The sequence below is a fragment of the Stigmatopora nigra genome, chromosome 2 (assembly GCF_051989575.1).
Source record: "Stigmatopora nigra isolate UIUO_SnigA chromosome 2, RoL_Snig_1.1, whole genome shotgun sequence".
In the NCBI taxonomy this organism is placed as follows: Eukaryota; Metazoa; Chordata; class Actinopteri; order Syngnathiformes; family Syngnathidae; genus Stigmatopora; species Stigmatopora nigra.
In genome coordinates this window covers 4,891,562-5,179,919 of record NC_135509.1, presented here as the reverse complement: position 1 = coordinate 5,179,919, position 288,358 = coordinate 4,891,562, and the positions used below count along the sequence as shown (strand labels likewise).

Genomic DNA, 288,358 nt, shown 5'->3' with positions numbered 1-288,358 from the left:
GTGAAGATGCGCACGCGTGCTATCCATGTGTCGGCGGCGGCGGCGGCTTCAGCTCGACGCCTCTCCGCCCCATAAAACCACACAACTTCGGCACGGTGGCTTTAAGTAGAAGCATACACACGCACCAAAAAAAATGGAGCCTAGAACTCCCCGTCCGCACCGGCGACCGCTTATTCAACTACTTTAAGTCGTGAGTCACGTCGTCGTGGGTGTTTTTCTTCCGATGCACGGACATCTGGAGCTCGTGGCGAAGTGGCTCATGCGTCATCAAGTCATCGTGGAGTTGAAATCCACAGGTTGATGCGCCTGTTGCTTAAACGCCATCCGGTTAACGGTAAAACGTGCCTTTTTACGCACGCGGGTTACGAGGATCGACGCTCTAAAATGAAGTGGATGCCTGTGCGTGTGCGCGCGTGTTTGTGTGCGTGTGGGGAGGGGGTGATACATTACTAACAGCTGCGTCTCTGTGCGTGGAAAGTACCAACGTAAAAGTACAGTAGTATATATACTTTACTGCGTAATCCAAAGGCTACAATTGACAGCTATAGATTTCCAATTGGGTGGGCAGGTGGATGAGTGGTTGGGGCGGCGGCCTCACGGCTCTGGGGTTCTGGGTTAAAATCCAGATCACGTCCACCTGTGTAGAGTTTGTATGTTCTGTGTGGGTTTCCTCCGAGTACTCCAGTTTCTTCATACATAAAAAAATGCACAGTAAGATGATTGGACACTCTAAATTGCCCCTAGGTATGGGTGTGAGTTGGGCTCACAGTTCTGGGGTCCTGGGTTCAAATCCAGGTTACGTCCACCTGTGTGGAGTTTGCATGTTCTCTCTGGACATGCGTGGGTTTCCTCTGGGTACTCTGGTTTCTTCCCATATAACAAAAACAATGCGGATTAGGCCGGTTAACACTCAATATTGCCCCTAGGCTCCTTTGGCTATGCGATAGGGTGGTCACCGATTTAGGGTGTCCCCTGCTTGGTGTCCATAGTTTGCTGGGATAGTCTCCACCACCCCCGCAAACCTTGAATAACATGGATTCTTAAACTTCTATGGGCTAGGGATGAGCAAAATTGGTCTTTTTGGTCCAATTCAGTACAGACAGTTTAACCAATGAGGTCTCTGTGGAAGAACAAGAAACACATGACTGCAATCCATTGACCACAGTTGAAGGACATCAGATTAATAAAAACGTGTCCTCATGATGACTTGGGATAAAAATTGTCTCGCACCTGCAGCTCTTTGTAGAATAGTTTTCCCCACATCTTTTCTAAATGGTCTTCTGTAGCTCGGTAGTCAGGACGCTCAACTGCCAAAGTGATGCTATGGTTTGCAAGTACAAAAAAAGGGAGCACAATAACTAAAAAGTGATTGTAAGTGGACATTATAAGAAATGTACATTGTTAAAGTTCTCTCTGAATTTTAGTAAAACACAACAAAACAAAATCTACTAAAATGTAATGCAAAATATACAGTTACTGACGCCCTATCCTGTTTTTTTTTTTTAATTCTAGGAGCCACACCTGCCATGCTTGTTTGTTTTTCTAACCAAAATTCCAACAGCACGAGTTAAACAACAGGAACTACACATTAAAGGACATGAAGGGTGACAAAGTGAAGGTCCAATCCCAGTATACATACCGCACAACCACATCTGGCTCGTTGTTGTCCTTTGGTTTGCCGCCTGTGTTTTGATGCCCGTCTTCATCTCCATCCGCGTCAAGTCTAGAAGAAATACGAGACGGCCCACCAACAGGCCGTAATGAAAGACCGTGGCTTTTTACCTCAAGCTTTACAGCAGACGTGGCTCATTTCATTGATTTTGATCAAGCCCCAATGCCTCTAAACTGTGCTTTCTTTGTTCCTTCCACCACTTCAGGAGTGTTTTTGCATGTTTTCCTGGCAAAGATTTGGAGTATTTTGTAAACAAGCTCTCCATACTGGACTATCAATTCATCATGCTTTCAGTTCAATGTCTGTGTTTAGAAAGCTTTCCAATGATAGACATCTTTTGAAAAATAAAGAGTGCTGCAAACAAATTGAAACTAAGATTTATGATGATTTCATATCTGTCAAAGTCGGCCAATTACTCCCCTTATTAATAATTGCAATTCCCCTTACTAAGTGATAATAAACCGGACAAATGCAACGCATTTTCTCACTTAAACTTACCTTGTGATTTCTAAAACTGGATTAAGAGAAGAGATGCTCAATTGAGGATGATGAAAATAATTTAAATACTGATTATACTGAAATTTGCAATGGATATAAAAATGGTTAAACTAAATTATGGATTATTTGACAAATGAATAATTAAAAAAGAAAATAAAAAGACGATGTACAACTAACTGGAGTGATAAAATCTTACTCTGAGTGTGCAGTTTTTTTTCTAGTTGGTTTGCTTATTAGCAAGTCACCAAAGGAAATGACACTTAGAACTAAGAGTTGTTCAGTTAAGATGAATGCAGAGGAATTGATTCTTATTTTTCTTCTTCAATTTCAAGGTAAGGTTTTTCTATTTGATCGTTATTGGAGTAAGAGTTCAACATTCTACGTTTGTAGACTCAGTGTTAGATGGGCTTTTGGATCTAAAAATGTTGGAGTCTTTTGAGTAATCAAAATCTAGTTAATAAAAACAAGGAATAATAAAATAGAGTGCATTGCTGCTCCAACTGTAGATGAAAATAAATATACATACATACACATATAGACTAACAGGGAAAAAATTAGCCTCAGAGTAGACAATAGCAGAGCCACAGTTGACTATTAAAAACGTGACTTTTACCCACTGATGTTTTGCAGTGGTCATAGGTGGAGATTTCACATCCGTCTACGTCCGATCAGGCGATGCTGCCACACTGCCTTGCCAGCTATTGTTCTGCTCCAATATAGATTGGTGGTACACTGGAGTGGGTGATAGCACAAAGGTGAAAAATGGCCAAATTCTGACCAATTCATCCAGAAATCAATACCTGAGTCTGACGGACAACTGTTCGCTGCACATCCGGAAGGTGACAAAAGACGATGCCGGTACCTTCACATGTAAATCACATGGAGTGATTATTCATAAAGTTCTCTTGATAGTGTTGACATGTGAGTCTAAAAGGATATTGTCATCTAGGATAACTAACTAGCTATTAAATCAGTCAGTTCTTTAAAACATGGATTAGGAATAATTCAGAAGGAATGTTTCAGGATGTTGTGCCTGTTTTCCAGACCTCTTCCAACATTTGTTCTCACTACAGCATAACCCTTTCCCCCCCCAACAGTGACCTCTTCTCCACTAGACTCTGCTCTAAATGGCGAAGTCGACCTCTTGTGTGAGTATTCCATGTCCAAGGCGTGCGCTCCTAATCGCTTCCGTTGGCTGGACGAGGAAGGGCGCTTACTCTCAAAAAACTACACCTACGACTACCCCTGTCGCTCCATTTTGAAAGTACGTCTAGGCGTTCGCACTAGTAGTTACACGTGCCAATACCTGCAAAATGACTTGCCGAAGGTCCAGGCCCAGCACATAGTCCCCCCCAGACCGAAGCCGTCCGGTCGCATCTTGCTCGTCAATGTCATTCGGATATCCGGCACCTTTTTCATGCTTGTGGTCGCAATATTCTTCGCCATCATGCTGAAACTCAGGAGAAATGCGAGTTGAACCACAAACAGCCTGGCAGATCCAACCCTGACATTTTGCCCATTTCATTCAATGCGATTAAACACCAATGTGTGTTAACTTTGCCTTATTTGCTCCTTCTCAACAGTTATTTTGAGCGATTTGCAAACTGAGATCTTTATACCGACTATCATTGAATCTGTTATGCAAGGGTTTATGGTTAAGTTCATCATTTTCTCACCATCAGCAAGCCGCCCCCAATGAAAACCACTCAATTTCACCCAAAAGTCAGACAGTCTCCAGTCATTCAAATTATAAAAACCAAGCACTCTGTTAGTGATTAGAATGAACTAAAACTAAATTATTTTCTTTACATTAGGTGGATTTTTTTACAGATAAACCTGTCCTTCTGTGGTTCACTACAGATTACAAAAGTCATAGCAAAAGTGCTGTAGTTCACAAACCATGTGCTCTTAAAGTGTATAATTTAAGATTATGCTAACACCAAGATTAGGTACGACTGTACTTCCCTATTTTCCGTTTGTACAAAATCTTTTCAAAACAGTAGTATTAGTCCAACTGCTTTCAAATGTACGAATACCATATTCAGTATATTTACTACATGATGACAAAGCTTAGTCCAAAAGAACAAAGAATGTCATTTAATCTGTTTAGAACAGCGTGATCAACAAACATAATGGCTTTACAATCTGCTCAGAACGGTTTGAAATTCAAATCAACTACAATTCCAGTGGGATAAGTAACAGATAAATCTCATTCATCTCTATAGGTCACTTTGTATGGGGTTTCTGTAAAAATACATAGAAGAGATGGAAGCAGTACTGAATGTATTTTCCTCCCATAAACATGAATCGGCTCATTTTTTTTTACTGAACACACAAGATGTTAAAGCACAATTTAAAACTGCACCAACGAACAAGTTACAGCCACACTTTGGCCTGATAGAAGTGCATCACTGTCATTATCTTTTTTGTTAAATGACTGATATACTAACTCAAGACTTTTCCAGTTTGCTGTTTGTAGTAGTAAAAAAAATGCATCGACATGATAGAAAAAAAAAAAGGTGTAAACCTGTTTTCGGATCAGCATTGACCAAAATTGTCCGAGATATTAATTGCCATCAATAAATCAATGTCTGTATAAAACACAAACAATGTTTAGGGTAACCCCAAATGAAGTGTGATGTAACGAGGAGACATTTTTGACAGCGTGGTGAATGCGAATCGAATTGGAATGCCATTTTTGAAAAACAGTCCAAATGATGAAGAACAAACAAGAATCAAGCAGAAATCCTGCATATCTTATATGACTACATCATCTGTGCATTTTCAATGCCTGTCAGTAGTGCTAGCACTAAAATAAAAGAATGATTTAAAATATGCACACCCATGGGGATACATGTGAAGCTGCCTTTCAGATAACAGTTACATTTCTCACATAAAATAGACGTCTGAAAGACAAGATAAATGCTTCGAATAAATAAAGCTGTATATCAGATAAGCATGAGGGCATTATCGTCATGCATACAGTTCAAATGTACATGTGACACGTGTCAAATTTCAAAGACGACGACAGAAAGGAAGATTGTGGAAAATGAGACGCCAGAAAAAAAACAATCGACGGACATTTCTGAGAGCAGGTGTAAACAATGTAAATAAGGCTAAAAAATAGCTCTAAAAAAGAAGCTGTAAAAAATATTCTGTAGTCTTTCCTCCCAAGGATATGTTTTCTATTGCAATATATGCTTTACATTTGAAGAGCAAGGTAGAAAATATAAATCTTTACGTGTATTTATAGATAGGTTTTGCTTTGGTCGGTGAAAGAAGCTAATATTCTAATCTCTATTCAAGTTCAAGTGATTTTTTTTTTGCAGGTGAGGCATGTGCTAATATATAGAATAGATATGGGAAAACATATTTGTGATATCTGTTGGTTTGGCATGAGGGAATTGGTGTAAAATATTATTTACATACATTACAATTTGCTGTTGTGTTTATCATAGCTACTGCTATAATGATATTTAAGACTTTGATGCACAAGTGATGTTAAATGGAATAGTTTGAATGTAAAAATCTGAAAAGAAATTCATTGTAGTCACTATTGCACAAACATACACATTCAATGTGCTCAAGCGAATAAGACTATTTCTTAATGCAGTCATAGACACAAGAAATGGAAAGGATGTTGGTCTTCTATTGGTTGAAAGATTTGAAAATGCTTCAGTGCTGTAGTGGAGTTATAAACCGTGTAGATATACCTGTACAAATTTCAGGTGTTTCTGATAATAATAATTATAATAGTAATACAAAAAATGAAGTCACGACAAAATATTCAAAAAATGTTGTTCAAATTGTACAACACAAATTGAATTTCTAAGAGAGGCCACCAATCTGCATGCAGAAATTTCTTTCATTTTTCAAAATTTAACTGATCAAGAGCTTGTCCTTTTTAGTCAGTAGATCAAATGTTGAGGGTCTTTGTTCCTATAAGTCTTCGTCTTTGGGTATTCTGTCAAGACCAGAATTTTAACTCTTTCACTTCTATTGGCAGCGATAGACATAAAAACCTATTTAAACTGGCTGGCTGGCATTTTTCAGGACCATTGACAGCTCCAGGCGTCCAGTCCATTTTGACCGTGAGGTCTTGTAAGTGGCAATATGCCAAAGTTACTCTGTGGTCAAATGTAAAATTAGTTTTGTCTATCTCCATCAATGGCGTCCTATCAGTTAATGTGATTTTAGTTAAAATTTGGTCAAACCAACAACAAATTACCCCAACGTGGGTAATTAACATGTAAATGATTGCAATCTGAGCAACTTAAGATAAAATATAAAGATTTTTTACGGACTTCATCTCGTATGGTGGGGTCTTGCGCACAAATAATGTTGGAAAATATATATGTTAAAACGATACTTGGTCTAATTACACAAAACCTGACATTTGAACAGCATTATGTATACTGTTTACAATTAGGCCACTGTATAAGATCTGGTGAGTTCACTGAGGTTTGAAGAGAAGTAAGAAGAGGTACATAGAAGTGGTGCATAACAAAACGTGGAAGGCCAAGAGAGCATTATCAGATTGTGTGTGTGTGTGTATAAACACAGGGAGTGAGAGGATATGTGTGTGTGTGTGTGTGAGGCTTAGTCCTGAAGCTGGCTTTCCTCAGTTGTCCACCTGATATTAGGAGGAGCCGGTCTACGTCTGGAGTATTTCAACTGCAGCAGGTCGCCCACTTCATTCATAGCTTGCAATACCTGGCAATACATCACAAGCCACGTTACCTACCATTCACACTGCAAAGTGGACAAGCCATAACTTAAATAGTCAGTAAAAAAACATGTGCAAATACATGCCAAGTGGACAGTCAATTGACACCAATGTAAAGGCGTGAACTTTTGGAGTGATAGCAGAGTGATGAGCCTAAGCGACACTTTGGTGTGAACATGTCTCGAGTAAAAGATGAACAGAAGGCGTGCGGCGGAAAGCCACAAAGGAACACAAACGTCTGCACTCCTTTCCACAGTAAATGAGCCGACATTGCAACACTCTTAAGCACCTGGAAACAATTTACCTTCCCCCTGACCTTTTTTCCGATCCGCAGCTTGAGAAACGGTAAAGCTTCGTTTTTTTTCCCGAGATGGAAAAAGCGGCTCCTCCGAGTGCTCTACAAAGACTTTTGGATGCCCTTTAGGAGGACTTTTACAAATGGTGTTGACATGCACAACAGTAAGATGAATGAAGTGCTTTTGGAGAGACACAGCAGCTCATATAAAAGCCTCACTGTAATACTGACAGACAGCTTCCAAGTGCCATTAAAATAAAAGGCCAAACTGGGAATCCTTAGTGGACTCAAACCAGAATGTCAATCCATGGTGAACCACATTATAACTGATTAAAAAACAACAATAACAACAATTAACTGTGTTATAGGAACAAAACAACCTCCTAAAATGTGGATGTTAAGGTAAATTTTCTCCTTTTTTTCACGGGTCGAGATTGTCATGTGGAATTAATGTAGAGTGCTAAAAAAGTTTGACTGGAATGAACTTACAGTGTCCAACATTCCCCTGGTGTGAGAAGCCGAAATGCAAAAACGCGCTCGTGATTCGATGATGGGAGTTGCCGGGAAGCCAACGACCACCGTGCCGATATTCCGCTTCAGCATCTCACGACCAAATGCCCTAAAATGCAAAAAAATAAAAAATAAATGAAATATGGCAAGCATTACTACAAAATGCAACTTCTTTTTCTGTCAATATAATACAATTCTATGGACACTTGGGGTTTTATAGTCCAGTCTGCCTTATTTACAAATAAATAGATTTTCTTGTAAAAAAACAAAAACTGGGATGCATTTTATAGTCAAGTGTATTTTAAAGTCAAAAAATTATGTTATTTGTTAGATCTTACAAATCAACCATTCTAGATGATTAATGACATTATCCAAGATCCATTATTATCACAAGTAGTTATTTGGTTGTTTTACTAAATTGAACAATAAAGTTGTGGAGTACCTTCAACAAAAATGACGATCTCAAAGCGCAATGCTGTTTTTTTTTTTGCCTTACACTCATTTTTTCAGAAAACTCTAATGGCCATTGTTGATACCTTGTATGTAAACAATTGGAATTCACTAACCCAATTTTGGCAGGCATGTAAAGCATCACAGGTACGACAGGTGAGTCACGATTGCCATAGATGATAACGCCCATCTCACAAAGTTTCCGACGAAAGTAGGTTGTGTTTTCGGACAGCTGACGTAAGCGGTCGGCACCTGTAAAAGACGAACATACATACTATATTACAACTGATTCATTTTTAATGAACCATATGAAAAAAATCTCCATTTTGCTTCCATGCTTCCCACAACATTACATCCAAACGATGGGAATAGCGTGCACTTTTAAGAAACAGTCCGTCCCTTGTGAGTTTTGAAGTAATTTTGCAGTTTTCCTTCAAATTGTAGAACAAGTCAACTCAACGACAGCCAGAATTCATTAAGTTGGAGGTCAGCGGGGGTGAAGTTAAACAAGCATCATCCCTCTCGTCTGACTGATGCACGCTGTGGATTTGCCCGCAGTGTCCTCAGGCCACATGCCCCATGAGATAGCGTCTTGGCCAAACAAATGGTACAATATGCCAGCGGCAACATACATCTGTCTGACTGAGTAAGAAAAACATGCACAAGACTAACTTCAAAGAACAATGAGAAGAAGCCAAGTCTGAAATTATACTTTTCGAAAAAAAAAAAAGATTAAAAGACAGAACTCAATGCACTGCTGTTAAATGAAATTTAGACACGTGTTTAGCATTTTTTTTTCCTTCTCCTTTTCTATGATTGATGTGATTTGATGGATGAAACCGTAACTGGCTGTTTGTGTAAAGGAAACGCTCTAACTATTTAACAGACCCAACTTGGCATTCATGGCTGGATCTTCAAAGACTTGAAACAGGTGACAGGGCTGCAACACATCAGGCTGTCATTGCAATTCTTCCACAAGGCAAACTCCAGCCAATTCCACTAGTCTGGCTATCTTCAGAACAAATGACGATCATGACGTTAGTTCTGTTCTCAGCCAGCGAAAAAAGGCTTCAGGTGTTTATTACCTCTGCCAAGTACCATGGCTGGATTATGTAAAAACTGCATAGCTAGTTTCCAAGACACATTTTATTTTATGACTGTAATTATACTTTTGGTGCAGATCAAACTTCAACGGCAATTCAGTTTTATTGGGCCAAGTTGGATAAGACACTAACAAAATCCAGCAGATGGAGCTGCAAGCAAGGCAATTTTGCCTTATAAAAAATACATAAGACTCCATTTAATCATCTTCTGCCTTTGTTTTACTGACATTTATGATGCAAAGACTAGATTTGTGGACTTTAACGTGATACCTCTCAGAAGTAAGATTTAGTGCTCTATTTATGTACGTAGATGTATCCAACTGAGCTTGATCTATTCCGCTCACCAGGGCTTTGCACCGTACTGCTTTGTACCCAGCATGAAGACAAAAAAAATCTCTTAGTAGAAACACATCTGAAAAGAATAAAGGAAGGTCTTTTTCTTACTTCCTTACAATGTTACATCAGATCAACATGTTATTGCCCCAAAATCCGTATCTGAATGCTGAACCAGTGTAGATATATATTTTACCCACTTGTTGTATAATACAGGGTGACCCGGTGCTCAAGTGGTTAGCGTGTCGGCCTCACAGTTCTGAGAACGAGTGTTCGAACCCAGGTTCAGACCATACTATGTGGATTTTTGCATGTTCTTGCATGGGTTTTCTCCCACATCCCAAAAGCATGCAGTGTAGACGGGTTAAAAACTCTAAATTGCCCTTGGGTATGGGTGTGAGCGCCAATAGTTGTCCCCCTACTTGTTCCCTGCGATTGGCTGGCCACCGATTCAGAGTGTCCCCCAACCCACTGCACAAAGTCAGCTGACATAGCCTCCAGCACCCCCTCGGCGACCCATGTGAAGATAAGCGGTACAGAAAATGAATGAAAATGAAGTCAAAAGTCATTTTAAGCCAAAAACCAGTTGAAATTGAATAACATACTGGATAGGACTGACATCTAGCGGTCAATTTTTATATCACCTTCAATTTATAAAGCGCCCTATATACAAAAGAGGCAATCACAAATGGTTATCAAGTAGCATAGGACATACCCAGTGTGGTCCCATCTTCTCCCATGATGATTTTCATTGAGGTGATGATTTGTTGGGCTACAGGTGGAGGCATTGAGGTGGCATACATGGCGCTGTGAGAATGTTGTCGCAGATATTCAATCAGCTCCTAAAAGAAGAATTTTTCAACTTGTGTGGCTTTAGAAAGAACAATTTGTGACACATCCTTATTCCCCTACATCTGCAATATTAAATTTTAATTTCACAAACGGCCTAATTGTTCATCTTTTAAGTAACATGCTTGCAACAGATGATGTACTGACACAAATCAATATCAATCAGCATATTAATTAGCAACTTCATAATTGAATTGCACTAAGTATAGTGCTTCCATTTTATTCACATGACAGATCGCCATTATTGTACTGTTTCCAATTTCACATTTATTGCTATTCACTGACCTTTTTGCCTCCGATATAACCGCCGGCGCCACCAAAGCTTTTTGTGAATGTTCCCATCATGACATCCACGTCTGTGGGATCCAGGCCAAAGTAGTCCACCACTCCTTTGCCATTAGGTCCCAAGGCACCAATACTATGGGCTTCATCCAAGTACACATATGCCTTGTAGCGCTTCTTCAAGGCAATGACTTCTGGCAAACGTACAATGGAACCCTCCATACTTTGGGAAAAGAAGACAAAGTACAGATTAAAAACAGGAATTCTAACAATAACAAAGAGTAAAATTAGTATTTCATTCAAATTTGGAGCTGAAGTGCTTATTTTCCTTCTATAATAAAACACAAGAATCTTCATGAGGGAAAATGTACTACCCCTAAAACATTATTTTGGATTTAGCCCATGCAGACTAGTTTTAATTTTTTGTAACGTTTGGCTTAGCATGATCAACTCCTCCTCCAATGAGCACTTGTGATTTCAACAATCTGAGTGTTTCTCTTGGAAAGACCAGTGCACAACATTAAGGGCACTTGAAACTCTGCTGGTTGTTTTAAAATGGAATTGATATTTATGAGTGAATACCATTCCAGAAAACACATTTCAAGGGCAGTGGGACCATTAAATTCCATTATAAAAGACCCTAAAAATTAAACAACTGTGAGGAAAAAGAGCCTCATCTCAGACAGCCAGCAGTAGCAAATGTGAAATGGTGAGGATCCAGAACTTGCCTTCATAAAACAAAGGACTCCTTAGCTCCCTGCAGCTGAGAAAGCCCTTCAGCCCCCAGTGTTTGCTTTGCAGGGAAAAACTAAACCACGATAATGAAATATGTGGTAACCCAAGTCACAAGCATGCCAGATTAGGCACGATCAGTTTAACTTTCATCAAGCAGGGCTTGTTGGAATGTCAAATTGGCTCCACCTCCTTACGAATGGAGCGAACCAGATGACTTCCCAGTTTAAAAAAAATATCCTTTAGAAATATTGCTACTTGTCTACTATACATGACTCTAATTGTGCATAAAAACTATGTATATAAATACTTTGTTTCCGTGTATGTATGTCGTGTATTATTATTATTAACATTACCTGTAAATGCCCTCCACTAAAATGAGAATTTTTCTCCAGGGTCGATGGGTTCTTGGTTGTCCATGTACAATGGCGTCTCGCAGCAGTTTCTCCAGGCTTTGCATGTCTACATTAAATCCAAGAGCATTGATTCGATTTAGAAATGTGAACTGCTCATGCGACGGTTGTGGTTAGTTACTATGAATGCTATGAGTGTACCTCTGTCAACAATTTTGTAAGAAGTTACTATAGGTCACCTACTGTTGTGTTTGAAGACACGAATTGTTGAACCAGACAAACGGGCACCCAACACGAGTGATGCATGATTAAGCTCATCGCTTAGGATGAGGCAGCCCTAGAAAAACAGGAAACACAGAAAGAGTAAAAGTGTAAACATTTTTATCAAGTTTAAGCATGCATAATATCACTGTAGTGCAAGGGTGTCAAGCTTAAAAAATCCCTGAATATTCAGTATTTTTATAGATCTAAAACAATGTTCATGTTAGCTTTTTTATACATATTTTGAGATTTTACAAAATGATTTTTGAACTAAAAACTGAAAAAAATGATTAAAAAAATACAATAATTGATTTAAAAGGGGGAAAATAGGGAAATTTAATATACATCTATACTCTTCATTTTAATTTGATCCTAAAACAGAAAGTGGGCACTCAAGATTTACTTTACAGGGCCACATAAAATGATGCGGCGGGCCAGATTTGGCCCCCGGGCCGCCACTTTGACACGTGTGCTCTAGAGCAACGTAGTGGCCAAACAAGAAATTTAAACTGAATGACCCACCTTCAAGTCTACATTTGAATAAGGGTAAATCAGGCCTCATATTAAAATGTCCTACAAGTAATATGGTAACAATGCAAAAATTGTAAAGCCATACAATGTCGCATTAAGTAATAATTTGCCTTGCAACATTTTGCTCAGCTCAAAAGCTCAACTCATTTAATGTATCAACATCTCTGAATTAAACATATTTTGGAGGCATTGTGTAATACTCAGATTTTCACATGAATATTACCATTGGGTTTTACAAGCCAACAAAAACAAGCTTGTACACAATGTAAAATACTTCTATGAAAAAGGGAGGAAATAAAAATATGCAGCAACATGATTAGACTCACTAAAGAATGTATGAGTCTTCTTGCCAAGGGCTGTGGCTTTTATCACTAACTTCAGTTTCTCTGGCTGGCTTTTTTTCTATGGCTCACATCCCTGCATGCTGTATATTCTACTTCCTGCTCAAACACTGGCTATTAAAGCAAGTAAAAAGTGATAGGATTGACAAGGCTATAGGTCAACAGTGACAGCCATTAATCAAACAAAAGCAGCCCTAATCCCAATATTTTGAAATCTTTATCCAGACATGAGAGCGTTTAGAAAAATCTGGTCTGTACAGTGTTGGGATAACATTTGTTTTCACTTAAAAGCAGTAACAGGAACCAGTTAGTTCCGTAAATATACATTTGTCATTTTAAGTGTGTGGTTGCAATGTACTGAGGAGTCGGAAGGAATATCGTGCATGCCGGAGAACAAAAGGGGGAAAAAAGGAAGACGGTAAATTTCCATACCTTCCCGGTGAGAGCAGGAATGTTCATGGAATTAGTAGCAAAGCCCATTCCAAAAGCCATAGCTGATTCCACACCAAGGAATCGGCCAATCAAATGCTCCAACTCCTCGTGGATGTCAAGGTTCCCTAAAAAGCACAACATGTTAATCTAGTACATGTACTGTGTCAAAGTGGTGGCCCAGGGTTCCCAATCTGGCCTGTCGCATCATTTTGTGTGGCCCGGGAAAGCAAATCATGAGTGCCTAGGATCAAATTTAAATGAATAGATTTAAATTATAGATGTATGTTAAATTTCCTGATTTTCCCCCGTTTAAATCAATAATTGTATTTTTTTATCAATTTTTTCTGTGTTTTTAGTTTAAAAATCTATGTAAAATCGAAAAATGTGCACTTCTCAAACTTGACAGTGTAGTGCTTTCAGTTTATCCTGATTTTATGACTCATTTGTTTACAATGACTCTAAAATGCATGTGAAGGACACCATTATTTTTCTACTGATTCTCTCACCTAATTCACAGCGGGTACTGCCAACTCCCACGCCATACTTCTGCGTGACCTCAATGGCAGTGTCAGCACAAGCTCCCGTGTTCTCAGCGAAGCCCAGATAATTGTATGAGCCCATGTTGATAACACCTTTCACCACATTGCCCGTGTGCCTGAAGGAGAGTGACACAATGACAGTAAGGAAGGGAAGACAATGACTCACAGGTCAGTGTAAAATAATTAACTGGGCTGCAGTGGTTGTGGAAACATTTCCTGTCTGGGGTTGATCCTTAGGTGCCCAAGTCATCCAGCAGCAGGATGTTACACAATAGTTCATCTCAAGGAAATTCAGGTTCAACACAACAAGACATATTTTAAGCATTCCAATCTTGGTAAACAAAGTGGAGAATGAAATTGAACACATCGTTTTGAAACAGCAGATGGGTTTGACATAGGATATTTTTAAAAGGGATTTTTTAGGCTCAAAAGATGACATTGACTCCAAATTAGACAGGTACATTTTAACTCGAAGAATGTCACCATAAAGGTTAAAAAAGGATTTTTGCCAAATTGAAATACTTCTATTCAACAAGTGAGATTGGAGAAAATAGAAACAGTATCAAGATATGTTGGGTTCAAAACAAACTGAAAATGTGCTAAAATGAGTTGCTTGCCACCAGAAGCAGTTCTGTGTTTACAGTCGGAGTATTTTGTGGTATTTTTTTATAATTATACTAAATAGTTTGATGTAGATTTTGACTTTAAGGGTTAAATGCAACTAACATATATTTGGGATAAGTATCTAGTGTAAGAACGGAATTTGTTTGTAACACTAAGAATATGTTATGTTTTATCAGTGTAGAATCAGATGGATGTGTTCAACCTCTTCTCCGATTAAGCTTTTTGCTCTCTAATATAAAGTGTTCATATTTACTCGAAGGTCCAGTTGTAATCAGGCGAAACTCGCTCCACCAGGTCCATCTTTGCCCCAGGAACACTGCAGATGGGTCGGTTCCAATTGTCTCGGATTCTCATGTACAGGTTCCTGGTGTAAAAGTTCTCAAAGTCTTGATAAAGTGGCACAAAGTCCTACAAAAGAAAAGAAAAATTATGGCAAAAGAGACCAGATATCATAGAATTTGCAGAAAAAATACAATTTCAGTTTTAACCTTCTGCTCTTCTCGCTCTCGGGCCATGGTGCATTTCCCAACGTTCCAGTGGCGGAGAAAATCCCGGAGGTAGCCAAAGATGGTGAGGATGCCATAGCCCACGTAGGTAAGCACAGCAACCAGTAGTGGAGTCTGCTCAAACGATTCCACAAAGGGCCTCTTGTACAAGCCCGAGTTGTGTGTGCCATGTTGGTTCTGGAGGAGAAAACAAGTGTAAGCATTATTATCATTTGCATACTACAGTTTCTTGAGGAACATTGTAAAACGTTGCTGGGGTACGGTGGCACTCACGTCAAAGGACTTGTGGCTTCTCCACAAACATTAAGTATTTTATAATTGCTTATAACACTCAAAAGAACAATTTCTGGCTATTTTGTTTCCATTACAACACTAACCAGTGGCCCTGAAACACTGTTTCATTAATGTTTTTTTTAAGACACACATAAAGTTGCCACAGTAACAGCATTGTAGTAGTTGTGTATCTGCAAATACATCACAATAGCACCACTGGAGTCGCATTGCTGACCGAGGTTAAATCCTTAAACCCTAACCTCAGTTCCTACATTAAGTATATTATTACCCCAATTTGTGCAGTTCATCGCAAACAGTAATAATCACAGTAAATGTCTACATGACAAGTCAATCAAAAGTCAAATTTGGCATCATTGGAAAGCTCTGAATGTCCTCTATAGAGCACAATAAGGATTTAATGTGATTGGAAGCACAGGGTGGGAGATATTTGGGTTTACAAATGTCCTTTGCAGAGGACATAGTTGAACTACTGGTAGTCAGGAGGATATATAATCCATTTGAAAGCATAGACACCTGCAATGTGTTTGCTGTCACATGGTTAAAGGCTGGGTGTGGTGTAACTTCACAGAGAAGATTGAGGGTTGGGCAGCTATTACCACTGTGGTCTAAAGCGTTTTGTTAATTTTTAATCTTATGGTTTGGCATAATTTTGGCAATACAAAGTGGGGAATTTCAGAGGCAATTAGTTGTAGACACATTTCCCTAAAACAAAGACATATATAATAGAAAATGACTGCCAGTTAACATTTCCCTGAGCAAACAAAGTGAGCTTGTGAGCAAAAAAAAAGGGAACAATCATGATGCTCGGCCCTTTAGGTGGAACACAACATAATTTTGTCTTAAGAGAGTGTAGCCTGCAGCTTAGCTGCACCTCATGTGATTAGTCTTGCTTCTCTCCAAGAAACACCACTGAGCACTAAGGAGAGTGAGCATTTAAAATTAGTCGGTCGAGACCTTCTCTTTACGGTGCAGGATGCCGGAAAATGTTCAGTTTTGCATGATGTCCGCCAAAATTCAAACATTTATGTAGACTCACCCTCAAATAAATGAAAAGTAATGAATTATAGTCAATGCAACTCGTAAGCAGCACGGAAAATGAAATCGAGCGAGAACAGCGAGATAATTTGATATCAGATTTCACAGTTAAAAGCAAAATAACACATCAGGTCTTGTGTGTTGTGGTGGGAAAGTTGCGACGATACCTGCTTTTTTCAACTCCTAAGGATAAAAATAGAAGATAATTTGTTACAGTCTTGATTTACCTATTCTGGGCTTTCACTTTAAAAGCAAAAACAGTTCAAAGTATTTTGTAGAGCATTTATATAGAACTGAAAACAATAGTACTAATGCATGATATAAAAACATTGCATACTAACTCTCCAAAAGTGTCAAACTAAACTTAACATTTTTATTTTTGTTAGTAAATAATTAGTACATCCATTGTGTTGGATATTACAACACAATTAAATACCATACCCAAAGATGACTCTAAAATCAAAAAGCTAGTTTAGAAAAAAGAGCAAAAATTATGCAATGTAATTCAAATGTATATCAAATAAATCCCAAAAGGCATGCACACATGGCCCAGCTCCACTAGTAAACTATGTTTTTGATCCCATTGTGGAAAGGACCACACCCATGACAGCCCAGAGACATTCCTCACAGTTGAAGTGTCATGTGGAAGCAGGCTGGCTCAGCTCTCCCGAGAGACTCCAACTCCTAATAAAACAACAGGCCTTGGTTGGCGTCTTCTCATTAGCCAATGTAAACAGAGACCGGCCTGACTTCACAAAAGACACTTGCAGGACAGAAAAACAAGGGAGTGTAACATTACACTCCACTACAACACTGAGATCTCAGGTGGGTCTTTGCTACATAACATTGACAACATTCGACTTTCAGGTAGACCATTGCTACATAACAACAAGGTCAAGAGCATTTTCCTTATACAATTCACAAGCCATTTGTTTACATTTCAAGGTGACCATTATTACATCACAAGGGAAAGAACATTTTTCCTAAACAATTGACAAATTTGTTGACATTAGTAATAGGATGATGTGCAAATAATGGATTCATTCAAATAATTAAAGAAAGCTACACATTTTTTTTTGAAGAATTAAACATCAGTTATGTACATGTTTTTTGTTTTTATCTAGATAAGGACATCTCCATCGTCTATAGAAAAGTACTACATTTAAAACTGCACTGCTCATTCGTGGCAGATGACACTAGGTTTTTATTTTTGTTTCATAAAAAACTGGTAATATATATATCTTAGTCTTTCTGAAGTTATCAAAACATTTCAAGGCTCTCTTTGCCTAAGTTGACACCACAAATAGATGTAATGGAAACCGTAAACTTTCCCTAATCAACGTAATAATGTAAACTGTTAGAAAGTACTAAAATCCATTTAATGTCTTATTCATATGAAATGTAAACACGGGGTTTTATTATGAATGAACTGTTATCTATATTTATCAATAAGTACCAGGTGACGTAGGAACCGCGAAGTAGTATCCCATGTCATCAAATTAGAAATTAACAATCTAACCCTGAAATTTATCATACAATAATGTTTATTATATTTACGGTTGTTCGCGTGCGTTTTTGTCAGGCACATTTTTGAAATCATTAAGGGCCATCTCTTGTGGAGCGTTTGACGGGCGGGCCTCACCTTCTCCCCGGGGCGACGATACTTCTGCGGCTGTTGAAACAAGCAGTGGTTCTTCACGAAGCCATTTTTGCTTGCTTTTTGACCGCTTGCGGTCCGACGACAGGCATCCCCGTTCTGTAGCTTGTTCGCGGAGCTTTCAGTCATTTCTGTCGGCTTACCGCGATGGAAGATATCACAAATTGAAGTAGCCCAAGTTGGGTGCGGATAATCGGGAAGTCATGTATGAACTCGGAGAAACGTTCGGTTCTACGCCCACAGCGCTGCGTCTGCACGAGTACGCCGGAAGCACACGCCCCTGCTGAGCGGTTATTGGCCAAAGCGCTTGCTCACTGACAAAGATCGTCTATTGTTTTAGAATAATACCAACGATAGGAAAAGACAATACCTTTAGTCAAGTGCCACACAAGGCTTATCTTTATCACCTTTCGTTTGTCTTCAGTGTGGATCATCTTTACGATAACAAACCTAAAACCTTCCCAAGGATATGACCTATAATAACCTTTGATCAGGAGAGAACTGAATCCCGGCAACGTCATACTTCACCTGAGCAAGGCAGTTCTACATAAAAGTTTAAGTTTATCCTTACAATAGGCGATCTGAAGTTACTAACAATGTTAGATTGAGATCATATCGAATGTTATGTTTACAAAGCACGTTAATCAGATAATCTGTGTTTAGAGTTAACCTCACTAAACAGTGATGCAGTTATCAGAGATGTAAGAAATTGTCCCACGAGCCCATAAAGCTTAACAAACATGATTTGGGGGCCTCAATTCATTTATCTATAATTATTACTGAAATGTATACATAGAGTACATAGTTTTCAGGTGCTAAACATTGCATAAGCCTGCCTATAGTTGGCTGGGATATGCTCAAGCACCCCCGCGAACCTTGTGATGATAAGTGGTGCAGAAAATCAATGTTTTATTGAGTTCAAGCCTTGCTTCAATAATAGAAAATCAGTTTTTCATGCAATTTTCAATACACTTATTAGAAAACCTCATCCTCTTGGCCCTGCAGATTTTATCATTATTTTTTAAAAACATCGACAAAATGAAGTTTCACATTTGTGCCACTGAATGTCGCTGTTGAACCGCACACAAAAATAGCTTCACCTTACCTGCAAGAATTATAATAGTGCAATAAAATTCTTGCTCCTTGCTTGTAATCTAGATTTTAAGGTGTGGCATCCATGATTAAGGCATTGCTGATAACATCAGATGATTTGATTCTTCAATCAATTTCTGTGCCTGTGCCTTTTTTTGTTTCCGTTCAAGGTTGTAACCTTGAGTGAAGAATAATGAAACATCAACCCTTTAAAGCTCTTCCCAATACAGAGAAGCACTTAAGCTCCTGTCCACTTCCAAAGGAGATCAAGATGATAAGAAAACCAGCTTTAATAGGATCATTGCTAGAGTTAAATAGAAAGTAGATCAGTGCTCATTGATGCAGCAAATACACCTTTTTTTTAAATTAAAGAGGAAACAAATATTGATATATCATTCAGGCCGATCTCAACATACTTAAAAATCATGATATATGTACAGTTATTGTCTATTTTTAAAATGTCACATAGTAAAGGGCATATTCTCTGACTTATTGAAGTCATAAAAAGTATTGCAGGACAGTACTGCTTTATATTTCACTAAGATATCACTGCCAATTTATTTAAAGTTTAAAAAATAGTACACTGTGTACTAGAAAGGATTTTGTAATCCATGCAATATAACTCATAAAATCACATGATCATATTTTGCATATCATGCGCTTTCGCATGATCGAGCTCAGTAATGGACCTCATGATTAATATTTCACCTAATAAAGTATATGATATGTTTAAAGACAAAGAATACTACACGGGCTTTAAATAACTAGTGAATGAATTATGAACACAGTCCCATAATTGAGTCTTTGGCAAAGCCTTGCTATTTTCATTTTCTGATGTTTTAGAGTCATGTGATGATACTTAACACAGAGTTGCACTTCACTTTCATTTCCGAATTATTGTTTGCTCTATTTCACAATCAAATGGAATACGTTTTCGACCAATGCCGTCAGCTCGGCCTTAAGTTCAACCCATCAGTGATGTGAAGATGAGGGTTGTATTTTCCATCCTATCGAATTTTTGAAGTGCAGATTGGCAGACATGAGCAACTAGCAGAACTCCTAGAAAACGACCTCGGACAACTATACACTTTATTTTAGTAACAATAGAGAATTCAGAATAAAATTCACAGTGTCTCAGGTGAAACCTTGCAGCGGTCAATGAGGAATCTCAACAGTAGCTTTTAAAAATGCATTCGTACTGGAGGACGTCGTCTGAAGTAGAAAGATTAAAATTTCATTGTTTCTTACATGGCATATATTAAAGGATCCATTTACTATGTACAAAATCTTCTTGATTTTACCGTATTGTCACAATGAACTGTAGGACTAAATAATATGCATGCTTTAATTCTGTATATGTAAATTTTGCAATATTGAATGAATATTCACTTTGTCAACCAAATTAATGCAACAAAATCCAAATTATATTGGATAATTTGATAATATTTCCATTGATACAGTATCGGTATCAATAAAGTTCCGAAATTGAGTTATTAAAGACCCTCCAAATGTCCCCAAACTAGCAGAAACGCCCAAAAATCTGCATTAATCGACAAACGAACAAGAAGTCCCCACAAAATCAATAGGAAATTAACCAAAATTGACCCAAAGTGACCTTTAAGTACCCTAAAATGGAATTAAAAAAACCTACAAGTCATCCAAAATTAAATCTTTGCCTGCTATTGACAACAATCAAAGTCCAATTCAATTAAACTAGTTGTAAATGCTCATCTTTCATTGCCATTGATGAAAAACCACAGCAAGTAAGTTAACTTTTTTGGGCCAAAAATAAAATGGTCCAGCCTACTGGACATGGAGTTAACATTAATAAAGCCCAGCAACCCAAACTGGATTTTCACATCCTTGCTCAAGCAGTTGCCGTGCATTCACACTCCAGTTAGGGTGCTGCCGCTGTTCTCCCGGAAGATTTCATCCTGATTGACACCACCATTAGAAATAGTTACGCCTGTCAAGGTCTTCACTTCATAATATATTATCCTGCAAGAGAGACACCTTAGCAGCAGACGGGTCACACAGGGTCACATCCAAACCATTTTCCAGAGAGCAGTAGACTCTGACTAACTCTCGACTGCTGAAATAATGATGAGTGAAGCTACTGGATACTCGTAGTCGAGGAACTAATGTTGAAGAACGCACGTAGGGAGTTGGGATTCTTATGTTGCGTGTCACTATGATGGATGCCACCCATATCCGGATTTTCTACACCCTATCCACATGTACATTTGCATATAGAGATACAGTTATGGTGTCATTTTTTAAGTTGACATAAGCCTGTTGTATACGATTGCAGATAATGTAGTAGTATGTGTATCTGACTGTTTGTCTGTCAAAGTATGTATTAAAATATTTTGAATACATCTTTTTTGGGTTTTTAAAAGGAGAAAAACAAACTTTGAGGAGAAATATGTAAGATTGGTCATTCCATCTGTGTCTGTAAATTCATTATCAATTACTTCTAAATTTAATTTAAACAAAACTAATTATATTTGACATGTAAAAACATACATGCATTTGAAACTGTAATTTTTTTGTGTTAATATGACCCTTTCTTGTCAGTCAAATTGATTGACTGGCTGGAAATCATTAAAACAATGAAAACTATTTTTGAAAGGTCCATAAGCAAATATTTTATGTTAACAATAATGAGCTAATATGAATAATTATTTCTGCACAGTTACCACCCGACATCCATATTGCAAGGATTGTCATGAGGCAGCAATATCCTTGAATGCAATTGTGAAATAGCTTATTTAAACCATTTTTGATTGCATTGTTGCAGTGTGCAAACAATGACAGTGCTAATCTATTCAAAATCCTTTAAAACATAAACCTAATATAAAACAACATTGAATTCGAGAAGTGCAATGTCATTATTTCCCTGGAGGCGGGTAAGCTTCTGCTTGAGGTCTTAATAGAAGACAAACGTCTTTAGGTCAGATTTTGCTGTCAACGTTAGGACCATTTGTCATTCAACTTATTGCTTTTCTTTGCAAAGAGTGGAAAGGGAATAATCTCAAGAGGCATCACAAAAACAACAACAACTCCAAACCAGATGCGCTACAACATAATATTGTTTATTATTTCTAGGCCTGTTTCTAGATAACTAGCGATCCATCACGTTATCTAACTGCAACCTGACGATTCTATTGTGGCTCAACACAATACGCCCACCCTTGAACAAAAGCAATGCCTAGGAACCAATTTCCTCCAAGTGTCATGAATAAGAATCCCATTCATCAAATCATAAAAGGCAGAGAAGGGCTTAGTGAAAATACATTATTAAGCTGTCAAAGTAAAAACCGCAGTAAGACAGGGTGGAAGGATTGAGCCTTTCTGTTGTTTCTGTGATAGAAGTTTTCTTAATGGTCTTGCCTGAGGAAAGTCAATATTACTCAGGTTAAAGCCTGCAGTGAAGAGCATCCACAGTTGTAAGTTTTCTGCAGGATGATTTCAATGCCTTTTTTATTTACACTGTTTTTGGTGGGGAAAAAAAGTCTAGGTGTAATTTATAAATCCAATCATTCTTTCTGAAAAGGTCATGTTGCCATATTATGGTGACTGAAAATGTGGCCTGAGATACATCAGCTTTTCATCTATTCTGCAGTTTAGAATGCCCAAGCCATATCCTAAATAAAAATGTGTCACTAATATTTAGGAAGCTACTCATTCAGTCAACCATGTAATATAAAATGGACTGAATTAGGTTTGTCTTGATATATTTTTAAAAGAAATCTTATTATTGTATGTCAACCACTTTAAATGCAATTAAGAGGCTTTAAATGTGTATTGAGAAAAATTGTTAGGAGCCTTTTGGGTTGAACATTTTAAATTAAGGCAGACTGTACTGTACTAATGCTATTCAGAAATATAGCCACACCTTTTGCAGACTAAAAGAAATTTATTTTGTTGTACAAGGATGTTTTAAGCGTATAGTAAAACCCTAATACACAGTCATTTCAAATATTACATGATTGACAAAAAAAAGGTGTTGCAATAGGAAAAGGTCTTTTTTGTGTGTATTCCTGAAACCAAAGCTACACTAAATGTATACACTTCCAGGGGAGAAGTTGCCATACCTCTGCTTTTTAAATGCTATTGGTAACACTGTACATAAATAAAAAAACAAAACATGAGAAATAACGGTATGAGTTTCACATAGTGTGGAAAAAAAAGAGGAATTTGAATGGAATAAAACACCTGAAATAAAGACAAAGGGTGTAGCCAAACATCAATATATCTAAAGTGTGCCCTTTGGCTCTTACTCCTTTCTACGCTTCTTGTCATGGTAGTCGTCCTTGGAGCGGCTGCTGGTGGATGCTCTTTTGGAGCCACCGTGCTGCTTGGCCTCCTCCAAGAATTTGTCCAGACCGAAGGGGTCCTCCTCAAACTGGACAGGCCCTTCACGTCTCTGCCCGTGGTCAGCACCAGAGAACTCTTTGTCGGGAACAAACCTGAAACGAGGATGCCAAAAGTGACTTTTCAGGCAAGAATTTGTTTGCGGGAATTTTCTGCAGTCCAGTGAATACACAGACTTGAAAGTTTTCCAACTTAACTTTCAAGCTGATGATAGCATCGAAGCTTTGAAATATAATGCTCTCCTCTAAGCCTATTTCTGCATGCCTGAGCTTATCACATTAAACCATTTTACCGGTTAAGCCCATCTGATAAGTCGTTTTTTTCAAACTGAAAAACGACTTTTCTAATAATTGCGACAGCAGGAATCAGCTATACAACTATCACAAGTGCTTGTATTATTATTATTCTATATACCCATTAGTCAATAAATAACAAGACACTGTCTTACGAGAGCCTCAACCGACAGGTGGCAAAAACACATTTTCATATACCTGTTGTTTTGCATGAGTGTATCAAAATCATCAGCATAGGCGTCTTTGTCAATGGCCTTGCTGGGTCGGTAGATGTTGGAGGCCATGTCTCTGCCTCCGCGGAAAGGCTGGTCATAGACATTGTACGTCTCGTCCTCACCACCGGCGAAGCCGCTATCCATTCCCTAGAAAGAGAAAGGACAGTTTAGGCCTATCCCAGTTGACCAGAGGTGGGGGACATCATGCATTTGTGGCCATCCAATCACAGGGAACAATGAGACAAACAACCATTCATGCTCACACTCATACCTAGGGGAAATGTAGAGTGTATGTACGTATTTTAAAACAAGTGTCTTATTTCTGGTATAGTGCCATAATGCCTGTATGCATGCGTTAAACTCACTTTACTCTGGTTGAAAAGTCGCTGGTCAAACTGAGCCCCACTAGTGGTACGTGGGTTGGGCACACCAAGAGCAATAAGCTCACTAATATCTCTGTCCTGGTCCCTCTGGAGTTTGGATCTGAACCAAAAAAAAAAAAAAAAGAAAAAACATGACACAAATTGAACATAATGAAGCGTAAAATCCTGGCAACTGACAAATGTTCAGCACCTCTTATCGGGAGCTGCCCTGGAAATGTTCCTGTCGTGTTGTCTCTCCTTCTTTCTCTCGTGACGGATCTCATCACGCTCCCTTGCTTCACCGTCTTCACCACCTTCACCAAACAAGAGTGAAAAGCAAAAAGTAGGAAAGGATTTTTACCATTTTCAGACTAAAATCCAGCCTTATAACTGGCTTGGGTTTGATATTGACGTGGGTTACCTTTGTCACCATGGCTTTTAATTCCCGCTCTGCGATCTCGGGCCATTTGGGCCAATTCCCTGAGTTTCTCTTCTTTCTTTTCTTTCTCCTTTTGGGCCATCTTCTTTTCCACCTGTGCTCTCATCTCCACTGCCTCTCTGGCCTAAAGACAAAATAAAAACTTTATGTAGGCATTGCAAAACTCCCAACAGCTGTTAAAAATTTAATAGTATCATACACAATGATTTTAATTAGCATATTTTTTTTAATCTAAATAAAAACATTAACAAAGAGATCTAGGGTTGAAAATAAATAAAACAATCTAGGAAGACCAGGAATCCAACCAATGATTTGAAGGTACATGCATTAAAAATACCTTTCTATCGGCAATGTAGAGCGCCTCAGCCAGCTTGGCGAAGTTTTCGTTGATATGAACCGTTTGCAATCCCCTCCCGTCGGCCGCCAGACGTTTATCTAGAGGGATGGTGTAACCCTAAAAAAAATAAAGACATTGTTTAGAGAGAAATAAAAGGACAAACTGAATAAATATGAATTTAGTTCTATTAACATTACCTTTGCATTTTTCCAGTTGGAGATGCACGGAGGAATCTTCCATTCTTGCTGTTCCTTAACTGTCATCTGAAACCAAGAGGAGAAAACATTTACCAACTAACATTTTTGTACTTTTGTTTAAAAAAGAAAATGTTATAGGGTTTAGCAGGACAAAAGTTGGAGAAGGTCTCTGCTGTATGTCACACAAGTGTGACTTATAGTCCCTAAAATACGATATTTGTAAGGAAAACCCTTCATAAACCAAAATGTAGAACTCCAAAAGAACCTTTCTGCTAGGCGAATGCATGACAGGTGCTGGTGGAGATGGAGGTCCACGAGGGATCTTCTTGTTGATTCTGCAAAACATTTATTTCTGATTAAATTTGGCTAGGTTAACCTCATTGCTGAAGGACATTTGTAATATATCACACAGGACTCAAAAGAGAGACATAATTACTTGAAACGTGGTGGTTCCATGGGGTCTCTCTGCATTTCCACCATGCGGATAACACGCTGTTTCGCCCCAGAATTGAAAGCCACTCCTTGCTGGGATGGGGTGTATCTGATGGACACAAGCAGAACACTTTCCTTTAGATATCAGAAAATATTTTGTATTGTTGCCGGATTGGACAACATTTAGATTTATTTTTCTCCACTGACAGATGAGAACTAATTTGATACCTGATGTACTGAGCTGGGGCTTGTTTGTCTGCTGCACGGACAGGCATGGCAGCAGCAATCTTTTGAGACACCTGCTTGCTGAGGGCAGCACGAGTCTTTTCGGTCAGCTATAAGAGGAACACAAAGGATCAGTCTCATTCAGCACAATTCCTTTGAATTTTATAGAAACAATTACTGTTGATGCAATATGTGATGGACTTTGGAAAACAAAAAGATGAAAAGCCTATGTTCTGATTAAAAACGACCTATACGTACCACAATAAAATGCTCAACTGTAGTAACATTTTATAACAAGTACTATTACTAATAAAATACTAGTATGTACTTAATGCAACTAAAAAAAACCCATACCACATCTTACCTCTTCAACAGATTCCTCATCTGGCTTCTGTAGTTCTGGTGGGTCGTCATTCATAACTTCTTTGGGAAGTAAATCTGTATACTTACTGAAGATCACCTACATTAAAGGCACACAATGTTCAGCCAAATATAGTTTACATTTTATCCTTTAAATGTGATGTTATTTGATTTAACATACCTTATCCTTGCCCTGTCCTTGCCTTGCAATCGCATCATACTTTATTTTTCCTTCCGCATCCACCTGCATAGTCAGGGCATTGGAGGTTTTCTTTTGGCGACCCATCTCCAGAGGAAACTGTGCCACGTGGATCTCGGGAAAAGCTCCCCCATCACCAAAGTCCTAAAGAACAACAATCATTTTCAATTGCAGTCAAAAAATAACACTTGGAAAATTCATCAACATGTTTGTGTCTAGATTGTCTTATCTCATCTTCTGAACCGTTTTACCCCCATTAGGGTCATGGGGGTGCTGGAGCCTATCCCAGCTGACTTCAGGCCAGAGGCAGGGCACACCCTAAATTGGTGTCTAGCCAATCACAGGGCACAATGAAAGAAACAACCATTCACACTCACACCTCGGGGCAATTTAGAGAGTCCAATCAGCCTACCATGCACGTCTTTGGAATGTGGGTGGAAACCGGAGTAACCCGGAGAAAACCCGCCCAGGTCCCCCATTGTGAGGTCTCACGCTCTAACCATTCAACCGCCGGGTCGCCCTTTTTAGGTTGTAATATTTCAAATTCCTTATTTTGAATCAACTAGTATCTGCATTTTTATTCCCATCCGCTTATGACAATTGATCTTGGTTCCTACCTCCATAGCCCGAGGAATCCATCCATGCCTATGGCCATAAGGAGGTGGTTCTCTTCGGGAAGTAACCAAGGCAGTTGAGTAGGACTTCTGGGCACGCAGTCTATCTTCTGCTTCTAGTTGATCCTGGGAGAGCTGGATGGGCGCCGGTAAAAAGCTACAAGCAAAATTGCCATTATTACCATTATTATTCAAGTTAACTGAAATCATGATACCTGGTTTACAAGTAAACCGTTTAAATATATAGTACTCCAACAGTGAACACGTATGGTGGCCTGCAACGCTAACGTTAGCTTTGCAACTGAAACTAAACTACGAGGTGGATCGTGACGTTCACCTTTGATGAGTTGGATCACTTGTAAATATGTGTGTTGATAAAGCTCACGAAAAGCAAATCTGTCAAGAATGTTACCGATTAAATCCAAAAAAAACACCCTAGTCGCTACACTTACCTCGCGAGAGCCATCTTTTTTCTTTTTCCGTAGCAACCTATTTCCGACTTCTTCTTTGTTGGTTGTAAGTTAACGTGGTAATGGACACCTGTACTGACACCCGCTGGCTGAAAATATAAACTACAGTTCTAAGGTTCTGTTACATACAGCAATGGAATTAAATCCACAGATATGATTTTCAATGTGTCCCAATATTTGAGACATCCACTGATAATATTCAAAACCTTTCATTTTATAATAAGATCAAGTATTATCTTACTTACCTAAGCAAGTGTTCCCAAACAATAGGATAAGCATAAGCTTTCCAATTGCTGCACGCTTATTTTTTGCAAATCATCGATGGAAAATGTGCAGAATTTGATCACTTTCAAAATTCCCTTCTAGCCTCTACGTACTGTAGCTAATTCTAAAACTTTTGGAGTCATTGCGGGCTTTTCTCTTTTGTAAATATTTAAACAGTATATGTCCATTATTAATATGATTCAAAAGAAAAGGCCATGTCAGGGTATATTATTCATTGCACTCTGGCAATGTCTTCACAGGGCAATGCATCTAATCATGAGGAGAATTACTTTCCCCCCGTTTTCATTTAATCCTTCTTCTGACCGCTACTGTCTGCGGGCACATAGAAAATGCGTGTGAAAATCATGACTGAATTAAATCTAGTCTTGGGCATCATCATCATCACCAGCATCATTTGCTATCACTGTCTTCATTAATTCATATATCTGTGCCAAAATGACATTGCCATCCCCTTTTCTGCACCCACGGTACCCCCACTTAAGAGACATTAAGCCGTTTAATACCATTTAACTTGCATGGCTGGCGGAGCGTGTTTTAATCACCTTGGAGGAGGAAGTGTCATTTTCATACTGGAATGCAATTACGTACATATTTGTCAGTATTTTGTTCTCGTTTGGTCATAAATACCTTTATGAAAGTGTCTCTTTCTTTTACTTTAATGTTTTTACAACTTTCTTTGTTTTGTTGGCCTGGCTTCTTTCTGCTACTTCTTTTTTTGTGTGGAACCATTCAACCATGCATACGCTGTCATACACATGGGACTATTATGGGTAAAGTGTGATCCCTCCCCGATAAGATGAAAGAACTGTCGGGCTTACCAGGCCGGAAACAGAGTTGAGGAGTTGTATTTTGCTACTGTTGATTCTTCAGCTCCAGACTACTGAGGGACTATGCGGATAAACTTGGAAGTGTGACTCGGCATATTTTCGCTAAATAGTTCAACATGTGATATAGAATCAAATTTCTTATCTTTCTTCTCATACACCTAGTAAACATTTTTTCTTCCACACACCCACGCCGTGCCATCATAAACTCATCAATTTCTTGAGCTATGAAAAGAAAAAGAAATTTTACTTTCCCAAGTACTTTTGGTGTGTCTGTTTTCAAATCTAAGCTATGTCAAAAATGATTCATGTCACGATTATTAGCAGGTATGCATTGGGAATAAGGTAGAAGAGGAAGCCAGAGCCTTGTCGCTACTCATGGGGATCAAATAGGAAACGAAAACAACTCCAAGTGGGCCAGCAGCCAGCTCGCAGTCTTCTGATATCACATACACCTTCACATGCATGCATAATTTCCATATACTACACCTCACACATACAAAGCGAGCCATTGATGCGAACACTTATTGCAAGAGGCACATCATGTTAAACCAAGTGATGCAATCCCAATGACACTTTCCTCATTGTGAAGCACTGCAGCCTTTCACCTGATAAAATTATCTCATGCTTAAATGCTTTCTTAAAACAGACGTGCTAGAATTCTCTTTTTATGTCAAACACGGTTACGTGAGGAACGCTGTCAGCTTTCAAAACCACTGTTCAGTTGTTTCTATGCAGTGACCTAGTGGAATGAAAACTACAGACGAGAAAAAATGTTATATGGAATTATCGGGCGTGTGTTGATTATTTATTGATATTTCATTTTGGGGAATAATTCCTATTTTATGACCAAAAAAGTTGCAGCAACAGCACCCAGACATGCTTTATCGAGTGTGTTGTGGGTTATAAAAGTGTGATCACAATCAGGGTTTGTTCTCTAATCTGATGCCCCCAACCAAAAGACCCTACTAGCTGGTAATATAACTTCTATCTGTCATCACCAGGATGGAGTCCAGAGGTAAGAAAACTATTTTAACTATCCTATTTTTATGTTCACTATTTGTACAGTTGGAACAAGATTTAAGTACAAAAAAAAACACCCAAGAAGTGCTTATCTTTTAGTCCTAGTTTTCAATGAAACCAATTATGGAACATGTTAAAGTACTTCCAAATGAAACATTCATCAAAAACATCTTGTTTCCATATTTATCAGGGAGGAGCCTATTGTTCAAGAGCATCATCTCTTTGTGGAACCACACAAATTGACTTTACGGCATCAACATCATCTTGCAGTTGACAAATTTAAGGAAATCCAGCAATTCACTGTATATAAAACACAGTGAAGCAGTGAAATGTCCTATAAACAATTGATACACTTTTCATGTCCAAGTCTGAGAGAACTAAAAACAAATTGTTTGTGGGTGAGAGTAGCGGTTAGTAAGAAGCATTTTCCCTGGAAGGCATTCCGTAGTCTTAAATGATAAATGACTAGTGGAACCACTGGATTTAAGACAGAGTGAGACTTCAACGACATGAATTAAAGCTCAATTCTTGTCACTTAATTTGTGGTGCACAACTTTGTCCTAAATTAATCTCAAATACAATAAAAGCATAGGTGGAACACAGAAATGCTTCATTTGTTTTAAGGTTAGGAATAGAGTTTTAACATTAGATTAGATTAGATAACTTTAGTGGCAAGAGGGTGAGAATACAGACACAGCAAAATACATTTTAGACATAAATACGTTAATAAATAAGTGTGTTGCTGAAATATATCCATATCCATAATTATATCCATCTACATCTACATATATGTATATAAATACATATGTGTATACACATACATACTTACATAAATATACATAAACATACATACACATAGATGTACATGTATATTACATGTACAATTAGATACGACTAATTGAATTAATTACAAAACCTATATTTGTTATGATGGTGAATTTTATTCATCAGAAGCTAAAACTTTTTGAACTTTAAACCTGTGTATACTTGGGAAGTACAGTTAGTCAAGCTTTAACAGGGTAGGATTATTTCTGTATGACATTCAGCCACAATATCTTAGATTGTGAAGGGAACAGATTTGTCCATTATTTATCTGTGAGGCAATGTGTACGATCAATATCCATCAATGTGTAGTATACAAAACAATTAATTTTCAACACCGCTTGTGAACAGTGTTTTCCCTTTTGCATCAATAATCCAACTTCAAAAAAAAGTGTGAATTTCTTTGTGTTGCTTGTCTCCTTCCTGACAGAATTGCTTAGTAAGAAGAAGTACAAGCAGACATTATCAACAGACTAGAATTTGAAGTTGTGAAAAGAGATATCTTCCACACTGATAAATCTTTCCCTTGTATAACCCCCCCCCCACTTTCTCTCCCCCACAACACAGCCTATGGGAGGAAATCAGCAATTATTGGTGTCTAGGCACCCCAGAGAGCTACAGTTAATACACACACACACACACACAAACAAATTAAATTGAAATTTTATGACCTGAAATGAAGGTCGTGTAAAGCAATATTGGCCCTTTTTAGCCTCTAGATGGCAGAAAAACATAAACAAGGCCTTTAAAAAAAGGCAATTCCAACCCACTTCTCATATGCTTTCACCAAATACCTGCTGCTATTTGCATATACAACATAGAACCCAATTTGCATGAAAAAGACACTGCATCATCTGCATGATGGTGAGGCTTTGTATGCATACATATGCTTCTTTACTGAGAGTGTGCTTCAGTAAAAGCCTATGTGAGAGCACGAGAAAAAGCATTAGTAGTCTACGCCTGATAGAGCCGGTACTGGCCGGTCAGGGCCGCTTTGCATCAGCAAGCGAGCTGTCTGACATATTATTTTCACCTCTGGGTTTTGGACTTTATCCAAACTGAATAGTGCATTCAAGGTGGTTCAACAACATCAACAAGAGAGTTCAAATCTCTTGCCCCAGAAGCGATTAATTAATTAACTTAAAATGGCTTTATTGTCCAGAGACATTGATGTGGAGGGGGCTGAATATTCAGCCCATCTTATTCAAATACTCAAACGTGAACTACACTTTAATGTAATTACTCAAGGGGCCAGGCTGTGCTTATAGTAGATAAAGCCTGTTTTGTGGTGTGTTCATGTTTTTTTTAACACGGCAAACTGTAGTTCTGATGCTGTAACCTTGAGGGTGGGAAAGAGGACATTATAAGGCGCTGCTGGTAGCAGAAGTGATGTCGCAATTCTGCTAATCTCTAAAGGCTGTTAGCCAATGAGGGGGGCTGATAGTGAGTATTGGTGTCGTCTCCAGCCGTGTAGATATGTATCGCCCTAAATTTGAGCCCTTAAAGTCAGTCGATGGATTTTAACATGATTTAAAACAAGGGTGTCAGACTCGGGTTGCTTCGCGGGCCGCTTTAACATCAACTTGATTTCACGTGGGCCGGACCATTTTAGAAATAATATTTAGATTTTTTTAAATAAATTGATTAAAAGAACTGTATTAAAAGCCCTGAGTGTTCAGTTTTTTTTGTATACATCTAAAACAATGTTTATTTGAGCTTTTTTAAAATACATTTTTAGAATTTACCAAGTGACTTTTGAACTAAAAACACAGAAAAAATTGATTAAAAATTACAATTATTGATTTAAATGTGGGAAAATCAGGAAATTTAATATACATCTATACTCTTCATTTTAATTTGATCCTAAAACTGAAAGTCGGCACTCATGATTTACTTTCTCGGGCCACACAAAATGATGCAATGGGCCAGATTTGGCCCCCGGGCCACCACTTTGACACATGTGACTTAAAGCATTTGACAGCAACCTGATTTTGTGCTCCGTTTCACCTCCAATAAAGGTGACGCCATTTGAGCAATCGATACAACACATGAGGCTCACACAGTTGAGCAGTAGAAAGCACTTTCTCAAACCCACATTTTTAGTCTCTGATGTGCAAACCTGCGTCACTCAACTCTTGTTTAACCTGTCACAAGGGGGCATTTTAAAATGGAACTGCATTGAAGTTAACTTATCTAATATCAGGAACACGACAATAGCAAGACTTATATGCAAAGATTCCTGCCATTCGATTTTTAGTAACTCCCCCAAGCCACAGCACAACTTTTTGTTTTTGTGTTTTTTGGTTTACAACCCAATGCTTTCATCGTTATACTTACCTAAGGCGACCAGTCGCCAAATTCTCCTATCTCTGTTTGAAGCTTTATTTAGTCTAAAGACATTTTTTTTCTTTTTAAATGTCTAAACATTCTTTTAAGGGAAACTCAAGCCTGCAAAAACACTGACAGACATTGTGGTTACATATTTCTATTTTAACTAATTAAGAAAACTATAATAGTTTACTGTTAATTTTCCCAAGTGGATACTTTCAGACTTTATACCATTTTTTTTCTCTTCACTTCCAACTGTGTTGCTTAGCTACTAGTTTCACCAGCAATTTCAGTAAACTTTCTATAAGAAGTTTAATTCTGTAAATCCGGAAACGTTTAAGGTGTGGGTCACTAATGGGGTAATTGTTTACTTTTCTGACTTTAGAACTTTTGCAGTCTGAGTCGAATGTTTGTGATTGATTGGCTTCCAGTTTACGGTGAAGTTTGCCTTAAACACTAATTGTAATTGTAATACACACAACTGTAATGTTGCTTTGTTTATGATGATTATTGATTTTTTTTTAGATTAGCAGGAATACTACATGCATATTGTTTAAAACTGGGTGTATGGAGTCGCCAATACAGTGATACCACGACATACGAACCTACTGCGTTCCGGGACTGAGCTCGTATGTCAATTTTCTTGTAACTCAAATGACAATTTCCCATAGAAATGAACTAGAAACTAATTAATTTGTTCCAACCCTCTGAAAAAACACCAAATTCAAATTCAACCCTTCAGTTATTTTTGTTTTAACTGTCATATTCCACTCCAACGAACAATAATCTAAAATGTAAATGTGTTTCATCAAAGTCATGCTTTACAAACAATCACAAGTGACGAGTTTGTTGCAAATTGCGCATAGGCAAAAAAAATGAATAAATAAATTCTACTGTAGCCGTATCTTGGAAACGAAACAAACGTTTTCTACATCTAACATTTCCATATGCTTCAGGCCAAGCAACAGGTATCCTCCATTTCCAACAAAATAAAACACAACTGGAAAAACAGCTTTTTTTATATTGTTTTGCCAATTTTTTTGCAGACAGATGGAGAGAGCATACAGAAAAAAACATCGTTGTGCTGCTCTTTCAACATAAGGAACGTGATTGACTGCTTTTTCTTTTGCAGGTTGCCAAATCATTTACATTTTTTTTTCTTCCGTGGGCTCGATTCCCGCTGGTGGCGGTATGATTGTGAAATGGTCGTTTGTCTCTTTGTGTAGCCTACGGCTGACTGGTGACCAGTCTAGCATGTAGTCTGCCATTTGCCTGAAGTCAACTGGGTTAGGCTCCAGCAACCCCTGCATCCCTTTCAAGGAAAATGAATGAAAGAAAAAACCCAAAATGAACTGCTACAATGGTGTTATTTTTCGCTTTATATCATTTTCTGTAAATTGGTAGCACTTTATAAAGGTAAATGGTAATATGGATATAGTATTCCTGTATTCAGCACCAATCTGATTCCAGTTAACAGTAGATTTGAAAATATCACGTGTATTAGATCATGTGGTTCACCATTAAGTAGTCATGCGTGACAGAAATATACAAGGCATGAAATTAGCTCTTCTATGATTTGTCTCCATGGACATCATCTGAAAATGGTGCAGCATTTCCGTTCCAAATGAGATGGCAGATTAGATTTCAAATTAGGGGTCAACACTGATGAACTGTAGAAATATCAAATGTGCTAACATAATCTGAGACTGTATTATAATTGTACAAATATATGAATAATGTGTGATACATTTTTAAGATCATTTTTGGATGTGGGACTGACTGAAAGCTTCCCTAAATTTGGGATTTTTTATATAAAGGGCAATGAAGAAAAGCAGAAAAGTGTATGTAAATTAGTAAAGATGTTTGTATTCATCTGACAGTTAAATCGTCAAGAATTACAAAACAATATTCAGCTAGGATTTTAAAATTATCATTATAATTTTTAAAAAAGGTTAAAAGATGAATATATGGTTGTGTTGGGAGATACTCTGACCATCTTTGGGGTAATGGAATTTTGGGACTATAACTATTAAGGCATTCACCAACAATTACAAAAAACTATTAGATCAAATTGTATAATGGGATATTTATACCATAAGACATTTTTTTCAGTAGCAAAAACAAAAAAGATAGATGTTATAGACATTAATTAGCTTGTCTGATTGAGAAAACCAAGATTTTTGAGTCGAAACTGATGAGACCAAGTTCAAAACAAATGCAAAACGATAATAATTCTTTTTTAGAGCTACCTTCCTGAACATGCATTTATATCCGTGACACTGTTTCCAATTGTATACCCTCAGGCTAGCATAATAATAAGTGGAGACAAAGCCCTATACAATCTGTTTCGCATTAAACAAAGGAAGCAGACAATGATCCAATCAGAACGGAGCTTATCCTTTGATCAATTTGAATACCTTGAAAAATGGCCCTTCGGACTTGAAGTAACTTGAAATCCTGATAAAAGGACATGAAATATTAAAGATAGAAGATAAGTGTGAGCTAAGTATTGTTAGGATATTATTTCTTCTTAGAGTAAAGATTTAACCTTGATAAAATTCACAATATATTTTACTTGCCTAAAACAAACACATCAAACCTGTAAAAAATAGAAACAATTCATATGTCCGTCTAATTTTAGTAATATTAAACACATTTTAGCACTATTAAACCACTAGTTATTTGTTACTTTCTTAGTATATGGCGAATTAGAACAAATACAAATATTTTTCCAATCCAATATCCTGTTTTGGCTGTTTTTTCAGAGGGTTGGAACAAATAAATTTGTTTTAAATTCATTTCTATGGAAAACGTTCATTTGAGTTACGAGTAAATCGACATACGAGCTCAGTCCCTGAACGAATTAAGCTTGTATCTCGAGGTACCAATGTACTGATAGTGCCATCCTGTAATACCTCATTTAACATGAAGAAAAAAAGATTAATGTATGGATGTTTTGTCAAATACCATTCATGATTCTCATAATATACCAAATAAGAACCCGTTTTGAGGCATAGGGATTATTTGCAGGAAATTTCCTTGCTTGTTGAGATGTCTGATGCTCTTGCCCTTAATCGGATCAACACACAACCATTTTATATTCCCACGCGGCGTCTATTCATCCTTGTCGCATTCACAAAACTACGTCTATGTGTTTGGGGAAAAGAAGCCACTTGACATTGACTCAATTGACCTGGCTGCCCCGCTGGATTGAAGTGTTTTTGGCAGAATGAGCAAGGTTTCAAGGTTATGGCCAGCGATTCAATGTAACGTTACATGGCTTGTAATATTTCCTTTGGGATAGACGGCAAATTTGTGGATGGCAGGTGATTTTTAGGCCTTTGTTTAAGAGGAAGGATTAGGATTTAAGAATTGAGATTGATCCACTGACAGCAAAAGTTTCTCTATTATGCTCATTTATTTCACCTTTATAATAATGATGAACCTAACACTTAATATATGTAATGTTTAATATCTAAAATAAGCAAAGCATTCTAACATTCCTAATAAGCAAAGAGTTAATATGTGTAGTGTTTAATATACATCTTGTACTGAATTACAGTAAATCACGTAATACATTTTATTTGACTAGATTATATATAACATGCCACATTTACAAGAAAATATTTCTCTAAGTCGTGAGTGATTCAGAGTCAGGAAGACAACCTTGTTGTCTCCAGCAGCATAAATTTTATATTGTTTGTGGTCCTACACACAAATACACATCTTTTTCGATATGTCACATATAGTGACAGCAAACAGGGCGTACGAGAGGTAATCAACCTCGGCACTCTGGCCTTAATAAGTAATAAAACACTTCATCAGGCTCCACTTTTGTGCCATTGCATGCTCAACTCTGTAATTAATGTCACCTCAGAATTGTTTTGGAGAAAGATAAAAGAGAGAAAGTAGAGGAAAGATGAGGAAATGAGCCGTTAAAAGCCTGACAACAAGCTTGGAGCAAGTTGGTTTGTTTGTGTGATAATGGAAGGAATACAACATTAGGTCTTTTCGGGAGATGCGATACTTTATAGAGGAACACGATTGTTGAAATGTTGCTAAAACATAGTGCAGTGTGATCTAAAAAAAAAAGAACATTCTACTAATTTCATGGATTATTTAAATTGTATTTCTAGTTTAATGCGAAAAGCTTCATTTCTAAATTTTACACATAAAGTCTACAACTGCCATCAGTTTATGAATGTTGTTTATCATCAAAATGAACAACAATAACATGATTATTATTAATTACGATATCTGCTTTTAAATCAGTGTTCCTTCTGATCATGAATAGGTGTCAATAACGGATAGCTTTTGAACTCATTCTCTACCACACATCATTGTTTTCCATGCCTACATGACCACAGAACTTATAAAAAGAAATATTAGATTCCCACATTTCATCATTGAACATCCTACATTATGGTTATGGTATGATGGGTTACTTTTGATGCAAATGAAGTGCTGATTCTGGACCCTGAAGCTTTTAGGATTCTTAGACTTATGCATGAACAATATTCTGTTAATTTTGTCCTTTTAATTCAGCATTTGTGCTTTGGTTTGTTATGTTCGGGGAAAATCCTTATGGGCCACATGATATAAAAAATGTTCAAATGCATCCCCACCACTGCAGGCATTGATATGGTCATAGCAGAATAGACATATATAAGAAAATCCTTCTCAGATTGGATCATTTTAAAAGTGATAAAAAGTTCTTTTTCATGAAGATATGAAAAAGGTACTCTCAGTACTTTTCCATTAAAATTTTAATTGTTTTTGATTGAAATAGTCACATTAAATAGCCAAAGTGTATGGCTCGGAAAAATTTGCATCGTTTAGAAATTTCAGCAGGTACACGCTGGGGAAATGAAGGTCATTTTTTTTTCATGTGGACCCCCATGGGCCCCGTAAATGTGTCAAGCATAAACCAAGCTTTACTCAGCATGGACCACCTGAACACAAAGTTTTACAGAAATACACTATACAAATCTTAATTGTAAACTATAGCAGCACTTACTGATTCATTAGAACTTGGATAATTACAATTGGAATATTCATAGATACAGATAACACTTGCTATTCTGCTAATAGTCTGGTTTTAAAGTGGAATATTTGATTCAGGACTCCAATTGGATTTCATTGTGCTGAGTTTGGAGTCTGGTAAATATTTTTTTTCCCCCTGCTCCTTCGTGCTTTCCTCTCATTCCATTTTATAAACGTTTTCCATAATCACTTGTAGAACAGGAAGAGGTTGAGTGGCTTCATTAATTATAACTGTGTATGTGAAAGGTAGAATGGTGCAGGTAGAGGAGGAGGAAAAAGTGATTTTGCTGATGAAGCACATTAGGAAATAAGATCATGCAGTCAGACATTAGACCTTAATTTCTAATGATGATTCAAAATTATTACAGCATCAAACAAATGAGTCTTTCCAGCCAAGACAATGAACAACAGGAATAATTATGTATTCTTATAAGTAATCATAAGCTGATAGCAGGACATGTGGAGAAACAACAATGTACTCGCACTAACGCCCATGTTTAATTTAGACTCTACTTAATAAGCCTCATTTGCAGTATATTTCCAGCTACTACCACGACACCCTAGTTTGCCCATAATGTAGGTTTTGGCCATTTTACTTCTGTATTTAAATCTTAATTGCTATTTTTTTTTTCCATGGCCTGTCACACTGACTGTAAAAGGCTTCTGAGTCCAATATAAGCAGACCATTGGAGCTCATAGTTCTCATTTTGGGAAGCGCACATTATTTTATTTTTTACATGGTGGTCATTTTCTGTCAGTCTTTGCCCATTCTATTTATTCTATTATATATTTATTTATATGTGTATATATATTTTCAACCTCGGTCACAGTAGCTCCATACGCTCTTCCTTGTTTTGTGTGCTTGCTGTTTTTCTGTCTTAATGATTTGATTTAATGATTCCTAATGATCCCATATACTTTGCTTTGTACTTTGTGCTTTTTTTGCTTTGTTGTTCTGCAGCCTTTGCAACTGTATTGTCAAACTTATAACTATACATGTGTAACTATGTCTTTCCTGTATCTGCATTCTCACCCTCTTGCTACTGTGACAAAGAAATTTCCCAAATACGGGATGAATAAAATTATCCAATCCAATAATTATTTCAATTATCTCATTTACGAATGGCAAAACGGATGTATGAAATGCTTGTATCTTGGGAAGACAAAACCTGCAAGAAACATTGTTGCATAAGTGTAAGAAATGCCAAGACAGCTTTCAAATCCGAGCTACTTCACCACCCTCCGCCCCGCCATTGAACTTGCAAGAAAAAGAGATGCTTGTCAATGCTCACTGAGGCAATCTTGAAACAGCAGGATCTTGGAGCTCCTAAAGCTTAGATGTATTTCAGGTACAAAACAGTTTTGATTGACACAATGCCTTTCTTGCCTCTTCTAATTCCTATGAAAAGATAGCATATTGAAGCTTGACTCTGAAAACTGATCACGCTTTCCCAAAAGGTAGAACCTTTCCCACACGGTTCCATTACTGCTTGTCTTTCTGTGTGCATTACATACAAATTTCCTTCTAGTCTCTCATGGGGCTCAAAACTGTAGAAACGAAAGGCTTGCTGATCAATGAAATCTTAATTCTAGTGAGGATTATAGTAGAGGCATTAGGGCCCATTGATTAGTATTGCAAGTGCCTGCTGCGGTATGAATGGAAAGTCGATAGAAAGCTGACAAAGTCCTCAGACCCTCTAGTATGGCACAGAATGAATTTACTGTAAATGTGAAATACTACATACTTTATTCATGGTAATGTTGAAAATGTTTATCTGGACTATATTTGCTTGTTGTCTTTTTGAATCACTTTAAAATGAAAACAAGCCAAGACTTTGAATAGTTATCTTTTGTTTTATAATAAATGACCACATCAATTTTTGTCCTCTACCCCCATCAATGTCTTTCACTTCATCAACGCATACAGTTCAAATTCCGCCCCATTCCCTTCAAAAGCACTCCTTCACCACCCGTCGTATCTCATGGACATGCAACCTATATAAGTAGTGGTGTCTGGGGAGGATATGCTAATGGACATGGACACTATAGCATCAACCCACTTTTACCAGACTATCCTACATCACTGATATACTACACAAATGTAACAGAGAACAATTACAAGTATGCCATCACTCTTCATTGTGTCTAGATTTTTGTATTTTAGAATCACAAGTGGACTTAGGTTCAATTATTGAAGTACTATTTACCAGAATGTAATACTCTTTATTAAATAGTGTCTCAAATCAAAAAGAAAGTGCCCCCAAAAAAAACATAGTTTGAAAAAGTAGCCCCCAAATAAAAAAATATATTTTTACATTCTGATTTTAATGTTCTACCCCCCCCCCCAAAAATAACAATAAAAAATCCACTTAAAAAAATTCAGATAATCTAACATTATGCCATACTAGTGAATACTGAATTTCATACGGTACCATAACTTTATTTTCCAACATTCCACAAGTTTTCATGAGATTTTATGTGGCATTTCATCATTCGCATACTAACTACTTCTGCAGAAATTGCATCAACTAGTTTTCTGAAGCTAATGCTCATAACACTTTTAGGTGATGTCATTCAGCACTAACTCCCAAAGCCTTTTGTCTCTACATGCTTCAGTAGTTATTTATCTAACCTAATTCATAATAAAATTACTCTAAATCGTACATTCCAATCCCTACATTTTCAAAATTAATATTGATCTGACATTCAACTTTTTATTGCTGATGTCGAGCTCTAACTTTTCATGAATGGCGGCGGAAACTTTTGCAGTAAAGGGTGGTGCAACATTGAAGCAATCACTAAAACAATTGCAAATGAAACTATTGTCATTTTTTTTAAACTTCAATGTTTCATCAAACTATAGAAAATTTGCGATAGCAATTACTGCAAATCTGCATACACAATCTATACTTATTATCTCTTTAGCAAGATAACACACATCTGTTGCATGTAATGTAGTCTGTCTAATAAGAGATAACGGACAGTAATGCAACAATCAGCAATGAGCAGTCATTAAGCAGACAATGAAGGGAGCAAAAAAGGGGCCAACCGTCGTTATCGCTGGGCACCACATTTCTCATCCTCATCCTCTGGTGCCCGTCATCCAAACTATAATTAACTCCTCAAAATTGCCTCGCCATGTCCCCAAATGGAATATCACACAACCGAAGATTATTTGGTTTCTATTCAGTGTTGGCTGATAATAATAATGACAATCTACAGGCAAACATGAGAGCAAACAACAAAGTATTGCCTGAACAAGACCCAAATGGACAATTACGTCAGATTGAACCAAAAAAGTCCAAAATTTAAGAACGTTTGGTGAGTTTGCTATAGAATGAAAAACACAGCCTTGATTAAGCCATCCTATGAAAGACACAAAATACTTATTGGACCAAAAATGATATGGACAATGTTAAACATTTGTTCAAAAATGTGTACTACAGGGTTTTCTGGACTATAAGTCGCACCTTTTTTCATTGTGAATTCTTCAGCTTGTGTAATTTTTACATTTATGGTCCGTCAAATACAGTAATTACGTTCTGAAGGAGGGGTTTTAAGGCATGTAGGATAGATACTTGTTAGACAGGCATAAATGTGATAAAGTATGATGCCTCTTCCAATCAATAAAGCCTAGCGAAACATAACTTCTGATTTAAAACCCTTCTCCAACCCTGAACCCCTAGAGGCCAATGCCCAGTGGGAGCAACTGCACCAACACCACTACCCACCACACCAAGCATCGGTTTTATGTCTTGACGATCTGGTGCCATTTTCTCATATCACTTTCTTGGTTCTTGGCGTGCTGTACTTATGTTTTTGTAAAGAGAATTGATTTCCATATGATTCCATCTAAAATTCTCCTAGGATTAAACTGCAGTCAAACATTCACTTGATTCCCATAGAGGGTTAACGCACAAGTTGCAGACAGAGTGGGTGGGCTGGAGGGATATCGCTATAAAAAAGGGGGAAGAAGAAAGAGCAATCGAGCTTTAGGCCTCAGTAGGTGTGTTACATCATAGAAGTGTAAAAAAGATTGGGTCAGGAGGGAGTTTATATCCCATAGGAATACATTTTAAAGCTGTCTTATACTTCATAAAAACATCCCACTCCATACTTCATATATATGCATATATATACATACACATGCATATACATATATACACATGCATATACATATATACACATGCATATACATATATACACATGCATATACATATATACACATGCATATACACATGCATATACATATATACACATGCATATACATATATACACATGCATATACATATACACACATTCATATACATATATATATATATATATATATATATATATATATATATATATATATATATATATATATATATATATATATATATATATATATATATATATATATATATATATATATATATATATATATATATATATATATATATATATATATATATATATATATATATATATATATATATATATATATATATATATATATATATATATATATATATATATATATATATATATATATATATATATATATATATATATATATATATATATATATATATATATACATATGCACACCAGTCACCCCTGTGACCCTAATGAGGATAAAACTTCAAAAAAATGAGAAGAGAGAAGATATATGTACCAGGTTACTCCACGTGATCTTGCTGTGTATCAGGGGCTTTTACTGGCCAGTACACTGCACTTATGGTTTTACATCATGCATATGCATTATGAATGAGCCACTGTAGTGCTTATTAGTATTATAGCCTTAATATTGATAGCTGGACGCTGCCAGGGGAGTGACATTAAAATTAAGCAAACAAACAACGTCAAATTTTTCTGTAAGAGGTGAATGGTTGCCCTCATTCTCTCTATATATTAAAGTATGTATTCAGCAATGGGCTCTCTCTCTTTCCAGCTCTATCGTCTTTGCTGTGCCCGGCGAAACGTCCTCCGGAGAACTAATTCTTACCACTTTATTTCCCGTGAGCTTTCGTTAATTGTGTGATTGCAATCGCACCATGCGGCTACTGCGGTGACAGGAATAGTGCACATTTGTTCTGAGTACACATTTTACAACACACTGAATGTCATAAACAGAGTCCTCGTGTGTTCTTCTGATATGCAGTGTGGATTCTACTACACTGTGTTAAATTGAATACAACACTTAGAAAGAGGATATAAATATAATACAAGAGCACAGTATAAAAATCTCAGGCCTTTATATTGGCGCAGGTATGTACTTATAATTTTCAAAGCAGTCACTTGAAAGACATTTGGGCACAGCACAATGTATTTGTTGTATATTTTAAAATTAAATAAAAGATGAATAATAATAAAAGGACTCACAACATTTTTTTTAGAATGAAAGTAAGGGGTGCGGGGGACATAATTTCTGTGAAAAAATTTATTTTCAGCTGTTCAACAGGGTGAATGTGTGGAATAATATTTTGCTCCTGTTTATTCTTCAGCTCCAGACTACTGAGGGACTGTGAGGATAAACTTGGAAGAGTGACTGCATATTTTCAACCTCGGTTTACTAACAGATGGACAAATTCAAATGCCATCCAATGATTTTTTATATTTCATTTTTGTAAAAGAAATATAAACACTACGACCTACTAATGCTTATATTTGTTTAACAAAAAATGGAATACCTAGTGACTAAGTACTATACATACTGTACATAGGTCTGGCATTTTTGAAAGGGCAGATAGAGGTTGTCAAACTTTTGTCTGACTGCATTTTATGACACTATAAAGAGCAATATAAGATGCACTTATTTTGAACCAGGAGGTCAAAGCAATCAAAATTGAAAGTCATTGAAACATGTTTGTGTTGTTGATGGTGTGACAGCATTTTACAAAAGTAATTTCTGCAGCATTTTGTAATCAAATCCAGTTTATGAAACTGCTACCGTCTGCTCAATTTTCTTCGAATCGCATTTCTGGCAGCTTGAGTATATTAAGGTGAATGAAGGTAATAAAACACTTGAATACCCCCGTGCTAGACCACACAAAACTGACAGTGGTTAATTACAATTCACAATAGATTTTCAAACATTTCCCCGTAGAAAGGAAATCAACGCAATGTCACAAACAACTTTGCAAAAGTTAATAGTCTTTGCTAACCCTGAGGGAAATGTCAACAAATTCCATCCAAGTGACAAAAAGAGTTTGTTGAAATAATCTGTCCTTCTTTGCCTTTCACATTAAAAGTAAAAATAATTTTGGCCTTCAAATATTCACAACATCTCCCTTTGGTTTTCCTATTCTTTTCATTTCCTTCCTCGTCATTTATCTTGTTTTGTTTGCGGCTTGACGAGGCTTTATGTCATACTTTATTTTCCTTTTCCTTTACAACATCCCACTTTCATTTCCTCTCACTGGTTCCTTGTTTTTGGCTGTTTATCACAGACATATTTACTATAGCAACATTTCCCCTTCAGGAAAAAAGTAAGGCTCGATGGTTTGACTTATGCGGGATAATAGAAGTGTTCTTTTTCCAATAGGAAACATATTTCTAATGCAGGCTATCCTCAACGGCAGGCACATTGACACTAATCATCTTTAATCGATACTAAATGATAAGAATATTAATTACACTTTAGACTTTTTCCACAAAGAAAGTATATGTAATGCACCCTTTTTTAATTGTTCAGGTGCAATCTGAGGCCACACGGCTTCAATTTTGAATTGTTTGTTTTTTGTCGTTCATAAAAATGAAATTATGAGGGAAATATGTTATTCGTAGGGTGGCTGAACACATGGGCCTCAGATTTCTGGGGTCAAAGGTTCAAAACCAGGTCAGTCCTCGCTTTGAGGAGTTTGCATTTTCTACCCGGGCTTGCGTGGGTTTTCGCTGGGTACTCCAGTTTCCTCCCAGATCCCAAAAACATGCAGTGTAGGCTTGTTGGACACTCTAAATTAATGGCAATGAAACATGGAGTGGGGATACAGGAAAGAATGAGGGAAGTGGTGTGCAAATGAAAACTTTAATAACTTAGGTTATTATCTTAAGAAAATACCAACTTAGATATCAAATTAGATAATTAAACCTGATGGGAAGACATGTGGAAATGAGGGATAATCGGACAGGACAAAAGGGGGAAAAAGCAAAACCATACCAAGCAACACATACAACAAACATATGGATAATTTTGAGTCTTAAATGAACTATTTTGATTAAACATTACTTTTTATATGATTCAATATTAATCATTTTTCATTACCAGTTTCTGTATTAGGATCCTATCCCAAAAATCTCAGGCGAAAAGCGGAATACACCTGAAACTGGTCGGATTTAATATGGCTGCTCTTAAAATATTACTATTATTATTATTCTTATTATTGACGAATAAATGCACAGAATGTTGTTTGTGAATATTGACAATACAGCTTCAATACTTAAACATATGGCAAAACAATGAACACATTTAAATATGTAAAGGTCTATGCTAGAATACATATATAGCTTCTTTTTTAAATATAAACATTTACCTTTACTTCTTGCTGTCACAAACGAAGACAAGTGACATTCCAATCTTTTTCCACTTGCCTTTCATGTTGACTGTTTGTCTGATATTTTTTAGCAATGTTCTGAAGTGCCACAATTCGAGGATCACCAGGTGGAAGGTTTTCCTTATTTTTGCGAGCAAATCGCACTTTCTTATTCATTTTAACTTGCGCTACACGTCTCTGATGCTCCTTCTTTGCTTCTTTACTGACTGCTTTAGCCAGCAGCTTGCTTTTGAGGAGGGATTCCAATGATGGTCTCAGGTGGTCCTGGGAAAAGGTTATGTTTAACAGGTTGTATTCACATACCATTTGATTTCATACTCTTATATACTTGTAATTCTTGCTAGGATGGCTCTAAATGCCTTACTGTCAAGTTGAGCATGTTGTGAAGCAATATGCTTAGTTCGTTGGAGTACTGTTCAGGGAAACTGTTTAGGAAAGTCCCTGTTGTCAAGTTCTGTGTCAGTACCTTTTGTTGTGGGCCAGGAACAAAGCGGCTGTAAGGAGAAATTAGGACAAATTTACATCACACACTTTAAACTGAAAAAATATCTAATGGCTAAATGAGTTTGCAAACTTACCAAAGAGTACATAGTTCGTACAGCAAACAGCCCAATGACCATATGCTGCATTTTTCGTATTGGTGCAACTGGTAATGTGAGAAAGAAGAATAAATTAATGTTCAAAACACTTTAAAACAGGGGTGACCTTTCCAAGTTGAAGACAAATCAAAGTAATTTAGTAATTGTCTTCACAGCAAGTGACAAAAATGGTAATTATATTAGATTAGATAAACTTTATTTCATCCATTTCAGTCACAGTAGCAAGCAGGCGAGAATACAGACACGGGAAAATAAATTTTAGACATAAATAAATAGGTATTAAATAAATTAATGAATAAATAAATAGATATACAGTTGTGGTCAAAGGTTTACATACACTTGTGAAGGACATTATGTCATGGCTCTCTCTTGAGTGTCCAGGTTTTTCTACAACTCTGATTTTTCTCTGATAGTGATTGGAACAGATACTCAATGACTCACATGCACACATACATATAGGTGTATAAATATCGTTATACATACATACACATAGATGTACATGTATGCATCCAGTTTTGGTGTTAACATTCAGTCATTTCTTTTGTTAAAAAGCCTGACAGCTGATGGGAGGAAGGATGATAATAATACTCACCAATGGTGAGTAGGAGGGCTTTCCAAGCTTCACATTCTGCTCACTGTCCAGGTAAATGTTATCTGGTTTTAAATTGGGATGGAAGAAGTTGAACCTTCTTTCACTAGTCCTATGAAACTTTTCGAGGGCTGAAGTAAGCTGGGTGATGATTTTCACGATCAACTGTTCATCCAGATAAAGTCTGACAGGCAAAAATGCATGAGTATGTTGTATAATATAATCTAAATCGTATACTTTTTAAAAAGAAAATATTCCAATATTAAATACAACAACAAATATTAAGATTGATGTATCTATCTCACCTTTCTCTTATTGAAGAAGCAATATAACTGGCCAGGTTTCCACTCATACAATCCTCCATAACAATGTACAACTTGCTGTTAATGCTATCAATGATGTAGTCGTAACATCTCAAAATGTTTGGGTGCTTGAGGTTCTTCAGGAATTTCACTTCGGACATCAACGTGTGTGTCTCGCTGTCCGTCAAAGTAGCATAACAAAACTCTTCCCACACCACAACCTTTGCACAAACGTTTCATGGTACAAACTTGTAAAAAGACACAACTACAGTGACTATAAATGAAGGTGGCAAGAAGTGCAAATAGAGTGTTATTCTTCATCAATCAACACTACTGGATTATCCCCCTTTTCTAAGATTTTACTTGATATATTTTAAACTGTCACATTGATTACATAGTGACATTAAAACGCCATTTTGATACTCACTCTTCCATCAGATTTTCGTCGTATCTTCTGACATTTTCCATGGGAACCCATTGTGATTGTGTAAAGGACGTCATACCCACCAAGTGGAGATGTCATTTTAAAGTATAGGCTAAGATTAAAACGCAACTTCTTAATGTTTTTTTCTTACAAAGTAGCCTCTTAAGGCGATTAATTGCAAGTAAGTCAGTTATGATTAACTTTCTGTGCAACAATGTAGGTCTTGACGTCCTGGTTGTGTTACTGCAAATGACACGAATGACAGAATTCAAAGAATTAAATGAAAGACCAAAGTATCAATCGCGATTGGTTGGATATCAGGACAACTCTGATTGGTTGAAATCAAACTCTGAGATTAGAAGGCGGGTTCACCTAAAAAAGCAGCAATTAGACAGATCAAGATGATTTCATCACCCCCACCAATTAATCATGACAGTTTAAATCTGAAACATTTTGCAGGAGACTCACCCCATTCACCAATTAATTTGTGTATTTCTCTGTGCAATATGTATTGAATTATTTACTTTCAAAATGAAATAAATTAGTCGAGTGCTATTTTATTCCCATTAGCATACTACAGTGCCCTTCAATGTATTTTCATTTTAAAAATTAACACACACATTTAAACATTGATGAGTCCTACTTATATTACTTTGTCTTCTTTGCTACTTGGGTGCTTTTGGTGGTCATTTATTAACAAAGCAGATAGATAATTAGATTATGGACCATTTAAGTAATGTGAATAAGTGGGTATTTCAAATACACACAACTCAGACATTTAGAAGTTGGGCCCTTTGTAATGAAGTAATTAATTTAAATTTGTATTTACCAGTTTTTCTCTTTTTTTCAAGTACTCATCCACATTGTTTGGAGCAGTATTTCTTAACCTGGGTTCAGTGAGGCGGTCTTAGGGGTCCGGTAGAGCCTCTGCCATGGAAGTCAAGACACATTGACTCATCATAACATGCCCAGCTTGACCATCACTGGCTGCAGATGATCACATGACATTGCTTGGCCAATCTGTGCTGCAAGGAATTTATATCTGGGATAAAAAAATTACTGTTTTGTACCGTTTCAAATAGTGAAGAGAAAAATCAGTGTCTTCATATAAATAATTGCAGTATCTTTAATAATCAATAATGACTATATTTAAGTCAATTTGATTTAACAATCAAACTAGTAGACCATGATTCAGCATCCAATAAATCAGTCATTGTCACAAAAGATAATCGTTATCTGTTGTAAACTAAATAGCTCTAATGGGAAAGATCATAAATTATGTTTCATTCAAAATTTGATAAGTATATATAATGGGATTCATGATAAAAATAACAAATATACTAACTTAATCAATTCAGGCTGTGTGGCATCTAAAATAAATAGTGTATCCATCTAAGATAAACCTATTTAGTTTCAATGCAAGCGTTATTTTAAACAACCATTATGAGTATAACAATTCTCTGTGAATATTTGTGTATCGCAATGACAGGTGGTGGAACTCTCCATCACAGTAAGCTCTGCATAAAGATTTCTCTCATACATTAGAAAGATAACAACATAAACATTATTCAAAAAGTATTTTAAATCTGTAGATACTGCATGTTTAACCATTGTATACACAGAGTTACTTCTTGTTTCATTGCGGTTCCTACAGCAGGCCATTGACATAATTCCTCACAAAAGCCATTGTTTGGCATCCTGGATTCTCTCAGTGATAAATCCCATTCACTTTGTGTTCAGCAAGTGTTGTGGGAATAATGTTTTCAAATCGAATACATACTCTCTGCCCATAGCACCAGAAATAAAACAAAATCATTTAAACTTCATTAAACGTTTTGCAGTCAAAATGCTTGTTACTTATTATTTTACACTGTATATATTTCTATCCACAATTTAGTCCCCCAAACACCACAAATGATCTCCCTCACAAAGAAAAATTCCGCGATCCCCCCTTCAAATAAGCTATACAATCCTTGCAAGATAAATGACTCTTTGTAACATTTAATGACTGGAATTTGCTGAGTATAAAAGTTTAGTAATAGCAACCCTTCAGAGAAATACATAAGCATTTATCCTGCAAGGGATGAAGGAAGGCCTATGGTTGTTTGCGCTGTAATTAAGGACACCACATCTCCTGCAGCAATGCAACTCTCTCCTTGCTTTCTCTGGATATATTTCTCTCTTCCAATCCACTCTTCCTCTCTTCTTGTTGGCAGAACTGCTTGTTCTAATCTGTGCCCTTAATGAACACATGCACATAGTACATGAGTACACGCACGTACACACACATATAAACTGTATATTCTCTGTGAAATCCCTTTAGCTGGAAAGCGTGACGTCTTAGTAATGCAGGCCTTCACCACGCATTGCAGAGTCTATATATAGAAGTCATCATAGTTGGCTCTCGGGTCCCTTCATCTATTACTCCCTTCTTCTTTTTCTTCTCCTTCTGTATTAACCGCATCAGTGGTTTTCTTTTCCTAAAGTGCTTTCGATGCCGGACAACCCGTTCTGCCCTTGAAAAGGTTACGCGTGCTTCATTGTTCCCCATTTTGTCTCTTGCTTCCCTAGAGGACCTGGGGGGTGGGAGAGGAAGTGGAAAAAAAACGGTCCCTTGCGATTTAGAATGATTAAAATCAGCGGGTTGTCACGCCCCGCTGGTGCAAATGACACCACAGAATCGCACCATCTTTTAGACAGGCGGCAGAGGAAGAAAACATGGGGAAATGGCACTTTAAAAATTGACTAATTGATGGCAAGATGGACCTGATATCCCCTCGTGTCTTGCTGTCTGGCCTCACCACATCGTGCGCCTCGTTATACATTGAGTGACCTCATTATTTCCACGAGAAACAGGCCTTTCCCTGTATGACCCTCAGCCTTGAAAATGTAACACCCCCCTGGATCCCATTAAAATGACGCTGTGCTTGAAGACCACTAAGAGACTGACATAGCACGGCTTGATTCACAATTGTTAAAACACAAACGGTTGTTAAAGTTAATGTCATATTACTCCTGCCATCTGGATAGCATTGATGTTACAATAGCACAACTACCCCTGTTTGATATAAACAACTATCAAATCTTATCAAAGGAAGAATATTAAGTGTTAAAGAAAAACAATGAAAAACGCATGCACAACACCTTACACCAAAAATGGAGATACCCTGAATGTTATTTCAGGTAATAGGCTGCCCTTTATTGGCTAACTTGTGACCTACAGGCAACAAAAATATGAGATTTTAACAATAAGTTATAATTCATTAAGCAGCCCAGATACAAAAAAAAAAAACACCAAAAGAAACAAATCAGAGTCTGAAAATCGACCCATATACGAATATATCTATCTATAAAAAGGTATATGTACCTATCAAATTTCAATGTGATGTTTCCATGAATACCTCAAAAGATAGTGTACACACCAACATCAACCAACAATAGCTAGAACATGACGAGCCACTTTACAGGCCTTTATCTTGTGTCTTACAATGTTGTATTGACAATGTTAGGCTAGGTTATAACTTTATTTCATCCCGTATTTGGGATTTTTTTTGGCTGCAGTTGCAAGACAGACACAAAAGACATTGTAGACCTAGGTAAAAAAAACTGGAGCCACACACTAATGTAACTCTTGTCAAGATGTACTGTCGTCTGTGTTCAGTCAGTCTAAGCCATTTCTTCACTTAACATTTAAATGGTACTTTGCTGTAGGCAGAGATGCACAAAATGTCAATGTTGTAATGACAAACCACATATCTTGCATTTATTTGACTAAATTGGACATATATATTCCTATATATTAAGCTCTAGAGTGGACAGAAATGAAAAAAAAAACAAGCATTTGCATTTTGGAAACACACAGGCTAACCGCAGGCAGCCACATCCCACAAACTGCCATTGTGACGCTTGCAAATGTGACATGGTACCAAGAATAAAAGTCAGCCGCTCAAAGGCTACATGCTTGCGGTTTAGGTGAAAAGTCACACACACACACACACCCCTGCACGACACGCATATGCACAAACACACACACACATACACACACACACACACACACACACACACACACACACACACACACCTAAGGGCCATTTGTTGTTTGAACAGCATGTAAACATCAAATCCTACCTTTCCTTCTAGCAGCTTCTCTACAAGCATATATCACAAAGCTGACTGACATTGCGGGGGGACAAACTGCTCCCTCAACTGTGGAGATCTGGTCTGATGACAAATGTTTAGATGCCAGGGGTGCCTTAACTTACACACCACCTAGGAGCGCCTGGTAGATGAGGATGTAAAAAGATGAATTGCACAAATAACCATTGGAAAAGCGAGTCAAGTGTATTAAGTAGGTCAAGTTACCTTATCTTGCCAGTACAATGATGAGATTGGCTGGTTTGCATGGAGATGACTAAGGGATTTACTTTCATTCTTTTCAGCAGAGAAACATCTGATGCCCTTATGTATTACTAGAAGTTCTTCATACTGAACAAACACACATTAAAATGTCATCTCAAATGTCCTTATGCTTGTTTGATGGGGAATGCATTCGTATAATAAAAGAGGCAGGTAAGTTATTTTCCAGTAATTTTAGGTTTCATGAATAAAAGGTGAGACCTCGATAGATGACATTAGCAAGTTTCCGAGAATTCTTGCATGGAAGTGAATTTGAAACCCCAAACCACCTTGGTTTTTATTTGTGAACATTCTTTTTTGTTAATTTAAATGTTTGGCGGTCCTGAAAGGCACCGTGGGAAAAATGACTCAAACAAGACCACCAGTTTGCAACATTTGTTTGTTTCACCTCTGATAACTTAGTGTTAGGTTGTAATTCTTTGTTATGAAAAAATGCTTTTAAAAGAAGCTTCTTTCTACATTTTCTTTTAGGGAGGATGTCAATGAGAAAGTTGGATCCAAGATGGTGGCTTCCAGTTTGGTACTTTGTTTTCTCTGTCGCTTATTTTGTTTTAAGCAGCTGTGTATAATGACAATAAAGTCTTTTGATTTTAATTTTCTTTAATTTAAGTAATCCTTTCATCAGCTAACAAATTTGGCACCGTATAATTGATGTTAAAAGGATCAGCATTCTAAAAAGTTAAATAGTTCCTATTTATACTTGCAGAAAAATAACTTTATTAATATATTTTACTGTAAAATACATCGAGAATGACTAACGAAAAGCTGCCTACAAAACACTAATGAAAAAACTCACTTAATAACCATCAAGTTCAATTACATTATCTTTCAACATTAGCCAGGGAGTAAAAAAATAAATCAAATGTGCCTTCCAATGAGTAATCTCTTTACATCATTCTAACAACACACACGCCTATCCAGTTGGTAGTACTTCAGATATCCATTTCGGAATACAACCACTAAATATGGAGTGCTTCCTGTTCAGGGATTGAGGGATACATTGATTGCTGTCTGCCGACATAAAAGAATTTATTGATGTTCAACCCCTTATGGCTTGACGTGAGACACGTTGAGGGCGCATCAGTGAAATTGGATCCGCCACATTTCTTTTCCTAAGATTTACCTTACCTTGAGTCGGACTCAATAAAGTGGACATTAAATGCTATTATTATGTTATTTAAGTCATATGAGTAAAAAGTGTTTCTTAGAATGAGCTTGTAATTAGATTCAAAATTATGATTACATTTTTTTTTAATCAAATCGGATCAAAAGCCTTGATTGTCATCATACACAGCTGCTTATAACAACATTTGTAGTGAATTTTCCCAGTAAAAACATAAATAAGTAATATAAAAATATAAAAAGTTATGTCAAATAATAATTTTAAAAAGTAATTTTACATTACAGTAACTTTGTGTGTTTAAGTATTATTTTCCCCCTAAATTTGACTCACTTTTAAGTGTCCCTTTTTTTGCAATTCAGTTTTTTTATGCACTCCATTGATTTCCTCTCTCATTTTCCACTTCTTTATGTTCACTGATCCCCTTCCTGCTGCCTTGTTCAATTAAATTCCTGTTTTATTTTTATTTGAGATTACATTAGGATTATTGCTACAGTTTACAACCAGACCCAAATACAAGCAATGGGACCTTTGCTTCTTGTAAATTCAATATATTAGACAAACATCATATAAAACAACATCTTGGTCAATATTGTGCCCACAAGCAAAAGATGTGACTTCATGTTACTGTTTCCCAATAGTGCATTGACTTATAAGCTTTACCAATAAAGCTGCTGCTGTGAAGCCATTTAAGTAAGCCATAGGGAAAATCTGAAAAGGTAACAGTCATATACTGCAATGATTAATTTAACCCTCCCTGTTGGATGGGAAAAAAGGTTATAAAAACAAGAATTTGACAGAAATGGCTACAAAAATCCAATTCTTATTACAATTTTAATTCAATATTAGTCTTACCTGGAATATATTCACTCTGAGAGTGCAGTCAGCTTTCAATTACTCGGGCAAAGAACTCCTTTAAAATGTTCTGACAGGATCAAGTGAGCAACCAGTGATGACAAGAGACTCGCTGTCAATTTTCAAACGTTATAGTATTCTTCGCGTGTCGTGCAGTGTTTTGTGACAATGCGCGACACCCAGCCTTCACAAGTGGGTAAAAGTTGTTGTTCCTTGCTGGGGAGAGGGTATTTGAAAGCTGTCAATCATGCTGATGTGTAAGAACGCACATCACGGTTTCCTGTCGTGACATTTTCTAGCGCTGTAATCATTCACAATATGATGGGGAAATTATCATTTTTCTTTAACCTGACAATCAGTCACTTCACCTCTGCTCACTACGTTTAAAAGAAAAAACAACAACAACGGCAAACACATTGTTGAGCTCACAGTAAAACTGCAGTAGCGTGAAGGAGACAAAATAAGACGATAGTGCGACCTGCAACATGTTGTTCATATCTTTGAGAAATATATTGCACCCTATTATTAGTTTCATTACTGTGTCTACTAGTAGGGCAATATTTATGATTAATAGCTATGTCAAAGTTGCCCAGGAAACTAATTATTGTGTATTGATACAGCTAGAGAGCTCAGCAAAGTCTGCTCAGACTTAATATGGAATAAGAACCATTTTTTTTGCACAGTTTTATCCATATTAGCTCATTATCTTGACTAACTTGTATTCAAATGATCTGTAGAACACTTTCAAGTGAATCAATCATTGATTCAATCAATCAATTTTGGAACAACATATTGGATTGGATTCGATAGATCATTTTTGGACATTCAATTTAGTACAAATTGTTTACAATTATTGATTTAAAATGAGGAAACACAGGAAATAATATACAATCTTCATTTGAATTTCATCATAAAACAGAAAGTTGGCACTCATCATTTACTTTCTCGGGCCACAAAAAATGATGCGGCGGGCCAAATTTGGCCTGCAGGCCTCCACTTTGACACCTGAGACAGTACAGCCGCAGATGCTGGAGAACAACAAAGCAAAAGCCCAAAGTACAAAACAAATCAAATAATTAAGACAGCAAAGCAGCAAAAACAAAACGATTAAGAGTGGAGGGAGCTATCCGAGGTGCTGATCACTCTTCCATTGTGCAGACACACTTTCAAGTGTTTACCTAAATTTAAGCAGCTGTTATCTGGGAGCCACTATAATATTAAGCAATACAAAAACAGCTATTCAGAAAACAATAGCCTAAAACCACTTGTTTACGAAACCTTATATCAAATCAAATCCCTTCCAAGTCTTGATATTTGGTATAAAATCTAAAAACCTCAACTAACAATAGCATTAATGAATATATGTCGGAGGCCAAGCCAAAAAATAAAAGATAGGGTGACTTGTAGTAGTGAAAATGTGGTAAATAAGCCTCCTACTGGTACTTCATAGGTTTACGACGACAGGAGTGCATTGTGGGTGTTTACGAGGTGGGTAGTGTTGAGATTATGAAGGAATTGTGGGAGAAAGGGGTGTTTGCTGTCACTTCCTTCGTAATCCGACCATAGCGAGGACATGGATTGGAGGGCAAAGTGAGATGAGGTGAATGCTTGTAAAGTAAAACTGGCACACTGCTGGGCCCCTGGGATGACCCTGTAAACACTGCTCACTCACTGCTTTGATTACAGAGGCAGTGAGCTATACAAGAAGGAAGAAAAGAAGGAGGAGAGGCGCAAGTGGAAACAAGACTACATGGGAAGCAAAATTGGGAGGAATTTGGCTTCACAAGTAGAATACATCATGGCCACAGAAGGTAGATGAAGCTGTAAACACGGTGAGGGGACATAAACAATGTCAACAGAAATCAAACCATGCACTGCATTTCTCTTTATGTCAGAGTTGTTTTGTTTTCTCCAAATGCTGAATTTGAAATCTATGCAGGAAACCATCCAACTGTGTGAGACACAATGGGCATGGATGTTTTTTTTTTTATCCCTCTGGAGTCAATATAGCATCCTCACTCGAGTCAATATTGCAATTTGGCTTTGTATTTCTAGTTTACCTAACACATTACAAATATTTTTTGTATGCAAATATGTTTTATGATTTGGATCATTTTAATGTGTTGGTAATAGTACTCGGGCCAAAAAAAATCATATTTAGAATGTCATTGAAATGCAATATTTATACCGACTATACTCGAGTTCTGTAATATACACTTTGTGCTTTTTGTATGTGTATAAAGTACACACTTAAAAATAGCGAATACTAAAATTAATCAGACAAATACTCATGTTTTTCTTTTCTTTTAGGATTTTGAAGACTTATTTATGATATGCACCCATGCACATATTTACAGAATACTAAGTTTTTGTTAGTATTATTGACCAAGATTCTTTTAATCTGTTACTCTGTACTTTTAATGGTTGTCGCTCTACAAGTAGAAATCTAAACTACTTTAGAGAGTGTAGAAGCCAAATTATCAAATGCTCCTACTTTGGAATACACACAATAACATTCAAAAGCATGCTAAGAATAATTAAATGCATTTACGTTTACCATTGTCATCATGTCAACAATTGAATCGACGTGAATCTCTGAAACAAACAGCAACATTTTAAAGGCCAGACACATTCACGGCATGTCAGAATAAAGCTAGACAGTGAGGCGAATTAATAAGATACGTTTTTTCCTCGCTCCATCTTTGCTCTCATGGGATTTTCATGTCATGAGAACCACCTGTGATCTCAACTGCAAGCAAGATAGATTAATATTAAATTACCATCCAATTGCCCCATGTCATTCCGATGGAGAAACCTTGTCCTCACAATATAATGTGTGAAATTTAAACAAACATCATATGTGAGAAGAATATATGTGGGGTTATTGTCTACTTTATTTTCTAGTAGTTTCACAATATTATACAGAATGCGGGACTTAAATGCCACAAAAAGGATGGGGAGGGTTTGTTTTGAGTTAAACTGTGGAACATAATTAGATAAGAACAAATAATCTTTTAAAAGCAGTGCAAGAGACAACAAAATAAAAATAAAAACAATTTTGGCAAGTAACAAGAGTGGTACATATATAAGGGTTAATATTATTTAGTGATATTGATAATTTAGTGGTGAGGATTTATTATGCGGGCCAAACGATGTAACAGTGGGTTTTCTACCTGACTTTAGTGTAAGCATTCTGGGTTTGATTCCCGCTCAGTGGCGCTGTGATTGTGGTTTTAACATTTTGCCCTGCAAATGGCTAGAAACCAATTCAGGGTGTCCTTTGTGGTTGCCTGGGATAGGTTACAGCACCCGCTGTGACTCTTGTGAGGATAAGTAGTGTGGATTTTTATGCTTTTGTTTTTTTTGCTTCTCTTTAGTAGTTTTAGTTGTTTCTTTTCTACTTTTTCTAAGAATGAGAATAATTCCATACTTTCAATGCGTACATAAAGGGCTAACTTGAAACTCACCATTAAAAATTATCATTAAATTTTGTGGTATGCTTGTCACTCAGACTAAAACTTTCTTATCTTCTCATCTCCCCTGACCTTTTTAGTGGTTCCTTTTTTTCAGGGGGGAAACAGCCAAAGAAAAAGCATAATTAATCATTTGATGCTTACTGAAATGAAATCTTATAACGTCCACTGAGGTTTTTTGTACAAAATATTAATGACTAGGGTTATGGCACGCCACAATTGCGGTTTAAAGTCAAAGTTTCTATATGACTTCACAAGTAAAAAGTTTTGTTGAATTCTCAGTTGTAAAGATAAAGCTTATGTCATACTGATAAGAAGAAGAAGAAAAAAATGAAAGAAAAGGAAGAATAATAGGGTAAGACATAGCGGAGAATTGCAGATTCATTAAATTGTACTTGAAAGACACTTTCCTACCCAATTTCGTACTTCCTGTTTAGATCAAGACATAAGATATTCCAAACGCATAATCAGGAGAAAAAAATTCATGATTGCGGCTTCAAACTGCAGCTTCAACCCCACATAGACACGCATTCCTTACCCCTTCCCATCTCCGCTCATATACTATTAGTTTATTCTCCCGGACTGACAGTGTGGATGATTGGTCCTGTCAGCTTGACTTTAAAGTGGACACTGTCATGTAGTCGCCTGTGCCATAGCCCACTCTACACTGCATTCCTCTTGCTGTCAGCACCTGCCTACTTTTTTTTTGTACACTCTAGCTTTCTAAACTTTCTTTCCTTACTCTTTTCTTCATGATTCCATTCTGCAGAACACCTAATGTTTAAAGTACAAGTTGATTGACAGAAAAAAACAGTTACTGTAGTAAAGAAAATTGAAAATTGACCGGATAAACAAAGGATGAGTGAGTGTATACTATGCAATGTGAGACAATGATGGTCACATCTATACCAGGAAGATAGAGAGACAAAGAATGGGACAAACTGGCGCAGTTGGAGACATGTCTGCAATTATAACTGTAAAGACTGTTAGATAAATGCATGCTGGGAAAATAAGACCGCAGTGAGGGCTCTTACTGGAAATGTTTTTATGCCATTGTGGTTAGCCTTGCTCGTCATTTTAGACGAATAGATACATGGTAACTAATTCTGAGCTATTCAGAATACTCACATTTGTCAAGAGAAAAAATGGACACTGACTGAAGCATTGATTTTTTCTTTCTTTCAAAGAAACTGACTAGCTGAGGCAATGGTAGTCTGTCAAAGCAGTCTATAAAGACGTGATAAACACACTTGTAACTTGGGCAGGGGGGCTGTGAATGGCTGTTCATCTTTATCATGGACACTTTTGTCAAACTGTCATTTATCATTGATTCACCAGGATAGGAGAAGCCCTTTAGAACAATAGCATTCCAACTAGAAAGTCCCATAGTCAACCCTTTCATTCATCTACATAGATGTATTAATTCATTCATTGTCTGGACTGTTTCATCCTCACAACAGTTATGGGGGTGCTGGAGCCTATCCCAGCTGTTTTTGGGCACCAGGTGGTGGACACCCTGAATTGGTGGTTAGCCAATGGCAGGGCACAATGACAATCACAACCATTCATGCTCATACTCATAACTAGGGGCAATTTAGGGTGTCCAACCAACCTAATAGGCATGTCTTTGGAATGTGGGAGAAAACCGGAGTACCCAGACAAAACCCAAAAAGTAATATTTTATAGATTTTAGTAAACAGCATCAGATAAGAAGAATAACACATTTCCATTGTAACATATTTTCCTAATTTCTTTATTAAACTGGACTCTATATGAATAGTGCACAATTCATTTGATATTAATCTTTAAAACGGGTTGTCTTTTTATAATTGGTACAAAAAGTAAATGAGAAAGACCCAGTTTCAAGGAAATTTAAATATTAAGCTACCTTCAAAATACACAACTGTTATTTCTAATGAATAATTCCAAAATTTTCTTTCAGAGACAATAACAAACAACATTCCTATCATACATATTGCAACATTTATGTGCACTACACAGCTTTATAAGCCAAAATATATATTTTTAAAGAATATTCTTTCAACATTTATTTTTCTATCACCCTGGATGAGAAAATGAATTATATATTATTCTTAACAACAAGCTAAAATGTATCTGTATGTGTTTGTATTGCCGATTCAAGTGGTGATGCAAAAACACCTTCCAATACTTCCCATATACAATTTGTTGACAAAATTTTGCGGGTGTGCATTTGCAGACAGAAAAAGACAGACATGCTCACCACGATCAATTATTTAAAATGATTGTTTGCTCTGCGTGATAGACCACCTATTGAAATCATGTCTGAAGCTGCTATTTTGATTGTTAACAGGGAGCAACGCTGTACTCGCAGCATTCCAGTCATGTTGGCTTCCCTTGAAATGATCTCGTTTGGTGTGTTGACACTCTCAGCTCCTCAGCAAGCTGTCTCTCGGTGTGCCCCCCCGCCAATACCACATTTTACACAGCATACACTGAAGCATCACTTGTAGTGTGCTCGGAATAATTCCCCAAGGTTTGGCAAGGTAAGCTGATATGAATTTTAAGGTTTTACAATAGTATCCGTATGCCTGTTGGCATTGGATATGTGCTAAAAATTCAACAATGTTATCATTTAGTAAAGAGAAAAGCGTCCGACAATTTTGTTATGGTATGCGCACATACATTCATGTACATCCATATGTATGTATACACATGCACATATATATATATATATATATATATATATATATATATATATATATATATATATATATATATATATATATATATATATATATATATATATATATATATATATATATATATATATATATATATATAGATATAGATATAGATATAGATATATATATATATATATATATATATATATATATATATATATATATATATATATATATATATATATATATATATATATATATATATATATATATATATATATATATATATATATATATATATATATATATATATATATATATATATATATATATATATATATATATATATTTTTTTTTTTTTTTACTTACTTATTACCTATCTAATTATGTCTCTCTTTCTACTATGACAATGACATTTCCCAAATATGGGATGAATAGTTATCCAAGTACAGTACTAATTTGTGAGATTTTTTTTAAGAATGACTAGATGGCCCAAATGATAATATCATGAATACTTTTTTCTACTCCACAGTTGTGTTTAGTCTAGTCTAGTCACTATACTTTTTGCAGAATTGGTTACAATAAACAACCAATACAATACACAACACAATTAACTGTGAATGGATTCCAAAGCTGCAATATCAATAAATAGGCAAACCACTTGGGTCTTTAGTCATACAATATGTACTATACACATGCAGATAAGTATTGCCCAGTGGTATTTCTAGTGAAATACATGCACGCAAACACCTTTTTACTCTACTCACTTCTGTTCCCCACTGTGCACCTCAAAGGACTTAAACTCTGACTCCTTTACCACCTGTCTTTTCTTTTCTTTTTCCTGTCTCGCTTTTTTTCGTTTATTTAAATTTCAGGTTCCCTTTCTATTTGTGCTTATAAATCCCACAAGACTGCAGTTTGGCTTTTGACGGTCATTCGTAATACTTCAATGCTGCGATAACTTCCAAATTCAAAATAATAATTTAAAAGTAAAGCGATTGATGGCATCAATGGATAAGTGCCCATATACCTCTAACCATCATTCCTTTGTGGTGTCATTTTTAAACTTTTCACTTTCAAACAACATTATTAAATAAAAAAACAGAGTGATATTTCCAACAGACTTTAAAAAGACTAAAATAAAATACTGCTGCCAATAACTAGGCACACAAAGTCCACACAACTGAAAAGCCTAAAATCTACATCATGTTTCTCCTTTTGAATTTCAACTGGCAATTGAACAATTTCAGTAATTAATTTTAAAAATGTACAAGAGTCTGTTCACCACTATTTGGCAAATACCTGTACTGACATGTATTTCTTTTGAAATTTTCAACCATAATTGATAAAACGAATGAATTAAATGAAACAAGTTGTATTAGCATTTCGCTTGGGAATCAGCTTCTATTTCCATTCGACTTCATATCATGTTTGCAGCAAAGCCAACCCATCAAAACAAATGACAAATGGTATTTGTATGAACCCCTAAATACATAAAGGCATCTTTCAACAAACTATAATAAATAAATAACCATTTGTAGCTAGTTCACATGTCTTGAACTTTTTTGTGCTATTTTTTAAAATGTACTTTGATTAATCGTTTATTTTACAACACAACATTAACACTGACGACACAAGCTTATTTACCAATAACTATTTTCAGGCATGCTAATTTATTCAAGAAATAGAGTTACAGTATCACACCAAAGGCACGAACGTCATATGTAATTATTTCGGCAAAGTAGAACGACAACTATTGAATTAAAAAATGGATTGCTGGCTATCATCATCATCATTTTCCCTGCTAATAAATAGCACTATTTGTTCCCTTTAACACTGAGGTGACCAACATCTCCCATAAAGCAAAATTGCCCCCATAAGCAGTGAGTGGGTCTGCATCATCCTTTTCTTTCTATTTAATTCAGTCAAGCCTTTGCCTCTCAATGGGCTTCACTTGGGCTTTTTTCAGGTGAACATGATGTGAGAGGGTGATAACACAAAATAAAGAACCAGAAGAGAAAACTCCAATAAGAGTTACAACAAGGGAAGTAGATAAAAAGGAGGAATCAGAGGGATGTGACATTTTATTTAAACTAGTGAAATCTTTCAGCTTCACTAGTTGGTAGTGATAGGCAGGCTCCCCCACGGAGAAAGGAACCAGCGCAGCGAGATCTAATGGCTCTTTCCTAACCTCCTGATCACATTACTGCTAATTACTTCCCATCATGTATAAGGAAATAAAGAAATAAATAAAAGAAATCAGCATGCATTTTCATTGAAGCATGGATGCTCTTTGCCTGCACGGGACAATCTGTAGCATACAAATGAGATCCTGTAAATTATGCTGAAAAAAGAAATGTCTATGCACTACTTACAGAATGGGAATGAAGCTCAATTCAACTGTGATTTTTATATGTTGAGATGCACTAGATGTATTTATTAGGCTTGATACATACTGATAATTAACTTTTCCCATGTGAGGCTGAGTATCAAATTAACCAGATGTTCGCGACATGTTTTCTGAAAAAAAAAGTAGTATCCAAGTCTCTTTTAAAACATTACTGCCTCTGGGATGTCTTTTTTTTTGCCATCCTATGATGACTTGCGTGGAAAGGAGGATGAAAGCAATCAAGGACTAGAGTTTTAAGTGGAAATTATGCATATGTTGAGCAGACATAAGTGGAAACTCAGGAGTGCCAATTTGGACTCGGCAAATGCATTTTCTTATTATGTATCTCAGAAAACCCACCCTAATATTTGCCATTTACAGTTGCTGCATAGGCTTTTATGCCATGCAGGAGTGAGCAAATGATATTTGCTAGCCTCCTTGATCATATGAAATTAGCTGAAATTGGGCTCTTGGTATAGTAAGCAAAAAAATATATATATAAATATGTTTTTTAACGTTTATTTATGTTTTTTTATTGTGTTTTTATATTACGTATGTTTTTTTATACGCAGCTGTGTATGATTACAATAAAGTCTTTTGATTTGATTTTATATATATATATATTTTTTTCTGTTCCTCACAAGGGTTTTGGGGGTGCTGGAGCCTAGCCAACTATGGGCAGTGGAGCAATCGCAGGGCACAAGAAAACCAACAACCATTTTTGTCAATAATATAGTAAATTAGTTCACATCACAGAAACAAACTTTGCAAAACAAAGAGAAATTGTACATTTACTGCCAAACTTCAATAAAATCATAATAAAGATATAACCTCATTGGATTATTCTGATTTGGGCAGAAACAGCCAATCGGAGACGGTCTGATTGTCAGTGCAAATATGTGCGTCCTATTCATTGACAACCAGTTATGGGTTTAGTCCGCCCTTTTGTTCAGGCAGCTGGAATAGGCTCCAGCACCCCACGACCCTGGTGAGTACAATCGCTATTGAAAATGAATGAATAATCTATACTAGAAGTTATGAACTCATCATTGTAATTATGCTTGCATTACGTTTACCCAACCATGGCTGTGTAAGTTTTGAAATGAGTTACACTGCGAGATACTTATTATTTTTCTTCACAAATAATGGAAACTGCATGGCCATTTTGCTATGCTTATCTGTATTTAAATTCTCTTATTTGCATTTTTCAAATTGGAAAAAAACGTTTGTCAATTCCTGCGCCAGCACAAGCTGGTGAGTGTTTGCCATGCCAGAAAGCTGAGCTTTCGAAAATAGTTTTATGCTTCATTAGTCAAAAATAAAATTACTTGTGTATGACTACTGCTACGTGAATACTGAATGAGGCCCAGTAGTGGGTATTGTGGCCAAAAACATCATTCATTCAGTTTCACATAATACCTATGAATTAAAAAGCCCAAATATTCAATTATTAACTGCAACTGAATTATGAATTGTTCTCCAACTATTACTGATTCACGCCCTTCTTCCCTTCTGATTTTCATCTACCTTTTATTACAGTATGCATAAAATTCAGATTGCTATCAAGCTGAAAAACTGCATTTAGGTTTAAGAATATATTAGATATGTCACATTATGATTTGGTCCACGTACTGGAGGAGCTGAAGAAAATGAAGAGGACGTACTTTATGCTGCTTGACCATTTCTCAAGATGTTTTTGACAGATCAATATGTGAACTAATCCAAGTCAAAATCTCTCTCTTTCTGTTCCCTATATTCTGTTTAGCTGGAAGGTATAATACGCTCTAGAATTGCTGTTACAGTTGACATTTTGCTAGAACATTTCATCCATACTTCCAAAGTCAGGAAATTCACTGCTCTTCCATCAACCAGATTACAATATTATTGGCCTTCCCACTAGATCACTTGTGTCAAAGTGGCGGCTTGGGGGCCAAATCTGGCCCGCCGCATCACTTTTAGGCTCAAATTAAAATGAAGAGTTTAGATGTATATACAATTTCCTGATTTTCCCCCTATTGAATCAATAATTGCATTTTTAACCATTTTTCACTGTTTTTAGTTTTAAAAAATCATGTTGTAAAATCTAAAAATAAATAAAAAAGCTAAAATCAACATTATTTCAGATCTATAAAAACTGAATATTCAGGGCTTTTAATCCAGTACTTTTAATCCATTTATAAAAAAAACAAAATCTAAATATTATATCTAAAATGGTCCGGCCCACATAAAATTGAACACGGCCCGCGAACCAACCCGAGTCTGACACCCCTGCACTAGATGTATGTTTTATGTTAAACGCCATTAATAATGAGTCCTAAAAACCTTGTAAGATTATCGCCCAGAGACCACCAATAGTGCACTGAATGCTTCCATTATTTCTTAAAATGCAATAATGACAGCCGCTGCATTCTGATCCCATATGAGTTTCCTCCTGTCCATATGTAAAACATTTCTAAAGAATATGCTATGCTTTTGTAATGATATTGCCGACAAGCCATTTTTAAAAAACTTGTACATATTTAAATATCCCCTCAGTTCATATGTTCCTCTGACAGAATATTTGAATGCAAACTGCTTTTCTCTAGGGAGAATTCAATCCTATTGAATATATATTGCATATTTAATATATTATAAAGTCGATATAAGAGCATTATATAGAGTAGCTGATACTTACAGTATATAGAATGATTCTGCTTAGTTTGATTGATATTTCTTTTTCTCCATGTCTACTATGGAACTTATTTTAACCTGATTGTGTGACAACAACATGTAGAAGTCTCCGAGCGAGGTGGAGAATCTTAATTATGGTATGCTGACATTTTCCTCCAGTGGTTCCTGCTGGAACATCAAATGTGCGACATACCAAAGAAACCCGAAAAGAGTCTTCCCAATGGTTGACTTCCTAACAATGATCAATCACCAGAACATCCTACCCGAGGGTCTCCACTGACTCCATTATTATTGGGTTTGTGACTTAAGTCAGACAGCAAGGGTGAAGGCATTTCTAAACTTCATTTGTTAGAAAGAGTTATTTTTCAACTGGATACAAATTTAAGTTAGCCAAGACGGGACTATCTTTTATTGCTCCCAGTTCCTGACATTTTTATTCATGAAATATTTTGACTGTTGAACCAGTTAATAGAATGCACCTAGATTCGAACCCAAGATCCTAAAGCTGTGAGGCCGACATGCAAACCACTCACCCGCCCAGCCAGCATGTTGCAAAGCAAAATATGTTTAGACTATTTTCAGCACCCTGATATTGTATCATCAAGCAAGAGTTTGATTGTACTTGATTGCTAAGTGCAGCCTGGAACATGATCTCATTTTACAAGATGTTACTGGTTACCCATTGGCCTCTCATGGGCAGCATATTTCTAGCAAAGGTCGGAACAACCTGTTATAGATGTTCTGATTTGATGAAACTGTTCTCTGACTACGGCAATTTGGAAAAAGCAAGCTTGCGGGTACAGAAGGAGTTTCAGGAGCTGTCCAGCAAAGTAGTAATTGAGAATTTCGTAGCTTCTCTGTATTTATTGGTACACATTTGTGTATTTAATGTGTTTTTAATTGTCTGGTTGTTATGAGTGGCTATCAGTGAAGGATTCTTGCTCCCATCTCTATATTTTTTGGTTAGATAAACGGTGTTTCCTTCAAACAAACTCCCAATTTAAATGTAGAATAATCTAGTGCAGTTTGTGGCTACTCCATATAGCAAAATATGCTGCAGTGAGTTCCACAGGATTTCAAGAACTCAATCTTCTACTTGACTGAGGACAATCACATACTAAATCCAGGACCATGCAAACAAGTCCAAATAGCTGCAGTAACTCCGTCAAGGGTCTGCCTCTCAAGCAATCAAGTAAGCAGAGTGTTTAATGGATTTTGCAGGAATTGTGTGCTTTGTACATGGGAATAGGCACGGCCAGTTATGGTAGTTTTTCTGTCACTCAAACTTTAAATCATTAAGAATAAGGTGTCAAATATATTTTTCTATGTGTTTTATATTATTTAATGACAGATTTGACTTTAAACTTGCATAGGCTGGTGGCATGGGAGCAATATTTTATTATTTTTAATAAAATTTTAATTATACTTAGTTCATTTCATCATGAACAATAACTGAACTAAAGTTGTATAATGGCAACATTAGCAAATCAAGAGGAATCTATTAATAGGAGAAATATAGAAAATAAATAAACAAATAAGAAACGTCATACACTAGAATTTATTTCTCATTGTGCTCCTAATACTTAAAAGGATTTAGTTTTATAGGTACTCACTCTCATTATTGAATATTCTGCAATCAACATGTAATTATTACATTAGGGAAAGCGTCTTGATTACATGATGAAATAATAATAATCTGATTTGGACACTTGAAACATATGAACAGCCAGGCATAAAAATTGAATATGAAGATTAAACAGCTTGAAATCAACTATGCCTGCATTCTAAACACATTTTTTATCCATTTCCAAATTGTGTGTCATGCACATCTTGCAATTTTATTGTGGACAATCTTCTTTTTTTTTTTCTTTACATAATTGTTATGAATATATTCATATATGTAAAAATGTCTAATCATTTGTCTAGTGTTTGTTTACCTGTCGCCTTTTCCCTATTTCTATTCTCGTCTCTTGTTGAGCAAGCTGTATTTTTTCCGACCTCAATTTGCTTGATTGTGCAGGTTTTATGTCGGAAAACGACAACTGATTGACAGCAAAATTTGTGATTTATAACGGTATGGTAAAATATGTCACCTCTTAACATTGGGGTTTAAAATGCTGAGTTGCTATTGGCTAAAGTAATACCAGAGAAACCCTATTTTCTCCCAAATAAGAATAAAAGTAATAAGTGGTTCTAAAATTCAAGATGATATTTTTGTTTGCTTTAATATTAAAATAATTAGCTTGAATTTATTGATAATTTGGGAAATAAATTCATACACCTGATCTGAACCTCCAATTCAACAAAAATAAACAAACAAAACTGAACTCTCCAGGCCAAAATAAAATAATATAAAGTAAAAAAGAAGTACTATTAATGACAAATCCCCCTTTCAGGAAGTCCAAAGTGCAATGTAATTAAGTTTAAGATAACCAATTGATTTTTATTTTTTATTTTTTTAATGAATTTTAGTGCATGTTAATTTTCTAATGCAAGTTGGTTAACTCATGAACATTTAGTAGTGTGCTCCAAACATACAATACAAACTTCTAATATGATAACTACGCTAATTTCTTCTGTCAGTATCTATTGGATCTGAATGTTGTTTATTGCAAGTTTTAGAGTTAACTTGATATGTGATGTAAATATGGTGGCAGGTAAATTAACGGTCGATTAAAGACTCCTGTTGCATGAAGATAAAGCAGCCTGCTGTGAGAACTGTCATATTCCATGCCTGTCAGTCAATGGCTGAACACAAGCAGACAGCCAGATGGATGTCACCGCTTGCCTTCCAGTGTTTCACTAGACCTGTTTGATAAATTACTGTGCACTCATCATACATTTATTCATTTTCAGCACCTCTTATTGCTGTCAGGGTCGAAGAGTGTTGGAGCCTATCCAAGCTGACTTTGGGCGAAAAGTGGGCTACTAAAACATGGTCACCAGTCAGTTGTAGGGCACACAAACAGATCACCAAAAGTCAGGCAATGAAATACCAGTTAACGTTTACTAATGAGTGCATGAGACATATTTTACTACTGAATATTGTCTATTAAACTTGAGAATTATTATCATTTTAATGACAGGCTATTATGATACGTCTCATTTCTTGGATTTAATTAGATTGTATACCTCAGGGTGAGTTTTCAAACTATTTATAACTCTTGTGTAAATGGGAAAAATTACATGATACCATCAAAGCGGTTGTAAAAACTAAAACACTGGTTGCCTTTAGACATGATTATTTAATTTAGAAGTTTAAATAATTCTGTCAATGTTGAAAATACTCAACGGAACAAACAATTGAATGCTTTTGTTGTGCTTGCTTGTATGGAGTGTGTCCTTGAGGTCTAACAGAAACTGTTTAGTGTTTGATCATAAAATATTTGCAAGGCAAATTTTAAATCACCTTAAATAATGCATTGTTTACATTAGGTTTTAATAGCTCATTCTTCTTCGCTATTACTGCTGCAACACTGCTTATCTCATCGGCATGTCTGGAACCTCTCGCAAGCCTTTATCGCTATCACTAATGTCCATTTACAAAGTATTCACAAAGTCACCTAGAAGAACACGAGTAAGAAAAAAATGGAACAAAGCACCCAAAAAAATTACAACAACGGTAAATTAAATAATAATAAAGGAAACTAAGGCGGACAATGGTCACAGAAATGTTGCTAGATTGTCAATTACCGTAAAACCTCTATTTCAATGGCATGCCGTTATATTTTTCAAACTTTCCCCCCTAGTGCTGTTCAATTAGAGGTGCTGTTTAATTAGAGGGTGCTGTTCTATTTTTTAATTCTTCCACCAAGGTGACGCTTTATTAGAAGTGCCGCTCAAATAAAGGTTTTACGGTATTTGGACCAGGTGAAATATTATATCTTGGTCTTTAGCACAACACTCCTATTTAAGGTCGAGAGGCTGTCAGAACAAATTTCTCCAGAAATACATTTTCATATCACTTAATCTTAAAAGGGAGCCTACATAAATAGTCAAATTTCTCTTCTTCAACCTTGAAAGTAAAGTAATAAAATGGCACAATGAGTCCCCTGGAAAAAACTACGAAAAATATAATGAAAATGGCCTTGCAGTCTTATCACCTCCCCATATATGCTTTTTTTTTCTCTCACTCTAGTCTTTCGGAGCAATTTACATCAGTACAAAAGCATCTGAAAGGAAATTGTAAACTTCATTGTCATTTGTGTCTGTTGTATCTTAAAAGTGCCACCTGCAAGCCCTATAAATGAAGACAAGCTCTCACAACTGGTAAGTAACGGCATGTCATTTTACCAACACACCCACATATTTATCCTTACCACAGTAATAAGGCACTGTGCTGCTTCCTCTTATTAAATCGAGAAGGTCAATACTAATTTAAGGGCCCTTTGCTGTGTGAACAAGAAGGTGAAATTTTGTGCACTGCAAACTGAAAAGTTTTCTTGTGACAACCTAACCAGCAAGGGTAAGTATTTAGGGACGTTTGCATTGTAGTCAATAGAATGGAAATCTCAATATCTTCTTATGTTGATAAATCCAATAAAATAATTCCATGAATATACCACAATATCTCAAGTACGCTCTTGTGTATAACCATCAAAAACACCATTTGGTTAATATCACTCTTTACGTACCATTTGGGATACTTTACCCTATTTTGCTATTAAAATTGTGAAAACGACACGCTAACCATCCATTAAAATGAATTAATTATAATACTGTATAAAAGTGTCACAGTGCACGAATGGTTAGTGCGTCGGCCTCACCGTTTTAGGGTCGAGGGTTTGATCCTAGGTGGGTCCACTGTGTAGACTTTGCATGTTCTACCCAGGCTTGCATGAGTTTTCTACGGGTTCTAATAATATATATAAAGGTGTCACAGTGCGTGAGTGGTTAGTGTGTTGGCCTCACCGTTCTTGGGTCGAGGGTTCAATCCCAGGTTGGTCCACTGTGTAGAGTTTGCAGGTGTACACACTGTGAAGAAAATCCAGATTTAACGTGTTAGAACAAGAGTCAAAGGCACACATAAAGCATCATAGAGAGGAGGGTCCCTCCCTCCTCTCAAAAAGCAAAAAAGTCATGTAAAAGGGCTTTATTGTTAATTGCTAGAAAACAATTGGTTCCTGTACCATCTGTGTTGGATGACACTAAGAAAATAAGCAGTTTAATTTCCCCTGTGAGTGCAGGTGCTATCATTTAGCTCATCAAGGGAGACTTCTAAAGGAGATAAATGCTCTTCTTAGAATGAGATAAATCTTTTTTAACATACCCCACTGAGCTGCCTTATGGGACGAGCCACGAACTTTGCCTGGACACATTTCATTTATCAGTTTTAGTTCAATAGTATCGCAATTAAGTGTACTCAGCAGTGGCAGGCAATGCATCTGATACATGGGCTTCAAAGGAGACTTACACATTTTAAACTATCTTAAATTACTCTCACTAGATTAGATTATATTAGTTTAGATTAGAACTGTATTCGGGAAATTCCTTGGTTGCAGTAGCAAGACAGATACATGACACAAGACATTGTAGAGCTAGTTAAAAAAAACATGGTTATGTTATGATGGTTGTCACAGTTACAGAAACAATCAATACTATATAAAATTATGTTGAAACAGCCAAAGGAGATTTACATATTTTAAACCACTTTATATTAGCATTACTAGATTAAATTAGAACTGTATTCGGGTAGAAGCCAGATAGACACAAGACACAGAAGACATTGTAGACCTAGTTAAAAAAATGATGTCATGATGTCATGTTATGATGTTGTCACAGTTGCAGAAACCATCAATACTATATAAAATATATATTGTAACAGCCTTCAAAGTACATCTCAGTGGAGTTTGATATACTGTACGCTTTCATACATTGTTTGTATTGTAATATTTATATGGAATGCGGTGAAAAGGAGCATGTTTATTCAAGGGTCAGTTGAATAGGAAAGTGAAAATAGAACAAAAATGAAAAATGGAATGAATACTCTGTCAGGTCAGTGGTTCTGTTTTACAGAGCAAAAACGGATTTGTTCTTTTTTTTTTTTTATCACAAAATGTATTTTTAGGCACAGATAGGCCATCCTAGTGAAGTTCTTTTACACCAACAATAGTGTGACTAAAAGACATCAGGTCATGTTAAGATTTTACCGCTATATTTGCCCCCAATGGGTCGTAAGCATATACAGTACACAGGCTGCATAATGCAAATAAAGCAGTGTGCAGTTAACCTAACTTGACAAACATCTATGCGTGTGTGCGCCTGCATATACAGTAAAGTATGTTTTATTTGCATGTGTGTTATTTGGCAGCGCAAGATGCCCTAATCCCACCGTGTGCTCTCACCCCCTGGTGTTTTTTTCTCCCTTTACACAGTTGGCATGCTAATTCCTGCATGCCTGTTTGTACTATGTATTGTAGCGCTATGCTTCCCTTGATAATTTATTTTCTCTCCTCTTCTCTGAGCCAATCTTGGGACTATTGCCCACAATGAATATTAAATGGTTACATAACCTCCACCAATAAATTTGAGATGTAAACCAATGTAATGACTGATTCATGGTATTTATTTGGTTCATTCAATACATTATTTACTCTATTGTACTGTATTTATTTTCCTCACATTTTATTTATTAATTTATTGTTTTTTGGGGGGTACAGTTATTAGTCAAGCACCAGAAGGAAATAATATTTGATCTAAAACCACGTTTATATAGTTACTGATTCACAGTATTTATTTGGTTAATTCAATACATTATGTACATTATTGTACTGTTTATTTTCCTCACATTTATTTATTAATTGATTGTTTTTTTTGGGCTACAGTTATTAGTCACGTACCAGAAAGAAATAATATTCGATTCACTTAAAACCACTTTTATATAGATAGAAAATAGTCTACTATTAAAAAAACACTCACAATTTTAATGTTTAATTTTGTTACCGGTTTAATTCATTACATATGCTCCATTGTGTCATTTAAATTTCTCTGTAATTTCTCTAAATATACATTTCAGATACAAAATAACGCCTACAAAATTCTTACAAATGCACATTGCAAAGAAGCACATGAGCGTACTAACAGTAATTGACATGTCCAGAAAACAATGGAGTATTAGCATGGGCGGCATGTATTTTTTTTTTTTCATCTTCCATAATATTTAAAATGTGCCACAGCCGCAAAGTGCTCTTGGAGTAATTAAGTTGACAGCAGTTTGGCTCCATCAGCTCCAACATTGAGTGTGTAATGTATTTCAATAATGACAGTGCACGATAGTAAATTGGTTTGTCATCGCACACGGTCTCTCTCAGCTCCCACGGCTAATCGTTTTATTGCTGACCATTCAGATGGGTCGGAAGATATCTAGAGATGCTGCCAGACTGCCACTTTTTTTCCAGGAAGGAACAAAAAAAGGGAGCAAATGGATTCAGAAAGGTGTAGTGTATAATTCCCATGTGCATGGCCGTGTCTCTTTGTGTTGCCCGCTTTGTTGACTGTAACATGATTGTGAGCCAGTAAATGTTGATTCAGTCTGCAGTAAGTATATTTCCAGTTCCTCCTGACTGTTTACAGACTTTTGTTTACAGCACCAGCTCAGTTCTGCTCCATTCATAATGGTTGTTATAGACACAGTTCGAGCAATTGGCACGCAAAGGGGAGTACAGAATAAAAAGATACATGCCTGCATGTGTATCTGGATGTTATTGCGATTGTAGCCAGCTGTTCATCTGGATTGTATCTCTTTCTCCCTTGAATTTGTTGTGATGGATTAGTGGACAGTGTCGTGCCGCTGGTTGGGTCATGTCTATAAATTCGTTAAATTCAGCAGTGGGAAAAGAAAGTAAAAGTGTTGATGCTGAGATATTCAGCGAACTTAGGTGGTCTGAAGCCCAGGGGGTGATGATGGAGAGGAGGATAACGAGCAAGAGTTAGCCAAAATCCATTGGACGATCGTCTTTAATTGATGAACAGGACCAGCCCATTGAACGGTTTTAAGGGAGTGCCTAGATTAGGTAGTTAAGCTTCTCCTGCCCTAAATACCAAACAACAGAATTTGAATAAAAACTAATATGTACATATACAGTGGTACCTCGAGATACGACCTTAATTTGTGCTGGGACTGAGCTCATTTGTCGATTTACTCGTAACTCAAATGAACGTTTCACATAGAAATGATCTAAAAACAAATACATTCGTTCCAACCCTCTGAAATAACACCAAAAACAGGATATTGGATTAGAAAAACAGAGAGCCATATACACTCATCAAAAGAGCCACATATGGCCCCCGAGCCATAGGTTCTCTACCCCTGGTATAGAGGTATCCTATCAGGATATTTATAATGTCTCAAAAGAGCCCAATTCTGTTTATCAGCTGACATTGTAAACCCTCTTTGAAAAATAAAGTCATCCTGTTTAAGTGTCTTTAACGTGATACGTCTTAAACAATTGAAGAATATAATTTACAGAAAAGCCGAGAGGCATTCCAGTTGATGTTTTTTCAAGAGCACCTTTCAAACGCTGGAACAGAGCAAATAGTCTTTAATGGGAGGAAATAGGGCATTCCCTAAGGCTTGCAGCATTGAGGCAATCTCGGCGCCTCTCACTCGTGTTTGCTTTCCTTTTTAGCTCGATTATGACGCTTGCACTCAGCATGCAAAAGCTCTCACTTAATGACTTGTTCAGGGTCTGGTCTAGAATATGGAAAGATGTCAAATATGTGGGGAAAAATGTAGCTTTTGATGAATGGCAGGAAATATAAAAACACTCCAAGTCACCCAATAATGTATTTGTGCCTAAATGTCATTTATTGTTATCGAATTGAATCAAACAGTCAGAGATTTGTTGATGTAAGTTTTGCATTTTTTTTTTTTTTTTTAAACCATTGACTTTTAAATGACAGAAAATGTTTTGCAATGATGGTTGAGTTAAAAAAAACAACATGGAAAATACTGCCTTGAGGAAAAACCTCTGTTACTGCCTTGCTTTTGCTTATAGAGCAACATAAAGAGATTTAGCATAATCCAGCCCTATTCAAATATGGTGGTAAGGTTTAAGGAGATAAAACAGGAGCTTGTTGTGTTCCCTCAGGCTATTGCTTTCACCTGCTATAGCAGCGTTGCTACCATCAAAACCAAGAATGCAACTTCATGTGAAGCAAAAATATGTTTAAGCTGGCAAAGTAAATACAGGATAATCAGGATTTCATTGTACTATCATTTTATACAGTGTCACAACTGCATCAGTCTCACCACTATTGATATAACACAGTTCTGCACTTAAAATCACTTTATATTATTGTTGGACGTCTCGTCTAAACACTTGTTTGCTGTCATTGAATAGCATATTAGTATGATGTAATAGAGCGATTAGCCAAGCATTAAAATCTACTTTCAAACACAATAAAAAGAGATATTTTTGGCAGTTGTGTTTATTTATCTAGTCCATAGAGCCCTATTCAATTTCACCAATAAAATACCCATGTTTAATGTCTGATTCATACTTTTAATGTATAGCGGCACAAATGCTACATGACGATTGACCTTTGACTCAAGCTTTGTGACTCACTGTATAGTCAATGGCAGGAAAGCGTAAAATATAATATTTGATCACAGTAACTACAATTTTATATAGTTTTATGAATATTCCTACATCGAATTTTAAGAGGGAATACAAATAAGAGAAACATGAAATGGGGCAAAGAACCACAATATATAGAAAATATGATAAGAAGCAAAGAGTCTCATTCATTTGGCTGGGAGCCGCATGTGGCTAGTGAGCCGCGTGTTGGCCATTCTTGTTATAATGTGTTTACCACGATACATAACACTAAATACAAGATGAATGGTTCCAAATCAATGTATAGTTTTAAGCCTATAAAACAGTTGGTATGGGGAACATATGGAAAAAAATATAGCATAATGTTATAAAAGACATAATTAAAATTCATTTTGAAAATTATGTTTTCAAGAAATGTACTGCACATGCATGAATGATTGTATATTGATTCCTGGCTATTTTTTCCACAAATGTTTTTATTACTTTTATTTAGAAGAAAGCAACTTTTAAATAACTCCATCACAACTTGAAGCCACAAAGTTTTTAGGATTATCCCTTTGTAATTCAATCTTATTAGTGTGCTGTTTAAATAGTAATGTCGTGAGGTCAAGAAGCATTGATTTTACCGGTTAACTGATTCAGTTTTATTTAATTATATTCATTCATTATCATTAGTCATACCTTCAGGAGATGACCTTCCTTAGTGTGTGTCAGCAACAAATAATGATTGTAGATTGAGTAAAAAAAAAACACACACACACACACAGCTGCCCATGTCTCCACCGTGGTACACAATTCCCATGCGCAATCACACTTTTGCAACAATATATTCAAAACCTATGGATAAAGGTTCCCGGATTGGAGCTTGACAGAGAGAGACAGCCATAATATGAATTTCGACCTGAAAGTAGAGTGGTCTGGTTTGTGTATAGAAGCAATCACGTAAATCCACTCTCAGCAGATGCTTAGCTGAAGTCTATTTATGGCCCCCTGTCTGATTGGTGATTAATTCTAATTGTTAAAGGGGACATTTCAATTATTTCGGTACTCTGAGATCCTTCACTCAATATTTCTCTCCATGGTTGATTGTGAATCATTGCAATTTGGTCAGTGCATGAAGAAAGGCCAAGAGGGTGGAAAAAGTGATAATGACAACACGGGCCTGTGATAGACCGATGCCACAGTGACTAGTATTGACAAAGTGTGGCACTGATGTGGAAGGGCCGAAATCTATGCGTTCACAGCTGACTGCATGCACATTGAAGTTGTTTGCCCCATTTAACTAGTTACTATATATAATACAGACTCTACTTACGATGTTAATTGGTTTCAGAACTTGCTTTTTAACTTGGATTTTATTGTAATTAAAAAATAAAGACCAACAAAATCGTTTAAAACTAATAATTGTCCCAATTTTGAATAAAAGAAGTGTGAAATTGGACTTTATTATAACTTTATTCATCCCGTATTTGGGAAATTTCATTGTCACAGTAGCAAGAGGGTGAGAATGCAGATACAGGAAAGACATTTTAGACTTAAATAGATAGGTAAAAATTAAGTTAATAAATAAGTATATGAATAAATATATGAATACATAAGTAACCGTGTTGCTGAAATATATATATATATACGCATACATACATATACATACATATATAAATATATATATACATACACACAGCTGTACATGTATACATACAGCGGGTAAATACACATATATAAGGGAAAATGATAAGAAATTGATCTACTAATTTAATCAAATAAATAACAAAACAGGCTAAACAATGTTCTAGTCGTGCTGGTGCATAAGTGCAATGAGGGTAACGTTAATAAACACGCATCTAAACATCTTCAATTTATAAATTCAAAACAACCCAACATTAAATTGAACTTGTTACTTTTTTGTCAGCATTGGTTTTGTTTAATGATTTTCTTCGCAGTTCTCATTTCAATTTCTCATCTCAGTTTTATTGATCGCCACTCCTTATCTGTTTCTGTGCAACATTCCCCTATGATACTGCTTTTTCAGAAATAAACACTGTATTTGTTGCATTTCCTTTATCTTCTATCCAAAAGAGTAACATTTTCTCAAGCTTCTTGTTCAGTGACGACTTATTTTTCAAAAGTGCTGCGCCTTTTATGTGTATTTCATCATATAAAGCAACATTTCAAGGGTGGTCAAGGATGTTTAGTGTGCCCATATGGCAATGTACTTGAATCTAGTGGGTGTTGTGAGGTTGTGAAAAACAGGGCGTGTATACGCACAGATGGAACAGAGTGTGTAAGTGATATTAACTCCTTTATAATCTACACAATGTGAGATTTACTGCCAAAGAAGCTTTCAGATTTATTGTCTACCCCAGGGGGTACCCCAGATGTTTACCATACTACATGTACTACATGACCAAACCAATAGCACATCAACAGAATAGTGGATAAAATGAAGTTTAAAACACTAACAATCTAACACAAATTACATTACTAAGCATTTTAGGAGCCATGTTTAATTGTTTCTTATTTATTGGCCTCAATAACTTCTGGAATCCTAACGAGTAGTTTTGTCTTGCTTGGTTTTTAATGAAATTGCATAGACAAGGATTCTTAGATTAGGTTAGGTTAGAACTTTATTTCATCTCGTATTTGGGAAATATCTTGGTGGCAGTAGCAGGACAGACAAAAGACACAGAATACATTGTAGACCTAGTTAAGAAACTGGACTAGTAATGCAATGCACAGAAGGATATTAAATAATGAAATCCCTTTACTATTTTAGTCATTGAATTTTTTTATATTGTTTTTACAGCATCTCACAACCCCGATTTTACTACAGTACAGAGTTACAAACAGCTGGATGGAACAATGTCATCTGTTATGATAAAGCAATTAAGTTTACGCTCATCTTTGCAGTTTTGTAAATATAGCTTTAAATGGCCTGAGGTGTTGCTGTACCTAAGTACATGTTAGTGAATGTGGAAGGCTGTTCACAAATTTGTTTTGGCTCTTTTGCTGAGTCCTCACACTCAACTGCAGAAAGAGAACAAGGCGTGCAGGGATGACGCTTACGTAACGAGTGCTACTGCCGCATGTCACGTCCAGTCACGCTTGCAGTCGCCACTCGTCGCTCAAGCACCTCTCAATGTGTTTGTGTGAAAGACAGAGTGAGTGTTCAAGAGAGAGGGTGGTCTGCAGTCCTGCCTGTGGCTCACTGAGGGGATTGTTATTGATTGCCTGCCTGCCGCTTTTAATTATGTCTCCATCCAATCAATGCAAAAAGCAGCGTGATCTAAAGTGACATTTCTCCACTCGGATTACTCATGTCTCCTTTGTGGCTCCACTGTCCATTTCTTTTACTTGGCGCCATGCTACATTCATCTGCAGTCATTTGTGCTTGGAAAATTGCCAGCATTAGCAATGCATTTATTTTGGGAGGTGATATAGTACACATTATAGCCACCATGATCCTTTGCAAATATGTCATGCAGGCGTTTAAGATACTTTTACATTGATGGGAAGATAAATCTTCTATATAAACAACTATTGTGTGATGGTAATTGCACAAAATAACCCTACTAGATCAGCCCGCAGCATTAAATAATAGATATTTTCTTTATTGTAGGTTAAAGAGAATGACGGTAAGGGAAATATAGTATACTTTGTCCCTAGACACAGTCAACAGTAACATATTTACGGTCAGAAAGCGGCAAAGTATGAAGTAGCGGTTATCAAAATACTTCCATATTGTTTTTATATTTTTTTTTTTATGCTCAAACAAGGTAAAAAGCACCTATGTTTTCTAATTTTTAGCCTTGTTTTGGCCAAAAACTTCCCAGTCAAAGTCAGACTTTGTATAATATCATTTGGAAGGAGTCGGTTTTGAATCCAGTTACCATTTTACATAGGAAAAACTTTAATTTTATTGCGGTTTCTTTTTTCAATTAACACTAATTGGTAGTATTATCTCGTGATATGCTAAGAAATGAAATAATGATTAATAGATAGATTACTTTTGCTCATTTTTAGAGCTATGGTATAGTTATAATAACATATTCAGTTGCTAGTGTGTATTATAGTTTAGAATAAAGACACCAGAAACGTAAAAAAAAGTACATTTAACGAATGAATTATCTAATTTAGTAACATTCTATCTCTTTGTCTTAACCACTCCTTATAAGATTTTATTTGCTGAATAATCCAGTTTGTTTGGCGAGTAAACTCAAAATATTTTTTCTTCGATCCTGATTGATGAGAAATCTGCAGGAATGCAGTAGAGCAACATTCTCCTCAAGAATGAACATTCCATAATACCACAGAAATTAAAAACACCAAATTGCTTCAATTTCCATAGTAGCAGCTGACAACCAAAGCTGTTTCATTATATTTTATTGCAAGTTCAATTTAGTCAAGAACATTAGCAATTAGTGGAATCACATCAGTGTAAATGTAGATACTTGCCACTTAAATGCATCCACGCACACAAGATTTATTTTACAATTCTTCTGATCTATTGACTACATTAAACACACTGGTAGACTGTTTAAAGTTCTCTAGATTAATTGCCTTTCCATTTTGTTTCATGGGATTGGCTGCAAACAACCATATAGTTCCGATTTCCATCTGGTTCCATGGTTTTCTGAACTGCTTATCCTCACAAGGGTCGCAGGGGGTGCTAACTATGAGCACCATGCGGAGAACACTCAACCAAAGTTATGAGAATAAAAATGTGGAAGAAAGGATTTTATATCCACCTGAATAAATTGAAAAATAACTATCCGGCACCCTCCGCAACCCTCGTAAGGATAAGCACATGGTAGTGTAAAGGTCTCATGGACTTCGTCTATGTTTGTGTCTGTGGTGGGTTTGTCTGCTCTAATGACTTTACTGTATTTAAAAGATTTTCCCTGCGTTGGATTTAAAAACATTAATCTCGTAGCCTCTAAATAAACACACAACATCTGTGAACTGAAGCATTTGAAGGGTTGAATAGTTCAGTTCAGTTCAATACCCACGCAACAATAGTGGGGGCACAAAAATCTAAGTATTTAAACTGCCACTTTGTTTTGAAATGTAATTATTCGGTTCTAAGAAGTAACAATAAGATGAATCATACTGTGGAAAACAAAGACATCTCATATTCATAGTATTTGTGGTTCTAGGTAAACCATTAAAAAACGAGTAGCGACTTAGACTGTCAATTTTTATTTATTTTGACTCGAGTAAACATTTCTTTTACTTCAACATGATTAAAGCTGAAAATAATATTTATTTTATCCTTATACCCTAATTAGAAATTACTTGATATATTGGAAACATATATAAAACACACTTTTCAATATGGTGCCACATTTTTTCCTTATAATCTAAAGACGACAGTTTGGAAATCAAATTTGAGAATTTTAGGACCAGGAAATATATTAACAGGCTCCAGCACCCCCCCTTGACCCTTGTAAGAATAATTAGTACAGAAAATGAATGGATGAATGAATATATTGACTGTTAAAAGAGAAGAAAATACAGTATCCCGGTTTTTCCAACTACATTTTACTTCACATGCTTCCTTTAAAATACTAACCCAAGTATGAAGACTTGTGTGATATTACACATTATACACCTCTCTTCCATCTTGCTGAGTAAGCACTCATCCTACCCCTGGGAATGCTAGGCCAATGGTGAATCCAGCCTTCATTTCACAGACCATGTGCTATGCAATTACTCAGGTTCATCGTCTGCCTTTCCTTATTGTATAGTTCCGATGTATTGACAGTACTGGATGCTATAGACACGTGTATATACACTCTGTCTTACTTACTCTGCAGCTGGCGATTTACCCGAAGATATCCCTGTATATTATAAGAAGTTACAGCCAAAATAAACACAGGTTTATTGAATTTTTTTTTAGCCAAGTCAATGTATTAGTCAATGGTTACTTACTTATTTAAATCAGCAGTTATTTCAAATACACATATGGAAAGGCAAATATGTCAGTATAGCACATTTCTCAATAAAAGCTCATTCAATCCGCTTTACATAAAACAAGCAATTAAAAAACTGATAAAAACATAAATAGTATACAAGAAAGTCACATTGAAATCAGCAGGACAATTAAAAACACAAGTTCTTTATTTCATGATCATTATATTCATGCATAGATCCATACAATTCATACATAAACAAGTTACTGATCTATTTTTCAGCCCGTTCCTTTCCAAAAACTGAACCTTCCCATGGGGCACTTTGGCAAGAGTCTGCATGCTCTGTGTGATGATCAGCGACTGTTAGATAGCCAATCGTCCGGGCTCTCATAGCAACCTGCTGGGCTTCCAGTGGAAAAAAAGGATGTCAGTCTCTTGCTTGCAGAGCTCTTTTTATGTTTGGAAAGCTTTTTCCTTCGGCCCGATGCACAATTGCGATTTTGGTAACGCTTCAGTGTCTTTATTAAAAGGGAAATCTGCTGAGCTTTTTTTTTTTTTCCAGCCCTCTTTACATGTTCAAGGTCAGAAAAATAAGCTTCTTGCTTCTGAAATTAGCAGGGATTAGTCACAGTAGAGGAATTTTCGGTCACAGCCTGGATATGACTCCTGTTTTTTTCCTCTGCTTCCATTTTTCCCTCTTCTGCATTGTTTCTTCTTCTCTTCTAGGTTTTGCCCTTCTTTATGTAATCAGTATATCGGACAAAGATCCCTACATTTTCTGTACATTTTAAAATGTAACAAACATACCGTCTAGACCAGACATGGGCAAACACACGGCCCGCGGGCTAAATCAGGCCCTCTGGGCCTTTTAATCCGGCCCGCCAACGTTGTCCAAATGTTTTTTTCTTTTCCCCAAGATGGCGCCGTCACGCAGAAGCAAGTGGCAGTAGCTCTGTCCACTCTTATTTATTTTTTATGTTTTACAGCCCCTTTTTAAATTATAATTTTAAATACTATTTCTTAATAGATTCCTTTTTACTTTACTTTGTACTTTATACATTTTACTTCAATGATGAGCGTTGAGTATGTTAATACTTCAGTCCTTTTTTTCTGTTTATGCCTTATATGTACTGTTAACGGATGCACTTTTTTATATGTATCGTATCTTGTGCTGACCCGGCCCAGTTGTCAAATTTTCAAAGTCAATGTAGCCCCCCGGGCCTGAAAAGTTTGCCCACCTCTGGTCTAGACTCTAGTGTAAATAAATGCAGATGATGTATTAACTAGAGTAGTTCTCAATAAGTCTTCATTAGCTCCTTCTATGGGGGGCAGTTGATGATCTTTTGCACTGTGTTGATCACCCTCTGCAGTCTTTTCCTGTCGGTTTCTGTGCAGCTTGAGTGCCGCACTGACACAGCGTAGGTCAGCTTGCTTCAATGGCAGACCGGTAGAAGGCCACCACTAAGAACTCTCAGGAAATGTAGCCTCTAATGCATCTTCTTGGCGAGTACGGTGGTAAACCCCCCAGGAATTGGAAAGTCTCCACTCACTCCACACATTCGCTATTGATATACAGGGAGGACGGAGCGGTCTTGTTCCGTCGGGAGTCCAGAATGAGCATTTTGAAATGGTCGTACTTGCCTTGTTTAGCAGTAGCATTTTATTTTCTTATCTCCCAATTTATAATAAATTGACATATCTACAATTGGGTCAAATGATAAACATTTCCATGTCCCCCCCCCCCCCAACTTTTCTCTCCACTGACTCCAATGCTAAGTTTCTCATTAAAAGCATTCCCAGACAAGCTCTGTTAGTTTAAAGAAAATGCATTAGGGGAGTTAATGTGATTTTGGTAGAGCAGATTAAAACTGTCTTTCATGGTCACGGCCTAATATTAGGCAATGTAGCTAAGCCTCAATATTTTTGTACTATTTAACCTCATAACGTCAAGAGCACCAAGAGTCATTTCTAGCATGGATATCATTTTCTTTTAGGGGGTGGGAGGAGTTGTTCTATAACTGAATAGAGAAGCATAGAGGTTATAAGTGGTCTGACACAAAAAAATGGTCATTTTGATGCACCACCACCACCACAAATCCAACTCTTACATTTTAACATTATACCACTGGAGAAAACAGTCGTGAATACCCTTGTAGTCCAAACAGACAGACTACAAGCTTCTAGCAGGAGACAAATTCTCTAAACATAAGCAGGGACTGATCCACATTCATTTAAATGACCTCTATGGTGCCGCAGTGTTGCTCCTAAGGAATTCAAATGCTCCTATCACACTTTCCTCTCTGTGGCTGTCCCTCCTTCTCAATCAGAAGGGGATTAAGCAACCAAATCAATTAAAGGCTGGAGCTAAGAAGGAGAAGTCTTCAGCTAACTCGTCCTCCGTCCTCTCAATCTGTCCTCTCTGAACAAAACTTGCTTATGCACATAATAGCATCACAAAAATCGGGAACCGCTTCATGCTGTGCAGTTGGCTTTCAATTTCTTTGGCAAAAATGATGTTACTGAAACTAATTTAAGCAGGACAAACATTTTTCATGTCCTGTATTTCACTTTTGCCCCTATTTTCACCCAGTTTCCAACTTTAAGTTCTGTTTCCCTTTTAAAATCTGACAATGGAGACCCTGACCTTATCCTTTTGCACATTGGGGCTTTCTAAGCAAGGAAGGGTGTTGAAGTTCAAAGGAAGACATCAGTGTTTCTCGTAAACCCATCTTTCTCCCAGTGGACCAAAAGAATCACACATCACAACCTTTACAGCCCCAGTCTTTAGATGGACTTGACTGCATTGGAAGCAGTGAGAATATTTTTAAGATCATCCTTATTCCTGACCTGGCTGATTTACTGACAAACAAGGTTACTTTGACAACTGGAAATGAACATATTTGCCAATATCAAGACCAATAGGCACTTTATTTGTTTACAGAACAGGGTGTTCAAAGCTAGTCAATAAAGCCTGCAATTGCAATTTAATTTCAAGCTCTGTATCATACTTGACAGTGACTCATAGCGGCATGGGAAGCAGTAAAAGATGCTGATTGGTGCTTTGCCAAGTTAATGTCTGGGTGTGAATCATGCACAGCTCACATTACCTAAATATAGCTTTTGTTATGGGCTTGGGAATGAAGAGGTTGGTATCCATTAGATACAGTAAAAGTAGCCATAATGAATTACACATGGATGTGTATATCTTACCCTGAAGAGTCCTTCATGCACGAGTGGGTGATACTAATCCACAACAACAAAAAATCCATCAGAGAAGCAATGACAATGAGTGTACATCCATGATCTTTACAGTTCTTCTTATGGTACCACTCTTTACTTAGTTTCTGTTTGCATAAGTAATCAATGGTCCACCCATTAGACAAACAGAATAAGATAGGGTCAAACACCATATATGTGAATGGGAGTGGCCTTTTGGTTTCATACCAGCTGCTATGATGCACATAGGTGAATCATAGAGCACAGCTTGATTTTGGTTGCTTATGATTGGCTAACACATTGGCTGGATAAATTGTGCTTTTTATATTTTCTTATTGCTAAGGGTTGTGTAGGGATGGAATCATTTTGCATATAGAATGCAACATCATGAAAAGTGTAGTAAGTCTGTACCATAAGCCATTTGTCTGTCTGTGTAAATTCCCTTGAGTAATCAATCATTTAACCTATCGACAAAATAAATGGGTTAATGGAAACTACACAAAAGCAGATGTTAAAGGTCAACTCTGACTTCCAGGGCGTGTTGCATCATTTGCCTGAAATCTGAAAAACAACAATTTTAAAAAGAAAGGCTGCAATATCTAATAAATTTGCATTAGTTCAAGGGCACTGAAAACTAATTACTATAAAAAGTCAATAGCAGGGTTTATCCCAATAAAACAGTGAAAGCAAAATAAAATAAACAAAAAAAAAACCTTTTTATTAATACCGCTTTGCAGAAATAGTCTTGAATCTATTCAATTACAAAGACACACATTCAGTTCAAGTTAAGAAAAAGCTAATAGCAATATTAAAAACAGATCACTAGAAGAGATAATAAATCAATAAAAGATGCACATATTCAGATTGAGCTACACTGTATAGTCTTAGATTGCATATAATACCATTGTTCTTGCTCCACTCTATAAAGTTGACTCCCTACTTTCACATATGCCTGATAATCATGTCATCAGAGTATTTCTGAATATGGTATAGCTTCAATGTACAGTGCAAAGAGGAATGGGGAATTCTGTCCCTGGTGTTATCCCAGTATTGCTCATTAGGGTTTGTTAAAGATCCACTTACAAATAAAAGGATCCACTCCCATCCTGTCCAACTTCCCTATTAACCTCTGAGGCTTAATCGTGTTAAAAGCACTTGTAAAATCGAAAAACGTCAGCCTCACAAAGCCTCCAGACTCATTTAAAAAACACAGAGATCCGTTAAATAAATAGATGCCCACGTCATCTTGTTGGAAAGCAAACAGCAATGGATCCAACTCATGAATGTGAACTGCGTATTACTCTCTTCATAGTTCAGGGCCAATGGTCTGTAGACCTTTATCGCGATAGGCCTCGCTACCCCTTGGGCACTGGCACAAGGCATCATCCAGTATGAAGACTGCTGTTTAAAATAGATTGGAAAGGCACTGCCAGTTAACAATAAAGACAAAAAAGCATGAATTAATCCTCTTTTCTGCATGCAGTTCAACCTTGGATGTCTTTTGTAAAGACCACCCATTATATTTGATCCCTAGATCCCAAATTTTAATTCAATTCGATCACAGGGTGACAAATGTATTGCTAGATTCAGAGTTAATGAAAAGATGTAAATATGAGGTTTTTAAATATATTTTTTTGCCTTTTTTGAGTATGCTATGTGAAGTTTGGAAAGAGTTTCTATTTTCTTTCAGTTGGTTATTGCCACTCTTATGTGGAAAATGAAAGTAAAACCAAACAATTATATATATTTGTCTTAGGAAAGTCTGCTCATTTATTGCAAGCATAATGTGAAATGCCTCAGACAGGCAAATGAAACTAGCACCGATATTGCGGTGGTTATAAAACTTTAAATGCATTATATTTGATCACAATCAGCATACAAAGTGCAAAATAATACTCACAGGTAAATATTATTTCTGTTGGGTGAAAAACAAGTCATATATTGGCAGTTTGGACTATTTTTTGAATGGATTGTTGGTACGCTCACACTAAAAGAAACATAGCTTATAGTTAATTTGAAGCATAAATGTTGCGGAACGCCTTCTTCTTTACATTCTACTTCTATGTCATTACTATAGAAATGATATAAGGTCGAAAAATGAAGATTGCTATTTTTCTTATTAAAAAAACGTTAAGTAATGCACAGAGATTTTTAATTAAGTGCTCACTAGACATATAAAACGGTTAGGTCAATGGATTAATGTGATCATCATGATTCCTTCATTTTCTGTAATTAAAAACTGATTGTTGTTTTTAATCTAGGATAATATGCACACCATGCACTAAAACTAAATAAAACAATTTTCCACATTGTCATTATAATTGAGTGGTTCTCACTATGGGCTATTGTGGGTTTTCTCCGGGTACTTTGGTTTTTAACAAATATATTGTATTTGTTTCTAGTATATTAAATCGTTCCTAAAATTTCCAATTTACAAAAAAAGTACATCATTCTGAATAAGTCGTCAAAGACCTGCAGGCCGACTCACGTTTTTATTACTGCCGAGTCTGCAAATGCGGGACACATATTGAAGGTTTGCGGCACATAAAGCAACGGATTGGACTTCTCCCCAGTGTGGGGTTGTGGTGGGAAGATGGTTGTTTAAGGGGTACGAAAGTAAGGATAGTAGGGGCAAAAAAATTGCAGAATTACATGACTTGACTCACTGCTCTCAAAGGCTTGTTGCATCCTTAGCTGCTCTTTCTTCAAAGGCATCCTCGTGTATTCACGACCTCATGTATGGATATCCAATGCTGTTTCAACGCAAAGACAAACCTTCTAATTAACCAAAACTCCCGGCATTGAGTCATCTTCCTTCACATCACATTGCAATACCTCTCAAGAACGTTACCTTTCTCTCTTCCCGCTTTTCCAGCCGGGAATCATCTATCAAGGCAATGAGGAAATAATAGGTACTCCCTCTCACTAGGTCAAAATTTCAACTGTTGCTTCCATTGAAAAAGACATGAATGATGGTCTTAGTGATGGAATACGAGGTATATGAATGAACTCATCTGTGTGAAACTGACAAACAGAGGGTGTTTCTAGTGGAATATGGTGAACAAGGACAGGAATTTGATCCATTATCGGTTCCCACTTTACATTCTTACAAGATTAAGCTTCCAAAGACTTTGTACATTGCCACAAATTAGAAAGATACCTTACAAAACAAATAGTATGTCAATTGAAAGACACCAGTGGTGGAAATACTCGCATTTTTCATGTGCTATGTGCTTTTTCTTAGATTTTCTGGGTGACACATAGTATTGTATGTTATTTCAAAGGCAGATATTCCCTTAGTAAACAACATAAAAGTACAATGCTTTTCAAAATTCACTTTTGTTCTTAAAACAGCCTTTGATTTCCCCACTGCAAAAGTTGGGAGTGGAAGAAACCTCTCTGCAGATCATTTTCTTTTATTTTCTTCCCCTTAATTCAATATGTGGATGGTGCTGCCTTTCTGTTTTCTTTTTTTCCCCCTACACACTAGTCTGAAGTACACATCACCTTTCTGTCTTGAAAATCTTCAAGAATGAGGATGGGTGAAGCAAGGGTCACAACTGATGCTGCTAAAGAATTCTGTTTGATATGTGAACTGTACTGCAAACAGTATACAGCTGTTTACATCTTGTAGCATAAGAAATGCCTTGGGGTGTTGTAAAAGAGGCATCAGGTGTATATAAAACACGTGTGTTTTGTTTGCATGTGTTTAAGACTCTTGCACTGCAATTCATCTGGCCAACATGAATAATTAGTGAGAGGAAACTTTATGCCAAACTCAATGTGTCTCAGACAGTGCTGTGTGTTTGTGCTTGTGTGGTGTCTCACACCATGCAACCATCTGGCTAGAGTCTTAAACATTTAGCCATCACACAGTTGTTTCAGCCAGGTGGCTAGATATGCGTGTGACCAGGTGCCACTAGAAACCTGCCAAGACTTTTGACTGTCTGGATTGTTGTCTGGACTTTAATGATGAATGACATAGAACTTTAACATTTTCAGACTTGTATAGAAGAGAATATCTCAGATATTTACATTGTATTACATACCGTTTGCAAATCCACCTGGGTTTCAAAGTATGGATTTGGATTTTCCAAAAAGTCAGCTAGGATTTGCTCTAGCTTACTATTGACTTAAGGACAAGAAGCATAGAAGATGAAAAGCTGAACGTAAAGCCAGCATGCCATTTTATGTGATAATTTATTTTAACATGTCAAAGATAAAATAAAGCACACAAGATAACTTTATCTATTTCCCATTTAGCAGAAAAGGAGATGCTTTTCATCCTGGAAAATGGTGTATCGAATGTACGTTTCAATTGAAAATATTGATAAAGTATCTGTCTGTTTTGAGTTGATACAATGTTAACTTTTAACCTAAAATTGTAACCCCCTTAAAATCTCAAAGGGATATTATAGATTATCAGGAGTTGAAATGTCAATGCTATAAAGTAAAACTGGTAATAATCGTTATTGCACCACATATCATATCTATATAAATTCCTGGATATATTGAGAAAACAAGAAGGGAATTCACAATATATGACCGGATGCTTAATAAGTAATCTTTATTTTTCGGTCTATTACTTCCTTTTTCGGTGAAAAATATCCTTTATTTAATACAATAATCATTGTTTCGACTTGGCTAAGTCCCCACCCCTCAGTGTCTTAACAATAACAGTGAAATATTCCTCCCCAAAAATAATCCCACATATAAATATTTGTACTTTTGTCAACTGACTCAATGCATGAATCTATTATTCCCCATGATGGAAAGTTCTGTATTTTATTGAACCTGAGCATTTGCACGTGTGTGCTGTTGTTTTGTTGGACTTATCAGTGTCTATGCAGCTCTACATCCACACGCCATCGACCACCATGGCAACAGAGCTGTAGTATATTCCTTCACCTTTGTTGTGTTGTCACAAATCTTCTTTCCTGTCTGCACCACACACACACACACACACACGTTCACCTCCCGGCTCAACTAGTGAAATGCCCTAAATTAGCTTTGACCTTTTCTATTTAAAAAAAAAAAGCAGCACAGTGCTGGGGCTGTGTATATGGGTGTGTGTCTGTGTGTGTGTGTATAAAATGGCATGCTGTTACTCACCAGCCAGCAGGGCATGCCAGAATTTGCGAGGCTAGCAGGTGGCCCTTTTTAGATACAACAGAGACGAGTGACAAAGAAGTAAACAATATCCTTTCAGAAGTCTCTGTATTCATTACTTAAAATTGAAAGGGTTGTTACTTTTTTCACTTCCCGTGGATGATGGCAGACACTGGAAAAAAATATTTACAAAGATATATTGTCTTGCAAAACACAAGGCAGGATATGCCTCATCCATGGTATTATTATAAATGTCTACTGGCATATGTTATTTCAAAACACAGTCAGTCCAAAAAATGCCCAAAATCACAATTTATACTTCATTGAAGGCTTTAGTAGAGTATTGTAATCATCAGTGCATTATTTTTAAGAACAGCTACAATTAATGGTAGGGATGAGTCATTTCTTACTTATACAATAACTAAAGCAGTCAAAAAAGCACATCAATTTTTACTGGCCATTATATTAATATATCAGTAGTAGTAAATCATAAGACTTTTTCCATCTCTGGTATTAAAACAAAAGAAAGTTGAAAAGAACAAAAGTGCAGGTACTCAAAGACTGAAAGAACTCATAAATGTGTAAAAGAAGTTTGCATAGACATCAATATTATACCATTCATTAATCACTCAAAGTGCATATTTGATAGCATCATGAATGTACATAATGCATAACAGTAGCTGTCAAATGCAAAATGATTATTGCATAGGCCATCTACGAATACCCTAGGCTGTACAATATGCCCAATTGTACTACAATATACCACATTCATCAAAGAGTATGCACGATAAAGTGTTTTCTGTACAAGTACCCACTATATTGCATATGCTATATAATAGATTGTTGTGGGAATGATTGCCCTCATCTGAGAAAAACAGTTCCTCATGGTGTGTTTAGTGATTGATGCATTTTATTGTACAACCCTCGATGGCAATCGCCTAGTGGAGCTCCAATGTGCATATGCGCTTTAAAAAAGAAACATAGTGGTGCCCTGCAGTGCAGTGAGCGTGTGCTTCTTCTTCTTCTTCTTGTCCCTCTCTCAGATGTTGTAGGTGTTGGTGCTACACTTGGTATGTCAAGATAACCAAGCCTGACAGATGCTTCTCCTCATTATTCAAATGGCCCGTCAATCCCCGTGAGAGGGAGCAAAGAAGATTTTGCTTTCATCCTATGGCTCATAAGTATGCTCTTTGCACTCTGGGTGACATTACGGTGACATTTACAATGAAATATCACCGTCGTATCTTTCGCTATTTTATCCCCCCCTCCTATAAACTGAATGTATTGATCTATAAACATCACATTCATCCTGGTTAGAAGACTACATACGCAACAGTTCCCAAACAACAGGAGATAAATGATGAGTATTTGAGGTTGTTAGCTGGCCCACTTTGACGATTCAACAGAGCCAAATTGACTTCTAATACTAATAGATACCCTTTATAGTGAAAATCACTTTGACCCTATAATGGCTTCTTCAATGGGACGATGTCCAGGGATGGGAAGTAAAAATAAGCATAATGGGATTCAATTGGAATCATTATGTGTGAGAGAGAAAGAGAAAGATAAATCTATCATATATAATATACATTTGCACAGATCACCTTAGTAGCAAAATATATGTATACAGATGAATGCAATTTGGCCTTTCAAAACCCAACATTTAGGCTGAAGTGATATTTTTAGCCACAAATTGTAAAGCCACCTTCAAAAAACAATGATATTCTATGAAATGTGGCATTTCATCCAGTGTAGATGGCAAAGGTGGATGGTAAGATGTTCTCCAGGAATGGCCGTGTATATCACTGTGACAAATATTGTGGCACATGAACATAAACCTAGAGACAAGTGTAATAGCCATCGGTAGCTTTATGGCAAAACTCTATGTCTTGACACTATTGCCCCTTTTTGGTTCATTTTACAAAGAAAACGACTTTGCATTGTTTTTCAATGAAGTCCAATCAATTTAATTAAAGAAAGTACACCCTTATAGGATCATAGTACATTAAGACTAGACATCATTAGTGTCTTGAACGTCCAAAATGGCACTATGCAACCATCTTGGGATCAATTCAACAGTATTGAATCCAATTTATAGAAATATTTGCATTCATGACAACCCTTTTGAAGTAATCTACGTGTATAGAAAACACTTGCAGAAATCATTCATTACTTCAAAGCATCTAAAACACAGCGTTAATATTGCAATAGACGCGACAGCATGAAATTTGTTGCATGATTGCAGAACAAATAGATGAGTTTGTATAAAAGTAAAGCAGAAAATCTGTGAAATTCAGTTAGAGGGAAAATATCAAAGAGCTATGATTCATTTACTATATTTTTGTTGAAAAGAAAAGCAGGGCATGCAGAAAAAAACTCTACGCCTGGTTGAAATGCTTATTGTGTTTGATCTTTGTAATTCATTTTGTAGAAAGAAAGTGATTTTCCATTGTGTTTGCATTTATTTTTTTTCAGTCAAGGTCAGGCACCCTGTCTGGGCTTTGTGTGTGTCATACTAGAATGTGCATGTAGTGTGATGACACTTGTTTACTTCCCTTTCACCATTCAGCTGCTTCTTCTTCAGAAAAAAAAGCTGCTGGTCTTTTCACCATTAGCCCCTAAAACATAATTAATATGTCACTGGGTATGCATGAAAATGCCAGCACATACCCGGTCAGCATGACAATTCTGAAGTCTACAAAAAAAAACTTTATTGACCTTTTCATTGATGAAAACAAAACACTTATGAGCACTATTATTATTATTATTTTGTCATCTATGGGATATGGTTTAGGTTGCTTATACCATGACAGTAGAGTCTGTTTAGATCAGACATAATCCATTCTGGAATGCTATTGCAAATGTCTAATGGGTGCAGATTAAACAAAGCTGCTCAAATGTTGATTCAGCCACAAACGCCCCCTTCAAAGCAGCACCTCATTATTTTATGGTAGATGCTAAAGATAAGCTTGTCTAAGTCAAACTGTCATTCATCTTCTACTTAGAATGTAATGATGATGTTCTCCCTTGTGTAAGAATATATGTGTACATTTTTAATATAAAATTTGAACCCAAAATGTATTAATTATATGTTTTATTAGATAAGAAGTGAATGATAGTCTATTTAGGGTCCAATTACAAAATACTCTAGATATATTAATAATACTGTGAATAAAGCTATTAAAAACACTTTAAATGTCATTTTTTTGCATCATTTTATTTATTTTTTAATTACATTTTAATCATTTTTAACTTCATCAGTGCTTATTAAGATAACGTGCCAGTTCTAATGGTGTAGAACAGGATACCCAACATAAAACAACAACAAAAATATCAGCAAGACTGTATATTCGCTGTGGTAATTATTTCCGGATGTCAGAATATATCTGCATGCTCACTTACATTGAAGAGGAGTGACTTCCTTAATGTTAGATAACATTAGAAGACAAACATAAGTAGTTTTAAAATGAAATCACCCAATAATAAGCTAAATTCGGGTTCCAATCTTCAGATATATTTTTTGCAGTACCTCAATAGTCAGTGATAAAGTCATTCTATATATTTTTTTGTAACTGTGACCTCATAATATCTTAGAACTTCTGATTTAAAGTGCAGTATACAGAAATAATCCAATTTAAACAACTTCAAACAAGCGTTCTGACTGGAATACTGTTTTTCTTTTCAATTGAAAATTGTTTTCTTCATGTACAGCATAGTAGATTTTCACTAATTCATATCTATACATCTTTTTTTCCACATTTCATAACACAATTGAAGGTCATTGAAGTTTTCTTAGAGAATTTCATACACCTCTTTTGTGCCTCAAAGCCATTTCTCAAAGCAACTATACTAAGAAACTCTACTATCCTTTTATATACCTTTATACTTTGTATCCTTTGTTAGGTTGCTTTATTTCTTCAAATCTTTTGACCTTTTTTTCCCCCGCTCCAATAATGTATGTGAAGACACCTCTCATTTCACTGCAAGTCACAGATCAAGCCAAAACCCTCGGGCAGCCTCAACAACTCAGCACTCACATCTTACTGCCAGTTTCCAGCACTGCATGAGCTGTTTTTAGCTTCCATCTTCAACCCAACTGTACAGTCTACCGCAATGATCAAACACTCATTTTATCTTGTCACATTCATCTCTCCATTATGTTCATGTATTTTGCCTTTGCAGCTGGGTTACATAACAAGAATAGTCAGCATCCTTCTCATAATAAAAAAGCAGCAGGGTATTGAAGAGTAGTGGGGCTTGCCTGTGGAAAATGTGCAAACATTTGTATTTTTTATAAACTAAGAGCAGAGTTCCCAGTCAATTTGAGGTTAATCTCTATGGAAAAAAGTGATCAGACCAACTAAAATATACTGAAGGGGTCAATACCATATTTAACCTACTGTAGATTGTGTTGCTTTTTGGTACCATTCACTTATTTTCAATCATGTTCCTGATGCTCAGAAATTTTACAGTGTCACGGTTTCACAGTCACAGTCTTATCTTCAAGCTACACCTTGGAATTTAATTCCAAGATGGGAATGTGGTTTAAAAGAATACAGGCGGAAAATACTAAATTTATCTAGACTTCAGAACCTTGGATAGAGCACCCAGTATGTGAGCTGTCCAAGGTCCTACATATTCCACCCTTCCTGGGATTTCTCAATATTGTGCTTGCAGTTTTTACTTTTATTTTGTATTTAGTATTTGGTTTTGATTTTTCATGAGATTGCTTTTATGCCTTATATCACAGGTGTCAAAGTGGTGGCCCGGGGGCCAAATCTGGCCCACTGCATTATTTTGTGCGGCCCGAGAAAGTAAATCATGAGTGCTAACTTTCTGTTTTAGGATCATTTTAAAATGAAGAGTATAGATGTATATTAAATTTCGTGACTTTCTCCCTTTTAAATCAATAATTGTCATTTTTAATCAATTTTTTCTGTTTTTAGTCCAAAAATCATTTTGTAAAATCTAAAAATAAATCATTTTGTAAAATCTAAAAATATATTAAAAAAGCTACAATAAACATTGTTTTAGATCTATAAAAAACTGAATACTCAGTTTAATCCATTTATAAAAAAATAATCTAAATATTATATATAAAATGGTCCGGCCCACATGAAATCGAGTTGACGTCAATGCGGCCCACAAGCCAACCCGAGTCTGACACCCTTGCCTTATATCATGCCAGTTTTTCTACCATATTAATCACACAGGCAATTCTGCAGGTGAAATGCAATCGCTGGTTGAACGCCATGGGGTTGCCTCCCACTGTTCTATATACCGTCATAGTGTGAGAGAGGTCCAACACATTTTTTCCTCCAAATGATGTTTCTATTTTCAGTGATTATTATAGATTCTTAGTCACCGATGGTGTAGTGATGCATTTGTCTGACTTCAGAACAGGTGGTGAGGTCTATTTGCACTCAGTGGCGGTGTCATTATGGCTGTGAATTGTTGTCGCTCTGTGTGTGCCTTACAACCAACTGGCGACCAGGTCAGGTTGTCATCTGCCTTTCACCGACTGGGACAGGTCTTGTGACCCTGACGAGGAAAAGCAGGTGTTGAGAATGAAACATTAATTATAGATTTGTCTCAGCATGAACTTTGGTAGGTGGCCCAAGTGATAAGTGTGTCAGGCTCACTGTTCTGAGATCAAGGGTTCAATCCTAGGTTTAGGCCCTCCTGTGTGGAGTTTGCGTGTCCTACCCAGGCTTGAATGGGTTCTCTCTGGGTACTGTGGTTTCCTCCCACATCTCAATAACATAGTATTTAATAGGCTAGTTGAATACTAATAATTGTGTCTAGGTATGAGTGCAGGCTCCAGCACCCCCTGCGACCCTTGTGGTGATACAGGTAATGCAAAATGAATGAATGTATGTCATGTAAACAACAGTACTTCAATTTTCATTTTATTATTTTCACTTTTTTTGCTTGCTTTTAGTATTACTGTTCTCATTATATTTTCTAGTAGACATTTTTAACCTTTTATCTTTGTGACGTTCTTTTGTCAAACTACTCTATTTATAGTACAACAAAAATAAGTAAATTTTCATCATTTTCAGTCAACTGAGGAACCTCACTTCCATCTTATACAAAGTAACAGTACTACTATATCTATAATAAACATTTGAGCAATACAAAATAGGTTGATAAATGTATATGCCTACTAAAGGCGGCCCGGTGGATGAGTGGTTAGGGTGTCAGCCTCATAGCTCTGAGGTCCTGCGTTCAAATTGGTCCACCTGTGTGTAGTTTGCATGTTGGAATTTGCGTGGGATTTCTTTGGGTCCTCTGGTTTCCTGCCACATTCCAAAGATAGGGATAGTGGGCCAATTAGACACTCTAAATTGCCCATAGCTACGGGTGTGAGTGAGAGGCCTCTAGCCTGCAGCTGGGATAGGCTCAAGCACCCTCCGCGTCCCTAGTGAGAAGAGCTGCCAACCACTCCAGAATTTAAGGAGTTAAATGCAAGGCAAACATCCATAAATTCTGAACCCCCCCCCCCCCCCCCAAAATATTCCAGAATTCTTTTTTTAAGCAACCATTTCAGAATAGTACAACATTTCCAATTTAAATGTGCATATCAATTTCGCGTGAATCACATTCACTCCGGATAAACTCCGGAAATGGGACAAGGTTACTTCTGAAATGGGGTCGTTGGAGGTTGGTAGCTCTGCTAGTGAAGAAAATAAATAAATGAATGAATGAATATCAATAAGCTGTTTTTATAACATATCACAAGTGTAGCTACATCATACACATTATCACTATGTCCAATATATTGCATCACATGAAATTCAGTTCCCCTCTTCAGGCTTTGTCATTTAAGAATGATTTGGTCTTTTGGAAAAGCCAACCGGTTATATACGTCCTTCTCTCCTTTTTAAAGTATAGAAGGCGTGTCTGACCAGCACCGAAGAGTGTAGGAGAGCTCCATAGTCCCATCATCCACATGTACTGAGTGATGTGCGCTCATTGACACAAGCGGAGGCGGAGGAGGAAGAAGGACCGAGAGAGAGAGAGCACCATTGCCAACATCACGCTCACTTCATCGTGATATCATGCACGCCAACACCCGCATCGGCATCACCCTGAACAATTTTCAACCATTTCCGCATGGACTTTAGCTGGGGATTGCTGTAATTTAGTCTTTTACGCACGGACCCGGAGGTGTTTATCTCTCCTTCTGCGTTAAAAAGGTAGGCGCGCAACTGTTATATTTTTAAGGGATGCGCGTTTTTTTGGAATGTCGTGTTGATTTTCATTGTCAAGTTTTAGCGTTATATAATTTTAATCCGCTGAATTTGATGACCCGAATCCAGGCGTTTTAGATGAGCGCACGCGTCTTCTGGTCAAAGCAATTTTGTAAAAATACACGCACGCGCATAGACGAACGACTTAGGAAAAGTGCTTTAGAACAAATTCATATCGAGGGAGTGAGTGGCGAAGTGGAAAGTTTCAACGTGCGTGACTAGACTTCCAAATATTTGATAGTTTTTAAAGAAAATACGTTCGGTAAACGTCCCTCCATTAAATTCACGTTCACATCGGGGTGCTTAACGCGGAGGTGTCGTCTGCACTCTTAATACTGCGCTACAAAATAAAAATACAGTATGCTTTCTGAACAAAAACTGCATTCGATTAAAATACCAACACTGCATTCATATACAGTAGGCAGGTTTTATACTATTTTCGAAATATGTCAGCATGATTCATATTCACTGCAACCCTAGTGAGGATATAGCGGTTCAGAAAATGAATAAATGAAGGAATGATTAATATTCAATATGAGCAAATATGCATGTTTAACGGTAGTCTTTTTTCATAATATCAAATGTCTTACAATGATATTGTAGTAGTTTCATCACTCGACTATACAATCCAGTACCAGAGCTTAAATGAAATATTTTATATATTTTTATTAAAGATATTTTCCAAATTTTAAGTTAAATATTTTATATATTTTTATTAAAATATTTTCTATATTTTTATATTTTATTTGTATTTTATGTATATTTTTAAATATATTTTTTATATTTATTGTATCTATATTTTTATTTCTATATTTTTTAAGGAAAAAAACACAAAACTATGTATTAAATCATTTTTTTTCCTGTTTGCAAACAACAACAGCTTTTTCTAATATAGGCTTAACCTTATTTGACTATAAGAAAGCCACAGTAATATGTATTAAAAATCCATGTCTGTGTGATCCGTATAAGTAAATCGGTTATTTTGAATGACTCTTAATTGAATTAACTGATAGTAAAAAAAGAATTAGGTGAACATCAATTAGAAATGGATTCACTTTGCTTATGGTCGTGACCTGCTGGGGTGCAAAGTAAAGGCCCTCTGGTGGCCCCTATGTGGACCTCACTGTGTCTAACCAGTGGTAGTAAAAACAACCTGTGACTGATGTTGAATTAAATGGGCCCTTCTGGCCATAGCTAGTGATAGAAAGCTGAGGGGAGTTGTGTTTAGAAGAGGAAGAGTTAGATCGGAAAGGTCTCCAGTGTATGATGAGGTCTTGGCTGTATTACAATACATGTCAAAAATATGCACTGATGCTAGATGCATTGATGCATCATTTATGACCAGTTTGTGACAGTATCCTATGCGGGGCATCTCATATTCTTCTCTATTGAATAATTCAAACACTAAACTAAAACTCACTTATTCTAATTGTATTCAAATGCGTCTTCTTTTATTTTAAACCTTGTGGTTGTTTTAGACCAAAATTTAAGCTACTTAAGATGCTGTCAGGGTTATGCTTAGCTGATGGGCATTTTTTTGAGACCACGCAAATGGAGAGAAAGCATCAGTGAAATCTTCAATGTGAAATTCATTTCAATTACCTCATCTCTATGTTAGCTATTCAAAAAACTGTCTTGAATTAGAGAGTAGATGTTCCGTTGAAAGTGTCACGTGTCACATAATGTACTGGACTTCCACAGGCGTGTTTACTGAAGGGTTACCCAAGAGATTTCTACTACTTAATTCAACTCAGAGGACCAACTAGCATTGTACAATACGACATCTGATACCACAGAAAGACACACAATAAGCCATGTTAATTGAGTAGAGACCTGAATCATTGTTTTTATAGAAGCGTAGCATCTTAAGTTTCATTTCCGATTAACGGCAGGCACATTTGTGGTCAGAAACTTGAATTGACACAGCTGTGTTGGGGTTATTTCCACTCTATAGAACCTTTTAACGTCTATGTTGTGTCAACAAAATATATTTGAGATAAAGACAATGATCAAGCTAGTCATCGTGATGTTGTCAAGGAGACGCGTACATCTGTTCAGGGATATATAGACACACACAAAGTGCATTAGCATAGGTATCAGTTACTCAAATTCAATAGCTTGAAGCAAGATTAACTATTCAGAGCAGGTGGTTAAAGAGTCTATTGTGTGGCACAGTTCTGCGATTTTCATTGGACACAGAGATTTTTGGGCCAAACTAACTGCAATGTTGGAGTGGTGGGGGAATAATTTTCGTGTTTTGTCATGTAAATAATTTCTAGTGCTACAACTAAACAGCTGGTAGTGAGTGTTCATATTCTGGCACCTTGCAGTACCATCTGTAATGGAAATATCAATGCTTACGTGACAGGACATTCTTCAAAATGCCAATAGTTGTGGGATTTGAAAATATAATTTCCGCCATTCTAAAATCTGTTATGAATTTTTGTTCATTAATTAATTTCATCCCTTAAGGACATGCAAATAAGAATGTAGACTGATAGTGGATAATTATTCATACTTATTAGGATTCCAGCAGTCTTGTATGTGATAGTGGTCACATGGTTTTATGGATTGCCATTCATTACAGTGCATTTTAACTACAAACAGTCATGTAACTATACTTTTTTTAGTATATATTTGGGTCCTTGAAAGCTTTGGGATAGGGTTGTTAGAAAATTCCAGTTGTTATGAAACAATGTTTATCGAATTATGTATGACCTAACAAAACATGCAGACATATTACATAGTACAAATGTAGGTATTTGCAGTCAAAATACACACTGAATAAGAAATGTAATATATATCTAATCCTACTGGATTATGTGGACATTTACACATCATATTTTGTTGGACATTTTGAACTAAAATTACATTATTTGTTTTCTGTTTTTGTCTTTTCTAGACCTGTGTGACCCTACAGATCAAACCATGGGGCATGATCCAACAATGAAAGTCCTGTGCTTTAATCCTGGAAGCCGCCGCAAAGAAAACAGCCAGGATGCATCTCTGATTCATTGATCATTGTAGAATTATAAACTCACCACTTGATGTGGTGATCAAATATTTTTCTTAGCTTGCTGTTGGCTGGACATTATCATCATTGATTCTCCAAACGAGATAAAAAAAAACACGGATATTTGATTGTTACGGGCACCTCAGAAATCTATCCTAATATAATATTGTTGTCATTTTAAGAGGCCCTTTATAAGTTCAGATAGCTTCCTGGTGTTTTTAGTTACTCTCTACAATGAATCCAAACAGCCTCCCTGGGAAAGTTCTCCTACTGTGTACTGTTCTGGCCTTGAGTATTGGATTAGAGTTCACTGGTTCAAAAGGTCAGTGGGCTCGATACCTGCGCTGGGATGCCAGCACTAGAAGCGACCTGACCTTCCAGTTCAAGACATCCAATTCCGAAGGTCTCGTGCTCTACTTTGATGATGGAGGATATTGTGACTTCTTACTTCTCACTGTGTTGGAGGGCAGAATGCAGCTTCGTTTTAGTATCGATTGTGCCGAAACCACCATCACGTCCGACAAAATGGTCAATGACAGTCGCTGGCACTTTGCCGCCATCAATCGGCACAATTTGCGGAGCGGTTTGGCCATCGACGGGCATACCAAAACGGCGGAGGTGCGACCTCAGCGAGAATTCATGAAGATTGTAAGCGACCTCTTTCTCGGTGGGCTCCCAGGAGATATACGGACATCTGCTATCACCTTGCCCTCTGTCCGGGAAATTGCACCGTTCAAGGGGATAATCACCGACCTCATCTACGGGAGTAAACTGCCCACCCTCATCAACAGTCAGAAAGTACGCTTAGAAATGTTGGGTCTCTGCACAGAGAACCCCTGTGAGAATGGAGGGATCTGCTCACTGGCAGATGGTGAACCCTACTGTGACTGCTCTAGAACTGGATTTGTAGGCAGATACTGCAGTGAAGGTAAGAATCCATTATGTCATTTTTATATCTTAATTCAAACGGGTTCAACAAAAGACAGTGTCTGGTATTTGATTCCCACAGCAGAGAGGAAGGGTGTCAGACTCGGGTTGGTTCGCGGGTCGGGTTAACGTCAACTTGATTTTACGTGGGCCGGACCATTTTAGATATAATGAGAGAGTTTAAAAAAAAATAAACCTATAACCTTGATTGTACTATTTTACAATAGCTGTTTTGTTTCAAGTAAGATTCTAGCATCACTTGTTAATTCTAAAAAGTGATCCAATCATACCCAGTACTTAACTCATTTGCTGCCTTTGACACTGATATATATGTGCAATATATTTTAACTGGTAGGGTAGATCACAATGATCCAGTCTCAGTCATTACAGTCAATAGACTTCCTATCCATTTTTAACAGAAATGGTTCGCAGTGATCCTTACTATCCTTCCATCTTAAAATAGATGTGATGTCTACTTCTTTCAACAGCTGCAAGTATGTTAAGTAGAAGAAATATATATAATATCTATATATATTTCCATGTATTTTGAAATCACTCATAAAAATAGAAATACTGATTCAATTTTATTGCAAAAGTAAACAAGTACTGTCATAATTAGATAGTAAAAGTGAATGTTTACTGTCAGTTTATGCTTAAACAAGTTGACAAAATGCAAAAAAAAAATAAAGAAATAAAACGTAGAACCAGATGAACTAGTTCCCCTTTTAATAACTGGCAAAGTGCTGGTACTGAAAAGAAGAAAAGAAAACAGAGCGCATTTGCTGCAAGCTAAATTCTGAGCGGAAAATCAGAAATCAACTGAACTGCACATAACACGAATTGCTAAATTAGCTAATTTTAAAGTCTTGTGTCACATTCACAGTTTGTATTTTATTTTCAAATGCCTTGGCAGTGAAAAAATACTTGATCTCAATTTTTTTTCCATTGATGGTCTCTCCCTTCAGAATTAATGATATTCATCAGTTTGTTTACTCCAACAGGAATGTTCATAAAAGAGCAAAATTAATGCCAATTTTTGGAATGCTAGGACATAGTTTAAAGAAGAAGCTATTTTGATGTAGCTAAATTGCAGAAAATGTCATTTTTATGACAATGAAAAAAAATGTACCATCTTTTATTCACACAAATAATTTAAAATAATTCAGGATTTGCCAGAGGCATTATAATAATATGACTCTGATCCTAACTTGGGAAGAAACTGTGCCAATAGATGCCGTTCTAGTTTTAATTTTTTTATTATTCTTCATTTTTGATCCATTTATTTTAACTATAATACATGGTGCGACTTCAATTACACCACTTTCTTATTAAAGTTATCTTTCCCCTGTGATAACTAACTCAGCTCCTGCAAGGACATGCAGAACCCCCAAGGTACAAAAATATTTGGATGAACTTCATTTCCTTTTTTTTGTGTGCCAATATAATCTATTTTGGGGTTTACAATAAGTTTGGCACACACTTCTATCATAAGATTTTCTTCCATGTTTAAAAAAAAGCAATCTTTTGACATTCAGGCTCGAATATTTATGATATCATACAATTTCCATTTGTACATTTCAATTGCCAGTTATGTATAACATACATGTGTGTAGTACAGACATTTGAAGTCTGTTTATGGAGATTTTCATACGCTTATTTCACACTTAGGATGCCAAGAATAATTTGATTAATTTCTCTTTTAAGCGACATCTTCTGCCATGTCGTAAATAATGTACAACACTACCACAGGGAATACATTAGTGTGATCTTACACGGGTGCTGATTCCCTCATGTGTCGGGTTGGAAAACCTGAAAAAAATTGGAAAAAAACCCTTGAACAGTAGCATGTTGAGTTTCCTCTTCTGCTGACCTGTTCTTGCCAGTCTAAATCAGGCTGGTCTGACTCCTAGGGGGATAAAACACCAGGGCAATGCTCACTGAATTCTATTTTAGTGCAATAGAGACACTCTGCAAATGTATTTTTTTTGCTCAATCACACAAATTAAATGTACTTTTCCAACCTTTACTAATGCACAATGTTTACCTAGCTGGAAAAATCAAATAATCTGTCATTCACTGCTCAAGTGAAGATGTCTGGAGCTGAAATCCCAAGAGCGTGCCTATGGCATTTTTCAGGACAGCACACGATCTGCTGGTTGTGATCCAGTCAAGCGACAAAGCTGAATTGTCCATTTCTTTCTGTTAAGCAGCTCATGTAGGGTTAATTTTCAGTATAATAAAGTCTCAAGAGGCTGACAATGGACTAGATAATATCTTTATTTTAAATATAGCCATATGCGTAAGAGGTAGTTTAGAACGTAGCTCGAGATTTTAGATGAGTATAGAAAGATAGCAGCACCTTTTATGCACCAATTTGACTTAAAACCTCAATTGTTGGAATAAAAGACTGTTTTTTTTGTCTTTTTTGATCAGATTTTTTTCATAAATCTCTTGTCCAAGTTCCTCATCACGAATAGCTCTCGCAATGACCCTACCCGCTGTTCCTTCTGCCTGCCATCAACTGATATGGCTGACTTTTGATTATGCAATGGAGTCATAATTAGGAAGATAATGAGAACAGAGATGGCAATTTTGCCTGTAGAATGCCTTCACAAACGTTGCCACCAGGCTGTCAACTCAAGCTAGAATTCCCCTTCATATCCAAAAGTGCTTGCTTAAGCAACCTTTAAGCACATAACAAGTCATCAGACGCTGAACGTTTAAATGCAAACAAGTGCTGAGAACACCTGTCTTTGTTGGTGTACTGTTGATTATCCCGTGCATCTGTCAACACGTGAATAATTTTATGTCTTCTCATAATACAGAAAGGTCCAAGCCTATCTTGAGTACACCCGCACATTTAACATTATGGAACTGTGCACAATCATATAAAGCGAGACCCTCGAGCTGCTCGTTAAAACAGGCAGATGGTTGACTTGAGCGGAATGGGCTTGGGTTGTGTTTGGCTTGCCATCGTCCTAATTGTGGCCTGCTTGCCCAAAAGGATTAGAAAAGCAATACAATGAGTTTGTATATTTTAATAAACAAGAGGATGAGAATAAAGGGATTCTAAGGAAGAGGACATCTGGAGTTAAAATATACAGATTCAGCTGCTTTTTCAGTTGAGGGGAAACAAACAGGTCATTAAACAAAACTGTATGTTTTAGCTGTACATTGGATGAAAAAGTCTTCACTTTTATTGGCTCATGGATATTCATCAATACTGCATCAAATAGAGTATAACCTAGATTGCAAGTCAATTAGGGAGCTTGTTATAAAACTTCGCAACTAGGTATAATACTAGATTTTGTCTCACATTCTAATGTCTCTTTTGTGAGGCAGGTTGGTAAAATAAACAAATATTTTTTTTGCTCAATAGAAGAAATGCTAACTAATCAATTGCTAGGTTGTTTTTTATTCGAAACGCTGGGACTGATGGTATTGTATCTCAGCAAAAAAGTCTCAGACAGGAAGCAAGACAGACACATACTCAGGTTTTATTCCTGTTGCAGACAAATGTACACATCGCTCAAATTGCATCCTGTTAGTAGAGTGTCTGCATTTAAAAGTGTTTACAGTAGATTTATTGAATCTACACACCGGCACGCCGAGTCAGCTCAGTCCATTGGGTTTTTTTGCAGAAAAGACATTGAGGTGCCTCTTGGTGATAATACAGAAAGACTATGAGTAATCAGAATTTAGACATCTCCTTTTATTGTGGGTCACATCAATATTAAGCCATTTTTTTGTTTAAAAGCCAATTTGAAGGAGAACTAAAAGGAATAAAAATATATAAAAAACATTACATATTCACAGACATATTTATGAGCATTGTTTTAGATAGGGAATAGTTTTTTATATCTGTAGTGATCATTGAAATATTGAAATAGAACCAAAATGCTTTATGTTAAGACATGTATTTTTTTAACAAGTTTTCAAGTTGGTGGGTAATGTTGCAAGAGTGAAGTTCACCCATAATTGATGCAGAAAAATGGATGGATGACTCACAATTCCAAATGAAATGATTCAAGCATACTGAAAATGCCTTGGAAATAATTAGTATTCTATTTAAAGTCTTTTTTTAATGGTCAATTGTAGTATATGGCAGCTACTGGCAGCTTCCCGTATTTGGGAAATTTAATTCAAGACAGACACAAGACACAGAAGACATTATAGACCTAGGTAAAAAAACTAAATACCAAAATGCAATAAAAAAAGACTGAAAAGCAACAAAAACACAAAATGAGCAAGAGTGGATTTAGCTACTACCACCAGCTGCCACTTGAGCGGCACCATCTTGGTTGCAGTAGCAAAAACGGATGCAGACACATGAAAAGACATTGTAAATTTGGATAAAACTGCAACCACACCCAGAAAATAGAACAGTAATGCTAACAATAATCATGCCGCACCATCAGTCTCACAAAAAAAAACAGTTGCCTTTGAAACACATTGCGTCCCTTGTCCCATGTGAATGAGGATATATGAGTGTGACTAACTGTGTCAGGGCAATGTGCTGAAATTAGACACCCATCGCTCTCCACACCCGCTGACTTTTTGCTGGCAAATCCACCATCGCTGACATGTGCTCCATTTTGCTGTCATCATTAATTTTAACTACTTTACGTTCCTGCTATTAGCTTTGGAAATATTAGTAGTACCTTTATGGTAATGACGTGAATATCAGCCCAATTCTTTTTAATTCAATTAACAAGGAGTGAAGTGAAGTCTGTTCAAAACCTCGGGTTATTACAATAAGATAATCATAAGGTCAAGGTTATTAGGAGATGTGCTTAAGTATTTAATGAAAATGTAAAATGATGACTTATTTCAAATATCATCATGCTGTATTTGGAAAATGATTTTAAGACCCGTATTGCTTAAAAATATGCACTAGTTTGATAGAAGGGCAGTAATTGATGACTCTGGCAAGCAAATTGTTCAGATAGTGCTGAAATGGTGCCTTCAGGCTAAGCTTTAGGGATTAATAAACAGACATGGGAAAAAATGACAGTTACAATAATCTTACTATAAAAAGTGGGTCATGGGAGGAGGGAAGGCGCTTGAATGGTGCAGGGACTTGTCTGATTACAGTGCAGAGGGCATTTGTGCCCAGTGCCCAAGCTGAAAATTATGTTTGGATTTGAGTTGTGAAAATAGAGCAGGGATTACGCAGAGACCACATGTCCTCAACAGCACATTGGCTTGTTCTGGAGCATGTCACATCAAGAGAAAGGGCTTTATCTGCATCTGGAATTTGTTGTTTGACATGCAAATACAATCCATGCACTAACATATAAGAAAAAAAAAGAGGAAAGGAAGCAATGATTGCTCGTTGATGCGAAGCCATTCATTTGCATCAACATGCTCAAAAAATGAGTGTAATCCGGTTTCCTCCCACAGTCCAAAAATATGCATGGTAGGTTGATTGGACACTCTAAATTGCCCCTAGGTATGGGTGGGAGTGTTCCTCAGGTCCCGAGTCAGCTGGGTTAGGCTCCAGCACCACCCGCGACCTTAATGAGGATAAAGCGGTTCAGAAAATGAGATGAGATGAGATGGGAAAACAGAGTGTACCATCCTTTAGCTCTCCATCATATCCCTTCCCCCTACAGCCACAATTTGTCCTTCCGTCCCTTCAGCAATGTCAACCTTCTTCTGTGTGATGACTTGTAGTAGCCATTTTGGGTCAGGAAAACCAATCATCCAATTGCTGTCATTGTTTTCACTAAATTCTGTTTAAAATGTTTACATGCTGTCACATAGAGGGGGGGGGGGAAATGAATTGAAATAATCTGATAACATTTCAAATCAAATAAAAAGCCTTTATTGTCATTATACAACAGCAGCTTATCAGGAAATTGTTGGTACTATATATCTATATACATGTATACATATTTATATATATTTATAAAAATATATTTACTAATTTTCTTGTTACCTAAAAAATGTATGTCTAAAATGCCTTCCTGTATCTGCATTCTCATCCTCTTGCTGGTTGTTAGTATATAACTACTTTACATTTTGAAGATTCAAAGTCATCTGGACCTTCCTGTCTAAAATGTACATGCTCTCTCCAAGTAGAAGAACAGTTAAATGTGAAATAGTAGGCCATTTTCCTCAAATATTGGTCACAAATCTGTCAACATCTTTGCCAGTGACCATTTTGCCTATGTTGAGATCGCCCCGCCCACCACATGTGTGCCAAGTTAGGACTGATTAGACAGGCTGAGCATGGGAAGTGCATCTGTACACTGTGTGTCTATACAGTTCCTACTTTAAGTATTATTATTAATATTATAAACATGAATTTCAGCTCATCAGACACCATAGCACTGTTTTTATATTCCTTTATTTGTTATGTGTTTATTTTTAAACCCAACATCAACATTTTATGACTGGTATCAGGCACAAACACATTTCTTTAAAAGCACATGGAATCATCCATAGGTGAGTTCCTATTCAATGAACTTTCCACACTTATTATGCTTCTAATGTGTGGCTAATTTTCTACTTTCTGTTATGATCAATAGATTTGTGAGCATCCCCACTGAACAATATCCAAAGAGAGTTGAATTTGTGTCATAAAGAAAAAAAAAAAGGTTGCAATTAATACTGAAACTCTGAAAGGGTCTTATCACATTGCATTTTGGGATGTGGAACAACTCAATGCACCATAAATCCTCATGTGTGGATTTATGAGGCCCCTCGTGTGACCTGGGTGCAGAATATTATGTTATTCTAACAATATTCTATTTTTTATGAGTTCTTTGCCAAATGTCTAATATCAATCTGGTTCCCTTAGCAGATGGGACAGATTAAACTTTTTTTCTCTGCAGCAGATTTTAAATGAAGTAGTCTTTTGATCAGGCATGTCAAGGGGCAATACTTAGCTCTTTACATGAAAACAAATTTTCGAGTGTTGGGGTCTTTTTGAGGTTTTGCATGGTTAACTTACATGCAAAAATGAAAGTGTGTTTCTAATTGAGAACTTTGCTCTCTTCTTTTTATGTTCTGCAAAATCTACAGCAGTCCATAGACCAGGTGAGTCTTACAAAAAACATATTTTAACATATTAACATATTTTAAGTAATGATTTAATTATTTCTCAAATTTATAAAGCATCTCGTTAGAAATTTGTAAAAACACATCTATTGAATTATGCTTCCTGGATCGTATAATTGTGGCAAAATAATTTTAGTGTTCTTTTTAACCTTTTCATGCATGAATTATATAACTCTTATTTTTTTAAAAAGGTACGGATTCTTTGTTATAAAATATATTCTACTTAAATATCTTAATCAAATACAATTAAATATTCCAAAAATTGTAGTACATTAAAAAAAAAATGGATGACATTATTCAAACAAGTGTGGCCCATATTTATTTTCCTAATGAAATGTTATATTAGATTTATTTTTATAAATAGCTTGTAACATCTTGTAAGTTAACTCTTTGCTGCCATTGACGTCAATAGACGTCCAAATCTATTTCAACTGGGAGGCTATCATTCGACTTCTATTGCAGGCACTAAGTATCTTTTAATATATTATTATTAACAGTATTACCTTTTGAATAGCCACTCTCACCCAAGGGTTAAAGAGTAAATTAACAGTAAATCATTCTAATGAATATAAACTGAATTTTTTAGTTCTTGATACATATATCATTATTAGTATGTTCACAAAGAATGAGATAAAAATATAGATGTTCCATTAACATAAATTAGAAAAAACATTTTGCTCATTCTTTTCGTGTAATGCTGTCTAATCTCTATATTAATAAAACAAAAGCTTTCCAATGCACTTTGGGAAGCTTTTAATGTGATAGTCATGTTTTGCCATCCTGCAAAGCATGCATAATGACAATGTGTGTTATTTTGGTGTGCTCTTCTTAATTGTTCTTTCTGACTGCTATTTCTTTTCAAGGCTTCGCACACCTGAAGGCAGAGCAAGGTAGTCTTGTCTTTCTTTATACATCTCACTTAGTTATTTGTCCTCTTCACCTGATATGGTTTTGAGGCATGATTTTACACCATTTGCCTCCACGACCTGTCTGTGTGCATTTGCTGCCATGCTCTTTGCGGGGGTCTTTTTGTGTATTCGCTAGGGGGGGTGGGGGGTGCATGTTATGCATGGTATGATCTCATCTCACCTTAGTCTTACCCAGTTTTCGGTCTATTACATAACTGTGTGCACTGCTCCGTAGCAAACGTGCAAGTGACTAAACTGTTCTTACCTGACCTTTGCTGTGTCACAGCTTAAGAAAAGAGGTAAAAGATTGTGTTGTTGTTAGCCAATGTTTTGACAGAAGGAAGTGATGCTTTCAAACTAGTAATATGTCACTGCTCATGTTATGAGGGATTTCATCTTGATCTCACCCTGTTATTTTTTTCCGTCTCTCAATTATTGCATTTTAAATGTTTACCATATCACTTTATAATGCTATTTGTTTGTGATGGTTCCAAGTTTTTTTTACTGGCATGGGGGATTTTATTATTGAATTAGAAACACATTATATGCATATATTATATTTGAGATGCTAAGAAGTCAGACAGTTTAATTTTTGGCATCGAAGCTAGTTCTTACATTAGAGGATCTGGCTGGCCTCCCAATATTCTTAACCACTAAAGTGGGCCACAGGGGTTGCCATACCAACAGCTAAGACATTATTGTACATGTTACAATCAATATAGCATCCCAATATTTTTTCTCCTCCATATATATTCTAGCAAAGTTTAATGTTGCATTGCCTTCACTGCTGTACATACCTGGGTTTACAAAGGGCTAGATTAAAGTAACTAACAGGATAATTTCTTTGTCATATATATATTTTACCGTTTGCGAGGACAATGTTTCCCAACCAAGGTGTGGGATGATTAAAAACATGACATTACTTATTTTTGCATCACTCAAACCAGAAATTGTTCAGGGTTTGCAGAAAATTAGATTTTGGAATAATTTTAGAGGTTTATGTGATTTCTGCTGATAAAACTTTGCTAAAGGTGACATAGTTTTAAATTCAATTAAAGTCCCTTGACATTTTTTCAATGCAAAAAGTGTGCGGTAGCTCCAAAAAAAATATTGGGAAACATGTCCTCGGGAATGTCAATCCCTACCACATTTTTGCAGTTGATTAATTAAACTGTGATAATCTTGACAATGTGAAGAATCAGACAGTTCAAGATGTTTAACCCTCACCATAATGTCTGCATTTATAGGTTGAATGTTGCCTGCCTGAGAGATGTGTTATCCTTGAAAAATTTGCATGAATACCCTCTTTTATGCTTGCATGTAAAATGAAGGTATTCTGGCTAATGAAAAACTAACTCCACTCTATTATAACTTTCTTGCTGCCTTGCTGTGGTATCCTACCTGGGATGAACTTCTGCTTTGCTTTCTCTCTCCGGACCCCTTCTCTCTGCAATCTATAGGTAGAAACAAAGGTACAGCAGCTCCTATATTTCTTTTATTGCCTTACTGTGTTTCAAGTGTATGTGTATATGTGTATGTGTGTTTGCTTTAGTGGGTCCTCTGCCAATGGTCAATCATTCGTTATGTATGTGTTCATCAGACTTGTACATGTAGTCGTTGGTGCCATATGCATGGCCGAGACTGTGAAAATCAGGGGAACAGACGTTTTCCTGCTAATGAGCGTGTGCATGTGACCACTGTTGCGTGACAGACGAGTGATTGAGCTGAAACTGAAGTGAAGATGGAAAAAAACTATAATGTCAGCACTTCATACTCAAGAGGAAAGCCCTTAATTATTGCCGTTTAATCGAAAATGATGACCGTCGGCTTAAATATGGATCAATCACTGTCGTCGGGAATTATTGAATATTAATGGAAGGGAGGAAATGCATTTAGATGTACCTGAATATTAATATATGAGAGTAGCTTATTTAATGGGGCAGTTTTTTTTTTCTAGACAAAAAGAAGTTGATGAGTGAATTTGATATGACATTTGGTCGCATCTTTGTATTGCAATAGTGCAGTCGTCATTTGTGACTCACTACTTGTTTGTATGTGTCTCCTTGAGATTCGTGGTGAAGAATGGAATTGACCCTTTACTCTGGCTTCAAGCTTTTTTTTTTGTGCATGCCTGGCCTTGTTGTGTGGTTGACATGGTCACGCTAACATAGCACATTGAGGTGTACTGCAGTTGGATGTCAATGCTGACCTACTACTCATGAGCAACACAGAGATAATAGTAAGAATTTCTTCATGCAGTATAGAATGTAAAATGGCCAACCAGACACATTGACCAATATTGTGTTGGTACACAAGGCAGAAGAGGAAAATAAAAACAATCCCTGGGCATTCTAATTTTAGACTATAGTTGTAATTTGACCTACAAATGTCCAAAGATTAGTTTTTTTTGTTTGTTTGTTATGGGAGGTTTGTTTTGTGTTATGAGCCATAAACCATATCATCCTGTCTGAGAATAGTGAGAAAATATTGGAGCTATTAAAATACTATAAAGCCCTAGTAAATGAGCATGGAGTGTGAAGGTCACCTATGTACTTTTAGTTGTTTTAAGTAAGACAAACAAACATGCATGTGAATCATGAGCATTTCTCAAGAAGCTATGGGACTTGGAACTGGACGACTACATGTGGAGTCATTGGTATTAAATATTTATGGAGAAGTTGCTGCAGTGTTAGTGACCATTGGCCACCTCTCTGGCGGGTTCTTTTGCTACAACAAAGGTAAATGATTTTCTCCACTATAATATGCTTAACTTACTGAAATCTTGACATATCTTTTAAGCAGGCTGGTTTACAACAAACTGTAGTAAATGGAAATCGAAGTGTCTTTAAGTGTGCATTTATACTGCATCGCTGACGTTAGAAAATTGAGCAATTCACAGATTTTCCAAAGCAGACGCTCCACTGAGTATAAGGCTATGTTTATTGAATGGTGATAACACAAAATTGATGATTAGTGGCTCATAGAGCACAACACACATCTAGGGCTGTATGCTGTATATGTATGTGACATCTATATGAAGCCTGCCTAAAACCACCTCCATATGGCACATAATAGGTGAAATCCCTTTAAAATCAAACACAAAAACAAACAAAAAGAGTTATTTTAACAGTCTCTCTCAGATCTCACAAAGTAACTCTGATTTTGATTGTCCACGAAGAAGTTTCAAAGCTATATGAGGAGGTGAAAGAGTCTTTACACTTTTGTTGGACACATCAGGAAGAAGCGTGACCCTGAGTATTCCTCGTGTGCCTTATCAGTGAAAGAGGTTGTGTGGGGTTGTCAAGGATGAACAGGTTTTTATTCTGTCCATGCCGCTACACAGCCTACAATCACATTGTCATGTGGGTGTTGTGGTGTTTATATATAGTGGAAGAATTGTATTGTTGCCCCATTCATTGTCTGCTCTCGTGCAACAAGAATGCTTATTAACTTGTTTGGTACAGCTTGGCATTAGGATCTCACTTGTAATTTATTGTTGACGGTCAGCCATACATGAAGACAAGGTGCAAACATGGCAACAGTTCAATTGGTTTAGTCTGCTCAGTTATACAAGGATCTTGTGTCCTGTCCTTTTGAAATACAAAGAAGACTCACAATGTCATCAAGGTTCTGCAGCTTTGCAGAAAGACTGGAGAGAAATATTTACCGGCTTTGTATTACGTAGCGGGATTCAAAGCACCATCTGGTTTGGAATGTGTTGCCTGTACCTTTTGGTAAATGGCAATTAATTGCCAGAAGCTACATCTGAAATTGAGTTCAACTTGTGTGTCCCCTCATTACATGATCAAAAAGGATCTTGGGCTTGTCGGGGTGAAATTGGAAGTTGCTGAAATTGAGGGTGTTGGTCAAATTGATTTTCAGCCAGGGCCAGCTGCTCCTCAAGCAGTGAACAAATACAAGTACATAAATGAAAAGGTCCCTGTAGACCCCTGGATTTTCTTCTTGTTTCTGAAAGAATACACATCTAACCTGAGTGAAACCCTTGACGTTGTTACAAGCCACAATCTAATTTGTTCTGACTCCAGCCTTAAAGGTAAACGTTTACTAGGCCCATTGGTGTGTAAAGTGCTTTGCAATGTTTTATTTATTTATTTGTTTTCAAATGACAATAATCTCCAGTTTTCACATGTTTCCAAGAGGCAATTTTACAAACTGGAAAGGACCTAAACTGCTGCAGCCGTACTATTATCACATGTGTATGCGACTAGCATTTACTACAATTCTTTGAGAAGCTGAAGTTTTAAGATGCCTCTGTTTATGCCAACTTTTCAGTGAAGTTGTGGTCATCACTTTTCAATCTATATTGATTTTTCTCATATTTACTACCATCAGTGCCTCTTACCACTCTGGCATTTATTCTCTTTGGTGCTGTGTCTTTATTCACATTCTTGACCCGTCTCTGTGGTTCCCCCCAGGCATTAAGTTGAGACAGCGCTGTAAGCCAGAATGCACAATTCACCTCATCTGTCATAGATTCACCAGTTACAGCCTGACCATTAGTTGTCCTAACCCCCCCTCTCTATTCCATCTTTCTTTTTTCCTCTCTTCCACTCCTCCCTCGCAGCTCTCTGCTCTTGACCTCCGGGATCAACCGAGCAAGACTGATTCTCATTTTTTCACGGATCATATAGTACGTCAGCCGTTACGCAATAGTGCACGGGAGCGCGCATGAGACGAGGATTGCTTCGACATGCAACCAACATATTTTCCTCTTTATTCGCATTAATGCTGCTTCCTGAAGTGAGAATATTTATAAGTAATGGACAAAAAATTCAGGGGTGTACCACTCAAACATTTCAAGTGTGAAAGGAAAACAATAGTATGACTTGCAATATGCTATACAGTGGTACCTCGAGATACGACCTTAATGCGTTCTGGGACTGAGCTCATATGTGATATACTCAAATGAACGTTTCCCATTGAAATGAATTAAAAACAAATTAATTTGTTACAACCCTCTGAAAAAACACCAAGAACAGGATATTGGAGCTGAAAAACATTTTTACGTCCGCTGTATGCTCGTATATCAAAATTTGTCTTGTATCTCAAGATAAATATTTGCAAAAATGTTTACCCGTAACACAAATTGCTCGTATCTCGGAGCACTCATGTCGAGGCACTGTATTTTAATTTTATTCATCAGTTAGTTATATTAGTGACACCTTTTTGTTTAGGTGACGGCAACATAGCAAATTCTATACTCATAGTATCCAGAAAGAGGACATTTAGTTCAAACACTGAAATACCACCTATTGGTGTAGATATGCCAGAAACCTTCTAAAAAGGATTTATGTGAAGAAGTAGGTTAAGATGTGTCTAGAAGGCTGCACACAAGTGTGTGAGTGCAGACAAGGCTTAGCAAAATGAGGGGAGGGGAGCATGCATGATTGCTTTGCGTGTTGTCATAATGTGGAGAATTGATAGCTGCAGCCATGCATAGATGTTTACACCAGGAAGAAAGTAAACATCACGGCACAAATTGAAGAGATAAATAGCTACTGTGGAACACTACACGCTAGTACTCTTCCTTAAGTCATTTGTTGTACATAGTCTAGGTCAACTCTTCTTATATTCACTAAGCAGCAGAGTCATGTTTTTACCACTGTCTGGGAAATTATGCTATTTGAAGACTAAGTTGAAGCAAGGCATTTTCACTGTCTTCAAGTGTTACGACTGATGCTTCCATTTGAATGTTTTGATATGCCGAATGTAGTTTTTTCCAGGTTTTTTTGTGTCTCAAGCAGTCTCAAGTGCTACAAAATAGTGTGTCATAGTTATAGGAACACAGTACATAAAAATTTACAGACTCAATTCACATATTTTAAGATTAAAAACAGTCCATACATCTGTGGTAGTGAATGAGGTAATTAGCCTCACAACACGATTACAATGTTTGGGAAAACAAAAAGCCTTTCTGCAATTTATTAGGCAATTTGTAACATCAGCCTGTGCTTTAAATGTTATCTTTGGTATTTGGGAGTCATCCTTTGATGACATTTAGCTGCTCTTTAGTTGATGTTTCTGGTTTACGCCTTTGTGCCTCTCTCACGCCAGATTGTTTTGCCTGTCCTTAAAAGCTATTGTCATAAAAGAATCATTCTTGCTTGGCAGGATAGTTGTTTTCTTACTTTTAGGTGATTTGTTAATGTCTACACTGACATGTAGAAGAAAATGTTCTGACAGCATGTCAACTTCAGTGTCATAAAGGACAAATTTGCTGTTACTCTTAGCCACCTAGGACATTTCTGTTACACATTTTAAATATACCCTAATCTCTTGAGAGCTGTCTCTGACGGATAGGCTGGTCTTCATATTTTTAAAAACAAAGACAATACAACATTGTTCTGTCTCCAAATACCATCAAATAAATGATACTGATTACTAAGGATTTTTGTAGGTTCATCAAATTATAACTGAAGTGTTTGGCTAACCCCTTTTAGAATCAGAAGCACACTGGTGGGCGAAGGCCCTTGCTTTTACTGAGCCATTATGTAGATGATATGTAAATGAAGTAATCCGATTAGATTCATGTGATATATTGAGAGACGATACGCAAAATGCACAGCTGCATGTTAAGTTGCATTGTTTAATTTCTGTGAGTAAAATTTGTGTGTAAATGTAAAGTAAAATGTTTGTTGCATTGGGTTTGTCCCGCGTTATATGGAGTGGTCGCCCCACTCACTCTGTAAACTGAGCATGTTCTGTAGTGAATTAAATATTTTCCCAATAATTTACAATTTAGTCAAAATGTGGAGTTTGATCGTTTTAACTTCTGAGAAGTCAGGATTGCTTTCAGCTATGATATGAAATATGAATTCAGTTTCCCCTAGGCAATAATTAGTGTCTTATTTTGTGTGCAACCACATTTTCTCTTTACCAGATTCATGGCCCTCCGCTAAAATATGTATTGATTTTTTTCAACCGTCTTGAATAGTGTTGTACTAGTTAAAAGATGCATTAATGTTAGAGAAAAAATAGACAATTTTAAAATGATAAATCTTGGTCTCATTTTCATAATATCCCCCAAAACTACTATAATAACAAAGACATCTATGATTAAGATTTAACTAACTAACTAATCTATTGGATTATATTACAATTATTTAATCTAAACTGGCCACAATTGAAATAAAGATTGAGTTTATTCGATATAGAGCATAAATTTAACTTAATTTTCCTTTTTTTTGTTCATACGTGTGATGAAAAATACTAAATAGTTTTGTCATTTTATATTAATTATCTTCGAAGAACACAAAATATGTATTAACCCCACTGGCTAACTCACTAACTGACTTCCTTTGAGGGACATACAAAGCAATTTGATAGCATTTGATCATCTTCCTTTTGGCAACGGGCTTGAGTGTTGAGTATGTGTGTGTGTTTGCGTTGTTCTGATTGATCTACACTGCTGTACTGACAAAGTCAGAAGCAAGCATAAGGCAGTAATTAGCCTTGTAAATTGTACTATTGGGTTACTCTGAAATCGGTGAGTCAACACAATCTCTTGCTTAAATGTGATTTGACCCTACAGCTTCGATAATGACAGGTGGGAGCTTTTCATGTTTGCTTCAAATTAATTGATTAAAGCATAGCTTTAGGGAGTGGATTAAAGTCTTATTATTAAAATCTTATTATGGATACATGTTTTGCATGTGGAAGTCAAGTTCAATATTTTTGGATTCCTGACACTATATTATTAAATGTTACATTTCTCAAGAGAATATAGCATTAAAGTATGCCTTTAAAATCAGCATTTTTAATATTTGTGATACTCTATAATGATATATTATAATATATAACCATTTAGTTTAAACATAAACACAATATGCAACTATATATTAAGTATCAATGATATACAACTAATTTTACTAAAAAAGTGCGCTGCTAAATCTGTCAAATAGTCTTGCTTTTACAGAGCATTGTTGTCGTTAAGATGAAGTTTAGTGCCTGCTTTAATGTGAAAGGTCTTTACTGGTATCTCTATTGTAACTGTCTAGTTAAAACATGATATCCAGCATATACTTGCAATGTGAATGTTAGATAAAACCACTAAAGACTTATTCTTCAGCATAATCAATACACTTTTGGACATGAAGCCTATTATTCAGCCAAGCATAAAGTAGGCCAATAGCAATGGATAATGGAACTTATGGCGTTTACTTGGGTAAGCAAGAAAGGGTTGTGTCTGGGAAATGAATGAGATAAAACAAGTATGTAGACCACTATTCGGGGATTATATTGGTCATACTACTACATGACACGTCCATTGAGAAAATACATTCTGACCTTTGTGCCCTGTGATTGGCTGGCCACTATTTCAGGATGTACCCCGCTTCTGGCCTGAAGTCAGCACCCCACACGAGTATAGCGAGGATGAGGCAGTTCAGAAAAGGAGATGAGACATTCTTGACCTCTCGTTGACACGATGTGTTAATATTGTATGCATGTGTGGATCCGATCATCTGTGTCTTTGAACATGAATGTTACATTTTTTAGATGTTTTCCCAGAGCTGGCTATATAACTCTATTTGCTTCCAGTCTGTCATCTTTTATTGAACTTAAATGATATACATAAGCATCAGTCCAGTATCTTGTTTTTGTTATTTTTTATTTATTTTATTTTTTGAGCACACTTTATTTTTGATGTCTAGCTGCAGTTAGAATGGCTGGTTACTGCAAAGGCTTGGACAGCCGCAGGCACAGGAAATGCTTCCTTCTGTATATATAGTGGCCTACATGCCACTTACTCTTCAGGGAGACTATCAGCAGGAAATTTCCAAGAATGATGGAGCTTGTCTTGTGAAGAAGAGTATGCTAGCTACTACGACAGATATTGCCACAATTTCTTCTTGTTTTTCGTCTTCTCTTTCCCTATCATTCTTCCTCTTATCGGTGGATTTGCTGCCCATTTGCATTGGTTCCACTGCAATTTCACCCACAAATATTTTGGATAGGTAAAAATAATGTATGTGAATCAGGTTTGAATTGATCTGTGTTACAAAATTAACAATATCCTATGAGTGATTTCTATCTTTTAAATATAGTATTGTCCATGATTTTGTTCTCGAGTATTATCTATAAAAAAATAGTTGTTGTACAACACAGATACACAAACTAGAATAACTTGGCAGTTGATGTCATGGACAAAGAATGCCATTAATAGTTTTATACATTTTAAATTTGTACATTATACATTTTTTTAGAGGTTGTTTTTGTTTAGAAAGCTTGGGAAATTTGCCAAATGCAGACATGTCTAATACAACTACTTTCCCCTTAAAAAAATAAAACAAATAGTTTTCAGTATTTCATAACTGGTCCTTGCTGTGCTCAAAGAATGCTTCTACAGTCCTTATAGTCTGCAGCATTTGCTAAAAAATACTATACACGGCAGGGACACTCTGTCAAACTACATTGGTTTGAAGTGGTCACCCAAGTTTGCATAAACAAGCCTCTGCATCCATATATTTCCCTGAATGTCAACGGTCAGGCACATTACCATTTCTTACATGCTTATTCCTTTTCCAGTTTGCTTAAAATAAAGATTTTTTTCCCCCAAATATAAGGAAATTCAGAATAACGACAAGTAGCAAGTGCAATGATTTTTCCTAAGCTGTACATAATCACTCAAGGACGATTTGTAGTGTTTTGTTTCAAATGATTGATCTACATACGCTGTAAAGTTCATAGCTTTCATGAATCTATAATGTCATGACTTCAGTCCCTTAGTACCCATTCCAATTCATTTTCCTCCAGGTTAGGGCACACACACACACATGTTGTAGATTCAACTGAATTTATTGAAGTGTTTGCAGTTGAATCTACAACTGAGTGGAGTCCAATATTAAGCTTTACCGATTTCCTGCAGCCATTTTTATGATGAAATATGAAGTCTTTAAAAGGCTGGTAAAAAAATCAGTATTTTCCTTCATCCTTGTTGTCTCTGCAAGAAACCTTCCTTGCCTCTGCACACCGTCTCTGCATGTAATTGAGTCATTTTCTCTTCAAACTCAACTGTTTCAAGGTCACCTTACTATTATTTCAGCTTCCATGTTTTCTCTCCATGTAATCAATGCATTTAACACAACAAAATGCCTCATCTGTGATAGTGGGACATCTTCCTTCACTTAGAATACGTTGTTTCGCTGCTGGAAATGTCAGCACGCATGCAAGACTGACTGTAATGATTGCGCCACATGAATCACCTTACCTTATGTCTCTGATTCTTTGTGGGTTTCAGAGCTATTAATACTCAGTTAGAATAACTCCTCCGCTCCTCTCTAACTCGACACTCAATGTAATAATCTTTATTTCTATTGATTAGAGCTTCATAACCGTGTGGAGTGTTGAATTGAAACGGTTTTAATTACATACCACATGGCAATAAACGTTTCTATCTATTTAGGACAGCCACTCCTAGAGAGAGTAGCAATAGTAGGAAGATATTATTCATTTCTTGAGAATCTGTTTTGTCAATCTGTAGATTGATGAACATATTGGCTTAGTGCAAGGTCAATTGTATAACAATGTTATTTTAAGAAGGCTGTTTGCTTTTGTGTTATGACCAATTTTGAAGGGTTTGTTTGGAATAGATGCAAAAGTATTATTACAAGAACTGCTACATTAATAGCTATAAAGGAATAAGTGTTATATGTAAATGTGTTTAAAAAAAATCGCTATTTTTTGAGAGATGCATGATAGCAAGGTAGCCCATACGACATCTTAGAAAGCTTTCAATTCAAAATGTTAAGACTGACTTGTTGAAAAAGTAGTTGGATTTTTTGGGGGTACATTGTTCTACCTGAACTTCTTCATATTTTGGCCAAAGGCTAAGTATATATCTTGCATTTGGCCCCTTTCTTATATTTGTACGCTTTTGTGACTGCCCTCACTCTACTATCAGTGCATGGATTTTGAAAGGCCGTTCATTTTGATTCAAGCCTGCCAGGTTTTGTTAGACAACTAAATAAAGCATGTGTGAACACATAACATCAATTTAAAGGAAGGTAAATGTGTTTGGAATGGCAAAAATGGATGGTGCGATGCTACATTTTCAGATCGGTTTGATCAAAGTGACAGTTCATGAGTTTAATTACTCGACTGAGATTCTTTTTAATGAGGAGAGGAAATGTATGATTTTTGAGAATTGAACCTAATTAGTTTGGGTAGAAAATGAATATTCCCAACGGTTGGGGAATGATTTGTACCATGTAAACTTAGCTGTCATTTTAAATTGTAATTTTCATTCATTATCTGTATTGCTTACCCCAGCTAACTATGGGCACCAGGTGGGGTTTAAAGTTTAGTGTTCAACTAACTTACCCTCCATGTTTTTGGGATGTGGGAGGAACCCGGAGTACCTGCAAAAGAAGCCTAAATTACAATATTGATCACATTTCGTTAATCTTCAGGCATTTTCAAAGAAGTAAAATGCATTTCACTGATACTTTAGTCAAACTTTCTTACTTTTACGGATCGGGCTATTACTCATGTGATGTTTTTTTTCCCTGCTGGTCAACAAAATTAAATTACTCGATTGATATCTTTGTTCTTTCGACAGCTATGCTAAATGGATTCAAATGGTCCCTAAGCGCTAAATGGTGGGAAAATGCAGAGCTTATTTTTCATGCTTTGCCTTCGTGATTAATTGGTAACTGTGTGTACCAGACGGCACATAGGCTCCGATCAGAAATAAAAATATGCAGCCACCCAAAAGGCACTGCTGGAAAACAGTTTATTTCATCCCAACTCTCGACAGAGCACTTAAGAGATAGCGAGAGAGAGAAAGAGATTAAAAAAAAGAAGCAACTGTTGAAACTAAAAGGGTTAGACATTATAAATGTTAGGCATCATACAACATAAATTATAATATTACTAACTACAACATTAAACACATAAATTATCATTATTTACAAATTAAAGTATACCCAATTTATCTTTACATGTACCGATAGTCGGCTGGCGACAGCTTCTCTGGCTCAGGATAGTTTCCAGCACCCCCTGTGAACCTAGTGAGGATAAAGCGGTTCAGAAAATGAATGAATGTACCCATAGCCGCTATGAATTGCTACGGGTGTGAAATTATGAACCTAAAACGTTCTGTTTCATGGATGCCAGAACTGATTGGGGAGGAAAATGTAAACATGCTGTGGACCTTGCCAAGCTCTAATAGCACACCTTTTTGTCCCACTGTTTGGGAGCTATGCATTAGAGTCCAGAACTTTGACAGGGCAAGAAACACTTTTTCCTGAATTGAAAATAACACAGACATTCATCAATCCAGTACTCGGGATACAAAAGCTTAAACAAGATGTACATTGATACATTCAGAAGGGACATCATCGCTTGGACAACATGATTGTGTGCCCCTCCGAGGACCTAAAAGGTGTACGAATACCAGGCGGGTGCAAGTGAGCTGACAGCTGAAAGAGTGTTTGGGACCCTCGTGAGCTGAGTGCTCCTGTCAGAATTGTGTTTTACATGCATTAAGGATGAGAGGCACTTGTCCTGATCTCATTCGTCCCGCTCACTTCACCGTCCCCCTGTACTCCCTCTTCTTTGGTCTTGTGACTGATTTGGCTCATTAAGATCAGGAGAAGGAGAATTAATTACTGTCATTAAGTAAGCCATGCTGTTCCCCTCTTTCAGCCGCTCCAGTGGCTGGCCAGTGGAGTGTGAACAGCTGGCAGGGCAATGAGAATCGAACATGTGAGATGGAGGGGAGGGGATTTAGAAAAGCAGTGTGTCATAAGGGAAAGATAGCTGAGAAGAGGGGAAAAGATCCCTGAAAAAAAAAAAGACTATGCCATCCCATGTGAGTCAAGAGAAAGCAAATAAAATGGAGATTGAGTAGTCACACAGAGTAAAATGGAGGCCTGATGCCAAAGGGGGAAACAAGAGGATGAGGGGCAGTCGCAGAGAGGAGGGACTTGAGCAGGATTTTTGTTTTTTGGCTGGGCTGCATGCTAATGCGCCTGAGCGTATTGTTCAGCTCAGGGAGCTGGAAAAATATATATAATCCAGGTCAGGGGGAGGAGAAAGAGATGAAGGCAGTGCATAAAAGAGGAAGAGGTCAGAGACTTTAGGAGATAAGAATGCAAGAAGGAGAAAGAAAAAGTTATCATTCTGCATAATGACCACCAGACCTCCATTTTTCCACTCTTCCAATTCTTTGTATACATTATAATAAATATCAGGTGATGAATGTGTTTGCTTGAAATGCCACCTGCAAAAGTTTTTCTTGGTCTCATTTAAGTCCCCAGCTGTGGCCCCAACTAAGTGTGTATTATTTGTGTACTTGTGGTTTTTAACTCTCGAGGAAAATGCTTGAATCCACAAGGCCCCAAGGCAGAGCAACTCAAGAACATCCCTTGCAATTGAAGTGACCCGATTTGTCGATGCTTGCTCTTGCTATGACTTCGAGTGGCATTTCATTTAGCTCCCATCATTCGTCTTTACTGTTCTAGAAAGGGAGTCTTAGACCTTTGGGTTTTATAGGTGCAAGGCTTGGCGTTCTTCTGTTTTCCATCATTTTATTTCACTACTCTGCCCCCTCGATTTGCCCTATGCACAAACCCAGTGAAATATTTATTCACATAAAATTTTTAATACTGTTGACGAGAAGACCTCAAGTTATTCAACTCTACCTTCTGAGTCGCTCACTTTTCTATATGTACGGTGTGTCGTGTGGAGTTCTATTCACTTACACGGATGAGCATTTTGGAAGTAGATGTGAGTCAGCATACAAATATCTGCAGGCCAAAAGCCTTAATGCCCTCCAAGTGTTGACGCTTCAAGACCAGCTGATGTTGACAGCCACACGTACAGACAAGGTCTATTTGGGAGGGACACTACCTTTGACACAGCTGTGTTTTTGTTTTGGTTTACCACCTGAGCCATACTTGGGTGTTTAACATACCTGAATTAAGATGTAGTGAATACATTCTTTGTCCTCTTACTACATTACGTCACAATGCCTTTCTGCTACATTTTGGGCTCGTATAAACCTTCATTCAGTTCTGTTTACTTTCATATATGTAGGCTAGCATGGCCTTGAAAAAAATCACACTGACGAGGTTTCATACTGTACGTTATACTGGGTGAAAGGCATGTTGAGATTTTATTTGCCAAAGTAGACTGCAGTCATACACATTAACATAAAGTTCCCCAAAAACCTGATTAAGTATTTTGTAATACCATTATTCTTGGGATAATATGAATATATTGTCCATTGTTCAATTTGAATCATGTATAGATTGCAATGTAATTAAGTACAAACATTTAGTGGTCACTGCTATTGCCTCTCCTAATTCTTGAGTACACATCACATCACTTGTATCACCGCAACCAGATCTTAGTAGAGTGAGAGATGTAAAATGAGAAAGAGACAGTCGAGCAAAACCTGAGAAGCGACAAGAGAAAACAAAGGAGAGGAAAGCTCCGCAGAGAAATGAAAAATGATCCCAGGAAGCTAGAAAAGAGATCATAGATGCTAATTTTAATGCTCATACATTACAAAGTGGTGTTAAAAGGCTAGAATGTATAAAAAACATTAAACTGGTGGGACAAAAAAGGATTTCATGTAATGCAAATAATGTCTTGTTCTGAATTGTTAGAATTCAAAACATACAAAGCAAGTTTAAAAACTCTACAAACCTTAACACCACCACATGAAAAATATACATATCCATATGAAATTGTTATAACTCTTACCCTAAAATCACACACAGCTAAAAAGACAAAATGACTGTCATTTACTGCAGTATGTTCATCATCTACTCATTCTACAGTGACGAAAAAAAAAGAAGAAAAACTCCAGACAGAGTAATTGGCATGTCTAATCCAACAGGCCTTTATGATAATCATCTCTGTGACAGTATTATTCTCTCTTGCAGTGAGTGTATGGCCATCAGAAATCGTTAAAAAGCCATTATGTGTCTTTGTGGTGTACTTTTAATACAAATTGTCTTTGACACATATAAATCAAATGGATGATGAGATGAGCTCAGATGAATTTTCCATTTGGCTTTTGTGTTTAACAGGCTCTGTTCTATTTTTTTTTATTCCTGGCTATTAAATTTAACCAGAAAAGAAAGAAAAATGCACATTTACTTGTCTTAAAACATCACATTTTATTATGTAGAAAAAGACACGGTTTGTATTCGGACTTCCTACAGCACATATAATTTATAATTTGGAAAATTGCATTCTAAATTGGCGGCCCAGTCACTAACTATGTAGAGTTTGCATGTTCTCCCAGGGCTTGCGTGGGTTTTCTCCAGGTACTCCTGTTTCCTCCTATTACCACAAAACATCCTTCGTAGGATGGTTGAACACTGAATTGCCCCTAGATAGTATGAGTGTGAGGAATGAACGGTTGTCTGTCTCCTTATGCTTTACAATTTTTGACACAAGTACTGAAATGGAAATGTCTGCAAGATTGAATTCAAAAGAGATATTAATTAAATAGCCTTTGTTCTCTTTAACTGACTCGCGACTAGTTGAAGCGTTAGTTCGCTTTTGGCCTGAAGTCAGCTGTGATAAAGGGACCTACCTTGAACAGAATAAGCAGTGTTGAAAATGGACAGATGCAAAGATGGATGGTTACATATGTATGTACGTAGATCAACCTTGCGTACTGGATCAAAAGATGTCTGTTCTTGTAAGAGGATAAGCAGCAGTCGTTTTTTTGCAGTGAATGCAGAATTTCTTTTCTTTTCATCGCCATTGTTCGGGTATGGCCCTGTTGTTGTTGCCTGTGTAAGCTACTATGATTGTGATTGCGCTTTTCTAGTCTTTGATGTGTAATGAAGTGCAATGTTTAAAAGCATAAGCACATTTCAGCTTCTCAAATATTTGGTATAATTTGTCACACACTAGGAGGTCTTTGGCCCGACCAACTGTGAGCTAACGTCTAATAACAAATGTGACTTTTGCTATCAGCAGCTTCAAACCCTGCTTTGATAATTAGTTTTAATCATTTATTGTTACAATTTCGACTATGTGGTACACCTGCTGTGATTTTTGTTGTCAAACTCATCAGGAATAACATGGCATTTCGCAAACCTCACCCAGATGCTCTGAGCCATCATAGTCACAGTAGCCTCATCATCCCTCACCCATTTTAAGTTTACTTTCCTAAGTTTTATTCCCTTTTTAAGTGTCTCTCTGACCCAACTCTAGCAAGTCCTGAATTTTTTCCATTCAAAAACATGTCTTAGAAGAATTTCCCCGTAAACATCCGTCTCCGCTTCTCAAAGAAAAACAGCGAGGAGAAGAAATAATGCCAGACCTTTTTAAAATTCATTTATCTGCATTGTTTACTGTCATGTGGGAATGAAAGCTGCTCTCCCATGTGTGTTGTGTTGTATTTTTTCAGGAAAACGTAACAATTTAGAAAGAATTTTGTCATGGCTCTTGTCTGTGAAGAACAAAGCCGTTTATCTTTTCACATCTCCCTCATCTCCGCCAGCAGCCACTCAACTGGCTTCCATATCTACTTACCTTGCTGAGTCTCCCCGCAGCAAAAAATAGCTGTGCACTCAGCTTGTGTAAAGGAGCATCTTTTGTCGATGCACTGAATACTTTAATCTCTCTTTCATGAGCAGTGGTGAACAAATTAACATACAGGGCAGGCTGTGTGGCCAAGCAGCCAATTATTAAAGAGATGGTAATATAGCATTTCAAGAACTCTACAGCACTCTTCTGACAATACCATTCATATTTGCATATATTTTATTTATTTGATAGGAGCATTATTGAACCAGAAGCGTCAAATACTATATTATCATGACCATAAGGTGCAGTGGATTATAAAGGCGCTGTCTCAGTTGTGGGGGCAATTTGTGTTTTTTTTAAACCAACACAGGACGCTTCGAGTTATTGGGCGCATCATTAAGCCAGTAGGTACGCACACTAAATGCTAAACTTGCATGCAAGCTGGCGTATGTTTTTAAAAAGGTAGCTGGAGCATAAATGCATTTGGTTGTCCTTTATTGTAGCAATGTATAGTGTATTTGTGTTAACTCGAGGTTTAACATGTAGAAATCCGTCAGTCCTCATCTTCTGTATCTGACATGAAGAGTCCGGCCAATCCGCTGCCGGACTTCCTGGATTCCATTTCACAGTTCTAGCACAGCACTGCCAGGACTGTTAGGTATCCATAATCTATTCACGGCTGCTTACTTGGCTCGGGTTGCTCATCCCCTTAGCAACTAATGGCCAAACAGCAGTGGATTGCAAACACTCATCACAATGCTTTTCCGTCAAATAAAATCGCCATCTTTCCCTTTCTCATTTTCCTGCTGTCTCTCTTTCTCTCGCTACCTCTCCTTCTGGGCTTGTTTTTCTACTACAGGTCTAACTAAAAAAAGCGGCCCCAGTGGCACACCCAGAAATCCATCTAGTCAGTTAAGATGCGATTACGTCAAAGTCACACCGATATCCATGGATTTTTTCATTTAGTACACACATAAGGTGCTTCACCTAAGAAGATGCCCCGTCCATTTCAAAGCAAATTTTTACTTTTGAATTCACCATATAGTTGTGAAAATACGGTAGACCTAAACAAGTCATTATACAGCAATCATTTATATTCACAGTCCCTAGGCAGGTAACAGAAAGACAACTAAACATAGGAACTTTGAGGTTAGAAAAAAACACAGCACAGTACTATTCTATCTATTAAAGAATGAGTACATAAAAAAGTGGGTTTTTGCTCTACTGCATTACCAACTGTTTTTATTTCTATGAGCATCAACTCGCTCTGATTTGCCCAGATTTATCAGAAACAGTCATCAAAGCAAACATATTTGCCTCAAGTCATTCTGAGTCAGATCATGCAGAGTCACACTTAAAAAAAAAAAAAAGGGACTGGGCAAAAAAGCCAAAATGGCCTTTTTGCAGAAACTGGTTGACATTAATTGCGTCATGCACTAGAGCACTTTGTGTGTCTCTTTTCTGCTCTATTAAAGCTTTCAAATATTCTGGGGATTATTTTGTGCATTTATTTTTGAAAAAAAATATTTTAGGATGAACGAGGAATACTGGAAAATGAGATGAGCACAAGAAGTGTTATTGTGGGGGAATTAGTGGGCCTCTAAAATTAATTTCAACCTCCAACCAACACTGGGTGGCCCTAGTTATAGGTGTAATGGAAACACATTGTCTACCTAAAGTACACAACAAAAGCAAGCAGTGATTTACCTCAAGCAAATTGGTTTTGTAAAGATAAACACGGCAAGCAAACAAATATCAGTCTTTTCTTTGCTCCCAAGTTGTCGAGGAGTTTATCTTTCAAGGGCAGCTGGTGGGCTGGGCAGTGGGTTGGAACAAGTGTCTTCGTGATTGTCTAGTGCAGCTGTACTGCCTCCTCTTTGGCACGCCTTCAAAGAGGCAATGATTAGACCTTGCCTCTAATGCTCACGTAGTGACTGATACAAAGTCCCAATCTATATACTGTAAGCCATGCGTAGGAATGTGTTTTTGCAGATACATGCTTTTCTCTCACCTCACTTGCTTTATTTTTATTAGGCAGTGCACAGCTTGTTGAACAATATACAGTGACTGTTCACTTATCACTCAATGCTCTGAATCACACAAATGTAAAAAAAATTGTCCTAATTTTACCAAAAGTCAAATTCTTCAACTAAAGACATCTGGATATGATGCTGAGTACCCACCTGCATGGAATGTCTTTGGTCCACCATTGCAATTTGGTAAAATACGGCAGTAAACAATCACGGAGCTCCAGCTTGGGGCACTTGTGTTCATATTTATATGGTTCATCCAACTACAAGCGTTTGCTGGACATCTGGCGAATCAGAGGCTATTGATGCAACATGGTTTCTTAGTGTAAATATCTGCTAACCAAACACAATTTTCCTTTATGAGTACAAATAGGACTGTGAATTCTGCTTGGGTAGCCCGGTGGTAGAGTGTTTAGCATGTTGGCCCCATGGTTCTGAGATTGAGGATTCAAACCCAGGTCCTGACCTTCCTGTGGAGAGTTTGCATGTGTAAGAATGAATGCTTGTCTGTCTTCTTGAGACCAATTGTCTTGCCAACAAATCAGGATGTCCCCATGCTGGTGGCCATAGTTAGATCGGATAGTCTCTAACACCCACCATGGTACGTAAAATGAATGAATGAATGCATTTCAGCTTTGGCCCCAAACATGGTGCCGTGTCCCTTTCGCACATAAAGCAAACCCCACTTCAACAATCCTACGGTGTTGGCTATTGTTGCCTTCACGCTGTATTCTCAATTTCTTCCAAGTAGTAGTTTACTCTCTGGGGAATGAGGGCCTTAAAATAACTTTGTACCACAGTGCTCTGAAGCAGTGTGGGTTGACTGATTTTTTTATGAGCGCCATGATGGTTTGACGTGGTATAATCCTCTTTTGCTGATCTCCTTTCGCCCATCTGTTCCATCTCCATCCCTCCTTTTTCTCCCCACTTCTTATCACCGCTCAAAGCTCCTCATAGTAAATCTAGATGTATAAAGACAACTTTTAGAATAAACTATTCTCATGCTGCATTTATCTTGCCTATGATAGGGTGATTTCTCATTCTGCCTTTACAAATCATGAGGTCAACACAGCATAATTCTTAGATAAATGGCTGGTATCCCCGTGAACATTTAAAAAAAAGGACTTTATACGTGTGGTGTTTGTGTGAGATGTCACTTGGTTCTAAACAGAAACTGTCTTTGTCTTCTTTCTATAATCCTATCTACTTCTTAGCACCAGCACAAAGGAGTCTTAGAACAAAACAAAGCCAAACATGAGCACTTTTGACAAGTATTATATTTTTACACCTGAAGAGTTCTCCCATTCTAAAAGGATCAGCATTTTAACTCAGAGACACAGCTTCTACAGTAAATGACAACTTCTCATTTTTATTTGTTTAAAAGGCACTTTCAAAAACTCAGATCCTGCAAATAAATCAACTATAGACTCTAAAATTGCAAATTATACATTACACATTGCAGATCAAATTTAGTGGATGATAAGAACTAATATAAATAGACACACTCTAATGGCATACATACAACTTAAAATACTACACAGTGATAAACTGTTACACAAGTGCCTAGCAAATAATACATTAATTCTGACGTTTATTTCCCTGCCCCCCAAAAATATAGTGTAATGGTAGAAAAAAATAGTGATGCATTGTATACTACCCACATTCCAAAGAGAGCAACAAAAAAGGATTATATTTTTGCCATGATAGTGTTTTCCCCCATGTTCATTGATACTTCACATTTGACGACAGATACTAAAATGATTCGATTTAACGTGATACTTATGATTTGGTGAAGGCTTCTGATGGAACGTTTGCATCACTGTGTTCACACACCATATCATCACCGGCTCACCTTTGATGTTTCCTCGGGCAATTTAGTCTCATCTCTGTCTTTTCCCCTAATCTTTTTCTTTTCCTTTAGCTTTTATCTTTCCTCTGTGTTCATCTCCCTTTCTCTTAGTCTCCCTTCTAATCATTTTCACGATGCATTCCCCTTCCTCTCCCTTGCTCTCCTTGCTTTAGCTGTGGGTGTACTAAGCAGGGATTAGGCGTGATTGAAGTGCTGACGTGAGGGTTCTTCTGGCGAGGCTTCTTATCCGCTGCAGTCCTCATGAGAGACTTCTTATTGCTGGGGTTCACCAGCGGTTTTGGGCCCGGTCTTTCCAAGGACTCCCCATGGAAATAGTCTCTCTTCACGCCTCTTTGCCTTATCCCCAATAACTTTGCAGCCTTCAGATAGGTGTGTGGCTCAGCCCTGATAGAGCTCTCTACTGGCCAATATGCAACCCAGAGTTAATTTTTTTTAATACTTTTCTTTAAAGGGACTTTCTTTCTGCTTTGTGATATCAAAACCTTACCCTTTACTGACAGATTCTTTAGCCATGCTTTCCCAGGTGACCGATACTAATAGGGTGTCATAGACTATTACAAATTTGCTTCATAATTTGGCATGGACCACATCAGTGAAGGCTAATAAATTTAATTAAGCCACTTAGCTTATGATCTATTCTATGGTGTTCAAATGAAATGTCACATTGTTTAAAGCAGGGGTTTGGAACCTTTTTCACCAAGAGGCAATTTATTTGTTTAAATGTAATTCTTTGGACGCCATACACAGAATTTAAAAGTAAAAATAAATGCATGTATTTTTTTGTGACATGTTTTTTAAGTATCTAAAAATAGTATCTAACTTCTTTTAATAGCTAAACAACGAGCACGTGCAAAGGAGTCTATTCAAAACTAAAATTATGACTTAAGCAGTACTAGAGTTAGTGCAGGCGCCATTTAAATTGTCATGTGCCAACGGCAATCTCCCATTGGTCAATGGAGCGGAATCGAGGTAATGTCACGAACACAGATACAGTGGGGAAAATAAGTATTTAGTCAACCACCAATTGTGCAAGTTCACATACTTGGAAAGATTAAAGAGGCCTGTAATGGTCAACATGGGATAGACATAATGTGGAAAAAAATTGAATATAACATTGTTCAATTTTTAAATCATTTATTTCCAAATTAGAGTTCTTATTAGTGTGTTTGGGACTTGGCACTCTCAATAACTGGTTCCACATTTTAGCTTAAAAGTTAGCGGAGTTCCATATGCACACATCAAAATATAAACATGTCGGCCTCCTGACCCCAAGGTTCCCAACCCATGGTTTAAAGGGTTTCAGTTGTCATGCTGTGATCTTGCTTTAAAGGTCACAGTGTATTTTATGTTCTGTATGCCTACAGCAATGCAAAGTGTTAAAAGTGAATGAGAAACAAGGAGATGCCAAATTGTCTTGCTTGAGTTGATTGTGCCAGTCGTATTGCTCGGCCTAATTCTTAATTACATTCATCTCCTATCCACTGCCGCACTGATGGGGATTAACACATAATTGTTTGAGAAATGTGTCCTATGGCATGCATCTGGCACACACTGCGCTTTATTTAAGCGCTCTTCACCTGACTTTTGCAATTGAGTCAGTCTTTGAAGTCAAGCAGTAGAAAATGAAAATCACTCAAATGAGAAAAAAAACAAAGAAAAAAAATATTACATGCACCTGGTAGTGTTGCTTCAGGCTAAGCGTGAGAATATTCATGACACCGCTTGTTTCAAAGTTTGTTGGTTTAGCCATTAATTGATTTTTCCTCTTTGTTTTTTTCTTCTATCATGTGTATTTTTTGCATTATATCTGTGTGCTGTAGGAAAGCAATGGTTATCTTGTTTTTAACCAAATATTATTTGCATCTTCTTGACATGCCAAAAAAAATGGTTCTGGAACATAAGGCTTATGAGTCATATCTGTCTTTTTTATAAGCACATCTGGATTGAGCTCAGTCATATTTCTAGAAACCATTATTAATGAACATTATCCATCATGTCATTTGCTTTTTTAGATGAAATTGTATGGTGCAAAAAAGTATTTTCTGAACTGAGATACACAGAAGGTTTCTATGAACTGGAGGTCGTTTAAAATGGAGTTTGGGAAAGTGGAAAATGTTCAGTGGTCAGATGAATCACGATTTTGAAGCTTTTTTTTTAAAGAAAACTGGGACACGGTGTGATCTGGATTAGAGAAGACAAGAAAAACCTTATAATGTTGTTGGCTACTCTTGCACACAAAATGGTTGTTCATGTGTATGTTTGTAGCAATGTTTTCTGTTACTTCTATTTCATCATAACACTACATTTTAAAAAATTCATATCACCACCAAAAATACACACTAATATTGGAGATGGTAAAATATGGCCCAGCCTTATTTCAATCTTTTCCAAGTAGCTTAGGATTTTCACATTCCTTGGTATAACAATTCTTTTTTTTTTTAAATGGTCAATTTCAACTTTCTGGATTGCATGAAAACAGTTTAGCTGCTGTTTATTCTTAGGGTCATCGGGTTTTGATGGGTACTATTACACTCTAATGGCCCATAAAATGGAGCTGAAAGTCCTGTAAAAAAAGCTTTGTTCTTTACTCACATCATCTTACAAGGGTATACACACCCACACAAAGTCAGCATTGCTGTTTGCTTTTGAGGTCATCCGTTGTGACTCATCAGTCTATGTATTTGAGTTTTTTTGCTCACTTCTTCTCTGGCCTGGGTATCCTCTTGTGAATTGTCAAAAAAGACAGTAAACCTCTGGAGTTTTACTTAATGGACAACTAGCTTCCATCACTTGGTGATGTCATCATTGGTGTGGTTTGTGAGAATGTGTTTCTATTGAGTCTGTGCCGTTTGGTATTGAAATGTATGGTGATAAGTTAAAAGCACACTTAAAAAATATCTCCATCTTTGCCATGTCATTTTGTCCATTATGGCCTCTTACTTTCTAAATCTTGACTTGGTAACATTCTAACTCAACTAAAATCTGTAGAACATTTTGAAATAAAAATCTTGAAAGAAAGCAGCATGAATAGCTATTGAATTGTTTTCCCCCGGATAGCGATCACAGCAGGAAAGGAAACTCAAAGGCAGCAACATTGAATTTTCTGCTGTAGGGTTGTACAACACTTTCACGTCATGCAATAATGCTATTATCAATTTAAAAGTAGAATTGCAATTCTGTTTACTAGCTTTGAAGTTGGCCAGCTGTATTTATGAATTCATAATGGTACCTTCCCCCATATCAACAATTACAGCCTTTTGGTAAATTGTCTGTTTTCCTTTACCCCAGGCAATTATTTTTATTTACTTTTTCAACTTCAGCAAACTGTACTCAGATACACACAACAAACAGTTTATCTGGCTGTTGTAGTCATTTTCTTTTTTATTTATTTTTTACGTTGAAGTCATTTCCATTTTTTTTTCTTCAAGTAATGTTCTGACAAAAAATAGGACATTTTTCAACCATTCAATTAAAAATCAACAGAAAAAAACTATTTTTTGTATTACCTTTTTCAAATAAGTGTTACAATAATTAGGAAACTAAGCTAACTACATATTTGCAGCAGAACTTCAGCATGCCTTGAATATATTTGAATATATACTGAATATTGAATATTTCAATACTGTATAGTGCAACATCTTTGCGTTTCATTTGCTAATCCTTCCACTCTATTCTTTTTGAGGTCAAGGGCTTTCTTTTTTTCCCTTCATTTAATTTTGCATGCCCCCTTGCTGTTAACCTCCAAGTAAATGATCTCTTCAGCTGCCATTGTTTTCCTGCCAAGTACATGATGGAAGCCTGTGTGAAAATTTTCAATCAACAGACTCCCACTGCGGCTGCTCTTGTTGCACCCATCAACTGAGGCAGAATTAAATGTATTGAAGGGCATTGAGATCCCAGCTTGAAATTGTTAAATTATATAGGGCCTCTGTATAGTATGAAATGATTCATACTTGAATCATATAATGTTTTTAAATGCATTCCGTAAACAACTATACATAGAAACATAGTCAATTTATCTCTCTAATAGATAAAGATATGCATACATTCCCGGAGTGATACCCTGCAGGGACTCTTGCCAATGTACCGCTTAACAAAGTGCTCTACATCAATTATCATCTCCATGAGTGAAAAATGGAATATTATTCTTTCATGGTGTTCAGTTGCTTTTAACTACTTTAAAGTTCATGTAGTTATTTGACTTGAGGAGAAAACTTTGCAATGTTGGTGTTCATCTACTGTATCAAATTAGTGTTACCTGGCATAGCCTTATTACATGTTCCATAAACAACTCTTTTATCAATTCAACGATCCATTATTATCTAATAATTTGCCTGGCTTTGTGGTTTTAATATGAGCTTGACTCAGAAGTTCAGAACTAAGGACCCACCACAACAAAATGAGTATACTTTAATGCTGTTATGATCAGAGACTGGCATACATGTCCTTGACTTTCCTCATTGTGTTGTTCGTTGCAATCACTGTAAGACTCTGAAGATGCGTTCTCTTGATAATATTTAATCATTTTTCTTGTATGAAGATTGCATTCTTGTTGTGACTTTCTGGGAATAGTTTCCCTGTGCAAATCTATGATGAAAAGTATTTGCATAACGCATTTATCTATACGTTTTTATCATGCCCGAAGCTGTTTTTATTAGCGCCCATTCTCACACCAATGGTGCTGCTGCCATGCAAAGCACTGCCAACCCACTGTGGGCAAATTAGGGTTCAGTGCCTTTCCCAATGGGAGGGAAAATGCAAGCCACTGTCGCCCTTTGAAATCCAAAAAGAGGTAATTTATCATTTGCAAGCCTAGAATTATTCTATGGGCTCGTGTCAAAATCTAGACTAACACATGCTTCTAAATGCTGCAGTTGTTGTCTCTTGCTGACACAAACAGGATGTTTATTGAGGCCTAGTGGAATGATGCATATTTTAGGTTTTTCGCACATCGTAGCAGGTGAAAATAGAAGTGTACTTGTTTGGAGTACTGAGAGAGAAACTCTCATAGTAAGTAATGTTGCAGTTTCCTGAATTGTCATATTTGAGGGCCACAATTACTCTTCATTTTGTGCTCCATGTAGTCTCAGGCCTCAACACAATCAGCCCTTCACTCTGCTGATGCATCCCTTTATCTCCAGGGTGTCATTGAAGAGGCCATTTGGCTCTCCAGACTAATAACCGATGTAGAGATTGAGAGGGGATAATGCTATTGACTTCCAGAGGAGATGCATACCATGAGAGAGAGAGACGGATAGATAGTTTCGTTTGAAGTGTTGAGCAATTAATTTCTATTGCTTATTAAGAAACTAAAGTTTTGTCAGGAAAGATATCCCTCCTAATCCACATTAATCAATGCCATCCTGTCTGCTTGAGGAATATATGAACATCAAATCTATGTAGTCTTACCATCTGCCCTTGAGATGTTGTAAACAACTCAAGTTAACTTTAATTACAATGGGAAAATGAGTCAAATCTATTCAGTATAAGGGCAAAGGAATACTGAGATGTTATAATTTAGAATTCAGGGACACACATGACATTTCTGGTGTTGGATTCAGCGGTCAATGGTTAAATTTGTGGTTGTTTGTCTGTTTTGATGGTGAGTAACTCACATTCTCCACCATGATCAATAGAAGAAAGAAATGTGCTCTCTTTCAGCCTCTCGCACTCAATTACTTGACTCAAACAGGTCTCAAAAAATGATATTTTTATGGTGCGGGCATCATCTTATCTGGGGATAAGCCTCTTATTTGCCTTTGTGCTTAGAGCAGAGCATCAGGTGCCTCATTGTTTGTTCCAGAGACCCGACAGAAATGTGAAATACCTCATCTCTAATAGATGTCTCGTCCTTTCTCTGCTGATCAGTCACCGAAAATACTGTACAGAAAATTCCCTACAGGTCCACAGATGGTTTAGTAGAAACTGAGGTTTTCAATTGTGATATTTATAGTAAACAGATGTCTACATAATGTAAAATCCTACATGGGGTATTTGCAAACAGCTATTCCATAGTTGTCTCAAATTTCTGGCATTCTTTTTGGTATTTAGAAATGCAGTTTTTTGTATTCTCAACCTGATCCTCAGTCTGCAGAATGTCCCAACCTTGTGTGGGGTTCCAGTTTTATCTAGGTCTACATTTTCTCTTCCTGTGTCTGTGCTTGATACTGATACAAACTGAATTTCCCGAATACCTGATAAATAAAGGTTGATCTAATCTAATCTAATGAGGCTCTTAGAAATCTTACACTTCTGCTGAGTCAACCACATGCCACCCAATGGCGCAGTGGTTCATCTACTTGACTTTGGTGCGGGCAATGTGGGATCAATTACCCATTCGGTGCCGGTGTTTGTGAATGGGAATGACTGGCTATTAGTCTGGAGTGTAGTCGGCCTTTCTCCCAAAATCCTCTGGGATAGACTCCAGCACCCCATGACCTTGGCAAGGATAAGTGGTGTTGAAAACTAACAGTTCAAACATATACTTTTCCTTGGTTGGTTGTGTTTTTAGTCTGCATGTTTTCAAAACAAACAGGTTCCTTCCTTATTCAACAGCCGTTAAATGCTAAGGGGAGAAAAGAATAATGAGGCAATATTATTAATAAAGAAATACAAAGCAACCCATCTTTCATCTTATTTCATAAGGACCAAATCCGTGCAAAGGCCACGGTAAACACCTGCACGAACAGAATGAGAGAGAGATGCAATTTTTTTTTGGCCAAAGGCTAGAACTGATTCACACTGGCTTTAAAGCTGCAGCAGTTTTTTTTTTTACCCTTTTTAATTTGATAAAGAGCAGTGATAATGTTTCTTTGATTTATCTACCGCGTTACACATGACCCCACTTCCATGATCTCCCCCCCATGATAAGTGCATTTTAAGTATCCGATAATTTAGTGCAATACAATTTTATTTTCACCTCAAATTCAGGTCACTACTCACCCACTTTTAAATTTGTGCAAATTTTGACTGGATTATTTGAGCAAGGTCACAGTTCACAGTGTTGAGAAAGGGGTTCATTCTCTACCGCACAGTGTGGATTACATTACCGTAAAGGGCGCTTTCACAATGAGTCATGTTTATTTCATTGTCCCTTTTTTTATGGCTCTGCCATTCCCCTTTAAACCCGTCAACTGCCTTGCAAGCTGCTAAATGTACTGGCAGTACACCGGAGAGTATAGAAGTAATAAATTTTAAATGGCCTGTGCTTTAACCAGTAATATGTGCTAATATGTGTCAAGGGCTGGAAAAACCTAGGAAGTTCCCCCTGCCCTTCCACTTTCATTATATCCAGATAGGTAAAAGAATTGCAGTTAAGTCATCCATTACAAGACCGTTTGAGTTCAAGCCATTTTAGATCATTTTGACTGATCTTTTGAGGCTTGCAAAAATATTTAGTTGTAAAACTATGAATACATACTTGTACTATAACCACCAAATGAAAGAATGGACTATCTTCAATGTGGTTCAATTTTTTTTGTTACATCAAAATTGGCCTCTGATTTAGAAACATGGTTGCCTAAGCATTGAAACAGCATGAGTCCTTGAGTAATGAAAACTATGGCATGTCGCTTCTTGCTCTGTGCCTCCATCCACAGGCAGCACATGTGCTGACAGAGAAGGATGTGGTGAGGTGGAGGCATAGCCAGGCTTCTGACAGGAGAGATAATAGCCAATAAGGGGCTGCCACTCTGGATGAGTGACGGGCTCCTGGGATGGGCCCACCTGCTAGCAACTGTTTTGCCTTATGGATGTAAACACTATCACAAACATTCATTTGCATGTAGTGACCAAACCTAGATGGGGCTTTATTTTTTACAAAAAAAATGGTTTGGTGACTGTATCGTCAACTTGGCTTTCGTTACTGCAGTCACATTTGCAAAAACAACACAATCCTTGCATTTTTTTTTACCCGTACAAATATATTTTCCACCTCCAGTTTCAAGGACCCTGTCTCTCTATTTTAGATGTTTTTATTCTACAGCAATGTAGAAGGACACATTTTGTAGACTGTCTGAGATTTTTTGCTTTTCTTCAGCTAGTATTAAGGCTTTCACCAGAAATGTGCACTTTATTCTGTTAGTATTTTACTCAACCAATGACCCATAAATATGTAATTCCTTCATGTTTTTTAGAAGCAAAGAAATAAATCTGTTTTCTGGAGGGTGAAATTCAAAATGTTAAAGAATTCTAAACAGCACTTTCATCACACTAGGTTTAAGCCTAGGATGTCCTCTGATGCAATACATGCCCTGATATAAAAGATGAGCTCAGTGACAGAATACAGATTGTGTTGACATCCATTTTCAATCGAAAATGTCTTGTTCTATGCTCTTACAAACTACTATTTTGAAAATAGAAAAAGACCTACAACTAGTGTAAATAGAATTTATTCACAACTGTACTGTGATACCATAATACATTAAAAAATTTCATATTCATTAATTCATTTTTACATACTACTCACCTGGGGGGTGCTGTAGCCTATTCCAGACAACTATGGGCACCCCAAATCGGTGGGCATATAATCCAGTTTTCTTGTTTTTTTTTTTTAAATATTTCAAAAATAATTCTAGCCTTGTAAGCTAGATGATTTGGAATGAAAAATAGTGAACTTCGATTGGATAAACATTTATATTTATCTATTATGGCCCCTTCTCTGCTGGGTTATATTCCATCACCTCTGTGACCCTTGTGAGGATAAACCAAACATAAAAATAATGAATTTATTCATTTATTAGATTATATTTATCTTTGTTTAGGACATAGTTGCTTAATGTTAATTTTGGTTATGCCCCACTGTGGTTATAACACACTCTTATTGTATCTTAGACCAAGCTGCATTCAAATTGTATGTTGAACAAAAACAGCATAGAAGCAATTTTAATAGTATTTCTCCAGCACAATTGCCTTAACTGATGAGATTGAACCTTGGGCACCTGCCTCTGTTTTTCCAGACATCCCCCATCCTTCCATGGTTGACTCCAACCATTTTCATCATCCCTCGTCCTTCCATAGTTGACTCTAACCGTTTTCACCATCCCCCATATTGTCTATCTTAACTTCATCACTCATTCCTCTCCGACACCACCATCAGCAGCAAATAAGGACCTTTGGTGACTCCTTGAAAGTCTTTCTCACACACCCACATACACCTTGCACATTTGTGTGTTAGTGTGTGAGAGAAGACGTGAGCATCATGTAACAACACATGAACCATAGGCTAAGCTTGGACCCTTCAAGTCCAATTACTACTATTTTTTTTTCTACAGTTGTTTTTAAAAATCAGTGGCCTTGTGTATTGGGAAGTTCACCAGTCCCGTGTTGGATATTGTTGATCCCATCACGTTCCCAAATGTAAGGCAAGTCTTCCTTGTTCATGAAAAAAAGGGGGAGAGATTTTCTATGTGAAAATACAGTTTGTAAGATGTAATTTTGACAGGCATTAGGAGCATTTCCTCCTGCATGTAGCTTTCTATCCTTTATAGTTTTGCTTGGTTGGTTAATTTGTATTGAGAAATAATATATATGTATACATTTTTATACATATACTGACTATGTATATCTGGTGCAAGATGATTCATTGCAAAGCAGCCAATGATGCCCGTTGACTCCAGAATGGCAATGTTAGTGTTAATATATTTGTGTTTTATATAACACACTTCTTCTACCTCTGTTGTCTCTCTAAGTTGCCCACCTTGACTTTTGGTTCCTACTTCCATTTTTAGTGTTCTTTTGTCATCTCAGGCTTCCCTCCCCGTCACTTCATTTTATGTTCAGTTGCCTTTGTCTCACCCTTTCTGACTCTTGTCTCAGTTTGTAACACCGACATCAGAGAGGATGTCAGACAGGTCATTTGTCGGGTTTCATGAAAGGCTTGATTGGCAAACAAGTCAAAGGATGACAGTTGACTTCAATCTCTTAGATGTCATCTGACATTTATTTCGCTGTGATGTATAGCTTATTCAGCGCTGAATGTCTTTAAAATGAGATTGTGTAAAATTGGTTCTGTTGTTTTTTTTCTATCATTAAAATTCATTGGATGGTCAAATGTTACCAATCTTCTTCTTGCATGAGCCTTGTCTTGACAGTCCACTGTACTGTAGAAGAGAGACATCATCCATGGTGCTCCAAATTGATTTGACGTGGTGTGGTTTGTCATCAAGCTTCAAGCTACCACGTTGCATGGTTATAAAACACTCTTTTGGGTTAGAAAACCCAATTTTATGTACTTGTTAATAATTCCTACTTAGTGTTATAAATTCAAATATGAGTAATTCAATCTTCGGAATGTGAGTTGTACTTTAATATATTTTATGTTCAACTGCATGTTATTTGGGGTGTCACAAATGAGTAGCTTTAGGCATCTGTACATTAGTTTGCTATGTTTAGCTTGGGATCTTCAGGCATTAGCCTGCAAAAGTCGAGCAATCTGACATTTGCGCTGTTTGATGTCTCCAAAATTGACAGATATGTTTCATATCTCTGGAATACCATCTATCTTTACCCTTTGGAAATGCTTGCAGCATATTTTATGTTTGTCAGCCTGATGGAAATATTTTTCTACTGTATTTATACTATACTAATATATCATCCGAGTAGAACCGAGGGGGGAAAAATGATGTTGTTTCAATGCTGTTACAGAGGAAGGGAGCATTGTTGACCAATGAAGAATCTGTATTGTCTTCACACTCTCCTACTCTTGGAAATGAGACTGTAATGAGTTTCTCTTGATTAAAGAAAACATTAAGTTTTTTTTTTTATTGCAAACTTAGTTGTTTGTAACCAGAGAGGGAAATGCCTCACTGGTTTATTGCTCATCAATTGAGCAGATTATCCTTTGGGGTGCAGCCATAGTGGAAGTCTGTGTGGTTGTATAGTGATTTAATAGTGAGCACGTCTGCCTCACATCTTAATCCAGGCTGCATCCTTTCTGTGGGCATGGTATGCTCTTATTGGCCTGTGATTGACTAGGGACCAGTCCTGGGTTTCTAATGTCAACTGGGCTTAAGACCAAGATCAACTATGACACAAACAAGGACTAGGCTGAAGAAAATCGATTGGTAGATGGACATCGTGTTCTTTACGGCATACTAGTTGAGACAGAAGCAATGCTGATTGTAGCCATGCCAATCCCCTTATTTGGCCTTAATTGGTTTAAGAGAGGTTTCATGTCTAGATTTATAAAAGAGTGATACCTACCCTAATGTCTCCCAACAATAGGAATTGTTGTTTTCCAAAGTATGGCCTCTAGGACAATGCAAGAAATGTTTTAGGCATGTGTCCAAAATTATCAGATTGTCATACACTGTCAGTGGCAATTAGCTACTGTACGTTTTGGCTTGTCACCTCTGGTTTATGGCATTAGCCAAATTGGTACCCCATTTGTCAAATGCATCTTTTTATTGTGCAGAAAAAGGAATTAGTACCCTTTTTAAAAGAGGCTGATTAGAGCTGTGAACTTTTTATGTTAACCTCACTGACAGTGAAGCCAGGCTGAATGGCGGAAGAGAATGAGAGCTGGTAATGAAGGAGCTAATTGCCTCCACTGGATTTTGAAATTGAACCCAAACCCCCAGTGAATACGCTATACTATTCGCGAATGGAATATTGATGACTGTGGCGAAAATAAGAGAAAATGACCCTTCTATGATCAATGTAAAAGCCACAGATTTGTGCAGAACGTGTCTCAACAGGCAAATTGATTTCCCTTGGTTTTTATGGATCCGTATACACTTACCACTGGTTTAATAATGCTGATGTAACGCATCTTTTATTATATCCACTTTCCTGATATTATTCATAGCAACCGTATTATATTAATGGCAGCTTTGACATGTTATCATAATGAAGATATGGATAGTGTAATATTTTATGGATTGGGATAAAGTAATGAGCTAGAAGGTCAAAATGACAAATATGACAGAAGGATACTTTTTAGATGTGTGGTTTATGACATTTTTTAAATAATAAAACAGTGAATTATAGATGCAGGTTATCACACGGTAGAGTAACAGTTGTAAAAATACTTACAAAATGTACAAAAAAGTAGTTATTTGATTTTATAATCACATTTTCAGACAAAAATATAATAAACATTACATATCTTGACACCCAGGCAGTTCATCTGATAGTCAGCAGGGATGAAAACCTTTTTTTTCTGCACATTTCCAACATTTTTTGCTTTCATACACTATACTCAATATTCTTAACATAGTGCTGTATATGAATAAAAAAGCTCCTGTAATTTTTTCATCATTTTTTCAATCATGGTAGTTGATTGTAGGAAATGAAAAATCTTTCTTTTTTTCTAGTGCCACTGTGATATTTATCTATCACTGTAATATAAGAGAGGGTTTTATTTATTATCTAGGCAGGGAGGAGAATTTTCACAAGGCCTCTGTTACCTCTCATATTTCCAGATAGTGTCACATTTTTGTTGTTGTTCAGTAGCACTCTGCCAGCTTTGCAACAATGTTCATCCATGTTTACGTATAGTGTGTTCCAAGCCAGCAAACTCAAGCTTTACAGCCTGCAGCCCGTGGGTTTGCTCTCCCCTTGTCATCTGTCTTCCTGTCTATTTTTTTTCTTTCATTGGGAGCCAAGTGACTTATCTTGTGAGTGTTCACAATAAAGAATAGAACATCCAGAGAAAAGACAAAATGTGACTCAGATAAATGTTCTGTCTTCAGTTAATGATGCATATTCTCTACCCAAGTATGACATGGTGGCTTTTTATAATGATGCAAAATGCTGCCTGAGCGTTGAGTATAAAAATACATTTTTTTTCCAAGTCTGTTTAAAATAAAACCAGCATTTTATTTTCCAATATTCCAAATAGAATATAGATCAAATTGAGTGTTTATCCAGTCTAACAGACAACAGTTAACAGTGCTATTAGATTGAAAAGAAATTTACATAAATGTATTGTATTTCTGTTATATTTTTTTGTATAGTCAGCAACAGAATATTATTAAATTGATAGATTATGTACTCCTTATTATCACATCTTGCTTTGTAGCATAAATCACCTAATGGTGTAGTGTTTTGCTTGACTGTGGGTGAGTGTGAGCTTGATTCCCGCTCATTGGCTGCATGATTGTGAGTGTGAATGGTTGTTTGTCTTTCTTTGTGCCCTTTGGCTGACTGGCGACCAGTCAAGGGAGTGCTCTGCCTTTAGTTTGAAGTCAGCTGGGATAGTAGTCACTGGCAAAAAAAGAGGAATGAATACATGAATGAGTTCTTCAAATTAAGTCACAAACAGCAGTGCATTTCAGATGTTTCTTTCAGGTAGATTTAAAATAAAATCAACCAGCGTAATATATCTTGTGATCAGTTAAATTGGGAATGACTACAAATCCACTTCAATGCACCTCAAGGAACACGTGAACATACATTGTTTCTGTATGATTAGTTCAAACAGACTGTTGGGTTATTCTTATTACTTTGATGCTCCAGATTCTTGACAGATCAATGTACTTTTCCTCCCGCTGTTACTCATCCCAGAAAATGCAGAATGAAGTTGTGGGTGTGTTTGGCAGATTCATTCTTGTTAAGCCCTTTTTTAGATAGACACATACATGCAGGGTTTTTTTTTTTTTGCGTATTACCTGCAAATGTTTAATTAGTGCCTTTCTCTGTCACCTTAAATAAGGGTGTTAGACAGCTCCATCAATGGCCTTCCTTCCTTATCCTCACTTTATGCTTGGCATAAATTGAACTGAATTTTTTTTAAAAATGGGCTCAAGAAGTCACTTTAACATTCAAGTGCTGTAAAAGTGTCAAATTAGGCTTATTGTGGATTCATGTGCATCATTAAATGGGAAAGGTTTTCCATTACAAGGAGTTTCCGTATATGTGAAATTTAAATCCTCAATATTGCGCCCAGGTCTTTTATGATCCCAAGTGAATGGCAGAATTATCAAAACGTTAATTATACTGATCATTGTTTGTTCGACATGACCTTTTTCTACATTGCGAAGCAGTTCTACATTTTAATGAGTCCCTTTTTTAATAATTGATTTAGAATGGAATATGGCAGTGTGTTGTACTTATGAGATTATTTGGATTTAGGTATCATTGTAAAACTTTGTTTGAGTCGCATTATAAGAGAATTTGTCACACTCAGTGTAAAATTCATGGCGATATAAACTGAAAATAATTTTTAAAAAACAACAATTAATAGTCACATTGGAACAAAACAATGGCATTCAGTAGAAGGCCTTCTGTTAAAAGAAACACACATTTCTTTTCAAATAGAAGTAATTATTTTCAGTTTTGTTGCATGTATTGTACTATCGATATTTTGTCATACTACACATATTTCAGTAGTGTTTGATCAGTCATATTTTTGGCGCATTATAATGATAAGAAGTATGGAATAACACTAACATTCCCACTTTTTTTCTTGTCATTTCAGCAAGGGAGGAAAACGTGGCCACCTTCCGAGGCTCTGAGTACTTCTGTTACGACCTGTCGCAAAACCCCATCCAAAGCAGTAGCGACGAAATCACGCTGTCCTTCAAGACATGGCAGCGCAACGGTCTCCTGCTCCATACGGGGAAATCGGCAGACTATGTTAATCTGGCTCTTAAAGATGGAGCGGTTTCCCTGGTGATCAATCTGGGTTCTGGTGCCTTCGAGGCCATCGTGGAGCCCGTCAATGGAAAATTCAATGACAACGCCTGGCACGATATCAAAGTCACACGCAACCTGAGACAGGTAATCGGGGGCACGGGAGTGATGATGGATGGAATTTGGCAAGAGGTCAAATTATTTTGGGCGCGGGTGGCTTGTGGGGGCTTGGAGATTAGCTGAAGAAGTGACAGAGTTGGTTTGAAAAATGTCACCATGTTCTTATCAGTTGTCATTGCATTGCCACGGTTCAGTGACAAATACCATCAAATTTCTTTATAACATGACCTTCTTTTAATTCATTGTTACATTTCTTCTTACTGACTCTTGTAAAGCAAGGCAATTCTTGACCATTATTTTGCTAGTTTAGTTGAGATGTTATCACCTAAATTGTATGCTATGTTTCAATAAGTAATTATTCCCTTTGCCTAGCTCTCAGAAACATTTTACTTTGAGGAATAGAGACTTTGACTGCAAAGCCAGATGAAGAGTAGTACATTAATGCAGTATTTATAGCAACAGCTCATCCCGTCTTTTTTTTTTTTTAAAGAAAGCTTCAGTGCATAGGCACATTTTATCACTTGATAGATAACATTTTGGCATGCTTTGCATTACGATGGAGCAGTAATATCAACTCCACCATTACTATTTTTCCAATTCAATTCTGAACCAGTTAGCAGTTAGTTTTACTGCGTAAAGATAGGCTTTTGATTGACAATGATTACAAATAGCGTACATTATGTGCTTACTGGAAAATATTGTGCTAATTGTTATATACTATTTGTGGAGATGTGATGAATACCTCCAGATTCAAAAGACAGTTCATTGTTAGTTTATCATTGTTGGAAAATAGACAAGTGTTGTGTTAACTGGAACTTTTCAATAATTGTATTGAATGCAAGGTTAGGCAGCACAGTTAATATTTCAAGTATATAGTACTGACTTCGGACTTTTGGCATAATCTGATGCTTCACTGGTATATTTTACTTGTGGTGAAGTTGTATTTTCCTCACAATTTAGGGATTTGAAAAGATCAGTGCTTTTTTTCCTCCTCTAGGTTCTCTATTCTGCCTTTGCTTTTTACCATAATTTTCTTTCCACTTTGAAGCCACTCCAAAATCCAGGGTGAAAAAAACACTACAGGTTTTGTATGGTTTGTGCCCTCCTGCACACATTTTCCCCATCGACACATTGTCTGGCAGAAAACTGATTATAGAAAATGTGATGAGGACAAAAAGATCAAGCTTTGTTACATCAGATTCTTCTATTACAAATCGTCTAGTGTTTTATTCACTGCAGCACTAACTCATCCATGATACAATCATGTTTTACTAACCGTTATCTAACTAACTATTGTACTAACTGACATCCTAATTCTTCATCATTGTTTTATTTTTTGTTTCTGTCCATCTTTATTAACAACCTTTTTTGTTCACTATTCTTTTGATTTCCTTTCTTCCCCTTTTTTTCTGGAAAGCAATCAGGCATTGGACACGCTATGGTAAACAAACTACATTGTCTGGTAGATATCATTCTTATTGTCTTTTTTTTGGGTTTGCCGTGTGTTCCCTCCCCCTCTCTTTTTTTTTTATTCGTTCTTTTGAGTTCCATCCTAGACACTCTTATCAAAAAATGAGGAGATGGGTTTGTATTACCAGGCAATTTTTCCTTCACTTCTCAATTTCCTCCCTGACCTGCCAACAACCTTCTTATTTACGTCACAATTCCCCATCCAGTTGATTTCACTTTAGTCTTTACTTTACCCCTCCAACCTTTTCCCCCCTCCCTACATTACTGCAGATTTCCAATAAATACAAATTTGACTATTTTGCCTTTTGCCAGGGCAACTTTTTTTTTAATTTATTTTATTTGTTCACACAAAAAGTCCCCATTTTTTGTGAGGACTGTCGTCCAGAACTGACAGAAGCTTTCCACAATCCCAGCAAAGATGGTGACTTCGACACCGAGCCCTAAAACGAGAAATGACCTGACAATGGAAACGTTGAACCTTTATTGCGGGAGCTCTGACAGTTGTTTCCAAGTCACAATGGCGCATGGCATGCCCAGACTTCATTCACATCCGTCATAATTCATGCAACCCCAATTAACCACTAACACAATAATTAATCATTCACTCATCCCTCTTATATCACTTCACCCATTTTGCCCTCCCCGTGTGTTTTTGTAGCATGACTGTGGTGAACGTTTGTCTTTTCTAACCCTAATCGCCTTACCCCTAGGTCCATAGGCACATTTTGAAGAATATGCAAATTGATCCAGGATTGTTGGTCTGGTCATGTGATTAATATCACTACTATGGAACATGAGCAAAACCTAATCCGAAATCAGATGCTGCTATTCGGAGAAAAGATTTGAGTATGGACCTTGGTCAAGAATGTGCATGTGAATGAGCACCTCGTGTGGTCTGCTTAAGCTTGGTATGGCACCATTCAATTACTCCCTGACAAGTCCTATTAAATGTGTCAAATTTATTTTCCAAGAGTGATGGCCTTGGTTTGCAAATTGATGTTGTGTGATAAAGTCCCCTTTGTTTTGCATGTGAGCGTCTTTAATGATGTCTGCAAGAGAGAGAAGCGAGCGGTATGAATTGTATGTGTGTGAGAGAGAGAACTGTTAAATGTGTGTCTGCAATTACAAGACGAACCCCTAAACCTAAGACAAGTGTACTCAATTTGTCCTTGGTTTGAACATTGTACTAACCCTCCCCCCAACCTGAAGTATCAGAACCAAACCTACAATCCATTTTCTTACCCCCATCAAAGATAAAGAAAATATACCTCTTCCATATTTTCTTTAACTGTCCTGTGAATCCTATGACTAAAAATCATTTCCCCAAACCCAATCGCTGTCTGGTCCTAAACGATCGGGTGACACAAGGATTCCATGAAAACAAAATGTTTAACGAGAAACCAAAACGGAGAGCAAAAAAGTCCAAATGCCTTATTTTAAATGCAGACAAGGAAGGTGTGTTTTGAGAACACCACACTACATCAAATACAAGATTGTAATGGTTCGGCATTGGCTATGTGTTACCCCCACCAGGTGACTATATCAGTTGATGGAATCCTCACAACTACTGGCTACACTCAGGAAGACTATACCATGCTGGGCTCTGATGATTTCTTCTATGTGGGTGGGAGCCCCAGCACAGCAGATCTACCTGGATCCCCAGTTAGCAACAATTTTATGGGCTGCCTCAAAGAGGTAGGTGAAAACTTTTTTATACAAACAAAGTGGAGCCATACTTTCCATATTTTTCAAATTGCATGTCTCGCCTGAGTAGAAGTTGTACTAGTCAAAGAATACAGAATAAACGGGAATTGGAGAACGAGCCACATATTTGGAAGGAACCAAGAACTATTGTTAAAGTAAAAATAGAAAAATGCAGAAGAGGAGGTTAAATAGCCATCTTCTAAGCCAACAGTTTTTCAGAAAGTGTGACTTATAGGCCGGAAAATACAGTAATACAGCTATTTGTGTTTTTTTTTTGTTCCTAATAACTACTTTGAGATTCAAACTTACAATTTTTGTTAAGTGACACTCTATTCTTGCACAAGTAGACTTGTCAATGTATTTACCAGAACACATTTTAAATGTAATTAACATTGTTTTCCCAGTAGAAAAAGTGAACTCAGGGAGAATCAAACGATTCCTATTTATGTAACCAAAATAATTTATTATACTTGCTGAGACAATATTTTTTTAAAAATTCATGTCACAAGTAATTTGCAGCATCAGCTCATTTCTACAGTGATAGCTTTTCCCAATGGGTGAGAATATGAAATAAATAGCTGCCGATGAATATGTTGCAAAAGTGTTTGCAGTGTCTCGGGACACTTGTATTTTAACAACTATTTTAAATACACCACACACTGTGCATGATAAGTAAATCTTCTTTCACTACAGCAGAATATTTCATGAAAATGAAATGCATGAGTCTGGATTTTACTTAAAGATGCAGGATAAAGATTAATTAACCATCAGTCTTAGTAAAGATCTTACTTTAGGTAACAAAAATGGCACAAATTTACTCCACGTTCAATGTTTTTTTTTATTTAAATGTTGGTTGTGCTAAACTGAATTACATCAACATGGGCTGGCTCTAGAGGTGACTGTGTAGTTCCCTTAAAATAGAGTGCATTCAGGCAAAAGGGCCTTCTATATCCGTGCCTCACATACTTGTAACTCATATGTGAACTCCCATCTCGGAACCTCTTGGCCAATCATCTTAAAGCCTGTCTGTTAAAAATAAATTCACTGCACTCCATGTGCTCTGTGCTGTGGGTTCACATGCACTGTCCATCAAAAACTTTGACAGGTCCAACTAGAGTTGGACTCAAAAGGAGACTTAAAAGTACCAAGTTCCATTTCTTTCTTAAAGATGAGCCTAAAAAGACATGGAAAAAAGTAAGTCAGTGCCAAAGCTCAAACTTAAAGGGAAAAAAACAACCTTCAAATAAAACAAAGTGAGTAAACAGAAACCCACAAGAAAATAAAAAAATAAAGTACAACTAAATGTATTTCAACTGAGAGAAGAAGATAAAGGGGAATCAAAAAAGAAAGGATTGGGGTTTCAAGGTTTTGCTTTAGTGCATCCTTGTGGAAAAAACACTTTTTTCAACAGTTTTAAAAAATGAATCATAACATTGCAATGTTTATTTTGATGATGTGCAACATTAAAGAAAATGTGATTCACTTGTACAAAAGACCATTATCGTAAGGAACAATGGGTATTATCTAATGGAATCTAAATAGACAATAGTTATTTAGTTGTTTTTTGTTGTTTTGTTTTCTACATATCATATTTAATATTTAAAAAAATACGCTGAGATTGCACATTATAAGGTTGTTTTCTTTCCATGTAAAATTTTAGGCTGAATGTGGGTTCAAGACAGGTTTCACAAAGTGGAGGTTTTACAAAGGGATATATGCTCAAGGAAAGATACTATATATAGTACATATAAAAGTAATGGATATGTTTAAAATGAAAACCTAAATTAGTTGTTTTTTTAGACTGCAGGACCTTTGAAACATTCAAAAATTGCATTTAAACTGTCTAATCTATCTTGGGGGAGAAAAAAAAACACCATTTCCCCTTTAGCCTTCAAATGGTTTCCAGCATTAATAAATCATAAAGATGTGAGCACAAAAAGCATATTTTAAGTGAAAAAAAAACTAAACTAAAAAAATAATTATGTGCTCCAGAGAAAATGACAATGCATTTTGAAAGGGACATTTTTTTTCACATTGACAAGGAAAATTACTTTGAACAGATCTGCTTTTAAGTACTTGGAATGTTTGTCATCATGATAATTTAATACAGCTAGAGATCAAATGAACATGTAAGGCCAAATATATATATTTATATATTTTTAAAACTACAAAAAAAAAACGCTATTTTCGTCTTGTTACACAGGACCAACACAGTCTTAAGACTTGGTCATTGTCCATTATTGTTCTCATCTTAAAAATGGATTGAGGGTAGTTGGGGATCACAATTACATTTTTGGATGTATTGAATTTTGGAATTATAGTCATTGTTTTTTTATGCTCTGCAGCATATTGTAATATAAAATCATGTTTTATCCGTAGCTGTACATGCATACATAGCCGAAACATTTTGAGCAAGTATGACCCTGCAATGCTTTGGCCCTTGAGAGTGAGACGTGCTTGGACAGGATCATGGAAATGATTCACTATTTGGCCTGACAGCAGTAGTACATATGTTTTGCCATCAAGCAGGCATGGAGCCATCTGCTAATCATGTCGATACAATACATACTTTTGATTCCCATTATATTATATAATCCGAGCATCTATTGTTCCACTATTTATTTTCCCATTTTCTCTCTCCCAGATGTACATATCACCCTGGAAAATAAGAGAACAATTTACTCTGTTCTAATGTTTTGATTACAGAGGCTCTATTGATTTCTTACTATTTGTGCTTGGAAAAAAAGCCAAATAAAAATACATTACTGTAGACACGTTTTGCTACAGTTTGTGAACACCTTAATTTTTTGCTTACAAGAGATAACGTGTACTGCCGTCTCTTGTTCAGGGAGCGCTGCATGCATCGGCCCCTGTAGGCTATAAGGGGACGTCATCCATGCGCAATACTCACACAGGCCCCACCTACGCTCATGTGGCGCCACGTGAAACTCGGCATTGTCACGTGAAAGGAAAGCCAGTGGGCAGCCATTCGCTAGTCAGTCGCCTGATGTTTGTAACGCTATGCTGTCAGTGTCTTATACAAAACCCTTCCCTATCGCACGCCATCTTGACCATCCTTGGCGTGTCTCAGGGCACCCGCTGATGGTTTCAGAGTCATGGAGTGGCAACTTGTGTCAGATAGTGGGGGTAGCTGCTGCCTACGCTGTCATCAAGCATCAAGGAGAGGAGTGTGAATGGCTGTGTTAGCAGGAAGAGAGTAATGGCAAGAACAACTATTGGAATTCAAGTGTGGTAGAGAATAAACAATATAGCAGTTTTATTTGGGTAAGGTGTGGGCAATGGCAAGTAAGGAATAATTGTGAGTAAAATAAAAGTGAGAGGTGAAGAAGGAAAGAATGTGTTATAAAGCATAGGAGCACTGTAGTCATCACATTTGTATTAGTCACCGCATCTTGCATGTTTTCCGCTCAGATGGAAATGCAAATGTAGCTCGTATTATTCTTGAGGGCCAAACAGTGTGTGGTGGGACTCTTTGACTTCACTCTGTGTCCACTTTGCAGTAAGGTTAGGCAATGATGAGGAAATATGTCACGTCATTTTAAATCAATTTATTGCTAAAATTACTTCATTTTCATCATTGATTAATTTTTGTATGCAAGCTAATGCAATAACCATAAATTGGGACATTTTCCCCTAAAATTTGGTTTAAATTATTCAGGAAAAAATCTATTATACACATATAGCATTGATGCTCATTACTCTTGCAGAGCGAACTTGTTAGGTTTCTTATTTGGATTTCAATTGATATTTGAATGAATCCTGAGGAAAAAAATGAATTCTAAAAAGCACTAATTTGTACTGCTCTTAAAAATTATTTTGGTGGTGTATTCAAATTGGCTTAATAATTAAAGATTTGGTAAAGGCCATGCATCAAGAAGAAAACTGAAGTTCCCCAATCAAAATACCAGGAGGGGTTTTAAATGTACAGTATATCCGTGTGTGTGTGTGTGTGTGTTTCCATATCACTGCATTGCTGCTTTCCTTGGCCCAATCAATATACCATCCTAGAGCAGAGATAGAGAGTCTTGACTTTATGGAGTAATTACACTTCCCTGCATTATGAATGCTCCCCATAAGACCACTGATAGGTTAAAGGACAGCGTAGCAAAACATGACCAAGAACCAAGGGTGAAATGAGGTGCACATGGCTGCCTTAGTCAATCCCTCTTTTATGATACTTTACACCAATTTAATCACTTTAATCAAGAGTAGCAGCAGAAAGCAGCAATTCAAATTCCCTCATGAGATCGAAGACTGCCTGAATACACTTTATTCAGCCATTCATTTTCTAAAACGCTTATACTCACAAGGGCCCTGGGGGGTGCTGGAGTCAATCCCAGCTGACTTCAGGCTATGTGAGGACCCACCTAGGATCGAACCCTCGACACTAGAAAAGTGAGCACTACTAACAACTCTGCCATTAGGCCACCAAATACTTTTTTAGTGTTTTGAAAATACTTTTGTGTATAAGAAGAGAGAGAATGTTTTGAAAATGGCCTGGGTATTAACATATACTGATGGAAACATGTTTGAGAAACTGCCTCCTGCAGAGTGCACAGTAGCATCACAATAGCTTTCCCATTGCATACTAGGTGCATTAAAACTTCCCCCACTATTTTTCCCCTTTCATGTATTATTCAGTATTTTCTTCTGCCCGAGAGTACACCTAATGCTTGCCCAAAGTGGAATGTTAGGTATTTATAATACTAATTTATCATCTAAATGAAAGTGCAATTAGCTTTATTTTTAATGAACAAGGCAGAGCATTTTTGAATATCATTCCATCAAAATATCTTTGAATGGTTGGTTATGCTATTTAAACAATGTACAAAATGGAGCAATTTTATTTGTTTACTGGGAATGAAGTAAAAGAAGATTAAAATAACCATGTTATCTTTCACTAACTGTAATTCGTCGCAATACATTTTTTGTATGGTATCTATACTGTATAAAATTGTATGAGACATTAACAAAGAGTCTTAAAAAGAATATTGGTTACTCGTTTCTTGCCATTTTTGGGAGAATACGTTTGTTCCACTTACAACACTATTTGGGTTGCACATTTTTTTTAAAATGTTACACTATTCAAGCATTGAAATTTTAGAATCTTACACTTGTTTGTCATTTATGTTCACTCAAATTCAATATATATGAACAATCTTTGTTATTCTTCTTCTTATTGCATTTTGCCTTTTTTCTCCTTACGTTTGCCTCAGAATCTATTCCTCCTTTGCGTTTGGGTCACCTGTGTTGACTTACTGACAAATCTTCCAGGATTATCAGTAATCCTGCAGCAGTAAAATCTGTTTTCTGACAGCTGTGCTTGCTATGACGCTATTACTGTTTTACACACACACACAGGCACACACATTGCCCTATATACCAGGAAAGGCCTGTCTTCCCCCCCAGAAAGAATAGGGAACATTAATTTCCCGCTTCAGTGCATTCTAATGATAATACAATATTACTTTTTTTTACATTTATATATAGATATGGATAAACATATAGATATGTCTATATATTTACATGTAAGAAATTGGGCTAAAATATTTTTGTGGTCCTATGCTATTCTTTTCAATCTAGATTTCTAGACATTCCAAAGCAAGATCGTAATTTAAAGTGGTGACAATTACAGTATTTTGTGTGGTGATTCTCTATTAATTTATTTCAGGTTGTGTACAAGAACAACGACATCCGTCTGGAATTGTCCCGATTAGCCCGGATCGTAGACCCAAAGATGAAACTTCAAGGGGATGTGGTCTTTAAGTGTGAGAATGTTCCTACACTTGACCCTATCAACTTTGAGAATCCCGACTCTTACTTGGCTTTGCCAAAATGGAACACAAAACGTGTTGGCTCCATCTCTTTCGACTTCCGAACCTCAGAGCCAAACGGCTTGATCCTTTTTACCCATGGCAAACCTCAGGAACGGCGTGATATCAAATCTCAAAAGACTAATAAGGTCGACTTCTTTGCTGTTGAGCTTCTGGATGGGATACTATACCTGGTGCTGGACATGGGCTCTGGCACTATCAAGGTCAAAGCGACGCAGGCAAAAGTTAATGAAGGCAGCTGGCACCATGTGGACATCCAGCGGGATGGTCGCTCAGGTAAGGAAGAGCGAAAACATGCTGTCAAGAAAGGTTTTTTAGAGTTGATTTGATATTATTTAAATTGGATTAGATTAGACATGCATCCCGTATTTGGGAAATTTCACTGTCACAGTAGCAATAGGGTGAGAATACAGACACACAAAGACATTTTAGACATTAAAGAAATGGGTAATAAATAAGTTAATAAATAATCAAGTCATATGATGCTGAAATATACATACATATACATAGACTTATACATACATGTACATAAATATACATATACATACACAGAGATGCACATGTATACATGTGGTTGGTCTGGCTGACAATGAGGAAAGGAAGATGCAGTGAACTTTCTCTGCTATGTTTTTTTATTTTGTTTTTTTACAGTGAAACAGAGTAGCATATTATCAAAACAAAAGGAGGAACTAAGGAATTGCATCAACAATTTTCATCCTTGTGCAACTGCTTTAATGTTATCATAAATACAGTCTTTGGGTGCAGTTGACGGTGATTGAAGTCAAATTCATGTTGACAAAGATGGTTTGCCAGGTGCACCATTCGTGAATTGACGAGTACATTTTCAAGGATGTGTTTCTTTGACATTCATTGTAAATGTACTGCAGACGGGCTCTGTTAAAAAAGAACAACCTTCTACTTGCTACATAATGACAATAACATCCCCAGCACACTAATCTGGTTGCTGATTTATTGCAATAATAAAATCGTACACCTCTCCACATAGTTAGAGAGTACATTTCTCTGAACCTTTCTCCTTATGCAAGTCCTCTGATCCTAGCATATGGTCAAATACACAGAAAGTACTCAACAAAGATTGCATTAGGGGAAAGGTGCTGGAAGTTTCTTTTTGCCTTAAGCTTCAAAGCCAAAGCAATCTCCACATTAGGCAGGCTACTCCAGAGAACTTGGGCGTGTTATACGCCACTGCAGCCTGTGGTATATATCAGGTTAGTGGAGCCAATTTAGCAGTGTGTCAGAGTCAGCTGCTTTGATTAATCACCAGCAGTGCCCCTCGTGAGATAGTGAAAAAGAAGGTTGGATTTTCACAGCGAAATGGCGGAATGAGATAGAGGGATACCAGACTGAGGGATTGGTAAGAACAAGTACGTAATCACTGTAGTGTAAGTAAAATGGTACTTCCCTGTAACTTTGGCGATAGCTGGAGAATATGTCTATGGGTACTGACAGTATTTAAACTTCTAAGAGGATCCTGATAAAAGAAAAAAGACAAACTGTATATTGCTAGAAATTAGTAGGCCAAATGTCAACAGTAGTCTAGTGCATTAAAAAGGCAACGTTATCGGATAGGATATGATTTCCTCCTTAAGAAGTGGTTCTCAGTTTTCAAAAGCACAGTGACCACAGGCTATGCTTGATACTTAAAACTAATTGCATTGCTGACTATTTCATACAAGAGTTTTATCATTACCGCATCTTCACATTGGTAACGACACTCACTGTTAATTGTCAATTAAATAATAATGTAAAATTACATTTATTATTGTACTTCCAGTTTGCAGTAATATACAGAATTACTTATAGTTGTTTCTTTAATGACATGAGTCCAATATTCATAACTTTTCTAAACCACAGCGAACAATTTTATATTCAAAAGCACTAACATAGTGTCATAATATATAGACTGATGTTCTTTTTTTGTCCACATAATCATCATTTACACGTTGTTTTTTGGTATGCCCGTCAGTATATCGATTGAATTGAGTAAATTACTTTTTTTGTGGTATTCCACAGACATTTTTATCATATAACTACTAGCAGATACAATTTCTTTGCTTTGCACTCAATATACCAGTGGACAGTATGGATGAACTGGATTTTGGACATTTTAGTGTTAGGTTGCCTGTACACATCTTTGAATGATGGATTTATCTTTCTAGGCATCATCTCTGTAAACAGCCGCCGGACACCTTTCACAGCCAGTGGAGAAAATGAGATCTTAGACCTGGAGGGGGATCTTTATTTAGGTGGTCTACCTGACAGCCGAGCAGGTTTGGTGCTTCCCACTGAGCTCTGGACCGCCATGTTAAACTATGGCTACGTGGGTTGCATCCGGGATCTTTTCATCGATGGACGCAGCAAAGATATCCGGCAGATTGCAATGTCCCAGAATGTGACTGGTATAAAGTCCTCCTGCAGTAAAGTGATGGCCAAACAGTGTGACAGCAATCCTTGTAAGAACAGTGGAGTGTGTAAAGAGGGATGGAATCGCTTTATATGCGACTGCACAGGAACAGGCTTCTGGGACAGCACATGTGAAAAAGGTATGTCTCTTTTATTGTTTTTTTCAGTTTGTTTGTGCTTGTATAATTAGTGTCAATGACGTTTAAAAACAACATGACGTCCTTCGTTGTTCTCTAACTCAAAGTACTTGACAACATGTTTTGTGACAATTACTAAGTAGAATCCCTTTCAGTATTTCAAAGAACGCTGCAGTGAAGTGTCTGATGAGAAAAGTGTAATTGGGATTTGGGTTTTGCTTCCATTTTTTGTGAAAGCAGTTTAAGAAATATATACTCAGATTGTTTTTTTCTACCAAGGGACTGACTGAGAAAAGCTTGATTTTGTTTTTGTTTTTTTGCTGTGAATTACACTCAAGTGAGAGTTTTTCTTTCTTTTTGAAATGGGCTTTTTCTACGTCTATAGGTGCATTAACTTTTAAATAGAAGGTGCTACTTTAGGTTGGCTGAGACCTTGGCAGAGCAGTTAGAGGAAAACTTACTAGAGAAGTGGAGGTCTGTTCTAGAAAAGAGAGGAGTGGGCAAAAGTAGAAATAGTACAGTGGTACCTCAATTTATTAATGCTTCTATACATCTATTTTTCAAATTTCTTAACACTTGAATGTGCAAATTATTGTTCCAAAATACAACAATCTGATAATGTCTGATTCTGTCTACATAATAGGCTAAGATCATAGCAATATATCCTTCAAAAGCAGAAAGTCTTCCAACTTTTTTTGCGAGTTACTGTTTTGTCTCACAGACATTGAATGTGTGCCACTCTCATGTAAGGAATAGCACAAGACAAATATGCAGACTTTGACACTACAAATTGAGATTCTTGTCCTATAAAAATGTTAGATTTGTTTGTAAACATCCATTTAAAGTTGTAAAACAGATATTTCTTTTATATATTTTCTAAAACCAAGCAAAAGCAACTCACTGACCTTCCACCCACAATAAGAAAATATTGAGTCACGTCCCTTAAGATCACATTGTCAGTTTCCAGTCGTCTTTGCTTCTTTTGCACCATTTCTTTTTCTTCCTCCTACACATCCTTTTATTTCTACAATGATGAGCCCATACATTGTAGCTGGATTGTGTTGAGCATTTGGATTTGCACAGAAGACAAACAGTGGGTCCAAGCCAAAGGACAATCAACGCTCATAAAATCATTGTGAATAGGTAGTGATTAGCAAGTGATCGTTCCCAAAGTAATTAAATCCCAAATGAAGAATGGCCTTGGCTCTTTCAATTCAGTTGGTTGGGGTTGCCAGTACACATTGGAACCTGCCGTCAGAAAATAGTGAGACTTGTGTATTCGGTAGAGATGGGAAAAATTGGGAGAGGCCATCGTTTGTAAAAATCAAGGTTGCCATTTTAAATTCAGAGCTGAGCATTAGTCTGAAGGCATCTGTATTTCTTGTGTAAAATTGCATATAAAACTGCTTTTGGAGACGCCATCACCAATTTGCACAGTGTGCAAAATTTATGCAGAATTTTAGGAGTTTAATCATTGGTGATTTTTTTTCCTTGTGACCAATCAGAAGATCCAAAAGTACATTGCTACAAGTACAAGAGGACGGAATTCCTTTTCCCTGTTGACTCTGGATATTTCTTTCTTTCACTTAATCTTGGTTATGGAAATTGCTATCATTTTGCACCTGTTTTTCACATATGATATTTAAAGATGCAAATTCAGCTATTGCAATTCGTCTCAGTTTGGATAAATCATTTTGCTTGTGCACAGTTAATGCATATCCTCCTTCCGGAATGTGCAAAATAAATGGCAAATTAGCCCCTTTTCTAAATGTAGTCATAGGTGTGCCCAGTTTGAAAATCAGCTTCTGTATCTTTTTGTGAGAGCAATCAAATCTTCATGATTGTAGTATTGATCATAAAAAAATCATATTCGGTGGTTCTTAAGGGGCTTCACTCTTTGGAGTTTTTGTAATTCCTTCAAAAGACTCTGTGACTTGCTTGTAGTCACTAATTATTCACGTCACATTTGCAAAAGCGGTTTTCTACAAAAGGCATAGCTTTTTTGCTGAACTGCTCAAATTGAAGCCGTCTCCCTGTGGCATTACCTCAACTCAGGTGCTTGTGTCAGCAGCTGTAATTCATCCGTGACTGCCCGGTCTGTAAATTGAGAAGAATACGTCTACACAATAATAGAAATTAGACACATAAAAAAGCAGGCATTTTTCTCTTTCTCCCCCCCAAAAAAGTACATTATTTTTTATATATCCCAAATACCCTCCAAATATTAAATAAATGAATACATTGAGTAGTTAATATCAATTTACAAAAAAAAAATCTTCAATTGCCCTTTTTACTAAGTTGTATTTTTTCTTTATACATTAAAAAAAAATATATATATATATATTTAATACTTTTTTAACAATGATAATTTATTAGACATGTTGTGTTGTTTTGCTATCTTTCCCTTCTTTTCTTTACACATCTACACATAATCAAATGTCATTTTTAACAGCTAACTACTAATCTCCCACTGCCGTTATGACAAAGTTGTATGTATATATTTTTCTTTTCCTTCATTATTTTTCGAATGTAGAACATTCGTAACAATGAGAATTTATTAGTCATGCTGTTTTGTTTTGCAACCCTTCCATGCTGGTTAAAGCATCCTGGGATCTCCCGAGAGTAATGCTGAAAAACACATGTAGTCACACACGGTGTTAGCAATTGATCTGTACCACATTATCCAGCACCACTGAGAAATGAACTTGACTTGACGCAAACAAGGCTGCCTGATAGAAATCAGTCCTCTATCAGTGTATCAACAAAGAGCATTTTGATTTTGTTGAAGTCATTATTTTTTTAGACTTCAATTATTTCCCCCAGCTTTTTAAAATCATTGAAATGAAAGAACAAGTTCACATTTTCATTATTTAATGGTAATTGTGGGGCTTATATTTACCAAATAAGACATTTTATTGAATTTAGTCTAACGTGTTATAACAATTAGCAGTACTGTACATTTCAAAATTAGTCTGTCACTGAGGGCTAATAAGACCTCTGCCCTACAAAAGCTTGCTCAAACAATTATCGTTAAACATTTTCAACACCCAAATGACAGGCGTGTTCGTCAGGTGTGCTTTATAGTCCGGAAATAATTCATCATTAACATTGTAAAACATTTTGTCTGTATTACTCAGCAGTGAATGAAGCTATAATCTAATGAGCAAAATGTAGCAGAAACTATAGAATTTTCATCTTAACAGATAGCAGATGGTCTATTCTGCACCTGTCATACCTGCTGCTAGGATTCTCATCTCTTTCCCCTTGAGTCTTAATTTCCCATCTTACCCCCTCCACCTGTTTTCTCCATCTGTAAAAATACCTGGAAAACTTCACACTAATGTTGCTGCATTTTCAACTATTTGCTTATCCACACAAGCTCCCCTTCTCTTTTTTTCTCTCACTCACACCTTCCTTGCTTAAAATTTCTTGTCTAGTTTAAGCCAGCCATTAGACAAGACAACAATAGTGATCAGTGGTGTGCAATGGTGGCACAAGAACAGATGTAGCATCCGCGGGCATACAAGCCTGTGGTTTAGTGTAATAGATATAAATCCTTAGTGCACTGTGGTTAAACTCAGGTTGCAAGAAAAATGGCAGCTAAAAAGAATGATGAAAGAAACATATAGTAATACTGAATGTATTCGTGTATACTCCCCAGATCAGTAAGACTGACTTCAGTTTGATTAGTAAATGTATTATTTAATGTATTTTTATAACCTGGCTGACAGAGATCACAGGATATAATACGAAAGTTAGATCAAAAAATAACAAGAATAGACTTTGAGACATCCATATAAATACTCTCAGATTCATAAAAAAGAACATAAAATGATTCACAAGAAAAACAGGACAAAATATACATGTACGTGTGTATATTTGTGTGTGTGTATATGTTTGTATATATGTATATATGTGTGTGTAGTATATGTATATATGTATACATGTGCATGTGTATATGTGTATGTATACATATGCATGTGTATATGTATATACATATATATATATTCATATGTGTATATATGTCTTTATATATGTATGTATATATATGCACATATATGTATTTGTGTCTGTATATACACTTTTTTTACTATGATTAAATACACATTGCTTCAAGAGGATCTAGGAGATCTATCTCCCTTAAGTAGCCTTTTTATATTTCAAACTATTAAACATAGTTTAACAGCCCTGTAACTGTTAGTTTTATCGTGTTCCTGAACATCATTAGACAGCATTGATATAGGAAATAAGCTCATCTGTGTGTGTGTTGGCACTGCCAGTGCACCCATGCAGTTAGATGACTTGAATCCCTGACACTGACAGACCTTCCCATCTGCCTAGTGACCGGGTGCACGGCCTTGCCAAAACCACTCATTCTACAATGTGGATTCAAATAAGGTTGTAAGCAGGCCTAACTGGATTACATGGAAAATTGTAGAATATGCTTTTACCTCTATACAAAGAAATTTACCTGACATTAACACTATACATGGCAAATGGTTACTCTTTACCATGATTGCACACGGATTGCTGTTTTTTCATTGCAATTGTTTGAATTGCTATTATTGTCTTCTTTGTAAAACAGAGGTTAATACTGTAATGCATTCCTCTATGGAATACTCTAATTGAATTGAATCCGTCATCTCTTTTATTATATTAAAAAGCACTTTGAAACAGCCAGTAGGGAGAGGTACATGTAAAATAGATAATTTCACCTGATCATAATGTTTAAGGTCGTACTTTGCCCTTTCTCTCGTCTTTGGAAGAATACTTTGGTCTTATCTCATTTAGATTAATATGTGAAAAGGTTACCTACACAAATGTTATTTCTTATGAGGACATCTTGAACAAAAGAGTACACATTATACTTGAATTAAGCCTGTAAGTTGTGACATTTATGTAACGCTATACAGGGGTATATTTAATTTCATCTACTGAATACTAGTCTCCAGTTTGTTTGGAAACGTTTAGGACTCATTGTGCATTGTGACTAATAACATAGCACAATTAATCAGGTAAACAGGCCTGTAATCAACGGTTCTAAACTGTGTAGCAACTTGCACCAAGCTTTCCAACTGACAGCCTCTTTTTAGGTCTTTTTGCTTCATCTTTGTATAACATGTTATTACACAACCAGGCTCCAATAAAAAAAAGAAGGGACTTGCACACACACAAACACACCAAACCACTGGAGACAGATTGGATTGTGTCTAATGCATACTGCATTTTCCCCTGACAAGATGCCTCCGCCCACATACAGTAAGTGGCTGTGTTTCCCAGCTGCCAGTGTGGAGAGGAGTACACAAGGCTCCAGGCTAGAGTTGATGGCTGAAAAGGTCTTCAGTGCAGATCAGTTAGGGACCTCCCTTTTAATCTTCACCTTTCACTATACAAAATGGACTTTGCATTTATAGTGTGCACACATGTGACAAGTGCAGGCAACTGTAGTCACTTTATTTCGATATACTGCACACATCCGTCTTAATTCTAAGTCATGGTTTAAATTGGAAGTTGGTTTGGTTTTCTTTTAAACGTCCCCCCGTGCAGATTGAAAATATACTTATATAAACATGTAATTCAATTATGTTATCTTTGGGGTGTGAGTTCAATGTCTGTATATGCGTCAATTTAAGTAGTAATGTGTGTTGCTGGTTGGCAGCCAACAGGCTCTTTTGGTCTCATTTTGTTTGAGTTTTAAGTGTTTAGGTTGGAGTTGACATTTTCTTTATGCTGAAGGTTTTTCTCTTTTTAATCTCATCAACCTTGCACTCATGAAAGAAAGGCTCCATGTTTTTCCATTCCTTTCTCTTCACAGTTTGCCAATAACACTGCATTAAAATTATACTATACTTTGCACTCAACAAAATCGAATTAAAAACACATACACACACAACATCGTTTTTTTATGTACAAATACACCACAATACTCCCTTCTATACACACATACACACAAATAATTAAGTGTGTGCACATTACATTCTCTCACTTGTGCAACAAAATAATGAGGTTTGGCCCCTACCAGATTGGCCTCATGACATTTATTTTTATAATATATTATTGAAGGGACAACGCAACTAAAATGATTTGTTGGTTCTTTATTCTGGCGCTCACAAGATAGGGAGGAAATGGTTGCACTTTAATATTGTGAGCAGAAGAGCAGGCTCATTCTCAAATGACGATAAATAATCACTGGTCATTAACTCAAATGACATATACTGTCACGTAAAATTTATATAAAAACAAACTAATTGTGATAACTAGCAAGTAATCAAACAACTGGGAGAGTATGTAACTGTGAAGAAATATATAGTGCAGAATGTTATTAACATACCGGGCACCACAACACATTCCTTATCCCTTAACCCTAACCAGATATCCTGTTTTGGGTGTTTTTTTTAGAGGGTTGGATAGAATTAATTTGTTTTTAGTTCATTTCTATGTTAAACGTTCGTTTGAGTTACAAGAAAATCGACATATGAGCTCAGTCTCTGAACGCATTAAGCTCGTGTCTCGAGGTACTACTGTAGTTGCCTGCTTCTTTGAGTCATGTCGTCTCCGAGGAAGCGAAAGTTAGTGTCTCTAGACCTTGGAGTTGTATTTTAGCAAATATAATCCCCCATAAATATGTAATTTAGACTACGGCATGTTCTATTTTTTCATTATTATGCATATTTAACCTTGTACCATTCATATTCCAGAGTGATTTATATTCTGAAAAATACTGTAGGTGTAGCTTAACTCTATTTCTTTGCATTTATAATATTGACCAACACTGTTTGGCTCTCCAGTTCTCAACATAGATTCATGATAAAGGAGAATATAGTAGAGCCACAGTGAGCAGCATGATCATTTGTTGTAGATAAAAGAACATCATTTCAAGGTTTATAATCATGTCTCACTCTATAGGTGTGTGCCCTTATGCAGCCACTTTGCCTTAATCGCTTTTTCATTTCGTTCAGCTCAGCTGTTGACATTTGAAGGAAACTATCATCCTTGGGTGAGATGGAGAAAGCCTGTTTTTTTTTTAGTCTACTTATGATTAGCCCGATATGCACCAAGCGAGGGACAAATGAGGTAGGCGTTCAAGCCTGGCAAATAATTAAGTGTTCCGCTCTTATCACTTAAATGGGTTTATGTTTCGTCTTAGAGTATATCGCTTACAAATGGCCAAACTGGGAAAAACAAAAGAATCCCTGAAAACGATTATCTACCCACGTCCTTCCTCTTTTTTTCCCCTCATCTATAATTATTTGACCTTCGTTTCACTGCTTCTCAAGTAACAATTTTCTCACAAAAAAATGATGATAAGCAGTTTTGCAAGAACATTTTTATCTGTAGATAATGGGGGAAGAAAAGCACTTTTCATTTCTGGTCAACATCAAGAATCTAGATTTTCAGTTCCTACATTTATTTTTGTGGTCAACAAATATTTCTTTACATGCAGAGAAGGAATAGTAAGTTTTTGATGATTTCTATGATGTGAAAATAATAATTTGATGAACTTTAAGAGTTGAATGATGAATGGAGAGTACTTATATAGGTAGACAAAAGTGATTGGTCTCATTTGGATGAGATTAGAATGATTAATAGGAAGAAAGAAGGCAGGAGGAGGAAAGACAAAAGGAGAGTGACTGGTGATTAAAGTAGAGATTAAATGCAAATGATTTGTACTGTTTTTTTGTTTTACTTCAAATTAAGTTAATTCAGATGACTTTTAAAGACAGCCCACAAACTACTATTTTCACACTGACTTCTCCACAAAATATTGTCGTTTTATTGACTTGCTTTTAGTTAAAAAAAATATATATTCATGAATGGTCTTATTTTACACAAAACTCACTATAGAATATTAATCCAAATATTTTTGTTCAGCTTTTTACATCAGCGTAAACCATATTGCAACAATTCATCACACACTTTCTGAAAATGCGACACATTTTCACCAGTTTACCAAATTATCAACACCCCTAAATTGACTCCTACAATGAGTAAATCTGATCTGTACCTGACATGAAAACAGTAGGGGCACTGTTACAGGGATAATAACAACTCTTTTCTCTTAGCCAAAGAGGATCATTAACTCTAGTGTTGTTAGGCCCATACTGAGACTGTCTTGAACTGCAGGTGGTAAAATAAAACTATTTTCTCTCCAACTCTCCAAGATACCTTCCTTAAAGATACAAATTATTTATTTTTTCTTAGAAGAGAGGCTAAATTCCCATCACCTTTGACCAGAATCACATCTAAGCAATACTGTAGATTTAATATGCCTGTGTTGGATTACTTTGCACTTTTGCTATGCAGGGCAGCATGTTAAATTCATCCTACTTTACTCTAAGCTTGAACATGCTTGAATTGTGCTTCTTCTAGAAAATGCTTGGGCCTACATTTTTAACTTTTTCCCCACCAATTTCGACCTTAGAATACACGCCCTTCTCTCAGCTTTGTTCAGTTTGTCTTTTAACGCTTATCAACTTCCCACTGTTGAATAATCATTGAATTGAGTGGAATAATGACTTTCTTATCTCACACATTATCCAGCGCCTTGCACATTTTATAGGGACGCTTGGTGATTCACACAATGCTTCACGATGACTTGGGAAAATGCCTTTCTCCTTTCACTCCTTGAAATTATTCATTCCACTTTTACTACACAGTATGTTGTTCAACATCAGCGTTGGCCCCACAGTTCTAAGATTGAAGGTTCAATTCCCAGGTCCCTTCTAGTAAGAGTTTGCATGTTTTCCCCAGCTACTTGCATAGAGTGGTAGAGAAAACTCAACTATACATATTTACTAAACAGATGAATACAAAAATCAGTAGGAATCAATGCTGTTGTCGATAAAGGTTTTCCAGTTTTTATGCTATTTGGCTTTCTAGTAATCTCCATTTGTACTTCAATGTGGGAGTTATGATAGGTTATGTAAACCTACAGTAAATTGTCATAGTGGCTCCTCATGCCGAATGGGGAATGAAGGAGGGCAACATGCCACCTCCGTGTTCCCATGGTTCATGTGTAGTCATTTTTTTTCTCTCTGAACAGTGCACACTTACTTTGAAATGCGCTGTTCCTAGTGTGTGGTTTTCTCACTAGCTCTCACACTGAGCGAGTGCATAGGGTGGAAATCAAAGTGGCTCTACAGCCATCTGAAATATTGACAACTCTCCACAAGTCTCACTAGCAGGAGGATGACTCTTACCACTGTGTGGGGTGAGATTGTGTCCTTCATGGCATCACCATTACGACAATCTTGGCATTTGATGAATGGTTGAGTTTCAAACAACTGGAGACTGTAAAACATCCATAATCATGAACCTGATATGTATTTTTTTTTCATATTCCTGGTCTCCCTCAGTAGTAATTGCATTACGCGCCTGTTGGTTTGACTTTCCTTTTTATCATTTTCAGATTCTATCACATCCTCACACCTCAAATCTTCACATGCTTTCTTGACTTATCTTGTCTTTTCACCTTGCATTCCAACAGCTTTCTGTCTTATACTCTGCTACCCCCTGATGGTGGGCATGGTTTCTCAAATTCTCTGACAACTCTATTCAACTGCATGATGTAATCACTTTAAGATGAATGGTTTATACATTTAAAAATAATATGTATACATTCATACATGTGTGTGTATATATGTATGTGTGTAACTGTATATATGTATACATGTGTGACTATATATGTATACATGTGTGACTGTATATATGTATACATGTGTGACTGTATATATGTATACATGTGTGACTGTATATATGTATACATGTATACATGTGTGTGTATATATGTATACATGTATAAATATATGCGTGTGTGTATGTGTCTATATGTGTATATAGATGTGTATATAAATATGTTTAAGTGTGTATGTAAGTATAAATGCATATTAGAAACAAAGAATTGGGTATCTCTTTTGAACATAACTTGCATTGTGAGTTTTATGTCTCTTTTCAATGGCATAGAATAATACTATTTGGGGGCATGCATATTATTGACCATGATTTATAGTGATCCCCTCGCAAATTCTGGATATTACTCTTGTTGGTGATTTCCAATGTAAGAGTTTTCTTTGTCTGTGACCCCTATGTGTGCCTGTACACACAAAACTGGGATTTTATCATCATTAATCATCACGACCTGCCATTAATCATAAAGTCAGCACCTTTCTGGTCAAACACATTCACTTGGCTTTGAATAATCCATCTTATGGAGGCATATGGAATCCTTGTGGAATGCTGTTTGATGACTTTCACCGGTTATAAGGTTAAGCCAATGTTATGCCACTCTATGCTGTGGCTCATAGAGTTGCAATAAATGCTGCAAAGAAATGTTGTTGTTTTTTAAACAACAAAAAAACTTATTTAGTTCATACTTGCATTGCTTGTTACCGATGCTGATTATATCTGTCACACGTTGATAAAGCTCTCTGGATTTAGCTCATCCCCATGTAAAGCTTATTTAATATGTCTGCTACACAAAACCGCTTACTGTTTCATATTGACGCCACACCACCACAGCTTGTGAATTCTCATATTCTCATGAATTTATCTCCTACTTATGTATAACACAGGAAGAATATTTTAAATCCTTCTCAATAGCCTTGTCTACATGAATATTCAAATTATAATCAGAATACAAAACAAAAACAGCCAAAAATATGTATATATATATATATATATATATATATATATATATATATATATATATATATATATATATATATATATATATATATATATATATATATATATATATATATATATATATATATATATATATATATATATATATATATATATATATATATATATATATATATATATATATATATATATATATATATATATATATATATATATATATATATATATATATATATATATATATATATATATATATATATATATATATATATATGTATATTTAAAAGGGGCATAGTTGATTTTAAACGGAAAAGATAATCTCTGCAAAATTACAATTTTTACCTCTCATACAAGTTTTGGTTGGTTATAATAATGTTTTGATTAAATTCTCTTTCATTCATTTCATTCATTTTCTGTTCTTCTTATCCCCAAGCGTCTGGGATAGGCACCAGCACCCCCGCAACCCTTGTTGGGTTAAGTGCTACAGAATATGAATGAATGCATTATTTTCTACCTATTTTATTTTTAAGTTCTATATATTCGTAATTTTCTATGAGCAAGTTTGTTACAAAACCAAATCAAAACACAGCCAGCTATTGCACAAAAGTCCAATACAATAGAATGACAAATCAATTAGCGATTTACTGGCAAGCATATCTTTGGAAAGTACCGGTACTTGAGTTTTTTATTATTTTGCCTGCTTGGTCTTTTCAGGTGTAATTTCAAGTAGGAAAGCCAGACAGCAAAATCGATACCAAGCATAACAAGCTTTTGTATCACACGTGAACAAATGGGCTTAACAGTTCAAATATAAAAAGAAAATAAACCCACAGCAGTCTTTGAAATTACTTGAAACTGGCAGGTGTAATATTTATAAAATTGGATTGGAAATCTGCTTTTCACAGTGGAACTATTTCTGCAATTCAATGGAACTTGTGTCTGATACAGGACTTTTTTTTAGTGTTATATTTTTCAAAGGGGCTATGATCCATAGTTTCCCCTCCAACAAAAGTTTGACTCTTGAGTGAAGTCAAAGTTTGTGTGAAGCTACTTTCAAAAACTCCGATGTATTGTTTACCAGACAGTTTCCCACAATGCTATCAAACAGCTGTCTTTTTCTGAAGCCATGGTTTTAAAAAGTTCCCCTCTTTTAAGAGCTGTGTCTTAAAAAATGTAACATTATATGGTTGGATACCTCCTTTAATCCATGTGTCTCCCCAAAATACTTCTCTTTTCATTTTTCCCTATTTATTCTACCTTAGGTGAACAGAAACATCCATCCAAGTGTGTTAAAAAAACTTTATGGATTTTCAGTTTTTAGTCCTGCACTTTAGATTTTTATATTGATGATGTCAGAGTCAGTTTATATAGCTTGTATTTAACATTGAGCTAAATTCCACCCAAGATATTTTCCAATTAATGAAAAGACACAAAGAGAATACTGCGGAAAGGCATTGCTGAGGAGGACGCGAAGAAAGTGGCATGATGATTTAATTTTCTGCACACTGAGCAGCACGTGAGCGCTTCACAGCCCCCAAGCTGCCAGACATAGGCCTGCCATGTGCCATATGATAAATACTACTGCCACCGTACATGCGGCACATGCAGACTTGTCACCCATTTATGAAGCATGGTTGGAAAAAATGGGATTAGTTTGTTTTTTCTGAGCATAGAAAATGTTGTGCTTTTATTCGAAACATGCTTTAATTTGGTCAGAGAATTCTGAACCATAAAAAAAGGCTAGATACTGTTCGACCTTAAGTAAAATGGTGTTATGTGTGTGTGTGTGTTTCCCCCACAGAATCTTCCATTTTGTCCTATGACGGCAGTATGTATATGAAGGTGGTGATCCCAAATGTGGTGCACACTGAGGCGGAAGATGTCTCACTTCGATTCATGTCCCAAAGGGCATTTGGTCTACTAATGGCAGCAACTTCACGTGAATCGTCAGACACTCTGAGACTGGAGTTGGACAGCGGAAGGGTCAAACTGACGGTCAACTTAGGTATTGTATGCAGCAGCTTCGCCTACTCCTGTCTGGAGGCTCAAATCCGCCTGCTTCAGGCGGAAAGCCTTTTTGCCTGTGCATTTTCTAACGTCTTGCCACTTTTTGTGCAGACATAAAATCAGACTAATCACATACTAGATCTCTTTTTGTAGTTGCATGTTTTTTTTTTTAATTCAACTTGCTTGGGCTGTATTTGTATTTGGGCCTTGATCTGGAGATTTTTTTTAAATATTAGACTGTCTGCTGCTGACCATAACAGATCAGTCTTTTTTTTTAATCATATAGATGATAATTTGAATTTTTAGAGAATTATCCTACAAAAAAATAGTGCTTCAACACTCTTGGTGTGTGGGGGTGGGTCTGTTACTTTTCTTCTTTGTTTTTTGTTGTTATTTTTTCTTTTGAATCTTCATCACATCAGATTCATCCATAAATTGATTTAGTTAGCGTTTCCCATGCCTTGCTCAAAGATGGCACTCACCCCTTCAAAGGCCTGAGCCTGCGGCCCGCCTGACAAACAGCTCGATGCCACAGCAACCAACGCACCCAAATGTGGCATGTGCAATGCATGAATCAGAATCCCATAACATGATAATAACATTGGTGAACCATGCTTTATGCCATATGGTCAAAAATGTAAATGACAAAATTTGAATTAAAATTGAAATGACAACCACAACCAAATTACAAGAACCCAAAGACATCTGAATGGTCTTAAACAGGCCTAAAGTGGGGTGTTGGTGCTACGTGGCTCAAGGATGTTTGCGTCCACTTTTCTGTTGCGGTTGACGGCACATGATCAGCCTTGGTCACATGACTTTCAAGTTTAACACTATGCTATAAAAACTTTACATAAAACATTTGGTGTAAAATGTATTTTTGTTACATCATTAGTCATTATGACCAAATTTGGCCAGCATTGGTAGACAGAGTAACCCAATTTGACCACGCCTCTATTCTTCCTGAAAACCTTGATTTTGAAATTGAAACACAGACAGCACAAAAAAATTATATTTTCAGGGTTATTATTAGTGTAAAAAAATGGAAAATATATGTATGTTGTTTTATAATTTATACTTCACTTTGAAAGTGGTATTTTTTTTTAGCAAAATTGCTAAAAGGAGACTAAATTGACCACTGGCATCATGTGACCGTCCCCAGAAGGTGGCCTTTTATTGCATTTGGATGTCTGCAGCTGTAACTTTGAAGGATGCAAATTCATCTGTCACTTATTCTCCCCTCCCCATCTAGACTGTGTCAGGATAAACTGTAACACCAGTAAGTCAACATTCTTCTTCTGGATCGTTCCTTCGATAAATGTTTGATTAGAAGAGGCTGTGTGCCAATTGCAAAAAAAAAAGGGATGAGATTTGTGCATGCGGGGGACTGATAAGAGGATTTCACAGATAAGAGGGGGAGAGGAATAGCCAGAGATCAAAGTCATGCAAAACTGACTTTAATGTTCTCCCTATATTTGAAGTGGCCCAATTTAAGAATTAATGCAGCAAACTAGTTCTTAATAGTTCCTTGTATAATTAGTATATTAACTCTAGCTTTTGTTTTGACTAGAAGTTGCCTTGGGAAAGCTTTGTGAGATAATGATTTTTTTTTTTAAACTGGTACCAGTACTCCATCTGCCTTCCTGACTGGGTTATTACTCTTTAGTTATTTGTGGGATGGTAATCCATGTATTGTAATTTGAACATGGGTGAAACATTTGGGAATGCAATGCAAGTAAACTAAATCATTGACTATAACAAGTTTATTGGACATAAGGGAAATTGGGACCATGTATCCAATGTTGTTTTAACTGTAAGGCTTGGAATTAGAAACAGCAAATGCATTGCATTTAATTTAAAAAGGGCTTCATAGTTTTTCTCTATTGTGGCAGTCCCTAAATAATTTGAAAAATGATGTTTTGCTAAAAAGAATGTTAGTTATTGTTCTTGCTTATAACCCAGTTTAACTCACTGACTAACTAATGGTCCTCTTCAGGCAAGGGTCCTGAAGTTCTTTATGCTGGTCAAAAGCTCAACGACAATGAATGGCACTCTGTGCGGGTGGTCCGCCGGGGCAAAAACATCAAACTCATTGTGGGTGACGACATTTCTGAAGGTATTTTGTTGACATTAGGGTATAAAGGGTATTATTTATGTCAGACATTTTTCTTGATATGGCTAAAATACATACTAATATATATACAATTGTTTAATGTCCTTTCAGGTGAGATGGCAGGCGATCACACTCGTCTGGAGTTCAACAATGTGGAGACGGGCATCTTAACTGAGAGGCGCTTTGTGTCCTCAGCACCGACTTCATTTATAGGCCACCTGCAGGTATAAAGTCCAATTATTCAAATCTGTACACAGACGTTAAGAAAAAGCTGATTTTCTGCAGACTGAGGTACAAATTTCCTTTATAACCCCCTCAGGGTCTCAAGTTCAATGGGATGCAGTACATCGACATGTGCAAAAATGGGGACATTGACTTCTGTGAACTTAATGCCCGTTTTGGGATGCGCTTCATCATTGCTGACCCTGTGACATTCAAGACCAAGGGCAGCTACCTGGGATTGGCCACCCTGCAGGCCTACACTACAATGCATCTCTTCTTTCAATTCAAAACAACCTCCCCTGATGGCTTCATCCTTTTTAACAGTGGCGACGGGAGTGATTTTATTGCAGTGGAACTGGTCAAAGGGTGAGAGAGAGATCTGTCTTTACATAGAAGTGGTTGATCTGTTGACCTTCTTATGGTTCTTGATCGTAGAACACTTGTGTTTTTTTCCAATCCCATCAATTTGGTCTGTGGACGGCTCATAAATCCTACACTTCTTGTCCCGCAGGTTTATCCACTATGTGTTTGATCTTGGGAATGGCCCAAGTTTGTTGAAAGGGAACAGTGACAACCAGCTGAATGATAACCAGTGGCATAATGTGGTGATCACACGAGATGCTTCTAACACTCACACACTAAAAGTTGACACCAAGTCAGTCACCCAGAATGTCAACGGAGCCAAAAACCTTGATTTAAAAGGTATTTTCTACATTTTCACACAATTTACAGTGATAGAATATATAATAGTACTGGTTCAATGCACTTTCCAGATAAAAATAAATAGATCTATCATGCTCAGCCAAGCATATTATATTTGATTCATGAATTTTGAGTGGTGTGATAGTTTGATTTCACTTATATAAACTAATGTATCATGTAAATAGGTTATTTTTAACATATTTCTTAACACTTGACTAACAATATTTATGATGCTCATATTCTTTCAGGTGATCTCTTTGTGGGGGGTCTAGGACCGAACATGTATCAGAACCTCCCTAAGCTGGTGGTTTCTCGTGAAGGCTTTCAGGGCTGTTTGGCCTCAGTTGACCTCAATGGCCGCCTGCCAGACCTCATTAATGATGCCCTTTTCCGCAGTGGACAGATTGAGCGGGGCTGTGAAGGTACAAATTACTCGTAGTCTTTTATAAAATTATCTGCCTACTAAATTTCTATTGTAAGCCTTTAAGATGTTTTGTAATGCTACTCAGGCCTCAATTTTTACCCATTTCTGTTTAATATTTCTCTTTGTATATTCTCAGTTTCCCTTGTTTGCTAAAAGTTATCATTGGCTAAAATACCACGTTTACAAAAAACATATTGAGGAAATTACCCAATCAAACATTGAGGAAATATCAAGTCTTGGCCTTCTTGTTTTTTGTAGCTAGCTCTGTAACATTAGAATTAACTGTAAGTATTTAATGATAACACCAAAATGCACCAAAAGACAGAAATATGGCCATTTACATGAATCCCTCTAGAGGGCGTTATAATATCAATGTTTGGCAAACTAAGATGCTTAAAGTACATTTATACAGTACCACATATTGTACAAATCTAATTATATACTGTACAAAGGCTTTCAAAAATCTTCAACTACACTAAGAAATGCTTCTTCTTTGCTAATACCTTACCCTTGTTTTCAATGTTATTTTTTTCTTTCTCTCTGTTCTTTATTTTTCTTTATCTTTTTTTTTCTTAAAAAAAAAAAAACTTACTTTTCCTGCTCTAACAAAGTTGGTTTCACCAAAGCTGACCTGCAAGGTAGAGGCCTAAACTTTGCCTCATTGAGGCTTGCTTGCCTGAAAGTCTGCAGTGTGCAATGCATAATGGGTGTTACCATGGCAACCGCATCCCTGAGTGGTCCAGGGGTGACTTGGTTGGTCTTTGGGAAGTAAATAAATAAAAAATATATTTAAAAATAAGGGGATGAGAGGGATTAATACTGAGTACTAGTTGATAAATACACTCACCATTACAATGACACCTCTTTGAGAGTGTCTTTTTGAGAGTTGTGTAAAATACTCCAGGGTTGCCTACAATACATTCCACTGTACTGCACTTTTTATGGCAAACTTGCCGGTTTCTCCGTTCAATGTGTTCTCTATACATGATTACTTGTATTTCTTGTATGTCTTCCATCACTTAATGATTTTTTTTCAGTTTTTTCTTCTTCCTAAATCTGGTTTGATTTTGACAATTCTGGTTATATTTGAGTTATTCCTGTCTGTTCAAAGTTATTTGCATTGCCATTCTGTATGTGTATTCAAAAGTAGGATCTAGAGTGTGTATGATATTTGAGTACTGGACTCAATATACATTCAGATTGACTTTGAATACCTTTTCTGATTATTTCTTTCTTATTCTCATAAAAAGTCGAGTGTTTAAATGTCTATTCTCAAAGTTAATGTCTTTGAGAAAAACGAAATGGAAAGAAGGCCTGCTTTCACAAGAGATTATTGATTATTTGAAACCGAGAAAACTGACTATATTGATACTTGAGAAACCATTTTTCATTCAGTCACTATTCAAATTGCAATATAATTAACCTAATCAAAATTCTAAATAATGATCCACTTACTGCTTTTTGTATTATGCTATATTAAATTTTTTAATGACCAACTTAATTCTTGTGAAAACATGGCTTAGAACACATTACTGTCCTTTTTCTTTTTTAAATATCTTTTAAATAGTGAATGTTTTGCACTTTTGTCTTGCTTGTTCACACAAGGAATGCGCCATTACAAGTTTTACTAGGATAAAACTTAAGGAAGCACTTCCTGTTGGAATGAAGAAAACTGCATGCATGTCCACTTAAAAATAACATAGATAATATCTTGAGATTTTGGCAGTATCACCACAAGAACCACGAACATATTCCACAATTTAATGACTCAACCAAACATTTATGCATCCTTTCCTTAGCTTATGTCCTGACTCTGAAGTACAGAATAATATTATTATATTGCTTCATTTTTCCTAGTTCTCATGTGGTGACACTGCTTCCAACATTGTATACATGAATTTCTAGAATGCCTTTCTATTGCATGGATGTTTTTTTTTGTAATCATTAGCATCACTTCATGTAGTCTAATTGTGCTTTTCTGTCTTTATTTCTTGCCCTTTTGCAGGGCCGAGCACCACCTGCCAGGAGGACTCCTGTGCCAACATGGGTGTGTGCATCCAACAATGGGAGAACTTCACATGTGATTGTTCGATGACATCTTATTCAGGGACTCATTGCAATGACCGTGAGTAATACCATTCTAAGATTATTTTTTTGTGTGCTCACATAGCTGCTGTGGAATCAATATCTGTTCTGTGTATCATACATGGTCAAATCCATTTGAGGGCTGTTGTCTGTTTGGAAATAGAGAGTTTGAAATGCCTCTAGCTGTTTATACATTGAGGATTGTACTGCTATGGCTTTAAACGCTACATCGGAAACGGAAAAATATTTTTTTTGCAATGTGCTGGGAGCAATGGGGTGAAATGTTTTGCCTAACAACTCAGCATTATGTTCAAGAAGCAATTAGATTCAAACTCCGTCCTTCGATTGAAGGACAACCCACTCAAACACCTACGCCATCATTGCAGAATATAACTCAAAAGTAAAGTGTAAACACTTTATAAAAGTCCGCTTGGTTATGGAATATATTTTCGCGCTTCCTTTTCACGTCTTACTTGCAATGACCTTATGCTGTAAAATTTGAGGGCATGAAATACAGTGATGCCGTGTGTGCATTTTGAAAAATGACCACTAGAGTGTAGTAAACACACATGCTTGAACGCACACTCAGCACTGAGTGGAAATGAGATACAATCCCTGAAGCATGAAATCAGATTTCCTACTTCTTTCCTCAAGTGTTTCTCTTTTTTGGCTCTGCCTATCCCGAGTGTATACACTTTCTGACTTTATTTCTTGGTGACCATCCTCAAAAGATGATCATATCAAAAAGAGTAGAGTATTTGTAGGCTTCTGCTGTTCCTGCAAAGAAATTACTATATGTCGAAAGGCATTTTTTATTCTCACGTGTTTACTATCTGACTTTTTATTCAGTGAGCACATTGCTTTAAGAGGGTATCTAATTAGCAGTGTCGTGGTGTAGCTTGACTCTTTTTCTCCCAGTTTCCTCCCCCTTCCCTAATAGCTGGAAGCAAATGGCAATAATTGTCTCCTTCCCTGACTCCATCCATCTTATGAACTTTTTTTTTCTTTTTTTGCCAGTAGAGTCCACCTTAAGAGAAGGCGAGAGCGCCCGAGGTGACTGAAAAAGTGCTGGGTAAATCTCAATATATCACCTTTTTAGTGTTATCATCCTTCTTGACTCACCGGGTTTGTGACGGTGCGCTCTGTCATTGCACACTTATCACTGTTTCGTTTCATTTTGGCTTTCAAAGATATATTTCCCAGAAATTGCCAGGTTCCACGACTACTTTAGAATTTCATTTCATCTTAAAGGAACAGCGGGGAAAAGAAGAGCAGCTCTATGCTTTTTTTCTTCTTCTCCTTTCCACATCAAGCGCAATTACTCAACTTACGTAACTGAATAATCATTGCAAAGGTCATAGCATTGTTTCCTAGTCAGGGATGCGGTAAACAAAGTGGATGACAGGACACAGATCCTGCAAACTAATGGTGACATCAGTGATTCAGTTAGCACTCATGTTATCATCATGAGCCACTGTTGTAATCCATTCATTTTATGAACTGAAAGGCCGTGGGGGTGCTGGAGCCTATCCTCGCTCAATATGGATATCGTGAGTTGAATTATGCCGCTACTCTACTGCGTTGAAACAATGATGAATACCAGCTATTCATGTCAATGTAAGTGCCATAACAAAATTAAAAATACATGTTTTGCACTACAAGTCAAGCTTATGGACTTAATAGAAGAACATGGTAGCTATAATACAAATCACGTATAATACAATACACGTCAACATTTTAAGTCAATAAATGCTGTTGCTTCAGGTAAGCTGCTCTTATCTGTGCCAAGAAATGGCTGAAGGTCAGAGGGAAGTGTGTACTTACTGTTGCTCCTTCAACAAAAAAAAAGCATAGAGGAAATTAACCCATTTCTCTATATTCATCTTAAGTGATGTACAGTCCTGAAAAGTTAGGCTAGTTAATACAAATCCCAAATAAGTTTGGTATGTTGATTGAATGTTGACGTTTTCGTACAACTTGTAGTTTGTTGATGTTTGACCATGACACAACGTACGATAAAACCAGGCTTGGGCAATTCATTTCTGATTTCCAGCTTTTTGAGGGAGTGAAAGAAATATTGTAAAAATGGTGGCGAAGGAGAGAGGGGGAATGATTGAGCTACGGACATTACAGACCGTTACGATGAGAGGCGTCCATCTGTTTTGGTGCCAGGCGCATAACCTTGAGACTGCTGGAGCATTCCCAGGAGCTGCGTTGCCTCTTACTGACTGAAAGCATGGCTACAGACACATCCATCAACACTTGTTCCGGGACACATTTCAGGAAAGCCAGCTACACATAGAAACTATCCAATCAATACTTAAAATGCTTCACCAAAACGTGGGTTAAGGGCAGGGACCTGTGAGGGGTTGTAAGCCTCTGTTGGACATATGTAAAATTTGAAAAATCACCGTAGTTTTACAAAACAAACCCGAACTAAAACAATGTAAATCTTGTGGAATTACTAATCAACATCATATCAGTAGACAGAGTTCTACATTTATAATTGCACCAATAGTTAGGTGTTTATAATGTATTTTTTGTTTTGTTTTTACATTTTAAAAAAAGTATCTGGGAGCAGGTGAAATACTTAGGCGATCTGGTAACATGAACAATCAACCGACAGGTTGGCATCAATCCATCCTCTCTTTCTGCCGCTGAGGTTGATATACTTGCAGTGGAGTGGATGCTTTCTGAAGGCCTCACAAATAGAAGTAATTTGTCAGTGGCGGACAGGATTCACACTTTGCACTCAATTTCATCAGCAAGTACAAAATATAACCTTTCCCCTTTTACCAGCACCAAAAAAAAGGAAAGGTGAGTTGAAGTCTTTCAATTCCAACGGCTCCTTGCCAAGTAACAAAACTTATAATAAATGTCTGCACAACAACTATAAATTATGTATAAGCATCTAAAAAAAACTGAGCCTATCCCAGAAAATATACCATCAAAATGCTGACTTTCTGTTTTAGGATCGAAATTAAATGAAGTATATAGATGTATAATACATTTCCTTATTTTCCCCCTTTTAAATCAATAATTGTTATTTTTGTAATAAAAAAAATCTGTGTTTTTAGTTCAAAAATAATTTTGTAAAATCTAAAAATATATATAAAAAAAGCTAAAATAATCATTGTTTTAGATCTTTAATTAATCCATTTATAAAAAGAAATCTAAATATTATATCTAAAATGGTCCGGCCCACATACAATTGAGTTGACGTTAACGTGGCCCGCGAACTAACCTGAGTCCGACACCCTTGCCTTAAATAATATTGGGGCTCTCAAAATAAACATTCATTTTCTATGCCTCACTAGGATCACAGGGGGTGCTGGACGTTATCCCAGCTTACTCCGGGCGTCAGAAACCTGGGGAAAACCCACACAAGCTCGGGTAGAACACGCAAACTCCACACAGGGAGGTCCGAACCTAGCATTGAACCCCCGACCTCAGAACTGTGAAGCTGACATGCCCACCAGGTTGCTCAAAATGAACATGTTACCGCCAATTAATTTAATAGGACTACGGTTTTAAAGGCATTGATCGGGATTAACACATGGCCATTAATTGGCCTGCCCAGTCATTTGGGAATTCCAGTCACGGCGCAGGACAGACAGCCACTATGAATGACCCATACTAAAAGAGAGAAGATGTTGGTGCTGACAAGCATTCGCATCGCCACCTGTTCCTTGCTTCAAGAGCAGAACACATTACATATGATCAAAGCTTGTGATGCTAGTTAGTCATTAAGCACTAGTAGCCTGCAGCTTTTAAATGAATCAGTGATTGATTTGGGAGATGGGTGTGCAGAGTTTATTCAAGTAATCAAAGAGCTCATCTTGCGCCTTGGATTGAACTTTTGCTTTACCTCTAAGGGATTTTTTTTTCCTAGCAGGTAACTTTATCGTCTTCTCTTTTTGTCATCGGTATGTCCAAATTTAGGCTGGACACTCCGGAATTTAAATGACTTGTTAGGTCTGAGATAGTAGAACTGTCCTCAATATTGTTCTTTTCTATGTTCTCATTTTTTAGGTCAGATCTAGGTAGTTTGGTCATTAGTTTTACATTTTTTTGGTCCCAAATCTAGTATATACTGCTAATTTTTGTTGTTGTGTTGAAGTGAACTCTTCATTGAAGTCTGCCACTTACCTTTTGCCACGTGCATTTGAGTATTTATAAAGTGCTAGAAGTTTAGTATAAGTTTTTACATGGTTACATTGTATTGAAAACTTTATATTTTTCAGCTATTTGCCAAAACCTATTTCAAACTTTAGAATTCTGGCCAGCCATTATATCATCCTCATTTCATAACCCTATTTAGTTCCTGGCAACTTTAATGAACCATGTAGCAAGTCTTAGATATTTAATGCCTACCAAGTTCCAACAGGATAACCAGGGTAAGGTGACGTACAAGGGTAGTAGTGCTGGACCATTGATTGTACCTTTTTGCAGCCAAGCACAAAAATATACGCTTTCTTTTTCTTGGCCAGAAACTTCTCGTTTTGAGTAAATCTACTGTGACAACACGTTGCATAATTTTCAGTGTCTTCTCCCAGAGTGTGGTTCCTGTGTTGGAAGCTGGGGGATAAAGAAAAAAAAAGAAAAACACAGACGCAGGGAATGACGTATATACAAAAGTCCTACGTCTGTCTTAACACTCTAATATTACAGTTTTAAAGTGACGCAAACCAAATGTGTGATCGCAGTCTCGTGCTAAGTATCATATTCTCACTTTTAACCCTTTTTTTACCCCCATTGCCCATCTTGTGTAGTTTTTTCTGGGCCACTAGGTATGCAGTCTTTGTCAGTAGCATGCGGCTTTGTTACCGAACACCATATATTTTTGTACTCAAATTATACTCTTAAAGGAAGTAGAATACAAGCCTATAAGCATGTCAGGAATTTTATTGCATCATACTCTGCTTCTTGGTTGTATGGGGGCTTTCCATTAGGCTATAATTACCATAAGAATGAAAAGATATATATTTTTTTCACCTTTAGATGACTGAGTGACTTTAGTATAATCTAAACACAATAGGCAAAACATGATGTATCTTTAAAGGTTTATTCTTTTCATTCTACGAAAGTCTGAAGACGGGGAATTAGATTCACATGCATGTACTCATGATAGGGTTTGGTTTATTGTTAGTGAACTGTTCTTGAGTATTGTTGTGTCAACTTACATTTATGTTGTGCGACGCTTGTAGTATTTGTTAAGTGTTTGTATTTTTCTTTAGATTTTCATACAGGTACTCTAGGTTTGGGCAGCTGGGATAGCTTTTAGCAGACCTATGGCCATATTGAGCATAATAGGGATATAGATGTTAAATGAATGTAGGTCAGTGTTTTTAATAGAAAGCTCCTGTTTTGGCCACCAGAGAAGATTTTTCTGGTCTTGACTGCTCTGCATTTAGGAAATGTAATGTATCTTTTGGACTTTACTGGGCCCCATTAGTTGGAAGTATGGTTTGCTATCAGTTCGGTGTTATTTTCCTAGCGCCTTTACATGCCACCTGTATATTTTAGCCCTCAGTCCACACATTTACACACGAGCACACACACACACACACCTGCAAAGTAGGGCACTGATGCCATTTAGAATAATATCCCATGTGACCAAGGCTGACATGAATTTGCTGGGTGACAAGGGACCCAATTACTGCAGAGGGCCGCTCTTCCACAAACCCTCCATTTCAAATTGTCCCCCATCTGTCAAAATAGGGAATAGTGATGTGTGTTTTATCCTGTACATGTGTATGTGTATGTCGTTAAGCATGTAAGTATAGGAGTCTTATTTTGTATTCCCACATTTGAAGAACTCTGATAAACACTAGGGATGGATGTATTACTGTAACTCTGAAAGTAATTCAAATGGACGGCTGTCAATCTAGGGATTGCCTGATATATGTTGGATTTAACATCTACACTCATACCTTGGATGTCTATCATTGTGATTGGAAAACAATGAAGTATTATTGGATAGAGATGTAGTCTATTAAGTCATAATACTGTACTTTTGTTTTCAAATCAACAGCGAAATTTAAAACTAAGAATTTTCATCTTTGTGAAGACATTTTCACATATTTCACGTCATATTATTTTACACATTTACTTAATCTTTTACATTCCATGTATTCCCCTATTGTTGTATGCACTGGAGCATCCAGGTGCATATGCCATAAAGAAAATATCCCATCCCTGTTTTATTGCAGGCTATTTTCATATCTTGTTTACTTCTGCATATACTCACTCTTGTGCCCCACTTCTTGAAATGTATCCGCAGTAACATGAGCCCCATACTCGGCCCCCCTCTCCTCACTCTAGACCCTCATGAATCAAGCCTTCTTCTCACTAAAGTGTCCGCCGCAATAAGCGTGTCTTCCGTCGGGGATGTAATGCTTCTGAAAGGGTTTGCGTGTATTTGAGAGGCAGGCTTAAGGGGAGCACGGGGATATCATATGTGCCACCGCGCTATGAGAGAAAATGGCGAAGCGTGGCAGGATATTATTTTCCCTGCAATTTCACCTGAGCCCCTATGAACAGGAGCTCATTTTTCACTAGAAATATTACCCACTATAAGTTATGATGGGTATAATATTGAGTGTTGTTTGTTCAATTCTACCTATCGTTGAGTTGACAATGACAGGGGTTATTTACATTTTAATTATTTTCTCCATAATGTGCTGAGTCAGTGAGGCTGGCTCTAGGCCCCTTTTGCCAGTCTATTTATTACTCACATGATTTTGCATGTGTGCACACAAGACTTGTGTGTTGAGGCTTAACTGATTTTTTCAGAGTGACCCTCATCTTTACTTGCTTACTGAATTTCTTCCTTTTTTATTCTTCATGCAAAAAGTACAATTCCAGTTTAATATACAGTTATGCATTTATTTTTTCCTAACGCTTATCCTCATAAAGGTTGTTGGGGTGCTGGAGCCAAGCCAACTGGGGGAAGCAGGGCAGGCAGTGACGCTAATTAGTTGTTAGTTGTGAATTAGCAAATCACAGGTAGAGAAGGCATTTCAAATATATTTGACACTTGACTGCATTGTGTTGTAAAATCAAACAGGCAGCAAAGCAAAAACAGGAAGCCTAAGGCTAAATAGCCTAAAGGTGTGGGCTAGAAGGTATAATGAGATTCTCCAAATTCATTCCTAGGGGAAAAACAACATTTTGTTTTCCAATAAATTTATGTTAGTGAAAGCCTTTGAGCTAAATGTACTACTCTATAAATATAAATGAATACATATATAGTAAAGAGAAGGTCATGCATTCAACATATTATAGACAAGGTGTTTTTCATCACTTTATTAAACGTATATTTTAACTGAATTCCTTTTACAGTTTATTTCAAATATTTCCTTTAAATAACAGCGCTACTACTTCCCAAAACCTCATTATTAAGATGAGATTTGCATCTTGAAACACGAAAAATCCCTCTATTTTCAAGTGTAATAATTCCTGCATGCATGCAACTGCCATAGCTTATGGAATGAGACTGATAGATAGACAGTGTTCATTCACTTATATTATATAACACAACTACGTGACCAGCAGAACGCTAGAGTGGTGGAGCATCCAATTTTAACATGAGTTGTTTAAGGGATGACAAGATAATTGTTTGACGACCTCAAGGTGAAATCCATCCATTATCATATCATTACCTCTTATAGCACATTATGCTGTCCTCATGGCAAAATTTCCCAGTTTAAATTGCAGTCTTCAAAGATACAATATGAAAGTAGCTTGGGCTTCCTTAAGGCCAACCCCCCCAACATCTTCCCACCCTCATCACTACCATTCCTATCCTTCTACTATTTAGATACAATATTTCATCACTTTTTGGTGAAACTTCTTAAATAACGGCCAAGTAGGAGTGTGTGTTTCTAATCAATAAGAGCTGTTGGGTTTTCTCTTTTTCTGAATTATTATTCTTGCCGGCCCAGATAAAGTGTCAAATTGTTGTGGTTTGGCAGATCTCATTGTTATGAACCTCTACCCCATTTTTATAAAACTCTTGCTCATTAAAACCACCCACCTTAGAGCCTGGAGAAATTTAAAAGAACCTACATGCCGGATGTAAGAGCAATAGGTGAAAGCATGACATGTAAAAAAAGGTTAAAGGGTCACTCAGATTAAGCACTTTTATCAGCCAAGTGCAGCTTCTCTTCACCAAGTAGCCTGTTAGTTTACTTGCAGAAGTCAGTCCTATCAAAGGGTTTTAACTCTAACTCCTGTTGGCTATGCATTTGCGCTTTATCAGCACAAAGTTGAAAGGTTCACCCACCGGGCTGAGTGCTACATTTGATTCTATAGAGCTAAATGAGGTGCATTTTATAGCTGCAGTAACCGCACCACATGTGAGTAAGGCACTACCATTTATACAGTATCTGTCCATTGATAGAATAATAAAAGGGATTTCTTAGATAAAATATTTCAAGTAGTAGGGCAAATACTTTGTCAATGCATTTTCTGTACTGCTTCGGGAATGAGATGGGGCTTGGAGTGATTTATTCGAACAATAATTTAATTCTTAACGCAATATGTGTAATTACCGATTGCATTCAATAATTGTATATGTTTATTTAGAAGTACACAAACCATCTTGTCTTAATTGTCATTATTAGATGAAATTCTGTTCAGTAATTTGGTTTAACCAAGAGATAACCAATAAGAAATACACAATTGAAAAATTACCCTTTATCTGTCTTACTTTACATTTTTACAATAAATAAATAAATATCACTATGTCAACATTGTCCTTAAGATCAAATCCTGGTTTGGTCTAACAGCAAACGTTTTTTAAAAGGTTCTTACTGATGATTCGTCTCTAGTCTGAGGGTGATTTCATTAATAACAGAGGACTTAGCCTCATTAATGATTGAGCAGTGGCTTGCACAGAAAGACAAGCATGCGATTCGACAGGCGTGGAGAGCCTGTTTTTTTTCCTCGTAGCTGTGTGTGTGAAAGCATGTGGACAGAGAGAGAGGCCATTTGCCAACTCAAGAATACAGGCTTTTTTTCCGACCCGATTCTTCGAAGTTGTCGGAAAAAATGACAAGGATAAACATTACGGAATGTGAGAGTGTCAGGCTTCTCGGATACAGCGCCATTGTATACATTCCCCAATGAATGAATCCTCTAATGTTATCTTTATGACCTCATCAAGGTGATGTCTTTCTGTATTGGCAAGCTGTAGCAAAGAAACATGCTTGCTCTCGACATTCCGATTAGCCCAGTGTGGCCTTGCCGTGAAGAATGTATATGTCGATGGAAGCAGATGGCCTAATAATGAGAGTCAAGGGAGGATGGATACACTTTTTAGGCTCAATATATTCTTGCTTTTATTTATGAGAGTAGAAATAGTGGCTTCCTAAACAGGAACAGGCACTGCTAATGCATTTAGTGTCACTCTCATTCTCTTCTCCAATCAGTGTACCGTCATTTATGTGTGTGTCAGTCAGCAGTTTAAAGAATGGTGAACTGAAGAAGAAGAATAATGGAGACATGGAGCTTGTTATGTGGTAGTGTAGATTGTGGATTGGAGGTGGGAACATTCAACAGGATCCACTCTTAAGTTTTTTAGGATTGTCAACACTATGATTGCTTAGTGGCTTTTTTCTTGGGGAATTATTACTTTGGATTTAGTGTAAGTGATGTGGAATCTTGGAATTAGCGGAATTGTAGATTACTGTTAGGTTACTACTTTTATGAAAAAAAACTCCTGGAACCAAATAATTTTATAAGTAGAGGTACCACTGTTATTCGATGCATACATATTATTTGTCAGCTTTTCAGAATTAGGTAATGTAGAAGAAGAAAAAGTTTTGGGAGAACATTTACAGAGCACATTATTTTGGAAAGAACAAAGTTATGTGCTACCCAAATGGTTGTTGAGAATTTAATAGATGCTCATATCACTCGACAGAATGAATAGGCATCATCTTTTGTAGTTTGCGTTTAATGCCATGTGATTAATTCACATGCCAGATTTACACGCAACGATGTGAACAGCATATTAAATGTTGTGTATATGCTTGTTACGGTTGCTGAACATGTGCAAACATCTGCACATTATTGCGTGAACTCCATTTATCCCTGAAACATTAAATCCATTTACCTCTGTGGTGCAATGTGTCTAATTCTGAGGCCAACTAATTAAATGCCATTCTCTCCCTCCATTAGAAGGATAATTAAGTAGCAAAGCAAAACTCATCTCATTGCTCTTGTATGCAGAAATTAATGGGATGAGGTAAAATAGATGTACATTGAAAATGTTATTTCAGAAGGCATTTGTAAATTACACTGAAATTGAAAGTCAGAATGTGTCTCTATTCTGTCATGCAGTCTAAATATCTACTCCTAAAATGTCAGTCTAGGCAAAAGTCTTCAAGTTTTTAGGGTTTTTTTTTTGCATCAATAATTATATGGTGCACAAAAAATGATTATGAATTATACATTTTTTTAGCATAATTTAGGTGGCTTTGTTATCAAGTCCCAGGAGCAAAATTAGAAATCAGTAAATCGAAAACATTTGTATTTCTACTCTCAAAAGTTGCTTAAGACTCTCACCCAATCAAATTACTCTGTAACAAAACTACTCTTTGCCTACAACCATTAATCATATATCGTTTACTTTACTGTGCATATTGTCCATTCTGAAGTCCTGTCAATATTGCAATAGCTTCCAACAGGTTAATTCATTTGAATCAAATAGTGTGCACTAGTTTTATCTTCTTATACAGCAACTCCTGGTGAAGTAACTTGGGATACAAAATACTGTATTATATCTAACAAAGTTAGACCGCTTTTCAAGCCAAGGGTGCTTAACTCAATTGCCTTGAATAGCCACTGAGGGTGCTTTAACCCTGTATGATGGGAGGGACGGACCAGAATCCAAGGCACATTGTACCACATTTGCAACAAGAAAATATATCTAACAATCCTAATAGACTTGATCTAATTGACTCTCTTCTGAGACACTTGTGATTAGATACACCCAAACTTGTTGGAGTAATTAAGACACATTCAAACAGCCTAATTTGGGTCATCATACCAACTGTAATTCATGACGTGTGACTACTTTCAGTGGCGTCTTTGCGGGTGTCGTGCATGCGCTTAGTCTTTACAAGGATTCACGCAGGTCTCCTTTCTCCTCGGATGGAGCAAAGCAACTAACATGCAAGAATATGAAAGTCGGCGTCTGTTTAAAAGCCTAAAGCTGTCGTCAGCATGTGCAATGTGGAGAGACATTCAAGCAGATGCTCCTTCTCAGGCTTGATTGCCTTCATCAAGACCCAAAAGGGATTGCGCTCAGGCTAGCCAGAGTCGGCGAAGAAAAGGAACAATGTCGTGAGTTATTTTAGCCATGCGCGACTACTCCATTAGCTACAGCTGAAATATTGACAGTACTCACTCTCACTCTCTCTCGCTGCTTTGAGCTGTCTGTCTTTATCTTTACTGAAATTCTGACATGAGTTTGATTAGATTTTTGTTTTCATCTGAGATGACCCATATTGGGTATTCAGTCTTGGGGAAATATATATTTGGGACAACAGACTTCCTAATGGAAACTAATAACAGAAGTCAACAACAAAAAATTGTTGCATTGATGCAAACACTTGTTCCTATTTACTTTTGGGGTGCTGAATTTAATAAGAACAATAGCTTTTTCTTTTTTGAGAACTTTTTGGAAGTTTGAAGATGTTTTTTTGTTTTGTATTTCATTTTTTTCTGCAATGTAGTATACTTGTGGAAAAACAATATTTCTTAAACTCATTGGGTGTAGCTGTCAATGGGTGAACATTTGTATAAATGTGTATAATATATACCTATATACACAGTTATGTGTATATAGGTATATATTATGTACACACATACACACTTCAAAATGTAACCGAAAATAATAACAATAATAATAATAGTTTCTTCGTTAATTACGAGATAAAGACTCTCTGAACTGATAAAATCTTTCTATAATTGATTCATTAAATGTAATTTAAAATTATTCTTAATATTAAACGTCTATGTACAGTAAGAACTTAAATTTGACACTGAGAATAGAGAGCATGACTCACTTCATCCTTAAGCATTTAACATCTTAATTGTATTTTATTTATTTATTCCATGTTGCATTTTTGAAACCCATCTTCTGTCTTCTAATTAAGCTGTCTACTTCACCCCATTCTGCTTTCATTTCCCCCCCAAAAAACGACTCAAAATCTTTACAAAGCTCTTTACAGCTATAATTACTCTACCTCATATTCATGAGAGCACCCTGTGTGAAATGTCACCATATCCCAGAATGCCTGGTGATATGCTAAGCCAACCCTAATTGGACCAGCGCAAAGGTAACCTAACCAAAAGAAAAGAAAGAATGCAGTCTGGATCATGGTCAAAAGCTCACATGGTTTAATTTTATCACCTTTCCACAGAGCCTCACGGGGGCAAATTGACCAATATTCAGCTACCATAGGCTAATTAAAAATTCTCTTGCATTTAATTTATACCCAGCTGGTGAAACATGATATCCTTATTGAAGTGGATTACAATTCAAGGTCAAAATCCCTACTAAAATCGTCAGATTCTAGTAATTTTAGCAATCACTTTTTTGCATTACATCATCCTTCTTCAACCCCCGTGATTCATGCCAGATATAGTGACACATAGCACCCTCGTGCCTACTCAGTTGTGGCGTACTGACACTAAGGGTTCCTTCAGAATGCCTAAGAGTGCTCGTCTATTATAACCAGTGTGAAAGGTTGTTTATCTCTATATGTTGACTGTGATTGGCTGAAAATCAATTCAATGTGTAATTTGCTTCTTGTCAATAGTCACCTGGGATAAGCACCAGAACCTTGGCAACACTCTTGAGGATATTATGTACATAGTATGGAATGAAGGAATGAATTTATTAATATTTGTTCGCTAGAAAAGACATTTTTTTTTAATGTACAACTTAATGATGCAAGTGTGCACTGGTGCACAGCTGAGGGCTACATTCCCTGCCAGTTTTTTTTTCTATTTTTCTCTAGAAAGTGGTTGTGTAGGTGTTGTTTTGTTTATTTCTGTGTTTGCATTTATTAGAACTTGGTAGCAGGTGTCTATCTGTTGTACTATAATTGAAAATGTGCTCTGCCTCTGTTGCCATAGCAAGACCATGATTTCAGGTATGAATTACAATGGGGAAAATGTTTTCATTTTTCCTGTCATGTATCTCATAGTAAACAATACAACTTTGGGCAATTTCCAATTGTATTACACGTGCAATTACATTCAAATGTAATCTAAATATGCACGTTGGAAAACAAAACATTACACATAATTAGTAGCTGCAAACACAGTGGGATTACATTTTGAATACAATTAAGATGCAGTGCAGGATTTTAAAGAATATTAAATGCAGTTTATTATGTCCAGTAAGACATTTTTTAGAGTACCATTAGAGTGAGCCTTTTGGTTCTTGTAGTACACTTTGAAATTCACAGTTCTAGATGCATCTTTTCAGTTAGATACGATCACAGTCATTGCTTATTGAAAACACGTTTGTATTTCTCATGCATATCAAACAAAGTGCAAACTGCATATGTAATGGTTTCTTTTTTTTTTTCCTCCAACACTGTATACTCTAAGCAATCATCTTTCTTTCACCTACTCAGCCTCACATGTATCTCACTCCAGCTATAAAAGCCGAATAGATCTTTCTCAATATGGTATGATCCATAATTCATCATTATTCATTGTATCTAAATCATTCGGCCAGGACTGTTTTTGATGAGGCCAAAAATCATCGATGCAAACAACTGAATAAACTCTGCCTATAATAAGGATTTTTAGTTTTGCTGTAAACTTTACAGCAAAACTAAAAAAATTACAGTGTAAAGCTTCTCCATACTTTTCAGTGCAATTTCCTTACAATTCACTATGATGAATATAAATCAGTTGTTGGGAATGTCAGTTAAACAGAAAAGACTTGGATTGAAATAGGAAAATTAAAATGATAAGAGTACTGTGTGTGCTATTTTATAATTATAATAATATATCTTAGTTCCAAGTGTTTAGTGGACTAATAATTAGATTTTTTTTGCTGCATACACATACTTTTATACATCCAAGCCAATATTTTCCAATTTACCTTAACCTATTGTTATTGTTGAGAAAAATATAACATTATCAATCATTAATACAGGACATGGAAATAGATTGTCCTTGTTAAAGTCACATTCTTTGCTTTTAGGTAAAAGGTGAACATAATACTCCCATGTGGTGAAGTGACCTTCATTGTAGTTACTGCTCTGACGTGTTTCCTGCTGGTCTCTTCTTTTTTGTTTCTTCTTTTTTTCTGAACTCAGCTTGCTCCACAGTTCAAACTATGCAATATCATTGCATTTTTGGCCTTTTTTTCACCCCCCAAAAATACTATTTGGAATGTGATGTATTCATTGTATTTGCAGCATTTTAGTATATTTCTACCATAATTCTAATGCATCAAGTCACTTTTGGTTTTATGATTCATTTATTATTAAGGATGTCAGGGCGATGGATTAGATTACGACACCGTACTTGTCAGCGTATGAGTCTCGCGGGTGTGCATTAGTAGAAATGAAAGGAGAGGACAGAGTGTGGCTTGTCGCAGATGTGTTTCAACAAAAGAAATCAAAGATAATAATTAGTTGCCAAACATCCAAACGTCAAAAGAGGGAGAAAAAAAAGCTGTTGAACCATTAGGCCATTTGAAAGCCTTTTTTAATGTGCTGAGTTGCAGATGGAACAACAGCTCCCAAATAGTACACTAATGTGTACACATTAACTAAAGTCTATAAACACAGTGTATTTGATTGACTTATCACTTTTTTTCTTCATTCCCCTGCTGTGTGCTCATTCCATGACACTGTGATGTTTTTGCACTCCAGTGTGGGAGAAGCCAAATAGACTTAATCTGTCACACAAACACTAGCGAGTGAAAAGCGTTAATTAGCACTGATCCCGACAACGGGTCATTATCAAGTCAGTGAAAGAGCCCTCACAAATCTTGGAGTGTGCTTCTGAGTGGGCATTATTTTGTAGGCATGACATGACTGTGGATATGTTTGAATTGATTCAAGTGGGGATTATCAATCTCATTTGTTGTAAAATTGAGTCAATATATTTTGGATCGTTGAGTTTAGTCAATGTCGATGAAACACTGCCGGGCCGGTTATCACGTCTGCCTCAGAGTTTTGCAATTGACAGTTCAATCCCCATTGGGTTCCAACCTTTTTGTTTGGAGTTTCCATATTTTCCCCATGCCTGTGTGGGTTTTTTCCGTGTAGTCGTTTCATCCAAAAACCTGAACACTCTAAATCCAACCTAGGTAGTTCGTCTCATTGGGCACTGTAATTGTCTGGCAATCAATTCAGGGTGACCCTCCCCTACTGCCCAAAATTGGCTGGGATATGCTCCAGCACCCCTGTGACTCTTGTGAGGAAAAACAGTCCGAAAAATAATAGAATCATTTTAGTGGGGAGGAGGAGAATTTAATGATTACTATGACCTACACTAGGTCTACTTTCAGCACATATCTGCAATTATTGGCTTTGTTACAAACTAATTTTAAAAGAAAATTTGAGACATATTTGCCTTCGGAAGGTTCAAAACACCTACTATTTTTTTCAAATAATAAAAGTAATAAGGATATTTCATTTAGAATTAGATATCAGTAATTTGGTAGTATAGTTCTAAGGATGGGTTTGCTCACAATACTTCCACAATTGTTCACCATTGTTTCAAAACTGCTTATATTTGATTCTGATGCTAAGCGTATCCCAGATAACCGCGGGTGAAAGATGGACTAATTCCCGAACCGGTCAGGAGTTTATTACACCCATTCGCACCGACAATCACACCAGCACTTCGGGGAATTGATCCTACGCTGACTGCACCAAAGTCCGGCGAATGCACCACTCACTACACTAACTTGCTGAGTTGCATATCTTAAAGTGTAAATTTCCTAGGCAAGAGTTTTTGTTCGTGAATGAATTTTTTTAATCAATAAGATACACTCATTAACTCCAGAAGGTATCACATCTCATTTTACACTTTTTGGGAAAAATAACATCTCACAGTTAGTGTGGAAAAGAACTATCTACAAAAGTGTACTTTTCAGTTATTATGATCACAGGGAAAATGTAATGTCATTTTCACTGTGTAATTTGCTTGCATATGTGGGGCACAAAATCTAGTTACTGTTTCATCCAGGTTTCACTTCCAATCACTACTTGGCAGTCCTAAGGCAACACAACATTCTCTATTGCACTGTTTGTGGAAATGAAATAGATCATTGGGCAGTGGCTACAGTCACAATGGTTGCAAGTGTGCATGATTTTTGCTATATAAATTCTGTCAGATGCTGAGTTCTTTTTCCTCTTTTTTTCCCACAAATCAGTGGATGTCAGAATGTGCTCTTTCTTCTGTCGCTCATTTGCTCAGGAAACATTATCCCTGTGTTCTCTACTCGCATAAGCACCACAATTACTGTGCCCGTGGGCGTCTATGATAAAAAAACCTCTCTGAAAGAATTAATGTGAAGGAGCCAGTTGACAAATATGTAGAAACTGTCTTGGATTTACCTCCTTCAAGCAGTCAATACTAACATCCTATCATCAAATCAGTGGTATAAATACTACAATCTAACTACACTGTCATTTATACCCATTTTCCAATGCGCCATAGATTCTCAACTGTTAGAATGTTTGAGTATGAAACCCCAGATATTGCTTCAAAATTTTGTCAGGCACTTTGAAGTAGAGGTGACCTAATGGTGTAGTGATTCACCCACCTGTCATTGATGTGGGCAGGCCTAGGTTCGATTCCCGCTGGCGGCGGTTTGATTGTGAGTAAGATTGGTGGGCTGTTTTTCTGTGTGCCCTACGGCTGACTGTTGAACATTCTAGGGAGTAGGCTGCCTTTCACCTGAAGTCAGCTGGGATAACATTTCAACTGGTAGTCAGTCCATTACAGGACATCAAAATATATTGTTGTAAAAAAATACCAAAGGAATCAAGAACATTGACACATTTTTCATCCCTTCTTTTTTAATTCCATAATGAAACTGTCTCATTGTTGTGACATTCTATTTGGCCAATGTCAAGCCAGGCTTTTGTAAGATTGACAGTGACTAGTACGATGGATGTCATCGAGAAAGCACAGATCCATTGCTGACAGTGTTTGGTATTCTTTTCTGCTTCGCTCAATATATAATATATATGATAAACTTTCACAGTGATCATCTTCATGCCTTTACTCAGAAACAGACCCTAGAATGTTATAAATCCCTGTGTTTGTGTGATCACCTTGTCTTTTATATCTCAAACTGAGTTAGGGTTTTAACAAAAAAAGAATGCCCGTTCTCAATTCATTTTGACAAGTAACATGATTTAACAACAACGCCGTGCTGGGCCTTCAAAGAAATGTTGTCCAAAAGTGAAAAAATTACTAGAACTCAGACTTTGATGCTTGTTTTTTTTCCCTCTCTTCCTTGTGACTTTATTTGATGTTCTTAGTCATTCCAATAAGCCTTTTATAATCATCAAAATAACAATGTACAAAGGTTCTCACAAACTGTCATGACGAGAACTCCTATTTGTAGCCTGAGCAGCATTAAGAATGAGCCTTAGACATGATAGGTCTTGGTTTTTACCTCAATTTCTTTTATACGATACCATTCCACACTTTAGCTCATTTTGTGCCTTCTCTAAGCAACCCTCTCCTCTGAGAGTACCCCACTCTCCTGCAGTGGATTCCCACTAGTACCTTGATATACCTACTACGTCTAGTCGGATTTACATATGCTGCCCCACTTGCCACATTTCTCTTTCACTGTCCTTATCATCTAAACTTAAGTTCACCTGAGCTCTCTATCTCCACACATCTTGTATTGACAATTTCCCATTTGATTCACTTAGTGGTTTGTCCTCTCCTTAGCCCAAGAGTCCCCTAAATAAGCTGAAAATGAAACCAGTAATTCAGTAAATATTCATTCCAAACTTCCGTAATAGGAATTGCTTTGGGGTTAGCCACAATGTAGCGAGTCTACATCCGCCGAGACGATAGAGATAGAAATCTTGACAGTTTGCCTGTGCTAGTTTGTGAGGCTCTAGTCTCTATCCTCTCTCTCTCTCTCTCTCTCTCTCTCTCTCTCTCTCTCTCTCTCTCTCTCTCTCTCTCTCTCTCTCTCTCTCTCTCTCTCTCTCTTTCTCTCTCTCTCTCTCTCTCTCTCTCTCTCTCTCACCCTCTCTATTTCCTTTTCTCCTTGCATCCCTCCCTCCTCCCCTCTTTCACTGTGTGATATCAGTGGCTTGACAGCGTAGAGCAGCGCAGTGGTGAAGCGAGACTGGCAGAAGGCTCAACCCCCCTCCCTTTCTCCTCATCTTCTCACTCTGCCTCCAGGTGAAGAAAGAAAGAAGCGCACGGACTTATCCCAGGTGTCGCTAGTGGGTTGACTCTTATAAAGCTCAAGACTTTATCGCCATAGAAAATAAATACAGATTGGATTTTTGCTTCAGAGCAGTGCCAAGAAAGCCACCATATGTGATCTTTTTTTTACTTCTTACCAAGTGGAGTCTTCATTTTGTTTGGAGTGATTACCCTGGAGTTTCTTCATTTTTTTTGTTGTATTCTTTTAACATACCCATTAAAGGGGTGGGGGTTTGAGATATGCTCCCTAAAGGAAAGGCTCCGGAGGGCCACCTGTTTTGGATGTTGCTATGGACAGTGGGATGGACGGTGCATAGCTCAACATTTGGGTCCTCAGACCTCCATCTCTTGTCTCCTACCTCTGGAGCAACCCAAACACCTGCCCCCTCTGAGCCAGAGTACTCCCAGGGCCCTCATGGGTCCAGGTACAAGCAGCCACCTGTGTCCATTTATCGCTCACCGGCCTCGCTACGAGTTGGACACGGTGAGTTCTGTCACCATTTCATTTATTTCTCCTTTCTCCCATTTTGAATGATGCAGATACCTTTTTTATCTTGAAGGATCTGACGCCATACACAAGCATTCAAAGTTTTTTTTTACTTTTATCCCTTTTTACTGACTTCCCATTGCCTTCCCTTTAGTCCAAAGAATTAAATGTAGTTGACAGCAGCTCTGCATTATTCTATCGTGCATCAATTAACTCTATGAGCTCTATTTTCATAGGCTGGTCAGTTGCGCTCAACCATTAAAAACTGCTGGATCTTGATTTTTTTTATACAAATAAGAATGCATCATATTTCTCTGGGCCAAGCTGGGTCTCCCAAAAAATACGATCTACACTTAAAGATACGATCATGCGTAAATATTTAAACAGTGTGCGTCATACTCTTGAGTTATTGTATAGATTAACTCAGTGGCCATTTCATTTGTTTAATTTCACACATGGACACAAATGATCATGATGGAAGGTGTTGGGTTGATTTTGAAGTATCTATTTTCTCATAGCTCTGTGATATCCCGACGTAACTTCATCATTTGGTAGTTGTGCTTGCATTTACTTATCCCAATATAGATTGAATTTGTTTATTTCTCCATCCATCGATCATAGAATCCACCTTAGAATCATCTTTCCTTATGGTCTTACGTACCACTTTTTTTTTTTTTAACAAGGAGAAATGAAACATTTTGATCGGATGTGACAAGAGTTGCCTGCCTGTTTCAAATGCGCCTGCCTGCGCATCTTTACCAAATTATCATCACCTCCTCTAAAACGCCTCCACTGAAGCACCTCATTTGTTTACATTCATGCAGGTCATAAAATTACACACACGGTTTTTTTTTTGTCGCTGACAGGATCTGACAAACCAAACTCTCACTTTAAGATTAAAGTGTCAAAACTTAATCATCCCTTCTCATCTTTAATGTCCCCACATTGCTATAGCTCACTAAGACTATTTATCAAGTTAACTTAACATTTAACTACCTTTGCAATGGAAAGGAATAATATGCACATTTAAAAGTGTGTGACTCGTGGGGTGAATGGATTGGATGGTCGCTCAGAGAAATTGAATTCCATTTCATTAACGACTTTTGTTGGTAATGTGAACTGCTTGCAACACAAGCAGTTACAAGGGCAATTGTCACTATCAAAGCAATGTATTCGCTTTTCTTTGTGTTGTACAACATCAATAACGATAACTATAACTGGCAATCGATGTGTTTTGCATTGCTGTAGCTCCCAATTAATTTAGAACAATAGAAATACCAAATGAAAAATACATTTTATTGGACTGAACAAACATTTGGATAGTGTTTTGGATATTTAAAATGAACTTTCATACATCATTGTGGTCAAATCAAAAGTCTGGTTTTATATAGTTGTTCTTAAATGCCATTTGGGATATAGTGGCTACAAAACTGCCTCACATTATGGTCATTTGAGTCGGCCCTATGTGTGGCATTTGGATGCTTTACTTGTGCTTTTGTGGAGTTTCTATGGGCAAAACAAAACCATATAATAAGACATGGTTAATTGCAAAACCGTATATTTTCCTTGACAGCAATTGACCTCATGGTCACAATTTAAGTTTCCTTATTCCAGATAATCCTGAGTATGCACTTTATCTTTTTCTGAAGCCGTTAGAAATAGAAAAACACAATGTTATACCCCAATTGTTCGGTTTACCTGAATTGTGAACTTAAGTGTAGTTAAATAGTTCATTTTTTGTATGAAAACATGCATGATGGCATATGTATTGCACTGATTTAAAAAAATATATAATTTCCAATGTAAGGTAATTTAATTTAGTAAATTGGATTAGATAAAGACTTTGACATGGCCTTCGAATTACAAATTTAATGTCTCATCTTACACTTCACATCATACTAGATCAATCAATCACTTATGAATTAGAAGGTCAAATGTATTGGATTCCTACATTTGAACCTGATTTCTCCTGGACTCATTTTTTTCTAACACTTCAAGGGCTACATTTTTGCCACATTTGAACACTATCGAAGCAGATGAACCTGACAGGCTGCAAAGAGGCTGAGGAAAGGATCTGCATTACTAATGTGCCGTATATTTTGCATGATCATTGACGAACTTGCAGCTTGCCTGAACTGTTTGATTTACGTATGCAATGATGCATATGGTGAGTTGCTACTTTCTTGGTAGGAAAACTAGACTACTTCCATAGAATGATAAATCAGAGCTATAAAAAAACATACTTTCAGAGTAACCATGCCATAATAAGAACAACACAATGTGTGTTTCTTTCTTGTGCTGGTAACAGCTCTGCTTAACATTATTGTATTTGGCCACTCAGGAAAATTCTCTGTAGCACCTCTTGCCTGCTAATCTCATCTATATGTATCCATTTTTCATTTTTATACACATTTATATGCAAAGCTCTTTGCATGTTCACACAGATACACACTTTATAAGCTGTTAGAGGGATTGACAGGGAATGATGCATTCTAATATGTAGGAGGGAGTCAGATATTCTGGAGCTGTTTCAAGTTGTATTGATACATTTCTTTAGCAGTGTTTGTAGTTGCATTTCTTGCAAGGGTTTTCTTGTATTTATTCACTATCATACAACCATGATTTCTGACCTTGCAATTAATAAACATAATATATAATTGTTATTATATTGATTAGGAGATGAAGATTGTGATTATGTATTTGATTCTCAGTTGATCCTACTTAACCAATATCACTTTGTGGATATTTAGTTTATGCTTGTTACTGTCTATGAAGGTAGAATTCATCCAACTAATATGATGGGATGGAAAAGTGGCAATATTAACACTTAGAGTAATTTAAATTTATGATAATGATGTAAAAAAGGCAGTTTAACATGATCACATTGTGGAAAATGCAGAGCTCTTTTTTCTGACTTTAAGTAAGAGTATATTGAAGGGATTTTAAGTACTGATAATATATTTCATAGAAAAGTTTGCAGTATTCTTGTGCAACTATTCCAGCATATTCTGACTGCAAGAGGTTAGTGCATAAAACCCATGTATTTGCTCGGGTGTATGAAAAGGGCAAGAGCAATCGTTTATTTTTCTCACTGTGCTAGTGAAATGACTACAAAATTTTGTATTTGTTTCCTCTCACTGGGCTCTTGAGCTTGTAAAGGTTACATTGGAGTGCACTGCAAGGCTTTGTGTTGTCTCAGCAGTTATGAACATTGAATTTAAAATACTTGCGGAATGTAATTGTGTAGGTGCTGTGTACAGCAAAATCTCATATCATACTTGTACAATATTATGATTTATTCTCCCAAAGCAGGAATAGTTTAGGATTGTGTTGCACTCTGTAATACTAAGGTGCAAATTCACCAATGCTTGTTAGACAGCATTGTTGTGATGGACTCATTACACCACCAACACAGGGGGACCTTTTTATTTACTTTTTTTCTTTTTAAAATCTCTGTGTAACATATTACTTGATTCAGCTCGGTGCCTTGCAAAGCTTCTTTGCGCATCTTGGACAGCAAAGACAGAAAATCAATAGGAGGAACTGTTTTGCTGTCTTAATTATGTTGCTGTTTAAGTCTGTTGCTTTCTCTCCGACCTTATTTTACCCTGCCTATAGATTTTACTCATTCTGAAACGCCTTATCCTCATTAGGGTCACGGGAGGTGCTGAAGCCTATCCCAGCTGACTCCGGGTCAGAGGCAGACCTTTACCCGGCTCCTTGTGCCATGCGATTGGGTGGCCAGTAATTCAAGGTGACCCCAGTCTGGTGCCCATAGTGAGATGGGATAGGTTCATGGGAAAAGAAATGTTGTGCTGATACAGACTTTTCGTCACCAAAGGTTGAAGCATTTTTAGTCAAACAACGTCCGGTTCACATTCCAGATAAATGAGCAACAAAATGATTTTAATGTCAGTGTTATGATTTGAATCTTGTAATAGTACACTGATTTAATGTCTGCCATATTTTGATTGTGTTAGTCCAATCCTCAGCCATGCCACGATTAGTCACAACTATTTGGTTTTAGGTTTCTAAGGACAGCAACCAAAGCTCTCGAGATTAGACAAAACTGAGTCATATTGTTTGATTCATGTTTGATGGGACGGCATTGTCGTGAAGTGAACTAACAGTTAGCCCTGCCCTGCAGCCTTTTAGTAGCTTCAGTCAGAGCTCATTATTGTCTCCATCACAACAGGTGCAGGACCTCAGACCTCTCATTTTTATCATTCAAAGCTATGTGTTGCCATGTGACTGAGTCAATCTGTTTTATTAAAGCCACAGGGACATTATTAGCTACGTTTGCTCCGAACAGTTTCCTACTGACCTTGAGGACAGCTGCTGAATGATTCACAGACAGTAGTAGAGTCCCACCTCCTTCCCTCTCCCATCATTCTCCAGAAGCGTCTGACTGCAGTAATTAGCACCGTACTAATTGATTCTTGATTCTGTGTGAAGGGCTATTGACAAAAGGATGAAGCACCTTCACAGACAATCATTTGCCACTTTTATTGTGGCCTGAGGCTTAGCAGGCTGTGTTAGTGTCAAAGCCAAGATAAAATGAATTTCTAATGTGTATTCATGTTGTGAATAGGTTCTTTCATCTTTGAAGTATCACTTGTCTTAGTTTGGTGACCAATGAAACAGTGTGATGATTGTTGGACAAGGAAAATTGGTATTTTTCCAATCATGCGCAACAGTTAATTTATCCCCTGGAAATTGTGTTTACAACAGAGCAAATATTACATTTGCACTCCCTTCCATCTTTTTCCCTGCTGCAATAACTGAATAAAAATCTGTCATGTCTGCCAAGGTTGCAGGATTACTCTTTTGTTTATCACAGGAGAGTGCCAGCACATTCACGTAAAAAGAGTTATTTATCTATCAACAAGAGGGAACTTGAGAAATATTTAGAAAAAGACAGTGGAGATTGCAGATAAGAGTGTAGGAACACAAAGGCTATCTGAGAGGTCTAACATAGTGTACTGCACGCTAAAGGAGCTAATAGGCTTGCCCAGACTCACCGAGCAGATATTGCTTTGGGATTTTTGGAAGTCCCTCAACAAACAGCTAGAACCGCCCGTAAGGCTCCATGCCCAGCTGAAAACCTGATAGCATTTTGCTGGCACTACCACATAAAGACCACAAGAAAGGGAAAGTGCATGGAAAGAGGCGATCAGGCCATTTTGAATGGATAACCTTGAAAGCGTTCACTGCAAACATAGGTTTCCATTCTTGGAAAATGTTATTGCTATGATTGAATTAATGTTGGTGAATCCTACAATGATCAAATTAATAAGGGTTACTGAGAAAGAGGCAGGGACATGGAGCATGGTTTAGTTTTGCATTTGTGGGTTTGCAAGTTTAGCATTTATTGCAATAGGAATAACACAAACCATGTCATAGAATCAGTAACATTACAGCTGATTTTTTAACTTGCGAAAAAGTTTAATAACCAGGATTTTAGGCTTGTCTTGTTAAAGGATGTTTTTGGGTGATGGTACATTCAGAGCCGCCTTGTTCTGGCAACTAGTCTGTGGTGTACTAGTCTGCCTTTCGCCCGACAACAACTGAGTTGGGCTCCAGCAACCCCTGCAACCCTTTCGAGGAAAGGCAGTATGGAAGATGAATGAATGAATGAGTACAAATGACAGCAACCATAAACTGAACGTCAGAAACATCACAAATAACACACTTCAGTAAAATTATTTTCATTTGTCAGTAATCTATTTTCCATTCAACATTTTGATACTTGTTCAAGTGTCAGTACTCTTGTGTTAGACCGACATTGACCATAGAATTGTGCACATTCCGTACTGTGAACTGCTCAGTCGAGGATTCTTGGAAACTGTAGGAACTGAAAAGACATTGAGAAAGCACCATTACAACCTAAATTACCTGGAGCAGTGTACTCATAAAGAGTGGGCCAGAAATACCTCCTGAATATTGAAAAAGTCTCAGTGGACATAAAAGTTCTTGGTTTTGAAGTGATTGCTTTAAATTCTTGCAAAGCAAAATATTGAAAATATGCTTGCAAATAGTCTCATCCACTCAAGTTGTGTATTTTTTTAGGGCTAATGCAACTCGAATGTTGTTGTTTTTTCTTCTCAGGTAGTTTTGTTAATTTGACTCACCCTCAATGACCCTATATTTCTTTGATCACTGAGTGGGTTTCTTCAAATAAGAGATATAATCACAATTTTCTTCACATGGGTACATACGCCTGATTAATTTATCCTGATTGAAATTCATGTCACTATTTTGATCATAAATAGATATACGTATATGCTCTAAATTCCATAAAGACGTTCTGCAAGCAGTGTGTAAATTAACTTAACAGGATAAAAGTGCAACCAACACATCTGCAAAAAATTGATTAGTTGCTCCTTGTACGTACCGTGTATTTATAAATGGTGAGAAGTTAGTTTTCACGGTGGGTGTTTCCTCGATTTAAATGTTCAAAACCAGGCCAACAGATTAATCATAAAACTGATATCATGCCAAATTATTATCTCCATTGCAAAATGGTGAGATGCTGACTGAGTGGAAGCGTTTTGAACAGACGAACAGATTAGTGCGGTTTGTACTTTGTTTGCGGATGATGTTTGATGTGTTGTTATCAACTGATGAAGGGTTTTTTTTTTGTGTGTGTGTATATTTGTGCTGGTAATCTCCTTGAGAGATTGGTTCTGGAAAAGTGTGACCGAAATGAGCCACGTCTTCACGTCATTACAGTTGATGCATGCGCCTGATGCTCCAACGAAAGCCACTCATGCCTCGTAACTCTCCCGTACTTCACTCACATTAAATTAAATTACTTTGCACTAGGTTCCGTTCTTTGCTGTGCACTGGATGATATCGTAGCACATTTTCATGCCCCTGTCCTCTGTGTTTGTTTTGAAATCTTGGAAATTGATTCTCTCTGTGTTGCAATTTACTCTCCACAGCATTTTTCCTTCTCTCACGCTTCCTTGTACCCGTTTCATTGCAGATCTACTTTTTACACTTAATGCAACAAAAAGCTAACTTCCAAAACTGTACAAAGACCTTATTTTTTGAACTATAAGTCACACTTTTTCCACAGTTTGGCTGGGCCTGCAACCAATACTCAAGTATAACTTATATATTTCTATTTATTCTCTCTGACCATTGACAAACTAAGTTAACAGATGCCTAATTAGTCTGTTGTTCTCCATTTTACTATCATTACTTTACCATATGTTTTTTCTTGGTTTGTGATCGAATATAATATGATAAACAATAATAGTGTTGTTTTTTTTTACTCTCCATTGTGTACTGGCTGGTGTGACTGTTACACTGGTTTGACTTCTACACAGGCGCAACTCATAGACTGCAAAATACTGTATTTTTTCAACCACTACAATTTAATTAAGTAAACAATACTAAGTAAAGAAATTTAGTCAGGTTAGGGATATATATGCATAAACATCAATGAGCAATTTTTGACGTGAAGGTCCTTTTTTGAATTATTAAAACCTAGTATAGTATGATTTAGTTGTGTACTATGCCCATCTAATAGCTTGTATATGAAGTCACTGGTTTGCAAAAAATATATCATAACTATATTGAAATAACAGCATCACTTCTTACCTGCTCAATATGCATGAGAGTTCAGAAAGCTAACAACACATTTACAAAATACGTCAACAGCTTTTATCAAACCTTGACTTTATTTACAAGTAGATTTTCAGCTACCAATACAAGTTGACACTTCACTATATTGACACTTGATGCAAAGTGGAACCTTTATCAAGCACGACATTGAGGTGTCTATCATTCTGCTTTTCAGTAAATAAAACTGATTCAAGCACATGCTTGATTACTTCGTGTTTGAGAAAGTGTGGAAAAAAGTACAATATGTATGTAAAAGTTTTTTTTTCTTTAAATCCTAGAAATACAATTTATTTAATGCCCTCCTGTGCTCTACATCCTGGTTAGATTAGGTTCTATTGTTACCTCAATTGACACACAGAAGTGTGCAACTGACAGAATGACAAGAACCATTGTTTATTACCTCTGATTCATCTCATCGTATTTGCATGAAAAGAGCCTGCTAGAAGAAGGTGACGATTACTGTTGTGAAAGCAGAAAACGAAATAGGGGCTTAGTTCAGATCCACCATAAGCATGAGTACCCACCCGGCCATGTGTCACCTGAATGGAATCAAACAATGACACCCACTCGTGGTTTGCTGCTCTTGTTAATTCCACGGGCGCGAAAAGCATTCATCTTTATAAATAGCCAATCTTTAGTTGTTTTCCTCCTCTCTACATCTAATGCTCTTGTTTGATTTTCTCCAAATTAAACTCTAAACCCGAGCTGCTTTTCTCTCCAGTCTTGGCTTTTTTTAATGGCAAACTGCTGGCTGGAAATGTATTCAGCCACATTTGTGACAATGTTCAGTTGAATTAGGGCCACTTGGCATTGACTGTGTGCATAAAGACTAACAGGCCACACAGTAGAGATGAACTCAGTCCCCCGTTGTGTGTCCAGAGAAATGATTATCAGACTATTCTCAAGTGGAGGACATTGAAGAAGATATTCACTCCATTGACATACCATAGTGTGCATATCAGTGGCGGGGCAGGCGGCATTCTTGCAGTTTCCAAATGTCAAATGCGTGTTTTTTTACTGTATTGAGCAATCGCTGCAGTGGATTAGCCCACAAATGGGAACATGTTTCATTTTTACACCAAAAATATAAAGTAACATTAGTATAGTTTAGGTAAACATTATTTGAATGCTGTCAAAATAGAAAAAAAATCAACTGTTCATAATTTGTAAAAAAGAAATGTCTGTCTAATTGGCAGTTTTATGTTAATGATTTAAAGTGATAAAGAAAAATCCAAACATTAATAGAATAATTGATTAGGACGTGTGATTTTAGAGACTCCTTTGGAGAATAGAAGAAAGAAGAAAGGGAAATCAATATGGAAATGCTGTATTGAATGTTATGGTAGCTTTGACTAAGTGAGGAAGCAAAATATACTCTGTTCTCTTAGCTTTCTAGTCAATGCAGTACTATATTTATTTCAGGACCTTCTGCCTTCTTTTTCCATGTATGAGTGTGAATGGTTGCCCGTCACAATTTAATGTCCCCCATCTGGAGCCCATTGGTGGATGCGATAGGCTCCAGCATCTCCCATGACCCTTGGGAGGATAAGTGGTATGGAAAATGATAGAATGAATGAAAAAAATGCGGGAGATTGCCTATGATTGTTAAGAAAAAAATACATTTTTGAGTACTACTGATGTTTTGGCAGAATTATTTCCCTTTTTAAATTAGTGGGCAAATTTAGCAGCCCGTAATTTTCATGCAAAACATTTTTTCATTTATTAAATGTGCACTGACCGCTCAGACTTGAATGCCAACAATTCCCTTTTAACCATTTTGCTTTCATGAGAATGAGTGCACCCCTCATCTCCATGTTTAATCACATGGACCACATTACCATTCTAACATATAGCAGCAACATTAATGAATACGATGCAGATCAGTGGCATTAAAGCCATTATGGGTCCTCTAGATAAAAGCCTGTCACGTGGTTCTTTTGTCGGTCTGGACTTCTTTTAATAAAGAGCAGATTTTCAATTTAAAGTTGTAGGTCTGATGCAGACAGACGTTTAATTTCCATTAGTTTTCTAAAGCGTGCAAAGCATTACGAACACTTGAAAATATTAATAATGCCACCCTACATCGAGCATGTCAAAATAATGGAGATGAATAGAGAAGAGAAATGTAAAAAGTGCATATTGTGGGGATTATTCAAAAAAAAATCAACTGATTTGCTTGATTATCTACATTTGTACTTTTTAACGACACTGTGGGTTTTAAATTGGTTTTTTGTTTTAATTATATTTAATTTGATTGTGTTATGGAGCTCTGCTAAACTGTCCCATCAGGAAGCATTGGAGCCTGAAACTGCCTCACTAATTTGCAATAGAAAATGTGCAGAGGAACTAAACGCTAAGCAGTATTTTTACCAAATACCTACATTGCAATGAAAACTAGATATTTTACAAGAACCTTTACATCAACAATAGGCTCGTCAAATAGTTCTTTGGAATGTGTTTTGTTAAGTATTAACCGCTCGTAAATGTTATGCAAGTTAGAAACGAGAAGAACGTTTCAATTGGATAGAATTGGGGGTAACATTTGCTGCACAATTTAGCTGTATTCAATACGTATTTTTATGCCAGTCTTGGTACTATCAATGGTAGGTTACATAGTGCAAAAGAGTAGTCGTGTAATATCTGGGCTTTTGGCCATTGCGAAGGAAAAATATGAATTTGTAGCCCTGGAGCAAAAAAAGTGTAAACTTTGACTCGTAGATATACTTGGTAGTGCTTCATAAATCACCCTTGTTTTCTGTTATGAGACTCTTACTACATTTACTACACATTGTGTCACCAGTGTCAACTATATATCATTTTCATTTCCAAATCAAGTTGGACATTTTGTTTCTACACCATATTTCTCTTCCCTAATCAAAAAAGTATTGCTGTTTACTCCAAATTTCTTGTCTTTTTTTTGGAATGTTTATAGCCTTGCTGTCTTCTGGAATTTTTACACCATTCATGACATCAACAATCCTAATATTCAATGTGTGCTTTAAAATACAGGAAGTATTCGTTCATAATTCTATTCATTTCACATATTTTGTCAAGGACTCATAGGCCATAGAGCCCAATATGTCCGTGTTTTAGTATCTTTGTTGCCATTGATTACATTCAGAAATGAACGTATTTGATTAAAAAATAATAAGTGGAGTTGTATCCACAAAACTAAGCATTTACATATGACTTTCAGTAACATTATCATTTGTAGAGTTGAGCTGCATTGAGGTTAATACAAAGGGATATATTTGCTTCCTAGAAAACATACATTTGTAGGAGAAAAGGTTGCCTCAATCACAACATCACCAAGCATCGATCTGTTATTTCTGCAAGGGGAAGAGAGGAAAAAGTTTAACTTTCAAGACCTTGTGGTAGCTATCTCAAGTTCACATTGCTGAATATACCTTGAGCTCCTTTTCGCAGCTTTAGGTGGATTCACTATTATTGGTCTAAACATATTTGACTAATGGTAAGGCTTTCAGTTCAGGTGTAATTTGTTGTATAGTTTTTGACTTTGCTTGCTTATTAGACAGATCAGGCTACTATGGGGAACAAAATCACAATCCATAAGATTGCATTGATGTCAACTTAGTGAATCGCTACACCGTCAGTGTCTGCACAAAGCAAAGGAAAGCATCTGCCACTATTCTTGTCCCATTCCTTTACTGTCAGCTACCATTCTTATGGGAATCTTTTTCTCTCCCTCTTCAGTGTAATGTTTTATTGATTTATTGGTAGTGTGAGAATGATCCATTTATCCCAGTCTCGGGAGAAATATGAGTGTTGTTGTGATGTGTTCTGGCTGAATAGTCCTGATTTTAATGGAAGCCAAGGAGTGACAAAATGATAGTTGTGTGAAGTCTCCAGCAGATGCACCACTTGAAGCCACAAATCAGTCTCATACCTACTGAGTCTAAATTCCATCCTATATTTGGTAATTGGCTCAAAAGTTTGGTTATGGTTGTTGGAGGCATCAATTAGAATGAATTGCCATTATTTTGAGACTCTGAGGTCCACATTTATCAAATGTAGTGTACTTTTATTGCATGTAGAATGGACTTCAATTAAAACAAATGCACTTTTGAGGGGGAAATGCACAAAAATACAATTTAATCTGCAGAGGCAATACTGTCCATTGACAAAAATGCCTTTTAGGCAAATATAAATTGATTTGATGGTGCAAAAGGAATAATACATCTCAAATTGGAAGGGCGTAGCCTCGATAACACGGAGAAAAAGATAACCTTTTCAGTTAATTTGTGAGAAAATGAAACAGACTCACTGTAACTTATCTCATTTTCACTGATACCTGATTACATCACCAGGAGGTGAACAAAAAAATGGAGTATGTTTTTCTGTATTTTTTAATGAGTCTCTCCTGTTCAGTAAAAGCAAAAGAGAAAAGTCGAATACTTATAGTATTCTGCCTAGTTTTCATGTGTTGTCCAATCTAAGGTGGGCAAAGTGGAGTTGAGGGATTGAAGGGAGCTTTTTCCCTGAGTGCTTGTTCCCGATGCCTAGAGCCCCACGACAATCCCCCCCCCCCCCCATCCATTTCACTCACACGGAGAGGAAGATTTCTTTTGGATTTCAAGGGCTTTTCAAAGCTGCCATCACTTGCTTTAAATTTATAGTCACTGGAGCTAAGTAGATCTTCAAAGGGAGCACCCTGAACTGACTGGTATTGGCAGAATGAAGACACAGTATATAATCAAGGAAAATTGACTTACGTAGGAAGGCCATGAGGTTGAGAGAGACATACTAAAAAACAAGTAATCGGGGAGATGGATAACGTGATTTCTATTTTTTGAGAGTATGCTTATCCACAAGCCTTAGGGTTACAACAAACAAGCATTAAAAGGAAACTGAAATAATTCAACATATATGGATTTAAACAAGCATCATGGTTCGATTTTCCATGGCAACGCTCATTTCTATCTTCAAAATTCTTTTGTTTAGCATTTTTCAAGTATATGAAGTATTACTGCAGCTTCTTATGTAATGTAGTCCTCAATCAATAGGTTGGTCTTGAATTTGCTTCTTTTTTTATTATAATTCTTTCAGTTCTAGTATATGTTACCAGTTATGCTAACTCTAACTCAATACTGGCGTAAAGATATTTAACAAAATTATTAATCAGTACTCTTTAAATATATATATTGCATTAATGTATTTTTTGGTCATGTATTGGCTCACGGATTAGGAAGAAAATAATCAAAATGAACTCGTATATATGAGGCTGACATCTTTTGAATAGAGATTGAATAAAATATGTATGATTATTGTGGACATTAATAGCCTCATATGGTACCACTCACGCAAATATATAGAAGCTTGCTCATACTCTTTGAGATGCAAGGCAACATTCAAGTTGTCAAGGTAAGTGGATGGCAATGATGACTGGTATACAATCAGTATAATATATTTTCCATAAAAAGAAACCTTAATGGACTGGACATCATGTCAAACATTGTAATTAACCTTGCATGGTTTTTAAATCTTGTACCACCAGGCAGTAGAGTTTAGTTTATTTTCATACTATTCACAACTATTATCCTTATTTTTTTGATCATTGCAAATTTGATGGATGGCATTGTTTGGGGGTTAAATGTTAAATGATTATTTTTACCTATCCAATTCACTTTTTTTCAGTGGTATGTGTATGCAAAATATTTTACAGTAAAATAAATTATATAAATATCAGTATATATTAATGTACCATTATACAAAAGGTCTCGCAAGTTCCACAGGTATTTTGTCAGCAGTGTAGTTTGAAACAAATACAAGTTAACTATCATCCAAAAAGTGCCAGACATGGCTGCTCAGTTTAAATGTGGCTGGCAGTTTGACAAAGAGTCAATCTTTTCCGCCTCATTACATTTTGTGCAGAGCCATACTGAAACAAAATGTCAAAATCCATTTGCCACTGTGCTTTGTTGACATGTACAGAAAAATTACTCTGCAAGACACATCTGCTTTATTGGAAGTATTACATTTTTCTTATTTTGTGAGGCTTGACCTTCATCACTCTTGATATTTTATTGCAAAACATTGGAGATTAAATAACATATGTACACCCAGATAATATAAGTAAAATTAAATACATTATGATTATAGTGAATATGTTACAGAAACTACATTGAGTACTTTGCAAAATGAGTTTTAGTTTGGTAGGTTTTTGGGATAGCAATGTTGCCTTTTACTTTGTCATTGTAGAGCTTTTCGGTCATTGCAAAGACAAACCGGGAAAGTACAAATAGGGATTTTCAACTGGCCTAACCATCCACAAGGGAGGCTTCAATTATAAATCATACTTCAGTCAGAGCCTTCTTTGAATGCCTTATTCTTTTTGGGATCTTCTTTGCCTAATCCTCTGCAGAATTTGGGGTGGTCTGTCTCTTTAGGGACATGCGTCACACACTCCACTCTGCATTGTAAAAGAGCCTAGGGATTTTTTCCTTTTTTCTATTTTTAAAGGAAAACTAAACATATATTATTCTTGGAATGGAAATGATTGTCAGTTACTTTTCTGATGTCCAAGTGATACAAATAGATTTTTTTTTGCGGTCTCAAGATGCCATTGGTCTTCCTGTTCTTCTACTACTCTTCATTGACTTGATCTCTCTCCCTTGCCTTTATCCGTTATCGCTCACCCAAAATTCTATCACTGCAACATTAAAGGCAGCAGATAGGTTTTCTTTGTATCCTAGAATGCTGCATGGATTGCTTCTGCACTGTCTATGAAATCCTCTTTACCATTCCTTCTTCTCTAAGATCCCCTGCAACTGCCACTTCATCAAACTGTGAAAGCTGTGCAAAACCATGATAACGCAATCAGAGGGAGTCCTTAGTCTATTGCAATGACAACATGAGTTGTCTGTACAGTAGTAATCGCGGTTAATGTAGACCAGACATGGCCGCAAAGTAAGGTCACCCCTATTTGAAAAAATAATACAAAAAAATAGTGGCTTCCCCTTGAGAATGGATTTTCACAATTTTATAAACTTAATAAAATAATAATAGTATTTCTTTATAAAATCATTAATAGCAAAATAAATTGTGATAATCTCCTAATTTTTAATATAATATACTTTACATACCACTTTGTCTAAGGCATTTTCTTCAGTTTTTCTTCTAGTTTTTTTTGTACTCATCTGTTTCTTCACACACATCAGATGTGTTTAGTGAGTTGTTCCTACTGCAGTATTTCTCAAAGAGTGGGGCAGGCCCCCTTAGGGGGGCACAGACCCATGTCCAGGTGAAGCCATACCTAGGAGCTTGTGACTTATGAACCATATTTATTCCTAGACTAAAATAAAGTGGCGTTGCACTCAGTGAATAGCAGTGGCAGAATACTATTTTTTGGTCAGGAGGGGGGGTCATGCAACAATTAATTGTTCCTGGTGGGGGGTGCAAGTAATAATAATTGAGAAGCACTGCCCTCAAGTAATGCAGAATATGGTACAAGATCCTAGAATTGCTTGCTGTTCTGGATTTTCTCAATATAAGTGCAAAACTGCAAGTTTTTCTGTACTTACTGTGGCACAAAAAAAAAACCTATCAACAGATTTGATTTTGATTGGTGAATGGGGCTTTTGCCCAACAGCAAACACTATTACCTCGGCTAATGGTGCTGCTTGGAAATCCAAGAAAGAAGCTGCCTGAGCTGTGCAGTCTGTTGCATTTGCTATGAGGAAAATTATCCTTACAATCCACAGTCAGCATGTTCAGCTTTAGGTTTATCAGAGGCAGGTGGATTTATTTAATGCCAATATATATAGTCATATTTAAAAGATCCTCTTAGTTAATAACGTCGGAAGACTTGCCAAATATGATTTTTTTTCTTGGAATTATTTGACGTGTAAATTTATGAGCAAAAAAGTGACTTGTCATTTCTGTATCTTAGGTCCATTTTTTCACTAATCGTGTATTTTTCCTCTATCAATCAATCCAACTTGGCTGCAATGACACATACTAAAAATGATGTAAGTCATTCAAGGTTTTCCGGATTGTTCGATAGACACTCATCATAACACAGTGCCCTTCATCCATCATCTTTCCTATTTTTGTAACTCATGTCAGTAAAGAGTGATGAGGCATTTGCCATCCACAAGTAGTCAAAACAGAAAGATTCATATACAACTCTATAGAACATGGGATTTGTGAGGGTGTTTGACTCTGAAATTCTATTAAAATGCAGAGACATCAACACACACTTGCTCATCAGTGCCATCCCTCACAATATTACTCCTTAGGGGAAAAGCAACAGTTGGAATATGAATTACAAAATCAAAAGTTATAAAATGAAGATGATTCCTGGTGATGACACCTCTCACTATATTACATTCTGATTCTTCTGTTATTTATTCAACTGTTATTTATTATTTCATCAAGGGCAAAAAACATGACAATTTCCTATTGACAATGAATGCATGACTGGATAATTCAACTAGATGTTTTTTTAATCCTGTAAAAATGACCATATCAGATCCTATTTCCATTATTTCTTTATTCCTAGGGGTATACTAAAAGCCAAAGCTATATAAAAAGGAAGACAGAAAAGATAATAAACATGTATATGTAAAAACGAATACAAGTTGACACATTACAAACTTCACACAAATCTACATCTTAATGCTCTCTGGATACAGACTTTGTATTTGTATATCAAGTGTGCCAAGTGCTTCCAAAACAGACAAATTTATTACAATTTAATTTGGAGGGCTTGAAAAAGGAGTAATTAGCCAGTTTTAAAATATTTTTATGTGGTATGTTTTTATTTTGTAGCACTCCATCATAGCGAGTAATTCACAGTAATGCTTTCTACCACTTAGTTAAATAAACTTTTTTTTAAAATCCGGAATTCCCTGTGGCATAAATTATAATCATTTTATCCTATTTTACGTTATTTCTAATGTCCAGGACCAAAATGTGTTTTTATTTCTAGGTATTATCTGTGTGTGTGCGCTACTTTTTTTCTTCCATGGCATTCTTTTCCTAGTTGAGTTGTGTCACACGAGGTCTTGAAGGGAAGGACATGGCTCTCTTACACAGAGAGGTGTCCTGACCTTAAATCTGGTTTCCGGTGCCTTGCGGGTCTACTTGTAAAATAGAGGCCATGACTTTGACTGAAGCTTTCCTCCTACAGTGAGACTCTAAATGGAGGCCAAGAGAAGATGCAATGAATCACTGCCACACATTGGCCAATACCAATTATTTTGGCTGATGGTGGAAAAAATGTGTTATCCCTTAAGTTAGTTCTAAAATGTAGCAGACACATACATATACACATACATACATATATATACACATACATATATATACACATGCATTTATATACACATACATATATATAAACACATATATATACACAAATACATATATATACACACATATATATATATACACATACATAGATATGGTAGGTCTTAACACAGCCATTTGTTTTATTAAAGAGTCTGACAGCTGATGGGAGGAAGGAATGCATAGCTTTAGCACTTACTATTTAGAAATGAATACTGAAGTTGTTAAATATTGTTAAAAATGAGCCCCAAAAAATGTCACACTATTTGAAACATTGTGTGGTGATATGAAAAAATGTTGTTTTCTTTTTAACCGAACGCAGCTTTATGAACGGCGCCCCAATACTGCAGAAGGCAGTGACCACATTTTTTTAGATTTCAGGTTCACGGTCTTCATATATGACGACTTTCCGCCATTGTGATATGCGTGGGTGTCAAGTCCTCCCTAGACGTGCGTGTCCACATGTTTGCCCACTTTTCATGCATCAGCACCATGATGTGCATTTGTGCTGTCATCCGGCTGCTTCCTTCGCCTTTGTGCGTCACTTTGTTAGTGAATAGCTTCTCGTGCGTGTTTCAGGATTCGTACATTGTCCTCCAGAAACACTAAGTAAATCTCCTCAATGTAATAATTGGCTCCCTGGGGTGCTTGTATCTCTGCAGCTCATCATCGTCTTCCCCTCCAGAAAAAAAAAAATAGGATGTGCGAGATGCGATTGGGAAGTGTGCTGGGGAGGCTCTTTTCAAATCCGCGCATAAACTCTTTTGGCAAGAAGGAATGTGAGACATAGAGGCAATGGAGGACCAGATTCGGTGCAATGTGGCTGCAGGCTGCTGTCCTTCTGGCATCATTTTATTGTATTTTTCTTTCTGGCAAAACGCTGTGCCATTCAGGAAATCTGGAATTTCAAGCAGGTGATACCCGAAATCAACATTTGCTACCATTAGGAAAAAATTACAATGAATACTAGACATATGCTGGCCAAAACAGCCAGAAAAGAAGTCATTTAAAGCCCACAGAGGATGTTTTTGTCTTATCAAAGATGGCATTGGCTTACAATTTGCATTTCAAACTCCTGAGGTTGGCAAAATACTGACCTGTTTGCTTGACTCTGGGCAAATAGACACTCATCTGGTGGGTAGAGCCTCAAACAGTCTCCTACTTGCCCTCCTCCATATGTTATCATAGTCTCCAGGGTGTTACGGACTGCGGAACAGAGTGTTGGCTGCTCCATGGGAGGAAAAGGGAGACAGCTGGGCAGCCATCACAAGGCCAAAGCAGATGTTTAGGTGATTTGGAAAGTAGTAAAACTGTGAGGGTTATGCTGAGAATTAAGAGAAATTGGTTTGTGCAACAGGTTTTAATGTTATTTGTTTGTCCATGTGTTTTGTGTGGGGTTTTTTAATCCAATTTGAGCACAATGTTTGTATATTTCTTTCAACTTCACAAATCTGGAGTGACTCAATTATTAGTTTTGATGCAGATTTGAACAGAGCAAGCTGTTACAATTTTATTGGAATGAACTGGGTATTTGTATATTTCCATGCCAGTTTCTTTTTTTTTATGCTGATATCAAATGAGATGCAGATGAATTTAATAATTTATCAAGTTTTGACACAAATGCCCGCATCTTTTGATGTGGGTATTTGGTGAGGTCAAAGATGTTAATGGTGAGATTGGCATCACCAAAAGAAGGTGATTGATTGACTGATTGGAAGGAATTCAACCAGATTTTTACGAAAAAGTATTTAGTTTGTCATTTATCTCACTTGTTTTTTTTGTGTGTGTATATCTGCATTAAAGATTCACAAAATTTCTCTTCTTGTTGCTTGTGTTTTTACAGCGGGCACCACCTACATCTTTGGAAAAGGAGGGGGTCTGATTACATATACATGGCCTAATAATGAAAGGCCCAGCACGCGGACAGACCGTCTAGCTGTAGGTTTTAGCACAACCATCAAAGATGGCATCCTTGTTCGCATCGACAGTGCTCCGCGCCTGGGTGACTACATCATGCTTCACATTGTGAGTACCACTTTTGATTATTTCTGTTTCATAAAACCTCCCATACACTCCTATCAAATTCAATTGACATACACTATACATTACCATTCCTACTTTTTGAGGCCTACCGGTACTGTACATTTTTGTGTGTGTTAAGTAGGCTAGTATTTACATGTTTTATCAAATGATTTTGACGTACTGTACATTGTACATTACACTTCCTAACATAACCTAGTGGTATTGTCTGAGGCATACATGTAAATTTTGGGGGGCCTATCGGTAAACGTTTTGATGGCTAGTACTTATTATTACTGTAATTACTTGTTAATATTGAAAATACACGAGCACTGAAAACTCAAACAGCGAAATGGCGAGAAAAAAACTACGTACTATCGTGACATCCCAAAAGTGAGCATTTTTCTCATAGAAAATCAGTACAGTTAAACTCATTCATTCATCTTCCGGACCGATTATCCTTACAAGGTTTGCGGGTGGTGCTGGAGCTTATCGCAACTAACTATGGGCACTAGTTCCTAACGTAGCCTGTGTTAGATATATGATCATTATTCATTCCACAGCTTCAATCAATAATAGTTTGGTCAGATGAAAGGCATGAACTTGACGGAACGTATCTGTACAAAGGTCTTACTTGGACCATTTTAAGATTTCAGATCATGTATGAGGGTTTTTAAACGGGCACAGATAAAAGAAAATGCTCGAACTAGAAATAATGCACTCTTGTTTGAAGAGGGAGGTTTTTTTTTTTAAACTGCTAGCAAGATTTGAAAGTAATCTCTCTTTTCTGCACAACCATTAATCACGGCTTTACTTTGCAATCATGGCTTATTCGCAATGGAGTGTTATTGCAACACAAAATGTCAGCTTTACGTTTTGTTTTTCACTACAAAAAATATATATAACTTTGCGAAAAGCGTTGATGAACTCAATTTATCGTATATAAATCTTCCTAATTATGGTAGGGTTGTGAATTATCTCAGCTGTCTGCAGTCATCTTTGAAAGGCATCTGTTCTGTTGATCCATGTTTTGTCTTGGGATCTGGTCAGTTCCTTGGTTTTGGCTTTTGTTCCTATCAGAAGGTGGATACACTGCAATAGATGAAGGGCAGCCTGCCTTATTCCCAAGTAAAGAATTCTCTAGCTAATCAAAATGATGCGATGAAAGCCTGGATTACCTTTTCAAATCCTGATCTCTCATGAGACTTTACTTCAGTCAATGTCTAAAATAGCAATTCTAAAGTCTCTCTCTCTCATCTCATCTCCTTTTCTGAACCGCTTTATCCTTACTAGAGTTGCGGGGGGTGCTAGAGCCTATCCCATCTGACTTTAGGGCAGAGGCGGGGGAACACCCTGAATTGGTGGAGACAAACAACCATTCACGCTCACAGTCATACCTCGGTGCAATTTAGAGTGTCCAATCAGCCTACTAGGCATGTTTTTGGAATGTGGGAGGAAACCGGAGTACCCGGAGAAAATCCACACAGGCCCAGGGAGAACATGCAAACTCCACACAGGTGGACGGACCTGGATTTGAACTTAGGTCTTCCACTGTGAGGCCGACCCACTCATCCACCAGGTTTTTTTCCTTTTAACAGCTATCAGCTAACCTATTTTTTAACTTCTGTGTTTGAAACAATAATCAAAATTACTCAATATGTTTATAAATGTCAACTATTTAATCTTGGATTGCTGTATTGGAATATGGAACATATATATGTGAGTAGATTGTGTCAACCCTTCTGTTGGGATGTAATAGGATATCTTGCTTATATGTTCATATGTCATATATAGTGATTCCAATGAGGAAATATTGACTCATTGCAACCAATGAATAGAATTGTAAAGCTGATCTATAAAAAGACCACTAACATAATCAACCCCCATTTTATGAAGCACTTATCCCTCTGGTATCCCATACCCTAATTTCTCTACCACACACACAGTCTGACTACTACTATGAATAATGAATGTGACTCTCCGAAGAAATCAGAAAGAAAAAAAACGAGAAAAGGAGAAGTGGGGTTATGAGCTAGTCTTTTCTCGCCAGTTAATTGTAATGCCGTGCAACGTTTAACTATATTCTCTTGTGGCCTTGTGTTTAGTTTTCATTTCGGTTACGCATGCATACACAATGAATAACAGAAGAGCTGAGAATACTGTAAATGTAGTCAATCTAATTTGATTGTCAGGGAGGAAAAAGAGACTTGAATTGATGCCAGGGTAAAAATTGTTAGGAGGAGCACCATTTTCTACACCATAGTAGACTCCTCCAAGTGGTATATTCCATTATTTGGTATACAGTGGTAGAAACATGCAGTTTTGTGCAGGCAATGAACAGATTTTCCCTTTTAAGAAAAAGAAAAAACATAAAGTAGCAATTGGACATAATGAACTTATTTTTTGTAATACTATAGAGAATGTTTGTGAATGCATTTTAGTCGTTTTGCAACTTCAAATATGTATTTGTGGCAGGGAAAATACTGTTTGAAAAGCACATTAATAAATAGTGACAATATGAAAGTAGTTAAATATTTAAAGGAATGAAAAAATCAACTAATTTCTTTACCTTTGTTGTGAATCTCCACCTGGAGAATCCATAAGAAGTATCAGTATTAAATTATATAGCAAAAATATCTAATACTTACCTAATACACAGACTTCTGTATCTCTTCTTTAGACCTTTATGGCAATCTACTATCATGCATCACATATACCTGAGTACAGTATTTCTAGTACTGCAAGTCAAGCACACTATCATTTTCTCCCACATCATACTTTTCCCTGAATCAGGATAATTGGACCGACAAGAACATTATTTGCCAGTTTGTAGCTATACCAATAATATACCTTTTACCTGTTTTATGTGTACCAAAAGCTGACATGAGCAAGACTTGAGGAAAATGTGATTCCCTGATGGCCTGATGGCATCTATGTTGTCATATAATGACATTGAATGGAAAGGTTAGAGACGTGTCCTTCTTAATAGAGGTCCACATAAAGGTCTCATCAAGCCTGGAGCCTTTTAGCTTTGTCTTTCCAATTATCGGGTTATTAACAAATAATTTGACTCCTTAAGAATGCCGTGTTATCATATTATCAGCTGTAATTCATGAAGAGAGAAACCCCTTATTTGCCTGATGTAGAGGAGTAAAAATTTACAAACACTCATTTTTACTTCACATAATTAAAAATACTTGTATCAAGTGTAAAATTAATTTATGAAATAAATAGAAACATCCGAGCAGAAGTTCCTGCAACAGCTTTAACACTGCTTGGAAATGCTCACTCCATTTTTAAAACATAATCTAAGAATTTATAGTCTTTTCTTAAATCAAACCTCTATTGATTCTAGAACTAGTAAGAACATATTTTACTTCATACTTTTACCTAGTTGGAAGGCTTTATTTGTTTCATTTACTGGCATTATCAGATCATTTTTAGAAGGCTGTACTATGAGTAAAAGTGCTAAACTGCACAACCTTTACTGCACACCTAAATTATGACACAATTTTGCGATGTTGTCATAGTATATATGCATACTGTGAGTGTAGCTAAAAAATATATATTGCACAGTAATATTAAAGAATTAAATGGCAGCAAAAAATATAGTAATTATTATACTTGATAATACAAATCTAAAGTATATTATGACATGTGAATTGATCATACTGTTGTAGTAAACACTAAACTTCACTTGTCTATGTAAGGTTGAGTCTTTTCTAACGTGATACACACCAGAAGCAAACAAGTCTCATCTTTTCCAAATACCAGCATTTCTAACATAGTTCAAATGACAGCAGCATAGTATCACCTTATTGATTTATTCCACCATACCCCACTGGCATCACTCTGTTTCTTTTCCTCAATTTACAAGATTCGCATCTGATCAAACTCTGACACTTAAACGGGATGTTTGGGAAGCTTCAGTTTAGAATCGATAGGTTCATCTTTTTCTCCCTTACGAGAAAAAGCCATAGCTGGCATTATGTTTCCGTACTGTGACTTGGTGAATATTTTTCATTGTAGACTGAATGAATTCTCAGAATATCTCTTGTTTAGAAAAAAAAGAGGAAGAAGGACTTTTTGTGACATGGATTGCAGTGAATCGTTATAGCCAGGAACAATCTGAAAGTGAAAAATTCTTTGTTCTGGTCTAATGTGTTCTTTCCTGAGATAACAAAGCATTTATTTCAAGTTAGTGGAACGTTGGGATGCTGGGGATATGTATCAATAAACTCTTAAATGTCCTCTTCAACCAAGATGAATCTTAACTTATACAGATTTGCAACAAGTAGAAATGGACAGTTTTGACTGGTGTCATTTTCTCACCCTTTTTTTTTTCAATGGGTTTGCAATGCCATTGAAAAATAGTGGAATAGTGGACACATTAATAATTACCATCTATGGATGGCACTTTGACTTGTATAAAAAAAACTGCTCCAACACGCTTAAATGACGACATAAAAAAACCTTTTTTGAAACTTGTATTCACTCAGCCAGCTCATGCACACGTACAATAGCACAAGCACATTTTATTTCTCCCTGTTGGCCTAATACAATCCCACTTGTGTGTTGGCTTCCAAAGCCCCTGACAAATTCTCACGTCACAGTACACTGACGCTGACACTCTCAACATGATCCCAAGGCTGTTCTAAGATACCAGTCTTGCCAATCAATGTCAAATAAAAACACTGTGGAGCGGAATCATCGATGTAGTAGATGTACAAACTGAAATTTGCAATGCATAGCTGAAAAACTCTGTTTCATTACAAAATGAACAAATAACTACTCAAATCGGACATATTTTATTGAAGAAATACATGTTAATTGGCTTTTGTTCTTTGTCATTGCATCTCTGGTGTATATTTCATTGATTGAAATGGCCAAAATCACGCTTTTGTGGCATGTTTGGAGGATTTTTTGGGCAAATGAAGCCAAAATATATGAAATCTGATAAATGTCTGTGTGGTGTCAAGATGTAAAATGTAGTTTTCTTTGTTTTGTCTGACAGTGATGACAATTCATATGCTGATAATGTTCAATTCAGATGTGTATGGATGAGTTTGCATAGTGGAGAAGCATCGAATACATATCTAGTTTATATACATATTAAAAAAAGGCCCAGTATGGATGTAAAAAAATAAATAAATCTGAATTGGACTGTTTATACTGGGTGAAAATATTCAAGATGTGTCATAGAGGGTTAACAGTAATTGGAATTGACCTTATATTAGCGCTGTATCGGTGATCTCAGAGAAGTGATTTAAATATTATTGTGAATGCCACTAGAGTTCAAGGTAATGATTGGTCGCTATGAAAAGGGAGGAGCATCTTAGAGGTCAAGTGGGTTCATAATAAGTATGTAAAAAAAAGGAAGCTGATGTTAGGAAGTATTTTTAGTCATTCAGCACATTGAATTTTTCACCTCAAGGAATTACTGTATGTATTTTACTATAGCTACATGGTTAAAAGTGAAATATCACCTAAGAGATGGAACTTGAAAATGCAAGGAATAAAGAAGAGAAGAAAGAAGTTTGGGTGTACAACTCAAGTATTTAAGGATTCAAAGCGAGATCAGACACAAACGTGCTTCAGTACCGAGCAAACGCCGTCAGTGAATTCCAAATGACAGGTTGCCTTTCTGTCAGTCTCTAACCTCGACATCACCCGCTTTCTCCTTCTAATCTCCAACCCCTTTCTTCCTCTTTGCTTTCTTCTTGATGCCACAGTGCCACGACATGATTGTTTTCACATTAAAGAGCCCATTGCGGTGTTTTCAGCAGGCCGGTGTGAATTCAGCTGGATTGTGAGAAAGGTTATACAAAATGGGTTGTAGACAGTCGGTAGAGGATCTCATATTATAATGATTATTAAATTTATGTAGTGTGAGATTTGCTTGCTTCGTTTTTTACTGACAAAATTGTGGCTGGGATGATCGGAAAACCAATCTATAAAGACAAACGATACTGTATTTCCACTCGAATGGAGATTACAGAGAATTATGCAGAGTTATAGATGACCAAAATCAAATTTTTATTGATTTTTTAAAACATTCAAGGCAGCCAGCATGACAAATGACATCTATTTTTTTGCATATCCTGTCTTGATCTTGCAACGCCTTAAGCCATTCCCTTTCTATTTCTATTACAAAAAGGGGGTGGGCGCGAGTCCTAGTTTTGCACATACATATTTTCCATCAGGTCAGCGACCATGACACTGCTGCTGTCAAAGTCCTTCAATGTAATTCTGTCCAAATTGACCAAAAGGCCTCGTGACCTTTTCTTTTTTTTTTTGACATTGTGTATTTTTCTGTGAGTAGCTGTTAACACGATGTTATATTTCTTTCTTTTGACGTGAGTCTTTCCCATAGTCACGTCAGCATCTTTGCTGCAATGCCATGTCTTTTTAACTTGACAACGTGTGTGTTGGTGATGCAATTATATGCTTATTTCAAGGAAATAAGAAGTTCCAATTTGGTAGTGTTGCCTTAACTTGTGATGGCCTTTTTCCAGCAGGCATCTGCCTGGACAGCAAATAATGCAATTTGGAGCGAAGAAGGGACTTGTGACTCATTGCATTTGCTCTTTGCCCAGAAAAAAAGCCTCCAAGGGAGTTTTGTGTGTGTGGACCAATGCTGCCACTCAATGGATGGCAATAATTTGAACGCCAATGCAAGGGGAAATTGTCAGTGGATCATGTAATGTTGCCTTTTGATCTTTAAAAGAAGACAATGGAGAATTTGGAGAGAAAAAAATAGATTCAGATTTTGACTTGTACGATGCAAAGCATTATTTAATCATACCGGGGGTGTGAGTGGTTAACACGTCGGCCTCACAGTGTTGGACTTGGGTTCAAATCCAGGTTGGTCCACCTGTGTGGAGTTTGCATGTTCTCCCCGGGCCTGTGTGGGTTTTCTCAGGGTACTCTGGTTTCCTCCCACATTCCAAAGACATGCATGTCCCTAGGTATGAGTCTGAGCATGAATGGTTGTTTATCTCCATGTGCCCTGTGATTGGCTGACCACCAATTCAGGGTGTCCCCCGCCTATGGCCCGAAGTCATCTGGGATAGGCTCCAGCACCCCCTGTGACCTTAGTGATGATAAAGCGGTTCAGAAAATGAGATATATGTATTGACCAGGAATTGTAGAAGGAATAGAACCAGTATTGTGATTACAGTTCTGCAGCAGCTTTATTTTCTAAAGTCTGCAGCTGGCATTTTAATAGCATGTTTTTTTTAAAGCAGTACAGTTCATCCACTTTGCATAATTTTTGAATTTGTTGAGAAATTAAGCCTTCTACATGGACCTTGAAAAGATAACATCTTCCAAATTGGCTTTATGAGAAAGTGAAGTCTCCCAGCCAATTATTTCTTGTTAATATCGCAAAAAAAAAAGTGTTCAAGGATTAATTTTACAACTCCAAGTCTGAGTGGTGTTCTAACTAGCAGTAATCCTGTAATGCTTGGATTGTAGTGTGAATTTAGTTAAATATGTTGCTCCATAATGTTGCAAAAGATTGAGAGATTTGGGTAGAATTTAAATGATTACCATTGCTGTAGAGCAATCTATCTTAAGTCTTTTGCTTTGAATTCTGCTTAATGCTTGAGGCCTTCATCTTTATTTTTACATACATGGCTTGCGGCGAAATAAAATATTGTTCAACACATTTTACTGACATTGCTATCACCTTCTGTGAACACTTACATTTATCATCAATGTTTTATGCAACAGACTGTGTGGAATAGACGGCCGATGACAGTTCCAAATAATCCCCTCCACACCTGACAACTACTGAATAACCTGTTCACAGCTACGGCTCAGTAGAGCGTAACTTGGCAAAGAGGGAGTGAGGACAGAAGATGGGAAAACTGATATTTGTAGCAAGTGATATAGAGAGAGAGTGAGGTCTACAAATGGGGAAATAGAGGGGGCTAAATTGGTTCTGCGTGTCTAATCTCCCCTCAAGGGTTGGCGGTTTAAGGACTCCCTCTATGACAGAAAAACTTGCTTCCAATACACACTCATTGCCAATATGCCTTTTGAAGCACCTGGTTGAGGGATTTAACCAGCAACTTGGTTCCAAAAACACCTTAAGCGTGGATAGATGGACTGGGAGGGGGGAAACAGTGTTTGTGGTAAACAACACAGTGGAATGTTTTCCTCCAATATCATTCTGCAAAAGTGGATGGATTTCTAAACAGTACTGCTTTCCTATTTAATGATTTTATCAAAGTTTTGTTGTATCTACAAGAGCAAGAAGTTATTTTGAGTATTATTTTGGCTATGTGTTGTTATATCGTCGACATTGTGCTTTTTAGGTAAGCAAGAATCTCATTCATTGTATTTGATCCAATATGTTAAAAAGAAAGGAGAATCCAAGGACAATATATAGATTGGTCGATAGTGTGTCCTTGTCAGTTTTCAGCCAAAGCATAAACTGATCTGGAGGGATTTATTTATTTTTGCTCAATGTTGCAAGATTTACTTATTGATTTTCTGGATGACTGAGGTAGAAGAAATTGAGCCTAGGAACATTTTTTTTGTTTGTGTGTGAATGTTTTTCACCCGCATTTCTCAGGAGTGAAAATAGCCTCACATAACAGACAGAAATTGACTTGACAATTATCCAGTTTTGGTTTAAAAGCATTAATTATCAAAATGACTAAATGGTGAATTTACTGACCTATGTTGAACTTTTTTTTATTGATTAGATTGTCGATGCATTGATCCAGTTTAAATGTGTATAGATATCACAAAACAGATAAAAAAGATAAGGCATATAAAGTTTAATTAGGAAATGTCAGACAGATTGTAGCAAATCTGATACAAAAACAAATGGAATGGTATAGAAATATAGAAAAATAAAAGGAATTTAGCTTGGGTCAGCCATTTTTAATCTGTGTCACTGCGTTCACCTTTGACCATGACACGCTTTCCATTGGAACGTGATGGCATTTCTGCATCCACTACAGTATTTGACTTCTTTCTACAAAAGGGAGCGGGGAAAAAAAAAAGAAAAAAATACTGTATTAAAATTCAAATAAGTCCAGTTAAATCATTGCGTTATAGTAACCCACAGTTAGGCCAAGCTATGAAGCTATACAAAACATCTTGCTAGTTAACTGCTTACTTTTTCTTGTCCAGTAGTTCAAGGCCATCATTGATTTCCTTAAGTGTCTCATAACGCTTGCGTCCGCGAACCTGCAGGGAAATTGGACAATGTTGACAATTTAAAAATAACATGAATGTAAATTTCAGCTTTGTGTCAACTTACTGGCAAATAGAGAACCTCATCATCATCTCCCTCCATGCTGGAGCTGGGAATAGGCCGCTTAGCAGAGGTGCTGCTGGTTGCTGCTGTTGTGCTGCTCTCTGTAAACAACAGAACAAATGGTTTTGACACCATGCAAATTATAAGCATTTAGAAGAAAATAACAAAATTCCACCCACGAGCCCATTTTCCTTGGCAACATACAATATAACAGGCCAATAGAAAATCTCAATACGGCAACCTGTAAAAGACATCCATTTTCGTTCAAAGTAGCTATTTTGGGGTAATTTTGTTCAGAGGTAGAAATTAGTTCGGATCATCACTTTAAGAGAATCGAACCGTTTTATATCACAGTCATGATTGAATAATTACTACATACATGTATGTATTAGATCAGGACTCGAGTTCAACAGATCGGAAAAAATTAATGAAGTGACTCTGAATCAGGCAGGGAGTATTTGATTTGAGACCGACTCTAATTTTCCCAATTTTAGCGGATTTCTTTTTTTGAGGAGAAAATCTGGCATCCAGTGGTTTTTATTTACACCACAACCTGTAATTTGATAGGCATGTATCATTGATAACATTGAATCCCAAAAAATACCCTGACGCATTTAAAAAACCTACTTTGTTTCTTAGTTTTCTTGGTCCCACATTCTGCATCGGTTTTGTTCTCTTCTTCAGTTTTACGATCTCGGCCGGGGCATGCGCAGATGCGCACCTCAAAGCAACTACGGCCTAAGACAATTCCTCTGTGGAACACAGAGAATAATCATATTAATGAAATTGCAAACAGATTGGTAGGAGAAGCAAATAAATAAAGGGAAAAAGAAGACTTACTCGGGGGTTTCCAGGGTCAAAATAGCAAGAATAGGTCTGCGGTTCATGCCCCCCATGCAGGAGCTGTTGCACATGAAGCTGAGCAGGATGGTTGTCATCTCAGAGCCCAACTTAGAAAGAGAGTATTTTGTCATTTGAGCATTTATAGGTTGTAGCTGTGTTGATAGATTAGTAACAATTAATTTATTTTCTCATATTATTCAGTGAGATACCTGGGGAGGCTCATAGGGGACGGTAACACTCTGCCTCTTGGTACTTAGGTCCTCATAGTACTGCACTCTTTGGTTCCCCTCCATCCTCATCAGATGGTTGCTGTTTTCTGTAGCTGATAACATATGTGGAAAACATGCCTTAGATCAAAGGCGCTGACCTTTTTGTGTAGAGTTTTCATGTTTCTCCGTGTGCCTACTTGTATATTCCCCCAAGCGCATCATCCAAAAACATGCATTGTAGCTCGATCCAACACTAAATTATTTGTAGGTTAACATTTTCTGTTAAAATGTTGCACACATTGAAGTCTGTTTTCTTCAAAGTGGAAATATTCTTAATATTATGCAAGAAAATGTTGATAAAATAGTATGGTACACAAGTTTTTTTTAATAAATCAGTCACTTTCAACCATCCAATTTCTTAACACGTAAAAACAACTACAAATATTAAATTGTGTGTTTTAAGAAAACTGAGGTTTCACTTTGAAAAACTGAAATTTAGGACTTTCAAAGAATAGAATTTAATGCAAATTCTGGGTTTAATTATTTCAAGGATTCATGTGTATTGTAAAATTAACATAACCTTTATCACAGTGGCAATATTGCCACTCACAGTCGATCATTTAAACATACCATCCTGGTTCTGATGGTGGGGGCATCGGCGTACGACTTCGCCCATGTGCTCCGTTTTCTTGTAGACCGCCATGGCTCTAATAATTGCCCCCAATGGTGGCTCCTTGCTCACCAGAATTTCCACTGGCGTGGTCTTGGACAGCTGGCAGAACAGCTTGTTGAGGCTCATGGAAAACTGACAAGAAACACAACAATTTAACCCCATCAGAGTCTATTTTAACCCTTTGTGTGCTGAAGTAAAACAGTGAGGGGAACATGCCCCGTCATGTTAAGCTCTTGCAGTCAAAGCACAAGCGGGGAGTTGGAGGGGGTGGGTCAGGTCACTCTAACATGGAAAAAAAGGGTCCAACCAGAGCGTACCGGGGATTGCGTCACAATGAAGTCATTGGCTCTTGGTGGTTGAGAGAAAATGCTGTCATTTCCGTTAGGGAGAATGAATGAGATTTAACGGCTCAATGAGCCAAAAGGAACAAAAATGGTGTTTAGGATATGTAAAGGTAAGATTCTTAATATTACAACGTGTTGTTCATGTGTCAAATATTCCGATTTAAAACTAGCCTAAACTATGCGTGAATGTGGATCATGGACAGAAACCAGATGGTACATTTCTTTGTCTCACGTCTCCACTCCACGAGCTATACAGCGGAAGCTTCTAAGTTTTAGAAGAAAAAAAAAGGTAGAGCTAAAATCGATTTAAAAATGTACACGAAAACAATAGCATAACTTTTAAATTTATTTAAAAGTTTAGTATTGAATTTACCTTACTTGATCGTATGGTGAACTTGCTTAAAATGGGACAATGTTTGAGATTCTTCCACTTTTTTGTTTAGCCTGGGATAAGCATAACTTAATATTCAATAAAACAATAGATCAGTCCAAGCTGTTAACTTCTATTTATTTAAAATTGTGTATGTCGTATAACAGCTTTTTTACTGGACTGGTAGCAGACGAAATCGCTTCCGCCCTTTTCACTATATAAATATAGCGAGGCAGCAAGCAATGTATAAAAATATTAATAAGGGGAATTGCAATCATGAATAAGGGGAGCAATTGGTTGATGTTGACAAGTATTTTATATGGATAGTATGTACTTTTTCCACTTCTTACAGCAAAATAGACCACTAATTCCATCCATCTAATATATTAACTTTAGCTTAAAAATTAAGACTTTAAGCTGCTGGTACAGTTTAGTGTTGGTTTGTGGCTTTCTTAAAAGGCATGTTATATCCTCAAAGGGCCACAGTGGGTGCAGGTTTTCATTCCAGCCCATAAAGAGGAGACCTTTTCACCAATCTGGTGTCCTACAAGTGCAATCATTGGATTGCAGTCATGTCCTTGTTTTCTGCAAAAATCTAATTAGTTAAAATGTCTGTGTTGGATTGGTTGGATCTAAAAACTGCAACCACAGTGGCCCTTGAGGACCAGTTTGGCTCCCCTCTAACCTAACATAAAATTAATATTGGGGTCGTTGGGAGTCTAGAACTTACAGTGGATGTAACTGATTTGGCAACTCCTGACTTCTGGAAGCGAAGCATGAAGTCATATTCTCCAGGATGGTCAGTTGTGACCGGCACAGTTGAGCTTGGTGGGGAGATGCCTTCATTGACAAATGCGTCTGCGGCCATTTCAAAGAGTTTCTCGTCGAATTGAACTGGCAAGTCTGAGAGCTGCGTGACAATGGGAAGAGAGCGAGGGTATGAGATTCACAAATGATGAAGAAGTAGATTGAGTACTCTTACCTGGTTGATGCAGGGCAGGACAACAGGTGGGAGCAGCAGGTCATTTTCAGTTGGAAGAGAAGATGTCATGCTAGCGAGAGGGGGAAAAAAGTATTGTTTTCCTTTCCTATTCTCAAATGTTAGCTTGAAGAGTAAAAAAAGGAACTTACTAGTTGTCCCAGATATTACTGAAAGACTGCTGGCTTAGCTTGAGCTCTTGGCTCAGAGTCAAGTCATCTAGGTTTGAATCCATCTATGATGAAAAAAAGTAGTAAGATGGTATAAGAAACAGCAGACCAGACTTCTTAAAAGCCAACATCCAGATAAAAACAGTTCATAACAGTAAAAACATGTTCTAATTTTTTATAGCTCAATTGCCAGTGTTTTATAATATTGTGCTGAGCTTTAATGCAGCAAAACGAATGTTGCAATATATTTCCTTATTTAAAAACTAACTAAAATATATTTATATAGTTGAACTTCTTAAGGGGACATTTGAGAGTTGTGAGAATGACAAGAGAAGAGAATTGTCTATAAAGATAACATTCTTTAAATTATTTTTGTGGAAATGTTCCTTTAATAAAAGTAAAGTATTAATGGGGGAGGGGTCTTGTTTTGGTACTTAAGTATGGGGGTGGGGTGTTTGTGTATTGTAGTTGATCGACCAAACTAAGGTATAGTTGGCTAAATCGAGTTAAATGACAAAAATACAATTAAGATGCATGCTAGTGAAGTGCATGCATATCGCAAATGCAAAAGGTGCTGTTAAAAGGTTGGTTCAATGCAATACTTGTTTGTCATTTGGAATACACACACGACAATAACATGTTCATGCTTGCTTACACGCAGGGCCCAGAGAAGAGCCAAAAGCAGTACTAAATAAGCAAATAACTTGGATTTCAAAATAACGGCTGTCAAGGACTTGGTTTTGAACATTATTGCACCATGCATTCCCTGTTTGATGATCAATTTAACATTATATAGGAATCAGAACAACGTGCATCCGTGCACGCTTGTTAGCATAGGAAGCTATTTAGCACAACTAGCTTGTTAGCCTTCTCATTCTGCTCCTACATGATCAACAAGATTTCCACTTGAAATAAGTGATCTAAAACGCGTGTGACGCACATACCTCGTATGGCCACAACCAAGTGGCAAACGAGTCACTATATCCACGACAAGTTGGTTGAGAAACAGCTAATGTCAAAGTGTTTTCCTCGCAGTCGTCGAGCAGGTAATCTTAATGTTTTGGGGATTCCCACCACAGGCAAGTGGGCGTGGCAGATCTCCTCGTGACTTTTATCGTGTGAAATCATTGGTTGACATCCATCCAAACATTGTACGTCACAATACTGCAATATGTATATACTACTCTGACACAGGTACTAGGAATTTTGCATCTTATTATGTCTTTATATATCTCGTGGAATATATCAAATATTCAAAACTTATGTCATAAAAAAACTATATTGTAGTATATCCAGTAAATCTTTTACATGAGAAAATAGTAAAGTGGATCTTATCCCATTGACCTCGGCCCTTTTAAAAATAAAATAGAGAAAAATATAAATAGAATATTGAATATTTTGCATGGAATGTTTAAAGACAGAATTCAACATCACCAGTTACTATTTGGTAATTTATGGATTAAAGCAGTGCTGCACAGTCTTCTCACGTGGGATAAATGTTAAGAGGTATTGTGTTCTATTTGCTTTTTATTCATCATGCCATTCTCATTTATGCAGTTGCAGTGGATTTTACTTTTGGAATAGCAATTGTAGTGTATTAAAACAGACCCTTTATCTTAAGCATATGTATAATTTCAAGCAAACAAGCTCTTATTTGGCATTTTGTACTTCAACCTGCTTAGATCAAGTGCATGCAAGCACAGTTGCCAACATGAACAGCGTCAACACAATTTATCATTTTGAGCGCTTGATTTAGCATTAGTAATGGTATTTGTAATGCCAATGGCACCTACTTGCATTGCAATCACATTTCATGCCTCCTTTCAACTGGCTTCTATGTTAACTAGGATTGAGCCAAACACCAATGCGAGCTATCTGCTCAGCCTCGTGATACGCTTTATCATCCTACACTTTTATGAACAAGAAAATTGCCTTTAAAAATGCCTCGTGCCGTATTACTTTTGAGCCAATTAATTTCATGACAAGTAATTCCTTTTATGACCTAGCAAGGGGGAAAAATAATCTGGAAATAATAATTGACAAGGAAGGACAAACACACCACGGACGAATGTCAAGAGACTTGAATGCAGAAAAATTATTCCAGAGTGCATAAATACAACCTTAATTCCATCAGAGTTTGAACCTAAATGAAAGTTTAGAGGAGACGTACTTTGATGACAGCTTGTCCTGAATGCTCTTTGAAGTAGAAAGGATAGAGTAAATATATGCTCCTTTTTTTTAGACTTTCTGGTTATATAGTAACTATTAATGTAAGTTTTCTCGGTTTAGCAAAAAATGGAAACATTTATTTGTAGTGCAAATCGGTAGCAACACATTTATGTTATCACTGAAAGTCTTCAAGGAGATGAATTTTAAATCAAAATAAAATGACTCATCTCCTGCAGACAATAATGGCAGACAGATATTTATAAAAAAAGAAAAAAGAGGGAGGGCACAAGGGATGAAGGATTGTGGTGGAGAGTCTAATACTTCAATTCTCTATAGATTATTACCTCTTGTCACCTCAGAGGACTCCTCTCTATTATAATTTTATTCCCACAGTTTTGCTGCTTTTCCCACTCTAAGTCTCTTCTCACAATTCCTTTGCACTTTCATCTGACATCCAATCTTAGCCGCTGAGATAAATGATAGTGTCCTAATTTGAGAAAACTTACCACCAGGCCTCTGTTACCAACAAGTTCCACGCTTACTGTACATGGCTTTTGCCACCATTGCAATGTGATCTAAGCAACTGAACCATACAGTCATGTTTTGCAGTGAAAATTGGTTCTATAACTACTTTTCATGGGATGCCTGTTGTCTGGAATTAGTTAGGTTATATTCTAAATGTTGAAATTTGAAGTTCTAAAATGAATTAGTTAGGTTATATTCCTATAAATGCATATTATATATAATATATAGTAGCATAATATTCTAAATGTTGACTGGCAAATGAATGACATATTAACAGCACTCTTAACAAAAGTTTTCACGTTATTTGGTTGAATGTTTGTCTAATAAATTCAATTAACTAAAAAAGCTTTGGTAACTGTAGTAAATAATGAATGTTTTAAAGTTGATGTAATCTTGTTTCACTCGACTGAGACTTACTAGGCAAAAATTGGAAATTGTGATCAAACCTAAATGGACTTTAAAAAATAAAATCAAATTTGTGTTTACTACTCTTCTGCATGGTTTGCTATTGAGGCAAAGGTAGTGTTAGGATTTTTGTTTTTAAAAAGGGGAAGGTTTTAAAAAAAGGTTAATTATAGTGAGAATCTGCGCAACTGTTTATGGACTGGTGGAAAAATAAATCATATGCACATATTTGTGTATGAAATTAGTAACATATGCTTATAAAAGTCGAAGAAGCCTCCTAAAAAGAAACAAACTGAAGTCGAAAAGATTGCTGGAAAGCAAAAAAATGTAGTTGAAGTCAATTGCACTAGAAATCTTTGCAAGTTTCAACAACCAAAGTTTCTTCAAGGACTTCACTTGCAGCCAAGACACGTACAGTAAAGCAAGTTAATGCGGATTAAGATCCGCACACAGTCACTACCGAATTGTTCCAAAAGGCTGAGAGTGATAATGTAGTGCTGGAGAGGACTCTGCGCTAACACTGATAAATGTTTTCACCAGGCATTTCGCCATTAGTGTCAGAGCAAGTTACAGCCACAAGAGCAGACAAACAGGAAATGGAGAGAAAAGGGCTGTAAATAATTGATAAGGCTGACCCTATGTGATTCATATTCTGTGGTAGAGGATCAAAGTGCGAGCCTCCTACTTTGACATTGAGCCCGAGCGCAGGAGTCAAAGCCATTACCTTCTCCGGCATTGCTTCTTCTGTTTGTATTAAAAATGCAGTAATTCTTGCACCTCAATCTGGACTAACACTGACACTCTAGGGCACTGGCAGTATTGTGGCTGGGACGTTACCTAACAGCAAAACTAAGTAAAGCCAAGTCAAAGACATTTTGTTCCCGTCAACTTGAGGGAGTTACATTGTGCACTCAGGTGTAAAATAAAGCTTGTTTTGGACCTCTTGCCTCTTTTAGATGTGATAAATATTTTAGAGGTTGGGTGCCTTCAATGATAATCCTAGAATGATCGTGAGATACATCTACTGAGATTATCTTTTTAAAACAATTAGTGTTGCGTTGACTGTCCTCATCTCTGTGAATTGTGGATTTAGGCAACAAGTATGTTAAAAAAACATGTTTTAGTTAGAACTTTAGAAAATTGCTTTGGTTTTGTCCATGCGCTGGTTCTATTTCCCATTATTTTTAAGAAAGGCTCAATGAAATACATTATATACTTCACTACATATTATATTTGTCTTACTGTTACATACAATCTTTCAAGTGAATTAGATTATTTCGAGTGGATGCCATTGTGTATTGAAAACCTTGAAATGAAAATAGTTTTTAGCCGTTATTATGCAGCCTTTGGTCGATAAGGTTCTTAGTTGACCTTGCTTGACCATGACCAAATCCATCGTCAATATGTTCTACGTCTGTTAAATTGCCGCTGTGAATTAGTGAAGACAAACACTTTAAAGGCCTGGGGCATCAATCTAAGTCTGCCAAACTTTAGTCTAAACTTGTCCAGTCTATTGATTGAATTTCCACTGGCTGTATTATCCGGTTATGATGGCCTTTGACCACACACGCTTACTTGGGAGGTTCTGTCAGAAGGAAAGGTAGATATGTAACTGAACCCTTTCTCCAGGGACGTTTGAATGTTCACATTCTCGATATCACATCTTCCTTCCTGCCACCAGAGACCTCTTATAGATCCAACAGCATCATCCCTCTACAACGCGTACCAGATTTCAATCATGGTTTGATTGCAACGCAATACCTTTTGGGTGGTGGGAGGTATAAAACTCCCACTTTAATAACGTGCTTTTGACCTTAAAGTACATCAATTCAGCATCTCCTTGAGGATATCTTGTATGTAGTGGTCATTTCTTCCTCTTGTTGTCATCTTTTTACCTGGAAAAACAGATATCAGTTGTGTATCGAGGTCTGTAGCTTAGAAAAAAGGACAATTCAGCGAGCTGGGGATGAAGTCTATTGTGTACACCTCATCTTTGTGCACAGACTGTCTACTAAAAGCTGAGATAGCTGTCTGAAGGATCGGCCAGCTCTGCTTTAACTGATCCTTTTTTTCTCACTCTGCCCGCGGAACTCTATGTGTTGGAGGCATTGATCGCCATTGAATTGGATTGCGCAGGGCCTGATTACTGATGACAGTGTGTGTCGGGTCACGTGGGACCACAGAAGGCTTCTTGTGCCAACAAGTCACAGCCAGTTCAAAGCATTCGGATGTAGGATTTACTCACTGGAATTACACATGTCAGTGTTTGTTACACATAGTATAACACGCTCATACAAACACTCACAGGTCAGAATATTAGATTTACTAAACATTAAATGCATAAAAGGGCAGTCTGGTTAGAAAGTCGGCATCACAGTTCTTAGGTCGAGGGTTTGTTCCAGAGCTGGTGTATTTTAAGATTCTAAATTACAGTTTAATAGCGTATTTACTTCATAATTAGCCTAAGGATGCCATTGAAGGTAAGTACTAACATAACTGTCGACATACAAATCAAAACTGTTAAACCTAATTAAAACAGTTCCTTCTGAAATCAACACATTTTATCAAAAAAGTCTAATTTCAATCAATAATTTCTAATGCAATTTTCCCTCACATAAAGTATTTGAAAATAGGCCAATCTCACAATGCTGCAAAGCTGATGTTTGGCTTCTGTTTGCAATCTCATTAACTTTCCTTCACTTATGATGTGTACACTTTGAATACCGGCCTTCATTTTTCCTACAGAAGTGAACAAAAAGCCTTTGCTCTGCCGACAATGAAGTGCTGGCCCACCGTGCTGGCCAATAAAAAGCATAATTGGATCTGTCAATCAGACAGTGGTGCAATGTGGGAGGACTTAGACGTGGGAGAGGGCTAGACTACAGGGGTAGTGGGAAGGACAGAAGAAACTCTGCACAGCAGCACATATTTTCCTTTTAGGCATGAGTTTATATTGAAGAAGTTGTGATTTATATGCATCTGTCCAGGTAGAGGTCATCCAAATAGCCTTAGTCAAGAAAGTAAGACAATATAAATATTTACAAGTTATAATTAAAAACAACACACAGTTTAAACAAATGCAAATTTAGCCGCACATGACAATAAGCCACAGATGGCCTCTTGTCAATATAGGATATTTGCTTTAGATCAGTGTTTCCGAACTGGTGTGCCGTGGAAAATTACCTGCCAAGAAGTCAAACAGTGTAATATGACGAGAGAGAAATTGTAATATTATGAGATTAAAATTGAAACATGACAACCAATGAGCGCATATTATAATAGTACAATATCCAAACGTAATATTAAAGTCATTTTGTTGCCTATTTTTAATCTAACGTGAACGGAAAGCTTACATATTTTCAGATCAATATATTTTCATGAAGAAATTGAATCAGATGAAGCATTTATTTTATTAATGTGTGCTGCAGGTTTGTTGAACTAGCACATGGTTTTAATATTATATTATTTAGTATTATAGTGCTGCTTAATGGACTGTAATGGTTAAATATATTAAAAGTTGGCCTTTTTGAATACTCGTGTAAGACCGTAGAGTTTAAGATTAAATTGGGGTCGGTAGGTTTAGTGTTATGCCATTTTTGAATTGTGACAAGTACCTAAATAGTATTGCTTTATATTGTTAGGGTTTGCTTGGCGACACCGAGGCACTTAGAGACAGTATCCCTCTGGATCAGTTAACTATGTGGGCCTGCCCCTTTTTGAAAGATTTTGTAATTTCATTTTTTTTTTCTCACGAGAACCAGTTCCTCTGCTTCTGACTTTTAAAGGAGGCTATTAAACAATACATCCCAGCAGGGAATTACAAAGAAAATTACACAGAAAACAGGTTGTTTCCTTTGACTACTTACCTCTTTAACATATTTTTATTGTAAGTCCCCCCATGATTGAATATACAAGTAAGTAAGCACAATAAATACTTGACAGCCTAAGAAAATGACTGAATTTAAGGTAGCTTAGAGTAGTGATAGTGAATCATTAGATACCATTTTTATAAGCTTTGAAGCCAGCAAAATTCAGTGTATGTTTTTTTTTTTGGGAGTAAGAGAGGAAGGAAAAAACAAATTTCTTTAAAAGGCTGCAGAGAAGGAGAGGGCTACTCATTACAAACCCTTCTGGCAGTCTATTTTCATCATGTAACAGTGGCATAATGGAGTAAAAGAGCTCCTCCTCAGGTTTTCAGAGTAACCTCTCATCATGTACTCCAAAGCCCTTAATTTATTTCAGGCTCCTTTTCCACATCCAAATCGACAGAATCATATATATATATATATATCTTTTTTTTTTGGAAGAAAATAATTGTTTTATCCTTCAAGACTGCTAGTTTGTATTCACTTCGCATAAAGATAAAACACCCAAAAAGGCTACAGAACAAAGGAGAGACTGCCAATATTTTTTCATCTTAAAGTAGATGGAGATTAAAAGATGAGCTTTTGTTACCATATTCCATCCCTGTGTATAGAAAAACTAATTAGATTTAGTTGCAAAATATTCTAGTAAGGCCACAAATTAATTGCTATTACTGTATGTTTCACACTATAATGTACCAGAGTATAAGGTGCACCATCACCATCAATGCTTTTAAGTCTGTAAAGGTTTATTCCAAAAATTATGGCAAATGCAATGCTGTTTAAAACAAGAAGTCATGCTTGACTGGATTTTTACCTTTTTCTATTCCAGGATCAAGGGAAAGTAGGTGTGACCTTCAACATTGGGACAGTGGACATCAGTGTTAAGGAGCTGACTACAGCAGTAAATGATGGCAAATACCATTTAGTTCGATTCACCAGGAATGGCGGCAATGCCACCCTACAAGTGGACAACTGGCCGATCAATGAGCATTTTCCTTCAGGTACTGCCTTCTATATAAATACAAAATCCTTTCCTCGTGGCTTTATTGGGATTTCTAATTTTTAAATCACTGGACACCACCAATTCCTTTTAAATTATGGAATCCAACAAATAGGTAAAGATGGCTTGTGAACAAGGACTACTCGTATTTAAAAATATAAGTTATGCATACATTTAGGTTGTATTGTCTCAAATCTTACCTCAAGTATTGGCCATTTCAGGAATTAGACAGAAAACCAATACAGTATGTTATTAGAACGAGGGCCAAGAAGAGAGGTGCTGTTTATCTAATCTCAGAGGAAGCTGCACAACAGAATGTAGAATTTAAACAGGGTCAATATAGCTCTCTCAATTTATGAGGCTTTTTCTTATTGCAAGTTGAGTTAAAATGAGAGGAGGAGTACAAAAAATATCTACCTAGCAAACAATTATATTAAATTGGGACATCATTATGAGCAGAGTCGTCTATCACATAAGTCCTTGTTGATTCTGCCCTATCTCCAAACTCTTTTGACAACATGTGATAAATGACAAGGAAAATGTGTCACAACACTTTTTTTGTTCCAAAAATGAATGCCCTGAAGAAACAAACAATCAAGTTGTTTTTCTACTGATTTGTAGCCATTCAGTAAAGAGACAGCCAGACAAATAGGATGATGACATGTGCTTTTGATGTGGGCTTGTCTGCAGTAGTATAGATGTGTAATCAGAGATAAAATCTTTGTCTTTTAAAAAAGCATTTGTCATGGCATATGACCACTGAAAAGGCACACAAGTAGGAGTTGAGGCCAGCAGAAGTTGGATAAGTTAAAAAATAAATACAATTACTTACAGATTTTCACGTAGGTCAAGTAATTTTATTTGGCATAAGCACTTAACTGAAAACCTTAACCAATGCCTATCAACAGTCAATGTAATGCTAAGACTCAACAAATGGGAGGTTATGTCTTTTACCTCTCACTCTGTAATCTCAGCATGCCTACAGCAATTTCCCAGTTGCATGCCAAGATCACCAACTGGGGCCCCATCCTCCCGTAGCGTGACATGGCACATTGTATGTAGTTTGGTTCAGTGCCACGCAGGTGATGTTAATCTCTTCTGTCTCTCACTTTCTTTTGCCATTGGCTGTCTTTCGCCTTTCTTCGAATAGACAAATATAGAATGGCTTAGTGACTTGACTGTCTTTGGTACAGTCATGTAGCACAAGGTTTTCCTTCCATGATGTAGGATTAGCAATGGTGTATAAACTAAGGGTTCATTAGATTTGTTGACTTAACTCAACAGAAGATTGAAGCCGACTAAGATAGTCTAGACTTTTGACTCATTTGTCTGTTGCTGGACTGTATAATTTATCGTAGAACTCTGGGTAATTCTTCTAAACTAGATTTAAACCCAGGTCAGTCTGTTTGGCAAACCTACACACTGGCATCAAATGTTTGGCATATAAACACTATCTGTGTTTGTTTTCAAGATTACATTAGCAGAGTTTTGCTTATGTTCATCACCATTTTGGCTTACCAATTGGGGATTCTAGTGTTAAATCAACATTTTCAGTATATTTTTCTATTGGTACATGTCAAATAAGTTTAGAAATAGGAAGAGTATATTGTCATGAGACCATAAAGACTCAGTATTTGTGATATACCCACACTTTAAGGTGTGCAATTGGACTGGATTCCATAAAGACATTCTACAGTTAATTTGTATATCTTGGTTTAGCTTCAGAAAAAGCATATTGTATGTCGCCTCACAAATTCTCAATTTAATTAAGGTTTGAAGATTGGAGACGCCATCCCATAACATGTATGTGGTCATACTGCGTCTACTAAAATGTACTAAAAATGTGGATTAATCTGGACAGTCACATTGAACTGCTAGTATTTTAAACACTAATGTATAATCAATAGCCATTAAATTGTCACAGCCATTTGACCCCAACCAGCATCTTAACTACCTCAAAATGCCCTCTGCACCAATTTGCTATGGTGGTTTTCGATCCCGCTCAATATTCGGATAAATGACCATTCAGATGGTCTGATTGTTGGCAAGCTGGACCGCACAAAGAAATAAACCGTAAAGATTTATAGCTTTTACAAATTCAAATTGTTCAAGTTCTCAATTGATATTCATTTTCTCTCCACTTGAATGGATTGTAATTTATTTTCTTTCTTTGGAGCCAGTGCTAGTAATTTCACAGGCAATGATTTGTTGTCTCCTTTTTTTATCCTATGTAAAAGAATCTCAAGAGTAATTAGATGTGTGAAGCAAGCATCATCGACTTATTCCTAAGATTCTTTGTTGTGTTTAACGTGAAGGTAGCTGGGTGTTGAGATTGCTAGATAAACAGTTACCACATCAGGGCAATGCCGCATCTCCCTGATCGGGAATAGGGGACAGAGGTGTCGGTTAATTCCTTTTCAGACGAAAGTGTTTGTACTCCTTCTGGCTGTGTGTTAATTAAGCATTTGGGCAGGATGTTGTTAAGTGAATTCATCAGAGGTTACAAATGCTCTAATCACATTTGCATAGTTACATTACATTCATTTGTTCCGTAAGTGGTCAGTGCAGTTTGTGAAAGAGAATTTTTGTAGGATTCTAGTGCTTAATCCACATTTTCAGTATATTTTTTATTGGTACATGTCAAGTAAATTTACAAGTAGGAGCAGTAGATTATCATAAAATCAACAAGAATGAACATTGGTGAAATACACACTCTTTAGGCTGTGCAATTGGACTGCTTGTTAAAAAAGGGGTATGTTAAATCTGCCCTTGACTTTATAAACTATTTTCTACAAACTTCTTTTGGTTTATAGTGTTTACCAATCATTTGAATCACAAAACAAATATTTTCTAATGTCAATAATTTATGCTATGTAAATAATATTGGGAAAAAATAACTACTACAGTCTCCAGGGACGCTAAATTAAAAAGATGAGTTTAGTTCTATTCCCACAAAGACATTACTAGATCAAGACATTAGTGTGGGTTGAATGATTAAGACATTCATTATATATAGTATCTAATCTGGCTGTGGTTTGATGGTTCGAATTCCAATATTTCTTTTCTGGACCGCTTATCCTTGTACACCAGGCCGTCATCATAAATTTACGATATAGATTTTGTAAATAGCATTAAAAAAAAATAGGATAGGCCGCTGATAGTGGCAATAAAAGACAATGATCTTTAAGAACCTACATCACATCTACTGGAAAATTACAGGTGTCAAAATAACATGTTATTTAAAGTTAATCAATATGTTAAAATTAGAAGAAGAGAAAAGGATTGACGATTGAAAAGTAGACATGTTGCCAAACAAGGTTATTTAGCTGAGATGTACAAGGGTAGCTGATTGCACAGAAAGTAAATAGCAGGGAGCAAATAAATATGTGAAGCATTGCAGGACGACTGCAGAATAGAAATAGTGAAAAATGCAGCACATCACCAGAGAAAGTCAAGGCATCGTTAGGATAAGGTATGGTTGGGTGTTATGATGTGTTTATATAACCACGTACTGCGAATATCAAACTTTAGACAGGACCACAGTTCATCAAATGTGGTCATCATCCCCAAATGGACAGAGTGCCTGGAGCCTGTCACACAGGCCATTTTTCACCATTTTGATACACTCGTGTGATTTGATGGAACCTCCGTGAGATCAGAGTGGCAAGATAGAAAACAACCCAGTCAGTCATATAGGGGACTTTAGTATATGTAATGAATGCTATATACATATATAGATTCCTCTAAGCCTTAACTATATTATACAAAATATTTTAAATTTCTTATATGAAATTACAAAAGCCAATAACCTAATAATATTTTACAGATTAAATATATTCACAGACTATATTATTTTCTCCTCTCATGACATATGCCCCTTTTATTGGAAAGGTCATCCATTCTTAAAAGACTAAATTGAATATCAAACTGGAAAATTAATAGGATTGATCTCATTTAAACGGACAGTTATCGGGTGCCATATTCAATATAAGTGTGTCATATTATTAATCTACCAAAACAAGGGGAGGAGGGAAGTGTTATATCACCATAATTAGAAATAAATAGATTCAAAAAATGGAAAAGTACGGTAATAAAAGCATTTGCTGAAGAACAGGTTGAAAAAATCCTTCTTACTTAGGTTATCATAATTTGTTTCTAAGATAGAATGGAGGGAGACCCTCCAAATATACTGTAGCCTCTATAACCTTTACACGTTGATCGCTTTATAAATGATTCACAAATGCCATTTTTAAAGGGCAAAGGAGATTTGATGTTGAGCTTTTATTTTGCGTTGGATATGCTCAAGGTAGAAATGTTTAAATTTTGTTGAGGCTCAAGCTAAAGGTGTAAATGCAAGAATTTTAGTTCATTATATTATAATACTATATGTGGGCATTGTAGGATTAGTAAGGAAACATATTTCTGTAGTACCAGTTTCCCTTTTAGGATCTGCAAACTGGCAATATGCATTTATTCATTTTTCTCCAGGCCAGGCCTTTCACGATAAATGCCATATGAACTTATCGTATATATAAACCCGGCAAGATTCATTCTTTATGGCTTAATAAATGACATGCCTCACTAAAATTCATTCAGGTTGCTTTGTTATCCGTTTGAGACTGAATTGACACACCTATGCAGAAATAGTATTTACAGACCTTTCAAAAAGCTTCTGTCAGGATTCCAATTTCATGAACATGCTGGTATGCATATTGATATAATTTCTGTGATATCTAAATTAACAACCTCCAGTCTTTTGGGTGGGGAAAAAAACTACATAGGTCTAACATGGAAGGTGCTTTTAATTGGTCCTTCTATAGAAATAATGGTGTTTATTTGTATGCATTGACCTGACCAAAGCTGTCACCTCATGACATCCCTACCCCTACAGATCTAGATTACTTCAGACAACTCGCTCTGCCTGCAAGTCCAACATGAACAGGCTTGACTGCATACAAAGCATTTAATGAAATTATATGTCACTCAAGATTTAAAAGCAGGTGGTGTCCAGTGGGAGAGTTACAACATAATGATTAGCTCATATTAAATTGAGAATAAGATCGTTAACAATTGTCTTCCTTTTTTTTTTAAATACCCTCGTTCGTTGTCTTGTTAAACATGATGAATGTGTTTTCTAGCTTGTTTGCATACTGTTATATACTTTGTGATTTCCTAAATCACACTTGATTCTTGAAGGCTAATCATGCAGTATAATCTCTCACATTTGAAATAAATGTGTTTGAAATGGAATGTTATGCCATCATTGTTAAAACAAAACTAAAGCAAACAAACAAAAGCTATTTGATTAAAACAGCATAAATGATATTTAAAAAAAACATCCTAAACAAAGATAAACTTATTCTAAACTATTGTATAAATGTGTTTTGTGTTTTGCCAACTCTTTCAAACTGTTTGTTAAATTTTAAGGCTACAGTGACATTGAACGCTATCCAACGACACCTAAGAAAATCCCATTCAAATATACGCGGCCAGTAGAAGACTGGCTTCAGGAGAAAGGTAAATCTCCACCCAACTTCTCCAGTGTACATCTTTGATTTGCTCTCATTCCATCGGCTTGTTCCCTACAACCTCCGAGAATGAAAAACCACCCCTTAAACCCTATAAACACATGTAAACTATTTAGTTTCAGCTTTTGCTACTTCCTCCATTATTTTTTATTTCATCTAAGCTCTCATTGCGTCCTTTGTCAATGTCATCATTTAAAATTTTTGCTTTTATATTTGAAACCAGTTAAAGGGACTGGGAAAACTGGAAAAAAAACAATCCCCAGAGTCCCCAGAATTCTAAACCTCAACACTTTCAACAATCTTTTTAGAAAAATAATCAGGTTCATGACTCAACATAATAACATGATAAACAAGATATAAATTCAATTGTGCAAAATGAATATAACATGATTATAAAGTCCCTTTAACAAGTGTTAAAACATGTCTAAAATAACCATTAAGTTCTACTGCCTGCATGATTGCACATATGCTATTTTAGTTTTGCCTTTGTGACATGACCATTTTACCCCCCCCCCCCAACCCAAAACCCTCTTCATTCCCAATATATGTTTGCGTGTCCACAATAACCTTGCATTTTACCAATAAGCTTTCAAATAAGTCATCTTGTATAAATCAGCATATTTTCATCTTGTAATGGATGCATTGGGCCAGTATTTGAACATATCTTAAATCCATTTTTTTCTTTTCATATGACATGGTGAGTGTGCATTGCTCATTTTTTATCATGACACCTGATATGTTTATATTATAAACATTTTTTCCATATGAACCCACTGTTGTTCGCAGAGAAGGTACATGTACAAATATCACAATTCATATTCATGTGTATGTGTTCTTTTTCATAATTCTGCATATGTTACAATTTATTTTGGTATTAGATTATAGTTGATGCTCTTATAGAGATTTCAGTAAGTATACCTGGACAATGTAATTAGGGCATCATAGCATCCTTTAAAAATGTTAAAAACTATAATATTAGATCACACATCTGTAAGTATATTACTCTTTTGACAACTGATAAATATATACCATATTTATTCGAATATAACGCACACTGGCTGACAAAGACCCATTAAACATGGCTGCAGAAACGACTTTTTCACAGGTAGATGGCAGTCTTTCACCAGGATTCATGTATAACGCGCACCTGGACTTTGCTTAAGTTTTTTGGTACAAAATTTTGTGCGTTATACTCGAACAAATACGGTATGATTATTTTACCAAAGTGTGCAGGTGTACTTAATATAGTACCCAATAATTAGAGTACCTCTATAACTTGACTCCTCCTGTCTTAGGCCGTCAGCTTACTATCTTCAACACCCAAGCGACTATTTCCATTGGTGGAAACGACCGCAAGCGGCCATACCAAGGCCAGCTTTCAGGCCTCTACTACAATGGCCTAAAAGTCCTCAACATGGCCGCTGAAGGTCACGTCAATATCAAGGTGAATGGCAGTGTTCGGCTTGTTGGGGATGTGCCAGCTAGTAGAGGTGGAACACGCACAACTACTTCAGTACCACCAGAGATGTCCACCACCTTTATCGAGACCACTACCACGCTGTCCACAACCACTACTCGCAAACAGCGCTCCCCACCCACCATCCAGGTGAGATGTTGAATATTAAGATATTGAACGGTGGAATCTGATTAGACAAATAACTTTTTCTCTATTTAATTAGTGTATTTTTAACAATTATATATTAAGTTGAAATACACCACCTCTTATATACTGTTCTACCTTCTGTTGTAATGTTTTTGTAGGAGAAAAGGATTGAAACAACCTTGCGGCTTCTCTCTCTCTCTCTCTCTCTCTCTCTCTCTCTCTCTCTTTCTCTTTATTGCCTTCTCTCATGTACTCTTCCTTTCTTGAGCTGTCTTTGTCAATCTGACTCTAAGGAAGCAAATGTTGCTGCTGTTCTTGGGAAGTAATCAAGCTAGAAAGTCGTTTGACATCTGGGAGACAAATTGAACAATTCATTGCTTATATTAAAACAATCAGTCTCTCAGGGCTGTAGGCAGTGTTGGCAAAATGATTGGTTTCTAGATAGTACTGAATGGTAAAAGATTGTGATAGTAACTTTAGCAGTTTTGAAGTAGTACACTATCCTATACTTCATTCATTTCAGATGAAACTATTGTGCACACATGCATGTTTGGTATGCATTTATGATATTTTATCTAACAACAACAATCAGGGCTTCAAAAGATTCTCTTTTAAATGCAGGTTTCTTTAAAGTTGTTGTTTATAGTCATAGGCTACTACATTTTTGTCCTCATCATTTGACTTAGGTACCAAATGGTTGCTGGGAGAAAACCATGCATAGTAATCTATTAAGAGTCAAAACCACATGTAGACTTTCTAATGGGCATGTATATTTCCTCACTCTTTGTTCCCATCACTTTGACACTTCTCTGATAGAAAAAGTTGAGAAACAGGCAGAATTGTCTCCCCGTGACACCATGCAAAATGATACTGAGACATTTTTGTGCAACTTTTGACTTCTAATTTTACTTATCTGGCCTGTGGTGCATAGCGGGACAAAAGTCATATTTGTGTGACTTGAACCATGTAGTTTAAATCCAGCCTCAAATAATCCTCCTCCTTTCAATAAAGCAAAAGCGCTACAGTCAATACTCAAGATGCACCATAACTCCTGTTTGTGTATGTGTTTAGCAGACCGGAACACCCATTTTGGTCTCTCCCTGCAAATCTATTTCAGTCCACTTCACAAACATTAGCTGCCTCTGACTTGCAGGTGAGCTTTAGCGAATCCCTTGATGCCTTCGTATCGCCGCAATGAGCGGCGGGTGGCAAAAGCCAATCTCACGCTTAATTAATGATCGCTCCAAGGGGACACACAAACAAAAAAAATGCTTTTACTTTACTACCATCTCTTGTTCATCTTGCAGTACACAGTTTATCTGTGGGTCAGCCATGTTCACCTAGTCCTACTCTTGAAACAAATGTTATCATGACTTGTTCTTCATTAGAAGGAGAATGAGGGTAAATTCCCATTCTTTTCTATACATACTGTACAATTACGGAATAATTTATACATATATATATATATATATATATATATATATATATATATATATATATATATATATATATATATATATATATATATATATATATATATATATATATATATATATATATATATATATATATATATATATATATATATATATATATATATATATATATATATATATATATATATATATATATAACATACATATACATATAGTTTTGAAGGGAAAACAAACTAGTGAAAAGCAATTCATTGGCTTTCATTATGTGAATTTATTGGCTCCACTGTTATAATCCTCGACCTGCGTGTTATTTTATTAATCGCATGTCACTTAGTGTTAGAATATTTGCACCTCATTGTGGGGTGATTCAACCAGAGGGGTGTTTGGAACGGATGTCCCCGTTGTCTTTCACAGCTTGTGTAGAACCACAGGGAATGCTTGTTTGTATACTTGTAAGCGTGTGAATGTGCTGTCTTGTGCACAGACATTTCCATCGCAGGGTGCTAGCTGAACTGGTGGCATGTAATCATACGTTGACATATGCAGTGTGTTTTCTGGTATAGCTCAAGCTCGTCAAGGCTAGTCAAGGGCTCACCTCACGCAGCGTCGATTCTAGTGATTTCAGACTGGTCAAAAAAGCTTTCACAGTAATGTATCCAATTAAAATGCAAAACCTCCGGTGGAAGCAACACAGTGCCTAGATAAGCTTGAACACACATGCAGTATAGTGTTGACTTCCAACTATGCTCACAGATGAATGCAGCTGACTGTAACATATCACTTCAGTCGCAGATATTTAAATGTCCCATAATTATGCTGCATATCTCTTTGAATAAATGTGGATTAAGTAACCCCCTACATGTTATTCGTGGAATTTACATCTCAAATCCAGGTTGTTCCTTTTTTTTCTTCTTTTTTTTTTTTTAAAGATGACATCTAACCCACAGTGGGTGCCAGCATGCTTTTTTGAGGATTATATGAGTTGAAAAGCCACTTATTAAATCCTGTGCTAAGCCTTTTCAAAATAATTTACCAAGGGAGTCTATATTCTCTTTGGTTTTAATTGACCCCTTATCTCTATCTTCGAAAGTGAAATAAAACTTGAAGCTCAAACAGACAAATTAAAGTAAGAGATAGCGAACACAAAAAAATACTTGCTTATTAATTTTTTCTTAGATTGATTTGTCTTATTTCAACTCTTTCCTTTTCACGTTTTTTATTTGTTGGACTAACACAGAAATATTGTACTGTAAGCAACAAAATAATACTGCTTATAATTTTTGAAAACACTATTTTAACACAAATATCTAAGTCAGAAAATATGAACCAAATGTTGGTACTTGAACACAAATCTGTCGACCTTTATTTGACCTTATTTTCATTTATGGCTGCACACTCGCAGGAAAAAATAAATCTACATTCGGTGTTAAAATCTTGCTTTAGGGGATACAGCAAGTCTCCCACTGTGGAAGTACGCATGTAGTTTTTACAGGAATAAATTAAAATGTACTCATGGAAACTGTCTATACATTACACTAGAATATGCCTAAAAAATCTGAGGAAGGAAAATAAAACTTTATTTCCTATCCAATCCAGCAGACTTTTCTTACTAGAAAAAGAAATAGTATCCAATTCAGGCGGCCTGGCGGATTAGTTTTTAGCGCATTAGGCTCACAGTTCTGTGGTCCAGGGTTTGAATCCAGGTGACTCCAGAGTTTGCATGTTCTCCCTGGGCATGTATGGGTTTTCTCCTGGTACTGTGGTAACCTCCCACATTCTTAAAACATGCATGGTAGGCTGGTTGGACCATCTAAATTGCCCCTAGGTATGAATGTGACAATGAATGACAATATGTGCATTATTGAGATTGTATTTCAAAATTCATCCCAATTTGTTGTTGCGTCTCATCGCAAGGAGTAAAAGGTTTATTGTGCCATTCTTCATGCATGATGACTAACCCATGAGAAGAAGGCACAGATTAATACTTTTCCCAATCATTTCAACTGTCTGCTCAAAAGACCCTCGATAGAATGTTTAATTTGACTTGTGCTCATTATGAGCTGAACCCAAATGGGACCTCTGGCTGAGTTAGAAGATGTGAAGCTACCATCGTCAGCCATTACATAATGCCCACATTGATTTGGTATTAAACCCTTGAAGTCATAATAGCCGTCCTCTGTGAGAAATTGTGAGAAGGATTGAAAAGGAAACTCCAAACGGGTCCCACAGGGGATTGAGTGCAAGGTTGAAATTACATCTGTTACACACTTCACACATTCTAACAAGCACACAAATAGATTTACAGACTAAAGATTTGTATTATATTTTTTTGGCAGTGTTTAAGTAACAAGCACATTAAGCTCCGATCTGTTAAAAAAATACAATACAAAAAGTCAATACACAGTAATGGACACTCCCATAGAAAATATACTATGTTTAAAAAAAATGATCTCGGAATACTATTACCATTTATTATATGTTCCATAGCAATGTTTCTCATCTAAATTCAGTAGAATACCAAATATACACTGTAATGCAGGTAATACATCAAATTCCATCCATTACTGGAGCTGAGTTTTGCACTGCGTTTTACAAGAATAAAAATGCCACTTTAACAAACCTTCTTAGCAAAACTGCTTCTTTTAAAATGGCAAATTGATGCGTATGATGCTCAAGGATATCTATGGAATGCTCCTGTTCTATTAAGGCTCATCTGTCATACAAATCCCATCTAAACAATCTATAATTGAAATATGCGACCTCAATATATTGTAGGTTGATTGACAGTCTAAATTACCCCTACGTCAAAGTGTGGGCATGCATGGTTGTTCGTCACATTCTGCCCTGTGATTGGTTAGCAACCAATCCAGGGTGTCCCTGCCTACTAAGCATAGTTGTCTGGGATAGGCTCTAGCACCCCGTGACCTTTGTGAATATATAAGCAGTTTTTAAAATTATCCAATTAATAAAATGGTCTTCTGTAAGAATAGAAGTTGTTAGAAAAGGATTGCCAACTTTCTTAATTGTGATTTTGATATATTTTATTTGAACCATTATGTACTTTGAGTATTAGAGTAATGCATAAATACTTATACCTATTTTGTCAAAATGAACAAGAGGTTTGTCTTTTTATGGCATATATTGCACACTGAGCGTGTGCGTAAGTCTGTTTGTCGCAAGGCTTCCCTGATGACCTTGTACACTGCGGCAGGGGGGTGATTAAGGATCAGGGCTGAAGACCATTTCCTTTTTCCAGGGGAAGATGAACGACCCTGTTTGAAAGTGGCTGCTTTTGGCCTCGGGGCAATTAGAGTTTTCTGTGTGCCAGCAGCCCTCGCTGTGTTGTATATGTTGCCTGGTCCTTGAGAAACAGAGCAATAATCACCACATACCAATTTTGTTGGAACTAATACCAAAAAGTTGAGCACTCTTTTGTTTGTTTTATTCACCTTTACCAATTAGATGACCTCATCAAAAACTCCTACAGTCCTTTTCTTGTTCATAATAAACCCACATGAACTCATTGAGAAGATTAATATTTGGTGTAAGAGATAAATAAACCAGAGGCTATGAAAAATTGAAGATATCTCACACTGTCCTTTTAACCCCTGACATTTTTTCCCATAGTTAATTGATTTTGCCCCTTCCATCTTATGCTTTGTAATGCGATTTCAATTATTATCACTCTTTAGCCCCTGTTTTAATCTGGCATCAAATGAAGAACATGGACAGAACAAGTTATGCCACTGAGAGAGATAAGTATACGACATAGTGCCATTGATTCCCCTTGTAATACAAGAGTGTGCCTTGTCGGCCTGCCAAAGATGAGATTGAACACGATAACAAGAATAACAGACTCGTCTCAACTTCCAAAAACCCTGGTTAGAAACTAGAGGGACAGTAAGTAGTGAGACAGAGATACTAATGTTGAAAATGTTTGGCGTAGTACTGATAAAGCAGGGGTAGGGAACCTAAGGCTCGGGAGCCATATGTGGCTCTTTTGATGGGTGTACTGTATATGGATCTTCGCGAACCTGTGTGGTAAAATATTGGAACTGCTTGTGAGAGACCTAAGTCACCAATGGGAGTGTCATGCCGGCACTGTGGCGCCAAATCTATCTCTAGCGCCTTTTTAAATCATATTAATTCTTCATTAGACTCTTCTGCATGCATCCTCTCATTGATAAGCAACAGTGAAATAATGTTCTCAAAAGAATATATACTTTTTTGTACTTTTAAAGTGGTGAAATAAATAATAAATGCTCACATTTTCATGTATTTTTACTTTTAAATTCTTAGTATGGCTCTCAAGGAATAATGTTTGGAAATATGAATTGTTTATGGCTCTCTTTGTCAAAAAGCTTCCTGACCCCTGTAAAAAAAATAACACCCGCATAGTTACTCAAACAACTTTGAAATGTCAATACTATAAATCTCCCAAATCTTTCCAATCCATCAAATTTGCATGTAAAAGTTTTTTTTCCCTACGTAACACAGGCAGATACCAAGAATAAAACGAAAAGCAAAAATCTTTCATTAGAAAACCTACTAGTTATTTTGTCCATTTCCTTATGAAGTATATAAAAAAAATCCAAGGAGACCAAGCAGCACCTCCGGGAATAGCAAAAAGTTGCTTTGAATCCTGTCTTTGATTTGCCCTTGCCTCTGCGCCGTCACTTTGATCTCTCAACATGTAACCATATTGCATATCCATGGCAACTGTCTGCCTGGATGAAGTACTTGAGGAAAATTGATTTGTCTAGGTTCTTCTATTTTTTTCTTTCATCTGCCCCAAAACCCCGCACACAACACTTTTAGCCATCAGGCATTCTTCTGCCTTTGTAAATAAACCAAATTGGGTATGATAGAAGAAGTAATGGGCTTCCGTAATGTGTTGCTTCTCAAAAAGGCATTGTTTCTCTATTTCCTTCCGCCTTTAGGGCGGAAAAGCATTTGAAGGTCATTTATTATGACTATGGTGTGTTCAAGAGCATCCTTCTTGATAATATGACTCATTGGAATATACTCTATCCATGTTTCCTTCTTCATATCCCCAGACAGTAATATCATGCTCATACTTCTTGTTCCTGTTTGTAAGCTGGGAGCCTTTTTATCCTTTACATGGCTTTTATTGACCCGGAGGGAGAAGACGATAGGTATACCGAGACAGCTGAAGCTGCCAAGAAGGCACTGCTGAACCTTTAAGATAAAATACAATTTGAAAACTGAAGGATTATTACCTGTTATGCTACTCTTCTTACTGCGGATTAGTGAATGGTAGTGTAATATAAACGAGAAAACAGCTTTTTTTGTTATTATATGGTATAGAAAAGTATTATCTAAAGTAATACTTGGTGTTGTTGTTGATTTTGTTGTCTGGTAGCTGTTTCTTTGAGTTAAAACATTAAAAGCTCAGAGTTGTGACTTATCTTATTCCAGAAGGCTGACTGTCTGTATTGATCCCATGAGGAGTCTGGTTGATGTGCAAAAGCAGTCAGAAGTAAAAGCTGATTTAATGAGGACTGGTTATTTATTGATTTTGCTTCTGTGTTTGTTTGCAGTGTTAAAACTCTACTGCTGTCATCGGAATAATAAGGCATGATGTTTTGCTTTACTGCTTTCTTTCACATACAGAGAGTAGATAGTGTGTAATATTTTATATTTTAATAGATGAAGGGGGATCTGTATTTGTGACCTCCAAACTTCTGGCATAATCCACTTGGTCTGAGCTGAGCGTGGTTCAGCAGAGTAATCTTGAAAATATGTGGTGTTTTGCATTACTTTTTTTGCGCACACAGCCGTCCGACTCCATTTTCTGTCAATCAAAACAGTTCCTCACTTTGCTCTTTAATTCAGTTCTAGTGATTTCCAGATTTTGAAAACTCACTAGTTGACACATTTAGTGATAAAATGCATTTGACACTCACTTTCATTTTGCCTAATAAAATGACAAATATTACATTACACCACCTGTGCCATGGGATAGATTATTTTTGAGAACATATTTCTTTCCAGCAATAGTCTGCCATCAAACTGTCATTCCATTGGGCAGAAGGACACACCCTGTCTTAGCCAGAACTAACATTGCGCCAAATTCCCAAATAGGCATAATTAAGCTTGTCTGCATGACAATCAAGATACACTTGTTTATATACTCCATCACAGCTGTGCCCTCCTTGAAAATTGACCACTGTTTTTTGTACATAAGGCATCATCCATTTTTAAAATGTAATGACTCATCTTATATATACAGCTGTTTCTTACCTCCATTTTATTTTTTCTTCCTATTCCAACATATAAAATAATAATGCATCAACGTACAGCTGGAATTTGGTCAATACAACTACACAGACTGAAATCTAAAATAAAGGTCTTACATGAATACATTTTGTTGTCAATTAATACCTTCAGCTAACATTTTAAGAAGAATTCTCATATATACACTGAATAAAAGTACCAAGTACAAAGAGATCAGGCCATGAAATCCACAAAAATCTGGTTTTAGAGAGCCTTTCAACATGAGTTTAATATTTGTCTTCCTCGAGACTTAACTCAACTAAACACACCGTTATGGACTTTGCTTGATGCACTTGGGTGCAACCAAGCTGAACCAGAAATGGACCTTCCCTTGCAATATTCATGTAAATTCCTACACTTGGAATAATATGTCAAGCAAAGAAAGCTATTGAGAAGAATAATCGCATAAAAATAAAATGTTGGGCTACAAGTGTATATCACACTGTATTCTATGGAGATTTTAAAAAAATTGGATTTCACCAGCTGTGAAATCAGTTTTTGTAGTCCTGTTAGCCAACCACATCGTGAAGCCCTGCAACTTTGGACATGCTTTTCATCTACACACACACACACACACAGCTTTTATTTTGTGCTCCACCAACAGCTTTTATTTTATTTTTTTCTCTTGGCATCCTCATGTTGCTGCCATGCCAGAAAGGAAAAAAAAGGAGCTTTGTGTGACTTCTTCGACTCTGCATTAAGTAAACGCAAATGTGTGCCTTCACGGGAAACACTGTGGCAAGGATGTATCACACATTTCATTAAGATGAATGGAGCATACCTTCCAGTTTGACAAATGTCAAACAACCTTTTAAAGCCCTTTCAGTGAACTCAATCAAGCCACTTAAATGAGTGTGCATAAGGATATGGGGTGACCAACCTTTTCAATAGTGAGAGATAGTTCTTGGATACAAATGGATGCTAAGGTTTAGGGATGAAAAAACACAATTTATGTTCAAAACACTAATTCACTCTGCTGCCTCAACGTCAAATACAAAGGAAAAAAATTGTCATTATTATACACTGTACAGTGGCCTAGTGGTTAGTGAATCAGGCTCACAGATCTGAGATCGAGGGTTCAATCTCAGGTAGCTTCCTACTTTTTTTTTGTATGGAGTTTGCATGTTCTTCTCACGATTGTGTGGTTGTTTTTAGGTATTTTGATTTCTACCCACATCCCAAAAACATGGATGCTAGGCTATTGAACGCACTACATATATTGCCCCTAGCGTGAAAGGTTGTCCTTCAACTTGTACCCTGGAATTGGATGGTCATCAATTTGGGGTGTCCCATACTTATTGCCCATAGTCGGCTGGGCAATTGTCTTTGAATTAATAATGTTCCCCCATCTCATGAAGTTATGTGGCAATCCGATGAAGTAAGTTTTATGTTAATTGCATTCCTCAATTGGCTTACTGAAGGAAATTTAATTTGGGGTGCTGCAAAAACTAGAATTAGCGGCTGTTAAACACCACACACACTTTTTTCACAACTATTATGAAAAGCTAAATAAGTATACAAGTGTAGAGTTGTTCCTTAAACAATTTAAATATTAGTATTGTTCAGATTTGGGTGTGTTTTACTCATTTTATCACTTTGATCAAAACAAATGCAATGACCAAATAGCTATTGTGAATAAGTGGTAAAGCAGGAAATAAGCATCAATAGCAAATGCATTTAGACTTTAATTGCTATTGCACAAGTTGTGTGAATATTGACAAATAAGAGTGCAGAGCTGTGTAGTTTAATGGAAAAAAAGCTGAAAGCAACTGTGAAGTGGCTATTTCATTCCTCTAGTGTTCCTGCCACCCACATATGTTGTCATCATAATTAACATCATTAACGTAACACGCAGTAACCTTCTTTCAGAAATAACCAGGGCATTTACACCCAAAGTGCCTTTCAATAAATAATGGTATGTCTGCTATTTGTTTAAGTGAACCACTATGTAACACTTTGATCCCCATCTACTTAATTATGTGCTGTAAACACAAGTGCACATGGCAGCCTGGTGACTGTGTGGTTAGCGCATTGGTCTCACTGTTCTGGGGTCGAGGGTTCGATCCCTGGTCTGTCCTCAATGTGTGGAGTTCGCAAGTTCTCCCTGGAGTTGTGTAGGTTTTCTCTGGGTACTGTTTTTGTCCCATATTTTAAAAAAAAAAAAAAAACATGCATGGTAGGCTGGTTAAACCCTCTAAAATGGCTTTAATTGTGAGTGTGAATGTTTGTCTCTTTGTGTCCTACGATTGGCTGGCCACCAATTTAGGTTTTCCCCACCAGGGGGCCCATAGTAACCCAGGATGGGCTCTAGGACCCCCCAAAAACCCTCTTGAGGAGAAGTAGTTTGGAATATGAATGAATGAACAAGTGCATACTGTAGAGGCAACCCTGTTCTAAGCAAGAGCCTGAAATGAATGAAGAGCTTTTCATTATTTTGTCAAAGCCAATGATTTTTAGTCCCATGTACACAGCAGCCCTGCAAAACTCAATCAGTGCACTGATTTCATAACCCCGCTTGGTGACAGCACCTGCTTTATTACCCCGCTGAATCATTCAAATAAACACTGGCTGCACTGCACAGCTTGAAATACAACCTAGACACCATAGCTTGCCCTCCTTGTTTTGCTCAAAACCAAGGGTGCTCAAGTTGTTGGTTTTTTTGTTCAAGATCTATTTTTTCACGGAACTGAGGCATTGAAGTTTGTAAGGGAAGTTAAAAGCGACCTTGCGCAGAATAACTTTTTTTAACAGTGTTTTCTTCAACATATCAGTCAATAAATAAATGCATAAAAAAACAGAATACATACATTTTTCTGATATATAATAGTGTGAACAAACGTAAATAAAGAAGAAGCCAAATATTTAAGCAGACATTTGATTACTGCCAGTAATATTTTAGCTAATCAAATGTACATGTTTTTGTGTCTTATCAGTGTTAATGCACGCGAGTCTTATTGTTTAAACTTTTATTTCTTCTTTTTGTCACTATTTTTTTCATTTAAACAATTCTTTTCCCATTATCAAACGTCTTAAGACATTTTCAATTTACATAACTTAATACTTTGAGCGACTAACAGTCATTTAAGCTAAGTGTTGTTTATCTCTATTATAGCATTGCGCACCTACACACCCACTCACAAACAACCAATTAGAGCCAAGATAAAAATTCAAACATCCACATTTAATCCTAACATGAATTAAAATCAGCTTTTTGCACAGTCAAGCAAAAAACAACAATTAAAATAGCTTCAAACAAGTGTTCAATGGTTTTTCAACACAGTTTCTTCCAAATCTGATAAATAGTTAGAGTATTTAAAAAGGAAAAAGCCCCATGAACCCGATTATCTCCCACAGAACTACAATATTGCTGAAATTGATTTATACCAGTACAATAATTCTAAAATATGCTGCACTTTTCTGTCTTTTTGCCCATCTTTAGACGACAGATGACATTGTTTCATCAGCCGAGTGTTCCAGTGACGACGAAGACTTGGAAGAGTGCGATTCCGGACATACAGGTGGGATAAGTGTGTCAAGTTTTGCTTGCTCCAAATCCAAGTCAAGTCCCCCCCTCCCATTTTTACTTTTTGCTTATGAGGAGTCTCTACTCTAGCATCATGTCCCATATTAGAGCTTCAAGTGTAACTTAGAAGAAAAATACACTCCAAAATCTCTTCACACAAGAACTTGCTGGGATTTTGTATAAAACTTTGAAATTTAGACATTTTGATAATTAATTTGTTGTACTTGACATTCACTTACTAAGTAGAAGGCGGATGCAATTAATTCTGTGGCACTAAGTGACCTTCACTGTGCTCAGTCTGCAGTTTTTCCTCTAAGGAAATAACCGTAATGGAAATAATCTGTGCTCAGTGATTTTTACGAGGCTAAACTGTTAAACTTTACATTTTGTATTTCCCCAAATTACAATTTCAATCATATCTTGGAATTTTGGCCGAACAAAATTATTTTGTGAATCCTGTTTTTGTTTTTTTTAATCATGAAGGCTAGAAATGACTAAGTACTTTTTCTTATAATTTCCCAGCAAATTCTTGTGTATCTACTTTATATTAGAAACGTTATCTAGGGAAATAAAGGCAGTGTGTATGCCTTGTATATAAAAAATAAATAAAAAAATCACACTAGCCTTTAATTATCCACTTGGGGCCTGATTTACTAACATCCAAAATAGAAAGTCCTTAATTTGCAATTTGTTTTGATTGAATGTGCTTTTATTGATAAGTATATAACTATTAATCCAACATAATATAACAATGACAGCATTGATTCGTTTTGTGGTCTAAAAATGGACTATTGTTTTACTAGTCAGTCAGCACCATGGACAGAGGTCATCTGTCCCGTTTGAACAGATGTGACCTCTGTCCATGGTGCTGACGGACCAGTAAAACAATGATTTAGGGAAGCAATAATTCGGTCTATTTTCTAGGTAATGCTGATTAATGAATATTGTTTAATGTCGGCTTTTCTAATGAGTAATTCATTTTCACCATAAAATAACAATGCTGAGTGGTAAAGTGGACTTATCCATTCATTCATTAAACCTTAGTTTGTGCACATGTTGTGTGTAATTTGCTACTAGGGTGGCGATTTGGCACAACTGCCTCAAAAGGCTGCTCTCAGATTGTATAAATGCTCTTAAATTGTAGTTTTAAATGAACAATATTTCCAGAAAATTCCATTTTGCAAATTTAGCAAGTTTATTTTCAAATAGTTTTTGGTGTGTTATTAAATCACACTGTAATCATACTAAACTCTATTCCTAGTTTTGTATTTTCTATATAGTTTTTTTCCTGCATGGATAAGCAACTTGACCACAAAACCGTTAGTGAATCAGGCCCTTTAAATAAGACAATTCCAACATTAAAGTTACACTTAGCTATGGGACCCACAGTGGTTGCTGACATGATGGCGTGTTCATACTAATTTTGCTCTCTCAGCATTGGTTGGAGAGGCAGCTTTACCTTTTAAAAGTACAAAATTAGTATCAAGCCTCCATGCCGCCCGCATTGATGCTTCAAAATGTATCCGTCCTCTACCTAAGTTTCTTTTGCTGTGGGTGTGTCTTCTTTGACTGAGGATACATTTTGAGATTGTTTGGAGAACAAAGATGCTTTCAGCATAAGACACCGTGGTATGTAGCAGACTAACTGCAACGGAGCCTCTTCCTCCCTTACCTCCTATTCCTATTCCTCCTTTCCTGTTTGTGCCTCTGTTTCCTTTTGTTGGAGGTCCGCCTTACCTGAAACATTCTAATAGAGAACAGATATCCTCGAATTTCTGTGCGCATCGTCTCTCTTCCCTCCTCCCTTTACACTCAAACACGTATTTATGCAAACATACTAACATGCACACAGTAAAAGTCATCAGAGTGGGAAAAAATATGTATATACTATTCGAAAAGGCGAACCTCTTTTGCGGAAGCCTGGGTTTGGCTGTACTACTCAATGATTTAGATTGGGCAATATTTTGCTATAGGTCGAAGCTGTTTTCAACTAATATTTGAGTACAAAATCCCAAACTTGTCTCAGTATGTACAGCAGTATTTAACATATTTGTTTATTTCAGTTATTTAGACTATTTATACATAAATATTATACATATAATATTATATACATATATATATATATATATATATATATATATATATATATATATATATATATATATATATATATATATCCACATATATACATATATACATATACACATATATATACATACTACTTATACACATATATATATATATATATATATATATATATATATATATATATATATATTTATATATATATATATATATATATATATATATATATATATATATATATATATATATATATATATATATATATATATATATATATATATACATACTACTTATACACATATATATACATACTACTTATACACATATATATACATACTACTTATACACATATATATACATACTACTTATACACATATATATACATACTACTTATACACATATATATATACATACTACTTATACACATATATATACATACTACTTATACACATATATATACATACTACTTATACACATATATATACATACTACTTATACACATATATATATATATATACATATATACATACTAAATATATACATATATAAACACTCACTCACACACACACACACACACACACATATACACATACATGGTTGGCTGGTTGTACTCTCTAAATTGCCCCTAGGTATGAGTGTGAGTGTGAATGGTTGTCTGTCTCCTTGTGGCCTGCAACTGTCTGACCACCAATTCAGGGTCAAGTCAGCTGGGTTAGGTTCCAGCACCCCCATGTGACCTTTGTGGGGACAAGCGGCTCCGAAAATGAATGAATGAGTTTTGTACATGACACATGGTTAGTTATTTGTATGTTACATGGTTTCAATGCCAATTCCTGGTAAAAAAAAATTCACGGCCAAAAACTAGGAACTGAGAACAGTTTTTGATACAACACCCAAAGTGTAGTTTGAAAACAGCTGTCCGACTTAAAACTATTGTTGCACATTTTATTTAGTATTTTATTTATGATGAAAATAAAATATTCTATGAATGAACTTGAATTTGAACTGTATTGCTTTAAGGTTCTGAATTAGAACTAAGTTATCCAATATGATCTTTTTGTCCACACAATTGACCAAATTCACTTTGAATTAAGCTCATTTTCATTTTCTTTCAACTCAGTCTATCTTTTGCGTTATGTCAGCTTTGGAATAATTACAGCGTTCAACCTCAAACCCATGTTTTCTCAAAATTGCAGTTGTGTAGACTTAACAAAAGTAGCCTGTCGTTTTATACAGTCTCACATAAAGTGTACACTCATACACATTTCATCATGTTGACACAGAAATTCATATTCTCATTCCTTAACCCCGAGTCGTTTGAGCATGATGTTTGATTTACGTTTTCTTTTACATTTTAGTCTTTTTCTTGTGATGCATCTCTGTTGATTAGTGCCCAGCTGCTGGGTCAACTATTTTATTTCTTTGTTTTTTTTTAGTTGTGGTATGGGTAGGTCGTAGTAGGGGACACGGCTGGGTCATACTTGTTGTTTTGTTGTGGTGTGTTTTTTTTTTTTGTTTTTTGTTCTTTTGGTGTCCTTCTCATCATCAGCCGTCCATCTTCCAAGCAAGGATAAAGCCGATCCTCCTGTTTTTTGCCTCATCTTGTACCGCATGAACTTTTGGTGGTTGGAAAATTTAAAAAGTTCTCCTCCTCATCAAGTTTGTGTTGATTTATAATTTTGTGACATATGGCTTCTAAACAAACACGTCCCCCCCATTGTCAATAGAACTTAGGGAAATGAAAGGCAACAAAATCTTTTATTGCCATCATCATCATCATTTTATTTTGCCTCATGTAGGCGCCCTCATTCTGTCTGAAGAAAGTTGTGTGCGAAAGAATGACTCCTCTTCCGAACGTTAACTCCCCCTACTTCCATCCATAGTCACCCATCCTCTTTTGTCCCGCCTCTCTGCATATACTGTTTGAATGCAGATGGCATAAAAAGACTTTTATTGCTACAAAGTATATCTGTTTTTCTATTCTATCTGTTGCTCCAAGTAGAAGGCATTTGTGGCATGTACCCTGTATTGGATTGTAGTGTAGCTGTAGAAACTAACAAGCAAACCTTCCCCTCCTTTTCCTCCCTTACATGCCCCTTGCTTCTGCATGTATATATGGTTGGCCTCCCATTGTCAGTGGTGCTTCTTCTTCTTCGTCACCCATGAGTGCCTGCTAATCCCCCCACCGAGAAGGCTTTTGCAACGTGTGTTTTCAGGGGACACAGCAGCAGGCCTGTTCCTCCCTCTGAGATGTCTTGCGTTGATGCTTGAACTTGTTGTCTCAGTCATTGTGATGTCGGTCTGTTTTGTCTGCTGAGTGTGGGTGTCTTACGGTTGTGTGTTGTATGTCTTTTTCTAAAGAAAACTGTTACCCTATTTCCACATGGATTCCACATGAGTAAATAAGGAGAATTGTCAGATTTTAGACAAACTTAGAAACTTCAAAATACATGCTGGTGCTTTACAATACTGCATATTATAAAATTATATTATTACATATTATGCTCACCTTGCTTGCCAATTGAGACCTTAAACAAAGTACCAATAATAATACTAGTTCAAGTACAAATCACTACACTAAAAAAATAGGTTTCCACCAACTATTCCTCCAACAATTACACAGAAGGGATTGTGTGTCATGCTACCGCAAGTTTAGAGTCCTGATGGATGTCCTTAAGCCTATTTGTCTGTACTTTGTGACCTTTAACGTCTGCCAGCAGCAGCTGAAACAGGTTGTGACCAGGGTAAGATTAGATAATGAGCAGATAATGAACTGATTTATTATTAATGCTTGATAGTGTCAATATTTGGATCAACCTGCACATCACTAAAACATAATGACTGAGGTAATGATTAGATGTGAGAGGAAAGAAGGGAATTGTTTAATATATCTGTCTTGTCATTGAATTAAATATTGATGCCAAAAATGACAGGTAAAAAATGAAAAAAAACATCTAAAAAAATATATGCAGATCGTGCAACAATAAAGGAAGGCCAAGTTGACTTTACAAGTTGAACTTCATCAGTGTGATTTATAAAATATCATCCAATCTTCCACCCTTTCCACTTTTTGAAAGCCATTTGAAGGCAGCCATATAAAATTGGCCCTGTACTTTTATGGGCATCTTGTAATCATCTTGCCACATGCAGAAAGTAAATGAATGTGCTTCAGCAGGTCTCTGGGCACAATGCACATAGTCACAATAGGATTTCAAGTCCTCAAAATTCTTACTCTTTCAGAATTTTCAAGGTGGAAATCACATTGACTTGATTATTGCTGGCACTCCAGCTTTCAGCTTTCATGGTGAGCACACTTGGTAAAATCCCTTACTTACGGTCAGGATTCATCTCCATTTGGACAGCTCAGCAAATGGCGGATAGACAGGGAGATGCATTTTTTTTTTTTTTTGCAAAAGAGACCTGCCATTCAACAGATTTCTGCATCTGCAACCTTTAAACTGCTGAGGCTGTCAGTCAATTAAGATTGCAGACTTCCCGTATTAACATCTTTTCAGAAGTCTATAAGTACTGTATAAGAGATTTTTTTTTCTGTATTGTCAAGTGTGATGGAAATTGTTGAGCTCAGTCAAATGCACTCACAGATGAACAGCTCTGCTATTCTTAAGAATAATTCTTTTCTAACTGATGAAAGGGTTAGTGCTAAGATTGGTCCCAGGCGTGTCTTTCTTTCTAAAAAAAAAAAACTGCACTGTGTCAACTGAAATGGAGAATTGTAGTATGTTCATCCAGTCGGCTTTTAACCATCCAATCGCATCCATCTGGACAAGGGCGGGACACAAACAAAATGGGTAGGCATGCAAAGAACCGTGTTTACTAGGAAGATGTGAAATGCTTGTGCAAGAGCTTAGTTTGGGATTAAAGTGTTTACCAAAACATCAAGGTCCTCTGCACTTATAAGAAGCCCTTTTGACTAGAACAGCTTTCTTGCAGGAAAATGCTTTGTGGATATAAAACAAAGAAAACAAGAGAGTGCAACCACTGCCAAATAAACGAGCTAAAGCATTATAATTTTCCGAATCATCACTTTTGCTATTTTTATACTCACTGCACTCAGTAGCTGCTTTAAGATAATGCTAAAAAAAATCATGCGGCATTGTACATAGCCATCCAAGCAATACGTATTAAGAATAAAAATTGAGTTTGAGAGGTTAGACATACTTTAAGAGAGGGATCAACAATAAAAATATCTTTTGCAGGAATTTGGAAACTGTAAGATAATATTGCAGTATCCAGAGGTAAGGTAAATCTGGGAAAACTAACTCAGTGTTTAATATTTTAGAAGATTACAAGAAGGTAGCAGAATTTTCATGTGTTGATTTAAATGTTTAACCACCTCAGCATTAGTGTAAAGAAATACTCATGCTCAATGGCGAATTATTTTCAAAACAAATTGTAATCACAACAATTAAGCACCATACTTTAGGTGGCTCATTTGCTCTATTATTTACCATTAAAATGAAATATTACATTAATACATTACAGTAGTACATACCATATAACCAGATTAAATACCATTTAGAAAGACAGTCAATCTTGAAAACCGCTTTGACCACTTTACCTTTGCAGAATATTTATATATAAGCCTCTCTAAAACACAATGTATTAATAATAATAATAATGCATCAGCTCCTTTAAAATCTTACCTATAACAAAATTATATGGAAATCTTGCTGATGATATCACCAAACCTCACCAAAAATCTCCAAACTCTCTTGTGGAATTCATTACCAAAAGTGTCTATGTGTCAAACAAAGGCTGTTGGTTGCTCATGTGTGAATAATAATTAGTCTACTTGTGTCCTTTACTGGTTTGGAGGACACATGTTGCTTAAGGCTTCACATATGGTGCACCTTAAATCTTTATTGCTTACCAATACCTCCTCCTTTACCTCCGAAAACATCCCACAGCCCTTGGTGACAGTCAATCCTCCTCCCAAGCCTTTCTATCCCCTTTCTAAATCTCCAGCTTGTTGTAGTGTTATTATGCTATCTTACTTTCCCTAAATGCAACTTATTTAAGCATGCATTATTAACCCAATGTCTTATACTGAGGTAAAATTTCTGAATAAATCAATTTTCCCTTTCCTTTCTGACGTACATCCAGATTGCACGCCCTGTCCTGTGTTTACAATACTAACAAGCAATTTGCATTTCACTAACTAATAATAAAATACTTTATTATTAGTTAAAAGGAAGGTGGTGACACTTAACCTTTAAACTGTCCCTCCTCCTCTTTCTGATTGTTTGACCCAGTGTGTGCTTTCTGGTTGTTCATCTTTGATATAGTATAAAAAAAAAAGAAAAATTCAATGCCTTTCTTGCTTGCTAATCTGTTTATTTTTTTGTCCTCAGTACACATGTATGTTCTCAAGCATATATGTGCACCTGTGTGTTTCTTTTTAATAATTCAATGATTTTAAACACCTGCTAATTTGCTAATAACTACTGACAATGATTTATTTAATGATTCTTTTCACAATTAAACTTCAGTTTCCTCTTTTTTCTCTGTGAATCCACTTCCAAATATAAAAAAAAAAATTTGAAATTAAGTAGAAAAGTAAAAAAATGGACACAGAGAAAAAAGTGAAACTACCTCTAAAGTTCCAGCCACTATTTTTATTATTTGCAAACTGTTTAAATGCTTATCTCTGCTATTTTCTTGTTATTTGATGCTTATTTGAAATAGAAAATTGAATAGAATGACTTGGTGGCTTTGGTGCATGGCAAAGAAGTTGCAGCTTAGGGTTTGTAAAACTGTCAGTGTTGAGAGTGCTGTTCTCTTTTGTAGATGGGCATGTATATATATGCTCATTGTTTGTATATCCCCATCCCTTCCTTACAGCCAAAAGCTCTAATGCTGCCCGACCGCTTCGTGCTGCCTTTACATGGACATGGCAACTGATGTACACGTTCACCTCCATCTATATCATTTCCTTCCTAGTTTGTTCATAGGTCCCCCTTACCCTCGTCACCCCAAATCTTAAACGTAGATATATTAAGATATGTACAGTCATTGTTTTGTTCATAGTTAATGAACAAGGTAGCGATAATTAAAAAAATAAAAATAAAAAAAATATTTAATCTAATGAGACTGTACATATTCATGAAATTAAGTAATAAAAGGAAGCGTTAAAGTTAGTGATTTTTATATTAAATGATCTTAAAGTCTAAAAAAAATATATATATATGCTGAAGAGAACGGTGACATTTTTTTTCATGTCATAATGTGTGGCTGTGTATGTGTTGTTGCCTTCCTGTACCATCCTGTTTAATAAGAAATATATATATACAAAATAATAGGAAAGTGTATAAAATTCAATCTTTAACTTGTCCTAAGGCATTCTTACACAACTTTCTTTTATGAACTTTTTTTTTTCTTCCTGCCAAAATCATGCGGGCAATTTGTCGATGTAAGTTGACGAAAAACTGGTGGTATGCTTTCTAACTTTCCAAACTGTCTTTTTATAGGCTTTTATGATTTCTTCTTTTTTTTTTTTTTGTTGTTGTCAGTGTTGTTTCTCTCTTCTTACCTAGCCAACTTTCTTTTCTCTATTTAGTAGTTCTTATTGATCCCTTTCTGGATAGTTCTATCTGTGGCTTTTACTTTGTGAATGTTTCAACAATGTTTGCTCTAACTAAACTTTTGCAATGCCTTCATTTTATCATTTTGGTTGTGTTTCATTTTCTTACCTTCATTTTTTTTATTGCCTTCTTTTTCCCTACTTAACATTTGCATCTTTTTTTAGTGCCTTGTTTGTCAGCCTTTGCAAAAACAAGCCACTTTGGCAAGAGGAGGAGCAGTTTCAATGCACATCTGAATGTTCTAGTAAAGGATGACGTAGTATACTTTGAAAACTCCTGAGGTTAAATACATTGCATTCTGGAATTCTGTTTAAAAGGCTTCTTACAGATGTCTTAATTTCATAGTAATGTTAATAAGACACTCAGTTCTAACTGTTAAGTTAAGTCAATAAGAACAGTATAGAAGTGCAATCCTTTATGTGGGTTTAGTTTGATTTTTCGAGGTTCAGTATGAGCCCTTAAAAACAAATATTCAGATGTCATTGAACTGACTTTATGCCATTGTGGTAACTGTAGGGGTCAAAAGGCAAGATGCCAGGGCAAAGAGCGGAGCCCAACCATACAGATAGTAGAGACTGTTTACTTATATAAAATAGTATGTCAATGTAGCATGAAAGAGTTTAGTTTATTTTCATTATTCTTTAAACAATACTTTAATGAAAGCACCCTTTGTTTCTTTTCAAAAAGATACCAGCCTCTTTAATTACTTCAAGTTAATATTTCAAGTTCATTAGCTCTTTAAAATTATTTTTATGGCACTTAGATAGCCAATTCTCCCACTTGTCAATTTACTTAAAATTTAATTGTAAAAAAAACATATATGCAGATTGAGATGATAACAAAATCTGCACATCCTGAGCAATTAAATGATGATGACCTTACACCAGGGGTGTCAAACTCCCTTTGGTCTGCGGGCCAAATACAGTTTAATTTGAGATCAAGCGGGCCGGACTAGTAAACTCATTGCAAAATTAAATAGAACTAACAATAAGTCCACTTTGTATTAGTTACTAATACTAACAATTAGTGCAAAGAATGAGTAAATTATCAAAATGTTTATTAACTGAATTTTCCTTTTACATTATAAACAATACATTATGAACAAGAGAATAACATAAGAACATAAATAAAGTATATGCAATTTTAACAACACTTTTACACAGTTAAACATATATTTAAGTGTTGCTTTTATGTTGTCTGCACATACTAAAACACTGCGCCATCTAGTGGATAATACAAGAACTACAAATTTTAAAGAAAAGTCATATTTTTTTATACAATGCAGCTTTCTTCCCCGGGCCGTACCAAACCACCAGCCGGGCCGGATTCGGCCCGCGGGCCGTATGTTTGACACCATTCTTTTAACGGTGACGCAAGATCTACTAGTTCAGCTTCTAATGAAGGAAATACAGTGTTAGTTTTTAGGTAGATATTTCTTTACTAATTGACAAGTGACTGGTGAATTTTATAGTGAAGAAGTTGTGAGGTTACTATTAGTCATTAGTCCGTGGAGTTGTTGTTTTTTTTATTTTTGTGGCTCGCCCTTATGCATCCCTTCAAGCCTTTTGATACAAAACATACCTGACTAATGGCTGTTTCTTTAATTCTGGCTCTTGTTTGGTTCTAATGTTTCTTATGTTTGCATCGCTACTGTCGTTTATGTTTCTTAATTTTTCTTCTTTTTGTTATGACTTCATTTCCTCCTTATGTTGAGCTTTGCCTTTTGTATTCTTTAACCATTCATTCTTTAGTTGCTTCTTTGATGCCAAAGAGTCTTTCTACCACCTCACCTGGGTCTCTTTTTCTCTCTGTCACTTTCCAGGAGGGGAACTAGTCATCCCCATTTTAATGGAGGATCCCATAGATGTTCCTTCCGTATCCACCCATTCTTCTTTCATCTCCTCCCTTCCCCCAACCCTCCACCCCCTCCTCACCATTATTGAGACCACCAAAGAATCCTTGGCCATGGCCACTGAGGCGGGGATACCTTGCTTGTCGGACCGAGGCGGCGATGATTGTGATGATGATGGTGGTGATGATGATGGTGATGATAATGATGATGATGGCATGGTGATTTCGGGGTTTGGCTCTGGCGAAGCTTTCGACTCTAGCCTGCCCCCAACTGACGATGAAGATTTTGACAACACCTTCTCCCTGGTAACAGATAAAATCTTGACCACATCAACCTATGAAGGCGGCTACAAGGCCCTCGCACCCAAATGGGAAGCCAAGGACTTGAGGCCTAGTAAAGCCTCTGAGGCAGGTAGGACTACATCTACCTTGCCTTCACCCAACACTCGGGGTACGCCAGCCGCGGTAGCCCCTTCGGCCGCACTTCCTAAGCTACCCGCTGGGAAAATGAACAATCGCGAGCTTAAACCCCCGCAGCCGGACATAATCCTGCTTCCCCTCCCCACATCTTTTGATCTGGATGGCACCAAGCCAAGGGGTCCCCACATCACCTCGCCCATGTTGCGCACGGTGCCTAATGCCTTACCCACGGTACCCGGCGTTGTACGGAGAGTACCGCCGGGGGCTTCGGAAGTAATACGGGAATCGAGCAGCACCACGGGCATGGTGGTGGGCATCGTTTCAGCCGCCGCCCTCTGCATCCTCATACTCCTCTATGCCATGTATAAGTATAGGAACAGGGACGAAGGGTCTTACCAGGTGGACGAAACACGTAACTATATCAGCAACTCGGCGCAAACCAATGGCGCTGTGGTCAAAGATAAAACGCCAAGTGGCGGAACCAAAAGTGGAGCAGCAAACAAGAGACCCAAAGACAAGGACAAGGAATATTATGTATAGATGTCAAGGTCCAATTCCCAACGCAAAGAAAATGAACTGTTAGAAAACAAATATATAAACATTTTGACAGTACCATATTGGCAACTGTGATCTCTTTTGAACTCAATACTTTCTGAGTCATTGAAACATTTGAACAAAAACAACAAAAAAGCAACAAAAGACTTGACTACATACTATGAAAGCACACTTACTATTGTAAGAGTTCCAGAGAGACTATTTAACCATCACTGGGATCTTTTCAAAGGAGTTCCTCCTGCTAGAGACCTTTTGGAAGTGTGGAGAAAAAAAACATCAGAAGCCCCGAGTAACTGTCCAAGGTTTGTGTGTTCACGTGCGTTTGATCCATCAGAGTTCCGACTACTACGCCCCTGACTGTCTGTTAATACCGTGTAAAATACGATCAATGTCATTTCAGTCATTCGGAGCTTGCATGTGAGATGTACGCGATTGGTGCTGGCATCTGTGTTTGGGGAGGGGGGACTTTAACCAACAATGGTTGGCGGGGGAGAAGACACAGTTTGGATTTCAGGAAAATGTAGCGTTCATGGATGTAGTTAAGTACAGAAATTGTCTATTTTTATTTCATTATTGTAGGTAAGGGTTGTTGAAAGATGGCAGTATAATACAACATTGGGACACCATGTTGGATTTGATACATCAGTGCAATGCTCTTTCTCCTTTCTGTTTGGGTTAGGGTTGAATTGAAACTTTGGGGCGGGGGGGACATGTCCTTATTATTAGCTTAAATTATAAATTTGTTTAAAAAAAAGAAGAAGCTAATTTTATATTTTACTACAAGATGTTGTTTTTTTTTGCTAGTGGATTTAGAGTTGTTTTTTCTTTAATATCTGGTTAAAATTCTATATTGTAGCAAGGATATTGAAAATGTTGTGACCAGCGTTGCCTGGCAACAAGACATTTTTGGGGGGGGGGTCAAATGTTTGGGTAAGACAACTTGTCTCACTTGCTTTTTCTCTTAGTGGATATTTGACTGTGATGAAACTAGCTCTTTGGAGTTATTGTTTTTATGATTTTAACGTTATGTATTTCTTTTTTTTATCTGAAATTTTAAAAAAGGACAAAAAACAGGAATAAAATGAAGAGGACAATATTATTCTGATGGATTTGGAGATTGCCAGCACCTTGATTGACTTTCAGTTACATTCCTTTCTTGGTTCTTAACTGTGAAATTGTTACTTTTGTTAGCTCAGCATTTTGTATTTTATTTTATTTTTTATTGTTGTAGCTTAATTTCATGTATTGTTTCTAAAATGTTGATCTTTTTTTTTATTTCATTTATCATTCCATTAGTTCCAGCTAAAATCATTCATGCTTTTTCTTTTTTTTTTTTTAATCAGTCAATGTTCACTTTAATTTTTTGTGTTGGTACTTGACTCGTCTTTTGCTCCTTTTGACTCTGAACCCTGAATTAAAAAAAAAATGTTGTTCCCAAACTTTTTTACATTTCGTGTATACCTGTGACTATGTCATTTTAGCAGAGAGATAGATATATATTGATATCATTCCTTGCTACTATTCACCAAAACACAATTTCTCCACCATTTTTCAACAGCTCAATGGTTTCCTTTTAGATCAAACAGCAGTCACATTTCCATATAAATGAAATGCGTAGTTGAGTAGCTGTCATTTACCTATAGATGATTATGTAAATTTTTCAACACTGTTCCACCATGCAGGAAGCGGAAAAGGAGATTTTGTAAGAACATTTTACTGGAGGATCTAAACCTGACTTTTTTTGCATGCACCATATTTTTTGTCTCAATGACTGTTTGTGGATTTGGCCCATTGTTGGTAGATATCAGAACGTTATGTGTGGATCTATTCGGCTCATGCACTTGACTAGGGATTGCTTCATTTATCTTGTATCAGGTCATTCAAAAAAGGACGGTATTATGGATTTGCTCAATATGCTATTCATCTTAACATTCACTTTGACATGATTTTATTTAGAGAAATAATGACGTTTAAATTACAGTACTTTGTGGTTGACTACGATGGGGTCAAGACATTTTTGGGTTGTTTTTATTACATTTTTTTTATCCAAACACAGTTTATTTACATTTATTTCACTTCCCTGATACTGAACTGTATCTGTGTCACTTTTGTGCACTTTACAGGCTCCTTTTCTATACTCTGAGATTCTATATAGTTTGGATCAAAGTGATGAGAAAATTAGCATAAGAATGAATGAATTTATTTATTTTTAAATTGCCATTATGGCTACTCCTTTATTGGTAATTATTTACTTAATAGTTGTCAACTGTTTGGCTGATTTTGGTGTTCTATCTCATTATTTACATTTCTACAATTAGTAACTTGTTTTCAAATATAATCCATTTGTATTTTTTTTCAATGTCTCAATTGCTTTGGTTGTCACATTTTATTCCCAGGATGTTTTAACCTTTTGGTATTACCAAGTTAAAATCTGTTGAGAATAAGGTAGTGTTACCTTTATTTATTTATTTGCTGATTATAATTGATTTTCCTTTTTCCCCTGCAAATTTTATACCCCAGCATATTCAACTGTAATAATGTTTCTTTAAGCGTATCAAAAGTATTCATTTTTTTCAGCAATTTTCCAATGTACAGCATACCCATCTTTTCCACTTTCAATGTGACGGGACAATATGGGCGTGGTTACGCCTACTGTCGACGCCCGTGAGTTCATTAGGCGCATGCGCAGTGACTCTTCCATTTGGAACGCTTTTTACCACGCTGATCTTGCAGCGTGCACGCCAAACGAGGTAAGAAATCGAGCGATTCACTGGCCTAAATGCGTTTTTATCACGCGATCGGGAGATTTTTCAGCAATTAGTTAAGCCCAAAACGCCAAGAAATCTCGTAGTTTAATGCCAGGTTTAACACAACGTCGACAATTTAAGTATGGGCTTCTTTTCTTGACCGGCCCTTGTGTCACATGTTACTAGTCAGCGTTAATGTTAGCGTCACGATTTGACTTCAAAAGCATATGCTCCGTTTTCTCTCCTTTATTGAGGCATGTTCTCCGTTTTATCTCCATTATTGAGTCGTGTTGCAAGGCTTTAAATTTAATCAAACAATGCAAGACATCAACCGACAATTTCCTGGGTAAGTGTTCACTCTAGAATGACATCCAGGGGCACGACTTAGTTCCCGTTGTTTTGTATGTAATCGTTTTCATTCTGATTGCTAAACACTCGTTCCCGATTTGTACTTGTTCTGTTTTTACAAAAAAAAATCACGTGTACAAAATTTAAGACAACTTTCTCCTAGCTCGCTGGTGTCAAAGGTGCGGGCCGCGGGCCAAATCTGGCCCACCGTGTCATTTTCTGCGGCCTGAAAAAATAAATCATGAGTGCTGACTTTCTGTTAGGATTTAATTTAAATGAAGATTATACATGTATTTTATATCACTATCTTCCCCTTTTTAAATCAATAATTGTATTTTATGAATCATTTTTTTTACTTTTTTGTTTTTAAGTTTCAAAAAGCATACTGTAAAATTTAAAAATTGCTTTCTGTACTAATATTACACTTTCCCCAAAATATTTTGTTTCCTTTTGAAATGAAAAACAAATTATTACAAGATATTTTCCCTCATGAAGAAAAAAAAGCTCAAACATTTGTTTTAGATATATAAAAAAAACAACTGAATATTTAGGGATTTTGATGCAGTTTTTTTAATCCAATTTAATTGGAAAAAATATCTAAATATTTCAAAAATAGTACAGCTCATGTGAAATCAAGTTCTCAACAACTGAATATTTAGGGATTTTGATGCAGTTTTTTTAATCCAATTTAAATGGAAAAAAATATCTAAATATTTCAAAAATAGTACAGCTCATGTGAAATCAAGTTCTCAACAACTGAATATTTAGGGATTTTGATGCAGTTTTTTTAATCTAATTTAAATGGAAAAAAATATCTAAATATTTCAAAAATAGTACAGCTCATGTGAAATCAAGTTCTCAGTCTGTAAATTTAATCTTGTTGTCTGGAAAAGGGGAAATAGCACTCGCTAACTTATTTTCATTCTTTATCTTGATGGTTTATTAAAATTCTTGTAAGATTTCTCTATACTGTAATTGGTTGGCAACCCCCAAATGCCTTGGTTAAATCAAGTTTTCACTGTTTAGCATCAAGATAAAACTACTTCCCGTTAAAAAATAACAACTAAGCCTACCTGTTGAATTTCCTGACTGTATATATGCTAACTTGTGCTTATTGTGTGCATTTTTTTCTCTGTTTAGCACCAAGATGCAGCTTTCTGTGTGCCTAGATCACTCTTGAGGTTACAGAAGAGGAGACTGGGACTAATCAAGGTAAAACTTCGCCCCACACAAAAAAAGTTGAATCTCCAGTCTCTATATATTCTAACTTTTGCTATTTTTCTTGCAGGTTGGCCACTTGAAGATGTCTCTCTTGCATCATAAGGTGTCTCTGTATTTCTGAAAATCTAAATTCAATAAAAGCCTAAATATTGATGACATTTCACTGGCCGTTCATTTTCCACAGCTTTTTGACTAGATCTTTAAGGTAAGAAGGTTGTCATTTAATATAGGAGCAAGAATTCTGTTATTTCTTCTAAATTTTATTTTCCAAGTGTTTATCCCCCAATTTTTTCGAAGATTTCTCTTGCCAGTTTTTTCCCCATTTATTTTCTAAGTATTTATTCCCCCTGCTTTTTCCAAATTTTATTTTCCAAGTATTTATTCCCCCTGCTTTTTCCAAATTTTATTTTCCAAGTATTTATTCCCCCTAGTTTTTCCAAGTATTTATCCCCCTCTACTTTTTCCAAATTTTATTTTCTAAGTATTTATCCCCCCTGCTTTTTCCAAATTTTATTTTCTACGTATTTATTCCCCCTGCTTTTTCCAAATTTTATTTTCTACGTATTTAATCCCCCTACTTTTTCCAATTTTTATTGCCCCAGCTTTTTCCAAATTTTATTTTCTACATATTTATCCCCCCAGTTTTTGTTTAATTTTTTTACTAAGTGTTCATCCCCTCCTTTCTCATTTTTTTACTAAGTGTTTATCCCCTCCTTTCTTATTTTTTTACTAAGTGTTTATTGCCCTTTTTTTGTTCATTTTTTTTACTAAGTGTTTATTGCCCTTTTTTTTGTTCATTTTTTTTACTAAGTGTTTATTGCCCTTTTTTTGTTCATTTTTTTTACTAAGTGTTTATTGCCCTTTTTTTTGTTCATTTTTTTTTCCCCTAATTTTTCTAAGTGTTTTTTTTTTTATGTTTACTTGTAAATAAAATATTTTAACTTTGATTATGACTTGCATTTTTTATTAAAGACAAAACATGCATACATTTAAAAGCTTTTATTTTGAAAAACTTGAGCAAAATGAAGTAGTTCCTCCAGTCACCAGCAGGAAAAACAGGAAATAAAAGCTCCAGCTTTTATTTTGAAAAAGTTTGTAGATTGGTTCCCGTCGATGGTCCAGCATCGTAAAAAATCGAATCTTCTCCACCCTCTGGTGGAGAAGATTCGAAAATTGAAAAAGGGGGGTTAGTACACAGTTAGTTCAAAAAACAATGAGAAGGGCTCACCTTTATTTTGAAAAACTTGAAGTAGTTCCTCCTGTCACCAGCAGGAAAGACAGGAAATAAAAGCTCCAGCTTTTATTTTGAAAAAGTTTGTAGATTGGTTCCCGTTGTTGGTCCAGCATCGTAAAAAATCGAATCTTCTCCACCCCCTGGTGGAGAAGATTCGAAAATTGAAAAAGGGGTTAAGGCACAAAGTTAGTTAAAAAAACAATGAGAAGGGCTTACCTTTTATTTTGAAAAATGTCAGACTGGTTCACGTTGACCATCCAGCAGAGAAAAAAAATTAAGGCGTCTGAGGCTATCTGTTCAATGGTGGAATTCTGTAAAACAAGAGAGGGTCAATATATCAAGTTTAGGACAACTTTTATTTTGAAAAATGCATAGATCAGTGCTGGCTATTACACCAATCTATGCATTTTTCAAAATAAAAGGTAAGACCTTGCAAATGTTTGGGAAAATATAAAAACATTTGCAAGGTCTTTAATTTTGAAAAAATGCATAGCTTGGCACTAGACCAATCTATGCATTTTTCAAAATAAAAGGGAAGAACTTAACTCTTCACAAGGTTTTGTCTGGAAACAAGGGGTCAATACATCAAGTTTAGTACAAAGTCTTAGCTTTTATTTTGAAAAAATGCATAGATCAGTGCTGGCTATTACACCAACACCAATCTACGCATTTTTCAAAATAAAAGGCAAGACCTTGCAAATATATTTGCATGTGAGGTTTTACCTGACTTGGGTGGAATTCTCCCAATTCAGGTTAAACCTCACTTGCAAATGGTTGAGTAAAAAATATATTCACAAGGTCTTACCTTTTATCTTGAAAAAAATGCATAGATCAGTGCTGGATGTTACACCAGAATTAATCTACAATTTTTTTTCCAAAATAAAAGGAAAGACCTTGCAAATGTTTTTTAACTTAACCATTTGCAAGTGAGATTTTACCAGAATCAGGAAGAATGTCTGAAATGGGGGAGTTGTGTAGCCCATCTTGACTCAGGTGGAATTCTGGAAACAAAGAAAAAAGGGTCAATATACAAAGTTAAGTGAAAAAATGCATAGATCAGTGCTGGATGTTACACCAGAATCAATCTATGCATTTTTTAAAAATACATTCGCAAGGAAGCTTTTACCAGAATTGGGGTAATCTTTTATTTTGAAAAAAAAAATAAAACATTTGGGGCTAAATACTTTTGCCTTGAGTTTTTCAGTCAATCATTTAAAATCTATACATTCTTAAAATGCTTGTTTTTCTCTTCTTACACCAAGAAAAAAAGTTATTTTATCATATGCGAGTCAAAAATGACCCCTGCACTATGGTTGAATAAATGCCTCACTTAAATTTTGTCAAAACCACTTTTAAAACTAAAAGTTAAAAGATCCAAGCCCTGAGGTCTTTAAGAAAGTTAATGGGGTAAAAATACATGATTGTCTTAATCCATCAAATTTTAGCGGTTCCACTACATGGCAGATTATTTATTTAAATTCAGAAAATGTGAAAAGCCACATTGAAACTCACAAGCAAAAGCTACTTCTCTATTTTCCACTATAGTATTTATTTTAAATATTAAATTCAATATGCATAAACCTACTTTAAATTTTTCCTTTATCGCAACATGTCTGGTCTACATTAACCATGATAATTAAGGGATTACCGTTTAGCCTAAAGGTCTTTGAGAAAGTTAAGGGGCTAAAATTATATAATTTATTAAAGTGCTCAGTGCCACTGCATGGCAGACTACTTTTTTAAATTCAGAAAAATGTGAAAAGCCACATTGATACTCAAGCAGAAGCTACTCTTCACTTGCCACTATAGTATGTTTTTTTAAATTAAATTCAATAGGGATGACCCTAATTTAAATTTTTCCTTTATAGCAGCCATGTCTTTTCTACATTATCCGAGGGGTTACTGTTTAACCCTGAGGTCTTAAAGAAAGTTAAGGGGCTAAAATTATATTATTTAAGTGCCTAGTGCCACTACATGGCATATTATTTTTTTGAAATCAGAAAAATGTGAAAAGCCACATTAAAACTCAAGCGGAAGCTACCCCACTTGCTACTATAGTATTTTTTTTAATTAAATTCAATTGGGTTGACCCTACTTTGCGGTTTTTCCATTTATCACGGTCCACATTAACCGCGATAATCGAGGGATTACTGTTAATTCTTTTCGCATCCACTAATGCATTTGTGTGGGTGACTTATCCACAGATTTTTGCTGTTGAAAAACGAGCCAATTGCGCAAATCCTTGAATGCTGAAAGCTGAAGTTTAAATGTTAAACGGAGAAAATGGGAACTATTCAAAAAATACCCCCTTTCTTATGGCGTCGACCAGTTGATCCTTTCTGGTCGTTTCGGCCACATTCTTGATGTTTCCCAGTAGTCGGTGGTGCTCGTTGAGGGACTGAAACACACAAAGGAATGATTAGTTTTAAAACAAAGAGCGATCGGTAACGCAATGCAGCCAATTTGTTTGCAAACATTTTGCAGTCATGGCTACACCACGCTAACGGAGCATGCTACCGTCAACGATCACTCTTAAGATGAGAACTGGGGCTTCGAAATCCCCAAACGACGACATACAACATGTGCAGCAGCGTCTTGTGCGAAGTTTGTCAGAGTTTCTTCGGGAAATCGTCAGTTCTGAGCAACTCTGCAATGCACGCCCGTGCAGCCTCCCGGCCTGTAAGCCATTTTGCCGTTTGACTTCGACTATTTGAACTCTAACCTCGGCCACGCCTATTAAACATAGACACACACAAAACAGAATTTTTTTCATAATAACGTGCGTTAGTTGGTGTTTGTGCGTGTGTAGATGCAGTAAAATTTACACAAATGTACAATTTACAGTGCAAATGCTTTTTGGTTGGATTTTAATACTAAAGAACAAAAATACATTGTTTTCATAATAATATGCATTAGTCGGTGGTGGGGTGGGGGCGTGGCTGTAAATACGTGTTGATTGGGCTGTCATACTTGAAAAATACATTGTATTCATCATAACGTCTGTGGGGGAAGCTGTATATATTGTTTTTATAATGTCGTGTAATAGATTAATACTTCTTGCTATTATTTTTTATGGATTTCACATCTGCGCCTTCAGTATTGACTAGTCAAATGAAAGGGCGCTCAAAATAGTCTGCCTGCTTAGTTGAAGCATTACGGTAATTCTATTCAAAACAGACGAGTGTTGAAGCACGATGACACGGAAGTGACCACGGCTTCGCCACTCTTGTTTTGAATAGACTTACCGTAATGCTTCGACTAAGCAGGAGGACTTTTGTAAAATTTTAGTTTTCAAATTTCTAAATCGTTATTTAATCAATGATTTAGAAAGTATGAGAATGCAAGTATGTGTACAATCATTAAGAATATAAACATGGAACTTTCATCATTCAAAAAGGAATATTGTTCCAACTAGTGGAGGGGTTCCAAGTCTTGCTCACCTTTTTTCTTTTTCTTCCTCATGGGGAAGACAAATAAAATCTTAATTCCGTTGATACTTCCTTGATGAGACTGATGCTCGAAATCTGAGCAGGGTCAGACATTATGAGTAGGATAAAATCCCGGTGGAGAGAGTGGTTCTCTGCGTGGGTTTCCTCCGGGTACTCCTGTTTCCACTCACAATCAAAAAAACATGCATGGTAGGCTGATTGGTCAGGTATGGGTGTGAGTGTGCATGCATGTCCGTCTCCTTGTGCCCTGCGATTGGGTGTCCATCGATTCAGGGTGTCCCCCGCCTCTGACCTGGAGACAGCTGAGATTGGCTCCAGCACCCCCGGCGAACCTAATGAGGATAAAGCGGTTCAGAAAATGAGAAGAGTATTCATGGCCAAAATATAATTAACATCAGTCTGTGATTCAGATATTTTTTTAGGCCAGCAAAGAAGGTCTTGCAGGGCCTGACGGTCCACCACTGTCTAAAGCATGTGTAAAAGTGGCGGCCCGGGGGCCAAATCTGGCCCTCAGCATCATTTTGTGAGGCCCGGGAAAGTAAATCATGAGTGTCGACTCTGTTTTAGGATCAAATCAAAGTATGGATGTATACTACATTTTCTGATGCCCCCTTGAAATCAATTATTGTAATTCTTTAATATTTATTTGTGATTTTAGTTTAAAAAATATTTTGTAAAATCTAAAAATATATTTTAAAAAAACGCTAAAATAAACATTGTTTTATTTCTATGAAAAAAAATAGTATTCAGGGAATTTAATCCAGTACTTTTAATCCATTTACTCAAAAAAAAATCTAAATATTATATCTAAAATGGTCCGGCCCACATGAAATCAAGTTGACGTTAAAGCGACCCGCAAACCAATCCGAGTCTTACACCCTTGGTCTAAAGTGTTGTCCATTTTGCAGTATATTATAGTGCGTTAGATTGCACGAAATGGGAACATAAGTGCAAACCTGTCCAGGAACTTACTATTCGTGTATTCATGTGATTCAGGTGCTACTCATGGAGAATGAGTTGTGTATTTCTGCATTTCTCCATTGTGTCAATCAGCTAGCTGGGTGCTATATTCTTATGCTTTGGCATCATAGCAATTTTATTTAAGGTTTATTCTGAATGACAAAAAGCAGCCATCATCACCTTCCAAACACATTTCCACCTCTAGTGGAATTGCTATTGCTCATCAACCAAAAGGGTTCAGTACTACTCACATCTCTTGTATAAAGTACTCAGTGGCTTTTTAATTTTAAAGGGATAGTCATTTGGAAGATTTAGTTTCCTCTCTTGACAATTTGAAGTACCCTAATTATACAGTTCAAGGAGATACTGTACTTCCACACCACATGTACAGTATTTAAACCCAAAAGTGGTGAAAGCACATATTATCAAATCTATTTAGGATGCAACAAATGTTAAATGACTTTTTAATGTCAAAAAATGTACATTAAAATACCCTTTTTCATAAACCGGTAGAGCTATAAACCCAGTATATACATTTAAATGGTCATCATAAAAAAATGATATGGACGGGGGAGTCTCAGTAGGTACAAATACTCGACCACCTAAAAAAAAACACCTTACTTTTCCCACTTTGCATCTCTGCCAAGTGCTACATCTACGACCAAAGGGAGTCAACCCTGCTTGACAATCTCAGTGCATCCAGAGGGAATTTGAATGAAGCAGCAGCATCTCCGTCCCCCCCTCCGAAGTGCATCAATACAGGCCACAAGATGCTTCCAGGCCTGCCTGCACACACCAGATGGGACACAAGGCTCGATGGATTGTGGTATCGTAAAAAGGGAGGTTAAGTGAACCATTGAGCTGCTCGAAGGTGACTGCAACAAGAGCAGCTGTAAAATACAATGAGTTTGTAAAATAGATTTTTTTTCCTTTTAAGACATAAAAAAGCAACTCACCAGTCATTCGTTGCACTGCTGATGTTTTGAAGGGTAACAGGTAAGGGTACTTTTCAAATCAATTCTCCTATTCATCACATTACGTCACACGAAATGATCTTAAGACGCATGATTTTGGTAGAAATAAACAATAAGTTGCGGCACTTCCATTCCCACCCTCGCAGAAACCATTCATGGCAAATTACAGAAATAACTGCACATTGAGAGACTGTTTTTCATAGTTTGTCTGCAACTGATATGATTTTTTCTCTCTCTCTCTCGCCACACTGACACCGTGTAAAAGGATGCTCCAGGCGTGTCCACAGCATTTGTTTTTACATTAAGTAAAAATGTTTGCTTTTGGTCTATGATAATAACAAAATTCCAAAACACATCACGGCCAAAATCTCCCTGTATTCAACAAAATAATATTCTATCTTGCAGTTTTTCTGAAATTGCATATTGGTCCGCAACCAATGTGTCAAAGTGGTGGCCCGAGGGGGCAAATCTGGCCCGCCACATAATTTTGTGTGGTCCGGATAAGTAAATTATGAGTGCCGAGTTTTTTTAAAATGAAGAGTATAGATTATATTAAATTCCCCGATTTTCCCCCTTTTAAATCAATTAATGTAATATCTATCATTTTTTTTCTGTGTTTTTAGTTCAAAAATGATTTTGTAAAATCTAAAAAATATATAAAAACGCTAAAATAAACATTGTACTAGATCTATAAAAAACGGATAATTCAGGGCTTTTAATATAGTTCTTCTAATCCATTTATTAAATAAAAAAATCTAAATATTACACCTAAAATGGTCCGGCCGACGTGTAATCAAGTTGATGATTCTATCAACAGTTCTTTTCTAGATTTCTATAATGTAGTCTGATATCACAAAAGGGAAAAATACCCCTTTTCATTTCCTTCCTAGTTTATTCATAGGTCCCCCTTACCCTCGTCACCCCAAATCTTAAACGTAGATATATTAAGATATGTACAGTCATTGTTTTGTTCATAGTTAATGAACAAGGTAGCGATAATTTAAAATAAAAAATAAAAAAAATATTTAATCTAATGAGACTGTACATATTCTTGAAAATAAGTTATAAAAGGAAGCGTTAAAGTTAGTGATTTTTATATTAAATGATCTTAAAGTCTAAAAAAAAATATATATATATGCTGAAGAGAACGGTGACATTTTTTTTCATGTCATAATGTGTGGCTGTGTATGTGTTGTTGCCTTCCTGTACCATCCTGTTTAATAAGAAATATATATACAAAATAATAGGAAAGTGTATAAAATTCAATCTTTAACTTGTCCTAAGGCATTCTTACACAACTTTCTTTTATGAACTTTTTTTTTTCTTCCTGCCAAAATCATGCGGGCAATTTGTCGATGTAAGTTGACGAAAAACTGGTGGTATGCTTTCTAACTTTCCAAACTGTCTTTTTATAGGCTTTTATGATTTCTTCTTTTTTTTGTTGTTGTTGTTGTCAGTGTTGTTTCTCTCTTCTTACCTAGCCAACTTTCTTTTCTCTACTTAGTAGTTCTTACTGATCCCTTTCTGGATAGTTCTATCTGTGGCTTTTACTTTGTGAATGTTTCAACAATGTTTGCTCTAACTAAACTTTTGCAATGCCTTCATTTTATCATTTTGGTTGTGTTTCATTTTCTTACCTTCATTTTTTTTATTGCCTTCTTTTACCCTACTTAACATTTGCATCTTTTTTTAGTGCCTTGTTTGTCAGCCTTTGCAAAAACAAGCCACTTTGGCAAGAGGAGGAGCAGTTTCAATGCACATCTGAATGTTCTAGTAAAGGATGACGTAGTAAAACTCCTGAGGTTAAATACATTGTATTCTGGAATTCTGTTTAAAACTCTTCTTACAGATGTCTTAATTTCATAGTAATGTTAATAAGACACTCAGTTCTAACTGTTAAGTTAAGTCAATAAGAACAGTATAGAAGTGCAATCCTTTATGTGGGTTTAGTTTGATTTTGAGTGGTTCAGTATGAGCCCTAAGAAACAAATATTCAGATGTCATTGAACTGACTTTATGCCATTGTGGTAACTGTAGGGGTCAAAAGGCAAGAGGCCAGGGCAAAGAGCGGAGCCCAACCATACAGATAGTAGAGACTGTTTACTTATATAAAATAGTATGTCAATGTAGCATGAAAGAGTTTAGTTTATTTTCATTATTCTTTAAACAATACTTTAATGAAAGCACCCTTTGTTTCTTTTCAAAAAGATACCAGCCTCTTTAATTACTTTAAGTTAATATTTCAAGCTCATTAGCTTTTTAAAATTATTTTTATGGCACTTAGATAACCAATACTCCCACTTGTCAATTTACTTAAAATGTAACTGTAAACTCATTGCAAAATGACATAGAACTAACAATAAGTCCACTTTTTTTTCCTTTGTATTAGTCACTAATACTAACAATTAGTGCAAAGAATAAGTAAATTATCAAAATGTTTATTAACTGAATTTTCCTTTTACATTATAAACAATGAATTATGAACAAGAGAATAACATAAGAACATAAATAAAGTATATGCAATTTTAACAACACTTTTACACAGTTAAACATATATTTAAGTGTTGCTTTCATGTTGTCTGCACATACTAAACCACTGCGCCATCTAGTGGATAATACAAAAACTACAAATTTTAAAGAAAATTCATATTTTTTTATACAATGCAGCTTTCTTCCCCGGGCCGTACCAAACCACCAGCCGGGCCGGATTCGGCCCGCGGGCCGTATGTTTGACACCATTCTTTTAACAGTGACGCAAGATCTACTAGTTCAGCTTCTAATGAAGGAAATACAGTGTTAGTTTTTAGGTAGATATTTCTTTACTAATTGACAAGTGACTGGTGAATTTTATAGTGAAGAAGTTGTGAGGTTACTATTAGTCATTAGTCCGTGGAGTTGTTGTTTTTTTAATTTTTGTGGCTCGCCCTTATGCATCCCTTCAAGCCTTTTGATACAAAACATACCTGACTAATGGCTGTTTCTTTAATTCTGGCTCTTGTTTGGTTCTAATGTTTCTTATGTTTGCATCGCTACTGTCGTTTATGTTTCTTAATTTTTCTTCTTTTTTTGTTATGATTTCATTTCCTCCTTATGTTGAGCTTTGCCTTTTGTATTCTTTAATCATTCATTCTTTAGTTGCTTCTTTGATGCCAAAGAGTCTTTCTACCACCTCACCTAGGTCTCTTTTTCTCTCTGTCACTTTCCAGGAGGGGAACTAGTCATCCCCATTTTAATGGAGGATCCCATAGATGTTCCTTCCGTATCCACCCATTCTTCTTTCATCTCCTCCCTTCCCCCAACCCTCCACCCCCTCCTCACCATTATTGAGACCACCAAAGAATCCTTGGCCATGGCCACTGAGGCGGGGATACCTTGCTTGTCGGACCGAGGCGGCGATGATTGTGATGATGATGGTGGTGATGATGATGGTGATGATAATGATGATGATGGCATGGTGATTTCGGGGTTTGGCTCTGGCGAAGCTTTCGACTCTAGCCTTCCCCCAACTGACGATGAAGATTTTGACAACACCTTCTCCCTGGTAACAGATAAAATCTTGACCACATCAACCTATGAAGGCGGCTACAAGGCCCTCGCACCCAAATGGGAAGCCAAGGACTTGAGGCCTAGTAAAGCCTCTGAGGCAGGTAGGACTACATCTACCTTGCCTTCACCCAACACTCGGGGTACGCCAGCCGCGGTAGCCCCTTCGGCCGCACTTCCTAAGCTACCCGCTGGGAAAATGAACAATCGCGAGCTTAAACCCCCGCAGCCGGATATAATCCTGCTTCCCCTCCCCACATCTTTTGATCTGGATGGCACCAAGCCAAGGGGTCCCCACATCACCTCGCCCATGTTGCGCACGGTGCCTAATGCCTTACCCACGGTACCCGGCGTTGTACGGAGAGTACCGCCGGGGGCTTCGGAAGTAATACGGGAATCGAGCAGCACCACGGGCATGGTGGTGGGCATAGTTTCAGCCGCCGCCCTCTGCATCCTCATACTCCTCTATGCCATGTATAAGTATAGGAACAGGGACGAAGGGTCTTACCAGGTGGACGAAACACGTAACTATATCAGCAACTCGGCGCAAACCAATGGCGCTGTGGTCAAAGATAAAACGCCAAGTGGCGGCACCAAAAGTGGAGCAGCAAACAAGAGACCCAAAGACAAGGACAAGGAATATTATGTATAGAAGTCAAGGTCCAATTCCCAACGCAAAGAAAATGAACTGTTAGAAAACAAATATATAAACATTTTGACAGTACCATATTGGCAACTGTGATCTCTTTTGAACTCAATACTTTCTGAGTCATTGGAACATTTGAACAACAACAACAAAAAAAGCAACAAAAGACTTGACTACATACTATGAAAGCACACTTACTATTGTAAGAGTTCCAGAGAGACTATTTAACCATCACTGGGATCTTTTCAAAGGAGTTCCTCCTGCTAGAGACCTTTTGGAAGTGTGGAAAAAAAAAAACATCAGAAGCCCCGAGTAAGTGTCCAAGGTTTGTGTGTTCACGTGCGTTTGATCCATCAGAGTTCCGACTACTACGCCCCTGACTGTCTGTTAATACCGTGTAAAATACGATCAATGTCATTTCAGTCATTCGGAGCTTGCATGTGAGATGTACGCGATTGGTGCTGGCATCTGTGTTTGGGGAGGGGGGACTTTAACCAACAATGGTTGGCGGGGGAGAAGACACAGTTTGGATTTCAGGAAAATGTAGCGTTCATGGATGTAGTTAAGTACAGAAATTGTCTTTTTTTTATTTCATTATTGTAGGTAAGGGTTGTTGAAAGATGGCAGTATAATACAACATTGGGACACCATGTTGGATTTGATACATCAGTGCAATGCTCTTTCTCCTTTCTGTTTGGGTTAGGGTTGAATTGAAACTTTGGGGCGGGGGGGGGGGGGGGGGACATGTCCTTATTATTAGCTTAAATTATAAATTTGTTTAAAAAAAAGAAGAAGCTAATTTTATATTTTACTACAAGATGTTGTTTTTTTTTTGCTAGTGGATTTAGAGTTGTTTTTTGTTTAATCTCTGGTTAAAATTCTATATTGTAGCAAGGATATTGAAAATGTTGTGACCAGCGTTGCCTGGCAACAAGACATTTTTTTTGGGGGGGGGTCAAATGTTGGGTAAGACAACTTGTCTCACTTGCTTTTTCTCTTAGTGGATATTTGACTGTGATGAAACTAGCTCTTTGGAGTTATTGTTTTTATGATTTTAACGTTATGTATTTCTGTTTTTTATCTGAAATTTTAAAAAAGGCCAAAAAACAGGAATAAAATGAAGAGGACAATATTATTCTGATGGATTTGGAGATTGCCAGCACCTTGATTGACTTTCAGTTACATTCCTTTCTTGGTTCTTAACTGTGAAATTGTTACTTTTGTTAGCTCAGCATTTTGTATTTTATTTTATTTTTTATTGTTGTAGCTTAATTTCATGTATTGTTTCTAAAATGTTGATCTTTTTTTTTAATTTCATTTATCATTCCATTAGTTCCAGCTAAAATCATTCATGTTTTTCTTTTTTTTTTTTTTTTAAATCAGTCAATGTTCACTTTAATTTTTTGTGTTGGTACTTGACTCGTCTTTTGCTCCTTTTGACTCTGAACCCTGAATTAAAAAAAAAATGTTGTTCCCAAACTTTTTTACATTTCGTGTATACCTGTGACTATGTCATTTTAGCAGAGAGATAGATATATATTGATATCATTCCTTGCTACTATTCACCAAAACACAATTTGTCCACCATTTTTCAACAGCTCAATGGTTTCCTTTTAGATCAAACTGCAGTCACATTTCCATATAAATGAAATGCGTAGTTGAGTAGCTGTCATTTACCTATAGATGATTATGTAAATTTTTCAACACTGTTCCACCATGCAGGAAGCGGAAAAGGAGATTTTGTGAGAACATTTTACTGGAGGATCTAAACCTGACTTTTTGCATGCACCATATTTTTTGTCTCAATGACTGTTTGTGGATTTTGGCCCATTGTTGGTAGATATCAGAACGTTATATGTGGATCTATTCGGCTCATGCAATGACTGGGGATTGCTTCATTTATCTTGTACCATTCAAAAAAGGACGGTATTATGGTTTTGCTCAATATCCTATTCATCCTAACATTCAATTTGACATGATTTTATTTAGAGAAATAATGACGTTTAAATTACAGTACTTTGTGGTTGACTACGATGGGGTCAAGACATTTTTTGGGTTGTTTTTATTACATTTTTTTCATCCAAACACAGTTTATTTATATTTATTTCCCTTCCTGATACTGAACTGTATCTGTGTCACTTTTGTGCACTTTACAGGCTCCTTTTCTATACTCTGAGATTCTATATAGTTTGGATCAAAGTGATGAGAAAATTAGCATGAGAATGAATGAATTTATTTATTTTTAAATTGCTATTATGGCTACTCCTTTATTGGTAAATATTTACTTAATAGTTGTCAACTGTTTGGCTGATTTTGGTGTTCTATCTCATTATTTACATTTCTACAATTAGTAACTTGTTTTCAAATCTAATCCATTTGTATTTTTTTTCAATGTCTCAATTGCTTTGGTTGTCACATTTTATTCCCAGGATGTTTTAACCTTTTGGTATTACCAAGTTAAAATCTGTTGAGAATAAGGTAGTGTTACCTTTATTTATTTATTTGCTGATTATAATTGATTTTCCTTTTATCCCCTGCAAATTTTATACCCCAGCATATTCAACTGTAATAATGTATCTTTACGCATATCAAAAGTATTCATTTTTTTCAGCAATTTTCCAATGTACAGCATACCCATCTTTTCCACTTTCAATGTGACGGGACAATATGGGCGTGGTTACGCCTACTGTCGACGCCCGTGAGTTCATTAGGCGCATGCGCAGTATCTCTTCCATTTGGAACGCTTTTTACCACGCTGATCTTGCAGCGTGCACGCCAAACCAGGTAAGAAATCGAGCAATTCACTGGCCTAAATGCGTTTTTATCACGCGATCGGGAGATTTTTCAGCAATTAGTTGAGCCCAAAACGCCAAGAAATCTCGTAGTTTAATGCCAGGTTTAACACAACGTCGACAATTTAAGTATGGGCTTCTTTTCTTGACCGGCCCTTGTGCCACATGTTACTAGTCAGCGTTAATGTTAGCGTCACGATTTGACTTCAAAAGCATATGCTCCGTTTTCTCTCCTTTATTGAGGCATGTTCTCCGTTTTATCTCCATTATTGAGTCGTGTTGCAAGGCTTTAAATTTAATCAAACAATGCAAGACATCAACCGACAGTTTCCTGGGTAAGTGTTCACTCTAGAATGACATCCAGGGGCACGACTTAGTTCCCGTTGTTTTGTATGTAATCGTTTTCATTCTGATTGCTAAATACTCGTTCCCGATTTGTACTTGTTCTGTTTTTACAAAAAAAAATCACGTGTACAAAATTTAAGACAACTTTCTCCTAGCTCGCTGGTGTCAAAGGTGCGGGCCGCGGGCCAAATCTGGCCCACCGTGTCATTTTGTGCGGCCTGAAAAAATAAATCATGAGTGCTGACTTTCTGTTAGGATTTAATTTAAATGAAGATTATACATGTATTTTATATCACTATCTTCCCCTTTTTAAATCAATAATTGTATTTTATGAATCATTTTTTTTACTTTTTTGTTTTTAAGTTTCAAAAAGCATACTGTAAAATTTAAAAATTGCTTTCTGTACTAATATTACACATTTTCCCCAAAATATTTTGTTTCCTTTTGAAATGAAAAACAAATTATTACAAGATATTTTCCCTCATGAAGAAAAAAAAGCTCAAACATTTGTTTTAGATATATAAAAAAAACAACTGAATATTTAGGGATTTTGATGCAGTTTTTTTAATCCAATTTAATTAGAAAAAATATCTAAATATTTCAAAAATAGTACAGCTCATGTGAAATCAAGTTCTCAACAACTGAATATTTAGGGATTTTGATGCAGTTTTTTTAATCCAATTTAATTAGAAAAAATATCTAAATATTTCAAAAATAGTACAGCTCATGTGAAATCAAGTTCTCAACAACTGAATATTTAGGGATTTTGATGCAGTTTTTTTAATCCAATTTAAATGGAAAAAAATATCTAAATATTTCAAAAATAGTACAGCTCATGTTAAATCAAGTTCTCAGTCTGTATATTTAATCTCGTTGTCTGGAAAAGGGGAAATAGCACTCGCTAACTTATTTTCATTCTTTATCTTGATGGTTTATTAAAATTCTTTTAAGATTTCTCTATACTGTAATTGGTTGGCAACCCCCAAATGCCTTGGTTAAATCAAGTTTTCACTGTTTAGCATCAAGATAAAACTACTTCCCGTTAAAAAATAACAACTAAGCCTACCTGTTGAATTTCCAGACTGTATATATGCTAACTTGTGCTTATTGTGTGCATTTTTTTCTCTGTTTAGCACCAAGATGCAGCTTTCTGTGTGCCTAGATCACTCTTGAGGTTACAGAAGAGGAGACTGGGACTGATCAAGGTAAAACTTCGCCCCACACAAAAAAAAGTTGAATCTCCAGTCTCTATATATTCTAACTTTTGCTATTTTTCTTGCAGGTTGGCCACTTGAAGATGTCTCTCTTGCATCATATGGTGTCTCTGTATTTCTGAAAATCTAAATTCAATAAAAGCCTAAATATTGATGACATTTCACTGGCCGTTCATTTTCCACAGCTTTTTGACTAGATCTTTAAGGTAAGAAGGTTGTCATTTAATATAGGAGCAAGAATTCTGTTATTTCTTCTAAATTTTATTTTCCAAATGTTTATCCCCCAATTTTTTCGAAGATTTCTCTTGCCAGTTTTGTCCCCATTTATTTTCTAAGTATTTATTCCCCCTCCTTTTTCCAAATTTTATTTTCCAAGTATTTATTCCCCCTGCTTTTTCCAAATTTTATTTTCCAAGTATTTATTCCCCCTGCTTTTTCCAAATTTTATTTTCCAAGTATTTATTCCCCCTGCTTTTTCCAAATTTTATTTTCCAAGTATTCGTCCCCCCTACTTTTTCCAACTTTTATTTTCTAATTATTTATCCCCCCTGCTTTTTCCAAGTATTATTTTCCAAGTATTTATTCCCCCTGCTTTTTCCAAATTTTATTTTCCAAGTATTTATTCCCCCTGCTTTTTCCAAATTTTATTTTCCAAGTATTTATTCCCCCTGCTTTTTCCAAATTTTATTTTCCAAGTATTTATCCCCCCTACTTTCTCCAACTTTTATTTTCTACATATTTATCCCCCCTGCTTTTTCCAAATTTTATTTTCTACATATATATTCCCCCTGCTTTTTCCAAATTTTATTTTCTACGTATTTAGTCCCCCTACTTTTATTTAATACATATTTATCCCCCCAGTTTTTGTTTAATTTTTTTACTAAGTGTTCATCCCCTCCTTTCTCATTTTTTTTACTGTGTTTATTCCCCATTTTTTTTACTAAGTGTTTATCCCCTCCTTTTTCATTTTTTTTACTAAGTGTTTATTGCCCTTTTTTTTTGTACATTTTTTTTTCTAAGTGTTTATTCTTTTTTTCCCCTAATTTTTCTGTGTTTTTTTTTTTTATGTTTACTTGTAAATAAAATATTTTAACTTTGATTATGACTTGCATTTTTTATTAAAGACAAAACACATGCATACATTCAAAAGCTTTTATTTTGAAAAACTTGAGCAAAATGAAGTAGTTCCTCCAGTCACCAGCAGGAAAAACAGGAAATAAAAGCTCCAGCTTTTATTTTGAAAAAGTTTGTAGATTGGTTCCCGTCGATGGTCCAGCATCGTAAAAAATCGAATCTTCTCCACCCTCTGGTGGAGAAGATTCGAAAATTGAAAAAGGGGGGTTAGTACACAGTTAGTTCAAAAAACAATGAGAAGGGCTCACCTTTATTTTGAAAAACTTGAAGTAGTTCCTCCTGTCACCAGCAGAAAATAAAAGCTCCAGCTTTTATTTTGAAAAAGTTTGTAGATTGGTTCCCGTTGTTGGTCCAGCATCGTAAAAAATCGAATCTTCTCCACCCTCTGGTGGAGAAGATTCGAAAATTGAAAAAGGGGGTTAGTACACAGTTAGTTCAAAAACCAATGAGAAGGGCTTACCTTTTATTTTGAAAAATGTCAGACAGGTTCACGTTGACCATCAAAGCAGAGGAAAAAAATTAGGGCGTCTGAGGCTATCTGTTCAATGGGGGAATTCTGTAAAACAAGAAAGGGTCAATATATCAAGTTTAGGACAACTTTTATTTTGAAAAATGCATAGATCAGTGCTGGCTATTACACCAATCTATGCATTTTTCAAAATAAAAGGTAAGACCTTGCAAATGTTTGGGAAAATATAAAAACATTTGCAAGGTCTTTTATTTTGAAAAAATGCATAGCTTGGCACTAGACCAATCTATGCATTTTTCAAAATAAAAGGGAAGAACTTAACTCTTCACAAGGTTTTGTCTGGAAACAAGGGGTCAATACATCAAGTTTAGTACAAAGTCTTAACTTTTATTTTGAAAAAATGCATAGATCAGTGCTGGCTATTACACCAACACCAATCTATGCATTTTTCAAAATAAAAGGCAAGACCTTGCAAATATATTTGCATGTGAGGTTTTACCTGACTTGGGTGGAATTCTCCCAATTCAGGTTAAACCTCACTTGCAAATGGTTGAGTAAAAAATATATTCACAAGGTCTTACCTTTTATCTTGAAAAAAATGCATAGATCAGTGCTGGATGTTACACCAGAATTAATCTACAATTTTTTTTCCAAAATAAAAGGAAAGACCTTGCAAATGTTTTTTAACTTAACCATTTGCAAGTGAGATTTTACCAGAATCAGGAAGAATGTCTGAAATGGGGGAGTTGTGTAGCCCATCTTGACTTGGGTGGAATTCTGGAAACAAAAAAAAAGGTCAATATACAAAGTTAAGTGAAAAAATGCATAGATCAGTGCTGGATGTTACACCAGAATCAATCTATGCATTTTTTAAAAATACATTCGCAAGGAAGGTTTTACCAGAATTGGGGAAATCTTTTATTTTGAAAAAAAAAAATAAAACATTTGGGGCTAAATACTTTTGCCTTGAGTTTTTCAGTCAATCATTTAAAATCTATTCATTCTTAAAATGCTTGTTTTTCTCTTCTTACACCAAGAAAAATAGTTATTTTATCATATGTGAGTCAAAAATGACCCCTGCACTATGGTTGAATAAATGCCTCACTTAAATTTTGTCAAAACCACTTTTAAAACTAAAAGTTAAAAGATCCAAGCCCTGAGGTCTTTAAGAAAGTTAATGGGGTAAAAATACATGATTGTCTTAATCCATCAAATATTAGCGGTTCCACTACATGGCAGATTATTTATTTAAATTCAGAAAATGTGAAAAGCCACATTGAAACTCACAAGCAAAAGCTACTTCTCTATTTTCCACTATAGTATTTATTTTAAAAATTAAATTCAATATGCATAAACCTACTTAAAATTTTTCCTTTATCGCAACATGTCTGGTCTACATTAACCATGATAATTAAGGGATTACCGTTTAGCCTAGAGGTCTTTGAGAAAGTTAAGGGGCTAAAATTATATAATTTATTAAAGTGCTCAGTGCCACTGCATGGCAGACTACTTTTTTAAATTCAGAAAAATGTGAAAAGCCACATTGAAACTCAAGCAGAAGCTACTCTTCACTTGCCACTATAGTATGTTTTTTTAAATTAAATTCAATAGGGATGACCCTAATTTAAATTTTTCCTTTATAGCAGCCATGTCTTTTCTACATTAACCACGATAATCGAGGGATTACTGTTTAACCCTGAGGTTTTAAAGAAAATTAAGGGGCTAAAATTATATTATTTAAGTGCCTAGTGCCACTACATGGCATATTATTTTTTTGAAATCAGAAAAATGTGAAAAGCCACATTGAAACTCAAGCGGAAGCTACCCCACTTGCTACTATAGTATTTTTTTTAATTAAATTCAATTGGGCTGACCCTACTTTGCGGTTTTTCCATTTATCACGGTCCACATTAACCGCGATAATCGAGGGATTACTGTTAATTCTTTTCGCATCCACAGATTGTTGCTGTTGAAAAACGAGCCAATTGCGCAAATCCTTGAATGCTGAAAGCTGAAGTTTAAATGTTAAACGGAGAAAATCGGAACTATTCAAAAAATACCCCCTTTCTTATGGCGTCGACCAGTTGATCCTTTCTGGTCGTTTCGGCCACATTCTTGATGTTTCCCAGTAGTCGGTGGTGCTCGTTGAGGGACTGAAACACACAAAGGAATGATTAGTTTTAAAATAAAGAGCGATCGGTAACGCAATGCAGCCAATTTGTTTGCAAACATTTTGCAGTCATTGCTACACCACGCTAACGGAGCATGCTACCGTCAACGATCACTCTTAAGATGAGAACTGGGGCTTCGGAATCCCCAAACGACGACATACAACATGTGCAGCAGCGTCTTGTGCGAAGTTTGTCAGAGTTTCTTCGGGAAATCGTCAGTTCTGAGCAACTCTGCAATGCACGCCCGTGCAGCCTCCCGGCCTGTAAGCCATTTTGCCGTTTGACTTCGACTATTTGAACTCTAACCTCGGCCACGCCTATTAAACATAGACACACACAAAATAGATTTTTTTTCATAATAACGTGCATTAGTTAGTGTTTGTGCGTGTGTAGATGCAGTAAAATTTACACAAATTTACAATTTACAGTGCAAATGCTTTTTGGTTGGATTTTAATACTAAAGAACAAAAAATACATTGTTTTCATAATAATACGCATTAGTCGGTGGTGGGGCGGGGGCGTGGCTGTAAAACGTGTTGATTGGGCTGTCATACTTGAAAAATACATTGTATTCATCATAACGTCTGTGGGGGAAGCTGTATATATTGTTTATATAATGTCGTGTAATAGATTAATACTTCTTGCTATTATTTTTTATGCATTTCACATCTGCGCCTTCAGTATTGACTAGTCAAATGAAAGGGCGCTCAAAATAGTCTGCCTGCTTAGTTGAAGCATTACGGTAATTCTATTCAAAACAGACGAGTGTTGAAGCACGATGACACGGAAGTGACCACGGCTTCGCCACTCTTGTTTTGAATAGATTTACCGTAATGCTTCGACTAAGCAGGAGGACTATTTTGTAAAATTTTATCTTTCAAATTTCTAAATCGTTATTTAATCAATGATTTAGAAAGTATGAGAATGCAAGTATGTGTACAATCATTAAGAATATACACATGGAACTTTCATCATTCAAAAAGGAATATTGTTCCAACTAGTGGAGGGGTTCCAAGTCTTGCTCACCTTTTTTCTTTTTCTTCCTCATGGTGAAGACAAATAAAATCTAAATCCGTTGATACTTCCTTGATGAGACTGATGCTCGAAATCTGAGAAGGGTCAAACATTATGAGTAGGATGAAATCCTGGTGGAGAGAGTGGTTCTCTGCGTGGGTTTCATCCGGGTACTCCTGTTTCCACTCACATTCAAAAAAACATGCATGGTAGGCTGATTGGTCAGGTATGGGTGTGAGTGTGCATGCATGTCCGTCTCCTTGTGCCCTGCGATTGGGTGTCCATCGATTCAGGGTGTCCCCCGCCTCTGACCTGGAGACAGCTGAGATTGGCTCCAGCACCCCCGGCGAACCTAATGAGGATAAAGCGGTTCAGAAAATGAGAAGAGTATTCATGGCCAAAATATAATTAACATCAGTCTGTGATTCCGATATTTTTTTAGGCCAGCAAAGAAGGTCTTGCAGGGCCTGACGGTCCACCACTGTCTCTAAAGCATGTGTAAAAGTGGCGGCCCGGGGGCCAAATCTGGCCCTCAGCATCATTTTGTGAGGCCCGGGAAAGTAAATCATGAGTGTCGACTCTGTTTTAGAATCAAAGTATAGATGTATACTACATTTTCTGATCCCCCCCCCTTTAAATCAATAATTGGAATTCTTTAATATTTATTTTTGATTTTAGTTTAAAAAATATTTTGTAAAATCTAAAAATATATTTTAAAAAAACGCTAAAATAAACATAGTTTTATTTCTATGAAAAAAAAATAGTATTCAGGGAATTTAATCCAGTACTTTTAATCCATTTATTTAAAAAAAAATCTAAATATTATATCTAAAATGGTCCGGCCCACATGAAATCAAGTTGACGTTAAAGCGACCCGCAAACCAACGCGAGTCTTACACCCTTGTCTAAAGTGTTGTCCATTTTGCAGTATATTATAGTGCGTTAGATTGCACGAAATTGGAACATAAGTGCAAACCTGTCCAGGAACTTACTATTCATGTGATTCAGGTGCTACACATGGAGAATGAGTTGTGTATTTCTGCATTTCTCCATTGTGTCAATCAGCTAGCTGGGTGCTATATTCTTATGCTTTGGCATCATAGCAATTTTATTTAAGGTTTATTCTGAATGACAAAAAGCAGCCACCATCACCTTCCAAACACATTTCCACCTCTAGTGGAATTGTTATTGCTCATCAACCAAAATGGTTTAGTACTACTCACAACTCTTGTATAAAGTACTCAGTGGCTTTTTAATTTTAAAGGGATAGTCATTTGGAAGATTTAGTTTCCTCTCTTGACAATTTGAAGTACCCTAATTATACAGTTCAAGGAGATACTGTACTTCCACACCACATGTACAGTATTTAAACCCAAAAGTGGTGAAAGCACATATTATCAAATCTATTTAGGATGCAACAAATGTTAAATGACTTTTTAATGTCAAAAAATGTACATTAAAATACCCTTTTTCATAAACCGGTAGAGCTATAAACCCAGTATATACATTTAAATGGTCATCATAAAAAATGATATGGACGGGGGAGTCTCAGTAGGTACAAATACTCGACCACCTAAAAAAAAAAAAACCTTACTTTTACCACTTTGCATCTCTGCCAAGTGCTACATCTACAACCAAAGGGAGTCACTCCTGCTTGACAATCTCAGTGCATCCAGAGGGAATTTGAATGAAGCAGCAGCATCTCCGTCCCCCCCTCCGAAGTGCATCAATACAGGCCACAAGATGCTTCCAGGCCTGCCTGCACACACCAGATGGGACACAAGGCTCGATGGATTGTGGTATCGTAAAAAGGGAGGTTAAGTGAACCATTGAGCTGCTCGAAGGTGACTGCAACAAGAGCAGCTGTAAAATACAATGAGTTTGTAAAATAGATTTTTTTTCCTTTTAAGACATAAAAAAAGCAACTTACCAGTCATTCGTTGCACTGCTGATGTTTTGAAGGGTAACAGGTAAGGGTACTTACTTTTCAAATCAATTCTCCTATTCATCACATTACGTCACACGAAATGATCTTAAGACGCATGTTTTTGGTAGAAATAAACAATAAGTTGCGGCACTTCCATTCCCACCCTTGCAGAAACCATTCATGGCAAATTACAGAAATAACTGCACATTGAGAGACTGTTTTTCATAGTTTGTCTGCAACTGATATGATTTTTTCTCTCTCTCTCGCCACACTGACACCGTGTAAAGGATGCTCCAGGCGTGTCCACAGCATTTGTTTTTACATTAAGTAAAAATGTTTGCTTTTGGTCTATGATAATAACAAAATTCCAAAACACATCACGGCCAAAATGCCCCTGTATTCAACAAAATGATATTCTATCTTGCAGTTTTTCTGAAATTGCATATTGGTCCGCAACCAATGTGTCAAAGTGGTGGCCCGAGGGGGCAAATCTGGCCCGCCACATAATTTTGTGTGGTCCGGATAAGTAAATTATGAGTGCTGAGTTTTTGTTTTAGGATCAAATTAAAATGAAGAGTATAGATTATATTAAATTCCCAGATTTTCCCCCTTTTAAATCAATAAATGTAATTTTAATCATTTTTTCTGTGTTTTTAGTTCAAAAATCATTTTGTAAAATCTAAAAATATGTATATAAA

General features: G+C 36.5%; 8 protein-coding genes, 3 long non-coding RNA genes and 1 pseudogene across 33 annotated transcripts in view; 5 read left to right on the top strand and 7 right to left on the bottom strand.

The window, feature by feature from the left end:
- ism2b (isthmin 2b) overlaps positions 1-1,108 on the bottom strand; it is an 11,064-nt gene extending 9,956 nt beyond the window's left edge. Inside the window, exons 1-2 of the mRNA XM_077712177.1 lie at positions 957-1,108; positions 1-867 (exon numbers count right to left, since the gene is read on the bottom strand). The exon at positions 1-867 is cut by the window's left edge and continues 243 nt beyond it. The gene's annotated coding sequence lies outside the window, so the exon portion shown is untranslated. The remainder of the gene's footprint in view (positions 868-956) is intronic.
- Positions 1,109-2,456: 1,348 nt separating this feature from the next.
- On the top strand, positions 2,457-3,770 carry LOC144193446 (uncharacterized). The gene is made up of 3 exons (XM_077712357.1): positions 2,457-2,502; positions 2,801-3,028; positions 3,268-3,770. The coding sequence occupies exons 1-3, from the start codon at positions 2,457-2,459 to the stop codon at positions 3,645-3,647; spliced, it is 654 nt and encodes a 217-aa protein (XP_077568483.1). The 3' UTR covers positions 3,648-3,770.
- Positions 3,771-4,252: 482 nt separating this feature from the next.
- On the bottom strand, positions 4,253-18,278 carry sptlc2b (serine palmitoyltransferase, long chain base subunit 2b). Its single transcript, XM_077710821.1, has 12 exons — positions 18,009-18,278; positions 15,020-15,214; positions 14,785-14,939; positions 13,875-14,023; positions 13,369-13,493; positions 12,047-12,140; positions 11,807-11,912; positions 10,722-10,941; positions 10,303-10,429; positions 8,268-8,403; positions 7,681-7,810; positions 4,253-6,883 (listed from the first exon to the last, which is right to left on the bottom strand). The coding sequence occupies exons 1-12, from the start codon at positions 18,150-18,152 to the stop codon at positions 6,770-6,772; spliced, it is 1,695 nt and encodes a 564-aa protein (XP_077566947.1). The 5' UTR covers positions 18,153-18,278; the 3' UTR covers positions 4,253-6,769.
- A 4,961-nt stretch (positions 18,279-23,239) lies between these two features.
- Positions 23,240-27,706, bottom strand: snw1 (SNW domain containing 1). The gene is made up of 14 exons (XM_077710903.1): positions 27,618-27,706; positions 27,169-27,322; positions 26,534-26,695; positions 26,357-26,452; positions 25,996-26,102; positions 25,772-25,876; positions 25,601-25,670; positions 25,336-25,401; positions 25,139-25,255; positions 24,784-24,925; positions 24,574-24,676; positions 24,366-24,483; positions 23,984-24,147; positions 23,240-23,587 (listed from the first exon to the last, which is right to left on the bottom strand). Exons 1-14 carry the CDS (start codon positions 27,629-27,631, stop codon positions 23,395-23,397), a joined length of 1,611 nt encoding a protein of 536 aa, XP_077567029.1. The 5' UTR covers positions 27,632-27,706; the 3' UTR covers positions 23,240-23,394.
- A 17,782-nt stretch (positions 27,707-45,488) lies between these two features.
- LOC144193445 (serine/threonine-protein kinase Nek2-like) lies at positions 45,489-47,463 on the bottom strand. The gene is made up of 6 exons (XM_077712356.1): positions 47,413-47,463; positions 46,989-47,206; positions 46,687-46,867; positions 46,074-46,141; positions 45,860-45,989; positions 45,489-45,759 (listed from the first exon to the last, which is right to left on the bottom strand). Exons 1-6 carry the CDS (start codon positions 47,461-47,463, stop codon positions 45,490-45,492), a joined length of 918 nt encoding a protein of 305 aa, XP_077568482.1. The 3' UTR covers position 45,489.
- Positions 47,464-95,719: 48,256 nt separating this feature from the next.
- Positions 95,720-262,374, top strand: LOC144181547 (neurexin-3b-like). 22 transcript variants are annotated; one of them, XM_077710113.1, is made up of 25 exons: positions 95,721-95,985; positions 98,942-99,980; positions 107,009-107,023; positions 107,908-107,934; positions 109,413-109,424; positions 142,787-143,088; positions 144,479-144,502; positions 146,065-146,226; positions 151,928-152,366; positions 154,271-154,654; positions 167,097-167,300; positions 168,555-168,581; positions 169,299-169,418; positions 169,527-169,639; positions 169,735-170,003; positions 170,149-170,339; positions 170,588-170,761; positions 171,375-171,401; positions 172,769-172,888; positions 210,570-210,751; positions 231,402-231,573; positions 237,000-237,089; positions 238,396-238,706; positions 249,876-249,954; positions 260,469-262,374. In XM_077710113.1, exons 2-25 carry the CDS (start codon positions 99,287-99,289, stop codon positions 261,455-261,457), a joined length of 5,127 nt encoding a protein of 1,708 aa, XP_077566239.1. In that variant the 5' UTR covers positions 95,721-95,985; positions 98,942-99,286; the 3' UTR covers positions 261,458-262,374. The 22 variants fall into 22 exon arrangements, with proteins under 22 accessions (XP_077566311.1, XP_077566239.1, XP_077566229.1 ...); XM_077710103.1 differs by having other exon boundaries at positions 144,479-144,523; XM_077710189.1 differs by lacking the exon at positions 260,469-262,374 and adding an exon at positions 257,907-258,457 and having other exon boundaries at positions 144,479-144,523.
- Positions 219,520-224,711, bottom strand: LOC144181707 (cellular tumor antigen p53-like). The gene is made up of 11 exons (XM_077710204.1): positions 224,552-224,711; positions 223,590-223,672; positions 223,441-223,510; positions 223,189-223,368; positions 221,702-221,876; positions 221,072-221,184; positions 220,860-220,969; positions 220,647-220,771; positions 220,023-220,120; positions 219,879-219,949; positions 219,520-219,734 (listed from the first exon to the last, which is right to left on the bottom strand). The coding sequence occupies exons 2-11, from the start codon at positions 223,670-223,672 to the stop codon at positions 219,641-219,643; spliced, it is 1,119 nt and encodes a 372-aa protein (XP_077566330.1). The 5' UTR covers positions 224,552-224,711; the 3' UTR covers positions 219,520-219,640.
- Positions 262,375-262,391: 17 nt separating the features above from the next.
- Positions 262,392-265,941, top strand: LOC144181538 (uncharacterized). The gene is made up of 3 exons (XR_013324694.1): positions 262,392-264,222; positions 265,708-265,779; positions 265,856-265,941. It is a non-coding gene; the product is annotated as an uncharacterized LOC144181538 (long non-coding RNA).
- An 831-nt stretch (positions 265,942-266,772) lies between these two features.
- On the bottom strand, positions 266,773-271,372 carry LOC144193444 (uncharacterized). The gene is made up of 8 exons (XM_077712355.1): positions 271,348-271,372; positions 270,463-270,546; positions 269,540-269,755; positions 269,328-269,420; positions 267,961-268,023; positions 267,239-267,333; positions 267,017-267,162; positions 266,773-266,940 (listed from the first exon to the last, which is right to left on the bottom strand). The coding sequence occupies exons 1-6, from the start codon at positions 271,370-271,372 to the stop codon at positions 267,320-267,322; spliced, it is 495 nt and encodes a 164-aa protein (XP_077568481.1). The 3' UTR covers positions 266,773-266,940; positions 267,017-267,162; positions 267,239-267,319.
- Positions 271,373-273,286: 1,914 nt separating this feature from the next.
- Positions 273,287-278,073, top strand: LOC144193304 (neurexin-3b-beta pseudogene; annotated as a pseudogene). The gene is made up of 2 exons (XR_013325724.1): positions 273,287-273,762; positions 275,612-278,073. The product of XR_013325724.1 is annotated as a neurexin-3b-beta pseudogene (transcript).
- A 1,155-nt stretch (positions 278,074-279,228) lies between these two features.
- On the top strand, positions 279,229-281,104 carry LOC144187122 (uncharacterized). The gene is made up of 3 exons (XR_013324836.1): positions 279,229-279,378; positions 280,865-280,936; positions 281,014-281,104. It is a non-coding gene; the product is annotated as an uncharacterized LOC144187122 (long non-coding RNA).
- Positions 281,105-282,083: 979 nt separating this feature from the next.
- Positions 282,084-282,377, bottom strand: LOC144192267 (uncharacterized). Its single transcript, XR_013325089.1, has 2 exons — positions 282,328-282,377; positions 282,084-282,251 (listed from the first exon to the last, which is right to left on the bottom strand). It is a non-coding gene; the product is annotated as an uncharacterized LOC144192267 (long non-coding RNA).
- Positions 282,378-288,358: the final 5,981 nt, after the last annotated feature.

Bases quoted from the DNA above. Each gene is read 5' to 3' on its own strand.
- LOC144193446 (XM_077712357.1), top strand. From the start codon at position 2,457: ATGAATGCAGAGGAATTGATTCTTATTTTTCTTCTTCAATTTCAAG. The intron at 2,503-2,800 runs GTAAGGTTTTTC...GATGTTTTGCAG, and splicing joins TTTTCTTCTTCAATTTCAAG to TGGTCATAGGTGGAGATTTC. The intron at 3,029-3,267 runs GTACCTTCACAT...CCCCCCCAACAG, and splicing joins GGTGACAAAAGACGATGCCG to TGACCTCTTCTCCACTAGAC.
- sptlc2b (XM_077710821.1), bottom strand. From the start codon at position 18,152: ATGACTGAAAGCTCCGCGAACAAGCTACAGAACGGGGATGCCTGTCGT. The intron at 10,430-10,721 runs GTCAGTGAATAG...TTCTTCTTTTAG, and splicing joins GTTATATCGGAGGCAAAAAG to GAGCTGATTGAATATCTGCG. The intron at 7,811-8,267 runs GTTAGTGAATTC...TTTGCATTTTAG, and splicing joins TACATGCCTGCCAAAATTGG to GGCATTTGGTCGTGAGATGC.
- snw1 (XM_077710903.1), bottom strand. The intron at 26,696-27,168 runs GTAGGAACCAAG...GTTGTTCTTTAG, and splicing joins GGATTCCTCGGGCTATGGAG to GACTTTGGTGATGGGGGAGC. The intron at 24,148-24,365 runs GTGAGTTTAACG...TTCTCTTTCTAG, and splicing joins GACTTTTCAACCAGAGTAAA to GGAATGGATAGCGGCTTCGC.
- LOC144193445 (XM_077712356.1), bottom strand. From the start codon at position 47,463: ATGGGTTCCCATGGAAAATGTCAGAAGATACGACGAAAATCTGATGGA. The intron at 47,207-47,412 runs GTGAGTATCAAA...GTTTGTGCAAAG, and splicing joins GACGAAAATCTGATGGAAGA to GTTGTGGTGTGGGAAGAGTT. The intron at 46,868-46,988 runs GTGAGATAGATA...TTTGCCTGTCAG, and splicing joins GCTTCTTCAATAAGAGAAAG to ACTTTATCTGGATGAACAGT.
- LOC144181547 (XM_077710103.1), top strand. From the start codon at position 99,287: ATGAATCCAAACAGCCTCCCTGGGAAAGTTCTCCTACTGTGTACTGTT. The intron at 144,524-146,064 runs GTAGATATCATT...TACCCCCACCAG, and splicing joins TAAACAAACTACATTGTCTG to GTGACTATATCAGTTGATGG. The intron at 170,004-170,148 runs GTGAGAGAGAGA...CTTGTCCCGCAG, and splicing joins GCAGTGGAACTGGTCAAAGG to GTTTATCCACTATGTGTTTG.
- LOC144181707 (XM_077710204.1), bottom strand. From the start codon at position 223,672: ATGGATTCAAACCTAGATGACTTGACTCTGAGCCAAGAGCTCAAGCTA. The intron at 221,877-223,188 runs GTAAGTTCTAGA...GTTTCTTGTCAG, and splicing joins CCAAATCAGTTACATCCACT to TTTTCCATGAGCCTCAACAA. The intron at 219,950-220,022 runs GTAAGTTGACAC...ATTTCCCTGCAG, and splicing joins ATGAGGTTCTCTATTTGCCA to GTTCGCGGACGCAAGCGTTA.
- LOC144193444 (XM_077712355.1), bottom strand. From the start codon at position 271,372: ATGGACAACACTTTAGACCAAGGGT. The intron at 269,756-270,462 runs GTGAGCAAGACT...TATGTTTAATAG, and splicing joins GAGGAAGAAAAAGAAAAAAG to GCGTGGCCGAGGTTAGAGTT. The intron at 268,024-269,327 runs GTATTTTTTGAA...CTTTGTTTCCAG, and splicing joins TCGACGCCATAAGAAAGGGG to AATTCCACCTGAGTCAAGAT.